Source organism: Aythya marila (assembly GCF_965140915.1).
Source record: "Aythya marila genome assembly, chromosome: 3".
Taxonomy (NCBI): Eukaryota; Metazoa; Chordata; class Aves; order Anseriformes; family Anatidae; genus Aythya; species Aythya marila.
The window spans coordinates 107,891,416-108,179,773 of NC_139044.1; the positions used below are offsets into that span (position 1 = coordinate 107,891,416).

The 288,358-nt window shown below is 38.0% G+C and overlaps 6 protein-coding genes across 18 annotated transcripts; 4 read left to right on the top strand and 2 right to left on the bottom strand.

Annotated features, from left to right (window-relative positions):
• The first annotated feature begins 30,652 nt into the window (after positions 1–30,652).
• Positions 30,653–119,859, top strand: VSNL1 (visinin like 1). Of its 5 annotated transcripts, none has more exons than XM_082758229.1 (4): positions 30,653–30,783; positions 68,463–68,629; positions 116,928–117,143; positions 118,089–119,859. In XM_082758229.1, exons 2-4 carry the CDS (start codon positions 68,468–68,470, stop codon positions 118,284–118,286), a joined length of 576 nt encoding a protein of 191 aa, XP_082614355.1. In that variant the 5' UTR covers positions 30,653–30,783; positions 68,463–68,467; the 3' UTR covers positions 118,287–119,859. The 5 variants fall into 5 exon arrangements, with proteins under 5 accessions (XP_082614355.1, XP_082614356.1, XP_082614357.1 ...); XM_082758230.1 differs by lacking the exon at positions 30,653–30,783 and adding an exon at positions 31,354–31,437; XM_082758231.1 differs by lacking the exon at positions 30,653–30,783 and adding an exon at positions 31,358–31,424.
• A 1,936-nt stretch (positions 119,860–121,795) lies between these two features.
• Positions 121,796–154,987, bottom strand: SMC6 (structural maintenance of chromosomes 6). Of its 5 annotated transcripts, XM_082757428.1 has the most exons (29): positions 154,869–154,975; positions 154,314–154,490; positions 152,414–152,564; positions 149,942–150,090; positions 148,679–148,796; positions 145,888–145,993; positions 144,641–144,777; positions 144,101–144,162; positions 143,134–143,214; positions 142,559–142,660; positions 142,260–142,379; positions 142,069–142,167; positions 140,874–141,020; positions 140,411–140,499; positions 139,700–139,864; positions 138,231–138,409; positions 136,377–136,578; positions 136,089–136,203; positions 135,496–135,656; positions 135,139–135,274; positions 134,098–134,178; positions 132,134–132,304; positions 131,098–131,235; positions 130,183–130,328; positions 129,381–129,506; positions 127,328–127,433; positions 126,001–126,153; positions 124,201–124,298; positions 121,796–122,993 (listed from the first exon to the last, which is right to left on the bottom strand). In XM_082757428.1, exons 4-29 carry the CDS (start codon positions 150,083–150,085, stop codon positions 122,885–122,887), a joined length of 3,291 nt encoding a protein of 1,096 aa, XP_082613554.1. In that variant the 5' UTR covers positions 150,086–150,090; positions 152,414–152,564; positions 154,314–154,490; positions 154,869–154,975; the 3' UTR covers positions 121,796–122,884. The 5 variants fall into 5 exon arrangements, 4 of the variants coding, with proteins under 4 accessions (XP_082613554.1, XP_082613553.1, XP_082613556.1 ...); XM_082757427.1 differs by lacking the exon at positions 154,314–154,490 and having other exon boundaries at positions 154,869–154,987; XM_082757430.1 differs by lacking the exon at positions 154,314–154,490 and having other exon boundaries at positions 154,864–154,984.
• Positions 154,988–155,104: 117 nt separating this feature from the next.
• On the top strand, positions 155,105–173,629 carry GEN1 (GEN1 Holliday junction 5' flap endonuclease). Of its 3 annotated transcripts, XM_082755973.1 has the most exons (14): positions 155,105–155,167; positions 157,612–157,818; positions 159,544–159,730; positions 160,578–160,754; positions 162,291–162,401; positions 164,569–164,642; positions 165,145–165,230; positions 166,031–166,181; positions 166,298–166,334; positions 166,435–166,515; positions 168,314–168,444; positions 169,792–169,853; positions 170,456–170,599; positions 170,727–173,629. In XM_082755973.1, the coding sequence occupies exons 2-14, from the start codon at positions 157,658–157,660 to the stop codon at positions 172,169–172,171; spliced, it is 2,847 nt and encodes a 948-aa protein (XP_082612099.1). In that variant the 5' UTR covers positions 155,105–155,167; positions 157,612–157,657; the 3' UTR covers positions 172,172–173,629. The 3 variants fall into 3 exon arrangements, with proteins under 3 accessions (XP_082612099.1, XP_082612101.1, XP_082612100.1); XM_082755975.1 differs by lacking the exon at positions 155,105–155,167 and having other exon boundaries at positions 157,734–157,818; positions 159,609–159,730; XM_082755974.1 differs by lacking the exons at positions 155,105–155,167; positions 157,612–157,818 and adding an exon at positions 158,917–159,050.
• Positions 173,630–188,686: 15,057 nt separating this feature from the next.
• Positions 188,687–189,196, top strand: MSGN1 (mesogenin 1; the record flags this gene model as incomplete). Its single annotated transcript, XM_082758362.1, has 1 exon — positions 188,687–189,196. The coding sequence occupies one exon, from the start codon at positions 188,687–188,689 to the stop codon at positions 189,194–189,196; it is 510 nt and encodes a 169-aa protein (XP_082614488.1).
• A 4,470-nt stretch (positions 189,197–193,666) lies between these two features.
• LOC309876196 (uncharacterized protein) lies at positions 193,667–224,800 on the bottom strand (the record flags this gene model as incomplete). Its single annotated transcript, XM_082756196.1, has 21 exons — positions 193,667–193,686; positions 196,866–196,962; positions 197,224–197,365; positions 197,798–197,987; positions 198,752–198,879; positions 198,952–199,025; positions 199,836–200,005; positions 201,589–201,703; positions 202,119–202,324; positions 202,495–202,612; positions 202,699–202,907; positions 202,983–203,136; positions 204,018–204,241; positions 204,336–204,432; positions 204,501–204,668; positions 205,277–205,360; positions 205,987–206,130; positions 206,605–206,732; positions 208,027–208,119; positions 208,593–208,645; positions 224,661–224,800. The coding sequence occupies 21 exons, from the start codon at positions 224,798–224,800 to the stop codon at positions 193,667–193,669; spliced, it is 2,754 nt and encodes a 917-aa protein (XP_082612322.1).
• Positions 224,801–225,382: 582 nt separating this feature from the next.
• KCNS3 (potassium voltage-gated channel modifier subfamily S member 3) lies at positions 225,383–250,391 on the top strand. Of its 3 annotated transcripts, XM_082755976.1 has the most exons (4): positions 225,697–226,226; positions 227,173–227,192; positions 245,815–245,999; positions 246,678–250,391. In XM_082755976.1, the coding sequence occupies exon 4, from the start codon at positions 246,727–246,729 to the stop codon at positions 248,209–248,211; it is 1,485 nt and encodes a 494-aa protein (XP_082612102.1). In that variant the 5' UTR covers positions 225,697–226,226; positions 227,173–227,192; positions 245,815–245,999; positions 246,678–246,726; the 3' UTR covers positions 248,212–250,391. The 3 variants fall into 3 exon arrangements, with proteins under 3 accessions (XP_082612104.1, XP_082612102.1, XP_082612103.1); XM_082755978.1 differs by lacking the exons at positions 225,697–226,226; positions 227,173–227,192 and adding an exon at positions 225,383–225,416; XM_082755977.1 differs by lacking the exons at positions 225,697–226,226; positions 227,173–227,192 and adding an exon at positions 232,835–232,849.
• Positions 250,392–288,358: the final 37,967 nt, after the last annotated feature.

Genomic DNA, 288,358 nt, shown 5'->3' on the forward strand with positions numbered 1-288,358 from the left:
ATTGCTAGTAATAGCAAGACAGAAATTGTATGTTTTTCTCTTCCTCTGGCCTTTTGACCCAAAGTAACAGGGGAAGAAGAGAAGACAATCCAGTTGTAGTCATCTTCTGATCTTTTGCAGAAGTAAGCAAGCTTCAACACCATCTGAAAAAAGCTTTTAAGAAGATTTAAAAAAATACAGCCATATTCTTTGTAACATTTTGAATTCAGCATATGAAATAATATCACATGATACCTTCAGTTAAAAAAAAAAAAAGTGGGAACAAAAAAAAAAAAAACACAAAACATCAGAGGTGATCTGTAAACATTCAAGATTATTGGTCTCATTATTTCACAGAATGGCCTGAAAGAAGGAAACAACTTTCTGAATTCTGAGAACAGCAAAGTGTGCATCAGTTTAAGAGTTTAAGATATGAAATAAAGGTGAAAATATCTATACATAATTTGCCTTAGTGAAATAAGTGCTATCTATAGCATTGTCCTACAAAGTTTTGACATTTAATTTCAAAATAAACTGATAGTCTTGTTTTACTGAATGTTTCCAAGCATTAGAAAAACTGTAAAAACAGGCTTTTTGAAATTCTAATAGAAACATTGCCTATATCTTTTCGGATTTTCTTTCATGAGCTGTCCAACACCACATCTCTTCCTAGAAAAGTATAGCAAATCATATTCTTATTTGTTTTAGCTGTATCAAAACAACTGAAGCTTGAAGATGTTTGTTCCAAATAGTTTAAAAAAAAAAAAAAGGCAAAGGAAACCCCACATTTTTTGATTTTTTCTCTTTACCCATAGCATAAAATGGCTTATCTGCATGACTTGCTCTGTGACCAAAGCCAAAGATAAGACAGCTTTCTAGTAGCTTGTAAGTTAAAGGGAGAGTGAAAGAGAGAGAAAGAGAAGAGAAAGCTAAATAGGGAAGAAACAAATAGTATTTCAGAAATGAGTTTATTAGCACTGCTATTTGTGGTATAAATAACTGAAAAAATATTCTTACCTCCCTCTTTCTGTAAATTATAATTTTGTTCCCTCGAAAGCACGCAGGACAAAAAAGCAGGGTCCCATGTGTACGGCATTTTATAAGCTGAATCAAAGTAGCATTAAAGTAAAAGCATGAATACAACATTGAAGATTTTTAACTAAATTTAAAAACAAAAAATTAATTTTGTTTCAACTATTTGTTAATGTGTGGTTCTTGAGGATGTAAGTAAAAAAAATATGTACATGTCATGGGAAATATTAATAAAGCTGCAAAGTCTCACTCTCAGAGGCCTGTCAAAAGCTATCTGTACACCTCATTAACTCTTTGTATAGATACAATGATGCAGTCTTTAATCCTGTGATTATACGTGTTCTCCACTTGGATGCTCTTAATCCAGACTCAGACAGAGGAGTGATCACCTTGTGAACAATTAATCTGGTATCTCTTTAGGTTTTCATTCTCTGGGACAAGGCATGCAGCTGTAACTTGCAGCACATTATACTGTTGAAACCCCACTGAACAGAATTTCCTCCCGGGGTTTTCAGTGACACTCTTCTATTGTTTCGTTCTAATTACCTTCACAAAACCCCTGTGATCTTTGCTTTATAAATTTAGAGCTGAGTCCCTGGGAAATTGATTTCAGATGCTAAATCTGAAATGGCCATGTTTTTATCTGTGAATTTACCAAATTATGTCCAAAGTTTAGCTGTCATTGATTTAATTTGCAGCTGTGAGAACTCATCAATTCTTCATCCTGAATTTCAAAACCAAAATCTTATAAGCATGTTGTTTGAAAACTGAATAATTTACCTATCATATGGGAGCTATTTGGAGCTATAAGGTACTGTATTCAACTGACTTTCTTCTTGGTTTCCAGAATCATAAGTGAGGTGCATATGCTTCCTTCATTCTGGATGGGAAAAGGTCTTTCAAAATAGTTTGCTATACAAGGAATGAAGTAGGCAAGGAAGTGCTTATGGAAATGCCTTTAGAAAGATTAAATGCAGAATATGTTTAGAAAACATCTTCAGCGCTTCAAAATGCCTCCACCAACACAGCCCAGAATTAACTGTTCAGGACAAATAGCTTAGAGAAATGTGTTATGAGAAGTAAGCAAGGATCACCCATGACAAGTAGTGCCTATGGCTCATGAGCATACTCAAATATATCTTTATTGATTTTACCTCAGTTAAACTGCCTATCTTCCCAAAGTATTTTGTTGTTCAGTAAATTGAACCTATTCAATTGAACATCAATGACAGATGCCACACATGTAAATGTTGCAAGACTAGCTTTTATGTGTTTCTCAGTCTAAAACAAAACCGAGAGATTTAACAAGTGACTGCCACCACTGATCACCTAACTCCAAACAATATTTTCCTGAATATTCCTCTCCTTTATTTTGTGAGCATTCTACTCTTCCATGTTCTCAGAGAAAACAGACTTCTGAATATTATGTAAAATTCATTTTGAAAAGGTGAAGTTGATTTCCATAACAGTAAAAAACATTTCAGTAGAACACATTGGTTGTAAGGGAACAGTCATCTCCTTTATGCATATTGTTTTTATCTATCATGTACTAATTGAGCCTGTTCTCTCTATAAATGTGCATCTTACGGAGTCCATGACATTTTCGGGGATTTTAAGGATTATTATGATGAAGTTTAAGACAAAAGAGATAATCTATAATAGAATATGCATTAAGGCAAGTTTGAGATTGGCTGGCTGAATTCCAAACTACAACTGCTACTACACAGTGTGCAGCAGCAGTACCAGTGTGGTTGTTTTGCATTTGACTGGTTATTCATAGGGGACCTTTGGTCCCACAAACATTGTACAATTCAATGAAAACTCAGCTGTTGTTACAGATTTTTTTTTTTCAGCTAGGAAATGTAGTGTTAGAGAAATACAAATATCTGCCTAAAAATGTATATTTGTTTATTGACAGCTAGTAATTCCATGTGCTTACCTTCTGCAATAGGTGAATGTAGCAATTCTTCACTTAGCAGTCTTGAAATGCAGTACTCCTTAGGTGCATCTTGGTCTTCATTTTCATGTGATATTTTTTCATTAAATGAACTTTCATCACTGTCAGTTATGTTTTGCCCTTCTATAGTACCACAGACCGGAGAAGAAACACAGGTTTTCTTTTGATTTTTTTCATTTTTTTCTTTTCTTTTCATTTCATTTTCATTTTCATCTATCCCCTCAGAATTACTTAATGCACGATAATTGTTATGTGCATTTGTTTCCACACTAGATAAATTGTTTTCGTTTCCCTTGCTAATTTCATGAAACATATGTAGCTCTTCTAGCACTAAATCAAATTTCCTCTTCAGTTCAAATTCATATGTGATTTTATTTTCTGAAGGTAAATACTCATCTTTTACGTCTTCAAGACACCCATTGTTCATTACAGATAAATGCATTTTTAATTTCTCTTCTGCAGCAATGAATGTTTTAGATTCATCTTCTGAATATGACATAATCAAGTCATTCATTACACTCTCACATTGACTTTCATTAGTTACATACATTTGTTCATCACTTATCTCTTCCTGTTCTTTTACATATTCAAGATGTTTCAAAGTTGTTGCCTCTAAACTGACAGCATTATTTGTCTGAATATGTCCTTGTAAAGAAAAATACACTGTTTCTTTAGCCTGTAATTGGAAGTATATATCTGTTACAGTAGGACTTCCTGTGGATAGATCGTGCATAGTGGCATGATTTTTTTCATATTGGTTTTGTTTGTCTGCGCTTAAGGAACTCCTGAAATGTCCATTGTCACTTACTACTCCATCTTTACTGATAAAAGTGCTGCTATACACTGGTGAAGTGATAGACTGGTAACCACTTAAGGGACTAACAAATATATTTCCAGAACTTAAATAAGCATTTGGAAAGTATACAATTTTTTTTTCATTGGCTAAATGTAAGCTGTATGCATCTATTTCTTTGCAATACTCAGGTTTGTTTGTTTGACTGTCTTGTAACACGAGAGAGCTATATTTTTCCATGGTTCTATTTGACTGTTCATGTAAAGCTAAAACATCTTTTGATTTATCAGACAAATTATCAATGTTTTCTGACCTACTGATAGTGTTTTCTTCAGTAGTCATTCTTTTGACAGAATTATATTGATTTACAAGCAGGAGCTGGTCAAAGTCTTCAAAATCACTATTAAGAGGAATTTTTTTGTATGTGTCAAAAATTGGAAGAGTTTTTTTAGAAAGAAAATTATGTGAACTTATTTGCAACTTTGGGGATTTAAAATATTTCTGGCTATCAGCCTTTACGTAATTAAAAGTACCCAAGTATTTATTCATCTTATATATAACTCCGTTTGTAGACTTTATGCAATTTCTAAATCCAGTTGTTTCATGTTTTTTATTGTCATTTAAAACAAAAGGCAAAGCTGTAAGTCTTTCTCTATGAAAACAGCTGTAGAACATTTTCTTCAATATGTTCTTTGCTTGTTTTATTGTAGTTACTAATATTTGCTGATTTGAACATTTATTATTTACCTTTTCATATTTAAGTTGTGAATAGGCAGGAAGGTAACTCAAAAATCTAAGATTTGCTCTTATCAGATACTGTGTTTTTGTGATTTTGCAGCAAAATATCTTCTCTGGTGAAGAACAATCACAATTGCCCTGCAGCAAAATAAGGGACTTAGAAACTAAAATTTGCTTTTTCATATCCTTTTTGTGACCAACAGACACTAAATAGATGCTAAGAAATCTTTCATTCACTCTGGACAAGAGGTGGTCCTTTCTAAGACATCTTCCCCTAAGTAATCCCCTTTTTTGGTCATGAAAGAGTATCCCTCTGTTTAGGAAAGTGGATGTTTCATCATCTGAAGTTCTAGAAAAATGTCTTCTCTGGTATTCATTATGCAATTCAAAACTAATGGTATTCTCAAATTTAGATTTTACAATGCCTGGGTAAGTTTCATATTTTTTATAAAAGTCTGTGTTTTGCCTCAGATTACTATCTGTGCATGAATTTAGCTGAACTTGCTTTCTGCCATATGAAGGATGTTTCTCCACTCTCATGAACTTCCCTTCAGTTGTTAATAAAGCCTTTTTCTTATTGAAAAAGGAAGCAAGAATTGTCTTTCGTAGTTTCAGCTTCAGATGCTTTGAAACAATTGCCAGCAAACAAATGCATGTTTTATTGTTGTGGCTCCTACTGATATTGCTCTTTACTAGCTCTTGAATATAACACTGGTCGTTTAATGTTTCACAGGAATGAAAGCAATGTAGAATACCATCAGCCTGACACTTGGGCATATCTTTATGTAAAGATTCAGTCCATGTCCTGAATGCTCCAAATAACAAGTTTTGAAATGAAAACCTTAATTTAAACCATTTCTTTCCCCTCACTATATTAAAACTCACTTTTTTATCTGGAAAATTCTGCACAATAATGGTTGTAAAATTACTTTCAAATATGATGTTTTTAGTTAAATATCTTTTGAAATCAAGTATTTCTTTTGTAGATAGTTTTGATGCTGCTTCATGCAATCTAATAGCAGCATTGGAATTATGCGGACCGTAGTGAATGTCTAACTTATTTTTCTCTAATGCTTCTGTTGCTGTGAGAATGCTTTTTTCTATATTAAATGTTATCCTGTTATGACTGTTCTTCTTCCCCAATCCCTTCAAAATATCCATACTGCTGCTAACTTTCTTGTTCTGAACTTTTTTAGCACTAATGTAAATGTGGATCCTTGACTCCTGGTCATCTTCACTATCTGATTTCTCCAGCATCTTATCTTTAAAATCACTTTCAGCAAATATTTGATTACATTCAATATCTGTGCTGATACCTCTGAAATAATTTGCAGATGCTTTGTCTTCTTCTGCCCAAGCACTGTACTCTTGTTCGCTAACCAACTGGTAATTCTTTTCTTTACATTCAGAACCAACAGACAATGCTTTTCCAATGCTTTCATCGTTTTCCAGATTTTGGTTTCCTATCTCAGATATTTTTTGCACACCATTTATCTGTTTAGATGGCATCAAAGATGGTTGGTCATTAGGAGTCTTCCCATCCATCTCCTCCTGTCTAGTTGATGGCATTTTATTATTTATTTTATTTGAAATACTAGGAAAATGAAATTTGTTTTCTTTCATTAAAAAATTGGGAATTTCCAGTGGCTGTATACTTTTAAAAGGTTTTGATGTTGGAATTACATATGAATTGTATTTTTCTTTATTATCTCTTTCTGTAGTAGTTTGATGACCATTACTGTAATAATCTTTGTTTTCTGTACTGCATACTTTTTCCAGAAAAATATTTTTCTCACGTTCTATCTGTGAAAGCGCAGAACTGGTACCACATAAAAATGGAACTTGCAGAAGTTGATATTGTCTCCACCTTTTATCAGAGACAGACCTATGACTTAACATTTCCATCTGAAATAAATCACTGCTTAAAGGTGTAACTGAACAGTTTTGTTTAAGCTCATTATCATCTTTTATTTTATTTTGTTCTATATTGTTGTCCTGAAGCACTTGGGTGGGATTTAGTGCCTGTAAATTTTTGCATGTGTTAGTAGCACTCCACACACTGCAAAACTCTGTTTCAAGAGGCTGTTCATACACATTCAAAGAAATGCTATCTTGTACAATATCTTCATCTTCATTTTCAGGACTCTGTCTTTTGGTGGACAGTTTATTTTCTAATACTCTACATCTTTTACTATTACGAGTTTGAAAATGGGAAAATTCTCTCACACAATTTTTTCTTGCTCTATCACAACTTTCCTTTTCTAATGCCCAGCTGTTTTGTCTTTCTGATAAATATACAGGCTCATTTGGTGGTGTCTGATACCTGTTAACACAGCAGATGCTTTGTTCTAACTTTTGCTGCTCCTCTTCCTCTATGTTTTTTTGATTACTTTCTGTTTTATCACACTTTGGATGTAAGTAGTATTCAGTTTCATTTTGTGATACAGATAAAAATGTTTGAGTACATGTGTTTTCCATGCTCAGAAAAATTAGCTGTATACTTGTGGAGACAGTCCTGAAAATTAAAGAAATATTGGAGCGTTAGGCATGCATGATCTTTTAATGATTTCCAAAATGTACAGAATATAAATTAGTAATTCTATTATACATACATGTTACCATGCTGATATTTGTTCTGTATGCATGACAGAAATAAAGACAGGATCACTGGAAATAATTTAAAAACAAGACCTAAAATTTAATAGAGATTATTTAACAAAGCTGCAGATGCATACAAAATTAAAATGGGTGGTGATGATTTCACTGTGTCAACAAGTTAAAGAACATTTTTCATGTATTTGTCACACTGCAATTTGAGTAAAATTGCAAAATGAGTACTGAGAACAAATTTAAAGAAAATAATGCTCACTGATGAACTCTTCAGAATCTGGGGAGGGGGTCCTTTAAAGTTGTTAAAAGCTGACATGAATAGCTAGCTTTGTCTTCATTGTTGGATAATTTGTAATGTGGAGCTGTAACTATGTTTTTCAAAAATACTCAGGTATGTCAAAACACTGTATGTGTCTTCATGTACAAAGAAACAGTGTTGTAGAAGGTACCTATCCAGATCATTACATATACTAGCATACATGATGTTTAGCTCCATGCCCCTTCAAAATAAAAGCACACAGATGATATATTTACAAACTGGTATTCTAGGTACTGTGTGGAACATCATTTGAACAAAGTGACATTTCATGTATTGATAGAGGGAATTTATTATTTCTTGAAATGCAAATAACTATCAATAAACTATAGGTTTAAAAACATGTAAGATAAATGCATATGCTTCTATATTATATACAAAATAATATATTAAACATATTATATATTTTAATATATTAACTACAATTAAGTTCTCCAAATGTCAGGAACTTTTTTAGGGTGGTTATCTAGGTAAGCAGCAAACACAATTAACAGACTGATTCTGTTACCTCTGAGCAACCCAGTCACCGTGCAGACCTGACCTCCGAGAGCCAACGCGAAGGAGCTCATAATGTTTCATTAAGTATATAATTGAGAAAACTTTATTTATTTTTCTTAACCCAGAGTGCATGATTGAAAAGATCAAGCAGCATTCCTAATCAGTCAGGTTTACGTATTTAATGGCACACGTAGAGTAAATAAATAGATAAATAAATAAATAACTAAAGTGAGGATACTCCTGTGAAATGCAGAGGAACCAAACGCCCAGGCAACTTGTGGCTTTCCATCCGAGGCTCTCCCCCTCCCTGAGGAGGGTTCCCCTTGCTGCAGGCGACGGGTTCCCTCGTCCTGCCCCCTCCGTCCCTGCCTCTCCCCCCTGCTTTCGTTTATCCTCTGACAAACCTTTTTATATATTTATTTTTAAGTCTTTCACGGAGACCGCCTCCAGGAGCGGTCTCGCTCCTGTCCCGCAGCCCCGGTCCCTCGACGCTCCCGCCCCGCGCACCCCTCAGCGCCCACAGGAACCCACAGGAACCCACCGCGGCGGTACCCCTCGGCCGCCCTCTTCCTCCCCGGGCTCTGAGCGCCCCGCACCGGGGCTGCCCTCGGGGCAGGGGGCACTTCGAGCTGGGAACCTGGCCAAGCGACCCCGGGACAACGACAACGACCCGCTCGGTCCGTGGCGGCCCCACCGCCCGCCCCGTCGCCTCAGGGCGGCCAGAGCCTCTGAAGGCGGGAAGAATCCCTCCGCCCGACAGAATCGTTTCACACCCGTTCTCCTCAGAATCCGAGTCTCCCTCCGCCCGGAGGAAAAAGTCCGGTGGCAGCCTCAGGTTCCCAGCCGCTGTGAGGAGGGATGGCCACAAGTACAAGTTTTGGTGCCTGAGCAAGGCGATGGTGCTGATCGAACAGCACCCAGGCAGTTATTTCTACAAGCTTTCTTCTAACTTGCGTAATTCCAAAAGCAAGAGGCTCTGTGTATGCGAACCCTCACATCCAAAGCTTTTCTTCACAATTCTTCTCTTGATATATGGAGAGCAGAAAAGACACTGTTTCCTTTATCTCTTTTCCCACAGTAGCAAGCATTGATTAAGGCAACAACCTTATTCCAAAAATACCAGATATTCATACAGCTTTCTACTTCTGAATTAGGCATCTTCTATTCTCCTGCTGAAATTCCTTTAAGAATGGTTTTTTTTTTTTTAAGTGCACTCTAAACCAGCTGGTTGCTTTGACACCATTAAGGACTGACAGTAAAAATATTAATACCTTCAGGGCCTTTTGCCAAAAAAATATTTTTGTTAAAGTTTATTTCCATGCCACAGTGACCAGGTCCTCTGAAGCCCACCAGATCCAGTGCACCTGGCAGTAGACATTGCACTTAGGAACTGTACGAAACTGAGCCTTAAAATAGCTTTCTTTTCAGTATTCCTCCTTTTGTAAATAAATCTGGCTTATATCTGCTTTCTAATATTCAAGAAATAATATTAATTGAATCAATCTTTAGTTAATAAGATATGGTTACTGTCTGTGTTTAAGTAACAAATAATCTCACTGAAATCAATTAAATTACACTCATATTTTAAAGTACTTACAACACCATATGGAATGAAGTTCATGATATGAACTAGAAATAAGATTTTAAGGCATGCAAGAGAACAGCAGGATCACAACAGCACTTGTGTGTGCTATTCCCTTGCATTAGAGAAGCATCAAGGTGGCATTCCTGGAAGACAAATTATTGTATTTTTCTGAAGCAGAAAAGTTATCGTGTTCACAGTGCTTTCTCACATCTTCTGAGTGGAATAGCTCCTCGCTTGCCTGCTGATGTGAATTCCCTCAGCATGCTTGGTGGGTTGCAGGTAGATAGGAGTTGGTTTAAAATTGTTCATCGTCTCTGAACAGTGAAAACAACAAGGATTACATGAAAAATAGAGAAGACTGCTTTTCCTTGCAACTACACCACGATAAATCAAGATTGATTATTAAAGTCTTTTCTTTTGTTTCACACCTGTGGCTTATTTTGTTGTATACAACTTAGATAGCTATCATAAACTGACAGACTTCCATTGAAGCGTATTTTGCACTCTTCAATTTTCAAATTATGACAAAAAATATCCATACTACTTGATTACTGATATTACAAACTGGATACAGCGTATTTCTACAGATGGAGCAGGAAAAAGACATAATGATTTTCCTCACTACCAACTTCAGTAATATGTTAATATTATATATTTATATGTATATTTATATGTAAACACCACTTCACAATTTAGTTCTAGAATCTTTATAATTTCAAAAATTTTACTTTCTGTTGAATGATTATATCTCCATATGTCTCTCATATAACCTTTATTGTACTATGTTTGGAAGTTGACTAATTGGGTTCAACAAAGAAGTTTCTGATGCAGTGACCAACTTCAGAGATACTCCTCTACTTCAAACTAGTGTTTAAAACATTGGCTTTGTAGCACACTCACCCTCTCTCAAAATAGAAAAGCAAACTATTATAAAATTATAAAAGCAAACATGGCAAATTATTATAAAATAAAGGTCAGGAACAAATAAAAGTCAGGAATAAATACTATGAGATTAAGTCAAATATAAACAGACAGTAACAAAATATAATGATACTAGTCTATGTGATCTGTAAGACACTAAAATTTGACAATTGAATTGCCAAGTGAAACAGCATAATGTTGCTTAACTCCTTTTTCTCAGTTTGGCTGTGCTAGCTTAATGACCGCCCTTGTAATTAAACTGCATTTTAAGAATGAACTTCAAGTCTGTTGTAATCTTTTGTATTTCTGTTATGAATTGTAATGCAAAAAAATCCACTGAAACTAGTTCACCTTGTAACACTGGTTCATTAGGGTTAATAATTAAGATTCCAAAAGTAATATTATTCTTCAGTAGCAAATTATTTTATTATCATATTCCACCTTTTTCAACATTAAAAAGTTGCATTTGACACTCATGAACATTAAAATTAGCATTCTTAGAATATGTATTTTACAAATTAACTTTTTTCAATATTTTACTGTCACACATGTAACACAAGCACCTCATCATTAAAAGTATCCATGAAAAGAGTTGCTGTGTGAAAATACTTCATATGCTTTCTATTTCAACTGCTGCTGTGCACCTCTAACTCACTTATTTCCTATATATCCATGTCATTTTGTAATTGTTTAAATAAAGACTTCCACTGTTCCCCATGTTTAATCCATATTCTTCCACTGTTCCCTGATTAATCCATATTCTCTCCAATAGTTAATGCTTAGCTGTTAAGCTTTTTCTCCTAAATGTTCCTTGGTAGAATAAAGATAGAACTTCAACTACCCCCAGTGTACTTGCAATCATACAGAATACCACGTTTCATCATATACCTTAAATCCATATTCTCAGCAGTGCTCATATTCACAAATAAACAAAAAAACCACATCATATAGGATCATATAAACAAAAACCATCATATTACACTAAGTTTCTATCAGCTTCCACATGTATGCAACAGTTCTTTGAGAAGAGAGTAATTCAGCATCTGCTTGTCCCTCAGAGCTGGACCTGGAATAAAAGTGTCTCCAAAATCACAAATTTCATGAACTTATTTAGTGAATATTTACTAAATGCTTGGTAGCATTTCTTGAGACATTATTATTTTTATATTCCAGTAATACTCAAATTTTGATTTTCCTCTTTTTTCTACCATTCTAAATGGTGACAACTATTTTGCAAACAACACTATCTAGCCCTCTTTAAAAAATGAAGCTGCTCCAAAAGGAAATTGTTTTCCCTTTCAGCCTCATAAAGAGATAAATTAAAATAAAAATACTGTTGTAAAGCAAGGGGGTTACAAAGGACCTCTTCAACCCTTTGAAAAGAGTTACACACATTGTCTTCCCCCTGCCCTGGTCTAGCAAAGCTCCACAGTGATGACTTGAATTCTTTGAAGATGGTTTGGTGCTCTGCTTTCCACTGATAATAGACTCATCTGTTGTTTTCAAATGGAGCTTTGGGGAATATGAGAAGGACATGCTTAAGATGCATTTAAGAGCTTAAGCCATCCCTATGTAACTGTAGGGTGAATCATCCCCTGTGTTACCCGTTTCTTTTGTCCACTGCAATGAAGTCACTGCTTGACTGCCTCATATCGTATACATTTGACAGCTGTCACTTTGAATAAAAACTGTTGTTCATTGGACTTGATATATTGGACACATTCTCTTCCTATCACCTGATGCACTGTTTGATCATACCGCTCTGTGGCTGTGATCATATCATTCTCTATTATATTAACTCCCTCTACATTCCCAAAGACATTCTCATTTTCCAGCTGAAGTAACTTGTTTGCAGCTTGATTCCAAAACAGAAGCAGCAAAAATATATTTTGTACACAGAGCACTAGGCACAGAGATACAAAGGATCTTCATCCAATTTTACCTGCCACTATCCATCTTATCCACAAAGGAAAACAAAGAAAATAGTTATGCCTGCCAGATAGTTCAAAACTCTTTGTTATAAGTCTACAGTGTTGCTGAATTCAGGTCATACATATCCAAAGGCACTCAGAATGCAGAACCCTTCCTTTCATGCTAGCAAGACAATTAACTCAGTCCATATGATCCCTAAGCCTAACTTATTTTTGTTCAAGATACTGTACACAACATATGTTCGTCTTCACAGAACCATAGAAAAAATTAGGTTGGAAGGGGCTTCTGGAAATCGTCTGGACCAATCTGCTCAGAGCGGAGCCAAGCTTCAAGTTGCATCTAACTTCAATCTTTGATCAAGCTGCTCAGGGCTTTTCCAGTCAAGCTCTGAAAACCTCTAAGGATGGAGATTCCCCAATGCCTCTCAGCTGCTTGATTCAAAAAGCTAGTCATACCACTTTTTTAAAATTTTTATTTTATTTTTAAACAAACCATCTTCATTTTTTCATTGTTGCTATCTTATTTCAGTCTTTATGCTTATCATGCACAGACTAACTAAATTATGTGTGATGCATGAGTAACACACAGTGATTCATTTAGTCTTATAGTAGTATCTATTTCTGATAAAAAGGTAGCTAAGAATAACATTACATACAAAAAAACAACTCTTCAACAAAGCACATGGTGAAGATACACAATATCTACACTTCTGTTTTCCTCTTGAACTCTGTTTACAGTTAAGAAGTTATGTTTCAGAGCTACACTGTAAAGCCACGAGTTAGTCACAGCTACTTATCAGTAGATTTCTATGTCCTTGAAAGTGAGCCTGGTTAACCACAAACACAGCAACCCTTCTGCCATTACCAAAGGAGTATACTGTACAAGTTGCAGGGAGTAACTGCTCAGACAGTATCTAAGACAAGTGGAGCCACTTTGGAGGTCATAAAGTATCACAGAAATTCACAGAAAGTGCAGCTTATGTTCGGAAGATGACAGTGTACTATCTGAGTGTGAGCTGTACACCCATAACATTCTGCAAAAGCACATAATCAGCATGCAAAATATCCTTGGGACAACTGAAAAGTTTTGTAGGATAGTTTTCCCTATATTGTTTGCACCTCAATTCCCACATAGGCAAAAGAAAAAGACAACTAAAATAAGTACTGTAGTATCTTAAGGCAATAAAAGCAGTGCAGCCTACTCAGTTTGGTTCCTGAATTCTCACATAAAGGTACTTGTCCAAATGCTTGATGTATCATGGCTTGATAATTTGGGGGTGTTCAGGAGGCAGAAAAATAACGAACTTCTCTCATCAGGGAAATCAGGAAATTTCTGAAGTCTGCTCAGCCACTTCCCATCTACCTTCTTAAGATTTTTGAGATTTTGTTGCTTTTTTCATCAGCAAGAACAGATGACAATTAAGTGTGCAAGATGAAAGTACCTTTTGAAGTGAAAAATCAAAAACTGAAATGCACCTTTGAGTATTGTGCGTTTAGTCTCTACCTAAGGCCATCAAACCTCATATGAAACCAAACTGACGGGCTTGACAGGGCCTTTATTTGTTTTCTCTTTATTTCTGAACAACCTGTGCTGGGAACTATGATGTTCAACATATTCATGAATTATCTGAAAAAGTATGTAAAGCAGATCACAGTTATTAGAGGTAGTCAGTTAGAGCTGATTGTGAAGAATGACAGCACATCCTAAGTGACTACATGATAAAACTCTAGATATTATTACTGATAAATGAGAACTAATATGTAGAAGAAGAAAAAGTAAATTAGCTATATATATTTAGAATACATTTACTAGCTGTTAATACTCAGGAAAAAAAAAAAAAAAGATCTGGGGAACTGGAAGACAATCTCTGAAAACAATATTTCAACATTATCCATCAGTCAGAAAAAGGAAAAAAAATAAAAAGGAAAAAGAAATTATTGGGAAAACATTGCCATACGTTTTTATAACATATGTATAAATCTAAAGATAGTAGTCATCCTATCTGAAAACTAAACTAATATAAACTAAACTAAAATGGTACAATAAGAGTGCTGAATGTAGAAAAAGCAATAGTGATGACCAACAATGCTAAACAACATTCAGATAAGAAAAATAAATAAATATAATAGGACTTCTAACTGAAGAAGGAAAATGATTAAGGAAAACAAGATAGAAGTCTATAAAGTCATTAGTTTTAAAAAGTATCAAGCAGGTAAAAAGAAATGTTTCACTGAAATTTAGAAGTGTTATACTGAGCTATACTCAGGTCAGTCCAGCCTAGCACCCCATCTGATAACAACAAAGAGCTCAGACACTCTGTGAAGACAATAAGAATGGGCTAAAACATGTGCATCTGCTAAGAACAGTCTGCAAACATTTCTAGTTTGGTCCCTGTCTAAGTATTCAGGATTTCCATGGATTTCTTCTCTATATTCAATAGATTTCTCTCCAATCTCCCTTTAAATCCACATACACTTTTAGCACCCATGAAAATCAGGAACAAGGAATTTCACAACTTAAACTTAATGATTTTTAGAGCAATCCCTTTTGTTTATTTGGAAACCTCCCTTTCTCATGTCAAAAGACAGCAAATATTCAGTCCTCACGCACCCCCCTCCCCTTGCCATGCTATTCAATCACGGTTTTTTAAGAACTCTATCATATCCAGCTCAGGGATCTATTTTCCAGATTGAAGAAGGGTCTTATTTGGTTGATCTTAGTACAGAAGCAATTTAAGTACCTTTGATCATCCTTGGTCCCTTCTCCGAGCCTTTTTCAGTTCTACTATATCCATGTATATAAGATGTGGATCACCAGTGTATATAGTGGTCAAGTTAGAGGTGCTTCACATATTTATGCAGTGGCATACTTGTATTCTCTTATTTTCTGGTTTGGTTTTCAGTCCTTTCCTAACAATTTTCAACATTCAGCTTGGTGTGATTTTTGTTATGCTTTGTTTTATACTGTTTTTGTGGTTTTTTTTTTCTTTTTTTTTTTTTTTTTTCTTTTGGCTGCTGCTGAACACTGACATTTTCATTGAACCATCTATCATAAATTGAAGAGCTGGCTTCTGTGCAATAATGGTCATTTCAAAGCCCATAATTTTAAATGTGAAGCTAGGACTATTTTTCCCCCTCTTCAGCAGTTTACATTTCTCCAAATTGAATTTTAAGTGCCAGGTTATTGCTCAATCTCACAAGGCCCTTCTATAGTTCTTCACATGTGGTTCTCATTTTTACTGCCCTAAACAAGTCAATATCATCAGTGAACTTTATCACCTTGTTATGCATTCCTCTTTCCAGACTTTTTTTGTTTTGTTGTTTTTTGTTTTGTTTTTCAAATAAACTATGAGAAATTCCTTGCAGGACGACAACTGAGATATATCACTAAAATTAGTATTTTAGAAGCATGGCACAAACAAAACATAACACTTTTCTTATGTAATTAAAATGTGGAACTCCTGGTAACATGTAGTGATGAGGCTCAAAAGCATAAGTGTTTCCAACACTAATAATTGAGGAAAGATATATCCATCCAGAATGCCTTGGCTGCAAACTAAGATTCATAAAATAACAAAATGTTGATTGTCAGAAGCTAGAGGTTACTATGTGAAGGTTAATTTTGTATTTGTATTACTTCTTATACACTTTCCCTAAGCATCAGGTACTGGACACTGTTGGAGACAAGACACTGTGCCATCTTACACAGACCAGATATATAAGTATATCTGCCAGTATAGACATTTTTACTTTTTTTTTTTTTTTTTTTTTTAAGATTTGTATTACAAATTGTTATTTAAAAATATGCTGTATGCTCACAAAATTTACAAGAAGAATACATTTACATTTACTTTGAAATGTGCCACTAATGAGAAGTTGTCAAACCCAATACTCATGAAATCATAACTGACTGGCCTTCCAAACTCAGTGCCCAATAAATATGCAGGTTGAATACACATCCCTCTTTAAATCTATTAAGATTTTTGAATGAGTTGTCCCTCTTTTTCTAGATTATTCCTGTCTGAATTACTTCCAAAAAGTAATTCAGTGATAAAAAAGAAGGTATGTTGATCCTTCAGTAAACAAAATAGCGTAGGAGTATATTTTGTTCTAATAACAGAAGATTTTGACTATGAGAGAATTACTCAACAATGTTTCAGAGGGTGCTTTCATTACACATTCATATTTCATAAGTTCTTCATAATTAAAACATCAGATTTGGACGTCAGAAACATTTGCTCTAAAGGAATCACAACTGAAGACTTAACTTATTTCTTAGCCAAAGACTTACTCACAGTTTTTCACTTCAGCAGTCTATGACTCTGAAGGTTTCCTCCAGACACATGCTCCTTCTTATATACCAGCCGTGATAAATATTTTCTGAATTCTTTAATTTAGTGTGATTAAGATATATCTGCCAATCATGAAGCAAGATTTAAACATCAAGAAATAAGGTGCATTTTTTTACATTGTAAGGGAATAAGCTCGATGTAACCTATATATACATTATTTTTGTGTGTTTTTATTACTGTTCCCCATGTGATCCTACTCTAATAAAAAGTATTATCTGTGAGAAGTAAATGTGCGCATAAAACACGTTTTTTGTTTAGGTGTCAAAATGTGGTTCTCAAGGGTAGGCACACAAAACTAATGAGAGGTAGCTTAAGTGTCACAGAGCACACGGACAACTTACGTGTTCCTTGTTAGTTCTTTAAAGTCTCCAGATGTTGTGGCAGTAAATACGCATATTGTGGTTTACAAAAAATTGGAAAAGATTAAGCTTCTGAAGTACAGGAAAAAAAAAAAAAAAAAAGAAACAAAAAAGAAACTGTTCTTGTAAGTTTCAAATGTCATTCCAAAATATAATTCCTATCATATACAAAAGTGAAAACACAAATGATGTCCTTTTTTGTTGTTGAAAAACATCTAACAGACACAGGTAGGTCATCCAGTGCATCAAAACATCTGGAAATGTGCTGATTTAATGGACAGAAGCCACAATTTTTACAATGCAGTTTGTATAACTGGGCATTTTTAAAACTGTTTTTCATGCATTTAACATGGAATCATTAGGAGTTGATTATGACTTACTGTGAATAAATCAACTACTATATATAAAATGATGACTAAAAAATGAATGATGTAAATAATGTTGACAAGGTTGAAACTCAACAGAATTACAAAAGCAAGAATACTTGCTAGTATTTGAGGAAACTGTAGCTTATAATGACTCTACATTGCTGATAATCAAAGTGTAAATATTTTTCCCTGTGGAAACACAACTCACAATTACCTGCTGAATTTGGAGTAATCAGTAACAACAGTTAGACATCCTATGTAGTATTTGTAAGGTGAAACCAAGTGAACCTAAAATGTTTTATCCAAGTTATTGTAAAGAGAATGGATGGCAATTTCCTCTTCATAACTTTTAAAGTTATCTTAGTTTAAATGAGACTAAATATAAAAGAAAGGTTAAGTGTAAGGTACTGTAAATACTGATGCATCCTTTAATTTGTTAGTATGTAAAACTGCAAAGAACAGGAAAAAGGAAAAATATCTTTAAACATGGAAATCATGATGAAAAAATATTATGCCCACATTAATATGAGCATGCTTCTTCTTGTTAAATAAGCAAATAATTAAAAATAGAGAAAATCTATTTCTGTTATTTTTTATTTTAAGGAAGGGAATGGAGTAGAATGCCACTGCTAGGTAACAATTCTATGACATGAAAAGCAATAAAAAAGCAATAAAGTCAATAAAGTTTTCTTCTTTTTTTTAAAGCTTCAACAATCAGACAATAGATTATAGTAACAAACACTGGCTTTTTCTCTCTTGAAAAAAATAACATTCTTGTGTTCATAAAGTTGGATGCATAAGATGGTTTCTGACATAAACTACATAAACACTGTAGCATAGCTACAGTGTTAACTTATATGTATTTGCAAAAACCTTCCTCTCCACAGACACAGAAAAATCCCTAAAGAAATGAAAAATAAAAAGTAGACAAGCACAGAGATAAAACTTCCATTCATCAGCACTCAGTTCTGCCCATCCTGTTTGTTGAGCTGGATGGGAGCATATATTCCTGTGATCCCAAGCTTTCCTGACACTGCTGCAAATTGCAAGAGCATTGTATGTGTCTTCAGCAAGCCCCAGGAATCAGACATAGCGTACAGGTAGGTAGGCTCTTCCTCTCCACTATTGCACAGCATGTAGTGATTTCATATAGCTGAAGGTCAACACTATAAATGAGACATCCTAGCAACTGGTAAATGGTTTCTGTACTGACTGCTTCCTAAAACAACTGCAAGACTATGTTGATTTAATAAGCATTTTGCTTTTAAATTCAGTTATTATTCTTTATAATCTATTTTCATATACTCAGGTGTTGCTAGTTTGACAGAAAAATGGAATTTTAGTAATACTCCTGGTATGAATAAAGATCAGTTAATCATCTTGATCAAAATCTCCCTTTTAAGTGTTTTTCATAGTCAGAAAAAAAAAATGGAAATTGTGGGGGAGGAAAAAGAAACTGAACAAGGACTAGTGCGTTCATAAATCCAGGAAGAATTTAAAGTTCTTTTTTCAAGAATATGCATCAGACATTTGTGTTCAACAAAAGCATTAGGGGAAAAAATCTTTAAGAACATGGAGATTTTTCTTGAGTTTCATGCTGCACAGCAGTAAAGTTAGATGGCTTCCATCTCCTGCTTGGTCAAAATTAAACCTGGCAAACTATCAACCTGGGAGAGATCACAAGCCTTTCTTTTTTACAAAGCATCATGTAAACTGATCAACATCATTCTCACATAAAAGATATACCAGTTATACACATATAAAGATACAGATATATACATAGGTATAGATACATTATTGTAGATCATAATTATGTACTGGAATACAATTTTATATAAAATACATTATTATGTGTACAAAAACACATATAAAGAAAAAATAGGATGTAGATCTTCACAAGCCCCCTATTTATTTATTTATTTTGTGTGCCTGTGTATGTATTTTAAATTGTGTATAGGGAATTAAAATATACTCAAGATGAGGAAAGAAAACTGATAAATTGTCCACAAATCAAGTGTCCTGATAAATATCAGATAAATTGTTGAACATCAACAAATTGTTAAAAGGGACCATCCTATAGAGAGGCTTAAAAAAGTCATACCCAGCACCCTGATAAGCAACTAAACGTCCAGTAAGTAATAGACTACAAAATTTATAAACCAAATTTTTCAAAGACAATAAATCATTTAGAAAAATCCGTAAACAGGAGGAGTAATACATGAGATTGGGCAGTAAATACTGTAGATTTAATGTTGTGTATATTTGTCTGTGCGTGTGGAGTTGTCTACACCCACAAATTTTGCATATACTCACACACATCTAAACAACTCTGATAGACCGTAAGATACATCTCTTTATTATTCAAAATTAAATTAAATTAGGTGGGACAAAACACTTATTAGAGTATCACAGGGTTTGAAATGACATCAGAGAAAAGGATCAGGAATTACTATCTGTTTTGCAAAGATGAGGAATCTAGAACACAATAGGACTTTAAACTTAAACCCCAGCTCTCTTAGCATATGATGCCTAAAAGGGATCTTCCTGGTAATAAATAAATGAGCTCTGAACTGTTGGCCTTTTCAGTATGTAGCTAATTATCACCTACAACTATCATTTAAAAGTTAAATGTCCAGGGTGAGAGACTCTCAGCCAGATGGTTACTCACCTAAGTCTCTAAGAGAAACAAGATGTGTTGCCATGTGGTGGTATCACAGCCAGCTGCAGAGAGTGCAAAATGGCTTACACTAATGATTTCTTTATTATAAATTTATTCAGGTACAATTATTTCCACTACACTGCTGAAAAATCAACATGTTTTAGGTCCAAGACATAAATCTACAATTGACCTATTACCCATTTTTACCAAACTTATCTAAAAGATAAGATTGAAAACAGAGTACTGATTAACTGATTATAAGACTCAAATGACGGTTCATGGACTGGATCCTCTGTTTTAGAAAATACATTATGTCTGCAGAAGAGGAAATATAATCTAAATCAATGCAAATTCAGCAGTGAAGCAGCTGGGCCAGTGGTGTAGATCCCACAGATTTGAGCACCAGGACTGCCATTTATACAATTAGAGATATTTCTTATCAGTCTGAAAACTACAGGGTGCTTTTCATGTAACTTAATTTAGGACATCTGCATTTGAGCTGACCACTCAAAGTTCCTTTTAGAGACAATGGAAAAAATAGGCACTTCTGGGCTGACGTTAAATCTCAAGTATTTTAGATGTTTAGGAGGAGATAAACCTTTAAAGTGCCTATTTCTTCCAACTGACTATACTGGCAGCACAGTGTGGCTAACTCAAATCATAGAATTATAGAATTATAGAATTATAGAATGGCTTGAGTTGGAAGGGATCTTAAAGATCATCTAATTCCAGCCCCCCTGCCATAGGCAGGGATGCCACCCACTAGATCAGATATGCCAAAGTCCCATCCAGCCTGGCCTTGAACACCTCCAGGGATGGGGTATCCACAGCTTCTCTTGGCAACTTGTTCCAGTGCCTCACTACCCCAGTGAAGAATTTCCTCCTAATGTCTACTCTAAATCTATCCTTTTAGTTTAAGACCATTCCCTCTTGTCCTATCATTATCTACCCAAGTAAAAAGCCCCTTTCCTTCATTTTTATAAGACCTCCTTAAATATTCAAAAGCTACAATGTGGTATCCCCAGTACCTTCTCTTCTCCAGGCTGAACATCCCCAGATCTCTCAGCCTTTCTTCATAGCAGAGGTGCTCCAGCCCTCTGATCATCCTCATGGCCCTTCTCTTGACTTACTCTAACAGCTCCATATCTTTCTTGTGCTGGGGGCCCCAGACTTGGACACAGTGCTCCAAGTGGGGCCTCACAGGGGCAGAGTAGAGGGGGACAATCACCTCCCTCCACCTGCTGGCCAGTCCTCTGTTGATGCAGCCCAGGATGCAGTTGGCCTTCTGGGCTGCAAGCACACTGCTGGTTTGTGTCAAGCTTTTTGTCCACCAGAATCCCAAAGTCCTCTGCAGGGCTGCTCTCAATGAGTTCTTCTCTCAGTGCGTCCTCATGTCCAGGATTGCCCCAAGCCCAGGTGCAACACCTTGCACTTGGACTTGTTCAACCTCATGTGGTTCACATGGGCCAGCTTTTCCAGCCTGTCCAGGTTCCTTCAAATGGCACCATCTGTTCCTTCTTTGGTATCAACTGCACCACTCAGCTTAGTGTCATCTGCAAACTTGCTGAGGGTGCGCTCAGTCCCATTGTCTATGTCATTGATGAAGATATTGAAAAGCACTGGTCCCAAGACAGACCCCTGAGGGAGACCACTTACTATTCCAATGTCTAAATTTGGTCAAGGGAATGTTAGCCTACATTTGCACTGAGATGTCAGTGATTTGAGAAGGTAATACAATACGGCTTCAGAAAAGGATGGAGAAAAATTAAAGTGAGAAAAGACTGTGCAATGAACTGCACTGCAGAATACAGTGCCATGAACTCTAAACAATTTTTGCATACAGAAAGCCGTTGCAAAAGGGGGTAAATAAATCTATCCTCTGGAAAGCATTAGCATGACTGGAATATTGCTGGAATCTAAGTGAACTCATTCAGATATCTCTATCTGGCAAAGCATTATGAAGCACAGACACATTTTATAATCAACACTATTATTTTATCTTTAACCTTTGTTAAGCTGTCACTTTTCCACTGGGCAAACTCAGCAGGATTAGAGGAGGGAAATATCTTCACTGAGACTAGTGTTTGCAAGAAACCTTTAGGCTGAGGCATCCGGACTGCCCTTCAGTTGCTAGATTGAACACGACGGTAGAGTTGCACTATTCAGAAAAGAGAGAGTGGAACATACATTGCTTTTAGTCCCTGGGCAGATTTTCAGAAGAAAAGGAATGAGGAGCTGTCTCCCTCCTCAGGCTTGTCGCTTAGGAAGGCAATTGGCTAAGAGGACAGGAATCATATGCTGCAGTCAGCTTCTGGAAAGTTCATAGTTAAGGCATTGAAGAAATATGAAGAGTGGATCTATCTTACTGCTTCATCCTAGTGTATGAGCACAGGGTGTAATGAATCTTTGTCTAATGATGAATGCCAAAGTACAGTGCAATACAGGGAACAGGTCTGAATAGGTTTGCCATTTTCATAGACCTGCACAGTTCCAGTTTAGTTATTAGAAAATTATTTAAATGCATAGTTTTTAAACTGGGAATATATCTGCTCTTTTGGCTTACAACACTCTTCAGAGCAAACCACTTTGCCTGTAAACTGCTTTCAAAAATTTTTATCTAAGTCAATGGAGAGGTGTATTACAGAGACATTTTTAGCAACTTGTCTAAAACTTCTGATCCAGAGAGACAAATTCCTGATCAAAACCTCAGGACTGTTGGGTCACATAACATTACATGGAGTTAAATAAAATTGAAATTTCCTTAGACCTTGTTAAATCTGATGAAAAAGTATTATAAGTAATGGATAGTTAAAATATCTAGTCTAATGTCTCTATTAGTTTTTGGGTTTATTAAACCTCATCCAAGTCAGTACTGCTATCATTTCTTTGGTGTTATATTTCAGTACACCATCCAGTTAGCAGCAGCCTGCAGGGCTACAATAATGAGCTAGAGGCATAGTTCCTTTTTTTGTTTGTTTTGTTTTTCACAGTGAGTTGGTTTTAAATTAATTTCAACTTAGTCCATGATTTTTGGTTCACCTCCCAAATTATAGAAACCGACAGCCACATTATTGAAAAAAATAGCAGCTGGGAATGACTTGAAGTATGCCATCCAGTAGTTTAGATATCATATATACATATTATGTATATATGGTTACAAGAATCATGATCAGTAAAGAATTTGAAAATTGGAGGAAGATGAATTGTACAGTGTACACTACTGTATAACATGAAATGCTTTATCAAATTGTTAAGAATTAAAAATCTGTGTTAACAATGAAATAAGATTCTGTTCACATAACAAACATTCATTATTGCTATATTAAACCCAATTTTGATAAGCACAAAAATGCATGTAATAATGAATAAACATTTTCTGTTAATCTCCAGATACATAGATACTCAGGCAACCACAGTGTAATAAACATATCCAGAAATGCTGATAATGCTTCTAACAACAATTTTGCAAAGTTATCTGCTGCATTCATTTCAGGTGTTCCTGTTTCAAGTCTATACTGCAACATTGTCATTTGTTTTTGACAGCCATGTTACACTCTTCCCCCTTTTGCTTGGTTTACTTTTCTATCAGTACTAAGCAAATCACAGGAGTAAGTACAAATACTTAAATTCTCTTATATAATAAGCCACATTTGAATTTTAAAATATAATACATACACAGTAATTGTCCATTTTTATATATAGAATAATCCTCCCTTACACATATGTATGTGTGTGTCTATATATATATTACGCTACGTATTATATATATTAATTTTTGGTACAAACCTCCTTTGAGAGCAAACAGTCAATACCAGGCTTGTGTAACTGGTTACTCAATGGAGCAGAGGACACGGCAGACTCCAGAAATGAGGTGGTAAACAGATGAGGGATCTCTGGGGATCTGGCAAATAGGAAGAAAATGGATGGAAATGTAACTATATTGGCTATCTATTAGGCTTCTAAAGGGAGTGGAAGTTATTCAGGAAGGCAGAAACACTTGATAGTATCATCTGATGCAGGGCTAAACCATCTGTGATGGTTCTCACAGGTAAAGAGTTTTTGAGTTCTTAGGAGTCTTAGAAAGCAGGCTCCAAGAAAATCACCCTTCTTTGTTCCTCCCTCTTCATCCTCCCTCATCAAATATAATAATCTATCAGCACATGCTCAGGTGTTCCCTAAGGTCAGCAGCAAGTGTGTGTGGTGATGTGTTATGTTACAGGACACTTGTTTACAAGCTTAAAAAGTGTTTTACACGTTTACAGAAAAGCAGGACAGTTAGCTCAGTAGTAGTCATTTTAAATTTCATGCATATCTTTATATTATGCATTTTAATAAACATTCACAAATTTGTATTTTAATAGTTACTTTTGTTTTATATGCTGATATAGCACAATTTGTCTTCAGTGTGGCACTACATTTTCCAGCTGAGCATGCTGGATGTTATATTTTTGAAAAAGAGGCAACAGCATGATTTTGACAAATACAAATGTTGGCAATTAGAAAGGCAATTATTTAATGGGTTAACACATACAGAAAAAGATTACCTAGTATTACAGATGGAAAGATTTAATTGCAAATGAAATGGTGAAATATTTTTTCATTGTGTTGGTTAACTTCTTCTGGCTCTGATGAGCTCCTCTGTCTATTGGTTTTGCACACAGTATTTCCTGTAGCCTACCTTCTGGGATGCATCTCCACTCGTAGCAGTACATCCTGCTTTTCCAATTTTTGTTCAAAACCAAATTATATTAAAATGTATTAGATCTGAAATAAATTGTACTATGAGAAGTTACTGTGTTTTGCAATGCAGTTTAATTACAAAAAGACAACTTACTTTTATTTTTTAATTACAGAAAGTCCATGAAGTTCCAAGTATATTTTCTCCTTAAGCCAGTAAACAGTCCTGATGTTCTCTCCATCTACCCTCCCCTCAGTTTTAAGTAGAAAGTACATTCATGTTACAGGCTACAAGTGTATTAGTAATGCATAACTGTATGACAAACAGTAATAATAAAAATGACGACAAAAATGCAACTAAAGTGGTTCCATCCCCACTACCTTTCCCAAAAGGCTAGGTAGCAACTTGTTTTTTTTTTGGTATGCATTGGAAAAAATAGATATTTTATTATTAAGAAATTTGATAACCTCTCTAACATTTCTGCCTTTTCCTTTATTATTTACAGTAATTTCACAGCTGTGCTTCAGTTTTATTTCCTATATTTATTTTTATTTATTTATTTATTTATTTATTTATTTACACATGCCACAATTATATTATTTTAGCTAAGGACAATCACTTATGAATTAAATAAACATGCAATACCGTCTTCGAACATCTCAAGACTGCATGACCATTTTGACTTCATAGGAATTGTTTTGTATATGTAAGAGTTCTGCCTTGAGCTAAATGGCAGGGGAAAGCATGATGCTATGTTTAGGACATTTGTAGAAAATGAAATGCTTGTAAGTTTTGCCATTCCTTAGCTTCTAAACAACCATTTTTTACTGGAAGCTTACACTTCTCAGGTCCAGAATGTCAACTTTTTATTTCCACTTGAGCAAATGCTCACTTAAGAAGAGCAACAGGAACAGCTTCTGTAGGGAACACAGCTTACTGGTGTTAAGTCTGGGCTCATGCCATTTAGCTTTAGACAGTTTACTAAGTGCCTAAATTTAAATGTATTTTTTCTTGATTCTCAGTTGCCAGGTTTCTGGTCTGAATCACTCTTTCAATGCTTCTTTTTATTTCCATTGACACCAGAGGCAATGAAAGAAAAGAGAAAATTAACTTAGCTATCAGATTTAGGTATCTAAAGTTAGGCATTGCATGCACTTCTGAGTTGTGAGTGTATTATGTAACACCAGAGATGATGTTACATAAATAGTATTTTTTTTGCATTTCATTTCATGAGCCTGAGAAAATGAGGACTAACAAATAATCTCATTAATAAAAACAATGAGTTTTAAATTATTTGGTTTGGCACATAAAAAAGTGACCTGAACACATAAACTCTTTACATTTCATTAAAAAAAAAAAAAAAAAAAAGTAATATTAGTAAAATATATCTTGTTTTATCTATATTCTTAGGGGCATCACTTAAAAAAAATGAGTAAGACAGATGAATGTGAAAGAGGCACATAAAATGTAATTTTCATATAATTATATATGGCACATTAAAGAAGTAAGACAATCTACAGTCATTTTGAAACAGATAATCTCAGTCACACACGTTGTTTTCTGTTGAGTATCAAGGATCTCACCCTTTTCCAACTGCAGTGTGTTGCAGCAGCTCCATTTAATCATAAAGCCTTGAAGCAGCTCCCTTCTGCCAATCCTTGCAGCCGCATTGCTGCTTTCAGCTCCCTATGTAACAGACAAGTAAATTCCAGCATGCAGAAACTGCATGAAGGGGGCACAGAAGGGAAAAAGAAAATACCTCCTTCAAATGGCCTGGCAGAACATGAAGTATATAGTTACAGATCTAGATATACGCTCAAATTATTTCTCGTTACATTTATTCTGCTGTTGATTCTTGTACAAAGCATGCGCATAGATGTCATTAATCACAGAATTGTAGAATGTACAGAATCATTAGCAAGTATATAATCATCAGCAAGTATTCTGCATAAAGGGAGAGAAAATACACCCACTGAAATGGTATTGTGCAATTAAAGTGGTGTCTGTAAATTAGGAAGTAATGAAAAAAAAAAAGAAAAAAGAAAAAAGAGACAGAGAGAGAGACAGAAAGAAAGAAAGACAGAAAGAGAGAAAGAGAGAAAGAAAAAAAAAAGAAAGAAAGAAAAAAAAATATCTCATTACCAATAAGCCACCTGCTGATATAGTGACTCCTCTCAGAGACTACTGTGTCTTTTAATAGTGAAATCTCTACTCTGAAGCAAAGAAGGGAGAGAAAAAATGAGAGAAAGATCCTCGATTTCATTAGATTTTGAATTTCCCTCTGGAGATGCTTATCTCCCTTGGTCTATCTCTCTTCTCCCTAAGCAGAAGCTTAGGGCATCCTTTGGTTTCTTTCAAAGCCATAAGCAGAATGTTTAGGATTCAGTGTCCAAAGCTTAAAGGAAACCTGTGTAAGCCATCAGAGACTGTAAAAGGAACATATACCTAGACTTATGTGCTATTAATTTGCATGCTAAGAATTCTTATACTTAGACTGTTCATTCTTATGCTAAAATAAACTCTGATACAAATTAAATAGAAAATTTTGGGTCAGATCCTGACTTTGTTTAAATTCCTGTGGCTCCATTATAAGCAATCTGTTATTTAGCTTCAAAAAACATTTAAAGTTGCTAACTGGCAACAATTAGCTCCATTTGCAATATCCAAAGAACCGAACAGCAAGAAAATGAAAAATCCTACAATTATCTATACGATAAACAAGCATGGAGAATCTATTTCTCCAGAGACTAAAATACAATATCATCATTTACATAGATTAAAAATGAATGTGAAGTGGCTGAAAATGCCAATGGTCTGAACTGGTAAAATTCCACACCCAGCTAACAAAAGCCTTCAGTAGTTGCATAAGGTATAAGACAGAACAATCTCAACTGTGGCATAATAGCACAATTGATGATAATATAATGATTTCCTTTTTAGTGATAACCCTGTGCATCATTTATTAGGCAACATTTATTAAACTTGTTGACTTATGGCAAAATGAAGCTTTTTCATGGGCATTTTTAGTCTGAGCAGTAACACAGAGAGTTTTCACTTTTACTTACTTTTCAAATAGGCTTTTGTACAGCATTGTTACTGTAATGCAATGCATAAAAAATAAGCCAAAGTTTTCTAGAATGATTAATAGCTTACAGTTTCTCTATTTATTTATTTTTTAATGAGCATCATGTTTTCAAATGCAGTTGAAGCTATGATATAGGTAACCTGTTTTTATACAGAATTATTGAAATGTAAACAAGGGAAGCCATACATGAAAACATACTATGGAATATCTTCTGCTTAAATGACATTTTTGTATTGTAGATGGGAACTCTGCCACTGGACTTAATGAAAAAAAAAACGCCACAAGAAAAGTCCTATTTAAATATGCATTACCCCAAATGCTTTAAAATTCAACCTATACTTCTATTTATTTATTTATTTATTTTCAGCAAGCAAATGCTCAGCACCTTCTTGAAAAGCATGCCCCTCCAGGATATTGACAGGTGTGTCATCTGCAAATGACAGTCACTTAGCAGACAACCCTAAGCTAGCTTTCAACTAGCTGATGGAGATCAGCTCAGTAGCTATGAAAGCATGAAACAGCAGCAAAACACCCAAGACACCAAGGTATTACCCAGACTGGTTGCCAACACAGAGCTCTGCACTCAGGTAGCTACACTGCTGCCTCTAGAAGAGTTACCACGATGAGGTGAAATCATGCAGTAACTGCAATATGGACACAATCAAAATAGGTCACACAACTACTACTGCACTGTGATGCTAAGAAACAAACTTATAAAAAAACAGAATAAGAGACTGAAAATAGGAAGGAACAAATTGGTTAAAGCTTGTCAAGCAGATGCCACAGCACTCTATCTTTCATTATGCTAAAGATTATTATTAATGATCTGGCAGGCAGAGCAAGCAATGAGGTAGTAAATATGAAGATGACACAAAACAATTTAAATTAATCAAGACTAAATAAAACAGGAATTTCAGAGATACTCAGTGAAGTGAATCACCTCCCAACTGTGCTAAGTCTGGAAGCAATCTAAATTTTTTGCATTTTCAGGCTGCATTTTTTATTTTTTTTGCACATGCAGAAAATCAAAACATGAATTGAGGAACAGGAATGTTCTGGGAAATTAAAATACATATGTATATAAAATCTTAAAATTATCATCTTCTTGCACAAAAAAGTAAATCTTGGTGTAAAATTAGAGATTTTTGCATATCACACGAGGATAACTTTTGAATTCAATTGTCTGTTAAGTGAAAATACTCTATCTTCCCATGTATTTGTACAGTACCTAACACATCAGTTTGTGTTATAATTTGATTTTTTAAGCGTTTCACCAGTACACTAAACATTTTTAACATCTATCATGTGTCCTGCATATTCATGATGGTGTATTTTTTTTCTGAAATAAATAGCAGAATAAAAATGGGCATGACTTGCTCTAGCTACTCTATTTTGTATTTGCCTTTATTTTGTCCTCCTTTCATCTCCTTGCTGTATATGTCTGCTTTCCTTAGGGTTACTCTTAGGACATGCTAAATTTACTTAATTTATGCATGGTAAACAGTCAGTAACAGAACTCACCATGCATAAAAGTAAACGTTTATGTGCATCTTAGCCACAGAAGGGGTCTACCAATTAGCTGCATACCATACACGGTCATCAGGTGCCCTGGTCTTTACTATTACAAGAGCACCCACTGCCACTGCAGCAGCGACAAGAACAAGTGAAAGGCAACAGCAGTTGGGTTTTACATTGAAGGGCAATATCCTTTGGGTTTTATATTGGAGGATGAGTTGCTTTTTATATTGAAGGGTAAGATCAGTTGGGTTTTATATCAAAGGGATGAATGTTAAGCCAGTTAAAACATCTAACGCTAACTTCAACTCTATTTTAAAGTGTTTGTTGGAAAGAGCTCTTGCTGAAAGTGTAGTTCATAGTGTGAGGTGCTGCCCCCACACACCTGGCAGTTACAGGGGGCTCCAACCCATGGATGGTGGTGTGGCCCATGCCACAAGGCCACCTCCCTGCACACACAATGGTTACGGACGATGCAGAGGGCTCGGGGAGAAGCCTGCATTTGGCCCCAGCTCACAGGGAACGCCGGGAAACAGCTGTGGCCATCATGAATCATAGAATCATTAAGGTTAGAAAAGACCTCCAAGACCATCTGATCCAATCATCCCCCTACTACCAATTTTGCCAACTAAACCATGTCCCTAAGCACCACGTCCAACCTCTCCTTGAACTCCCCCAGGGACGGTGACTCCACCACCTCCCTGGGCAACCCGTTCCAAGGCCTGACTGCTCTTTCTGAGAAGAAATGTCTCCTCATTTCCAACCTGAGCCTCCCCTGGTGCAATGTGAGGCCATTCTCTCTACTCCTATCAACAGCTACCTGTGAGAAGAGGTTGAGCCCCAGCTCCCCACACCTTCCTTTCAGGTAGGTGCAGAGAGCAATAAGGTCTCCCCTGCGCCTCCTCTCCCCCAGCCTAAACCCCAGTTTCCTCATAGGACACATACTCCAGGAGAACACAAATGAAGACCAGGGATTCCCTGGACACCGCCCGGCCTCGCCTGAGAGAAGCCTCACACTGTGCCCGAAACACGCAGACTCCCCTAAGCCCAACCTCAGCCCCCTTCTGCCCACAGAGGTTTTCCGATTCCTCCATCTTCCCGCCCCCCCCCAACACGACGCCTTAGCCCCGGGCGCGCTCCTCACCCCCCTCCTTCCCTTCCCCTCCCTCACGCCCTCGGCGGGCGGCGGCCGCGCGCATGCTCGCGGCGGGCGGGCGGCGCGTGCGCGGGGCTGGCGACGGGGGCGCGCGCGCGCGGCGCTCTGCAGTGCGGGGCGGGCGGCGGCGCGGGGGCGCGCACTGAGCTGCGGCGCTGAGCGGCGGGCGCGCAGCTTGAGCCGCCGTCCCTCCGGCCCCAGCGCCTTGCTTTTCCTTCATCCTCCTCCTCTTCCTCCTCACCGCACGCTCTGTAAGTGCCCCCTCCCGGGAGGGGAGGGGGGGAGCGGGAAGCGCGTTCGCGGCTCCGCGCTCGTCCCCGCCGGGAAAGTTGCTCCGCGGCGGCGCGCATTGGCGAGGCGGAGGGGAGCGGCGGGCGGGTGGCGGGGGAGCGCGCTCCGTGGCTCGTTCGCGCTTGCAAGCGGCTCGGGGACAGTGGAAGTGTAGGGGCGGGTTTTTTTGGGGGGTGAAAAAGAACGAAAAGGTCGTAGGGATTGGGGTTTCCAGTAGGAAACAAACCCAAAAACCCGCGCGGGGCGAGAGCAGCCCTCGCAAGGTCATCCCAAAGCGGCGGGCAGGCAGGAGCGCGCCCCATCTTTACGGTGCCCGTAAGAACCTTTCATTTTTTATTTTTATTTTTACATTTTTTTTTATTATTATTATTTTTTAAGCTGAATTCTTCTCTGGCAGGACGGGCGCGTCCCCGAGCGGGGGCTGCACCGCTGCCGGCCGGGGCAGGAGGGGGAAGCTGGAGGTGGGAGGAGGCGGCGAGAGGCGCTGCGCGGCCCCGCTCCGCTCCCCCCCGCAGGCGTGAGAAGGAGGCGGAGGGACGGGGAGACGCGAGGCGAGAGCGCTTCGCCTCCGGAGAGCAAAACAAAGGAGCGGCAGGAGCAGGTTGAGGCACAGCGTGAGCAGCACGGGAAGGGGAGGGAAGGGATGGGGGGAAGGAGGCGATTGCGGCGCTGCCCCCGCTGCTCGGGATGCGCGGGGGGCTTCTTGGTGTGTGTGTTTGGGGGGGAGGGGGGCGCAACTTTGCGCGCCCCCGAGGAGCGGGGTTGGGGACTTTTTTTTTTTTTTTTTTTAATTTCCCTCTAAAGCCGGGACGTGGGTGCTGTGCTGGGTGCGGTGCGGTGCCCCGCTGTCCCGGCTCCGGTGAGGGGGGAGCTGCTGGAAGCCCCCTCCCCTATATCCCTCCCTATCCCCCCCCTTCCATGCATGCCGCCACCTGCAGGGTGTCCCCCCCTTCCTCATCCCCAACCCCATCAGCCTTTCCTTTATCGGGCTGTCCCCCCTTTCCCCTGTTTCCTCCCCCTCCCTTCTTTTGCTCTAGCCTGAGGTTCCCTCCTACACCCCCCCAATGTGGGGAGAAACCATAAGGATTTATTATTGTTGTTACTATTTGGGGGGGGGGCAGATGGATGAGATCTTATGTAACTGCAGACCCCCCCCCCTTCCTCCCCACCCTCAGAAGAACCTGCTCGGGGGCTTTACAGAGCTGGGATGGGGCTCTGCTTTTTTTGGGTGAGAAAGAGGGAGTCCGAGCCTGGCCCCGCAGTGGTCGCGGAGCCCTGGGGGTTCCCGCAGCTGCGGCACCGCCCGGGGACCTGCACATCTCGGGGGGCGTCTACCTGCACCACCTGGCTTCACGGCCAGGGAAATTGGAGAGAAAGCACCCAAAGGCCAGGGGAATTAGAAAACCTGCCCTTTTCATCGCGACTGAAATGTGGTTACTCGCATGCCAGAGCCCCGGGCGGTTAGCGAAAGGGGCGAATGTAGGGATAAACACCGTGTTCTGGCGCTGAAGGTGTTAACAGAGCAGATGTGTTTAAGAGATACAGCTACTTTTCCCAACGATTCCGCTGGCAAAATATTTTTAGCGATATTTTATAGCGACCGTTTCTGTCGATAGGCGTTTTCCTCCTTCGTATATCGGAAAGTTGAGCGCTTGGAGATCTCGCCGCCTCTTTCTGAAGAAGAGAGAGATGCACGTATCTGTTAACCGGGATTTGCTGAGGAGTGGAATCCTCACATTCAGAGCAAAATGAGTGTGTGAGGAAGCTCAGTCTTTGTAAAATGCATATTCACTGCCTCTTTTCAGAGTACATGCTTACTAGTAGTTCATTTCTATGACACACTTTCAAATTCATTAGATCTCACTGCGACTCTTTTTTCTAACAAAATGCTTTCTTTTTTTTTTTTTTTTTTAAAGAACACAGCTAATTTAACAACATCCATTTACTTGAAAAGTTTTCCAGTGCAATGTTAAACACCACTATCCATTGCAGTTTTGCGGACTGCGATCAATTTTAATTAAAACTTTAATTACGTTTTGCCTCTCCACTCAAACAAAGCATGTATAGTGGTCCGGGCTAATGCTGCTGTCAAGGAAAAATAAGGAAACACATTCTTAATCTTCATTGTGTATTATTCCTGCCTTTGAATTAAATCCTTATCCTGCTGGACTTGAAAGGAACTGAATCACAAACTTTTGTGGCACAGAGCCGCAGTACCCAGTCAGGTTTCTGGGCTGCTCCATCTTCTGGCCCCATACAAACACATGGTACATAAAATTACACTAGTAAATTTTCCCTGATTTTTAGAATTGCCTCACATTGTGGAACATTGAACTATTGACACCACATCAGCTGTGTTGTTGAGCAACACCTGTCTCAGACGGTCATGGCTTTATGTAACCACCCAACTGCAGGATGCCAGAGCCGTCCCCGATGCTTCCCATTGCATTTCACAGTTCCCCGTGTACATTCCCAGTAACGCACCAGAAGAACCTGCATTGATACGACATTGTGGCACCAACATGAACTGAAATCTGGATAGAAGGGTAAAGCAAAGCTCCATTGTGGGCTGGGATAGGGTATGGCAGGGCAGAAGGATGCTGCTTCTGCTTGTGGACATCCCACTGGCCGTGTAGGGTGGTGATGGTGCAGCAAAGCTGGCTTTGGTGCTGCTCAGAGAAGCATCCTGCTGCCTGCAGTGCTCTGGGCTGTGCCGGGTCTCCTCACCAGCCCTCCAGCACCTCTCTGGTACCTGCCGAGCCATGTTCTCCTGTCGCCTTTCCTTCTCCTCTTGTCGGTCTGTTGGGGTGGTATACCTTTCTGGACTTTTCTGTCTCCACTCTACATTCAGCTGCAAGCAGGATCTGAATCTCAGAACGTAGATTCCTCTCAGCAGGCACATGAATATAGCGAACTTTGTTATGGAGCTTCCAAAATTGTTTACTTGTCAAGCTGTTCTGGTTTTGTTTTTCAGTTTTGGAATTCTAATTTTGTCTGGCTGCACTGTGCATTCCTATGTTTTTGGATTATTTATTTTTTTTTAATTGCATCTGTGCCTCGCACTCATTTTAGGGATTCAGTTCCGCAAATTCTGCAGATTCCCCTGGATTTCCAGAAGTTTGTGTCTCTGTGGCAAATAATGCTGGCTCATCCTCAGAGTATGAATTAAACATCAATGTACACTAGTTGGAATTAGTCAGAGGGTTTAAAATATGATAGGTAAATTTGTTTTTAAAGTACTTAGAAAGACATTGCACTTACCATGAGAAGCTGCGCTCCTAATCTGTGATGTAACATTTTCTGTGATGGTCTTCGTCCCTTCCTTTTTTAATGCATGTTGTTTTTTCCAGCGTGGCTTGGGGCTAAATGCCCTTTGTTTTTAAGAGTTGTCTAAGGGAAGCTTGTTTCAGAGCGGTTTTGACTGCCTTTCTTTCTGCCCTTTCTTTTAATTTTGTGTTACACTCATAAAGAAGAGCAAATGTGGTCTTCCTGCATTATTTCTCTTGCCTAGTTTTGTCTCAGACTTCATCATAATGAGGCAGATCTGTCCCCATTTTCTTGTGGGTCCACATTACCCACATCTGCATGCCTCCTGCCATCTCATAAATCCTTTGCCTTTTTCGTTTTTCCTTTGGAGTATAATTTTGTGTCTTCTCTGACCTTTGTGTGCCTTCATTGCGTCTTTGGATCCCTTTTCCCTGCCAATTATGTTCTTCACTGCTTATTTCCCTTAATCCACGGGAAAGATCGTGACTTATTCCATCTCTTCTCTACGTGGCATCGCTAAGAGCACTGCCTGGTACAAGAGCACAGCACGAGCAGGGAAGGCTGTGAGCACGTGTAGTGCTGTAGGATGTCAGGATCCGGATGGGCTCCCAGCGCAGCAAGGTGCTTTCTCACCTCCAGCTCCCATCTTTATTCATCAGAAGTATCTTATCCTTTGAATTTTATACTGTTGCTTTGAGAGGAATAGCCTTAATCCTTTTCAAAGATAATGAAACAGATGATAAAAAGGATACTTGCTAGTGGAATTCGAAATCTCCAGGTAGGGCTTCAAATCCACGTTGCTTTTTAAGTTGTGACTTAAGTTGCTAAGGATACATATGTACTTTTTCAATTTGTGTTTTAAACTTCTGTGGACATTATCTACGGGGTCTCTTCTTTCAGGAGCTTCTCTACATTTAAATATGAATATGACCTAGAGGACAATAATATGCATGTAGGAAATTAAGTCAGATTACCAGAGATGGATGGTATCACAGCTGAAAGTTGTAAAAGCTAAGTAGTTTCAAGGAGACAGTTGAAGGAGAAGGAAGAGGTGTCAAGCTGTTTTTGTTCATGATTATTCCCCCAAGGAGAGTAAAGAACAGAATATATTTTCTAAAATACCTCATAAAACCACAATTAATTGAAATAAACAATGTTTATTGAGAGTGAGTTGATAAAGGTATTGTTTGTTGACCTGAAAATGACGTATTCTGAAACTCCAATACTGAGGACAAAGGAGGATGAAATGGATCTTACTGAAGATTGTCTGCCTGGAATGAACACCATTTAAATCACATTTTCAATCCCAGACTGTACAAATTTAACAGACCATATTACAGTTTCCACAGTTTTAGTGTTTTGAAAGAGAAAGAGGTTGCTATGTTCCTGATCTTGTCAACAGTCTGTGATTTCTGAAGTCACGAGAGTTGATAACTTGAGATAATCAAGTGGATGTTTTAAAATAATTAAAATATTTTCCCATGAGAAAAATAAAGAATTAAAAAACAAACAAAAAAACCACCACTTTATAATCACAGAGCACAGAGCCGTTTAGGAATATCTACACAATCAGTCCAAAATGAGGGGAAAAAAGAACCTACAAGCTGTAATGGTGATTTTTACAGCTTGTAGACTAAAATATATGAGATAATAAACTTTTTAAGTTTTTAATAATTATTTTTTTTTTAAGTTTTAAATGAGAGTGACTTTTACTCACTTGACTTATAACTGATTTAATTTTAAATAGTTGATGGTTTCAGAACAAAATTGTTGGTTTTGTGCAACTCCACTGTGTAGTTTACGAAATACCAGAAAGAATTTATTGTCTGCTTACAGACCTTCTCAAAGTTCATTGATGTAAACACCTACAAACTGAGGGAGATTTATGATGGTAACACTTCCAAGCTCCTTTTCCGGTCCTACCAAAGTATTTCCATAGGCTTAATAGTGGAATTTTGTTTAACTGCTGATGAATTGAATCAACCAGTATAATATCAATCTATGGGGTTACCTTGCTCGTTCAGACTTTGATGAAGAACATACTGTCAGCACTGTACAACTTAAAATGTATACTCAGGAAGAAAACAAGCTGTGATGGTAATTTAAAGAGCTTTTAGACTAATAAATATAAAACTCTAAACCATTTGATGAAAATTGCTTTAATTAATTTTTAACTGGTAGATAAATGTGAAGTTCAGAGAGATGAATGGCTTCAGATTCATGAGTGTTTAACTCTACTAGGAGTATTGAAACTTTTAACCAACTGTCCACAACAGTCCATGAAACACATTCTTATTTTTTTTGGGGAAAAAAAAAAGTCTTGATTGAAAGACCACAGATAATGGAAAATTATCACAGATCTCCCTAAGATTTTCTAGTAGTTAATTATTATTGGTGTTAAAAACGTACACCTCACATCTTGCTTCTGGACTTGGTTATCAGTTCTTGAGACAATCAGTTCGGATAAGCACCTGAAGCAGTTGAAATACCAATCTTAAATAGGTCAGCTGTTGATCCAGGTGTATGTAAGCTATCCATGGCTTGATTTTAATATCTAAAAATAATTCCACAAAGGCAGTATGTTACTGAAAATGTTTGTGTTGATTTTTTTTTGTGTGTGTGTTTTTTGTTGGTGATTTTTTTTTTTATAAAAGATTAGTGTTCCACTTAGTAGAAAGCATTTTTATTCAAAAGTAGATATTAAATCATTCGCTATGAAATGGAATTAAATGGCAGTGAGGAGAGCTGAATAATGTCCTTTTGGCGGACTACATTTCAGAATATCTGTGTATTTAATTAGACTTTATTCAGAATGGAGTCATCTAAAATTAGAACATCTTGTTTATAAAAGCTGGTAGAATACAGCATATTTCTGCGTACTCTTATCAGCTATATTTAGAAATATAAAGTAACTGAAGACTCTTGAAGAATGAAATTGGGAATATTAGCAGTTTGAATTAAAAATGCTTTTGCTTTTTAAAAGAATTTGGCATATAGAGAATTCTTTTTTTTAAATAATAAAAAAGACCAATTTTACAAGGCATTGGCACTGAAAATAAAATCTGCTTATGTAATGGATAACGCTGCAAAAAATCATTTGTGTCACTGCCGCTAATACCCAGCATATATCCAATTAATATCACCATAACTGGTGTTCTTTCATTGCAGCAGAACATATACAGTACTTTTTCAAAGTGGTCATTTTTCATTTTATATGTACATTTTTTTCAAACAGTACAAATGAGTACAGATATTCAGGAGTGATCTTGGAATACCTATATTGAAATGAATAAAAGGCTTTCAATTTGAAAGTACGATAGCCTGAAAAGTAGTTTTTGTTTGATAAGTAAAACATCATAGTGCTGATTTCTGCAGACCTGGCTGATTTATACAAAAGGACTGTATCTTCAAATACATTTTAACTAATTTTGACCTGCATTTTTCACTTCCTTTTTTTTTTTTTTTTTTTTTTTTGGCATATCTCTGAGTTAGATGTGTTAGTAGTCTTGGATCTGATCACATTGATCACATTGTAAGGGCAAAGGATGCTTGGCACTGTGCTCCAGCTGGCATGAGAACATGAAGAAGGTTAGTGTATTTTTGGCTTTGAAATCAGAAGGTGACATGTTTTACGCTGTTAAAACTTCTATATTATGCCTCCTTAAATGAAGAGGGTCAAAGAGTCATAAACTGTTCTTCCTGAATAAGTATATAAAATATACTTATTTTATAATAAAATAAGCATAAAATACGCCTGCCTTCTCCTGTCACAACATACAGACACAGCTGTATGATTGAAATGACAGAGAGTTTTAGAGAAGTAGCTTCCAAGGCTCCATTTCCCTTCCTCAGGTATAGTAAGTAGATCAAAAAATAGCCTTTATCATTCTTCATTAAGAAGTTTAATTTGCAAGATGGTACATGTTAGGCAAGTGCTTAACTATTTAGTTCAGTGTCAATTTTTTATTTATTTTAATTCTCACCTGGGGAAATTGGAGGATTGGAAAGGGTTATTATTCTTTGTATTTTTCTCAGGTGCCTACCACAAATAGGTGCTACTGCAACACAGTTCAATAAGAAATATTAGTTCCTACATGGTTAAAAGGTGAACATAACTCATCGGGGCTTCCCTCTCTGTTATGTGAGAGTGTAATCCTGAAGTGTCAGCAGGAGCTCACTGCCTCCTGTCTTATCTCGTCCTTCAGCTTTTCCCTGATCCCTTTTTTCCTCTCTTGCTGGCCTTGCTTCCTCGCCTCTGTAATTCTGTTCCAACAGCCCCCTGCTTCCTGAGAGGCTCCCTGTGTTTGGGGACACCTGGCAGTGTGTGCTGCACCATGGTGCGCGTCTCCTTCACCTTTACGCATCTTAACTGAGTTTTTATTTTTATTATTTTTATTTTTATTTTTATTTTTATTTTTTAACTGTGAGCTTTATAAAACAAGGATCTGGCCTTTGTGTACATTCTCAGAAGTGCAGCTGTGTGTATATTTACAAAGCTCTAACATTAAATATTTATATTAAAATTATAACAACATATAGGAGATGTATTAACTGCAACCCGTGCAGAAAGATAAGATGCATATTCAGGGGTTTCATGGAGTGATTCTGAACCAGTCCACGTCTGATAGCAGCATCTGAGTCCATCTCCTGCAAGGCTAATTGAGGCACATTTATTCTGCAGTCGCTAGATTGTGAATGAAATATGCTGACATACTCAAAGCAGCCCTAAACCGAGCATTAGATGTACCTGCAGCAAGCTGGACACAGCAGTACAGCGCTTAGCATGGCTTATGTGCTCGGGTCTTCGTCCTGCCCTTGAGTAGGTTTTGCAGCCTACACTGCCTTGTGCTTTGGCCTCAGTGCCAAGCCAGCAGGTTCAAAGCTGCTCCAGCTGCAGGGGCTGCAATGCAGACATACCCTAGAGCACTTCCCATGCAGCTGGGGTTGCATCCAGATAGCTCTAGACTGGTATTTTCATAAAGAAGTCTGTACGAAGGTATAGTACAGAGTGAGCAGATGTTCAATGCAGCTGCATTCCTCCTGTCTGCCTTGTCTGGTGAATCAATCGCCAATGCCATAACTCTCTGTATTTTAGTGCAGGGTCCCATGTGTTGCTCCTGGTAAATCTGTGTAGTGGAATCAGAGCCTATGTATTATTTTTTATCGTTTTGTTTTGTTTTCTGTCTTGTGTAATGACAGGGTAGGAAGATGTGATGTAGGAGACTGAAAATGTTGTAATAATTTAGCATAATACACTTTTTCATTTTATTTCTATGTCTTGTTATCAATGGTCAGTATGTATGTTATCAGTTAATGCTGTATCATCTATGTTTGCTAATTGGCTTAACAAAATCCGTTAATGCAAGTTCTTCAGTTGCACAGCACTTTGTTTGCTTTAGACAAGACTGAGAAAGAGAATGGTTTGCTAGTTAATTGCTATTACATGTGTGATGCATTGCTTTAGTACCTCCTTCAAATATTTTTCACTTAATGTAGGTTTTTTTCATGATATTCAACTATGATTGAGAAACAACAAGTTTCTGAATCACTGAATGAGAAATCTGCAGTAAACATAAAAGAATAATTTGTATTTCATTGTCTATAGGCAGTCCTATCATTGTTTTCTATTATTGTTGTTTTAATGTTGGTGAAAAAGTCAATGTAAAACTAATTAAAAATCCTGTGACTTCACCTGCTTCAAATAAGTGAAAAATAAATATGTTTAGCTATAGTTTGAGTTTTAGTAAGTGTCTTATATTTCTTATTGGGCTTAATAAAAGAGAGTAAGATATTTTGAAAATTCCACTTCTTCCCTCTATATTGCAAGGTGTTCGGGGTCATAATGTACATGTGACCCATTTCAGCAGTATGCAGCTCCCTGTTGCCAACAGAAATGTGTTAGTGATGATCAATTGCAATATATCAATGTCAACTAATCTCCAGATATGAGAAATAATTAATGGAAAATGTGAGTTTATTTGGGATTATACATCACTGCAATATCTGGAAATTGTGATTCTCTGTGCTGCCCAGTAAACTGAACAGTTCATTGTTGTAGGCATTGATATACTCAGAATGGCTTCAACGCCTGAAGCTATGCAAGATAACTAACATATTCAGTGTTTCTGCAACTCTGCATTTATTTTTCCTTTTACTCAGAATAGTAATTTATGAGATTCCTGATTCTAGGAAGATGTACGCAGCATCTAGTGTCTGTTTCAGTCCTGTACTTTTGTTTTCCATTGAAAATATTTTTAGAAGGCTTGCAGAAATGAGCAGTTTTTTCCATGTTCTGGATAATCAAAGTGAGTGGTAACACTCTGGACACTGGAATGATGAAGTATTGTTTTATAAGTACTGATTCTAGCAGAATAAAACAAGAAATAAAGGATCAAATTCACACAAGTTACAGGGACAAAATCACCATGTGTGAACACCGCTATGGTAACTGGCCGTGGTATGAAAATTCAGACTAGAATAGAAGCAACTATGAGGAGAAAATGTGGCATTGGTGGGCAGTGGCTTTTAGCAACTGGCATCAGGTGACAAGCAGAGGCATCAGGAAATACTTAGGAGAAATGGAAGGATGGCTTGATGCTTCTTCATTATTAAACATTCCCAGAGAGTTGAAAGTGATTGAAAATTTCATTTATGAATCGATCCCTTCTTGAATGAGCTGGACCAAAGTCCAACACCATACAAATGTATGGAGTCATTCTTTGACCTGCTCTATGAGATCCCTACTGGGAAAAAAAATGGATCAAGTAATAGATGTGAATAGTGCAAAGTATAGCCTGAACCATCAAAACACTACTGCAGGAGACTAGATCACAATTCATGGGAAAATCTGTTGGTTTAAACTCCGAGTTGACTAGAAATGTAGGTGTAAGTGTTCAGCAAGCTGGTAGCCTAAAGGAGATGAAACTTGGGGAAAAAGAGGTGTGATCGTGAATCATGTCAGAGATGTAGGCAGGATTGGATCTGTGAGGATTTCACCGCTAGGGAGGTGAAGTTTTACATGAATCAATAAGGAGGGGGAAAGTGAGCACAGACATTTAGGAAAGGGAATTGGGTAGCATTTGAAGATTTGAAGAGTGTAGAGGTGTCAGTGTCTAGGAAGGACTGAAAGACTGCGGAGTAAAGAGCCTTTCACAAAAGAGGTGATTAATTTGAAATGGAAAGTTACAACAGTTCGAGTACTTTTCATAACTTTTTAGGTGCTACAAGAAAACTTTATTGGAAAAATTTGAATTTGAATCACTTTTCTTTGAACTGCTTCTTCATATGTAATGATAGCCAAGCTATATCAGAGCTGTACTAGAGCAAAAGCATTCACTGAGCTGGGTGCTTAGAGGATGCCTTACTGAGATGCCAGTAGCTTGCCTGCTGCACTGAGATAACTTTGTTTATATGTATGAGATGGGTGCTAGATGTTGCCGTTGGGAAAGAAGGGGAATTGAGATGGTTTTAAGTCACATATAAGACCTAAAAATGACCAGAGAAGATCCCCCAATGCAGGCTCCCTCTGGCAATGAGTTGTGTGTGGGTGTAGGGGAACTGGCTCATCTAGAGGCATTTGGGACATGAAACTAAGCAGGGAGATGGATTGAAAAATAAAATGTGAAGCGTTTGCATAAGACTTTATAAGTTCTCTCATCATATGATTCATTGGTCTCATGACTGAACTGCTGCTTTTCAAAATCCTGCTTTTCCACAGTAAAAAGCTGTTAGTTTGGGGCTCTGATTTTGAAGAATTTAAATGACAAGTTGCTCATTGTTTTGCATTTGTTTTTATGTGCCATGTAGTTTTTCATCACTTATGTCAGTTTTGAATGGGAGAAGACACCTACAGTATTGGCAGATTTATGGAATTTGCCATGATTTCATTCACATCATATATGATGAAGCAGGAGGCAGAAATGTGACTTGTCCCAGAGCTTTTAGCAAAATAATGGCAGAGCAGAGGATGGTATCCAAGACCCTGAAAATCATAGCAAATAGCAGGCTGTGTTTTACCTATCTGCTTGATTATGGTGCTATAATGCAGTTCCTCTTGTGGGAGGAACTCAGTTTGTGCTGCTAATTTGAAAGTGGTAGGGAAAGAAAAAAAACACTCAAAACCCCTATTTCTAGTTGTTACGTGTCACAGTGAAAAATGTTTGGCATTTGTATAAATCATCTGCTGAATCTACAAGTTTTTCCTGGACATAATAAAGGCCAATCCCTTCCTCAGAAGGGTTGCCCTTGCAATTCAGGTGTAACTCCCATACTACTGACTGTCTTCTGCATCTGGCAGCGAGACAAGTCATACAAGAGCTGCTGGTGGCAGGTTTGGCATTTAAAAAGAATGAGAATGTGGACATGGAAATTTGAATGACAGCAGGGTCCCATTGCACTTTTGTTGTTGCACTGGCCTGTCCCACCATGCAAATCCTTGGTATACTTAAGACGTTGGGCAAGGAGCTGTTTCCAAAAATGGCAGAGATTTTCTTTGGAGGATATAACCCTTTTTGGCAGCAGAAGTGGGTTATGTCAGATTAAAATCCCTATGTAATTATCTTCCCATGAAGTAATGGGACAAATACAGAGCTGTTGTCTGCCTGTAACCTGCTTCTGAGACTTGTCCTTCCTCTTGGCTCTCTGATGTTCTCATCGTGAAGCTAGACAGGATGGTTCAGAAATATTGGCTACCCTTGTAAATTCTTACAGAATCAAGTAGTTTCTGAAGTGCCTGAGTGTAGTTCATGAAATGATGAAAGCAATAACAAACTAAAGTTAATAATGAACTAAAAGTGTTAATTTGAACTTAAGGTATAAAATAATTACTAGGCTATCACTAGTCTAATTTTGAAATATGTATAAAGTGGAAATCAGCAGGTATTCACATTTTTACCTAGGTTCCTGTGCTTTTGCTGCTGAGATCTGTCGAGTGGTGGCGTGATAATAATGATCCACTTGGGCTGGAGCTGTGGAGGACATGGATTAGAGAGCAAAGATTGGGCTCTTGAATTAGGTAGTAAGGAGATGCATGTCTCTCTTATCTCTGAGTTTTAATTACATTGAATTAATTACATCACTTTATTACATTTACATACAATTATTGTATCGGTTTTAATTATCAGTTTAGCCGTAGTCCTTGACACATTTTTTCTTCTTCATTTTTTGGATAATAAAATGCAGTTATCAGCACTCCATTACATATGTGAGTTTCTCATGCACACATGCTTGTTAAACTACTGTGAAAAAATGATGTCCCAGATCAGTTTCTCATACGGATTTGTACATTCAGTTTTATAAAGAAGCCAGCAACTGACCTTTTCTCAGTTGTGTGCTTTATGGAAGACTATAAAATGGTAGACCTCTTCTGTAACTTAAAGTTGAATTCCCCTTTAGACAGGCTTTGTGGCTTTTCTCCTTCAGCATGTGAAGCATTACCTAGAGATCAGTTCAGTGAATAAACTGGAACACGAAAATTTCTCAGAAGAGTGCAATAAACCTGCATAACCAGTTACATCCTGCTAATCTGTGGGTTGTGCCTGAGATTTGTCACTACAATAAGAGTTGGCAGAAAAAGCTATTATCTGTGCTTGCTTGTTTCTGAGGGGAATGGGTATGACACTGTCAAGACTGAGACCAAGACTGAGGTAAAAATAGATTTTTTTAAATATTAGAGCAGAAGAAAAGGGAAGGTACATGTTTTTATGTGGAAGGGCCCAGACGTTGTGTGTTCCTTGTTATTCCTTTGAAAAATCTATATTTCTTTGGCCCACCACGCTAGTGATCATCACTGCCCATCTATTATTATTACGGCAAAATGTTGGAAAGTGAAGTCATTTGAGCACCAATTGCACTGGCTATAGGCCAATTCAACTCCATCAGACTCCATTAAGTTGTTATTAAGTGCTGTCAGCCAGCTCCACATTATGGAAGAAGAGAGATGAAAATCCGTTGTGTGTAAGAGTTGGTTATCTCATTTTTTGGGCTTAACAAGAATCTGGAGCTTGTACAACAAACTTTTCAGCTTAGTTGTGTGTTCTGAAAGTGGAACTCCACAGTCTGGTTGTTCTTCAGCAAAAGAGCTTGCCAGTTTTATTCTGTAGCTCCAGGCCATTCAATAGGACTTTTTAGAGCTCTGAATAACGTTTTTAAAGGCATGTTTTAGCTGTGGTGGATCTTTGCTTTTGCAGGAACATCCCATGGCTAGCTGAAGGGGCTCGGTCACTTGATTCTTTGCTTATTTTTCTGCCTGAGGCACTTCAACAACATGTGCACTAATGTGTACCTGCAGTCAAGCTTGTTCCCAGGGGACAGATGAACGAGCAGGGCAGAAACGGTGTCTATCCTGCCTCTCCTGCGGGCAGCAAGCATCAACAACCAGCAAGGAAGCTCCCTGCACTGTGCCATTCCTGCAAGGTTTTCCCCGAATCTCCCTTCTACTTGTCCAAAATAAAATCAAGCCTCAAGTAGAGGAAAAGTAGAATATGCCTGGTGGAAAGCAGCAAGCAGCCCTTTCATCTGCAGCAAGCAGATGAAATAGTGGTTCAGAAAGAAGATTATGTTTGAAATATATTCACTAGCATGGAGCTTACTCGACCTGTCTAAAGTTTTCTCAGAGTGTATAATCTCCTGAGTGTCTGTACTGCATATTTATTAGCTCGTGCAAAATGCTGTGGTGGGAAGCAAGTCCTTCCTTGGTTGGCATGTACTGCAGGCTGGAGTTTGCTATGAGGGTCCTATACCTGCAGGCAGTGTGGGCATGGCCTGCTGCAGAGCTCACCTCAGTGCCCATGGCATAGAGGCACCTGGGGCCTACCCCGCTGACACTCAGTGAACCAAGACCTGGAGACACCACGGACTGCTGACATGACAACCCAGTTTTTCCTAAGAAATGCATGTCCCTCATCAGCTGTGCCCAGGTCACAAGTTTAACCTCCTGTTTCCCAAAGGTCTGTATGAAGCTTTGTGGAAAAGTTTCTTATTCGGCTGTTTCACACAGTGACACAGGATACCATTCCATTTCCTCCGCCCTGTCAGCTGGCTGCAGAAGAGCCTGACTTTTTCACTTTTCTCTATGTCATTCATGAAAAAATTTGCAAAGCTACGCTCTACTTACTCCCTCTGTCCACAAACTATACAGTATAATACTATATAAAGGCTATATAAAGTTAGAAAGTCTTCAACACCAGAGTGCATAGCTTGTATGGGGATCTGTGGAGAATATTTTTAAACAGGTTTAATTTAATTAAATTTAATTTAAATATTTTTAAAAAGATTCTACAGCACACTGAAGAATCTTCAGACTTTTTGAGTATTTTTATGCTGTTTTTCTCCTTCCAATACACTCCTGATAAAACCTCTCAGTAGAATCAATTCTGCTCTTGATTATCTATTAAAATCAGTAACAAATAAAATATAATTTCTGCAAATACATAGATCCATGGATGTTATGCCTCCTATGTAAAATAAGAGGTCATGTTTCTGTAGCAAAGTAAATAACAAAGAGGAACTCTCCTGCTTCTGATGTTCTTTGGGTAAAGCTATTCAGAAGTAATTCCATGTATACTTAGTCCAGAAAATTGTTGTTCTCTAGAAAAATGTCTATGTTAACAAGATGCTTTTCTGAAGAACAGGAAAGGGTTATGAGTGTTATTACCTTGAATTTCTCTAGAATAGCTTTTGTAGTTCACATCCACTACCTATTTTAGTCTGAACTAATATTCAGGTGTAGGCATGCCCATAGTGATTGAATCATTAGAAGAATTTGGAAGAATTACAGGAACTTGAAAGACTGCAGTTATCAAAGCAGTGAGAGCTTAGGAGAGCTCTCTGTATGGAAGAATAGGGAGCTAAGCGTGAGAGTGAAACCATGGCTTCGTAAATGGACTTCTTGCACACGGTGTTCCTACCCACAAAATCCAGGAGGTAATTACCTGGCTTAATCAGTCACAAATGAAAGGCTGTCCCAGGAAGAAATTACCTCATCCTGAGGCTGGAACTAGGACAAACCTTCCTGGGCCTGAGAAAGGTGTATTTACCTTTCTCAGGGTTTTCATGTTGTAACAGCCTGTTCCTGAGGTGGTTGGTGGTTAATACCTCCTTTTTGTCTCAGTGACGCAACCAGCCTGAAATCTTTTTCCAAAAGCTGAACGTTGTGTGAAATGCCACCATGTGACCCGTGGAGCTCACTGCTTGGGTACGTGGAGCTTGAAGGACAGCCTACGCAGTTTCCAGGGTGTAGGAAACATTAGGAAATACTGACAGAATCAGTGTGATGAAATAAATAGTGTTCTCAGGCTGCTCTTTGTCTGACTTTGAAAACATTACTTTTTATGGCTACAGATTTTCCAGTGGGAAAAGCTGAATGCAGTTCAGGACTAGCTTTGTCTAGACTTCCACTGGTCCTAACTCCAAAAAAAAAAAAAAAAAAAAGCCTATTTGGCTTCTTGCTCACTGAATAAAGCTAGAATTAAATTCACTTTTTTCTGACAGAAAGTCACTGCTTGATTCAGTGCCCAAGGCCATTATTGCAGTGCTATTGATGCACTGGGGACCCACAGTGGTGTTTTTTGATGGATAAATAACTGTTGCTTTACCTACATCTGTATGTAATATCCTAACTCGGGTATAACACTTGTTGGGCATGTAATCTCAGGTATTTGTCTGAAATGTGCTCCATGCTGCCTTTGTCTAGGTGGTGGAGGTGATCTTGCTCTTTATATATTGGTGTTCTACAAATATTAATAACACTGCGCTTCAGAGAGAACGATAACCATAAACTCGTGAAATGACTCCCAACAGTTCAGCTTGATGGTCTGTTGAAATTGGGTTGCTCTGGCTGTACCCTCTTGAGGCTCACTGCCAATCTCATATTTTACCCTGAAATTCCAGGAGGAGACACTCAAAATAAACACTACGCTAACAACACTTTGAGTTATCTTTAAGGCAGTAGCTAGCATCAGTTTCTCTTGAGCCTCTGTGTGACTTTCTTCATTTGAAAATCCATGAAGTTTGACCTTTTGGATACATTTGCTCTTATTTATTCTCTCTGTTGGGTACAGTGGGAATTGAATTGATGTAGCTGAGGAAAGAATGGGTATAATGTAGATGCTAACCTGTTACGACTAAATTGTTCCTGTTGGTCCCATGTTGCCCAGTGCCAGCTGCTTTCTGTCTTCTCACTAGCTTGCTTTCAGGATAGAAAAACACAACTTTTAGATTTGTGTTTGATTTTTCTTAGGAGGAGGAAAAGAAAAGCAACCTGGAAATGACAGGACTATTCCAGGCACCATTGCAGAGTTGTTCAGCTTTTTGTTATGCAAATGCTTCTTCTTTGTCTCTGCTTTTGAAAATAAGCTGATCTTCTCATTTAGTATTAAAGCCTAAAGGTGAACGTGGTCAAAATAACCCATCGCCAAGGTCGGTATAGCCATTGAATCAGAGAGGTTTGCTAATTTTAAACTTCAGTAATGTATTTCACAAGAACAGAAGAGAGAATGTAGGATCCGGACAATACGCATCGCTGTGCACACACATTGCTGCCAATGAAAGCAAAGCTTACAGGTCTAATTTTAGGCATTTCAGCCTTGGTATTGTTCCTTACAGCACAGTTATTTTCCATACAATACAAAGCAGGCCTTTTTTTCAAGTTTTATAAACTGCTTTACAGAGCAAAGCAAGGACAAAGTGAGCATATGTCATAGTTGAAAGCAAATGAAAGAACCTTAACTAAGGCTGAGGTTAGCAGTGATTGCATGTTGTTTCTATTTTCAGAAGACAATTCTTTAAGAAAAGCAAAAATCTAGAGAAATATATCAAAGATACTTGAAGTAAAGAGAGATATGGTGGCTGAACTAGGACCCTTGGGTATGACTGGATTTGCTTCGGTACATTTAGCTTAGGTAATTAAAATACACTGTGTTTAGATGTCTAGTAACTCATCCTCTTAAAATGTCAAAATTTCCTGTAGTGTTTGGAGAGGCAGGACTTCATGGGATGTCTGCTTATTTCTATCGGCTTAAAACTAAGTATTGTAGTTGCAGTGGAAATGTTACAAATAATTCTTTATGTAACACCATATAGATGCTATTTTCTAAAATTACCATTTATCAATACATTCATAAATAAAGAGTTTGTAGAATTCTAGAAATATAATATTATATAAATGCTTGTGTTTTTTCATACACATGAAGTACCATGGATGAGAGAGAGGCAGTGGGTACTAAGCTGTGTTCCCCATGGAACTATCAGAAAGTCAGTGATACTAATCTGTCAAAACTACTCAAAATAGCTTTAAAATTACTTGAAAAAAAAGCTAAATTAAGCTTTAAAAAGTAATTGAATTAATATAGTCCCCACTTTCGATCTGAGGGAAGCTTATCAACTAAATAAATGTATGATAATGGCTTCTAGATCGAGATTGTAGAGGACATAAAGCAGATCTTGCTTTGGTGTGATTTTTGTTAGTAAATCTGAGCCCCAAAATGAGCTGTTTGAGACAGGTGGGTAATTGGCGGTATTGTCAGAAGGACAATATCTTGGGCAGAACCTATACAGAGGCTGCTCTAACATTGAGCTGGTATTTTATCCCCATGGTTTCAGCAGAGATCCAATGCCTCTTCACTGGGTTTCACTAGCCAGTGCCTAGACTTAGGTCATGAAGACCAGAGCAAAATTCGCTTATAGGCTCTGCAGTTGGCCCCAGACTGGGAGAGCCAGCGCAGTCTGAGCTCCAGGGGTAGACTTTGTTTCATGCCAATTTAGTTGTCTAAAAGTTAGATGTATAGTGTAAACTAATCACATGGTCATTCCTGCTAGTCAAATGAGAATAAGCATCCCCAGAAAGCAATTAATCCCACTTATCTTGTATATATACTTCTAGCATGCAATAAATTACCTCTTGGTGAATTGGGTGCCTGTTTCTCTCCATTGCACACTGGAGCCTTGATGACTAGTTTAGATTAGATATCCAACTTCTAATGGCTACCACCCAGGTAGAAACAACGGGGATTAATCAAGTTCCCTGCCACATTCACTATTCTGTGCATGGTTTGTGGATAGTTTGCTAGAGAAAAGGTTTCCTTGGTTTTTGTTGCAATCATTTCAAATTATTTGGCATTAATAGAATGATTGCTCAGTTTTCTGTTGTCTCTTGTTACATAAAAGTTTTGAAAATTGTAACCAATTTTTTGCTATTAACTGTCGTCATTAATAATAGAAACTATTTTCATTTGGTTTCTTGAGGGAGCAGACTATGGTACAGACAGGCAGCTTGATGTCCTTCTGGATTCTGGCCAGATTCTGGGAGTCATAAATCAACCAAGCTCTTTTCAAGTTAAGAGAAAAAAATGTTTCTAAACAAGTTTGGAGCAGCGATACTGGAACAGGGTGGAAGTATGACATCAGCGAAGAATGAGCAGAGTGTCGAGTGGCTTTCCTTGGTGGCAGGAACTAATTTGATGGAAACTTCAAAACAGCAATTGCTTGGTTGTTTGGAGGATTGCAGCTCCTCAGGGCTTTCCCATGCCTGTTGGAGTCAAGAGTTTTTTCCTTTTTTTTTTTTTTTTGGCAACCAATCTATATGGCAAGCAGAGCAGACAAAAAATTGGTTGTTCTTCTTAACCTTAAAAAGCCTTTTTCTAGATTTTCTGCCTTTTTTTTTTTTTTTAATGGAAGTGACATCTCTGACCCCACCACCTTTTCCATTTCTGTTTTATCCTGCTGTAAGGGCAAACTGGCAGCTTTGACAATCAGCTTTGTTTCTGCTTTTGTTGGGGGGAGAACAGTTCAAACCTCTGCTTGAACTGAGAAACCTAGGTGAGGAGAGAAACATAGGTGAGAGGAAGGGTAGGCAGGGGTCTCTGCTTCTCCACTTACAAGTGACAAACAAGTCAGTTTACTCGACACTGCTTTGTTAGGGGTAAGGAGAGAAGGAGGAATATGGAATAAGGAAATAGAAAATAAATAGAATAGAAAATAAAATGTAAACCTTTCTCTCTGCTACTTTTAATCCTTGTTTTCTACTGTAGGACATCATAATTGTTTCTTACTGCAGGTATATGGACTTCTCCTGTGGTTTTTCCTCCTGTCCCACTTTATAGGTGATCACGTTCACCCAGCCTTTTAGCACCCAAAGGCATTGTGCTGTGTCTCACTTGCCAGCTCTGTCAATGAACGCAGCTGCTTCTGCTCCTCCAGTCCACCAGTCATCCTCCCTGGGAGCATTTTCTCCTCTGACCAGCCCATGGTGATTCGGGTGGCCAGAGGAGTACACACGGGTGCACAAACTCCACACGTTTGCCCGCATGTGAGGAGGCATGCAGCAGTCTTGCCTTCCTCCCTGCAACTGCACCTCATGCCTGCAAACCACAGCGTTTCTCGGCTGGCTGCCTTGGGTTGTTTAAGCTTTACCCAACATAATTATAAGCTGCATAATTCACTTAGCTTTACAGCCTGATTTTTTAACAGAAATGCTCTCAAATGCTGTATAGCGTGCAGCATCAGTTAAGCACGCTGAGGCCTGCCCCATCCCTCCCGTGGGGCTGCTGCCTCTGCGAGATGCTGACGGAGCCCTTCTGGCAGCCCGGGCATCCATCCCTCCCTCTCAGCTCACCGGGGTGCCTGCGTTATCTTTGTGCCTGAAGACGCCAAGACAGTTTAAATGTCAATAAGACGTTGGCCAGATGATTTTCCTACAGCGTAAGCAAGCCTACTTTTTTTTTTTTTTCTTTTTTCTAACGCATACACCTTGCATGCTATGAACATAGCTGCTCTTGCTGCTTTTGCTGATGAAAAGCCAGCAAAGGAAAAGAAAAAGTGCAGATGAAACAGCAGGGGCGATGAGAATTGGAACCGAGTAGGGAATGAGAGCCAGGTAGGAGGGAGGGAGGGAAAGAAGCTGGGAGAAGGAGTCGGGATGAGCTGGTGCAGACTTACTGGGACTGGCTTGGCAAGAGTGCTGGCAGGACAGGAGGAAGCCAAGAGCACAGGAAAAAGACCGGGCAAAGAGGCAGAAGAGGGACAACCTGGGGCTGAGATTCACAGCTTGCTGTTACCTAACCTGCCTTACAACAGAGCCAGAGTAATGCTGCACGGACACTTAGTGTTAAGCATGTCTGCATAATAAAACCAGCTTAGCCTATATTTCTTGCATCTATATAGATATACATCTGTGTAAGTGTAGGTGTTACTCAGCAACATTACAGCCAGGACTTGCGCTGAGCCGTGCAGGCACGTTCCTCATCCCAGTCTGTCAATGTGCGCTCCCAGCTTGGCCCGCTCAGCTCCCCAGGACATCGTTAATGCGACATATGATTATTCATGTGCCCGGCTATTTTTAGGAAGCATTAAATGCCAATCCCAATGTTTCACAGTGACGAGTGTGGAAGAAATTGGAACTTTCAAATTGCTGAGAACTGGTACCACATGAAGCAAGGAATGGGTGTAAAGTTTATCATGGTGAAGTTCAGTGCCTGTCCTGCTCTGTATGCTGGTGTCATTTTCTTAGAAAGTAGAGGTGATAGAGTTTAAGTTGCATTTTGAGCAGGAGATGCAGCAACTAAATACTTCAGATCAGATTTGCATAGCTATTTAGGTACTTGGTGAGATTTCATAAGAGCACTCAAGCTGCTGGAGAGCCGGTAGGTACATTTATCCTGAACCTCACCTTGACTTGCTTGAATATAAAGGAACCAAGGCAATTAGATAACAGTCTCTGCAATAGCAAGTAGTCCAGGCCCATGGAAGCGCTTACATGTCTCTGGAAGTCTGGCTTCCTATAACACTTGCCTTGAAGTCTATGTTTTCCATTCCAAGATACACACATTTTCCCACAGAATATAATGCAGAGTTTGGTGTAAATAAAAAAAGACATACTGGATCCTTTTCCCTGAAACTATGTCTTGACATACACTTGCTTGCCTCCCCCTTTGCTTGGCCTAAGTAACAGGCCTGCTCTGGTCAGGAAAGTTGAAGGGATTTTTTCCACCATGAAAAAAGCAGGCAGATTTCCTGAATATCTTTTTTTTTTTTTTTTTTTTTTTTTTTTTTTTTTTTTCTTGGAGATTGAAAAATATTACTACCAAAAGCCCATCATATGGAGTCTTCTCAGTTCCAGAGGGGATGCTGTAATAGGTTCTCTTTATACTGATTTTTTTTGGAGTTATTTACAAAAAAGAAAAAAGAAAAAAAAAAAAGTGCTACAACTATAACCAGCTCAGACAACTCTTTGCCTTCTGGCAGCCAACAGTATTTTATATTGCACCCTCTGATTTGATTTACTAGCTTCTGCTTTTTTTTTTTTTTTTTTTTTTTTTTTAATTCCAATGTTTACCTTATTTCTAAGCTGTGTTCTTCATTTCCTTTAACTTTTCTCCTGTATTGTCATGCTTGAGAGAGTTAACAGCTCTACCCATACAGCATTTAGCATAAGCAGGGCATGATACAACTACAGATATGATAGATTATCTGTCGTTTTAAAGCTTTCAGTCAAAACCAGGTGCCTATCTAAAAACTGTACTCCAATGACAAAGATTGGAGATGAGCTGTGAATTTATATGTGAAACTCTACTATTTCCTTCCTAAGTAATTACAATACTCCTTCCCAAGTTGTTAAAATGCATGAATCTATGAAAACGCTTTTAGACTTTAATGACAGGAACATGTTAAAGCCATTTTATATCTAGTTGTAAAGTTTTAAAGTCACTTTTAATGTTCGTGTACTCATAATAAGTTAAAAGGTAGTAGGCAAAAGAATAGTTATCACACATTTTTACAAATTATGGAAAGATGGAAAAAAAATGAAGTGTTCATAAATGGTTTGTGGAGTTGACTAGTAAAGTGGAAAAGTTTACTTATGATTTGAAATTACCCATGACAGTCAAATTTAAATGCAACTATTAAGTGCCACAGCATGAGTATGTGCTACTGAATATTGGGAAGATAAAACAGTAGGAGAATTTGTTGGCGATAAGAGGAAGGTAATGTATGTGGGATAAAATATATTAATGGACTGGAGATAAGTTAATAGAAATCTGGAGAGAAGCTGGGTATTCCTGAGGATAGGTTTCTGAAAATGCCAGTTCAATAAAAATAGCAATTAAAATGGCTAGGAAATACTAAGACTGAAGTGGAAAAAGTATGTCACTGCTTGAGCATGCGGAGCATCCTTTATGTAATTATAGCCACTTGTACGAGTTGGTAAAATCGTAAAACGTATGGAAAAAGGAGTCAAATTTCCTTAGCTAGGCAGAGTCTGGCTGTGTCATGACCGATGAGAAGCAGGCGATTAAGAAATAGTCACTGTTTCTCACAGTACAAGAAATAGGGTCACCAATGAAATTATTGTATAACATTTAATTAAGTTATGAAACTGATTTCCACAGGATGTTGTGGAGACCAGGATATAAATGTGGTCAAAAAGGGATCAGACAAATTCAGGAAAGCTAATTTAATCAGTGATTATTAGACATGATAGTCTGGAGAGTCAACAGAGAGAGAACAGCACCTCCAAAGTATGACTCATCCCATCCTAGGAGAAATGTCTTAGATCAACTTGCTGAATCGCTATCTGGAGATGACTGTGTCTCTGTTGGCCTGAGTGACGATTGTTGTGTAGACACTAAAATCAGAGGATGTTAAAGCTAGGTGCGTTGGATCCCAGTGTAGGTGTTATATTCATATTGTAAAGTTGTATAGGACACTTTGGAAGTTAAAAAAGCTGTGGGTAAAATGGTGAAGATGGCATTGACTATAAAGAAAGGATGTTTTTGTATTTGTCATCCAAGATATTTTTGTTCTTTCTTACCAGCAGTTTGTGCACCCTACTGCAGAAGCATAATAAATATAAAATAGATTATGTCATCATCAAAATCACTCCCAGCCTCTGGAGTCATTAGAGAGAGCAACAGTCATATTTTATCATAAACCTTTTTGCTTCCACATTCTCTAGCGATGAGTGGAGTAATCATGAGGTAATGCCAAGGAGGGCAGTGTTTGATATTTCTAGCTTCCCAAATTGTACAGACCGAAATAGTCCAAGGTAGCTGTCAGTGTGGTTTCAGCTGCTTAGTGTCACAGCTGGGAGTAAAGGATTTCAGCCGCTGCTGGTTCCTGTCACCTGGGAGCAGTTACTGTGAGAGGCAGAGCCATGTGAATGCTACCTTAACTCTTCCTCCTTGCCTGTTGCCTCCAACAATTCCCCTTTGGCTTGGGGAAAGACTCCCTTGTTGGCTTCAGCAAGACCCTCAAAGTTGTCTCAGCAAGTGCAACTCTCTTTAAAACAGAATTGTCTATGTTATGTTATGTTATTTTAATTTTTTTTCTTTTCTGGCCATCACCTTTGTTCTGTGGGCCTCAACTATTCCCATGGACAATCTAATGACAGCCTATTAGGAGCAAACATCCTGCCCCTTGAGAATTAGAGCTATATGTCATGCCTTCCGGGGCTCATAGCCAATATTATTGTCTTTTTCTTGCTGGGTCTTCTAAAGTAGTTTTCCCAGGTGGCCTTTATCTGTTGAGGTAGGTGGTGAATCAGAACAAAATTTTATTTTCCTAGGCCATTTAATGGAACTGCAGGCTGGTGTTTTAGATTTAGTATATTTAGATTTAGAGGCCATTGAAGGGATTTCTGAATCAGCTTGTCAGTATGTAGCAGTCTATCAGTTTCTCTTGTCCTGGCAGATAATAAATGCAAGGAGTTCAGACAGTATTATTTGTGAATTTCATAATGCCATAATTTAAATATTTATATAGCTTTCGCTTGTTTTCATTCATATTTTTATCTGCACCACGATTGCTTCTTTTTCTTTTGTTCAATATATTGCTACTACCTGTTGTCAGAGTGCTTTGCTGAAGGAGTTCTGCATACATGGATGTCTAGATCAAAAATGTTGTTGCTGGTGCTTTTTTGCTCATCTTTTTCTGTCATCTCCAGAAAGGTAATTCCTGAACTGTGTCCTAGAAAAACAGCACTTACAATGTAATATGAAAAGCAAGCGGGTTTCAAGTAAAAAAAATAAAAAAATAAAATAAAAAATCTCTACCTTGTGTGTTGTCTTTTGGAGGATGAGGCACGGAAGTTCTTCTGGATGTGGCAGGGCTACAAATACGTCATGTGGTCTCTTTCATTTCCTCCTTCTTCCTCAGCAAAATATTATATTTGGCCATGATGAATACTAGTGAAATTTAGATTTTGTCTCTCACTTATTTTTGTCTTTCTCTAATTTCTCACCAAAAAAAGCATGTGTGCGCACACATGGATTCAGCTGGGCAAGTATATCAGTGTTTTATTAGCACAGCTGCAAAAAACAGTTATAAAAATTTATTCCAGTAGAGCTCTCATTTAAAACAGTTGGAAGAAATTGTTCCAATTATTTTTAATGTATGAAATTACAAAATTATGCAGTCCTTTAGCATGAGAGGCTTTTTCTCTTTCCCTACCACCCTCTGGCTTATCTTTTAACAGAAAGACCATATGCTGTGATTCATACTTAGGACTTCTGAAAAGTTACAGTTTTTTTACGTTGCTGTCTTTTGTAACTATTGTACTATATAAAAGAAGCCCAAACTAGAAGAAATAGCTAACAACTTTCAATTGTTGCATATCCCAGATCTGTTTTGTATTTGTAATGAATTTTATGTTATGAAGGGCATACACGAGGCTTAGAGCCTTGCCATTAAGGTCATGAAATAATAATGAGGTTCCTGTATCAGGGACACAGAGTTTCCTCAGAGGGAGACAGCTTTACTTTTGCTTTGTCCTTCTTGCTCATTTCGCAGTTTCTATCAATATTAATGTCAGAATGCATTCTTTTCTTTCCTTTTTTTTTCCCCCTAAATATATAACCTTGCTAAGACCTTTGTCATCTGTAAAAATACTTGTATTTTTACAGGAGGAAGGGCTTGTGAGACTCATCTATATTATCTGTCAGTCTGATTTCAAATAGCATGCGCTGATTAATGAGGAAATACTAGGTGATGGTAATGATTATGTGCATTATTACTTTTTGATTCTGGATTTGCCCACGTAGCATAGATTCTCCATGCCAAAGAACTTATTTTCTTAATCTTCATTATAGCCATTTTTACATTTTGAATCAATTGTGTGCTTTATAACACAAATTGGATTGACAGCTCTGGCAAGTGAAACTCATAAAGTTTCACTTTAAAAATCACACAGAAAGTTTAAAAAGTTTCACTTTTTAAAATCACACAGAATGAACACTTTTAAATTCAATCCTAGAGGTCCTAGTTCAGCTTCATGCTTTCCCAGCCTTGACCTTTTTGCTCCCATGTCCATCAAAGATACTAGCCAAAGCTAAAAAATGACTTGGAGATCTCAAGTATGATTTGAACCCCTTGTATGTTATGCTATAAACTAGCAAGGACAGGCACAAACAACAGGGGTCCCTGTGCTTAGCAGCTCTCCCTCTGGCACAGCTGACATGACGGCTGACCACGCACTCTCAGCTGCTTGCACACATGCTAGTGGGAGTGAATGGGACGGCTGACAGCTTCTTGGTTAACATGGCATAGCAGGCAAATGTCAGCTCATTCAGCTAGACCAGGAACACCTTATTTTCCATCTCACCTTCAGGTGCATATAACAAAGCCGTCCTACTAGCATAAGCACAGATTCAGGGGAGGCAGGCATTGTTGAAGGTCTCCAGAGGGTGAGCCTGTTGATAAATCTTGTTTAACAAATTTAGGTGTTTTTTCTGTGAAGATTTTTCTCTTGACAAAACAGAGCAGGGCACTTGTAGATGTCTAAAGTAAGTGGGCAAGATCTCATTCAACTGATTCAGCTGCTAATCATAGGGGTCTGGTGCCATCTAAAATGTGTCTTGAGACGTCACAAGGAGCTAGCAGATACCAACAGTCATACTACTCTGTCTGGGCAGCTGAATCCAGTTCAGTGTGGTTTAGGTCATTCCAATCAATACTCTCTAAAGTATGACTTAATCCTCTTTTTGCTATGAGATGGTTACCAACCTGCCTTCTTAGTATTACAGTGAAAAATGTCTCAAATAAGCTGTCAAACACCTATAAATTACACTATTATGTTCCAAACTGTAAAAATCAAATGCAAGGAAAAAAAAAACTTTACGTTTCACACTAGAGCAATGAAGAACTTCTTGTATGAAAATTATTTCTGAAGAAAACATTTTCAGGTTTTCTTCCGTGATTCTTTTATAGTCAGTGTTACTGAGGGTCAGGTTTGAAGTATATTTTTTCCTGTTCAAGTTGTTTATGTGATTCATTTGCTCACTTGTTTCTATGAGTAACATTTCTGACTGCCCCTCAGTGTCCAACTCAAAAGTGTAAAGCCATTGATTTCATTCTGCAGAATTATGATTCATCATCTCAGTAATGTATTTCCTCTGCATTTAATCATGCTCCATCTGAAGCAGTCACAAGGGATAATTCTGACGATTGGTTTATAATGTATTTGGGGTGAGCGTTGCACCAATGGATCACTAGCCACAATGTTATAAACACTTTGTTTTGACTCTGAAAGGTTTTTAGGAAAATAAAAAGCTGTATCTGCTTTCCTGCTAACCACTTCTGTTAATATCTATCATAATATAGTCATGTGGTTTTTAGTAATGTAGCTGTTTAGCACACAAGTCAAAATCATCAGTTGAAGTCAGCTTATTCACAGTGGTCAGAGATGTGTGTGCAAAAGCAAGCTAACTCCAGAGTTTTAGATGTTTCCTTCTCATGGAGGAATACAATGGAAGTAAGAGACTTAAAACTTACATGTATGTATCAGCTTCCATTTATTTCAGTCATTTCAAACCTATTCGTAGACGCTATGCTGTTGTCCCTTTGTCGGTCGTAGTTGTCACCACAGGGCACGGGAGTGAGAAAAAGGTGAAAAAGAGAGTTCAAGAGAGTTCCTGTGAGTTGGGAACGGAGAGGAACTAACCCAGGCACTAATTTTGCTGCAGTTATTCCTTGCAACGACCATACAGTGCTCACCACACCTGCTTCTCCCTGTGCATCCAGCACTATGAGACAGTTTTTGCACTGTTGGGCAGAGCTGCAGTTGATAATGAGAGAGCTCGGTATTAGAAAGGGGTTGGAGAAGGCCAAATTTTTATATAGCTTTATGATGCTCAGTTTTTTATCAAATGAAATTATATTTAATAATAAATATTCTTCTTACTCTTTGAGGACAGGACTTTAATTGACAATAAGAACAACACTGAGGAAAAAGCACAAAGTGACAAGAGGGTAAAGAGACCATCTTGAACAGCATGTTCTCTGCAGTTCAGCCATTTTGTTTTGGGGGAACCTGGAAAGGGTGGAAAAGAATTAATTTTTCCACTGTTTTGATAGGAGGAAATAACAATACAAAAGAGAGGGCTTGTATTTGGTAAACCATCATATGGTGTTTGTAATGGCATTAGTTACACCTGATTAAAGGTTGTAATGCAGAGGAATAGCAATCAACTTCAGTAATGTATGCACCCCCTGGTGAGATCAGGAATAACATTTTGGTTCTAGGTTCTCCACTGTTGATGAGAGGGATGGGATCTTTCTTGCTTCACTTGAAGCATTTAGAAATCCAGTTTCAGATCTAAGCAGGTTTACAAGGCTGCCTCTACAACCGTTAGAAAGAAAGAGATGCTTGTAGAGGGTGATTCATCCTCTCTTAAAATAGGCATACATATATTCATCCTGACTCTTTCAGACATCTATCTCTGCATGGGGTGAATCACCGTGAAGATGTCTTGCCATCTCCATTGACTGCAGAGGAACCAAAGACAACTAATGTTTTAAACAACTAATGTTCAATGTGATTAATCCACCTTGGCAGGAAAGTAAGGTGGTATTGTTTAAAAGCTGCGATAAGGAATGTGGATATAAATCAAGGATGAAGCTTGTATCATAAGCAGAGCCCAGTGACTCAGAAATGTGGTCCTAAAAGACATGTGATGGGTTAAAACCCAAATTGCAATGAGTCTGAAAGGTGAGCAGTAAGAGTACCTATTACTAAATATTCCAGTTTAGAGAATTTGGCTAGTTTGTGGAGCAGGTATGGAGAAAGTACTTACATGTAAATATGAGTAATGGCTGAAGTCTTAAAAACTCTTATCCCCAAGCCCAAAGGAAAAATAACATTTGAATAAACTCTGGTCTACAAATTTACATGAAGGCTATTTTTCAGGTAGAGGAACTGCTGGTCAAGTTTGGCATAACAAAATTAGAAGTGTAATTACAGTCTGCATAAACGTGATTCCACGGTTCCAGAAGAAGGCTGGAATTCACTCAGGGAAACTATAATGTTCAAGCATGCGTTGTTAATTTTGCCCCTCCCCGCCCCCCAAAAAAAAAAGAAGTTTGAAACAACTGTCCCAGAAGAGGTGGAATACTAATTGTCAGTAAGTCTCTGAAATACCTAGAAATCACATAAGCAGTTCTTTTGAAATGCAAGAGTTGGAAAGTAATGATCAGTGCTGAAACACAATTTGTTCCAGTGGCCACTCCTAATGATGTCTAGGAAGTTATGATTTTCAGGGCATCTCACATGGGAAAGCCTTTTGGAAGTGATAGATTCTAGAATAAAATCTCCGTGAGATCAGCAAAAAACAGTTCTATTTGGCATAGGACATAAAACAAACTTGTCAGAGCAGTGAAAGCTCTTCTGGTGGAATATTCTGGATAATCAGTCTAACCGTTACTCAAGTTTATTGGAAAGGTGTTTAGCATATGAATTACTACAAAAAGATACAGTAAATGTTCTGTGTGCATTTTAATATTGTTATTTACGAAGACAAAAATGGAGAGAATAGACCTGTTAAGAAAAAAATGCAAGTGCTGATAAATGATACTTCTTCCTCAATTCACGCCTCCTTGTGATGTACTAGTGACCACAGCTGATAGAGGCTGGGCCAATAGCAAAATAAAATGATGGCAACTGATGCATTTAAGTGTTTGACACTCAGCGTTAACAAGCATATTGTTCTCTTCAGAAAATATTCACTAAATTGTCTAGGAGATCTCAAATAGGTCACCAAATTCTGTCTCAATATTGGAGAATTAAAAGTGGGCATGACCAAAAGAATTACCATATAAGTTATAGCATGCAACAAAACCAAACAAAAGGGTGAAGAAGGAAGTGCTCAGTAAAAAAAAAATTTCTTCAGAAATTTTTTTAAGATTGTCCAGAACCAAAACTTTCTGTAGAAATATGGATACCCTCCTCCTTGTGGTTTGAGACAGAGAAAGAACAAGCAAAAGGGAGATTTTTCCCCTGTCTCTCCAAGGCTAGAGCTAAATGCTAGAGCCTGGAAGCTCTCCTGAGCTCTTGGGTCTGGTTGAACAACACAGATAAGTCTCAGCTTTATGTATTTATGTATTTCTTCCTATGTCCACCAGTAAAGGAGGAAAGAAGGCTATGGCATGCTGTAAGCAGTTTCCTAATCCAAATTAGGAGAAGGGACAGAATTAGGACCCTGAGATGTACTTCAGATCACGTGCCTACGGGTTAGTTTATACACAACCTGATGTATTCAGAGTTGGGCTTTGAATATAGCCCTAATGTGCCCCACAGGGGTGGATCAACAGTGGAGCTACTGGTGATTCTAGTATTGGCCTCGATTTGAAAATGCAGAGAATTCCCATTTGATTTTATTTCAGACTTAACAAAAGACAATATTTTCACACTTTTAATGAAATAAATCCAAATTCTGTTTCCTAGACACCTGAAGAAAAAAAGCCCTACATACCGTTACTTTAAAGCATCCTCCTGTGTGGCTTTTACCTTTCAAATGTTTATTATTATTGTTATTATTATTATTGCTTGAATCTAATTGAATATCCATCTCATTTCAAATAACATTTAAAAATATATCTCTTTTATTTTGCTTAAACCTCTTCTCTCCATTTATTATTCAATTCAGTTGGATAATTGCATCCCTTAATGACATTACTCTCTATTTTCCCCCATTTCTTTTACGCAGAGAGATTGCAGACCTGAATCTGATCTTTGGTAAAACCAGTAGAGTAATATGAAATCATTGGATTTATTCCAGATTTTACTGTAGTGTAATACCATCAGAACCTAGCCTGTTTGCTTCACCCTTATTTCATCATTTGTTATCAGCAGCAAATTACGACTGTTCCTAATTTCAGTATGGGGTTGTACACAAAAATTCTGATTTTTTTTTCCTCTACTGATGGACTTTCTGTTTTTCTGGTGCAAAGAACAGTATAAATGTGGTGAAAATTCCAGAATATAGGGTTAAGTACTATATAAAGGGGAGAGCTCTGCACAGCCTGTCCCTGTTGGGCTTCTGCTGTGTCTGGGCCCTCTGCCACTGCCTGGAGTGTTGCTCCTTGTCTGCCTTTTTTGCCCCAACAGTAACATTGAGAAGTGGATTGCATTCATCTTCCACTCCTGCTGGCTGTATCAGCTCTTTCTCCCTGCTGGCAAAGTGCAGGTGTGGAGCTGCAGTGTGTTAGGATCCATGAGTTCATGGTTCAGAGGAGTAGGAGGAGGGCGCTGAGCAGTGGGGAGCTGGGGGTCAGCATCTTCTCATGGGTAACTGGTGATAGGACTAGAGGGAATGGCCTCAAGTTGCACCAGGGGAGGTTCAGGTTGGAATTTAGGAGACATTTCTTCTCAGAAAGAGCAGTCGGGCATTGGAACAGGTTGCCCAGGGAGGTGGTAGGGTCACTGTCCCTGGGGGTGTTTAAGGAAAGGGTGGACGTGGTGCTTAGGGACATAGTTTAGTGGTCATAGTGGGATGATTGGACCAGATGATCTTGGAGGTCTTAATGATTCTATTACTCTGTGATTTTGTGATTTCTTCTTCTGTGGAACAAGTGTATTTGAGGGAGTGAAGCACCTGTAGTTTGATAGCCTGCTTCTCTCTATCCTTCATGCTGACATTAGCAGAGGAAAGGCTGTAAGTATTAGAAATAGCCCGAGGAGAAAGGAACAATGCTGGGAGTTGTCAGGACTTATAGTTATTATCAGCACACAGCTGGAAATTTGATAAACAGCCTGATCAAAAATAACAAGAAAATTATTCTGTTATTGTCGATTATGTGCATAGTTCTGTGCTTTCCCCAGCATTTAATTGTTTTGGGTTTTGTTCCCCCTATATATCTCTGTATGTTGGAGGCTATACGGTGCTTAATGTACCGTTTATAGATTTGTATTATGTCAAAGATTGCAAAGACACCCACTACACTTGCCTGCTCAATGCCTGGATTTCACATGTAGTCCCCAGGAGTCAGCACGTTCCTGTGGGAGCTTGTGGGCTGGGAGTGGGCAGAGGGGTGGGGATGAAGCACAGCTTTCCTTCCAACCTAATGACTGCCTGCCAGCACAGCTGAGCTGGCAAAGTGAATGTTGTCATTTGCTTCTGGCATAGTCCACACAACTCGTTCCCGTTTCCCAGAGCCAGGGAAGAGCAAAAAAAACATGTGCCTTGCAAGGGGACTCATTTAAAGCACACGCCCCATGTGGCTGCAGAGATGTTGATTGACTACAGCTTTCAGCTCAAGCAGGATTACTGGGAAAGCAGGAGCAGGAACACTAGCATGTGCAAAAGCAGCCAAAATACACTGAGATAAGTTGGGGCAGTCCCAGTGCTTAGCATCACTTAACACCAGGTGCCTGTGCCCAGGGACGTGGGTGAATCTGCCTGCACTCCTTCTGGAGTCAGTGAGGGGAGGGAGGTGACCCCAGTCATTCTCTAAATGATCCTTTGGATGAAACCTTTTACTTTCAATGGAGGGTACCTACTGTGGGTATGAAAAGTTAGGCAGTATGACTGCTCCATTTCCCTCTCATTGTTTCCCCAGATGCTGCGGGGCATCTGTGGTTCTTCCCTCTTCTCAAACAGGGTCAGCGAGAGCAGGTTGCTTAGGGCTGTCTGCATCTGGGCATTGAATATCTCTTGGGGTGGGGACTCCACAGCCTCTCTGGGCAACCAGTGTTTGATCAGTGGCAGAGTAAAAAAGTGTTTTCATGCATCCAGACAGATTTTCCTGAATAGCAGTTTGTGCCCATTGCTTCTTGTCTCGCTGGGCACCCCTGAGAAGAGCCCGTCTCTGTCTTCTTTACTTTAAATTCCCACTTGGAATTTATACACACTGATACGATCCCCCCCCAAACCTTCTGTACTCCAGGCTGAACATCCCCAGCACTCTCAGCCTCTCCATGTACGACACATGCTCCACTCTCCTAATCTAATCACCTCCACGGCCCTTCACTGGTCTCTCTCTGGTATGTTCAGGTCTCCCTTGTCCTGGAAGCCCAGCACTGGACCCAGCACTCCAGGTGCCTATCACTGGTGCTTAGCAGAGAAGGATCACTCTTCTCAAACTGCTGGCAACACTCTTCCTAATGCAACTTAGACAGAAAATAGCTTTATACAACTCGATTTAAGCAAAGGGAGCAAAAAGGAACAGAACAGGATTTTTGGAGACATGACTGGACATTGCTGATGCTGTCTATTCAAAGGAGTTTGGGTCCTTTTCAGCACAAATGTCATGTCTTTAGCAGCACTCAGTTTACTCTTCCACAGAAATGGACAGTTATTTTTGTTTGCACTTGGTCCCTTTGAAAATTGAAAACTTGCCGAGGAGGCCAAAGGGAGAGGAGGGGAAAGAGAGGAAGCAGGTGGGACTGGAACTGTTAGCAACAGTTTGGGGATGTTTTGAAATAACTAAACAGCAAAGGAGCTTCCGTAAGTCATGTTTTGCTATTCACGTTTATTTTTTTTTCTGCTTAGGTCTTGAATAAAATTCTAAATTCTATTTGTAAGACTGACCCCACACTGCTAGTTTAGTACTGGCAAGCCAAGTGGGAGATACAGACCCGATAAACCTGTGTAGGAACAGCTGTAAAATATTCCAGGGGAAAAAACACCTTCAGTTGGCCAAGAGATTTGGATGATGTCCATGTGGAGAGCAGAGAGCTTTTGAAACACCTGAAGCTCGTGTGGGACACACGGTAGCATTGCAGGAAACCTATAAAGCAAAAGATTTATCAGGAAAAAACTGGAAGACCAGGTATGGTTTTAAAACTGGAGGAACCGTCATCCTCTTGCTGCACATGACTTAATCCCTGTTGTCTCCAAAGCCCCTAGTAAATCATATAAAAGCAGTTTGCTAAGCCATGCTTCTGAGTCCTTTGAGAGGCGCTTCCAGCTGCTGCAGCCCCTTGCTCGAGCTGGCTGGCAGTGCCCATCCTGAGCTGCAGTGGTGCAGAGCACAGCCGTGTACGTCCTCGTGTTGTTCCTGCCAGCTGCTGACACAGCCCGCAAGGCTTCTGTTTTGGAATCTGTTTAATAAAACTCCAGCTTTTAAAACTGACCCTCCTACTGTAGAAACAGCAGCTAAGGTGTTGCTATATGAGAGCTGAAGTACCAAACATTGCTGGGAAGCTTGTTCCTCTGCGTGGCTGATGTTTGCTTGCAGCATTTTAGCTAAGGGTATGTGTTTTTTAAGCTCAGCTTTTATTGCTGTTGCTGCTTGTGACACAACTCTGCAGTTTCAGTATTTTTCTTGATCTCTAATCTGCATTGTGTTGCCCTTGCTAATATTAAAATGTTCTCCTGCTAGAGTAATCTCATTGGGAATAGACTTGACACCTTTACTCGTGCTAAATGCCTCCCTCTTTGCTGGTTCCTTGTTTATTGTGAATCTGTCTCCAGCATTTGTTTGGAGTTGAAACATGTTGCCTTTTTTTTGTTTTCCTTTCTTGTTTTTTACCAATCAGAAAATGCAACAGAAGATGAAGAACGCTGCTTGAATCGTCACATTGCATGGTTGGAAGCTTGGAAGTTGGAAGCAAATTTAGAGTTTAAAAGAATAAAATTTTCTAAACAAAGAAATGCTTGCAGAGTGACCTTTCCCCTTCTTGAAGAATTAGTGATTGTGCAGCTGTTCTCTCCTGTATTTTCCTAATGCATATTCATAGATTTTCACAAGGAAAAAAACATGTTTGGGAAACCATGATTCTAAGTTAATTAAAAAGTTTTTCATTTTAGAAAATTAAATGTGTTGGCAGTGGCTTACTCATTGCTAATGGGTAATTGTACTTTTTCAATAATAATAAGAGATTCAATGAAACTCTAGAAGATGTTAGAATGTGATTAACTAGATAATCTGTATATTTGAGTTTTTATTCCCAAATAAGATGGATCTCCCAGAGCCAGAAGTGTGAGTTTATATTTGATAATTATATGAGACTCTTGAGTTTTCTTGCAAATTATAATTCAATTCTGAAGGGGAAAAAAAAAAAAGAGAGAAGGAAGAATGGGTGCCTCTAATTACAGGAAGACATTGTGACTGGCTTGGTCAGCTTGTTCAGTCCCTCATTTCAAACAGAACAAGGCAGAGTATGGGCCATGCTGTGCTGGAGCTGCAAATACAAATACAGAACCCACCAGTCCCAAATTATACCTTCCTCAAGTACTGGTTGTTTCTGTGGAACAGTTTCTGAAAGTGTTTATTAAGATCTTAGCCATGGTTTTCATTGATTTAGTAGAGGATATTAAATGTTGAGGAGCATTAGAGATGGCTGGAAGGTGTTTAGGATTTATTGAACAACTTGTGGCTTGAGCAAGCAGCTTACCAAAACAAGGGACCTGCATCACAGAGGCAGAAAAGCTGGGTCTCATTTCTTTGAATCTGATGATAGGAAAGGTTTTATGTATGGATTTTTGTTCAGCTCTATATTCAGGTATTCTTACATATGTGCAGACCCACTCTTTTTCTATGGTGTTTTATGACCACATTACCAGTAATAATAAAGTTAACTTCAGAAGATGGTGCTGATTCACAGGTCTGTCTGTTTAGTACCGGGTCCAAGGGCTGTAAAGCTAGCAAAATAAATGCAGAAAAGTTACTTTTACGTTAACAGTAACAGAAAATTTGCTAGTGAAAAACACCTGATCTTAAAACACCTGATCTTTGCCCATCGAAAATGCTTTTTTTTTTTTTTTTTTTTTCTTCATGTGTAAGTGCTGTTGAGAAAATATTAATGGAGGTAAGGATCCAGGTGAAAAGAGTCAAGTAAAAGCACACTTGGCTAAATTAAGAGAGCTAGAAGATGCCTTGTGAATCTGCCTAAGGTAGTTACCGTAATTGCTGAGAATCTTTAATGGTCCTCTGGATCCTAAGCAAAGCACCTTAAGACTGCAAGGGGTCACATAGTTTAAAGGAGAAAAAGAAAAAAAAAAGGGGGGGGAACAAACAGGCCCCTTAAAGATTAAAACAAATGAAACAATCTGTTGTTTCACTTAAAAGTAATCTGAACTGGAATTACTGTACTTTAGTCTCTGTGGGATTAAAATTCAGATTATGTCAAATTAGGTCAATCTCATACACAAGAGGATGGGGACTTCAAAGCTAAGGCTGGGACAATTGTTCTAAATACTATAAATTACATACCCACCCTTTAACAAGACAGCTAATTTCTAGGCATCTGCACATACAGGTAGGCCTGTGGTAATTAACTGAAAGGTCAAACTCTCCAATATGGCTGAGTTTACCAAAATGTGTGGATGGGAGATTGGCAAATATCCAAAGCGAGTTTGGCACAAGCAGTCTGCTGCCCTTAAGTAGCAGCTCTGTGAGTCCATGTAGTAGGGTTCCTGTAGTTCAGAGAAGATGCAAGGCCAGGAGCAAGAAAGTGCTGAAGCATCTTGCAGGGCTGGAAGAGGAAGGAGGTGCAAAGTATGGGGAAAAAACATCTGCTTGCTGGAAGCACGCCAAAAGATTGTGGACCAGGTCTACCTTCAGTTGCTCATCTAGTAGCCAAGGTCCCAAAGATATCTCTAACTGGAGTTTCTACCTTGATGGGTTGTAGCACTTTTCACTGTCCAAAGACTGAATTTCTCAATTTCGTACCAGCTGAATGCTTTGTAGAAAGCCACCCCCCTTCTCAGTATTACGGGTGTTTGTGCAACTGAACGGCCTTGGCAGGGATGTCCCGGCAACCCTGACCATCCTGTGGGAGGGGATGCTGTGGAGGGGATGAGGACAGACCAGGCAGGGATGTCACCAAAGACTCCCCTTTGGTGGCCATGTGGTGTTTCGGGATGAGACCTGGTGACACTGGTAGCATGGCACTGGTGGTTATGTTGGTTATGGATAAACCAAGAGGAATGGGAAACTTTGCGCCTGCTCAAAGATGGTTCCTGTAAAGGGAGTTTTATAAATATATTGATTCTCTGGAACAGAACAAAATATCTCCTTCTGAGGAGAAAGAAACTAAATTTAGTAATAGGGGAAGATGCCAAAAGCAATAGATTAATATCAGGAATGGGTGGTGATATGGATTAGAAATCAATGCATTCAATGTGGTTCTGTCATTAGAGGCAGATGCTATACTGGAAGATAAAAATGGAAATGCCAAGCTTGGCTCAGGAAAGAAATTATTCATCTCTTTGCAGTGCTGTACAGGACAAGTTAAGTACTGTGTGTCATCTGATTAAAAAATAACTGAAAGACATCTCCTGTCATGAACAAACTGTAGTACAGTAGTACTGGAACAGGTTAAAGGAAAGGATTTCTTAAAAGATACCTCAATTGAAAGGCCAGTGTCAATAGCACTGAAAGTTCGGTATGTACATACACACAAATGAGTATTTTGTGTCTGTATGTTTTATGTGTAATATTTACTAGTATGTCTGTAAGATATATGTAAGATATATGTCATGGATATCTCTGGAGTTAACAGTGGTGATAAACCAGTGTGTGGAGCATCCAGTGGTTTATGTTATAAACCTCTCTGTCCATAACCCTGCACCTGTGAGGAACAGCTGCTAACATGAGTGTCATACCAGAGAGATTTTCAAGAGAAAAATAAAGAGGAATTCTGCGGGCATCCCTGAATGTGTGAAAATTTTTTGTTAAATTAAAAAGAAAAAAGAAGTGAAGTCATCTTTTTTCATCCCTAGTGTGAAGAAAAGCCAGAAATTACAGAAATCACTAAAAATGAGAGGCAGCTTTTCAACGTGATACTAGCACTATGGTGAAATGGAGTAGTACTTTCCAACGGAAGGAAAATACCCTACCATCAAAGTCAAAAGAAAATAAATCTTTCACTTAGATGATACTATTATTAAAGACAGAAGAGATTTATTTTCAACATTAATTTAAAGGCAAATGAGCAGTCTTTCTCCAGGCCTTGAGATATGTGGGTGAAAGATGTATTTTTCACCATTTCAGCCTCTAACGTTCAGGCATAGCTTAGGTTCCTGTTCACTAGGGAATCTGTAAAGTTATGTTTTGACTAAAAGCAGCAGTGAGTGCAAAACAAGTGATGCATTCGAGCTTTGCCGCTAATCAAGTTTAAAATGATCACAGCAACTTGGCTAATTGTATTAATTTATTTCTTCTTAAGGCAGAATGGGGAAACAAAATAGCAAGCTGGCCCCTGAAGTTATGGAAGATCTGGTGAAGAGCACGGAGTTCAATGAACACGAGCTAAAACAGTGGTACAAAGGCTTTCTAAAGGACTGTCCAAGTGGAAGACTGAACCTTGAGGAGTTTCAGCAGCTCTACGTGAAAGTAAGTTATTATTAAGTTTCTTCTGTTTGGCCTTCAAAAAGTTTACAAAGTAATAAAAACAAAAAGCAAACACATGGTCAAGAGCTGTCCTTCATTTAAACTAAGGAATCCTTCATTAGGAGAAGCAATGCTGGATACAGGGAGGTAAATGGGAAGTGCTGCCCTCATTGAACTAGCACTTCTGATAGCTACAGTGACCAGTACCAAAAGTTTAAGGAAAAAATACGTGGTTTACTCAAAGAAATACAGTCTCTTCACTCTGTAATTTATGAGCCTTTTTCACCTTCAGTAAGAGGTTGCAGCCCTATTCAATAAGCCATACTTTACGTATTTAATACCACTGGAATACAAACCCTGGACCTACTCATATAAAAGACTATATTTCTTTTGGTTTCAAACAAAAGTAGTGAGGCTTCATGGCGGTATGTCCTCTGCAGATAAATTATGCACTGTGTACAAAGGATTTCCTTCTCTAGATTTTGAGTACTACCTTTCTTTTTTCTCTACTGTTTCTTTGCCCTTGATAGATATGAAAGGAAAGGCATGCTGCTGTTCAGTTTATTTTCTTTTTATTCTTCATTATTTTATCATGTCCAATGTAGTCTTTTTCTTACATTTAGTATGTATTTATTCTGTAAAAAGAAGTGCATGGGGGCAGCATGAGAAGTGTATTCATGTTACAAAGATAATTATATTTTAATTCAGAATCGAGTGTCTGCCTAAAGGTCAGAGACTTCAAAGTAATTTTAATTAGGGGGAATACTGGATGGTGATGATGAACACTAGGATCAGAAACAGTTCATAAATACGTGAGGCCCAATAAAAATTTAAAAAGCCTTTCAAATGTGTTAATACTGAGCACACTGACAATTTCTGCAGACAAGTGGGACTATCTGTCTTTTCCCTTAAATGCATACTACAGTCCTATCCTCAATTTCTTCAGTGTAGAACCAGATCACTCTGTGAATCATCACCTAGTCCCTTGTAATTTCTAATGAGTGGTCACAAAAACTGCTAACTACAGTTTATATAAGTAAGCCTCTGTCTTTTTGTTTTAATATTTATGACTAGAGATGTTACCCGACAATCTTTTTCTTAAAAAAGACTGCCTTTGTAATAACTGTTATTTTCAGATGAAATAATTTTTACTGCCTCAGGTATTGTGCTTGTTATTGACTGATAATTTATAGCTTCTATTTTAAATTGTACTCAGTGTACAGCCACAGGATTAGACACCTAATCATTTCTCTGACGTGTTTCTGAGGAAAGTTAATAGTCTTTACAAAATATTCCAAATAAAGTATGTCAAGTGTTTAACTCCTTGAAATCATTATTTTCTTTTTGGCAAATTACAGAATCACAGAGAATCACAGATTCTTTTGTAATAAATTGTAATAAAGTGATTTTTTTTCAATGACTTTATGTGTTGTGGGGGAAGCTATCATCTGAAAATAGCTCGAAGCTGTTAGGACTTCCTCCCTTCAAAAGGCTGTTTGAAGTGTTTGCAGATAATTCACGAGATACTTTACTCATGGAGGAAGTATCAGAGAGTAAATTCAGGATTAAGTTTACAAAATGGTACTGCAAAATGTAAAACAAAGAGTATAGAAGTACTGAAATCTGGAGACATCTCTGTAGTCTTACTGAACCGCAGTATCTGGCTTTTAGTTTTATGGCCTCGTAAATTTTTGGAAATGCACACCAAATAAGATTGTCTCCTGTGCTTTTGTGGTTATGTTTTTTGAGATCTGCTCTGTAATGTTGCTGTTGTATATTTGGTCCAGTTTATAGTTGTTCTATATATAATGTCTATATACAGGGCAAAATACTGATTTTGCAGAAGAGAAATACGATTAGCTGTAGTAAATCCAGAGCTTTACTTCTCCTTCTGTCACTGAAATGCTTCTAAAATAATGGCCCTCGGCTGTCTGAGAAATTAATGGTCTGAGTGTTGTCAGTGGCGGCGACTTCTTGTCCACAGGATGTTCTGCTTGCCCTGGCTGCAGACAAAACCCCAGATTTGACATTTGATCTTTCCAGGAGAAGCCACCAGAAGGAGACCCAAATCACGATTATTACATTTACAGCATTTCAGTTTGTTTAATGCATATGTGGGGTAAAAATGTATGAAGTTAGTATTTATTAATAATTTCTCTGCATGAACTTACGGTTGGGAGAGATGACATTTTAGTTCTTGGTCTGAACTGAATTTTATCAGAGAAGATTTCTGTAAACAAATATACTTGGAAAAGAAAGAACTACGTTTTTCAGTTCAGATTTACATTGTCTTTAAATGATAATGTTTATTTGTTCAAGGGAGTTGTGTGGTACACTTTCATGTGGGTTGAAGGGTGTTGGTCATCTTAGTAAGATACAAAGAATGCTTTTCTTTTACTCAGACATAATAGAAAATATCCTCAACTTAAAGAATAAACACATTTTAGGTTTCTCAAGAGCATTGTTTTTCGGTTAATTTCTTGAATGTTTCTAGTTACTACTCTACTGGCATAATTACAGAGTGGGGTGCACAAACTTGGAGTGCACAAACTACATTGTTGTGGAGGAAACTTATCTGGAAGATGTGTCCTGGAATCACACCTAATGTATTACTGTTTCTAATGCCAGCTAATAAGCACTTACTCCATGGGTCCAAACTAGACCTGGTCTGAATTAAAACATCCAGAACATGTGTGATGTGGATGGTCCTCAACACTAACTCTTCCACCCTACGCATTTGCGTCAATTGTACTGTGCTGTTTACTGATGTAGATGAAGACTATATTGACTAACAGGGAGAATTACTCTAGCTTGGCTTGGAAGCGTTTGCTATTGAAATTTCCATTAGGAATACAAATCATGCAATGCTTAAAATAAATAGCAGTTGTACAATATGGACTCTACAGTAAAATTATTTGCAGCACTTTTAGTGGAAGTGCATATAAGAATATTTAATCAAGAACACTCTTTTAAATAAACAGTAAATAGGAGGAAATATACTTTATACTGCTGCATATTGCTTGCAGTCTCAGAGGTTTGGTAAAACTTAATCATACATTTTTGGATGCACAGATTCTTTTTGGGATGTGGAATCTGTGATGAGCTATTATGCCTCGTGTGAATCCATGGTGCTGAATGACTGGAGGGCTTGTACAGTTTTTAAATTCATTTACTAAAGACTTGTTTGTATATTAGAGTCCCAGAGCCACAAGGAGACCTACATGTTGAAACACAATATTAGCTGCCCCGACTGTCTACACAGAACATGGGAGTGGGGAGAATTTGTGGATACTATTAAAAAAAAAAAAAAAAAAAAGTAAAAATCAAAGCAGCATGTTGTAAAGAAATGTGCCAGTGCAAAGCCACAAGGTAATGATCAAGACAGGAATTTGTATTGAATTCCACATTTCTCCAGGGTATACGCATCTGTTTCCATATGGGAGTGGTATTCTTGAAACCTCTCCTGCAGAGAAATATCTAGGACATTAGGAGTCAAAGCAAAATCAGGTGACTGGAGTCCTTTTACTTTCTCTCTTTAGTAAGGAAGATAATGTGAATACCTTGTCGTTACCACAGTGCTTTAAGTACTCATCAAGCTGTAGGAAACCCAGAATCAATTATCGTGTCCCTGTAAGGAGCTTGAATCTGTACTACTCACCCTCTGTAACTGCTCTGCTGATGAGATAGGTCCTTCTGGTCTGCTGGCAATGCCCCAATCAACCTCTTTTGCTGCAGGAAATAGTGGTAAGTAGCTCAGTGGGTCCATGGGACAGTCTGGATCCTGCAGTTTCCATCTCCACAGTGAATATTCTAAGCATTAAGCTAAATCCTTGTTTGTTCTGTTCAATTGCTTTTTTTCCTATCCTAAAAATTCTTTAATTCTTTTACCTTACGTAAAACATCATTAGCATTGTGGGCAGAGAGCTGAAGGAATTAGTATACAAAATTCTCATTAAAATAAAATATACCAATAAAGCATGCTGGAATATTCCCATCATTCTTTAGGGTTTCTTGCAGTCTAGAGGGCCAAATACATTTTGCTTCAGATCTTTTGAATTCACTGGATTTAGATGAATATGCCCTAGAGTGTGCAAGGGTGCATAATCAGTACTAATGTTCACAGGAATTATGCGTGTTTATTAAGTGGAAAATAGGCTTCTATATTGTGATACTTGTTGGAACTGGGTCACTGAACATGAGAAGCATATTTTCTGGATTAATTACAGAAACAAGCACCAATAGTGCTTTAACTGGAAGGGTAAGGTTGAGAATTGTAGTATAATGCTAGCATTAAATAAAGTGAGTTGCTTTGTGACTTTATTGCACGTCTATTATTTAGCTATGTTTTGGGGTTTTATAGATAACATTTAACTGAATAAATATAGTAAAGCCATTTGATTAATTACAGTCAAATGGTCTGTCATATTTTTGGCTTCTGTCTCACATTTCCTGCCTTGAAGGGAATTGATTCCTAGTCACTCATTTTAATATCTCTAGGAAGAAAAAAGAATCTCAAGAAATCCATTGATATGTAAGCGCATATGTTTGCATCCTCTTCTTCTCTATCCAGATTTTCAAGACGGGTTGGTCTATTCTCATGTGCCTGGTGACAGGACAAGGGAGAACGGACTAAAGTTGCGCCAGGGATATTTTAGGTTGGATATTAGGAAGAACTTCTTTACTGAGAGGGCTGTTAGGCATTGGAATGGGCTGCCCAGGGAAGTGGTGGAGTCACCATCCCTGGAGGTCTTTAAAAGATGTTTAGATGTTGAACTTAGCGATATGGTTCAGTGGAGGACTTGTTAGTGTTAGGTCAGAGGTTGGACTTGATGATCTTGAGGTCTCTTCCAACCTAGACAATTCTGTGATTCTGTGATTCTGTGATCCTTCTAAAGATGGCACACTGCTCCTCAAAATGTTAGGTTAGAGCTGCATTTTAGACTTTCAGTGCATTTGAAGAAGTGGGATTCCAGAACAACACGGCTGTGTTTGCAGATGCCCCAAACGTAGATGGAGTTCCTCTGGTAAAACCTGATTTTCCTGGGATCATGTCTTTTAACTGGAAGAGGTGTGCTGGCTTTATGAATACTGTTTGGCCACTGAAGTTCTTCCTGTAATAGGAGTAATTTTTAGGTATATTATACTAATAATCCTGTGTTGCTAAAGAACTACAGCATGATTTGAAATCAGGCAGATTCTAAATATGTGTCTACTCATACAACGATTTTAGTCCATGCTGTTGCTACTTTACAGAAGTCTGCATCTGTAGTGCTTACAGTCCTGGGCAATATGGTAGTATCCTGGACAGTAGGGCAGATGCACCACCTGATTTTACCTGCAACTCAGAAAACATTGTATGTATTTCTTTCTTGTAAACATGACTCTAAAAATCCTTAAACAAGTTACTAGTACCACTGTATTATTGGATTTTTTTAATTGCTATGGGATAGTAAAACCATTATTGTTACATTAGAACCAATTAGAGATAGCAGTAGATGCAAACAGGTAAAGAATAGCTCTGGTTCAGGAGCATTACAAACTCTTTTAAGTAAGGAAGAGGCTAGAAAGAAGTACAAGGAACTGTATTTGCATCAGTGAAAGTTTTGCTTTGTGGGAGGGTTGTAGAATGGTCTGCTAAGTGAAGATTCTTAATGCATTTCTCAAACACTTAAAATCCACACTTTTAAGACAATTACAGTAAAATTGTTAGAAATAAATGCTCCTAAAGAGGAAAAAAAAACAAACAAAAACAAGAGGAAAAAAACAAACAAAAAAAACCTCTTTCACTAGAAGTGCAGTGAAAGGAAAATTAATATAGCAGAAGTCAAAAGAGGGAGTGTAAAGTATGCTGAAAAGCACAAAGCACATGTATTTGCAGTCCAACATTATCACAGGGGAGAACTTTTTAGGCTGAACTATGTGTTTAGTGCTCCAAAGCTGTATTGAGTTCTGATGACTTTAAAAACAAAAGAGATCACAACTGCTTTTCATACAGAACTTTTTGTTTGTTTGTTATTGTGTTCTTGTTGTTTTTGTTGTTTTTTTTTTTAAAGGCATGGTCTTGCTGCCTGGATGTCTTCCATGCAAACTGCTTTTGCCGTTGTTCCTCCTCCTCCTTCTCCATATAAAAATGAATAGTCAGGTGCTGTGCCAAAATGTAGGCCTACTAGAAAACCACATAAGAGGCTTATTATATGTTTCAAACAGAAGCTGAGATTGTGCTGTATGAATTTTAAAACAAAGGCTAAGGATGCTCCTTACACATAAAAACAAAATCAAACAAACCCTGAAGGCAGTGTTAACTTTGAAGCTGACTTTGAATGATTCGGGGAAGGGGAGGATGCTGGTAACATGCCCTTCTGCATTTCTTTCTCTGCACGTATCCCAGGAAAAATAATGGCTGGAAGTCATTTTACTGAACATCTTTTTAAATCTCTCTTTAGTATGCAGAGCTTTAAAGATCAACAAGCATATTGAAGAATAAAATATAGTAAATAAACATGAATTCTCATTTAAGCTGCAAAATAGAATGGAAAACAGTAATTTTCAGAAGAGGACTGGCACATAGCATAGTGAACTTTTCTGAAAATATGGCCATAAATCAGACCACTGGATACTAAGAGCCTTTATAAAAGTAGAATGGAGTCACTTCAGATTGAAATCCTAATCTCATTGAAGCTAATGGGAGTTTTCATTCCTGATCCTTATTTAAGAGCTTAGAGCTGCACTGAGCTCTTGAAGTTGTTTATTATCCTGAGTGCTGGGAAGTCTGGTGTGAGCTCCATTAAAATCCAGTCCTGCAAGCTGGATCTGGTGTCTGGAGAGCTCCTCTCATGAAGTGTAAAGAACATACACAATACTAGCTGTCATTTAAAGGCAGCAGTTACTTATAAACTAAATCTGCACGGATAAGCATTGAGAATAAGTAAGGGTCCTGAACTTAGAAAAACTTAGAAAAACAGATCCGGGGGCGAAGAAAGACAAATCCCTTTCTTTTTGCACCATTCTGGGTAGTGGGTAATTTTAAAGGCTAAAATATATTTTTTTTTGCTTCTGTTGCAGAGCACATAATGGCCCATATCCTCCAGATGATCTCTGGAGAATCTAAATCTAGAAAATGAGGAAGTCAGGCAATTCTGAGAGATGAAATCTAAATAACTAAATCTTAATTGCTCCAAATAGCAGCTTGTGGAGTGTCTAGGCTTCTGGGGTGAATTTTCCTGATAACAATTTGGTCGCATATGCTGACACCCCCTCAATGAGAGGAAGGAGTAATGGTCACAGTAGTCCATAAAGCAGTCCAACTGTCCAAAGGCATCTCCAAGGCTTAGAGTCAGCAGATGTGTGTGCGTGTGAAGGTTTAGACAAAACCTCTAGTTGTTGCTAAGTATTTGCTAAGTATTGAATAGTTCTGTAGTGCAGTGGTTGTATATGGTTCCTGAAGGTACTCTAAAGTAACTGGAAGTCCAAAACATTGACAAGAGTATGTCCAGCCAGAGCAAGAAAATCCAACCTGGAATGTTTTAAAATCTCCACATGTACATTCATGCCCTAGTTTCCAACTTGTCCTGGTAAAAGAAGCCAGGCTGGGTAAATTCTCCAACAATATCATGTAAATTACTTTTACTGCTTTTTAAAAAGTTATTATTATTTTTTGAATGAAGCTTGCTGATTCCAAAAAACACCATGCATTTTTATAAGGAACCTTGTTCCATTACAGCTTACCTTTGCTCTGTGTTGGATTCCTTCAGATAAATCAAAACAATGAATTTTGGATGCTGCAATTATTTCTGTAGCAAAACACTGAATTAATGAATACCGTTATGATTTCCCTGAAGGGCAATACAGAAAATGTGGTGAAGGTATGACGGAGGGAGCCGCTGTTAACACATAATATGAAAGACCTCAAAAAAGTCCAAACACAACAAATCCACTGTCAGAGCCAAGTCCCATATCTGTTAAGGCATTCAGATTTACTATTTCTTGTAACGGTATTTATTTTAACAGTATTACAGTAATCCATAGAGCAGTTTTCAGGACTGATCAGTGGTTCACTACCTTTATCCAACCTGTTATAAAAGTCAAGTATTTTGTCCTTCTTTATCCCGTCTCCTAGCCCTTCCATACCATCTCAGTGCTTTACTTCTCATTCCGAGGAAGTCTGTTCACAAAACTAGTGTGAACCCATAAGGACTGTGGAGTGGAGTGAGGGATTAGTGATGTCGAATGTACTTTTTAAAGAGATACTTCATTCTCTTGCGATCTAAACAAAATGAATAGAGCGTTTAAACTCTCTATATTGATAGATACAATCAAAATACAAATGGTTCACTTACTTGCTTGAGGTTACCCTTTGTGTCTCTGGTAATTTTTTATTGGTCAAAATATAAATAATGCCCTTCGTTTCTTCATTTTACTTATTTGAAGTAAGTTTATGCTTTTTTTTTGTTTGTTTGTTTGTTTTTTTTTCCCCTACCTACAGAATGGTTTGGGAAGAGGGTTCTTTGACTTCTAAGTATCATACAATGCACATTATAGTATGGTATACATGGCTAGGCTTTCATCATGTATGTACTTTAGATCTACACTGTAGGTCTGTAGTCTACAGTTAAGCTTTGACCGGCCATATTTTAGGCCTTCAATAGCTCTGATTTAGAAAACTGGGTCATCCTAAAACTTGTTCTGAAGACTGGTAAGAATGTGTCTTTTTGTTTTCTGAGACAAAGTGACCTAAGGTCTTTCAGGGACTTTAGTTTGTCAATTTCTTGGTCTAGAAGCATTTGTTTGTTTAAAATAAATAAATGAATAAAAAGCTGTTTGATATTATAGGCTTCCTGCTTCCTGAAGGAACCTTTGAAACCAGGGCATTTCATTTCAGCACTGGAGTAAACTAACATGAAGTCATAGAAGTAATGTAAAGTATTTTGTTTTAAAACATGGAAGTGTTTTTCTCTAATATCAAAGTCTGCTTCCAATATCTCCCTTGCACACAAGACCTGGGGCTGAAAACAGCTTTTGTGTTTTGTAAGGCATAAATGGGAACTTAGAGTTCTGAATGAGTCCCTTGACCCCAATATGACGTCTGTGGCTCCATGCCTTAGCATCACACCCATTCTGCTCCCTCCACCCCAGTGAACTCACCAGATCTTCAGAAAATTACCTGAATGATATGTACTTCCAAAGCTTCCCAGATGGGCTCTTGTGAGTCACTGTAAATGGGTATGAATGCTCCAAAAATTAAAGGATCCCAATTAGTCTGGAACATAGCTCTCCCAGCCATGCATTGCACGTCATTGTGCTCCATGTGCTTCTGGTATTTGACATGGCAAATCACAATTACCACTGTAACGCATTCTGCTCTGAGTAGCTGTAGTTATGCAGGCAGTGAAATCTGAGGTGTTTTAACATGGTTCTGAGCTGTGGAGAACCCACAGAACTCAGTTAGTTACAAACTTAAATACAGTTTTTATCATCATGTAGACACTAGTTGAGATTCCAGTCAGGTTTCTACTAATCATAGTCTGAATGTTTCCAGTACCTTGGGATATCAACTCTATTTCTCTTAAATGAGAGTAAATTTCCATCTTCTCATGTTTAATTAAAGCTCATAGGAATGGTTTCTTTTCACCGACAAACCTATTGATTGCTGAATTGAGATGACTTACCGCTACTTGGCATGAGAATTAGCTAGCTATCTTAATTGTATATTCAAGCACAAACAAAACAAAATGAGAAAAACATGTGGTCTGGAAGATAAAGTAATCAACACAAGGAAATTCAGACTAGATAATACGGTTGCCATTTTGCAGAAATATGTATGAAATATTTTCAGGGGAGTTTGGTGTGAAATACACCTGTATGAGAAGTTGTGAAGTTCAGCTGTCTGGTTGCACTGATAGCCCAGAACTGAGTACTCAGTTTTAAATAGAATTTCCCTGTAGACCAGAGAAACAGCAGTATAGGCATAAGTGTAAATCATCACTACAGTTTACCACAAAGTGAGTATAAAAAAAAAAAATAATAAAAATTTGTGACTCATTAACTGGAATTTTATATGGACCTTGTCAACATTTTTCAATAGAAGCATACTGAATTACGAAGTTATTTCTAGATGTTTGTATCCCCTTTAGGTTGGAAGGATATATCCTAGAATTACTGTTATTCCTTGCTTAGGAATTACACACCTGTATGCAAACTCATGACTCTTCACAGCTTTCTTTGAAGGGAATTCACTGTTTTGCTCCTTCCTGTCAAACTGATCATACCAGGGGACAGCTAAAATCCGATTGCAAGATACATGAGTTCTGGCTACGTGATTCCTGTTCTTGTTGCCAATACCAAATACCTAAGAACTGATGAAAAGTAAGGAACAATTGCTGAATTTGCTTTCATGCTTTTTTTCCCCATTTGTTTTCAGGCTCCAGTTATCAGTATTTTGTGTGTCCGTGTTGACTACATCTCTGCCTCTCTTCTTAGACCTTTTTTTGGACTGGAAGCACTTTTAGTTGCATTGGTATTTATTAATGTAGCAATTACAATGGCTAATTTTATAGTACGTGTCAATGCAGATAATTATGTAATCAATTAAAACTAGATATTGTGCAGTGATAGCCTTGCAAGGCACTACAGATAAAGCCCACAGATGATTTTGGAAGACAACCTCCCTCCTAGCATAGTTTTGCTTTCACTAGAATAAACTCCAGCCAGCTGCTTCTCAGCCAGGTGTTAAATACAGGTAGCTGGAAGGTGATGCTCTTTGGACGTTGTCCCAGTGAAATGCTAATATCCTCAGGTCCCTTCAGTCTCCCTACCCACACACACGTGTTAGCCCTGGCAAGAAAGGATGCAGTTCTTCATCCCACTAAATCACTGCTTCCTGCTTTCCCTCTCATGGATGCTGGTGTCAGTTGGGCAGGGCAGGTGCTGTCCCCTCTGCTCGATTAGCACTCCTAACTTCATTTAGAAGTAAACCACATCTCCTTTCCTCAGGGTTCAATTTCTACATTTTAGTATCCAGCATCTTCAACCCAATGAGTCTTACATTACGTGTGGGTTGGTAAGCTTTGTGCAAACATTATTTGCGTACATTGAACTTTTCCCAGTTTCTTAATTAGAACAAGTCACTTAGGTGGTGATTCACTGCCCTGAGCTCACAATTGCATAGTGATGACCAAATCCCAAAGCTGTATTTGAAAAATACAATCCTACTGTTTTGTGCACATCTAAAGCTGCAGAAAGGTACAGCTGAGCGTCAGCTTCACAGTAATAGTACTGCACACAATTTTCTTCTCATCTCTTCTGTTGCTCATTTGTGCAGAACAAGGGACTCTTTAACATTACATTTATTGCTTTAGAAACTTAGAGTTCCCAATATTTGACTTCTTTAAATAATATTGCATTTTTTTAAGAAATGTAATACTTCAATAATACTTGACCTGAGAAGGGTTTTTTGTGTTCTAATATAAAGTGGTTCTTAAAAAGTCAGAAAGAAAACTGCAGTTAAAATCTAGACCAGCTCTTTAAAGATTATCTAATGTCTTTTTTTTTTTTTTTTTTGAGCTGGAAGAAATGCTGGTATGTGAAATATGATTCTGAAAATGGGCCTTTATAATGGAAATAGTTATGTTATTTAATTGTAAGGATGCTGTATTAATATTGGCTTACTGAAGCAATTATTTATCTATCAATTAGTTTTTTTGCTACAGATAAATACATTATGTAACTCAGGGAGCTCAACAAATTGCTGGCATTGTGTTAGAACTGCAAACTCCATACCGCAAATTAGCCCCTATGGTGTCTTAGTGTATCTGCTCATTTATTTTTAAGATTCTTTTCCCCTGGAGTTTTTCTGTATGGCAGGAAAATGGTGTTTAATGGACCTGATTTTATTTTCACAGAGCCATAAATTCTGGAGTTATTCTAATGTACGGCCAAGAACAGGGAGAATAAGCATGCTCTCTACTTCTTGTGTCTTCTACCCTGGGGTGTCCTTGGAACATGAAAGATCATGAAAGAGAGCACATACTCTAAAAGAACATGTACGGAAGCCCTATCTTCATTCTCTGAAGATTAGGTTGATCATGTAGAAAATCACCAGCAGGTCCTGGGCAATAAAACTGAATAATAATAATTTAAAAAAAAAAAAAATGGTGGAAATAAAAAGTCTTCGTATGAAACAGTTTCTTTTAAAGTGATGTACCTCTTTGTTACCTCTTTATGTAAGAAAAATTACATTTCTACAAAGTAAGCAAATCTGTTTACAAAGGCAGAATTTAACATATTCAGTATGAAAGTTACATTAACATGTAGCCAAATTTATTAAAGGCTTTAGAAAAGGATTAATTTGGCACACAAATTTCTAATAGGCATCCTGTAGAAGGGAGCTGTCAGTGGGAAATTAGCTCTTTAGCTCTATCCAGCAGGCAGTTGACAGTGTGAGGTGAAAGAACCTCATTCTGACTCCATCCAAGAGTGGAATTTTTCTTGCACAGGCACAATAAATACATTTCTGCTAGAAATAAAGAGGCTGCCAAATCAACCTATCTGAATAAAAAGTATGTTGTGCTTTACACATGGGAAAAGTGCTTGAGAACAGTTAATCCCTATGAAAACATTACCCCTGCATTATCGCCAGTAGTACATGCCTTTGGGCTGCTTTCAGTTATTTGTTTCCACTTTCTATACATGCACCCAGTGTTCTTTATTTCCATGTGATTGTTCATCTCAATCATTTTCTTTGCTCTCGTCTATTTTGGGCTCGTGCGCATGCTTTTTACGTATTGCCAGAATACTGTGGGCTATTTTTAAGTTTCCAGATTCATAGAAATACTGTTCTATATACAGTGTTACAAAAGCAAGTGCACAGTCCTAAGAGGACCACTGATTTCCATGGGATAGCTACTGTCACTGATAAGTACACCAGTGAGCAAAAACACTTCTTCCTCTTCTTCTTCCCTTTTCTGTACAGGAAAAACCTGGAATGGCGTAAAAATCCCATGGGTGGTATGAGTTAACATAGCTCACTGGTTGAAGCATTTTGATGCAAAAGACAAGAGAATTCATTTTCTTCCAGTTTTCACTGCCAGGACATTGGTGTAATAGCTAGGTCAAGGGACAGCTGAAGGTTTGTTACTGTGCAGACAAGAATGCATGTCTTGGAGCCAAAAGAACAAGGGGGAAAAAATTACAAGGAAACTTTTTTTGTTTTGTTAACTAATATTTTGTTAGCTAATTCTTGCTAACAAAATTCTGGCTAAACACACTAAATGGAATATGATGAGAAAATATGTTTTCTACCCCAAGAAGCAAAAAACCTTCCCTCTTGCTGGAGTGGGTCAGCTGATGCAACCTTGACATCTCCAAGGTCCTGCACAATCCTGGCTGTCAGACATACCAACTCCTGAAATCTACCCCTATTTATTTATTTATTTAACCATAATGTGCTTTGCTTTTCTTCTTTTAGAAAGAAATATATAACCATATATAAGAAATATATAACCATAATGTGCTTTGCTTTTCTTTTAGAAGAAAAGCAAAGTGAGAACCTTTTCTTCTCAGCTCCTCTCTTTCTTTCCTAGGGCACTGGCTAGATGAGTGGCATGGCCTGATGTGATGTGTGTATCTTTGTCTTTTTCTTCGCCAGCTTTTGAATTTATGCAACTTTGTCTTCCTGGGCAAGGGATGCTGTGGCTTCAGCAAAACGAGAAGCTTGCTGTTGGTTGTGCTCATTCAGCCAGTGGGCTTCATCATTTTAATTTAGTTCTCTCCTTACCTGATAAAAAGGGCATTCCAACATCAGAAAGCAAGCCCAGTCCTTTATGCAAAGGGTGACTTTAATTTATAGCTGAAAATATATGTAAAATATGAATCTATGAGCAAGTTTCTGCATAAAAAAGCCAAGTGAGTTGGCACAGTTGAACATTTCGTATTCACAGTTAATGGAGCTTTTTGAGAAATGATTTAAGAAATGGATGTGGAATCTTTTAATTGAATTTAAATGAAAGTTCTACAGAAAGATTTTTCTTAAAAGGAAGAAATTTCTTCCTTTTAGCGTTTTGAAAATATGTATTTCTAATCTGGTATTTCAATTTCACTTTTTTTATTCTTTTATTTTATTTTTATTTTTTGGCAAAGTGATTGGGGTGTCAAACAGTACAGGTTTAGGTAGTGAAAGAAAATTAAAAAGAGAAGAAATAGAGACCAGATATTACCAGATAGTAATCTTACTATAGGCACTGGAAGATTTAAAATGCCATACGTTGTTATAAACCTACGTGTTTTAAACCTTAAGACAGATGATGAAGGGAATGTTGTTGGGGGACATTATCTAGAGAATCCATTCCATGTTTGATGTTGCACATCTGTGATAAGATACATAGTTCTGATAAGAACCGTACTGCCCTTTTTACACAAGTATTCCTTAGGTTACAAATGAACAGATTGAATATCCCCTGGTCCCATTGAAATCCATGGGAGATTTGACACCTTCTGTGGAATCAAGACTTGATTGCATTTTGCCAGTTTCTTGTTTTATAACATATGATATACTCCAGAAAGGAATGACAGATGGCCTTACAATTCATTTTTTTTTTTTTTGTTATGAGAATATGTTCACCTCTTTTTGTCATTTGTTTTGAAATTCCTTCTCTCTTGCTAACTTCCACAGGCAAGTAATCCGTTGCCAAGCTCATCCTCAAATGACAAACATAGTATCTGGACATGCACAAAAGAAGAAGCTGGACCAGGCGCTCCTGGGAACTCCCATTCAAGCCATTGTGTTCCGTTATTCTTTTTTTATTATTTTTCCAGTTCATTTTTTCAGGCTAAGCAAATTATATTAGCACATCTGTTTAGCCAGATGGTCTTTCAAGTGTCATGAGGCAAGTACAGTCAAAATACTGTCTACAACTAGCACAAGAACTGTGGAGTTTGATGATGACTTGATCTTCTAGGAGGTGAATGAACTATGATCATGATGTTTGGCTGTGGCTGGGGTACGCAAAGTGTGTGTGGGGGGGCAGCCTAGGAGACTGAGTAGTGATCTGGCTGGTCTCTGGATTGCCAGTTAGGAACACTAATCTTCCAAGGTAAGGCCCAATAGGTTTAATGTTATCACATTTTTTTACTTTGTTTATTTTTCCAGCAGCTGTCACCAAAACAGTGTTAAAAGTATCTTGAGTTCATTAGAGTAGTTCTCTTTCTTCTGTTGCATCCATCGTATGTGCATTAGTACTGTTGTATTAGTATTGTCTATACTACATAATTAGAAAAGAAAAAAAACATCCAAATTGTTGTCCTTCCAGCTAAAAGAAATTAGATGAGAGCCCTTTCCAAATTATCATGCAGTTGATTACAGCCCTAGAAGGAAGCTTTTCCAGAGGCTAATCCAGCCTTGGTTAACTCCAAAGAATTTGCAGTGAGTGACTGTAACGATAAAGCCAGTTGAAAGTTTTAAATGTTGCATGACGCTTTTGCATAGTTATTAAATTGGCCCCATAGACCTCAAAAATTCCAGTACTGCAGCAGAAGATTTTGGGAACATGTTATTACAGGAGATCAAAGGCGTATCCAGTGGACAAATCATCTCATTACAAGATAGATTTTGAGAGGTGGCAGAAACCATTCTCCCCTAAAGGGTGCCGGTGAATTGTTAGATGGCTAGAACTGGGAAGAGGTGTCCAGACACTGGTTAGAAGTATTACAGAGAAGAAAAACACATAATACATTAAAAATTAATCCTAATTACAAGGTATCTTAGAGATTTTATGTCATTTTGAACATATAAGCATGTTTCATATCAAGATCTCATGTTTTCTTAGCAAACTGTAAAAATCACATAAAGTTTCTTCACATACTCTTCTTTGCGTTGTTAAAATCAAAGACCCTGTCTTTGATTTGACCAGCTGCTGTGGTCATTGGCAAGATTTTCTTTCCCTTTGGTGGAAGCAAAATCAAGTCCTTGGTGGACTCAGATAATGGGAAGTAGAAACTGAAATACTTAAAGGGAAAGTGTGCTTGTAGGAATTTGTAAAATCTTTCTTTGCTTAGCTTAGTGCAGTTTCATAGCACAAAAAATATGATTGTTTCTGATTTTTATTAGTTTTATGATAATTATAATAATTACTTTAAAAGTCACAAGCCAGGAAATTCTAAATGAGACAGTATAATTATAATATATAACCATAATAATGCTTCCTTCCATTCCTCACTTGGGTATTGTGAGGCTTAATTAGTTAATGTTTGTGCAGCAGTAAAATGAAAAACACTATACAAGTATTAAGCATTTTTTTCCTGGTTCGATTCTTCAGTATATCTGATTATCTTTAACAAACGTCTTAAAGGGGGACAATTTAAAAACTTCTACATAAACCAAACTGTATTTTATATCTCTCTTGCCAGTAGTTGAGTGGCAAATCACTGTTAGTATTCATCAGTATTTCTTATGGACACACTGACACTGTGACAATGGATTTGACCTAGAAATATTTGCTGATTATCATATTTGTGGGCCTTGGAACAAAATTGAAGTGTTCTCGTGGGAGCCAGAGACACAATTAATGGAAGTGAATGGAGAATGAGTGACACGAGCTGACAAACCATCATATTTAGAAAAGATAAAAAAATCACAAATAAATGGTGTTCGATTGGAATAAATAAAACCTTTTGTAAAAGGTTAGAATAGGAGACTCTGAAATACAATTTCTTCCTTTCTGCTGAACAACAACAATAAAGTTAAAAAACAAAACCAAAAACCTTGTACAACATGTACATCTGCAATGTGTAAGTACCAAAGGGAGTTAGAGCTCTGGGGATGTGGCACTGTGGCCTGGAATATGATGTTTTAAATTATCTCTGGGTTGATGGGGTGCAAAAAAAGATCTGGGTATCAAAATAACTTCTTTACAGACTGTAAGAACCAGTCTTGGTTAGGGATGGTTAAGTTAGTTTTCAGGGGATTATTAGCACCTTTGGAGATAGTACTCTGATCTTGTGCGTTAAAATTTAGGACGTTGCTTTTTTAGTCACATTCATCCCTGCCATTGAGCTCCACCACAGATGTAAGGATTAATTTTGATATCTGAAGACTAGTTTGTTACTGAGGCCCCATTAGGGTCAATGGAAAGAGAGAGGCATTTCCACAGGATTATTCATTTTATCTGCTTTATATAAAACCACCTTAGTTTCTTTAATAGCCAGTGGATTGAAGGAGAGTACTCAAAAGAATTCATCTGATCTTAGACATATTTGGAAGAAATGAATGATACTATGGAAATACTATTCACTGTAAAGGGATTCTCAGGTTTCATAACTGTCTTTCAGATGATTAACTGTTAGATGCCTAAGCTAGATTGTATTCTAAGTGCAAAGAATTAGGCCTTATACCTGTAGTGATGAACATGGGCACAACTCTCCAGGATGCTACACGCCAGGGAAGATATTTAAGTGCGTGTAGGAAGTGACAGCCATCATCTTTGACCTGACCATGCTCAAGTCTATTTGTTTCAGTCTGGGGACCATTTTTGGTTCCTTCTTGCTGATGGTACCATAGAATCAGGAAGCATCAGCTCTAATCCATATGTTTCTGTGAGCATATGGACTTGTCAAATACAGATTAAATACATATCTTTTTTTAAGCAGAGATGAAATGCTAAGCTTTGGTTTCACATGGACATGTGTCATTGCTTTTAAAAATAGGTTTTAATGAAAAAAACAGAGATTTGAAATCCCAGTTCTACAAAGGCAGTGAAAACTTTGTAGTTGACTTTCATGAATCCATTATTTCACCCACTAAATGAAATGGAATGTAATCTGTTTTACTGGTAATCATATGATGGTTAAAATGCTAGAGAGATCAATATATAAAAACAATCATAATTAAATATTGACTCCGTTTTTTTTAACCTCAGTCTATTATCTAGGTTGTGTCAGGCTGGTTGGCTTTTTATTCAAGACTATATTTTGTTTGGAAAGAATTTTTCTAATCTAATATTGCCACTTACTCTGCTTCCAGCCGATTTATAAACATCCGCTTTTAGCAGGCAGGAGCTTTCCACTTTTGTAACCGCGAGAATTTCCATTATTGCATTTACATGTGTCTCAGCTGCTGCTAAGCAACAGGTCTGAGTTACCTGCCAAAGCTGGGATTTAAATCCCAGGTCTGTAAAAAAGATGAATAGAAATATAGATGTGTAATATACTTAAAATAACAAGTGAAGAATGTGGTTTTGGAAATATGTGGAAATGTGGAGGTATAAAACCAATAGAGTTCCAGTCTAGAAACATGTAAATGAAAGTAGTATATTAGAGAAAATTTAGAGAGTGAATCAGTTTGTTCTATTTAGGTGATTTGTTCTTGAAAATAAACAATTAGGTTGTTTTTGCTTTGCCACATCTTACCATGAAGGTCTACATGCAGTGTTACATAGCTGTGAGCAAGGAGTAGGGTGAACATCAAGAAGGAAACTTGGTTAAATATATATATTATTCACAAATAGACAATGCTTGATTCAGTGTTTTGTAGTGTTTTCTGGTTTTTTGTTTTGTTTTGTTTTGTTTTGTTTTGTTTTTAAAGGCAGAAGTATTTATATTTGGATATGAAATGAGTCAGTCTCACGTGTTTTTCAAAGATTCGATTGACTTTTTTTTTCTATTGGTGTTTTTCTTTCTGGTCTCATGTTTGGCGTGACACACTTCAGTGGTGGGACTGTTTCTAAGAAATGGTTTGGATGTTAGAAATGCTGTTGCTGTTAATAGCAACAGCATTTAAGGCTAAGGGTTCATTCGTTATAAGTGGTGTTGTACCAACACATGGCATACAGATGGTCCTTACTCTGCAGACCTTACGGTTTTGTATTTAAGGAGGAAGTGCTGGATATGGGAAATGGACCACAAGAATAAAAGTGAGTAGTGAAATAACACTAGTAGCCCCAGAATTCACAATCCAAAAGCCAGCCTTTGGTAGCCACAGACAGAGTTCAAGAGGGCATTTTGAAGAGGAAGAAGTACCCTGTAGTAGGTGTGTAGCAGAAGGATGAATAGTGCTGTTTGCTCCAAAACAGCATAGTTACGGGTGGCATTGCTGCTTGAAGAAAGGAGCTAGTCTTTATTTGTCTCTCTGGTGAGATGGTGGGCAGGACAGGATGGAATGATTTTAGAGACAAGTAATTTTTGCTTGGTTTCACAAAGGCAGCAAGTTTTTTTCACTGCTTTTGAAGCCATTTTATGATTCTTTAAGACTTTCCCTCCTTTGAATAAATAGCTGTCTTTAACAGAGCATTTAAGAGATGTTTTCTGCAAAATGGTTGCTCTTTTCTGCACTTCAAGACACACAGTCTGATGAGAATATAGCATCACAAAATGTCATTTTAGACAGGTAGTTTATTCAGTAAATTCCTAATACTTTCTTTAGTTCTCTGGGTTTGCTTGGAAATGTGTATACATGTAATCCCTTAACACTGGAGCTATAAGAAAGAAAGCAGATTCACACGTATTGCTTGTACTTCGACACACTGTTTTACTAACAAAACTGTTGAAATGAGGCAACAAAACTGTTGTGACATTTGGGACAAAACATTTAGGTGCTGAAAAACAATGAAAAAAAATGCAAAAAAAAATGATACTAACATATTTAAGGCTGTGGAAAACAAAAACAGAACAACTAAATTTGCAACATAATTCAGAAAATTCAGGACCAATTTATCTTTCTGTAATAAAACTACACTGTATTTTTAGAAAGAAATTTGGCAAGAGCCATGGAAAAATGACATATAAGAAATCAGATTAAATCAATGGTTCTGTCTGACTGAACTCAGATTTTTTCTTCAGCACCCGGATAGCTATATCCCCTTTAGCTGTATTTTAGCAACATCACTAGTATGAAGTCTGCAATTCATCCACTGAGATCTATGTATTTACAGCCTCCTGGGAAAGGGTCAACACTGTGCATTCTTTCCACACCTCTTGGAGTTCTCTGAGGGGCTAGGTGGGCCTGTGTATGAAGGTAGTCTGGTTGATACCATTTACTTGACTTTCCAAAGACTTTTGACAAAGTCCTTCATGAAATGAGAAATGAGTGTCACCTATATTTTTTTTTTACAATGCGAAAAGAGATCAGCTTCTCCCCAGGGTCACCCAGCACAAGGACCAGTTCTCTGATCTGACCCTGTGTGAAATGTTTCACACTCTGTTAACTACAGAGGACCCTAAGGAAACACATCTCTCTTGGACAACCCCAGCCTTTAGAGCTGCTCCCTTTATATCCATGCTGGGCCTTTAAGTGGACTTTCTGGGTTCCTGTGTCTCACTGTGCTTTATTATTTTTGTTGAATATAATATGTTAATAGTGTTTTAAAGGGCAATGTATTCTCAGCCTAAACTGTCTTTTCTTCTGGGGATATATCTAAAGCTGTAATGAGAAGCAATGGTTATCTCATTTAAAAATCTTGCTGCTATTCTCAGGGAAGTAATTGATATCTCAAGGACTACGGCTACCTTTTCCTTTTCTCATATGTATTATGATTCATAAGAGTGGATCTAATTACTTCTTGAATAGCAGTACCTGAAGTGCTTGGAATAGAGATTCTGTCATTGGCACCAGTGGAGGAAAGCCACGGGAACAAAAATAAACCATCAAATAATTTGATTACTTCTCATGCCAGGACTTCCATTAAAGTGGGCTCTCACCTGGGCTCACGTGTTTTAGCTTCACTGAAACAATTTGAGCAAATTTACCCAGGGAGAACTTGAAAAGCAAGATAAGACTAAGACTAAATAACATTTTAGGTCACAAGTAAAAGGCTTATAAGTAAAGTAAATGAACAACATCAATAGAAAAAAAAATCAGCCAAGGAGAAAAAAAAAAAAACACACAAAAAAAAAACCACCAACAAATCCTGGATTACATCAGTCAAGGCAGCCATTTAACATTCTTTTCAGTAGCGTGTTAAAGAAAAGCATAGAGGAACCCTGTTCCCCAAGTTAACTAGCTGAGAGAATGATTCTCTAATAGCACAGATTTTGGATCAGAGGGGAGTTGTGTTTGCCCATGGTTGTGCTGGCAGCTGTGCTTGCAGGACCCCAGCTGGGACTCCCTGGGGGTCAGAATTACGTTATTGTTCCTGAACCAGCAGCTCTTGAAGGTGGGACCACAGGGCAAATCAGGAAAAAGCAGTTAGTCTTTGTTCTTGCTCTCTTCAAAGTGCCACCTCAAAGCATCCTTGCAAATTGCTGTTCTGCATTGAGCAAGTAAGAAACAGTGCTGTGAAACTGGCAACGCTGTTTCATTTATGTATAAACCAGGAGCAGTCTACTCAGAACAGAGGGAAAATTCACAGTCAGATGGACAATTCTGGTAATGGACAGACAGCAGGAAAATAGACTGCAAAAGCTGTGGCAGTTTCAGTCAGTTGTTAAAACAATTTTTAGTTCTTTTGGACAAGCACTCATCACTAAACTAAGAAGAAATAAATCACTGAGTGGTCTTGTGAGGCAATGTTTTAACTCATTACGGATATGTCTTCTCGTTGGCTTGCCTTGATCTTTAAAAGACATCTTCCTTTTGGTATAAAAACACTTTTCCAGTAAGAAGGCTTACAAATATCAGCGAGCGTTACAGTGTACAACCAAGAACGTGTGGTTGTCATTTTGCTTTCTGTTGCTAGTGGAGGGCTCCACGTGTGCTGTGTGTAATCACTAAATTGTATGTGAGCAGTGGCTGTTCTGTATGGCAAACCATGTGTTTTACAAGCCAGGGACCCATTTATTACAGTGTATTTGCTAGAGTTTGTTTTCTTTTTCGCTGTGGCAACTTGTGAGAAAATCATTGTTTATCTGTCTTGGCCAAGAAGGAGGATCTGGATTGGATGATTCAGTGCCAAGATCTCTGTCTCAAACATCCCCATGTTACACTCCAGCTTCAGAAGGGAAACCCAGGTGCTAACAATCTACCTGAAGTACTTGAAGCACTTCCCAAGGAAGAGCTGCCAATTATTTGTGAGTGGACTGATTTGGAAGAAGCAACAAAAACCATCTGCATAGAAGGAAAGCAACTTTGGAGAGAGTTTGTACAAATAACGTGCACAAATTGTCCTGCTTGTACTGGTATAATAAAAATGTTAAAGAAACAAAAAATGGATTGGTAGGATTGACCTATGCAGACAGATTCAGCAGGAAGTCATTTTTCTTTTCTTTTTTTTTTTTTTTTCATTCACAAAATTGCCTGCTCAGTGGGTGGGGAGAGCTGAGACAATTGAGACCTTGTTCCCAGGGGAGAGTTGCGATGCTGTGATGAGAAATAACAAAGAGGAGGGAGTTGTAGATTAAGGCCTCCTTCCCAGCAAACATGCATCCCGAGACCTGGGCTAAAGATGGTTGTGGCCCTCCATTCTTGGTTCCTGGAGCAAGGCACCAAGGCCAATTCCAGCCTTGCCACAGAAGAAATGTTTCTGCCTCCTTCATAGCTCACAGTGTAGTACCTAAAGCATACCTATTAATAGCACACCATTAATAACACACCTTTTAATACTTTCATGTAGGAAAGACACCATTGTGCTCTGAAACCTTCATATATATCAGAGAATTCACTCAGGCACTCTACTGTGAGCTGCTTAAGGCAATAGAGCTTCTCCAAGTCTTCTGCTCAGTAATTATCTGTCCTCTGTTTAACAAGTTTGATGGCTCATTCAATATTGTCCTTAATAACTTTTGAAGCCTATAGAAGCAATCAAGTTCTTGTTTCTCTCCCATTCTATTAATGGTATTTCTAAATGTGTTAAAAATGTATCAAATTATTTTAATCTTATCATTCTGATTTTAAATGAATTGCTTAAAATCTAGTAGCTTATAATCAAGCCTTACATACAGATCTTGATAAATGTCCCTGTCTATTGTAAATTTGTTAGTCAAGACCTCAGGTATGTGCTGCATACTATTTTCATGGCTTTTTAGTTTTGATATATCCCTTAACACTCCAGTGATGTGATACAGTGGTTGTGTATGTGGAAGAGGACTTCATTAATACAGGTAATAGCTCTCTTTAAAAACTACATCTGCTCAAATGTCCCCATATTTTAGAAGCATTTTAGATTTACACTTATCTGTAATGTCTGATTTTTGAGGAATGACCAATTTAGTGCTGCAGACAGTATCATATAATACATCACATTTCTTTCAATCCCAAATCAACAGACGAAATGTAGCAGTTTCACTCCCAGTTGTTCCGCATCCATATCTTGAGAAGCATCCAGTTCACTACCTGATGAACTGTACAGCTTGTATCAGAAAATAACTGCTTATGAAAACAATATAACTAGAGCATAATTAGAAGTAACATTAGCAGGCAATATCATGTAATCATTAGAAACTATGACATTGCTAAGTGATTTTTGTTTGCATTATGGCTGAGTTTAATAAGTGTTTTGCTACAACATACCAGTATTCTAGAAGGGAATAATCTCGATTCCTTGTACTGACAGACATCACGTTGTTTAGTCCCCATGCAAATTCAAGTGGTTGAAAGATGTGCTGAAGGAGATGGGGGTGTGCATCTCTTGTCCAGTATCATGTCTTAAATGTATTTCTCTCTTTGTAAAACTACCCAGTGATCTTTTCTCAGGTTAGATCATTAAAACAATCTTCTTTCTTTCTAATCTGGGATGATCAGCTTTAAATGAGGTTTGGGGGTAGGGCTTTCCAGTTGCCTGCTGTTATCAGCTAGTGGTGATTGTATTGAAATTAAAAGTCTTGAGAGCTAAGCTATTAATGCCATAAATGATTGATTTATTATCACTGGAAATGAACTTTGTCATGGAAGGGAACTCTAGAATGAAATCTCTCTATTACAGATGTAAGGGGACAGGTTCTCAATGAAAAACCATGAACAAATTTTAGAGGCTAGGTGTGGATGTTGCAGCTGGTAGACTTGTTGATCTGTTAATGTTAAGGAGCATTCAGAAAGGCTCTGTGCCTACCTTTGCAGCCCAACCCACTCACAGGCAGCAGAAGGGCAGAGCAAGTTGGTAACTGTGGGTGTGCTTCTCACTGGATGATGTCCTAGCTGTTCTGATGTCCCAGCAGAGCAGATGCCAGCGAGGATGATGCAATAAAGGGCCCCTCCTTACGTCCTTTTTCTTAGAGACAGTGTAAACATAAGGGAGGTATAATGCCAGATCTTCCTTGGCGTAGTGGGGAGAGCTGCTCTCGGTGGGAGATGATCTTGGCTGGTCCAAGTGGTCATGCAGGAACTGAGGTCCCAGTTGTTCCCAGTAGAAAGATGTTCCTCCCTCCCTGTTCCCTGTAATTCTCTGTGCAGGACTTACCACAGTATTCCTGTTCCCATCTAAAATGCCATGTTGTTGTTTCAGATCAGGCTGGGGGAGGATTTTTGCGGATGATACATTGATTTTCAACAAAAAGCCTTCAACATTGAAGAGCACTTGACTACACAGCCTCCCGCTGCTCAGGGGCTGGATATTCTGGGGAATATGGTTTGCAGGATGAGCTGTATAATCTGGCCCACATCAGCAGCACAACTCAGAACTGGGCTACCAATTGTAGCACCTTTTGAAGTGAAGAGCTTTTAAAATGCAAATTGAAAGAAGTTGACATATAACAGACTCCAGATTACAGTACGCCTGAAGAAGTAGTTTCACTTAAAGCTGAAAAAGCCTTTGGGATACAATCCCATTTCATCCAACCTGTTTGCAAATTAATTATGCTAAGCAGGTTCTTTTAATTACATTGCTTGAAGGAAGAGCAGCAGAACATGTAAATTCCATACAAGAGAAAGCAAAGATTTCCACAGCCAATTATGGAGCTAGATTCAACAGAGGCATCTGAATCGTGATGTGATAGAATGAGATTATTTTAAAGAAGTCTAGAGAAACTCCTGAATTCCCCATTCTTATTTTTCTATGTATACTGCAGAGCTCAACTGTTTCACACTGGGCATGACATTATTCCAAACTATTAAGGCTTTCTATTATGAAACTTGTGACGCAACAGTCTGTAGCACGTTAAAGCACTTGGCTCTTGCATGGGAAAGATCAAGAGCGTTGTTGGACTTACACCACAGTGGAGGTCTGTGTGTGAAATGTTTCTTCTTCATTGTTTCTGAGAAAAGCAAACAGAAAGAGTCCAGATACTCAGTGTGTGGTGTACACCACCACCATCTAGTGGTTAACCTTATAGCTCGATGGGTAGTTGGATGGAAAGTACAAAGCAGAATTAACCAGGAAAATGGGAAAATTCTCACCTGGAGCTGTTATACATCAGTATATTTCAGTATCCTTTATTTGTATACTTAGCAAAGATATTCAAAGAGAAAAAAAAATAATACTGTTCATAAGTCTACCCCTGTTTATCAGCTGAGTGGCTATTTGAATGAGTATGGAACTTGAACAATTATGCAATAGGAAAGTGTGCTACTTTTATAAGGTAATGCTGAGTACAAAATTCTTGGAAATGTGTCTCTTGGAATGTCACTTGCACAATTCCAAAAATAAGTGGAGAAATTTTAAAAATTACTTTAAAAGAATGTTGTGGTTTTACTCTGTTAGGTAGCTGAACTCCACCACAAATGCTCTCTCACTTCCCATCCCCTAAGGAAAACGGGAGAAAACACAATGAAAAGGGCTCAAGGCCTGAGGTAAGGACAGGGTGATCACTACCATTACAGGCAAAACAGACTCAACATAGGGAGATTAATATAATTTATTGCCTATGACTAGCAGCCTAGAACAGTGAGAAACTAAAAGAAAACTAAAAACACCTTACCCCATCCACCCTATTCTATCCCCCCCCTCAAGCAATGCAGGGGAATGAGGAACGGGGGCTGCGGTTAGTCCCTGACACTTCGTCTACACTGCTCCCACAAAGTCACTCTCTGGCCCTGCTGCATGTGGGGTCCCTCCCACGGGATGCCGTCCTTCCCGAACTGGGCCTGCTGGGGCTGCCCACAGGCTCTTCAAGCACTGCTCCCACATGGCTCCATACCATGGGGTACATCCCCCAGGAGCAAACTGCTCCAGCATGGGAGTTTGCTGCCACACGGGCGGCAGCTCCCCCCAGACCCCCTGCTCCTGCGTGGGCTCCATGGGTCTCAGCCTTCTCCAGGCCACATCCACCTGCTCCACCAGGGGCTTCTCCACTGGGGGACTGTAGTGTGGAGGTCTGCTCCATGTGGGACCCCTGGGCTGCAGGGGTACAGCCTGCTCCACCAGGGTCCTCTCCACAGGCCGCAGGGGAACTGCTGCATGCCTGGAGCACCTCCTGCCGTCCTGCTGCACTGACCTGGGGGGCTGCAGTGCTGGCTCTCACACGTACTCACTCCTCTCTCCCAGCTGCAGTTGCACATCAGTTTTGTGTTTTGTTTTTTGTTTTGTTTTGTTCTGTTTTTTGTCCCTTTGTTCAATCTGCTCTCCCAGAGGCCCAACCAGCGTTGCTCACTGGCTCAGCTCTGGCCAGCATCAGGTCCCTTTTGGAGCTGGCTGGAGCTGGCTCTGATCTGATATGGGGCAGCTGCTGGACTCTGTTCAGAGAAGCCACCCCTGCAGCCTCCCTGCTACCAAAAGTTTGCCACATAAATCCAATATAAAGAAAAAAAGCATGACTCTTTTGGCATGTTTCTTATGCTGAACAGATAAAACAGTGCTGTTTATTGTGAGGAAGAAAGACTTTAAACCATCATTTTTAACTATAAGCTTCTGTTTAGGCATATAATTGGTTTGTTTTTGCAAATAAATATCTTTAGGTAACTTGGCTATTACGTGTAAAAAATTTGTGCTTTGTATAACAGGATTGCATTATATATAATCAGGAATGCATTGTTCACCCAGAGTATTGAGGCAGAATGTTCATGAAATGCTTGAAGAGCCACTCTGTTTGCAAAAGGTGGTGTTCAACTCCTGCAATTTTTGCTGTGTTGGAGTCTAAGTAAGTTAGATAGATAGTGGGCACCTCCACCAGCCACCCACTGAGGGAAGAGTTCATCTTACCCATTCCAAACAGCTTTCTATTTTAAGGACAAATCTGATGGAGACGATTGCTTCTCTCTGGTCACTGTCAATGGAACCTTGATAACTCACTGAGACGGGATATGTGGTTTTGGAGCAGATAAAGTGAGATAAATCTCTTCCAAAACAACAAAGGCACAAATATTAGAGTAAAGTAAAAACATTTTATTTTTTTTTATTTAAAAGTAGAAAATAGAGTTCTCTGTTCTAGTCTGCAACTGGGAGGGTCTGTCTGGAAGCCGTAGAATAATCAGGCCTGTTCCATATTCTAAGAAGAAGGCCTTGAGAAAGCAGCAGTAAAGACTTCTGCTTCTTTTTCATCATTTCTGGGTTGGCCCTTGATTTTGACTGTATGAATTAGGAATTCATCCTCTCTCCATATCTCACTTATCATTTGGCATAGTGCTCTGACTCTTAAGAGGGATCCTGGGCTGGGGTGCAGTACAAGTTAGTGAGATGTGTCCATGCAGGCCGTTCTCACTATCCGTGGTGTCTGCTGTGATCCACCTCAGAGGCAGTAGTGGGACCCACAGCGTACATAGTAAGTGCTTCTCTAGACCAGGTTGTGACAACCAGAAATTTCCGTGTGGGGAAAGACCCATGCTAAGGTCATACCCTGTGCCATCATCCTCTGAGCTTATTCAGAGTGCACTACTACTGCTTCACTCTCAGCCTCTTTTTCCCTGCTTCAGTCTGCTCTCTGCCTTCCTTCCCCAACTCCATGGCTCCATGTATCTCTGGATCAGGCCTCTGTTTGAAAATATCAGTGAGAGGTGCTGGGCAATGTAAACTGGTGTAGTTCTGTCACTTTGGTGGGAGCACCAGCCAGGGATTTAGCTCTTGATTTGGGTTCAAGGCAGGAGGGTTTCCACAGCTCTCTTTGAACTTTTTTTTTTTTTTCCTTTCTTGCCTTATCCTCTGTTCCCTTAAAAAAAGATTTATTACTCTTGAGATATCTCAAGTTGACACTAGCAGGCAATGAAGCTTTTTGGTAAGGATGTAGAGGTCCTCTCTCAATGCCCAGTCAGTCCTTGACCTTCCTGCCTAAACTTTTAACAGCATTAACAGCTCTGTTGATACGTTTTATTTTGCAGATACCACTAGCAATTAAACTAGGACCACCATCTCATTCTTTGTCACTGCCAGACAGTTGTCAGATATTAATGACCAGAGTTTGTTATGACCAGAGCTGGATTAAAACTGGTGACCTACATGTGAAAGACTTTGTATCTCATTACTTCAAGCTATTTACCGCTTGCTTTCTTTGAAATGTAATGCTGTTTTCTGGCTTGCTCTTATTAATCATGTTTGCTGATGTCTGCCTGCTCTGTTCAGTGAGGTGTCTGGGGATCAATACTCTGTGGTCTTCTCTCTATTATTGCATGCATTTTTCACCCATCCTCAGTTTTGTTCACTCTGATTGACCTTAAGAGAACTAGAAACTGGATAATAACCCAGGAGTAAGAAGATCAAAGCTTTTTGCATCTAGGTCACTACTAATAATCCAGTGGTGGTCATTAGAGCATATGTTTAGCAGCTGATGGAAATTGTTTCAATTGCCTTCTTTATAGTCACAAAATAAGATGTGGCTTTTTTTTTTTGCTTTTTTTTTTTTTTGACACTTTTGTTGACTTCCGTGGGTGTTCAATTAAAAATGAAGCTTCATGTATTCAGGATTCGACTCTGGTTTAGTAAGCTGTTTGGTGACTGCACTCATTTCTGTAAAACGGGAAGCAAATAAAGATCAGGTGTTGGAAAATTAAGATGCTCCAAGCTATCAAGAGTGCTTAGACCCTGCCTTGCCATGTGCTTCCATTTTGGGGGAAGATTGTTGATGCGGGGGTCCTACAGAAAGCCTGTATCTGCTCTGTCTTTCCAGAGAACACAGAATATGAAGAAATAAAGGTTCTAGGCAGGGTTCCAAATCAGGGATGTTGCCAGAGTTCAGTCTGCATTTTAATCTTCTAGCACACAAACTTTCCAGACAGACTGGTTCGGCAATTCAGATGGTCCCACCCTGAATCCTGGACAAAGCAAGTGAGATGCATGACATATACACGTGTAAGAGGGAGAAATCATTGTTCTGCATAGCTACTGCCAGATATAAAATACCATTATGGAACAGAGAAATGCTTTGAATTCTGTCATGCATGCTTTTGGAAGTAGAGTGATGTTATTAGCAGTGAGATTCTCTCCTGAAATGGAAATACATAATTCAGTTTGTGGTTGAGTTAGTTCTATTAAAACTTTGTCTTTATTTCTGCTGTCAAAATACATTTAGAACAAAACCGTCAAGTAGAAGGCAGGAAAGATTAAATTGCTCTTATCTTTTCAAGTTAAACTGAAAAGAGATGTTAGTGGAAGGGGAATCTGGAGGTAGATGGAAGAGTCTGTGCCAGAGCCTCTTTGTACCTACTGCCCAGGCAGAGGGAGGACAAGCCTACAGCATCTCCGTGCAAGCTGAGAAATGTGGGGGAATCTTCTATTCCAGTGCAAGTGGTCACTCTTCTCAGGACTCCAGAGCTCCGCCAGCTCCCTGAAGCTCATTTGGATCCTGCCTGAGTTTTAGCAGACTGCAGATATTAAGCTGTGATAGACACAGGGACAGCAGGAAACCAGCCCCTCACTACGGAGGCCCTTAGTAGGTCCTTTATGCTTTGTATTCCCCCTTGGTTTTGGTCAATCTTTAAGCTGAAAGCCTGACTGCAGTGTAAAGCTATGAGTGATGTGGTATTCAAAAGTGAATGACTAACTTTAAGGAAATAGTTGGGACTTGTTCGGAAACATAACGCAGACAGAAAAGCCTCATCTTACCTCATTGGTTGGACTTGGCATCTATTTCTAGTGCCTGAAAACAAAAAACAACCTTTCCATGGAGAATTTGGAAGAAGATCTGGTTTGTGATCCAAGGTATTTAGAAACCAAGATATCACCTGCTTTACATGGAAACTGTAATTCCTGGTCTTTTCAGAGCAGCCAGAAATGTGCTTGCCCTCTCAGTGCTGCACTGTTTGCTGGCTTCAGAGCTGCAGATGATTCAGCCATGCTAATTCTTGCCAATACCAAAAATGCAAAAAAAAAAATAAAAATGCTGGTTCTCATCATTGTGTCTGGACTTGGGAGTCTTCCTGGGGAGAGTTATGTGACCCCACACCTTTCAGTATAAATAACAGTTAAATTGCCACATCCCAATGCCTGCATGTTGTATAATTTGCGCCAGAGCAATGAGCTTTGCACCTTTTGTTGTCAGCACTGGGTATGTTGTACATGTGCAGGTTGATTCTGCAGTGCATGGGCTTTGGCTCTCTTGTGCCCAGTACATCCCAGACTCGCTGTGCTTCAGCAAGTGTTAGGTGGCCTTTTCCCTGGGAATCTGAGTTTTCCCGAAGACTGCAAAGACTGCTTAGAGCAATTATTCTATGCTGATCTCCACCCAAGAGTCCCAAGCATATGGACCGAAAATGTAATCAGGTGATGGGTATAAAAGTGGCAGAATTGGTAGGTGGCTTGCATGTGTATGATCTTGCAAGCTTTTTTATTGCCTTGCTTTGCTGGTACTCTGGTGTCCACCTGTGTGGGTCACAAAGCAAAGAAGTTTGGGATCACTCAGATCTCTGTAGGTGTGAAAACAGCTCTTCTTAAAATTGAAAACCTGTTATTAACCACACATCTTGTGAATCCATATAGCTACCTAAATCTACAGATTATTACATCTCCTGAAGCGATGGGAGCTTTGATATCTGTCAAAGGAAAAGCACAAAATAATTTGCTGTGACTAGAAAATGTACATTGCCCTCTTGTGAAAACACAGTTAGCTCCACTGCAGCAGTAGAAATAACCAAAGATACATTTCAGTTCAAAAGTCAATGTGTAATGCCACTCTATAAGTACAGCACAGGTCAGTTGTTCCTTCAGACTGACATCTCAGAGAGAGTGTGCTCGTAGGACAACAGCACCGAATCTTTTGTATTTATGTGCTCAGGGTAAGAAAAAAAACACAGCTTATTTTCCTTGACGCTACAATCATTCTGGATTTTAGGCTTTTCATCAGCATGCTAAATGATACATGTCACTGTACTGCTGTGACATCTTAAGTTATATTTCAGTGCCATGACAGGTCTCAAACACATGCTATTGTGACCTCAAATTTGCATTGCGTTCAAGCTTCAGTGCCACACCATCGCTGTCTCTTCCTGTCATTTCTTATCAGAGGTTAGAATGTTTTTTTACAGATTGCAGATATTTATGAGTTTTACTGGAAATTCAACAGGACTGTCTAGTTCATTAGTAAATGTAGAAAGGTTATAGGTATGTCATCAGTTAAAGACTGCAGCAGGAACTAACACTTCGTATTTCAGCTGAGCATTAAAATCTTGTTCTTTACCGAGCTATTCTTGTAGTCAGGATAGTGTCATGCAATCCTTCATAGCACAAGAAGTCACAGGGTACTCACCCGAAATGGGATTCATGTCATGGCTGCTGTTACATACCTGTTTCGGGATGCATCACCCCAGCAAGATGCATCATTTCTTTCCATGGATAAAGAAGATTGAAGCAAGGAATTCTAAGTTGGTGTTTGTCAGGCTGCCTGTTAAACTACACATTACAGACTATTTAAATACATTCACTAACAAAAATATCTTTTTTTCAGCAAACACTGCTGCCAGGATAGAGGTAGTGTATTCACAGGAACTGCTGTTCCAATTAAATATCAGGACTGTCCACAGCTGAGTGTCAGTCAGAAATCTAGTGAATAAGAGAAGCCAGATAACCATTTTTCAGGATGAGGGTGAGGGTGGAAGAAGTATTGATGCATAGTTCCCTCGAGAACAGGTGGAAATGATTAGGTATGAGACCTTTTTCTACCAGCAGGGCTTTATTTAGGTTGAATTTACTTGGTTTTCTTCATGAATAACCTGGACAGCTGTGAAAATCTACCTTTTTCTGTGCTTCCTTTGAGTATACTATCACTGTTTCCAAAATAAAGAGAGCCAAAAGCTTGACACAGGCAATCTCCAACTGGTAGACCTCTGTAAAAGTACTATTGAGCTCTGTTAGCTTCCTAAGAGTAGGTGGTCCACTTAAACTCTAGCGAGTGAGACTGAGCTATTTCAAAGGTAAAGACCCTTTCTGATACTTGTGTAAGAAAGGAGGGACAGAGCTATTGCAGAAAGTAGTTTCTGGTTGACCTGAAGAGATTTTGGCGCTTTCAAAATTCTCTCATCATCATATTCAGACAACCCAAAATACTGCCACTAACTGCTAGTGATATTTGGTTGTGTGAGTGCTTAAAATACTCAGTTTGGGAGCTCTAGTGCTGTGATTTAGAATTTTGCTTTCTTTTTTATGAGCTGTGTCTGCCCAGAGCCATGTCAGATACTGCTGCCAAATCTGCCCAGGCAGTGAGACCATATCCTAGTCTTGCTATAGGATATAGTGGGCTTCTATATCCTGTGGGCTTCATCCCAGGTGTGGGTTGAAATGCAAGTGTTGTATTTTCTAGTTGGACTCTAGGCCACAGCCTGCAAGACAGTTTTCTCCATATTTTGACAGCAGTAAAAAGCAGTAGAGCCCATTAGCTATGTTAGGCTTTTTTTTTTTTTTTAATTATTTTCTTCAGACATGTCCTACCTAAGGCATATTTCAAATTTCTTCCCTTCTGTTGTTTAACAGGGACTATATATACACAGTTGTCCTATGTTTCTTGTTCAGTAAGAACTCATTACATCCTCAGAGACTGAATTCCCTGGCTGTTTTGCTGAAGGTCTTTGCCTGGCTAGTATTATCACCCTTAGGTATTTAGCTGTCACTGAGGAAAGACGCAAAGAATTTTGAGTCTCCTTTACAAGGAAATCTGGTTGCAACATTAGTTATGAAGATGCTGCCACTTCTCCATAAAAATCTCATGCTATGGGGAGGGGGATTATGCCCTATTTTTATGAGAGCATGTACAGATGAAATGCCAACTCTGTCATATATTTTAAATAAGATGCTATGCAGAGTTACATTCTAGAGACAGCTGTCTTAACAGAGTGGTTGTTCATCGAATGCCTCTGGCAGATGATTTATAGTGTTTAGAGGCTTGAAAATCCTTTGGCCATCAAAAAGACCCTTCAAGCCAGGAGTGTGTTGAGAAAGGAATTCAATAGGAGGACAAGTCCAGAAAAGCATCCATGCTGGATAAGGTGTCTACCTATTAATTCTGTGGTAATAGCAGCTAATCAATGTGATGTGATGCTTTTTTGTTTAATTCTCACCTTCTTGTAACTTTGGTTTTGATTTTTTTTTGTTTGAGAATTTAACACTTTACCAGAGTTAGCTAATCATTTTTCAACTTAATTACACTTGATACACAAAGTGAGTCTATCAAATATGTATGAAATGTATTGCATTACTGTTTCTCTATAAATTAATCCCTAGAGACCATTACATGCAGTCAACTCATAGAGAAGGTATAAAGGAACTTAGAAATGTCAGGAAATGTCAGGGTGTATCTCCCAGCTGTAAGCTTCAAAAGGACATTTTGGCAGTTGGCATCACCAAGAACAGTCAGTGTTCCTTGGAGGATCCCTCTTAGCAAATGTAAACCAGAATCCTTCTGGAAAGCAGCTGGTAGTGTAAGAGTTTGGTTATGATTACAGAGTTTTTTGTTCTACTATTAATGTCTGTAGGGCTTTTTATTCATCTTTATTCACTCTAGGATACAAGACTATTAAAGATGATGAGCTCTGCTGCTCTCATAAGATAAGAGAGCTAACTTATCCAAAGGCATGTATGACTAATCCTCCTTTGAGTTCTCACCGCTATACTGAACTCTTTTTGCTATTATTATTGTTATTGTATTGCCTGTTTGCTAAGGATTGAGTAGCTGTTATTGTTTATTCATGAAAGCCTACAACCTGATTTATTTAACATGTTTACCAGAATACTTGGGGGAAAAAGTCAAATCTATTACTCATATTCATTACTCAGTGTGAAAAAGCAACAGTTGTTCCCCAGTGTGAGCTAGTTACCATAATTATAATTTTGGGCTGTTAGATTGCATCAGTCTACATTTTTGAGCGTATTTTTGAGGTTATGTTTATTAATGGGAAACATTGGTTCTGATACATCCCTCCAGTTATACCTTGCTGCATCTATAAATAGACCTTGTATAATACACTTCTTGCAAGTGTATTTAGTTGGGCTTTCGGGTTTTTAGAGGATTTTTATGTCTGAGGGGAAGAATTCAGATGGATCTGATTTTGAAACAAAATTGCAGTCACCAGTACAGTGAAGGCATAAGCTCTACACTTGTCATTCTCAGAATTTTATGCATGATGCCAGTGGTATGAATATCTTCAGTTGGTCTGGTGCACAGAGAGTAATCTGATCCGAAGAACGTGTAACTACTAGAAGGTTGTGTGATAAATAAAGCCGTAAGGACTCAACATTAGAGAAGTGTATTGCTGATGTGCCTTTATTGTCTCCTTTTCAACTGGCCTGTAATTATGTTATTGAAACTGTAGTCATTATGGTGATGTCAAATAGTACATGCAATGAGATATCCTGTAATGATAAATGGGCATGGATAGCAGCTTTAAAGATGCATATTGATGTATCTTATTTTTTAGTAGGATTCTCTTCACCTTTTTAGATAAAGATCATTTTAATTTAAAGGTCACATTCTCTGCAGTTTTTAGAATTTATTTTATGCTGTCCTTTTGTATGGCTGTTCTTGGCAGGTCTTACTGTGTGCTAGTGTTAAGCCATTTATAGACAGAGTATATGAATAATTGTAAGATCTTAACGGAAACAAGTGTTGGGAAAAATCTTAGCTGACTGATTTATCGGTAACAAAAGAGGCTGCTCTACCCATTATAGCTTTTTGCTTCAGAGCAGCACGTGTGATGGCTTTCTGATGGCAAAAAAGGAGCTTCAGCTCCTTTTCAAAGGTTCTATGTACTGACGGATTAAAGTTATTCAAGAGTTCATTACTTCATTACTTCAGCAGGTCGATGCAGGAGAGATGCCTGCTTCTCACTTCCAGTGCTTTAAATCAACAAACAGCATGCACCAGTTTGTACTAAAAGGTTTACGTTTTTCTCTAAAGTGGGCCCATGCCAAGGAGCCCAGGAGTTTATTGGAGTAGGAGGGATGGAACTGGGGGGAAGCTCTACTCTGCTAGATGATAGTCTCTGCCTTAGCTGGCCAACAGCATAAAATGGAGAAACATTTGGGAAACATTTATTACTGAATATCACTACTATCAATACCCATGTTTTATCTGCATTGGCTTGTGAGCAGAATTATTTAGTAATAGCACAGCAACAGCATATCTAGGGCGATGGCATCCCTGCATAAAGGCAGGGATCCATATGGCTCACGGGGAGGTGGTTCTACATCTCTTCCTACAGATGATAAAAGAACAAAAATGATGGAAAAAATAATTCATATACAGTGAGGATTTTCCCTTCTTTCTGAACACCATTAGGTTCACATCTCAAGCTTGTCCAGGACTCTCTGGATGGCATCCCCTCCGTCTCTTGTATCAACTGTACCACTCAGCTTGGTATCATCTGCAAACTTGCTGAGGGTGCACTCGATCCTGTCAATGGCACCGACAAAGATATTAAGCAGCACCAGTACCCAGGACAGACCCCTAAGGGACACCACTTGTCACCAACCTCCACCTGGACGTAGAGCCATTGACCACCACTCCCAACCACAAGGTGTCTTTTATTGGTCCAGTCCTTAAGTTTTACCAACAAGCTCTCAACCTGTTTCTGACTGTTTCTCAGAGGCAGCTCTTTGCAATCAATCCCTTCCCTAACACAAAGGGCAACACCCACACCCTCCTTCCCTGCCTTTCACTTCTGAAAAGGTTGTAGCCCTCTATTCCAGTATTCCATATACTTATGCATGGTCCTTAGTAGCAGAATGATGATATTTCATGGTTTTTAGACACTATTGGGCTTGTCAGTCATGGCATTGACCTTTTAAAGCGTTTGTGCTTTAAGAGAAAGCTTAGATATGGAAGAAAATATGTTGTCTTTCAAAGCTGGAATCCTAAAACCACACTGTATTGAAAGAGTCCTTTTTTATTATTATTGTCTGTGACAACAGAATTGGAAGGTTTACAGATGGATGAATCTCTTAAGTAGGTCTGTACAAATTTTTCAGAAAGAGACCCGAAAACCTATCGCTCAGAGCTTTGTTGCACATGAAAAGCTTTGGAATAGGCCTTGAAGCACTTAGAAATGTGGGCCTATTTCCAATTTCAGATAATTAGAAACTTCATTTTAGGACAATTCGTCTGTGACTTGTTGGGTTGCTTTCAAACTCACTACTAAAAAAGAAAGTCAATAAGATACGCCTAGGGAAAGCAAGGGAAAAAAAAAAAAAAAAAAAAAAAAAAGATACCAAGTCACTGCCCACCTACCACTTATCTATTACGTGAACTATTGCCACCATCCTTCCTGCCTCTCATGTCAAACACTGGGGTTGTTTCCATTCCCTCAGCTTTTATCCCTTTTGTACTGCATTGAAACGTTATTCTGTAATACATCATTTTAACGGCTCTGATCAGGTATCTGTTTATGTTCCAAAAGCTTAGGGACAGATATATGGTCTCCAAGCAAATAGCTGTCAGGATTCACTCGTGTTGGTTTCCAAACACTCTATCATTAATTAATGCCCTTAGGCATTGTTAAAGGTTTTCACTTTGGGGTACAAAACGAAAAATAACCACTCCCAATCCATTCCCCATGATTGGTTGGGAGCAGAGGGATGAAGATGGTGGTTATTTACATAGAACTCCACAATGACTGATTTAGAGACGGTAGCTGTAATCCAGACATTTAGCCTGTTACATATGTTCCTGTTGGGACCAAGCTGCCCACTAGGCATATCTGTAGGTGCAGGCTGGAGTTCCCTCTTCTGGCCTATGCTGGCAACAAGCAGCAGGGCACGCTGATTTTGTGGGTAGTCAGCCCTTCCCATTTTCTGTCTTTGAATATTTATACTATTCTCAGCAGGGCAAGTTCTTGCAAAGTGCTTGTGGTATCATACAGCTTTCATCTTTCTCCACTCCTTTGGTCTTTCTGGACTGTGAGGGTGGTGAGGCACTGGAATAGGTTGCCCAGAGAAGCTGTGGATGCCCCATCCCTGGAGGTGTTCAAGGCCAGGTTGGATGGGGTTTGAGCAACCTGGTCTACTGGGAAGTGTCTCTGCCCAGGGCAGGGGTGTTGGAACTGAGTGGTCTTCAAGGTCACAAATCATTCAGTGTTTCTGTGATTTCAGTTTTTAGTTGTCTTCTTTGGATTAAAAGGTTTATGGACTGCCCTACTGTCAAAGGTTGGATTAGCTGGAAAAGATATCTGAATCCACCGGTTTCCAGCTCACTGGAGTGATCTGTATGTGTAAGGGAATTGGTAGGGCTCCCCAGAAGTTAAGGCTTTTTGTTGGTAACTTCTGAAATGGCAGGTTTTGTACTTAGTATTAAGAAAAGGAATTCTGTAGTTTAGCACTCACTGAGTTCTTGAGGTTTGAATCCTCAGATCTCTGATACTCCCAGCTACAGCCATTTTCCTTCTCTTTCTGCAGTTCTCTTTCTGCAGTACTGAGTTATAACAACTCCATCGTGTTTAAGAATTTTAGGAGGGCATGTTACATAAAGCGTATGAGACATTTCAGGCACGAGGCTCTTTTCTGTGGTTGCATCTGCATCCGTTCATAAGAAGAATATCTCAGACTTTAGTGACTCGTGTTTCAAATCCCTTTTTGGCTGGAAATAGCACTTACCAATGCTTCTATAGCCCTGTTCTTCTCAGAAATTTGCACTAAGGGCTTCACAACACAGCAGGCACAGCATTCAAGTTAATACTCTGAACCTTTGGAGCCAAAACTCACAGGGAAATTAAACCTCTTTTTTTTTTTTTTCCCAGAAATCTAAAGAGGTTGGATGATATTTAAGAGGGGAAAAAAAAAAAAAAAAAAGAAATGTCCCAGTGTATTCTCCATCTGGTATGTTACCAGATTCCTAAAGAGATAACATAGTGTCAAGAAAAAGGATGTTGCAATTAGTCTGGGGCATAGCTACAGCTGCATAGCTACAGCACAGCAGGATCCTGACATTGTCATAGCCCTGTGCTATCACTGACCTTGGGGTAGTGGAAGACTGTGCCAAACTTAAAATAAATAAAGTGTTCCAGTGCTGTTTTTCAGTTAAGGGAGATCAAAGAGAAATAACATTTAATCAGCCCTGGTCCTCGAGTTATGCGTTAGCAATACTAATTGTTTTGACGACAATTCTCTCTGAAGATTTTTTTTTTTTGTTAGCAGTGACTAATAACTGATCTGCTAGCGTATTGACCTATAGCACTACCACAGCTCAATTAAGTTTCTCATTGTCCAAATCTAATCAGAGAAAAGCTGAGATTGAAAATCAATTCATTTCCTGCTAGTTAATGACTAATTCCCCACAAATGTGAATATAGAGATTAACTTTTCAGGTTGAAAGTTTTTTAGAGGAAGACCCTGCCATATGGGTGTTTCAGAAGAGGAAGTGCTGTCTCTTTTTTCCCATCCATCTTCCTCCAGCCCCTTGGCATATGCTGGCTGTAGCTTGTGCTGTTTTACTGTGGGACTCGCTTTGTAATTGGCAAAGGTTTGTGCTTGTTCTCTGGTCTCCTAGGTTGACCTGTATCTCACATAATAGCAAGGAACCAGTATTGATGATCCAAAGTCTGTGCCTGAATTCTCAAATATTTCTACTCTGCATGCTCCAAATGGACATTTCCTCAGTGGCTCCAAACACGTTTAAGACAGGATGACCTAGGCCTCAATGTTAATGTAAAGATACAGACTTTTCTCTGATCGTACTTCAGCCTGTATAAGTCTTGAATTTTCCCACTGAAGGGGAGAAATTTCATGGCTCTTCCAAGTATTTCTTCTTTATGTGAAGAACTAACAGCTACTTATAAGCCTCCGAATGTGTCTATGCATGCACACATGTTCACAGCATTAAAGCTACTGAGCAGAGACACAAACAGTAAACATCCATGAGATCTGGCAGCTCTCCCCTGTTCTTGCTGGCTCTATGACTCCCACTGCAGCTGTATCTGAAATAGTTGCAATCTTTTGTTGTGTTGATCGCCGCACGCCTCTGAGGTAGGGATGCATCACGAACTTACATGTGGAGAACTGAGACCTGAATCTAAAAAGGCATTTGGATTCTGATATTTGGTAGTCCTTAAGATTATCCTTCATAGAGGCTCAGCCCTACAGCTCAGCTACTGATCATTTATTTATTCATTTAATTTTGCCTGTCCTAAATCCTTATCTCAAGTCTTTTTAACAGTATTTCATTCTTACATTCTTTGATGAGACACATTTCTAATGTTCCTGTATCCTTCTTGCTCTGGAACTGATGTTTTATCCCTGATGCTTTTATTTTTATTTTTTATTTTTTATTTTTTTAATTGATGCAGAAAATACCTTGCTGGTTTCTGCTTTGCAGCAGTAGCAATGAATTGTGTCAGTGTTGAAAGGCTCAGGTCCGTACCTTTCAGCTGAAGCTCAGATGCATGTGTATTGATCCACTGCAATCCTATGGGGGTAGTCTCTGCCCTGATACTCAGCAGAACAATCAGACTCATATTTTTGGACAACTTGAGAGGAAAACTTGATTATAGGCCTCAGAAGGAATCTGGCTGATAAAACCCATGCGGACCTGTAGTACCAGATTGTGGTATTACATGCACAGATCCTGTGTTTTCCCACTGTGACAGCCCTGCACCTTTTGTATATATAAAACACAATAAAAAGGCTAGAGCTGAGGCATAAAATGCCTTTCTCCCAGTTACCTAGCAGGGATACACATGCCTTGGGTGAGAAGTGTTTTGGTATGTGTACAACAAACCAGGAGGAGTTAATAACCCTTGAAACACTGAGTGGGAGAAGAGGGTAGAAAGAGGAAATCAGGTCATACTATGCTTTCAGTAAAGGCAGCAGCAGGAGGAACACAAACATGAATCTGACTTCTGAAGCGGTGCAGCTACATTAACACACGAGAAAAATACATCGATGCAGTTGCTTCATTGCCTATTCCATCAACAGAAGCTGCAGTCTTACATATGAACGAGGTAAATGTCATCATCTTGCAGTTTCTTGGGTTATGTTAGCATCTGAGAGTAATACATGGAGCTTGGATTTGAAAAGGTACAAACTCTGATGCAGTAGCACCATTTTTATCCATTTATTTGCATTTTGGAAGGCAGAGGGAACACAATTCATGAATCATGAACAGAGTTTATTAGAGGGCTATGCTTGCTTCTTCCAGCTTCATCTGCAAAGTAAAAATAGCTAGGAAAAGATAATTGAAATGTTCTCCAAAAAAACCCTGCTGCTATTCCCCGCAGTTTTCACATGCATCATTAACCCAAAGAGCCCAATCAACCAGCCAATTTTCCCCTGGCTTTACCTGTGAGGGAGCAGAGACCTAGGATCCCCCATGAGACCCACTAGTGCAGCACTTGCTTCAGCTCATGTGGAGGGGCACAGCATTGCTTCTGCCCCACTGAGATCAGTGCTGTAGCTGGGGGTGGCTGTTGAGAGAGCATTGGGAGCTCTCCTAGAATTTTTCTGCCTAATGCAGTGATAAAGCAAGGTGAGGAGGAACAGAGGATAGGGAGAAAGTCAGAAGAGTCTGAATGCCATGTCTGGAAGTGTTCCCGGTGTTCCCACATGTTACAGCATCACATCTCTAGCACAGCATGGAGACGCCCAATTCCACCCCTCGCAGTTTCAGTAATGGAGTTGAATCCTAATAGCCTTCATTTGATTTCCAGTGTGTATGAACAAAACAGCTCAGCCCATTTAAAGGCATGCGATGCAGTGGTGTATGTATGCCTTTCTGTGCTGATGTCTGCTGCTCTGTGGCTGAGAGCTGAGAACTGGAAAGAAACATCCACATCTCTGGGATCCAGATCACTTAATATTTGATCAGATTGTTAATGGAAGCCTGCATAGCTTCCAAAGTTACTTCTGCTTTCATGGAGCCAAATTCATGGATTCTCGTTCACTGCCTGATAAATTTGTGCAGTAAATTTCTGCCTTGGAAAGCTCTGAGACTCAAATGCTCAGTGGTTATCTACATTTGTCTAAATGCTTTTCATTTAAAGGGCAGTTGGGGATAGTATCCACAGAAGGATTTAGGTGTAGTATGGTGTGAGTAACTGCCTCTGGGAACAGGATCTCAAAAGTCTACTGAAAAGAGTTGTGTGAGGAAAACCCTTGGAAATCCTAAGGCAAAACATTTGGACACCTTAGAGTGGTGGAAGTCCAGGCTATGTATGTGATTGCTCAGCACCCCTCATTGCCTGTGTCCATTTGTGGGTTTTGCCTTGGATGCCTAAATGCCCTAGGGAGTTTGGACTTAAACATTTAGTTATGTTTCAGTTCATTAAATATCACTTTTAATAATAGAATCATAGAAAGGCTTGTGTTGGAAAGGACCTTAAAGATCACTTAGTTCCAACCCCTCTGCCATGGGCAGGGACACCTCCCATCAGACCAGGTTGCCCAAAGCCCTATCCAGCCTGGCCTTGAACACCTCCAGGGATGGGGCATGCACAGCTTCTCTGGGAAACCTGTTCCAGAGCCTCTGAGTGAAGAATTTTCTCCTAACATCTAATCTCAATCTCTCCTCTTTTAGTTTAAAACCATCCCCCCTTGTCCTGTCATTATCTGCTTGAGTAAAAAGTTGTTCTCCGTCTGTTTTATAAGCGCTCTTTAAGTATTGAAAAGCCACAATGATCTCCAGGTCTCCCTGAAGATCCCTGAAGCCTTCTCTTCAGGCTGAACATCCTCAGCCTTTCTTCAAAAGAGGGGTGCTCCAGCTCTCTGATCATCTTCGTGACCCTCCCCTGGACCTTCTCTAACAGCTCCATATCTTTCTTGTGTTGGGGGCCCCAGAGCTGGGCGCAGTGCTCCAAGTGGGGCCTCACCAGGGCAGAGCAGAGGGGGACAGTCACCTCCCTCCACCTGCTGGCCACTGCTCTGCTGATGCAGCCCAGGATGCAGTTGGCCTTCTGGGCTGGAAGCATGCACTGCTGGCACATGCTGAGCCTTTCATCTACCAGAACTCTCAAGTCTTTCTCTGCAGGGCAGCTCTAAATGAGTTCTTCTCTCAGTCTGTACTCCTGTCTGGGATTGCCCTGACCCAGGTGCAGCACCTTGTAGTTGGACTTGTTGAACCTCATTAGGTTCCTATGGACCCACATCTCAAACTTGTCCAGGACCCTCTGGATGGCATCTGTTCCTTCTGTTGTATCAACTGCAACACTCAGCTTGGTGTCATCTGCAAACTTGCTGAAGGAGCACTCAATCGCACTGCCTATGTCATTGATAAAGCACCAGTCCCAGGACAGGCCCCTGAGGGACACCACTCATCACCAGCCTCCACCTGGACATAGAGCCATTGACCACCACTCTCTGGGTGTGACTTTCAAGCCAATTCCTTATCCACTGCGTGGGCCACCCATCAAGTCCACATCTCTCTCTAATTTGTAGACCAGGATGGCATGTGGGACCGTGTCAAAGGCCTTGCAGAAGCCCAGGTAGATGACATCAGTCAATGGATGCAGTCACTCCATCACAGAAGGCCAGCAGATTGGTCAGGCACAATTTGCCCTTGGTGAAGCCATGATGGACGTCCTTGTCCTGCATGTGCCTTGACGTTGCTGCCAGAAGAACCCGTTCCATGATCTTTCCAGGCACAGAGTCTTTCCAGGCTCACTGGTCCATAGTTCCTCAGGTCCTCCTTTCTACCCTTATTCAAAATGGGAGTCATAAAAAAAGGGGAGTAAAAAATGGATTAAAAAATGGGAGTAACAAATAGTAACATATAAATATGTTAATATGTAGTATGTTATATAAATGTTACTATTTGTTTTGTATATGTTACAACATACCTTTGACAGAACTAGAAGTAAAGAAATGGTTTCAAATTTAGCATTATCATTCATAGGCACAGTTCAAACCCCACTGAAGTAATTAGATTATTTGCATCGGCCCATACTGCTCTAGTGTCAGGCCCACACTGTATTTAGCATCATAACATTTAAGAGGCAGATGAGCTTAAAAGAGAACTGTGAAAATTACCTAAGATAAAGCAGAGTTTAAAATATACTTACTGGGGGAAATGCTAGAATCCAAATCTTCTTTCTCCTAAAGGAATTCCTCAAGCACTGATTTGAGAAAAAAACACATTTGTCTCTTTCTGATTCCTCTAATATTAGTTTGGGCAATCTGTTCCCAGTTTGGAAACTCACAGTTCCCTGATCCCCAGTGAGCTATATCTGGCACTTTCACCTGAACTCCAATTCAGTTTGTCTCAGGCAAGGAAGGAAGCATATGTGGGGTTTCCACATCCAGGCCAAGACCTTTCAGCAGGGGAAGGATGTTACATCATCCCACTGCTGGGATTTTGGAAAGCCTGGTATGTAGGCAAGCACTGAAAACACTTGCTCAGCCAAAAATATATGGAAGATAGCTAGGAAAAGGCCTAGTCTGAGGATTATAAGAAGCCTCCCCACTAAGGGCTGTGAAAACTTAGTTAAAAATAGTTTAAGCTCAATGATCCCTCTGCTTCCCCTGCCAGTCAAGGGAGATGTTTCTTTGACCACTTCAGGCTGCTCTTTGGAGGAGCATCTCTTCACTAACCAAAGAGTGATGCATGACACATCCCCAGGCAATGCTGAAGCTCTCACACCCACAAATATGGGCTCAAAAACAAGGTCCTGCTTGGCCTTGCCCCGTCCTGCTGCTCCCCTCCCTCCTGGTCCATGCCACCCGTGCAGGGATGCTCCTTGCCACTTTCCACTACAGCGTGGGCATGGTTGCAGCTCCCAACCTTTCACGTTCAATTCACTGTCGTTACTCTGGAGAATGAGACTTAACAAAAATAATAGTGGTACATTGTGCCTTACCTACCCTTATTTTGTGCATCCTCAGGAACTCTTTGAAACATGGGTTTTATCTATTTTAAAGATGTATCAGTCCTGACCTGCCCTTGAGCACTGTATTCCCAAGGTAGTCAAATCTCATCCAGAAGGACAAAAGTACTGGGTCATACAGGCTATAAAAGGGCATGTTCTGCCTTCTGCTGTGTCCTTTTGTGCTGTTCTGCTTATGCTCCTGTTACATCTGTTACATTAGGTTTCAGTTTTGTACAAAAAGATGCTGGCAGCCCTGCACTTCACCCCTGTGCTGGAGCAGGCACGACTTTCCCGAAGGGTCCCAGCCATCTCTGCCTGTAAATCTTCTCCTGTTCTCATGCCTTAACACATGAAATGTAAGAGTACAGTAGGTTATATTACTTTTTTTTTTTCTTTTTTTCCTAAAGGACAGAATTAAAAAGGAACCCATCTTCTTATCTCACCAGCTCTTGTGTTTTATGTCAGATTTCTGGCAGGAACCCAGAGCTTTGTCCTCTTGAAAAGCTACTGAGCAGCATCCTGCATTATTATAGACATTTCCCTCAGTGACCAAAATACTGCCGCAGCTTTAGCTCATGATGGAAATATCCATCGTGCTCATGCGCTGTGGTTTCAAACAGATTTAATGCTGTGGCTCTGCGGAGTGGAAAACTGTATCTGAGCCAGCTTAAAATGATAACACTGACATACATGGCTGGAGATAAGACCTCGTCTGAAATTGGTCCCTCTATAGAAAATATAGTGGGTAACAGTTGTTACAACTGTTAGGAAAATACACTTCAAAGGGCTTCTTTCTTCTGAGGATCTGTAAGATGGGGCTTGACCAGCAGCTGTAGGTGTCTGAGTTCAAATTTAAGAAGGTGGCTACAAAACCCATCAGTCTGAGCTTCCAAAAGAAGCCAAACTTTCCAGTTTTTAGAGTGCTCATTTTCTCTTTCAAAGGTGAACTGTGTGGCTAGCAAACTTATTAAAGGGATGAAAGAAAACCTAAAAGAGTAAATAGGATAAACAACTACTTCCTAAAATGCATTTGTAGCAGGGATTGTCTAAGGCTTTTCCCATAGGAGCCGGCTGCACCACCTGCCAGTTGCAATCCCTTGCAGTAGTCTTTTACTGACCCTTGAAGGTTTCAGACTTGCAAGATCCCATTTACCCTCATCTCAGCTGGTTCCAGCTCTGTCACCTTCAAGACATTTTTCTTTTCCTCCAAAATTTAGTGGTAGAATGAGGGACTTGTATTTTTTTCTTCCTTTTTACTCTCCTAATTAGTAGCTGTCTGTAGAGAACAGTTCCTTCACACACCAGCATATTGAGCTAACCAGTCTGGAAAAAAAGTGCAGGCCAGGAAAGAGATTGGAATAGACAAGCAGAAATAAAGAAATGACCAATGTTTGGTCACCCATAGAACTGAGTGCTGTAAAAAACCCAGGCAGGTAGAGCTGGCTGTGGTTTTCGGATGTAAAGGGTAAAGCAGGATACATGACTGGTGTTTAAAATGAGAGTGCACTTTTCAGTAGTATCACTGCAGCAGAAGGGAACTGCTGCCTTTAACGTGTAAATTCATCACCTGGGCAAGGGTTTCCTGAGGAGGCTGAGGATCCTATGGATCTGCCCAGATGCTGTAGGTCCCTTGAGAATTCCTGTTGTGTTTCTGTGCTTGTTTTTGAAGCATTCAATGAGCCCATGCCAGCATGCCATATGAGGCGAACTAAACCACCCGCATATTCCTTCCTGCCAAAACTGGTGTTTGTCTTCCAGTGAGCTTTGTCTCCCATTTCCACTTGGCTAAGACTAATTTAACATAGTTAACAGCCTGTTTTAATAAGAAAAATAAAAATAAAAAATAAAAAATAAAAATGAAAAAAGACTTTACACCTTACTAAGGCTTCACTGTATTTTAATGGATAAATATTTTACCAGAGCTGGCTTCTTTTGCTCTGCAATTGTTTTGGTTTTCTTTTACTTCATTTCTTATTAATGAATTATTTCATAATGGGCCAATGGACAATGGAAGTCTTCAAGTAGGTTTTTAAACAGGTTTTGACATTGCTTTTGAGTTGTTCTGGGCTAAAAATAATACAAGCCAGCAGGTACAGAGTGGAGAAGAGCGTCCTCAATCCCTTAAGGACCTTTTACTGCATTTGTTCCCCAGAGGGAACCAAACAGAGAAAGTAAAAAAGGCTTCAATTCCAAGCATTCCCTTTGCTAAGCTGTAAATGCCACCAACTTTCACAGCTCAGAAGAGAAAAATTGTTAACCTGTTTATGATGAGAAAACTGGGAGGATGCTTTTCTCCCTGTTACATGAGGTCGATGTAAGACAAGAGATAGGCACAGCTTGCTTACGCTCATCTAATGAGGGACTGAATTATGTGCTTTTATTTCCCCATGAATAATTTAGAAATGGTCTTCGGCATCTCCAGCCACCAACCCCTGCTAATCCCCGGCTTCATCCTGAGGCTCTTGAGTGTTTCTGAGTGGCTGTCACTTAGCCATTTTCATAGGTGACCTTCTTCACTGAAATTCAGTGCTTTAGTTCTTCAGCTATGGGAGAAGGAGCCAAGAGCCAGCAACTGGATGCTGACCCATCCAGATTCAAATGAGAAAACAGGAGCTCTAACAGCAATGTTAAACTGAACAAAATACCTCTGGAAAAGGGGTACAATGTGTCCCTCTCTCTCTGTGCTCACAGCCTGTGTTCCTGAAAAGACATGTGGGAAGTGTGATGAGCATGTCTGACACCATTTCTGTGATAATACAAAATCCTTCATTCCTTTAGGGTAATCCACAACAGGGCAATATTCTGAATGGATGTGGACAGAATTTAGCCCTATGTCTTTTGAGAGCAAGAAGCAATGTTTGCAATGACCGTAATGCCACTGAGCCAGAGAAGAGATCATGTTGCAATCATACCTGTACAGCACTGCAAAGGTTATCCAGAACTGTGTCTGAAAAGTTGATATCAGAGAAAATAAGTCTGAAGGAAACTTTCAGGTTAGGACCCCTTGGGCACTGTGCTGAGAATACAAAAACAAACATTATTTGTATATAGTCTCTTCACTGCAATGGGACTCCAGCATTGTCTAAACTCCCTTTCTTATGAGATATATTTTCTTGAGTCTGGGTTACAGGAATAAATAGAAACTACTGCTTCAAATGTCTTAAATTATACTTCTTTTTTTTCAGAGGAAAAATATCAGCCAAAAACCTACATCTGATGGTCATTTTAAATACTTTGTTAAGTGACTGTCAGTGTTCATCAACAGCAGATATTAAGCGTGAACAGCATTGCCCTGTATTGTTTAACTGAATCTCAGTTTTCATGATATGTATTTATAATGTTTGTTGGCAAAAGAGAACATATGTTCCTGATTTTTCAAGCTATATGTGGATTTTTTTAAATAAATAAATTTTTATAACAACAAGCCCACACATCTACTTGCTTGCAACAATCCAAGGGCTGGTTACTGCTAAGCAGAAAAAATACTGTTAAAATTCACCTTGGTTGCTGTATTTCATAGTCTGACAATAAAGGCAGCAAACAGTAACAGTTGTAAACTTAAATGCTCCTCAGAATTAGAAGTAGGCACCCAGTCTGAAATAGTTTAAAAATGTGGTGTAGAGCAGACAAGAATGAATGCCAGCCTGGCTCTGGCACTCAGAGCACCGTCTGTCTCCCTAGCACTGCACTACCCCAAGGTGTGTTTTCAGCACTGTTCGTAGCATTAAACAGGATTTGGGCACCCCACCTCGTTACGGCTCGGGACCTGCTTCCTCCAAAGAACAGAGGCCATGAGATGAAGTGCAAAATGCCACAGGTGCAGCTTGAGCCAGAGACAGTTCTGCTAATTTCTCTGATGGGGTTGAATTTAAACCACTGGGTTGAACTTCCAAGGCTGAAAGATGGCAATTTGCTTCAACTAAACATGCTTCCTCTGAAAATTCCTAAAAACATGGAATGTATGGAATGTACCTACTGCTTTACATCACTGTTATTAGATACAATCTCTAATTTGTACCCAATTGCATTGTAATGGTCTCGTTAAACTAGCCTTTTTTTATTTTCCCTTACAATATCTTTTTAGCATTAAATCTGTAACACTGTTTGCAATAAGCTAACAGATTTTCATAAGAATATTTTTTTTTAATAATTATTACACTTTAACTATTGCAGAAGTTTACCTTGCATCTTTTCAGTTTTACACAAAGCCCACCAGCAAATCTTCATAAATTTCTTACTTTGGTATTTTGCAGGCAGGTGCATAGCGTGCTACCTTGCATTGCCCACAGTTCTGTTTATTATTTTATTTTGTAGTTCTTTCCGTATGGAGATGCTTCAAAGTTTGCCCAGCATGCCTTCCGAACCTTTGATAAAAATGGAGATGGGACCATCGACTTCAGAGAGTTCATTTGTGCACTGTCCATCACCTCTAGAGGCAGCTTTGAGCAAAAGCTAAACTGGGCCTTCAACATGTACGACCTAGATGGTGATGGTAAAATTACAAGAGTGGAAATGCTGGAAATTATAGAGGTGAGAACAATATGGCACTCAAAAAGAACATGTCTGAACATTAGTAAAGTTTAATTACTCTTTCACATACCTTTTAGACTTCAAGCACATGAGACTTTGCGCTGTATCATTAAAAAGTGCATGTTATATATATATATCCTATACTGACTCATACCTATGTGGTACAAACACACTACCATTTTAATAGATGCGTAATCTTTGAGAATCGCTGCAATTACATATGTGCATGTAAGTTCTTAAATATCAAGAGATAAATTTGTTTTCTGATGAATGGATTAAGCATAAAAACAGCAGAGCAAAGGATTTACAAAGCTCATCTCAAAACCACTTGACACCCATGAAATTACTGTTTTGTAGCTTGAGTGGCTGAAAGCTTAATGGAGATTAGCTTTAAACGATTGCAGAAATTTACAGGGATAACACCACAGTATTTTAAGTGAGCTTTCACAGGGGGGCTTTAAGATTTAAGACGACCATCATATATAAGGGGAAGTGTAGCTTACCTCCCTAGTCATCTGCCAGCTACTAGCCACCGTGGTTACTGCCTGACTTTGCTCACATGTATGCATGGAAAGCTTTTGAAAGGAGATAACTTCTAAAACTGTTTATTCATAGTTTATATGGGATATCTCAAGGGAATGACGAAAATGAAACAAATAGTTCATCCAGGGAATAGGTTACAAAAGCTTTGCACTGTAAAACAGAAAACCAAAGAAATTTACTCCAATATACAAAATGCAACCATTTAAAGAAACATTTAAAGAAGAAAGTAAAATCCATTCTTCCTCGTTTTAAGTGAAAGAACATCGGATTCTAAGAAAAAGAAAAATCCTCAGGGAAACTGGCTATCAGTTTATTGTTAGAATATCATTCCAGAATTTGATCAGGAAAAAAAAAAATCTAGTTAATCATAGAAAACTCAACATATGTGGTTTCTTCCCAAAGGCCATCTACAAAATGGTGGGCACTGTGATAATGATGAAAATGAATGAGGATGGTCTGACGCCTGAGCAGCGGGTAGACAAGATCTTCAGTAAGATGGATAAGAACAAAGACGACCAGATCACACTGGATGAATTCAAAGAAGCTGCAAAGAGTGATCCTTCCATTGTATTACTCCTGCAGTGTGACATTCAAAAATGAGCTTGTGTACAATGCATCATAGACTGCACAGAAGTTTAATGTTCCATTCAGTTTGCAGCTATTTCCACACACACAAAAATTTGCTTGGACTACCTATAAATGGACTTGCTTCTTGTGTTTGAAACACTTGTGTGCATGAGAATGTCATTTGCTAAAGAATTTTAAAAGTATATATTATAAAAATAAACTGCCACAACGTGATGTGTGCACTGTCATTTCATAACAGCCCTATTCCTCTGAAGCCTGTGCAGCAGTCCTGTGCTGCAGTGAATTATATTATTTATTGTTCATGTTTTACTGATGCTAGCTCTGTGTCTCCTAGACTGAGTAATGTTAGTGACACTGAATTCCCATGGTAATGTTAACTGTTTATTATAAACCATGTCACCATTCTGCTGTAAAGTAGTATTGGACAGACAGAGGGAAGACTTCCTCAGTTCTTGAGTCTGATCCACACGTGCTTGTATTGTCAGTGGATATAAATGTACTTCATTTGCATGCCTTTTAGGTTTGCCTTAATTCTTACCTCATTTGCATCCCTTCAATCTGGAAAGAGCTATGTCAGAGGAATGCAGTATAAAAAAGCAAATCCTGCTAAAATGATCCCTTTAAAAGTATATATAAATATATATATATATATAATGTTTAAAATATTGTTTTATTGGAAGTTTAAAGGTTTTATTGGAAGTGTATTGATCTTTGCCTGAATTTTCAAAAGCTTCCACAGAGGTTGCAATATATATGTCCCAAAATAAATTTATAACATTTGACCTTTTCCCCTAATTCTTATTTCACGTCTTCAGCATGGTAACAGGAAAAAAAAAAAAAAGTTCTATCTTTAACTATCTGTCACTGTACTACTGGGAAATATATATATTTCATTATGAAAGCATGAAGAAAACTTCTTTTCACTCACTCGGTAGAAGTCATATTATACAAAACCAACAGTTGTAGTGCTTGTGTTATCAACAGAACAGCTGTTTATCCTCTAAGATGTTAATGCTAAGATTTAACAGTATACCTACAAGACCTGTGCTTACATAACTTTTTCAGCCAGCTGGAAGTCAAATACAGTTTATTTGCTTGGCCTAAACCTGGTCTTTTAATGGTTTCCCCAGAAAGTAAGAGTCTTTCCTCTTACAATATGATATGAAACTAATACAGGCATAAAATAAAGTGATATTATCAAAAAATTGTTATTGATAAATTAACCTTGCAGCATGATTATCGAGAAGAGGTAGTCGAAAGAACCCCCTTTTGTCCTCAGTTCTACGTGCAATCAAGTTTGTCTATACCGTGGCAAGTATGAGTTTTGCATAGCCCTGGGAAAGCATGGAGAACTATCAGACTGCAGATAATCTTTCCTATACACAAGGTTTTCCAGTTGCTCCATTGCTTTAAATAAAGGCCGTTGCTCGTAGGTAAAAAAAAAAAAGTTGTCTGAAAAGCTCACTACTGCATGTTTGATATTTCTTCTTTGCCTTATGAAATAAGACAGTACTCCCAGTAGCTAAAAATCAGACAATAAAACATGACAAAACGAATCATACTCTCCACTTCCAAATATTAAAAGTGAAGCTCATCTTAAAATTGAGGGAAAAACACCACGCTGCTTAACACGTTTTGCTAACAAACATATGGGGGAGGGAAGGGAATCAATCATGACCACAACCACAGCCATCCTCTCCTAGTTAATTTTCCTCATATTCCAAACAACAAAGTGTAGAAGTTTCAATTACATTATTTTTTAAAAAACAGAATTTTACTTCGCCTACACAGGTAGTATTCTTGCCAAATTAAATAGCAGTATACTTTGTATGTTTGGCTGTAACTTAAAAATTCTGAAAAATCTAAAATACTTCTGAGTACGGCATGCCCATTGTTTCTACATAGACTTCAATTACTAATGGTAGAGAGGATGTTGAATAATCCTGGGATTTTATGCATCTTTTGCTTCCACATACTTATTAGGGCATCAGTACATCATTCTGTATTTCCCTGCGCCTCAAATTTATGTAGCTTGACAGGCTCCATTTACTTTAATGCATCCTTTAAGGACTGCATTGCCATCCAAAATGGCCAACAGCTCAAACAGTCTCAAATGTAACATCATCATCTCCAGGTAGTTGGTATAGTAAACTCAAAGAACCAAGAATAAGATAGTTTTGAGAGCTTGGTAGAATCACTGAAAAAATAAGTGTATCCAAGCAACTGTTTCAGTAATTGTTTATTTAGAGCTAATCCTCTATCATGAAACCAGTTACTTATAATTATTATACAGCCAAGCACGTATTTTCATCAAGTACAATGGCAGATTAGAATAAATACAGGATATGATTTGAATCAAAGACCAGAGTCATTGCCAATTCCTCCAATTTTTCAAGTAAATCTGTAGAAAACTTGAGAAATCTCAAGTGTTAGCTCAGTAGGAACAGGGTAATTTTCCTTATCCTCTTTTCTCCCCGCAAGCCATTATAAAAATAATACTGGAGATAAACATTTTTCTCCCTCCTGCCTCTGCACTCTTGCTTATTTTTTTTGATAGCTAAAAAAAAAAAAAAAAAAAAAAAAAGAAATCAGGAAGAAATAAAGCTTTACAGTTGTATCAGTTCTCACTGTAAAAGGGTCTGAAATATACTCCAGTTCCAGCATAAAGTCAAGTCAAACTGAACAGGTGGCTCAAGACCATGTAAGAGTATTGCAGACTCACCCCAAAACACAAGCTGGGTTCACATTCCAGAAAAGCTTTGCCAAGTATGCAATCTGCATGTGTCTTCCCATGCTGTTTTCACATGATTCTAAACAAGTTGTAAGTATCTTCCATTTCATTCTATTCACAGGATTGTTGGATCCTCGAGTTTGGTAGGAACCTAGTGCAATCCCTTGCTTGAAGGAGGTGCAGCAGTATTCAGAACCTGAAAGCCTCCACGGATAGAGGTTCTACAGCCCGTCAGGACAATATGTTTAAATGCCTCATCCTTATCGTGAACAACCCCTCACATGATTATGTAGCCAGAACATCCACATTTCAATGTTGGGTCACTGTCTCTTGTGCCCCTGCCCTACACTTCAATGAAAAGCCTGGCTTTGTTTTGTCAGTAACCTCCTCTTAGACATGGCAAGTGTGCTGCAAGTGTGGTGTTGGCCATTACCCTAGGTTTTCAGAAGTAAACATTCAAAGTCTTTAAAAGATCACTAGATTTAATTCCTAAAGTTAGAATGCACCAAGAAAACCAACTGCAGTTCTAGCCTATTTCCTTCAGTTCTCAGCTAGTTTTCATATTTTAGAGATACCCACAAATTTAACAAATACTTGCGTAAAAACTGAACAGCTTTAATAAACACAAAATACAGTGACTAAAACTAAATTTGGTTTTTAAATTTTGGCTACATTCACTTTAAACTTAAACTGTACAGATATTTTATTGAGGAGTTGCTATTCAGTAAATAATTCTGGAAACTATAGAGCTGTTCTTTGAATAATCTTAATGGCTCCTGTATCATCCAAAAGCAAACAAACAGAAAGAGTTATGCCTAGTGGCTGAACTCTAAATTGATTGTTTCTGAAGAGCTCCCAATAACTGCAAATTCCTGGAGAGAGGAGAACAGGACAGAAGTAAAGTTAATTTGTGGCAGTTTGAAAAACCTGGTTATTCTTTCTCCTTCTATCCTCCCAATAAATATAATTTTTTAAAAGACTCAATTTTATTTTAACAACTCAAGTATAGTCGAGGGGTGGGGCAGTGGGGTGGGTTGGGAAGCCCACAATCTAGAAAAGTTACTCTAAGTTACTGTATTATTTCTTAAAACTATGCCACTTTGCTCCTCTATATTGAAGGACTCCCATCATTTTGTTAACATAATGAATACCTGCGAACTTAGTCTGTGCAAGAATTGGAATTAAGAATATAAAATTATGAAGACATGATTTGCTAGTTTTTATAAGCACATGTCCTAAGACACACAAGCTAGTCTCTATAAAATTTAGGAATCAATACTTTTTCCTGCTCAGAAAATAAACTGAAAAAAGTTCTTCATTTTCAAAATTATGAAATTTTGGAATTATGAAAAAAAGCAATAATTTTACACATTCAGCTGCTGTGGTTCCGCTGTAAATAAACAAACAACGTTTTACTGCATGTATTAGCACACATTCAAGAAATAAAGCAGAGATAAGCAGAAAACCAGATTTTAAACTCAAGGCCAGTTTGAAGAGTGCAGAGACACTAAATCATTGTCACAAGTATTAGTTCCCATAGTTTATTAAAATAGTACTCCACAGTTATACAAAATACATGTCATATCCCCCTTTCTCCCGCCCTCTCTCCTTCCCCCAAGGAAAGAAAAACTAGTAGTTGTTCGTTAAAATAAAACCCTGAATGCTCAGTTGATATCATGAAAATTGTTCTTATCCTTGGGCTGTAAGAACACATAAAAGTAGTTCTGAGATTAAAAAAATAAAAACCAGGAACTACTTATTTTCCTGAGGGTATTTAACAAGAGAGCCTCTTATCCAGCAACAGGCAGTAGCAACTGGAATTTACAAGCATCAATGTACATTTATCCTCAATATTGTGCCACATTCATACAATTTATACTCAATCATCTTCTTCTTCTTCATTCCTATTATGGAAATTCAACTGTGTTTGGCCTCTTTCAGGGTCTTGCATTCGGAGGATTCGAATATGAGAACTCGTAGGCAGAGAACTAAAAATAAAAGTATGCATCATTTAAATAGTGCACCTTCTCCACAAATTTATTGTTTCCATTTGATTCTTTCCATTATTGGCCTTAAAATTACTGCATCTATTTTCTTGGACCCTTTTAAAACAGTAGCATGGGGTGAAGATCTGGCTTCACTGAACTGATACTGGAGCAAGACTTGAATAAAAGCTTCAGGTGACAGATCCTCAATGATACATCTCAATCCTTCAATTTTTTAACGATTAGACTATGTTAGTTACAGAAAAGGTACTTTTTAAGAGAAACTCCAATGTAAGTAACAATTAAATATGGTTCTTATTTGCCTTACAGATCCTGAAGGGGCACACACTTTATATACGTATCTCTCATCATACTAAGAATGAAGTTACTAAACACATATTCTGGCTTCTCCAGTGATAGCTCCTACTATTTTATTGAATAGTTTGAGAAATTCCCTCAAAGCATTTCCATTAAGTAACATGTTGAACACCCCGTCTCCCGCCCCCGCCCTCCAGGTATTAGGAAGGCAAGATAATTACAATAAATTAACCTCATTTTGAAGATTGCTTAGGATCTTTGTATATTTTGCAGGAGAAAAGAAAAGAGAAGAGAGGAGAGAAGAGAAAATGTGATAAAAATTATCAGGCTTCACTGATTACTTCTGGCTTGTAGAGAAGAATTGGATGAATAAGGTTAGACAGTGACTGTCCCCTTAACTGGGCATAGCTTTACCACAGAATTATATGGAGGACTGTTGTTTGTTTGTTTGTTTTAAAAAGATCCAGGTGCTACAAAAAAACAGAACAGCAAGCTATCAGCTTGCAGATTTAAAAAAGTCAACTCAAGTAACATAAGCCTGTTAAAAGTACGGTAATACTAATAGGAAAATTAGACAAACACAAAATATTCTATCAGTTTTCTGATGGGAGACCAGCAGCCCACCTGGCTCCATGCAAGGAAACATTTCAAAAAGCTCCTCTACTTTAGATAAAATGATTCAAGTTTCACTGAATTACCACATTACATATGGAAAAGTGAAAAATATTCTCCTAAGTTCTTAAAAACATCAGCAATGAACTGCTTAACTGTTAATGTTCTACCACTGAAAATCACAAAAATTCTCCTCAGATTTCCTTCTTTCAAGTGATACTCATTGCAATACAACTTTCATGTCCTACTTCTACTAGGAAATACAACACAACATTATTACCTCATGCTTTGTGGGGTGAGCAAAATGAACTGCCGATGACGCTGAGAGTCAGCCACCTTCAGAATCATATCCATTGCAATTCTTCTGTTAACCATGTCCTAAAGACAAAATCTTTATCAGTGAATACTGCCTGTATACTTCACTGACTTCTTATTGCACAGATTAGGACAACTACCTAGTAATAAATAAATTAGAAAGTATCTTAATAGTAAGACCTACCTAAAGTAGTACATAGATGGTAAAGCTTAGCTAAACAGAAACAACACTGGAGAAATACTAGGGTTAAATTCTAAAAGCTATGAAATAAAGCTTGGGAAATCTTAAAACTTTACTTTTTAATATACACACAAAATATCTATCTATCAGAACAATCTATCAGCTTCTATCAGAACAATCACACTCCTACTCACATTATTTTTCTACCAGCTTTTATATACACGTGTAATACTTCTTTATTGGTATGCTAAGATGAACTTTATTTTAGTTGAATAACATTTCTTATAACTTTCTGCCTCAAAATTATCTGAAAGGATGTAAGGGCTACATGAAACCTAAGTTACTTTGTAGCCAGATTATTTATTTATTTATTTCTAAAAACATCCTTGCGTAGGCTTATTGAAAAATATGTATAATGTGAGGATATGATGAGCAGGGGTTAAATAACGCTCTGCTTCCACAGTCACACATGAATCTAGCTGTCTCCCTTACAAAAAGGCTGATGGGGTCCTCTTGTGGTGAGTCTCCAGGATTACAGCAGAAGTAACTACAGATGTAATGTGGAAACAGTATGGTGTGCTTATTGGCACAGCAGTAGAAAAACAAGTGTTGAGGAATTACTTACAGAATAAAAGACATCTAAGTTCTCTGCAGGGCTACAGTTTTGACTATCCATCTTTTTCTGGACATATGAATAAACTTCAGTACAACTAATTTGTAAGATAAGACAAATTGAATAAGATGATGAGAGCTTTTCAAGTTTGTTTGTGGAATCAATGATTATGTCACTGATTCTACAACAGGGAAACCTCAGACATTTAACATGCTGAAATATGTCTGCTTGACCACCTTAGATGCAGATGTTCCTTCCTGATATTCTTTATGTATAAAGTACACCGCCTGTTTTTTTTCTTTCTTCTAGGTCTTTGATTTCAGTAAATAAATCACTGATTTAATGGGTGAGGGACACTGAAGCCAAAGAAGAAAAAAAAAATAAATATCAACTACTGTCTTTGTCTCATGGAACTAGTTCTCCAGGGAAGTGATACACAAAGATGATGTTTATCAGTTTTAGCTGCCATTAGTATTTCCTATTCGTTAATCTGAATTTCAGCATCTCGGAAAGTAGGTACAAAACAATTATCTGAGTACCAAATCATCTGCTATATCTGCACTGAAAAAATGTATATTTAACATATATATATCATAAAGATGTACATATATATCATAGAAGCCAAGGCATGTGCTAAGCCAAGGACTGTCACAGCATCATACAGAGGCAACCTCTGACAAAAACAGTAACTGCCCAGGGAAGTAAAAACCTTTATTTTATGATTTTTCTGCTGAACTGAGATTTGAACTTGCAGAGTAACATGATATTCCTAGTTCTTAGTGCCAATTATAAAACATTACGCTTCAAAAAAAGTCACTAAGCTTAGTAAACAAGACCCCTAATGAGCACTTCTGTTTAATATCACTTACTGTTACCTATAGTATTTTAAATTTCTAACCAACCACAGGTCACAAATCAACTATTTTGCTAATTTATACAAATCAGAATAGCAAATGTAGTTTAAACTATACCATGTAGACATCAAATTCATCCAAACATCTGAAAGGAGATTCAGTAATGGACCACAGAGAAAGAATGAAACAAACTGTTGAGAAGGAACGTTCACCTCCTGATAACGATCTCACATCGTTAAGAGCAGCTTTGTCTTCCTCTCCAGGCTGAACCTTGAAATAAAGATAATAAAATACTTTTTAAACTTGGAGACTTCCTTAAAAAAAAAAAAAAGTTATTGGAACTGCAAACATGTTACATATGAACAGAGAGATCACTTGAGGAACAGCTTATGTACTTCACTGCCACTCTGGAAAGAATTCAGAATGAAATGGCTCCTAGCCATTTCTGGGATCACTGCAACTTTATCCACCATAGTAAGATACACTGAACAGATTAAACAGATGATTCTGCCAATGTTTTCTTATTAAATTCTCTATTTTAATACCTATTAAACAGATTAAATAACTGTCAACAAATGTAATTATATCACAGTAAAATCCAATAGCTACCAGCTGTAATAGAAAAGCAGGTAATTGATTCACAATAGTAGCTTAAAGGAGGAAGTTTCTTTACCAGAACAAGTGAATCGTTGTAAACAGTCACTCCCTTCCACTAATTATGATGACACCTTGTGGCACTCTCCATTCAGGATTAAGCTTCAATATTTTCTTAACTTGCTAATTATATTACTTTTAATGAACTAAGCAGGAAAATAAAGATTTTTTTTTCTTTTTTTTTTTATTTAAATCTTCCTTGACTATATTTAAATTTTATGCATGATAAACATGAAATATGAGTCACAAAAAATGTAAAAAGATAAAGACAGGCAATAAACTGAATCCATAAAATATGAAGTTGAGTTTTTTGGGTATCTATCCTTCACCTGTTTAATGAAGAGCGTGTCAACAAGTATTTGTGTCATCACTACACATTTTCCTCCTCAAATCCTAAAAGCAAATTCTCCCACAGAATAAATAAATAAATGCTCTATGACTTTCTGGGAAGCATGTTAAAAGATACAAACTTACAGAATACACAGAGAAAACATAATATTGAAGCCATCAACCACTTAAAGGCAGTAAGATGTTACACAATCATAAAAAGTAAATCTTCCTGTTATTCCATGTTATCTAGCAACATCCCTATTAAAGACAATGATACAGTTTGGCTTTATTCTTGTTTGTTTTCAACAGTGTGCTACAATTTGGCATATCACTTTTTGGAGAGGAGAGAACAATTCTATTCTTTGCAATACATGCTCTAGCAGCTGACACTAAAAGCAAACAAAAAACCACACTATTTTAACACACATTATCATACTTCAAATAGTATCAAATAACTTACTGTTATTGAAAGTGTCTCATTCTTGTGGTCGAAAAGTATTTTTCCACAGCAAGCTCGAATGCGTAATAAGTAGTCGAAGTACAGTTTGCATCGTAAAGAAAGGAGCCTTAAATCAGTTAAATCATGCAAACAAACATTAGCTCACCAAGTTTAAAGATATTTGAAAAAGTGACAGCAAATTTTTTAATCAATGGTTTCACATCATCATCTTTTTTTCCCCAAATCTCAAACAGTTAACATTGGAGAGAAATTAAAGACGCAACATAACAAGTGTAGAAATCCAGAAGTACAGAGTTTATATTTTCTGTAAATTTAATCCCTGCTTCAATCGACTAGAAGCTTTTGACATGCTTCTTTCACAACTTCACCATGAAATAACCAGACTCCACTGCTATTTCCCTATCCACTGTTAGTGCTGCATCATTAATATAGTGAAAAATTTACAAGGACTCTGCTAGACTCCAAGAATTAAACATTGCTGATTCCCTCTGCACTCCCTTCCTTCCTCAATTCTAGTACATAATTCTCCAGCAGACAATACAACACTGTTCCTCCAAGAATTTACTATGGTTCTTTAGTACACATTAGAGTGGGACCATTCTATGATTCCATGATTTGTATTCAAATTCAAGCACTAGGAACAAGATTCAGTTTGACCCTTATAGGCCCCAAAAGGCAAGTACCAGATTCTGCCGGTACAAATTTATCAACTGGCATTTCTATACTTCCAGCACAAAAGATAGGATTCTTTTGATCATTACTATCTCTCATGATTGTATTGGCAATCCCAGACTGAAAAGTACAAGAAGCAGAACCAATACATATATCCCTCAATTTCTGCTGAAAAAAAATATGTATATATGTATATATATATATACATATACATATATACAGGACAGTAAGGGACTGCAGCAAGAAAAGTGGTGCACTCCCAGTACAGACACTTGTCAGACTGACAGCTGTCAAATCACAGGACCTGAATAAAAATCCTGAATGGTTTTTCAGCATAGGGCAGAGAAAGAGCGGCTGGCCCACAATGAAGTTATGGGAGCATACCACTGATAACTAGACTTAATGAAAATGAATGATAGGCTGGATTATTTCAATGTTAGCATGTTGCTGATATTTTACTGTCCAAAACCAGTACTGAAACAGAACTGTCTTGGATTGAGCGCGCATTGCTGAGGCCTTTGGTGTGAAGAAAAATATTTGCAGCCTCAACTGACTTATGTTGTGTTTCTAGCTGTCAGTCCAGGCAGACTCTTAATTGTCAGACATAATAATATTGGTACTGGGAGCAAGATGAAGTTAAAAAAACTATGCAAGGCAAAAGTAAGGCAAAGGACTAGTAGCCGTGCTGACACAATCACTAGAACTTGGTGAGGGTCATCAGCTGTGCACTGCCTCACCTCAGAAGTATTATGGGACCTGAAATAAAAAAGGTATCATTTTTGTCTCTGTTCTGTCCAATATCAGGTAATCTGTATGATCTGTCAAGTGTGTCAGAGCACTCACTCACAGCTTCCTCAAACTGTCTCACACCTGCTGGCTTATTTAAAGCAAATATCTCTACTTTCAAGAATGTTAAAGAAAATCAAAAAAAGTACTGTCACAATGAATCTCATGTATACCTTACCATGTGTAACATATCAGTGTGTAAAATATTTGAAAATTTCCAATGATAAGGATCTATAACTTAAGCATTAACATTTAGGCTCTGAAACAGGTTTAACTCTAAGACCATCACGAATACCATCTTTACAATACCTAATTCTCAAGGGTTTGCTCTGTAATTTACTCTGGAGTACAGGCAAAATTTACGTATCACCAGTTTATTTTGTTAGCCACAGAATGCAATCTCAGACAGCACTGAACCACACACCTCTGCCAGCAAGTCAAAAGAAAATACTTTGTAGCTGTTCAGCTCTTCGTTCAAATTATAATAAATATAATCTTATGTGTGGAATAGTTGTTTGTTTATTTTCTAAAGACATTATTGAAGAAATACATACCTACATACTAATCATCTGAAACTACAGCATAATTAAGTTACCTTAGGAACTGTCGATATATTCTGAATCTTTGTGTCATTATTTCTTCCAGCAGCATAATAAATCTCTTTAAGTTCTTTACTTTAATGTTTGCATCTTCGTATCTTTCCTTTGCATCAAGAAATTGCCTGTTTTAATTAACAGAAAGTCTAGCATTAGCATGCATTACATTAAAGCCAAGCAATTGCTGAAAAAAAAAAAAAAATAAAACATCCACACACAAAAAAAGTTTCATGAGGCTCTAAGTTAAAGCTAAAAGCATTTCAGCATGTTAGGTAAGCTATCTTTCATGAATGAAAACAAGTCAAATTACTATATTTTACCTCAGTTTGTTTTCCTTTTAAATGGAAGCTCTCGCACTAAGGAGAAATAACGATTGGACTCCCCATATCTATGAGGAATGATTTCTTGAAATTGTTTTCTTGAAATGCAGTCAAAACCTCAAGTAACTGCCTAAATTCTACATTAGCTACTCAAACTAGAAGCATGCTTAATGCTCAGTGCATCCCAGAGCAAGTGAGCTTTGTTCACACCACCATAGCTGGGGTACCTCTAAATACTAAAAGAGCAAGTGTCTGATTATTAGTAACCTGAGAGTATCAACCCTGTGTAAGATCACTACAGGGGCAGTTCAACTCTCCTAAGACCATTCAGTACTGATTGGCTGTACAATCATCACAGCACGTTTCTACGTCTTCATACATCACTTAAGTATTAAAACACATAAATTCAGTATAAGAAAACTGTTGTTTCCCCAGTCTCTTCCATCTTACCTGAACTAGACAGACATTAAAGATGACTTACTGTATTATTTCTTCTCTGTTCCCATGGTGATTTTTTTCTGAATTTATCCGCTCTCTTAAGCGATTCATTTCTGCATCCAGACTCTTAACAGTTCTGCTGACTTCTATGCGCTCTGCATAGATTTGCCTAGCCTGGGCAGTTTTTTCCTACGGTAATGTTTGAAATTCAATTGTTACTTGTTGCAAAGACTAACAGACTTTTTAAACCAAGTATTTTGTCCTATGGAAAAAAACAAGGCCTCTAAAAAAAAGCAAGTTTTCATATTGTTCTTTGTGTACAGTCATTACAGCAAATTTACTGTTATTGTCAACAATTTTACTCTAAATGTTCATTCATATGTAGGTAGTTACTTCAGTGCTAAGAACTGTAACCACGTGAGAATTTTTCATATGTTCACAGTTCTTGATCTAATGCAAATAAATAAGGAACTAAATGCACTCTATTTCAACAGGGCCTAATCTTCCAGAAGTCTTCAGGAATGTGACCATAGAGTTTGTCAGTAAAGCCAGATTAGTGAAGTATGCAAAAGATCAGGCATGTGATCTGTACGAGAAAAAATGCTAGCATCCAAAAAGCAAAACAATATTATTCAATTTAACTTAAAATATGTATTTTAGGATTAAAGCATTCTAATCTTTGCATTGCATAAATGTAGCAAAATGAGTCCCAGGTAGATAACCATTAACTTATCTATCAAGACTGAGATGGTGCTCTGCCAGACAGAGAGATCTTGATTCATTTATACAAAGTGAATTTTACTTGATTTAGACATGAACAGCTTAGAATACAGCTAAGAAAATACACAGTTTAACTGGGCATTAACATGGTTTGTATGTTGTACAAGAAGAATGATTTATTACTAAGTTTTCAAAGGATCTTGACCATAAAACTTCCATTAAAAATAAACAAACTTACCTCTAATTCTTTTTCTTTGGCAGCTAGTAATTCTTTATGTTTTTTTATGCAAGCCAAATGTTCTTTCTTCCTGTCTTCATAGTGCTGCCAACGACGTTTTCTGTTTTCCACCTCCGAGTCCGCTTTGCTTAATTCATCCTATTTTTGAATACCTCAAGATTTGAAAAGTGTACTGTATAGGGTAGATTCCTAAGCATCTCTCAAATATGTACACACCTTTCACAGGTTATCATGCTGTTTTATTTTATTTTTTGTCACAACAGTTAAATATAACTAATATATTTTTCAGTTGCCATCCTTAACTATTTCCTTTCCGTTTGCTCTTGCTTCCTTAATTCTAGCTGACTAAATATCAATACACAATTTATGTGAGGTATACAAGAGATTCCTACAGCGATAATTCTGACTTTTTCCTCATTACATACAAGTTTCCTCATTCTACAACTTTAGAATACTGTTTATATGCTGGACTCTGTTATTTTCATTTTCAAACCATTAATTCTTGAAAGCATAAGATTATCAGGATTCTATTTGCCAATACCAAAATTTTGCATTTACCTTCAATTTGCTACTTATCTCAAGCCTTGTTAATTCTCTGCGATTTCCAGGTCTCTTTCATACAAAGCTACAAAATCTATTTTGAAAACTGACCAAGTGTGCATATTCTTAGCCATGCCTTAGCAGAAACAAACAAACAAAAAAAAAGCCAAAACAACAGATATGATGTACTTAAAGGAGAAATTCAATTAAACCATTTTTCCTGCTTTTTCAATTCCTGACTAAAACCACTTGAAAACAAAATATCTTCTCTTTAAACCTGAAATATTACAGCAACTAAACTTAACAATCAACATTATCTTCAAAATACTGCCAAGCTTATTTCTTGACATAATTTAGAGGGAACGCCCTACTTCTATGTTCAAGGGCAGCTCTTAACTGTATTAGGAACAAACATTCTTTTCTCCTGCCTCCATTTAACCTCATTCCTGTTGCCACACAAAGGGAACAAAAAAATACAATATGGAGTTATCAGTACCTTAATCGGACCAGCAATTTCTTCTACTTGATGAATTTTTTCTTTTATTTCTTCAAATCTTTTTTCGGCCTCCTGGAGAATATTGTTCAGTTCTTCCATTCTTCTGCTTTGCTCCTGCATTTCTTTTTTTGCAGATTCCATCTTTTTTTTATTTTCTTCAGACACATCTTCCTGTCAAAATATTTTAAAACAAAGAGCGAAAGGAGTCCATATATTTGCACATTACGTGATTTTTATTTTATTATCATTACCAGGGTATAGGCAATACTCTAAGCTCTCTAACAAGAATAAAAACAGCTCAATGTAATTGCCATGAAGGCTCAAAAGAACAGATGGATAAATTATCTTGAAAGCCACTAAATCATATAGCAGAAGAAAATGTGGAACTTCTTTATCTGAGTGAAAATTAAGCTGACTTAATTTGGGAGTTGATGGCTAGGATTTTGTGAAGAATTAGCCATGCTAATGATTTACTACAGTAATTTACTAAACAAAGAACATTATGGCTTCCTTCTGGATCTGTGATGGAGGACGTACATTCCATATACAGAGGAATATAGGAAGAGGAAGTGGATTTTCACTGTTCCCTAGAAAATTATACCATTCCTAATTGATTACTCCTATAGATACTTTCTGCTCTGAAAAGACAAATGCTCCAAAACTTAAGAAAAAATATGTAAGCGAAACCTTGTATTGTGCTAATATTCTTTTTCACAATCAGACAACTGGGAAATCAATGTAGGAATGAAAGAAATAAGTGAAAGAACAGCAAATACTACATAGAAGTGATCAGAAAGTGCAGAAAAAAATACCAACGAAAATCAAAGAAAAGACTAAGGAAAAGTAAATATGTAAAACTACCAGCTGCATAAGACTATTGTCAGAAGGCAACAGTAAAAATTCTGTTGTTGAATAATTGTCAATTTTTTTTTTCAATCACAAAAAATAAAAAGATACTCCCCTACAAAGAAATATGATCTTTTCAATTCCATTTAAAGGACAAACAATGTACATTTTCCTAAACTAACAAAACAAGATTTGAAACAAAACGTAAGAGTTCACAGAATCTGTATCTCCCAATTCTTTACTTTTTGAGTATGTTTTGAAGGGTTTACTCACATGAATATGTTCACTTGCTGAAAGACAACTTACTGTAAAGCTATAAGGTTATGGAAGTTACCATCTCACTGATCCCATGGCATGGAATTTAACCAAAACAATTGTAGTCAGCATTAACAGCATTTGTCAGACTGACTCTATGAATTAAGATCTTGATTGTTTGTAGACACTAGCTTATTACAGAGGAATAGCTAAAATTCCATGGCCACCAACAAAAATTATAATAGATTACCAAACATTTTTACTCTATTCTTAAATTGCTAACTATATATTCTAAGAACATGGATAAGCACTTTGTAGGAATCACAATAGTGCAATCCTTTCTTAGGCTTTTAACTTTAAAACTGCATGATGAGTTTACTATAAACCAAGAAACTGTGGATACAGGACAGAGAAGCAGTGCTGTGACATAATTTACGCTAAAGAGTGATCTTCATCTATGCTTCTAAGATGCTAATTCAGTCCTCCAAACCTACATCACTGCTCCCCCGCCCCCCCCCCCGCCCAGAGTTTTATGGCACTGCGTATCTGGAATGATGAAAGAAAATGCACAGAACATCTCTTTATAACACCACCTTGCCTTCCATAACCCTGCAGTACCATTGGTTTGAAGAAGGTGATAAATAGAGGAAAATCCAAACAAACAAATGAACACTCACCAAAAATACTGCCATTACAATAATTGCACACTTTCTCTCAAGTATAACATTTTTCACTATTTTATCCAACTTGTGCCCTGGATGGTAATCTACAGTATTTAGTTGTTTCTTATTTAAAATAGTTATCAACATTCAAAGACATTATTTCACATCCCTATTAGACATAATTCAATATTTTTTTCTTACCAATATTCGGATGTCCACTGACTGGTTTTCTTCTGTATTCTCAAGATCTGCTATTTCTGCTTTTGTTGTTCTTATTTTTATCTGGAAAAAAATATATTAAGTTTACCTTACAAGAAAAGATCGTATAAATTCATTGAAGTCAATACAGAAAGTAATATATTCTTTTAGCTTCACTACTGCCTACGGAAGAACATTCTTCCCACTTACCTATGGAATCCATTTTAATAAGGCAGAACTTGCCCTGAAAGTAACATGCGCTTTAAAATCATTATTACTACATTTCCTTTCAACATGAATAAAATATATTTCATGTCCTTCAAATACTTGTCTTCATCAAATTAATAAGAGTTCACGTGCCGCTTCTCTGCTGGTTATTTGCAATTTACTTAATAAAGTATACATTAGCATTTTAGTTATATAGTATTTACCATCTTACGCTGCCTAACAGTAGTATCATCAGCCACCACATATATATCCTACCTACCAGAACTGGAAATCACGTAGAAAACAAAGATTAATGGTTGTAAATGGTTTATACAGAAAATCAGATTAAGCCAAAGTCTAAAAGCATGAAACACTCAATTTATTAAAACATGTAAAGAACATAAATGAAGAGCACAAAGAGAAACAAGATTCTAGGAATTAACAGGCAAGACTCGATAGAAATAAAGGAGAAAGCAGGAAAAATAAACTTGTATCAAATTTTGCAGCAACTTCCTTCCAACTCCTTTCTTGCACCACAAAAAACAAGTAGAAATTTCATTTGTGAGATTTAGTACAACTGAAAAAAAAAGATACTATACAGAATAACAGCAACATATGCCAGGACTGATATGACTTGAATCACTTTGTCCTAAACAATGAAAACATCCTCTAGATACTAATACGCAGACCCTTGTGTTTTTGCACAAGCACCAAATGAACAAAGGTAAGCATAAATATTGAAAAACTATCACCCACTCAAATTATAGTATAGAAGTCAAAGTGAAACAGGAAAAAAAATGATTAACGCCTAAAGATTAACACAACACCTATTTTTACCTGTAGTTCTTTTTGGTGTTGTCGATGACGATGAAGATGATCTTCATTCCGCCTAATCTCATTTTCAATGGAATACAAATGTCGCTGACATGCTGTCAACTGTGCCTTCCTGTTTGCAACTTCACTCTCTAAATGACTTGGGAAAAAAAAAATTGATACTGAGATATTATATACATACAAAAACACAGACATACACGTATAAGTTATTGAGTGACCAAAAAAAGTACATGGAGAAACAGGAGAGTAGTGGAGGGTGGAAGTTTCTCATGCACATACATCTAAATAGAAAAATATGCAATTCTACTATTCATGTCAACAAATGCACATTTTAGAGAAACAATGTAAAAAGATGCTTACTTTATTTCTGCTTCAACATTTTTGCTGAGATACTTGGGTCTGCGGTAGTCAGAAGAATAGTATCGCCTGTCAAATACTTGATCCCCTTCAACAGTGAAAGCTTCTCTACAATTTCTTGGAGGATTATTAGACTGCATTACTTCACGAGCTTTACGGCTACTCTGAAAAATACAATTGCCTTATCATACCTATAGAAAATCCACCATAATTAAAGATATTACTTTAAAACTAACGGAGAAGTTCTCTCACTCAGAAATCATTTACATTTCTAATGAAAAATAAGAAACACAGTAATGAAAGAATAATTTTAGAGTATGTAGCATTAAGAATCTGAAAAGGCATTGGTGTACGGACTGCATTGTTACACAGATAACTGTTGCAGTTATTGTCTTTACGGACCTCACCTCAGTGTCTGTACGTTATGCTTCTGGGGATGGAAAAATAAAAAAAAAAAAAAAACAAAAAACAAAACCAGAAAGTCACCACACCTCTATCTGCCTGTCACAGACAAAAACCAGAGGAGGAACTGGATATAGACTATATAAAGAGACAATGCCTTTCTTTAGAGGCCAGTAGGGAGGGGAGAGCCTTACTTTAATCAGCAGGATTTTTTCTATACCCCTCATATCAATCAAACAGTTGGCAACCACTGGATCATCTATTTCCAATGCTGTAAGAACTGATGGGAATTCTGGATGGTGAACTCCTCTAAAAAAAAAAAAAAAAAAAAAAAAAACACAAAACAAAACAAACAAACAAAAAAACCCAACATACATAAATTTCACATTAAATTCTTTGAATCAAAATTATACATAGTTCTTTCAAATTGATAACAATTGATAACACTGTAACTATGTAACAAAATTCAAAATGTAACTTACCTGTGTCTAACATCATAAACTTTATCCTGAAATTTATTTACAATTATTGAAGGTCTAAGCCCACGTGGATAATGATTTGCCATCAGCTGCTGAAGAACTCTTTCATCACTATGATTATCACAGCAAAATGCCTGAACTAAGCTCTTTAAACAAGATTCAATAGCCAAGGACAGTTCAGCATCTTTCGGATGAATGAAAGCACCTATACAAACAAACAAGACAAGGCTTTAGGAGCTTTGTTCCATAACATATACTTACATAATGCATTTTTACCGCTGTGTTCTTGTTTTCATTTTTTTCTTTCCTTTTTAAAGGCTCTGAAATAAACCTTTATTACAAGAAGGAAAAAAAAGAGTTCACTAAAAAAGAAATTGCTCTACAACAGACAAGCTACCCTGACAACATACATAATTTGTCTTCCTAGAGGCCTGCGCTTCTTTTGTTTTTGTTAAGTTCTTTGAGAGGCCACTAACTCCATTAAGATACTAATTTGATGGCAGCAGAGCAAGAGTGTGTCATGGCAAAGACTACTTATTAACTGCTCCAAGGGTGAAGGCAGAGGAAAACTATGCTATAAGTTAACATGAGGATTTCATTGTATCACCTGTCATCAGTAGCAGTGTTCACACATCCCCACCCTGCAGTAAACACCTAGTTTTCCAAGTACCTACACGGTAGATAAGATACACTGACAGCCACACATAGAACTGACTCGTTCAACTGTACTACTTCAATAATTAAACTGAACGGTTTTTGTGTGTTTTTCTATTGCTGTTTTTGTTTAGTACACCAGGCAGGATTTTTTTCCTCCATTTCCCTAACTTTTATCAGACCTATGAACTAGAAAAACTGCTTTTCTAATAACTATTTATTTACTCTATGTTTTAAAAGTTCGCTGCATTGCAACACATCACTGAAACACCCAATCCCCATCATTATCTTAAACTATTCCTCCATTGGTGAGTAGGAAGATTTTGAGGGATGAGACCTTCCTGCAACACACCTCACCAAGCAAGCAGCATCAAGACCTTACAGCCAGACTTAACTCTCCCCTGGAATTCCTGTTAGCATGGTCAATCTAATCTAAGAGCAAAGTCCTCAGCTAAGCATCTCCCTACCTTATGATACTTGGCAAGCCCCTTCAGATGTCATAATTCCACTCAAAACTCTCCTGCTCTGCAACACTATTCTGAAATGTATTTTACAATGTCTTCACAAAATAAACAATTGGAGAGTTGGCATGACAGGCAAAGAATTTTTTGATTTAAGATGTCTTCAGAAGAAAATTACCCAGACTCAAAGGGGAACAGCTCTAAGATAACAGCATAATCTCCCAAAGTCTCCAAACTTCTTCCCAGAAGTCCTAGAAATACTGCTAGTATCACACAGTTTAGCCAGATGCCCTTTCCTGAGTATAAGTGAGCCTTTCATGCCATCCAAATTTAAAAGCAGGAAACCTTTTAAACCCCCAAACTCATTTTTTTCCACAAATAGCCTGAAAGGATGAATTAAAACAAGATCAGTAACAAGCCATGAAACCAAGCCAAAGTTAAGAGGTTGTGTAGGAATTGAAGGGATAGCAAGTTTCACATTGTAACTGCATAAAATACCATAATAAAAACAGCTGCAAAATTAGGAAAGACAGATTTTACCTAAATAATATGATAAAAAGGACAGAAGCAAAAGATAGTCTACCAAAACAAAAATTTTAGTCCAGGAATTACAGAAGATATATTTTGAACTCCCTCAATAACAAATAGCTTTTCTAAAAGTTCATTGTTGCCAGCAGCAGCCATTCAAGTAAACCTGTACAGAAATATTCCAAAAACTGTATTTTTCAGCTGTTATTCTTACCTAAAGGTCCAACAGGTTTGCGTTTAAAGTGTCCTTGCCTGTAGGCTGTTTCAACTGCTTCAAGAAATGATGGTACATGTTGTCCAAATCTTTTAAAGATATTTGTTTTACTATCTCTCAGCTCTCTCAGCTGTTTCTGCTTAGCATCCAATTCTTGTTTCATATCACCCTCTTCTCTCCTAAAAGAAGAGATTTTTTTTCAGTAGCAGCAGCTTATGAAGTCTTAATTTTAGAGAAATAATTGTGGTCTTATTTTTTTTTTAAGTATTAATATAATAGGATAGCATGAGAAGACCTCCATACATCAAAGTACAACTAGTTACAAACCCACAATTATTTTAGAGCTTTAAGAAACATGAGACAAAAAAAATAAAAAAAACACAAGAAGATGCCACTTTGCAACATAGCTTTATGTGACTTTACCATGGTGAAAGGTACGAAGAGAAGAGCACAACACAGATAAAAATGCTAAAGCAGATGTAAAAACACCAAAATTATATCAAGCAGTACAGAATGCTAGAGATACATATTGATAAACAATTTTACTTGGTGAAAAAAAACAACAGAAGCAAAAAGCACAACAGCAAGACAATATTCTAAGATGAATTTTGTCTTACAGAAAGACACCTAACAAACTGTAAATTTGTATTGTGCATTATTTACACAGTAATACATGTTATAAACAAAAAATGACAACAAAGTAAAAGATCAATACTACTTTCTATTTTCATATTTCAATTTCACCCTCTTCTACAAAGGTCTTCAACAGAAGAAAGAAAATACTGTCTTTGATATTTGGTAAAAGATGTTTTGTTAATAACATATCATGTATAATGGGCAACAATTCTCAAATGTCTTTAAACAATAAATGGCAACATAACCATAACCCCCTCCGGTAACCACTGCTCAAGTTCAGGTTTCCAAATCACAGCGTATAAATGCTTTGTTTTTCTAGTTCATTTATGAGTTAAATAGACATTTGAAGCAAGTGGTTTAAAGTCTCTATAAATTTACATGTAATTATAGATACAATAATTATCTTTAAGTGTATATAATTTGTTACATCACGTTGCAGATCTGACGACGTCATACCGGGATTTACTAGCATATAAAACATGAAAATAATGCAAATCATAGTCCCATAAGGTGATGATACGAGAATAAGTGACAGACAATGGGAAGAAAGGAGGACATCAAATTGCAGCATAGATTTAAACCAGGCTTTAAATTAGTATTACCTTTCATCTTTAATAACATAACGGTTTTGTTAATTCTCCAAAAGTTTCGGAATTTAGCCATACTCTGCGGAGAAAAGTTTAGCAATTCCTAAGATCAACTAGGAAGGAGAGGGAAACAACAAACAAAAGCAAATATAGAAACTGAAGCCTCATACTCGAATGCAAGGAAATGAAGGTATATAAGAGATGATCTCTCATAATTTGAAGTAAAAAATAACAACTCTAACTTACCTAAGTTTAGCATCTTCTTCCTTATGTTTATAAATAGCCTGCTGAAACTGATCCATCTGTTGGCCAATCATCACTTCTTCATCATGAAACGCCTGTAACTTTTCCTTTAACTGTGCAATTTTCCTTTGTTTTTCCATCTTTTCAGGAACTGAAATCCTATTAGCACTAGAAGAGATCACACTTCAATATTTTAAAAACTGCACTATAATTTGCAGGGTTTACTTAATTTTAGTTAAAATGATAAAAGTTTTAACAAAATACTACTTCTGATATGTACGTACAAACTTTTAGTACATCACATATAGATAGATCTATGAATCAAATGTATTTAAGATTCAGAGCATTCACAAGATCTACAAATCAGAGTGATCTTTTTCATTTTAAATTTGCAATCACACAATTCTCACATTACATTCCTATAATAACTGTTTTAAAGAGTATTTGTTTTGCAACACTGTATAAGCTAGAAAAATGTATACTGTCACCAAGGAAAAAGAAAAGCTTTTTTCTGCCCTATTGCCTCATGACCTTCCAGTCAAAATCTTGGCATACAAAGAAGCATGGACAGAGACATTTAAATGTTTAATCTTCAGAAGGGTCTAGTTAAACAACTGTTTTCTGTTACTACAGATTTTCTCATTAATCAGAAGAACTCACTCTGTATATATCTATACAGTAAATATACACCATAATCACTGTATCTGTATTTACCTGTTTTTCATTTCTTCAATTCGATTACGCAGCTGTTCATCATCTTTTCCCAGACGTTTCAACTCAGTTTTGACACGGTTATAAAGTACCTGTGAAGGAAACAGGACATTATCTTAGCAGAAACAAGAATAATTTCAAGACAGAAATACAGTTTTGAGAAAGTAAACAAGGAACTGCATCTGAACAAACAATTACTAATACTTCCAATAATAAAAAAAAAACAAATTAATTGTTATACCTTCCTTTTTACACTCTCTAATCATATGCTGACTGAAGCTGTCCATTGCTTAACACCTGCGTAGAGATATAAATTCTATGACCCTGAAGAAAAGCTACTTGCCAATCAATCACCTTTTTGAATTACACATTCAGGAAGCTTAGACATAGAGAAGCATATACGGGTAGACAAGGAAGAGAATTAAGGCTTTAAATCAGTATCAACATTGAAAGTTGCTTTGCCTACCTCAGCTTCATTAACTGCTTTTCTTCTTGCCTGCACATCAGCTTTTAATAAAATACACTGAGGTTGCAGGGTTTCTGCTTCTTCATTTATTGTTACTAATTTCTCTTGTATTGTTTTGTACTTCTCCTCTGCTTCATTTACTTTAACCTTTAGGACAAAAAGAAAATAATATGCAAGTAGTAATGAAACAAAATTTTCTGCAAAACCTCTTCATGCTACAGAGGAAGTATGACCTAAAAGAATCCATCTGCTGACACATCTCACAAGTCATTCACAATATGCAAAGAGGAAAATTAATATAGGAACACACTCAGGAAACCAAAGACTATCAAATCTTTTTTTTTTTTTTTTTTTCTTACTTATGCTTTACTCAAAACACAGGACTCTAACTACAGTAAGGCCAAATGGAGAGAGGTGAGACCAGTATCCAGACAATGTTTCTTCAATATTACACATACATGTTTGGCCATACAATAAAAAAATACTTAAATTTTAAAACAAATATGTACTTTTAGGTGTTTTTTTTTTTTCCAATATTTAAAAAAGTGCCAATTCAGAGAATTTGGAGAAGTTTCAAAAGACTGAAAAGTTTAAAATAACAGTGCCTAGTATTTCCCTGCAAATGATACATGTCATTGCAATTCTGAATGTTTTGCAATATTATTCTTTTCTGCTACCTCCAGAAGTTTTAAGTACCATCCAAAAAGTCTGTTTAATTTCCAGATGTCTCCTGGAATCAGACATTCATCTTCAGTGCACTGAAAACTAAGGAAACCTAACATGACACATCTCTGAAAGATACTCTGCTATTAAAAGGCACAGGCACTGAAGGAGTACCCTCAACAATGAAACAATTTCAGTTCACATTCATTGGGATAAGCAATGGTAGCCATCCAAAATTCACAGTAAAAGTAGTGTAATTATACGTAGATCTAAAGCATCAGCATGAAAACCACTCATATAAACCCCTATTAAAAAGCAGAAAACTAGTCCTAGTATTTTTCTCCAATTGGATGTGGAATGCAAACATTTGCAGATGGTAAACACCAGTATCTATAAGACTACAGAGCCTTGAAAAAAGCCTAGAAAGTCAGTTTACAGGCTAAAGGAGAAGCATAATTTTCAATATTATTTCTATTCTTAAGCGAAGAAAGCAAAACCAAAAATTGAAACATAGTTTAAACTTTATATGTACCTGGCATTCCTCTAGCTTCTGATCAAACTTTTCTGTATTTCCTTCTTCAGCTCTGATGCCTTCTCTGATTGGCTGTATTTCTCTTTCCATCTCACCCACCTAAATATTAGCACATATCAGAATGCCTTCAGCAGTTTAGGAATAATTTAAAGTTGGTTTTATACGTGGAAACACTAGAACAAGGAACTTACCACAGCCCATGCCATTTTATGTTTCAACTCTTCAAGATGATTTCGCATTTCATTAACATACCCAATGCTTTTGTAACGTTCCTTTTTTTCATTATAAAGCTGCTTAAGCTCTTGAAGACGCTTTAAAAAAAAAAAGTTCAATTGTAGAAGCATAATGCTACAATGCAATATGAAATGTTGGAAAGAATTTTTTTTGAAAGTTTAACTTTGACTAAGAACAAGCCAAAACTACATACTTTTAACTATTAGCTATTTCAGTGCTCAAACCTGTGTTAATAATTACTGCGACTTTAACATACCTCTTCTCCTTGTTCTATCTGAAGACTTGTATTTTCTTTAGTTTTCATAATATATGAATAATCTTCTTTCATTTGCTCCAGCTGAGTCGCCTTCATAAAAAACTATAAAAGAATAAAAAGATGCAGATGTCAAATATATTAGTTTACCTAAGTGAACTTTACATAATTACCATGGGAAGACCACTCATCCCAACTGCTATGTACAGTAACTGATACATTAAGCAAAATAACTGGTGAGGTATTTTTGAATAATGAAGCAACTCAGCAGCATCCTAGAAAATTTAATAATTTGGTCAATACTTTTAGAAAAAAGAAACTTCAAATAACTGTTTCTGCAAGTGGATGACTGCTACAATCAGGTAATTAAAATCAAGAATTCTGAAAGTTGTTTTTTTTTTTTTTTTTTTTTTTTTCCCCCAAATGACAGCTCTAAAATTTTCAAACCTGTATTTTTTGTTTCAAATATTTCTCTTTATTTTCCTGGAGTGCATTGTGTCTTTTTTTAATTACCTGAACCAAACTGACTAAAAGTTACCTTTTAACATTTAATCAATGTATTAAAAGATTTTTCTTACCTTATACTTGTCACCTTCATTTTTAGACTGTAAGAAGTGCTTACTCATCTCTTGAGTTAAAACAGACATGGGATTATCTACCTGTAATGTTAGATGCACTACTTTATTTTTATTTTAGAGAAAAGAGATACCATGTAACTGCGATTAGGGTTGGGATGGGAACCATATGCGCGTACACACACACGCACACAGACACACGCACACAGACACACGCACACAAAAAAAAAACAACCCACACTCCTAACACAAACTTGAATCAAAAAAATGACTTTTGAGGAACTGTTTTCAGGGAAGAAAAACGTCTTCTGGAAAGTGCTTGTTTTATCTATTTATTTAACAAGATTAACATTGGGAATTTCATCCAATGCCATTTAATTTGTCTTCATTTAATTGCCCAAAGTACATCATTCAATTCAATGAACTGTCCAATATATTCTTCCAGAAGTTCCCACAACATAAAATCAATACATAGTAAATGAAATTTATATTATTTGACAAGCTGAATATTTTGAATGTTTTATACTTGATGTACACTACCTAATCTTTCCTTAATCACATAGGCAGCAAAAAAAATAAGAAATACATGTATAAAAAGTCTACCACATTTCTGCAATAGAAAAAGTTGAAAAAAATCATCAAAATCATCAGGGGAAAAATAAATAAATAATAGGGTCCAGGTATGTAAGAAACCTACATAGGCTAAGACTTTCATTAATGTGATACATAACCCAAAGTTTGCAGATTACACCAAAAGTTTACTTGTCTGGTACAGAGTCTTATTCTGCATGATATGAGGTTGATAAAATTTTAATTTTCTTTTGCCTTCAGGAGTGATCATGAAAGAACATGCAAAAGGTGAACTTCTCTTATTACACAAAATGAAGCATTGCATTTAAAGAATTATAAAATATATGTATTAATATAGTACATCTTAAATTACACAGAATGTAAACACTGCATCAACTACCTGTATGTTAAAGTGATCCAGTATTCCTAAGAGTTCCTCTTTCTTGGAAGAAACTACGGTCCCTGAGAGAGAGAATAACAATTGGTCCAAAGAAAAGAGACATGCAACCTTCCAATCTTTTGTTCAATCTAGTGCTTCTTACTGAAGATAAATGAGATTAGTATTTTTGTAGCATTGCTTTATTCCTAAACAAGATATATATATATATATATGTTTAATTTTTCCAATATGATATTTGCATTTGCACAGAAATTTGTACTTCTATTTAAAGCCACTTCTTACTTCAATTCCTCTGTGACAGAATTTAGGTAAATCAGACAATTCAACAGCAACAAAAAAAAAAACTACATAAAACATAATGTTGTATGACCTCACATCATGCAGAACCTGACACAACTGCTTTTTACTTTCTAACATACGAAGGTCTTAGATGTTAAGGTAAATGCAAAACTTCTGACCTTATAAGAAACAATCTGTCATTAACAACAAGGCATTTAAGGCAATGAGAATATTTGAAGAGCTTTAAAGACTAACACCAACCAGATTTGCTTTTCAGTCTGTAACTTCTGCTTCCTTCCAGAGTAATGTGCTGATTCACTATAATAGAGTCACCATACACTTCTGGTTTAAATGCATCTCTACCTTGGTTTCGCAATGTTATTGAGATATCTGCAGAACTTTAAACAAAAAAACACACTCAAACCACCACAGGCAAACTGAAATTAGTTCCAAATAAAAAAAAATAAAAAAACACAGAACATTCTAATTTTCCACAAAAATTGTCATGTCTTGTGTAGGTAGCAACTTAAAGTCAGTCATAGTACAAGTAAGAACAAAGCATACTGGTGCTGTTTGAGCCAAAACGGACATGTAGCCAGAAACATTGCTACACACTGTCCTTTTGCCCCTTCAGATAAGTTAGGAGTCAAGAGCAAATAGTTGTGAGAGCAGATTCCCCCACCTGTCCTTCCATCTGACTGCCTTTGTGTTTAGGTTGCAGAATCAAGTTCCTTTTCGGTTCTTCTACTGTCCCCAGACTGGTTTCTGGGGTAAAAAGCTGTTTGGCTTCTGTAAGCCATGCCTAACAAAAGTAACCTATAATTCACTGCTGAAAGCATTCTTTTAGGAAAGAAATTATGTGGTTTCAATTCTGAATTCAGATTTTCTGGTTCTTAGGTGAACAATGCAAGTGTTATTATGTATAAGGCACAAATTTGTAGTACCAGGCACCTCTAAAAGGAAAAGCCTAGGACTCTGGGTTACAGCACTATGTAAATGTAAGCTTTTAAACCTCCTCCCATCTATTTTTGGTTCCCCTAAACATACTAACTCCACTCTTGCTGCAGACACAAATTCACTTCCTTTGCATTAAATAGTCCACCTGCATGTCAAGGTCCTTGCACTCAAATCACAGGACTTATCACTTCTGACTTATCACTATTCTGTGAGTAGTGAGGTTAACTCATTGCCTATGTTGTTTTTTTTTTTTTTTTTTTTTTAATTAAATCAAATCCTTCTGTAGGATATTCAAGTATGCCATGAAAGCAATATACAAGAACTAAGCAATAAGCAGCTCATTTTGCTATGTCTTAGCAAAGACATAGTGGCATTCTACTGATAAATTTCTATTTATTTATTTTTAATATGGCAGTGTTATGCTTTGCTTTTTTTTTTTTCCCTTATGAGTTAGACCCAGTTGGAAAACAGAGAGAATGAAGTTAACAAAAACCATAATCAAAAATCACTGAACTACATACCCCATCTTAAAACGAAGAAGTTTTACTTACGTTGCTCCGGTTTTTACAAACATTTTTAGTGAGGAACCTCTGTTAGTAGCAGTGGCTTTCCCACCAAGTCCAACAATAAGAGCAGTTAACACAGAACTTTTTCCACCTGTAATAAAAGCATTGAAGTTTTTATTTTATTTTAAAGTTCTTGTGCTTTTTATCCAATTCACTTACCTTATAGATTTTCACAGAATCACAGAATTGTCTAGGTTGGAAGAGACCTCAAGATCATCAAGTCCAACCTCTGACCTAACACTAACAAGTCCTCCACTAAACCATACATGGATCACTAAGTTCAACATCTAAACGTCTTTTAAAGACCTCCAGGCATGGTGACTCAACCACTTCCCTGGGCAGCCCATTTCAATGCCTAACAACCCTTTTGGTAAAGTTCTTCTTCCTAACATCCAACCTAAAACACCCCTGGCACAACTTCAGCCTCTTCCGCCTCGTCCTGTCACCAGGCACGTGGGAGAATAGACCAACTCCCACCTCGCTACAGCCTCCTTTAAGGTATCTGTAAAGAGCAATAAGGTCACCCCTGAGCCTCCTCTTCTCCAGGCTGAACAAGCCCAGCTCCCTCAGCCACTCCTCATAAGACTTGTTCTCCAGACCCCTCACCAGCCTCGTCACCCTTCTCTGGACTCACTCAAGCACCTCGATGTCCTTCTTGTAGTGAGGGGCCCAAAACTGAACACAGTACTCGAGGTACGGCCTCACCAGAACTGAGTACAGGGGGACAATCACTTCCCTAGCCCTGATGGCCACACTGCTTCTTACACAAGCCAGGATGCCGTTGGCCTTCTTGGCCACCTGAGCACACTGCTGGCTCATATTCAGGCAGCTATCAACCATCGCTCCCAGGTCCTTCTCTGCCTGGCAGCTTTCCAACCACTCATCTCCCAGCCTGTAGCTCTGCTTGGGGTTCTTGTGCCCCAGGTGCAGGACCTGGCACTTGGCCTTGTTGAACTTCATGCAGTTGACCTCAGCCCATTGGTGCAGCCTGTCCAGATCCTCCTGCAGAGCCCTTCTGCCCTCGAGCAGATCAACACACGCACCTAACTTGGTGTCATCTGCAAACTTACTGAGGGTGTGCTCGATCCCCTCATCCAGATCATCAATAAAGATAAAAAGAGGACCAGCCCCAGCACCAAGCCCTGGGGAACGCCACTAGTGACTGCCCTCCAACTGGATTTGACTCCATTAACCACAACTCTTTGGGCCCGGCTATCCAGCAAGTGTTTATCTCAATGAAGCGTACGCCAGTCCAAGCCACAAGCAGACAGTTTCTTGAGGAGAATGCTGTGGGAGATGGTGTCAAAAGCCTTGCTGAAGTCAAGGTAGACCATATCCACAACCTTTCCTTCATCCACTAATCGTGTCACTTTGTCATAGAAGGAGATTTGGTTCATCAAGCAGGACCTGCCTTTCATAAACCCATGCTGACAGGGCAGCCAGGTGGTCAGGCCCAGTAAGTGCCACATGATGACACTCAAGATAATCTGCTCCATGAGCTTCTCTGGCACTGAGGTCAAACTGACAGGCCTATAATTCCCCAGGTCTACCCTCCAGCCCTTCTTGTAGATGGGCGTCACGTTTGCTAGCCACCAGTCGACTGGGACCTCCCCTTATAGCCAGGACTGCTGATAAATGATGGATAGTGGCTTGGCCAGCTCCTCTGCCAGTTCTCTCAGTACCCTTGGGTGGATCCCATCTGGCCCCATCGACTTGCATACATCCAAGTGCCGTAGCTGGTCGCCAACCATTTCTTCGTGGATAGTGAGGGCCACATTCTGCTCCCCATCCCCTTCCACCAGCTCAGGGTACTGGGTATCCAGAGAGCAACTGGTTTTGCCGCTAAAGACTGAGGCAAAGAAGGCATTGAGCACCTCTGCCTTCTCCTCATCTTTTGTAACTAAGTTCCCCCCCGCATCCAGTAAAGGATGGAGATTCTCCTTAGTCCTCTGTTTTGCATTGATGTATTTGTAAAAACATTTTTTGTTGTCTTTAACGGCAGTAGCCAGATTGAGCTCCAGATGAGCTTTGGCCTTTTTGCTTGACTGCTTATGTATTCAAGCACTTAAATTCCAATTTCTATCAGATACATAAAATAGTCATAGCTGTAGAAATAAACAATTACCAAACAACAAACAGACAAACAAAAAAAACATTCATTCTTTAAAGTACCCCCCCCAAATTCATTCTGAGCCAAACTTCTGTTGCTATTCTTTAGCAATACACATTCAACAAGATGTCCTACCTCAGGAGGAAAAGAAACTCCCTTCCTCACAAGCATGCAGAAAACATTTATACAAGAGAAAAAATCAAATACATATTATCATTCAGTTAACTAAAAGGTTTTAAGCTCTATTTAAACACTTATATTCAATTTTTGAAATGTTCCCTCCAGAAGAAGTGAACTTGCGAAAAGAATCACACCCTTCTAAAACAGCTTCTACTTCACATAAACTTGGACAATTACTATGTATTTTAAAATGAACATATGAGTACATGAAGCTTATATTTGAATTATACATAAATTTGTATAATAATGTGTTTTGCACATTATCTTTTGCAAACCTCTGAATTTAAAACTTCACTTTTTCATCAGCTCTGGACTACCGGCATAGACCCATGGGCTTCCTGAGTCTAAAACTGAACCAATCTACATTCTTAGAATTGTTAGCTCACCTATGTATCTTTCTTTTTTTTTTTCCAAATCAAAATTAGATGTTTTAAATTATTACCAAAATCAGTCTTTTGGCATAGCAATGTTGCAATTAATACTTACTTCCATTGTTTCCAACAACAAAATTGAGATTTGATCCAAACTGAAAAGGTCCCAACATGGAATGGCACATAAAGTTCTTCAGCTGGATACTTTCAATTATCCCAACTTCCCCTACAGTCTAAATAGATATTATGTTATGTGTGCATTTTAATTAAATACATTTCATCTATTTTAAATTTAATGAGAATTCAAATGACTATGTTAAAAACCATCAATGTTAACAAACCACAGGGACATCGGAAGGGTTTAATGGTATTGTGAAAAGTTGCTCATTACATAAATTAAGATCAAAACAGTTACCCAAACTTAACTCTTAACAATGGCAAGTTTCAGTTCCTGCCATAACTAACTTACAATTAATATAAAAGATCAAGATCATAATACATACATTAGAGCAGTAAGTAAAGAGCACCATAGAGAGATTTCGTTATTTAAACACCACTAAAATGTCTTAGCACAATTTTGAAAAAGGGAAATAGAATTAAGTTAGCGAGGAGGAAATGAAACTAGAAATGAAAGGGACACCCCGATGTTCAACTCATACTATTTTGACAGGTAACTTTATCTGCAATGCTTCAGAAAAGCAATGCTTTCTAAGCAAACAAAGTTTTTTGGAAAAATAAGAAAATCCAATGACACAGAATAGGTACTGTTCAAGAAAATGAAGTGAGGAGTTACACCTCTGTGGATCATAAATCAACCTCAGTGTCGTATAACATGTAACACTGTACTCATGTGCTCAAAAATTACTTTTTTAAGAGTCCAACATCAAATTAAATTATTACGGAAAAAATGAAGAAAGGTATTCCTATTGTCAAGTTTCACTTCTAAAACAAGCATTTCAAACATTTTTAATTGCCATTTCAAAGTGTCAGCTATACAAAAGAAAGCATCTAGTGCTTCTTTTAGTAAACCATTTGTTTTTCTAAATATTTTTTTTTCTTTTCCTACAGCCCTAAACCAAATATGCCATACTTCTATTAAACAAAATCTTTCAACTTTACTTGGTTGTCAACTTCAATAGCATTCATTCCATAAAACCAGAATACTGTTATTTTATGATCAACTGTCAAAACTACATGATCCACAAAAATATGGTAAGAATGAACTCTTTCAGAAGTTCTCATTACAGCCATTCTCTCTATTTTCTTTTAGATTGGTTCAGTTGAAGCCTACATACAAGACTTATTTCAACATCAACCAAAGATAGAGAATTTTATACATCAATTTTCTTAGTTTTGGAATTTTTTTAAAACAACTTACCGACACAGAAGATAAATTACTATCAAATGAAAACAATAAGTTTTCTTCATCATTCAACCCATCACTGTGCTCATCTGTGAATTCTTGCCTCTGTCTTTTGTGGGATCTAGGCTTTGAAACACTTTCTTCCTTTCTCTTACCCATGAGTACTGAAAAAATAAAGTAATTATAGTGAGGATGTATCAAACTGTAGCCCAATATGTAGTACTGAATTTACTACTGAAACTCACAATCTGTATGTTACAAATATGCAGTACTGAAATGAGATCGAAACTTACAACCTGTTATATGAAAACATACCTACAGATAATACAGACTGCACTTATTTAATTTGATACAAGAAATTCAGTCGTTGCAGTACGTTCAACACATTTTTCAATAAAATGATTTGCACAGCCAAAAAGAAAATGTATTAATTATACGTGGTTGAGAAATGTCTAGACAATATGTGGAATACATAAAGTCAAATAAAGGAAAATTTAGATTCATACTGCTGCTCCCTTCCTGCTTCTGCGCACAGCCAACCTGCTTTTGTTAGACAATGTTACGTGATCACAGTAAACAAAACGCTGTCATTTTACTAATGAAGGACAACAGTTCTCTATATAGAAAACTTACCTATACATACATGCATATACATATAAATGCTTCCTCTACAAAGAGATAAATAACCCACCTCACTACTATGACTAATAAGAAATAAATCTTGCAATTTAACAAAGTAACAAAGTCTACTAAAGTTGCATAGAAACAAAAGAACAGGGGTCTAGGATAGTCAAAATTTCACATTTTCTGCAACAGTATCGTTAGGGTGTGGTTCTTATTCCCCCTAAAGTGCATATTAGACTCTTTATACCTAGAGTCCCAAAGTACCACACAAAACATAGACCACATTACTTTTATCCACAGTAGAAACAAGGTCCTGTTCATACAAAGACAAAGGCAAAGACATTTGCCAGCAGTTAGGTCAGCTATTGATAAGTGTCCAGACCATGCTCAAACAGATATCCATTACATAACTTCTGAGTATCAAAATGTTTCCACAATTGAGCATGTTCTCCTGCTCATGCTCTGTTGCTTCCTTCCAGAAAAAAAAAAAAAAAAAAAAAAAAAAGGCAGCCAAATCACACAAATCTCACCATGCAGAATTCAGAGGCACTAAATGCAATTAATGTCCCTGACTACAGAAAAATCACTGAATGGCCTAAGAGTAGGGTGAATCCATTAATAATGAAAAAAACAAAAATAAAAACAAAAACATGTGGGGTACCAAATCACTTCTTGTCACAGATATATTTGAAGTTAATGAGTGACAGTTTCCCTGTCTTAAATGACAGATGATATGACACAGGAAAGAAGCCTGGTGGGTCAGCCCAGCAGTTCTTAACATGACCTCCCGGATCCTTCAGGGAAGATAACAATGATCAACAGAAAGTTAGGTGGGCAGGCACAGTGGTTCCAGACATGCAATGTATGGTCCCAGGGGACCCCTACTCAGTGAAAGCCCTCAGGCATGCCCAGAGCTTCTCCATGGTTCTCTCTCAAGGCTTGCCTGGGCTCTTGCTCCTGCAGTCTTCTATTCCAGGACTCTCCCCAGGATCCTCCAGACCCTATCAGTTACAGGACAGGGTAAAAGACCAGCTTGAATTCCTGGAGCACCTGATGACTGGCTGTCACCATCACCGGCATTCAGCCAGTAGCAGGATAGCAATTTTCAGTAGCAGGATGGCAATTTTCAGGTTACTTAGGGGCATGTCATCTGTGGATAAACTAAGTCCAGCCAGCCCTCTCATCTGCCTCCTCTGTTTCTGTCTCATCTCCCTAAGTTCAAGCAACTCTTTATGAAGCAGAATAATAAACTGACTGAAGGCACTGAAAATTGATGCAGAAAAAATACATATTTTTTTTAAATTCCCAACCATTTCACCATACAAATTTGTATGTTTGGGTCAATGTGGAGATAGAGTGCTTCTTTTACTTGTGCCAGCTTAACGTTCCGGTCAAACTCTAGCATCATTTCAACAACAAAAAAAAAAAGTTTGAAAAGCTCATACCAAAAAGCAACAGAGACAATAAATATCATTTATTATATCAAACACCACAGACATTAAAATTTGTTACATCACTAAAGACCACTGAATTTCTATTCTGGGTATTCTTTGGGTTTTATAAAACAGTACTTGATTATCTCCTCATTAATTGTCTTAGACAAAGCACACAAATAATAAGAAATAGTATACATCCCTTTCCCTCAAGTGCAAAAGATGAACTTCAAAGCAAAGGCAGACATGCAATAAGCTTCCCATCTTACCTTCTTGCAGTAATATCAGGGATGTCAGGTTAAGCTCTGGACTATTACAATGTTAATGAAATACTTACAGGGAATCTGCCGTTTCTATTTTATGTTATGTAGTTTAAGACCATACACATAAAAGCAAGCAAGCAAATACGCTTCATCATTCAGTTACATACCTTTTACTGTGCTACTTTCAGTTTCCTATAAAACCATGTCATTATATTACTTGAATCAGGAAGGAGTTGCTTGTATGCTCTTGGAATTTATCCATCACCCAAATATGAAGGTAGGCATTTGTTCAATTTGCTGTTCCGCTGAAGTCTCACTCTACAAAGAAGAGAAAACACAAGACTTAAATGCTACAATGAATATTAACTAAAGAACAGGGCTATGAATTCCATTGCTATATCATTTGCACATCTAAGGAAAAGAGACTACAAGAACGGAAGACAAAATAGCCTAGAAGAAAACTCATTCATGTAATCTAAGCATAAGGAAGTCAAAAAGAGAACAGTTTTCACTCCAGAACTCTTAAAGAATTAGTACTGAAGATAAAACTTAACAGAAACTTAAACTATTGAAACAGCCTCTGAAATTGTTATCACAAGTACCAGAAGATGTAAGATCAACAGTGCGTATAAAAAAGCAGAAAGGCAGAAGAAATTGACCTCATCAACAAGGAGTCCACTAATCAGAATTCACAAGAAACTAAGCTTGAAAAGTTAAATACAAATACAAAAAGTTAGAATAATTAGACACACACACACACAAAACCCCCCACATGCAAGCAAGCAAACGAGAACACTGAAAATGACATATACTACACTCAAGCTTTACTTTTAGACCATCTTGGTGTTTCTGACAAAAAGAAGTTCCTTTTTTTACATTAATCACTTGTACCATGACACACTGATTTTCTTCATTAACTTTTAAATTGAAAAACATAGTCACTTGCAGTGACACTGGCACTACTTATCATGATTTTAGCAGCAGCTTGGGAATATGTCAAGGCAAAGGAAAAGCTGCAAATGTGACCATTAAAATGTGCAAGTATCATACTGGAAACTATTAAACTGGCAAAAATAAATCACAGAATCACAGAATTTTCTAGGTTGGAAGAGACCTCAAGGTCATCGAGTCCAACCTCCAACCTAACGCTAACAGCCCTCCACTAAAGATTAGTATAAGTATTTTAATGTATGCAATAGACCAATGGGAAGTTAACAATGAATACTATTGACAAACATTAACAGAAGTTTGTTTAAAGGACTAGACATCGTATTTTTAAAATGAAGTCTAAATGTACAGTTATGTTGTAATATGAAATAGGATTATGTTAATGGAAACTTGCAATGACAAAGTCAGGAACATCAATAATGTGAGAACTAGACTGTCATTCAGAAAGACAATACAAAAGTGCTCATTTAATAAAAAATGATCTTTACTAGCATGGAACGTAAGAGCACAATTAGGAGTAAAACCCACAGCTATTAACTGTGAGTGAATAAGGGCAAGAAATATCCAATTACAAAAACATCACAAGATCACTACAAATCATAACAAACAATTTTCATGCACATAATGAGAAAGTGAAAGGAAACCACTATTCCAAGATGTGCCACATGATACTGTCTAAAAGTATTTTAGGACTATTACATGCTATAATAGAAAACTATTTACACCACTAACATCAAAGTATAGGAAGACAGGCTGCATGCACCGGAGGCAATATGCATTGCCCAGGGCATTGCCAGGGCAAACCCAGGGCATCCTATTTCCAGTTTCCATTGCAATGCAGTTCTAAATTTTTCTTCCTTCCTCCCTGCCTAGCTGGTCACAGCTGGTATTGATAAATGAACTACATATTAATTCTGGTAGATACTAACAATAAAGGAAAGAAACATACCCAGCCAAAAAAGCCTTTTCTTTTTTTTTTTGTACTAAAAGATCTCTCAGCACAGCCCTCTGGTGAGCCAGCTGCTCATGTTATCAGGCACACAAAGCCTGTACCATCCCACACAGACACTTAGCAAGCACCTGCCGGAGAAGCAGCAAGCGATGGCAGCTCTACCTCACCTATGGGGAGGAACAAAATCCCTCTGCTCTCAGCTCCCACACCACAGTTACTCCTTGTTTGTCCCAAAAGTTGCCCTGGACGACCTGAAAGGATGCAATCACCTCCCCGTTGCAAAGCTTATGTCGGTAGATGCACCGGACGAGAGAAACCTCACATTAGTTTCGTTTCTGCCATAGCTGGGAAGAGAAGGAGGAGAAGCAAAAAGACGAGGGGAAGGATGAGGAAGAGTAGAAAAAGGAGGAGGAAGGTGCTCCCTGGTCAGTATCTCCCTCTCCCCCTGCCTTTATAATGCCGGATGCCTCGGGGCAAACCCCATGCACTACCCCTGAGCAGCAGGCAGGCACCAGGGGAAAATTTCACCCAGCTCGACCGCCACAGGGACAAGTCAGAAACCAAAAAACCCACCCTTGGGCACATGAATAAAAACAACACCCCTGGGCACTCACCCCGAGCAGGCTCAGCAAGGGCCCGGCCTTACTCTGCTGACAGCACAGCACTGCCGCCACCGGGACCCCTCACCCAGCCCCATAAAGACGACCCGTTCCTCACCCTACCTCTCCTCGATCCCACTGCCGAGCGGTGGGGTCGTTACAACCGGCTGAAAGCCGCACCCCCGCGGAGATTCCGAGCCCGTCACGGCGGGAGGCGGCCAGCTGGCTGCGACGGAAGAGCCGCCACGGGCGCTGCGCCTGCGCGCTCTCCCGACCGCCTCCCTGAGGGGGCCGTTTCCCAGCGCCCGCCATTTTCTCGAGGGCGGAGCTGCCCTCGGGGCGGGGGCGGCTGTTAGGGCTGAGGAGCAGCGTGAGGGAGAGCGGGTGGTGCTTGGGGGGCCCTGGAGGTCTGAGCTGGGGAGGTAAATTTGTTTTAATTCCTCATTAGAGTTTGGTTGCGCTTTGCTCTGCCGCGTGGCAGGCGGCTGAGGAAAAGCCTGAGCCTCTGTGGGGGCTCGGGTGGGAAGGGGCGTTGGGTCCCCTGCGGCCAGTGTGGGGCTAGGGCTTTAGGTTTGTAGGCGTGCAGTCATTTTGTGCATCTTGTTATCGGGCAGGGAGGCTTCTGGAGAGGTCTTCTCGTTGTAAGCTGGCAGTCAGGGAATTCCTCTCTTCTTTCAGGCGCTACTTCAGGATCCCGAGTTCGTATCAAGGCGGGAATTTTATGTTTGAACAGAAGGCGCATGTGCGTCTCGGTGCTTTGCTTTCATGCGACTTCTTGGGGGAAAAGCCTTAGGAAGTTTATCTCCAGTGATTTAGAAGTATATCGGGAAAGAAGGAGGCTTGACCTCCCTCCTTCAGAAGTTTCTCTTTTCTAGGAAGACTAGAAACCTGCGATGAATGAACTTCAAAATCTGAATAGGCAGATCACTCCTATTAGGAGTAGTAGGTCTGTCTTTATGCAGGATCCAGACGTAAATATTTTACAGAATACCCTCAGAAAGTAGAAACTGGATGTATGGTAGGTCTTACAGATTTTCATAACTCAAACCGAAATATATTTTGAATGTAGGTAAGGAAATGTTACTGAGGACAGGATTTTGTTGGGAAACAAAATGGGAAAAAAGTTATTTGGTTGTTTTCTTTGCTTTGGTTTTAGTTTCAGATTTTTAAAACTATGTTTTTTTTTGTTTGTTTGTTTATATAACTGTTAATCTCATGAAACGTTAAGTATTTACAGTATGCTTGTCTTCCCTGTTAATTAGGTACCATGCAACATACCCTAAATTATGCCACGTATTTGCATGCTTTATTTATAATTTTAACACATTTCTTGTGCTTGAGGCATAACAACAACAAAATCCCTCTACGTTACTACATAATGTTCTGAGAGCATAAAACTAAAACCAGGTTGTGTGACTGAAGAAGTGGATTACAGAAACATGATATCTGTTGAAAGTAGATCTTTCCTTGAGAATGTGATTTAAAAACAACCTGGAATACCTGCAGCAGAAACAGTACATTATTGAATAGCAACCTTGCTTTAAAACAGTTCTAAAGTACAAAAAAAGCACCGTACAAAGACAGACTTGCTGTTCAGACTCTGAAGGCGTTGAATGTGAAAGATGCATAAACTTAATGTGGCCATGTTCACAAGAAGCCACAAGATGGCATAACTACTCGTGTCCTAAGCGGATCTCAGAGTTCACCTAGTCATGACTTCAAAGGAAGGCTGTGTGTGTTATTTGAGCGTGTAGTAGTTTCAAAATTAGGATGCAAGAAGTACAAAACATTCCAGATTTTATTTTTTATCTTCTAATATTGAAGGAAATGACAGAAAAGGAAATAAACATGAGGCAAACTTTGTATGGTAAGGCAATGTAGGTATAGACGGGTGTTGTGAGGGAAACGTAACGTATATGTTAAGAGTTGTTTATATAAAAGTGGCAAGGTATGAAAACCAGAACAATAAAAGGACTGTGAAGTAAAGGAAATCCAGGTATAGGTAGTGTGAGAACAGAGCTGCTTAAGTAAAGAAGAGATAAAGAAATATTCTTCCTAATGGGTGTATGTTATTAGCTAGCATTCATTGTAAGTATCTTAGTGCCAGTCACACAATACTGCAATTAAAAATAGTAAGAATAGGCACATTCACACATTTCTGGAATCATGCTTTTAGAATTGCTGAAATATTTGTTGAAAGGGAATTCTGGAGGTCATTTTCTCTTGCAGAGAGGGAAGTTCTACCAATATTAGATTAAGCCACTAAGACTGTGTGCTGTCCAAATGTTGGAAATGGAGAAGGAAGATTCTGCAGCCTCTGTGGGCAACCAGTGCTGAAGTACCCACTGTTGTTATTTCCTGATGTTTAACTTCCTAAGCCACAACCTTGGCCGTTACCCCTTGTAATATGATCTTGGACTAGCAAGGAGAGTTTGATTTTTGTCATTGTAAATATTCCTCAATCTACTGTTATATGTAAGTTACTATAATATGATCTTTTTAAAGTGAATCCTACAGCCTCAAATTGGAAAATAATGGCCTTATGGGGTGCGGATTTTTTTTCTTTTTAAATAAGTCTTGGTTTCTAGCTGTGTAAGGGACATATGAGACTTGGAAGCATGTTATGTTTTTTCAGCTGATTTTTATTTATGTTCAGCCTATTAGCAATTAAAATGTACAATCCAAAGAAGGTATTTAGTGATAAGCCACCTGTGAAATGGAGTCACTGTATATTTGGAATACATGATCGCAAATGCTCTTGACTTATAAAAGCAAAACCGATAATGCCTGGTTATTTATTTTCTGAACTTAATGTTCATAATATGTCATTTCATATTATGTTCTAAAAATATTTTATTTTGTTTAGTCTTTACAGCTAAAACGTTCACATTGACAACAAAGAAGGTGGAACAATGGGAGTGACTAATCTGTGGCAAATCCTTGAGCCTGTGAGACAACCTGTCAGCTTGAGCAGTCTTAAAGGAAAAACACTTGCTGTTGATTTAAGTTTGTGGGTTTGTGAAGCACAGACTGTTAAAAAGATGATTGGAGTAGTTACCAAGCCACATTTGAGGTATGGTATCCATAGAAATTATTGTAGCCCAAAGGTTTGGAGCTATATAATTTAGTTTTGGTACTTCTAAACTTAAGACAACTTACCTCCAAAATTTATATGACTGTGTTTGTTTTCTGTTATCACTTGTGCTATGTTCATAAAGGGTTTGAAATGAAAGCATGGTCCTACTGGTTGAACTCAACTTAGTGCTTGGGTGCAAACAGAAGAATTTCTTAGGCTCAGCATATCTATAATTGAGGCCTTAACAGTAGGTAAGATTGAGATGGGTATAAGCAGAACTGTGCTGTGGTATAGCACTGTGCGATATGAAGATTATCAAGTGGCAAGCACAAATCAACATGCTAATTCCCATATATTTCTGAGTATGTGTGTTAGAAGGTACTGTGGACTTTTAAGCCTGTTTATGACAGCAGTTTGGAGGCTGGTAGATTCAGAACATAACGGGAGTCAGGCATGCTTTAGCCTGATGTGGCGTATGAATTGAAATTTTAGTTAAACATATTTATTTAAGTAGGAGGTCCGAATCGATCTTCAGGCTTATGAGCAGCATTCAGGAATGTGTGTATGTTTAAAGTAGCACATATAAGCAGCTATAACTTCAAAGCTTTCTGCAAATGATGGTGATAAAAATGAAATCATATATATAGTTTTTAAATGACCAGTTAGCTGGTTAGCTCAAAATTATTGAGTTACTAGTTGTTAGATGTTTCTGTGGCTTCTGTTGAACTCTGTTAATGTGAAATATTAGCATCTTCTGAAAATCTTTTCTTAAAATATTATACTTAGGACCCCAGATTGATAACTGGGTAAAAGTTGAACCTTAACATGAATTTTTCTCTATGAGAAAGTGAAATGGAACCATCAGTCCAGATCTCTTGTGTAGTCTTTCCAAAGTAAGACAAAGGAATGGACAGATTTCTACCAGGGGAAAAAAAGATTTCATGCAGTTGGAGATCAAATTATTTTGCTAAGTATTCTACAGAAACTTTTATTGTAATCAATTGATTTCTTTTTCCTTTAATTTCTGAAAATAGAAATAGCCTCAAGAGATCAACTTACACTCTTTTACCAATAACAAATATACAAAATTAAATCTAGAAGAGTGGTCTTTCCTTGTAAATCGAAGAGAGATAAATGTTTGGTCACTTTCTTTGGAAGATTCATCCAGGAATTACTGGAAGAAGCATATGCTGTCTGAGTACTCTGATTATTACTGTTTAGACCAAGTGGTTAGTATTGCTTTTAAAACTAAAATTCTTCCCATCAATGGTGCAGATTTGCACATTAAATAAATTGGCATGGTAATGGTATCTATGTATCTAATATTAAAGTATTCATTTACTTCAGATATGCCTGCGTATCTGAAGTAAATTTTCAGGCTTAAAACAAAACAATCAATACGGATGTGTTTGAAAGCAGACTTTGGACTTTGAATATATTTTATTTAGCCTTCTAAACTTGTTTATGATTTTGTTCCTTAAAAAAAAAATCTTTCTTGTCCTTAGGTGATATTTTTTCAGATGTTTCGTAATGCTGTTACAAGTTGCTAGTAAAACGGCATCAAGGAAATAGATAAAATCTGTTAGCTTTGGGGTAAGGGAGTCATAGAAGATGGAGAGGAAGCTAAGGTTGTTCCTGGGGCAGACTAAGGGACATAACAAAAACATCTGAAGTAATCAGGCTTCCCTAATTCTACTTACGGAACACATTACTTTATTGCAGAAACCTATTTTTTCGGTTCTCTTTCTTAACATCAATGGGAATTAAACTAGTGTTTGTCATGGAAGGAGAGGCCCCCAAGTTGAAAGCAAACACCATGAGTAAGAGGAATGAGATGCGCTATGGATCTTCCAAGAAGTGTGGGGCTGCAAGAACAGGGAGATCTCATTTTAAATCCATATTAAAAGAGGTGAGTAATCAAGGGGTATGTTTCAGTATTTTTTTAATTTGACAGAAAGAAACCTTAAATAATTCAAAGACAAGAACTCAATAGTTTTCTATGCAACAAATGTCAGCAATATTACGAGTTAGAGCGAACAAACCCTTTTGTAATTGGGCGTTACAGCATCTGCTAATTTATTATAGTGGGGGGGAATGTCAGAATAATTTTCTTGTTTGATATGTTCTTTGTGTTATGCTACAGTGAGCTGCTGTCATAATCAAGTGCTTATTACAGAAATTCCATCTGTGTTCTCATGGCTTTGGTAGATTTAATGTATCAATTCATGTTTTATTCTTAAATTCTAAAACAATTTTTTTGTTCTAAAATTTGTAGGAAGTATATATTAGTATATTTAAGTATGTCTTAAACTGTTGTAGTCTTAGGCCAACAATACTGTACTGTCATGCTTTGTTTTTGAGGAGTCTGACAGTTTGAAAGATGGCTGTGCTAGCCCAGTATTACTACTGAGTACTAAGCAAACCATGTCGCTTTGTGACGATAAACTCTTCTTTTGCTCTTAATTTGAAAACATCCTAAAAATATATTTAAAGCATACAGATTTCTGTGAAGGTGTTCATTCTGTATTTAATGCATTGTTCTTAGTTTTTTTAGTTACTTTAGTTACTTAGTTACTTTTTTGACTGCTTTATAGGAAGAGTAGCTTACTGTTACAGTTTTTGTATTGATATAGTGTTTTATGGTCATTGCAACAGTAGCAGTTTTCAGAGTGGACATACATGCTTCCCTGAGAAAATTCGTGCTAATAACTGGATTTAATTTAGCATTCAATCTCTTTTCTTTTGGATTCTTTCAGTGTCTGGAACTGTTGGAGTGTTTAGGTGTCCCTTGGGTTCAAGCAGCAGGGGAAGCAGAGGCAATGTGTGCTTACCTAAATGCAAAAGGCCACGTTGATGGGTGCATTACCAACGATGGAGATGTCTTCTTATACGGAGCTCAAACAGTTTATAGGAACTTTGCCATGAATGCTAAGGTAATGTACCTCATTAAGGCCAGAAGGAGATTTTGCTTGCTCTTTAGAGTTTTTCTCAAAGTAGAAATTAACAGGAGGGCCTTGAAACAATTACTTGGACACCACGCTTATCATCTGGTAGTTGAGGTTATTTAATATAGTCCTTTAAGACAGGAATGCTTTGTTGTATTCACTGCCTGTCTACCAGGATTTGAGAGCAAAACAATTGGATTGAAGAACACTTGCAGTACTGTCATCTGTGCTAATGCTGTCCTGTGATGTCTAATAAAGCTAAGTAGCAATATTATATTTCCTTCCTCAACAGTAAAGAATTTATTTGAAATAGCTGATTCCAGTAAACTTACAATTAGGGCACATGGGAATGGTTAGCCTTTTGGTTGGTTCACACATTTACATCTTACATGTTTATTTTATTCATTACAAATATATTTACATTTAATACTGCTAGTCTCAAATATGAATAGGACAGGGATTATTTATCTGTGTAACAATCAGTTGTTGTGACCTTTCCATTAAAAAAAAAAAAAGAGAAAAAAAATCTATTAATCAGTTTATGATCCTGGTCTTGTTCAGAGTGCAGTTTTCTGTAACCGAAAAATGAAAAGGAAAAATGATGTTGGGGTTGGAATTTTAAATCTTTATCTGAAAGACTTGTCAATAAGGTACTTAAATAATAGGAAAAAAAAAATAGAACCAAATAAAGCACTAGGAATGACTAGTGAATGACTAGGGAAGAAAAAGTTGATGGAAAATGATTTGCTTTGATGGCACTGTATTTGGGGTCAAGACGGTCTAAATCTTCTTTCATTCAACTTCCTTATTCATTACCAAAAATGAAGGTGGACTTGATCTTTCAAGGGTATTTTATTACATATCTTAAGGTACTACATATCTGCCTATTGATAGAAAAAGTAACTCTGTGTGGGGGTGTCCATTTGGGGCATCTGTTTCAGATAACAGGGTTCTATTTGTTTTGTAGGGGCTTCCTATCTTTTTCTTCATGTTAATCATTATTTAATATTGTTGTGTTTGAGTCCTGTCCTTAAGGCTTCATGTGTTCCTTTAGCTCACAGGTATAATGTTAGGTTACAGTTTGACTTCCTTTGTTCTTTTTTTTTTTTTTTTTTTTTTTTTAATTCAAGTAGCGCGTTATAAGGTTTATATGGACTTAAAAACTGCAGTTCCTAAGATATACAGCCATTAGTACTCAATAAAGTTAGTTTTACTACTTCTACAGATAGTGAGCAATAGAGAAAACAACTCTTATTTCAGTTTCTTTGAACATTTGATGCCCACACTTACAACCTGAAACTCCAGAACTATAGTTATTAATCTGGTGCCCATGCATGATATTGTAATTTTAATTGCGGCTTTATATTTATTTTTTTTTGCTGTTGGACTCTTCTGTGTGTTATAGGAAAGGCCTGTTGCCTGAAGACATGGGTGAATAGTGGTGGCTAAACAAAGTGAATGTGATTAAGGCTGTTCCTTCCTTGATGTTGTAGAAATAAAACATAAAATAAATTCTTCTTGCAGGAACCGTATCTTGACTGTTACACGATGTCCTCTATCAAGGAGAAGCTTGGTTGTGACAGAGAGTCTTTGATTGGGCTAGCTGTTCTTCTGGGTTGTGATTACCTTCCAAAGGTAAGCAATATAATTATTTTTTATTAGGTACTTACAGTTTATTGTTTTTCAAGACAGTATATCAAGGGAGACTTGTGCATGCTGACAAAACTTTGTGCAATGCATGATTACTGAGATTCAGTTGAAGATGCTTAGTAACTATACATGTACATATGTTTTTTTTGATGTCTTAAAGATAATCAAATTATTTAATAAACGTTATTCTTTCTAAATCTATTTTATGTATTATTTCAGACTGTAGTCTTCACCTCCATTATATGAAAGTATCAACAATGTTGACACTTAGCAAACATGAAAAGTGAGTGATTGCCAGGATACTTTGTACCCATTAGGATGTAAAGTACATCCTCAGTAGAGTAGCTGAGGAAAATGAAGAAAAAACATTTCTGTTTATTCTGTTTGGAATAGTTAGTAGTGATGGTTTTGAATTGTAGTTATTAGTAGCACCAGTTCTGGATGGAGCTTGGATGTATTTGATAGAACTTTAGTTAAGGGAACTTTACATGATTTTCAAATAGTTGACAGCTACTTTGTGAATTTGAGGTAATGAATGAAGTGAGAGTGATCTCGCTAGTTACTTTTTTCTTGAAAGCTTTTGAATTTTATTTTTGTTGAGACTTTCACCAGAAGGTGTTGGAATGGCTATTTGAAATGGAAATTAAGTGGTATGAAACTAGATTTCTATATAGTTCATCGTTCTGTGACCATAGGCAATGGTTGCTCCCATTCAGAATTGCAGTGGATGTCTAGTTACTCTTAAATCATAGTATATCAATTTGATAAAACTGTCCTTTTAAACAACAGACAGTATGCTGAATGACAGAGCACATCGATCTAACCTTTTTTTTTCTTTTATTAAAGACAAGCCTGAGAGGGAAGCAGAAAGTAGTGGCTAATCGGTACTTACTGTAGTGCAGGTAGCAGCTCCTGGAATGCCAGGTTCTTGCATATGTCTTCTGGAGTCACACAATCAGCAATATGTGATAGGTCTTTTGAGTTGCTGAAACCTGGCAAAGCAAAGAAAGATAGAAACTTCCAGGGAAAGCTGAACTACAGGAGTGCATTGTGGGTGTGATGACTGGCAGAAAAGATAAATGGGAAGACCACTCTACAATTGCACTTGCTTTGTTGATTGCATATATGTGATGCTTTCCTTGCAGAAGGCGAATACCTGTCTGCCTGAGTGGCTGCACAACCAATGACAACTTCTAATTGGTTTTGAAAAGATGTTTATTTCATACAGTTGTATATATTCAGTTGTTATATTTGAATAAAAACAAGCTACTAGTTTATTTGTAGTAGTGCTGTAGAAAGGACACACATACTGTTTATATTAAGTGGTACTGATTCTTGATTTAAATCATTCAGGTTATTTTGAATCCATTGTCTGTCACTCTTCAGTATATCTAGGGTTTACAGTAAAGTCCTAGATTTCAGCCCATGAGCTAGCTTCTAAAAATATTTGCTGTTCCCATGTATTACTTATAGGGCTAGTCTTGTAAAGGACATGCATACTACAGATATAATAACAGCAAAATCAATGCAAGATGTAATAGCAAAATCAAGCAAGTGATTGTTGAAGAGGAAAGGAGGGCTTCTTTCAGGTTTGGGTTTTTAATTTATTTTTCAGAAAAATGCTCTTGCAATATTTTTTAAGTCATCTCTTGGAACATAAGTATTTAAGGTTAAAGCAGTTTCTTTGTCATAAAGCCACTCTCCTGTAAGTGAAAACTTTTTGGTAGACATTTTTCATCTGAGATTCCAGTCTTTTGAGTTTAAAATCCAAGACAGATTCATTCTTTGGTTTGTCTTTCCAAAAGTTCTGAAAAGTTTAATCTCTCTAGCAGTTAGCTGTCAAGAATGTTTCAAGTATTTCATATTGTAGTTCTGTTGCAGATGGTGTACAAAAAAAAAGAAAACCAAAAACAATGTATAGAAAGTAAGTAGTGGAAAATGGATGATTTTATCTTTGCTACTGGGTGTCTGGTAGTACAGGTATAATCTGTCACCTCTGACTACATAACTATGTCAAAAATTATTTTTGTCAGTGTAGCTCAATGTCTGTTAATGTTTTATCATTTCTGTTAATAAGATTGTGAAGGCAATTTATAAAAATCTGTATACTTTGTATGTCATTAAATGATGTTTAATATTTCTGTCTCTATAGGGCGTTCCAGGAGTTGGAAAAGAACAAGCTTTAAAGTTAATTGAGACTTTGAGAGGTCAAAACTTACTGCAAAGGTAAATTGAAAACTTACCTTGATTTTATTCTAATACTTGCTGGTATGGGCTTCATCTCCAAGATGATGTTAATAATATTTAACTCTTTTTTTTTTTTGAGGGACAGGTTACTACATTCCTTACTTCATATTTGCTAAGCAAGCTTCTTCATTTTTTTAAAACACAAGCTGACTCCTAGCTTTTGAGTTAGCAGGTGTATGTTGATGTTTTAGGAATGCAAGTCACAAGGACTGATGACAGACTTGCTAATTTTTTCTATTCTTTTTTAATTGGGTTGTGGATCAGGACAGGGGATACTAAATGCTTTCTTGGTTTTAATGTATATGTCAACACTAGAAATCCAATAACTATGTGCTCACAAAAAAAAAGTCTATTTCATAAGTTAGAAAACTGCTTTTTAAGCAAATGCCTGAGAAGTATAAAGAGTGTTCTTTTTAGTGTTTTGTTTGAAGTATGAAAGCTTTTACAGTATTTTGTAATGATTTCAATATCATCCTTCTAGATTTGAGCAATGGAAAGAATTTCAGTATGATGATCCAACTGTGGTTGTTAAAAGGGTAATTCACTGTTCTGAGTGTCATCATCCAGGTCAGTGTAAAAAGCATTGAATTTTATTTTTAGCTTAATCATTTGTTGTTTTTTATTCTGGGCATGGGGGGTTGTTTGTTGGTTGGATTTTTGTCAAAAAAAGAAAAGATTAAAAACTACTTTTCTTGTCATTCAGCTTCTGGGCTGTATTCAGATTTTCAACTGTGTGTATTTGTGTAAGTGCTTTTTTGAGGCTGGGGTTACCTTTTCCAAATGTGAAACCAGTTGATAGCAGATGGAATATTAACAGGATGTCCTTGTGTGATCCCAGGTACTTGCCTTTTTAACAATGTCAGTGAAGAAAATGTGCTACATGACAAGCAGCTTTTTTTTTTCCCTGTCTGAGTTGGTCTTGCGTAAGGAGGGCTGAATCCATTAGTATTGCTGAGTTTTTAGCCCTTTCTTAAGAAGTTAGTCTTAGGGAACCTCATTTTGGTAGCACATTTGATTGGTGTACTCATTCAAAGCTATCACTTGGAGAAGAAAAAGCTTGTTTCAAATATCCATTGCTTAGTATGTTTGTGAAGGTGTCACAGACTACTTAGGTTTTTTTAGGTATTAAATTCTTCAGCATAAGGTGCAAAACTGCTTGTTAATTAATCTTGATTAAAAAAAAAAGAAAAAATGTATTTGTCAGTTCTTACTGTAAGTATATAGTTAATGCACTCGGATCTGCTATAATAACTGAATATAGCTCCTATTCCTCTCAAATTCGTATGTATTCCAAATTCTATATTTTTACTACTAATTTTGTATAATTGGAAGCCTTGTCATTGTGATTTGTATATCTGCTTCTATAGGGTCTTACAAGGAACATGAGCGCGGTGGATGTAAACTCTGCGAAAGCACAAGATACTGCAAACCCAATGACTCCAAGTACTGCTGCCCTTGTGAATGGCATCAGTTAGAACAAGTGAAACAAGCAAATGCAGTGGAGGACAATATCAGAAAGTAGGAGTGCATTGAAAATAAACTACTTTTCCCTGTTTTCATGTGCAGGGTGAGGTTTTAAGCTGTGCATTTTTCCTCTTTGTGCCCAGTTCCTAACACATTTGTTTTACCCACAGAAAAGCTAATAGTTGTGAAGGCTTTCCATTCTCTGAGGTAACAAGCCTATTTAAAGAAATTTTTCTTTTACTCAATTAATTGAAATTTCAGTTTTCTTCCCTCTCTTAAACTGCCTTTTTTCTGTTTTTATCTCAAGGTTATCCAAGAATTTCTCGTAAACAAGAATAAATTAATCAAGATAATGGATTGCAAAAGACCAAATTTATTGTCCTTTCAGGTACATAACACTACTGGTTGTTTAGCTCTATGTGGCTTTTATTGTTTATGCATCTGTGATAACTTTGATCTTGATCGGTGATTTTACTGGAAATAAGAATTACAGAATCACAGAATCACAGAATTTCTAGGTTGGAAGAGACCTCAAGATCATCGAGTCCAACCTCTACCTAACGCTAACAATCCCCACTAAACCATATCCCTAAGCTCTACATCTAAACATCTTTTAAAGACTTCCAGGGATGGTGACTCCACCACTTCCCTGGGCAGCCTGTTCCAATGCCTAACAACCCTTTCGGTAAAGAAGTTCTTCCTAACATCTAACCTAAAATTCCCCTGGCTCAACTTAAGCCCATTCCCCCTCGTCCTGTCACCAGGCACGTGGGAGAATAGACCAACCCCCACCTCACTACAGCCTCCTTTAAGGTATCTGTAAAGAGCAATAAGGTCGCCCCTGAGCCTCCTCTTCTCCAGGCTGAACAAGCCCAGCTCCCTCAGCCGCTCCTTGTAGGACTTGTTCTCCAGGCCCCTCACCAGCTTCGTCGCCCTTCTCTGGACCCGCTCAAGCACCTCGATGTCCTTCTTGTAGCGAGGGGCCCAAAACTGAACATAGTACTTGAGGTGCGGCCTCACCAGAGCCAAGTACAGGGGGACGATCACCTCCCTAATCTTACTGCAACTTTTTAATATACTACATCTTTTGAAAGTCTAAAATGACAACTTCAAAAAATTAATTGATTTTAAGTATGTATGTAGAAAAGCAGAAGTAAGAGAACTTGAGGGAGGGTCACTTGCCATTCTATTTTTTCACTGTCCAGTGTTATTAAATTGAGTTGCTGAATGTTGCGTCATCTGTAGTGTATAAAGTACTGTGTGGCTATATGGCATAATGTTTCAGGGATGTTAACCTTTTTTTCCTCTCACCTTTCATTAAGGTATTAACAGATACAGCTCTTGTTTTTACTCATACCTGTTTCATCTTCATACTGACACAGTGTGTATGTGACTTGCAGCAAGTCATAATTGCAGACTTTTTTCTTTAACTTTCTTTTTAGTGTTTTCTTGGCATTATCAAGATTAGCAGCTTCTGTATGTAACAGACAGAAGAGGCTTTCATTTTTAATGGTGCATGTTTTCCCAAAATCAGATAGCAGGCCGATATTTAGCGCAATACTGCCAATTTCCAAGTTTAGAGGCCCTTTAATTCAAAGTGCACAAAGCTCAAAAGGCTTACAGGATATTCTTTTGTCTAGAGAGTGAGGAATAAGGCTTCTGGGGTGAAGGTAGGAAGAGGTGTTTGTATATACTTGCTGTTGGAGTTGTTTTCTAAGAATGATTTTTATTATGTATTTTTACTGCTGAAGGCAGATCTTTTTATAATGTTTCATTTTCCTGAATTGGTATGTTAAGTTATATAAAACTTGATAGACTACTGTTGAGCATCATGGTTTTAATAAAGATCTGTATTCAACTTCCTCTCACATGTAGAATCAGTAATTTTCACAGCTCCTTGCATAGCTGTCCTCTGTCTGATAAGGTGTTTAGTAACTGTCTTATTCCCGCTGTTGCAGCCACACAGCTGTTCCCTGGACCTGTTACTGACAGCAGAAGAATCTACCCAGATAAGGATAACTGTTCCTTCACTTGACAGTGAAATATTACTCAGCATTACCCGGACATATAAAATGCTCAAAATACTTTAAATGTTCAGTCCTGTGTCCCTACTACACAGCTGTCAAAATTTGATATCTAACAGAGTAAAAATGTTTTTAAAGTGTGTTTTTGTTTTACACTAACAGATATTTGCTTCTGAGAAGATGGAATGGGCAAAGAATTATGCTTGTAAGAAACTGTTAGCACTGTTGACACTTTATGATATGAACCAGAGAAAATCTGGCTACATCAGTTCAAAACAACTGCAGGCAATACGGTAACTGGAGTTCTTGAACCTAATGTTTACCTCGTGTTGCTTAAGGAAAATTCTCATGTTTTTCTTCATTTTTATAAACATATAATGGTATTCTTCCATCTGTTTTTCAAGCTATGTGCTTATTTTGATTAAAATTTTTGATTAAAAAAATTTAGATCCATATGCCAATATCTGTGCTCTTGCTGCTGCGCAAAGTAACACATACAGCAGTTTCCCTCAGTTCTAATAGGGTCTGCTATGGTTAGTTTCTATTCACTTCAGTGATTCAAGATACGAGCATGAACATCAAAATGAGCATCTGCAGATTCGGTTATGTGTCTAATGAATTTGCTGGCTTACGGTTCATTTCTGCTACCTGTTTTTCTCTAAACATTTTCTTTGAGGACAGCTGCCTTTATGATTACGGAAATGGTCAGGTATCCTGTCACTAAAAATGGGTACACAGGAAAAACAAGATAAACAAGTAACTACATCCCTCTGAATATTTTCCCAACATCCAGGTTTCTGTTACTCAGGAGTTTTCTGAGCCAGGTTTAGAGAGCCATCAGCCCTCAAAGCATTTTCTTTTAAATGATCTAATCTTTTCTTAAGCCCTTTTCTTAAGTTTTCTTAAACTTTCTGAATCTACAGTGTCTGTTGGCAAAAGGTTCCTGAACTTAACTTCATAGTCTTAAAGAAATTATTTGACGTAATATCAAACGACAGGCTTTTTTGGTATTCATTTTTTTTCCCCAAATTCTTACATTGCAGGAAGGGTTAGTAGTTGTTCCCTGTTTCTCAATGCCTTTCAAGACTTCATAGACCTTAATTTTAAGGAGAACAGTCAGTGTCAATATGGTAGTATCTTTTCTGGATTAATGAGTCACAGTCTGTCAGTACCAGCCTCTTCCTACAAAACTGGGATGTAGATATTTTTAGAAAAAATCTCATGAAGTTCCTGTTCAGTTCACGTCTTAGATTCCTTCATGCTCTTTTGCAAAAAATATGCGTGATACTGTCTGTTCACTGAGAAACTTACTGTCTATGGCACCAGCCTTCTCCATGGCATAGCTGAAGATACCAACCTGGTGTTTGTAGAAATTTATATTATGGTTGTATTTTACAAAATGGCATTTTTGATTTTTAGTTCTGCTACTCTAAGCAATATCAACTAAAAAAAAAAGTCAGTATTCAAAATCTAGACAGAGAACTTATATACAAAAGTAACTTTTTTTAAAAAAGCTAAGTTTACTATTACAAAGATAATTTTTGCTCAGAAACATTTTAAATTAGAATACTCGAATATTTTAAAATAGCTTAAATTTTACATTTCCTGTTGAAACATAATCATGTTCTCTGTTCTTACAGGATAGTCAAGACACGTGTTAAAAATGGGATTCCTTGTTTTGAAATTGAGTGGCAAAAACCAGGTTGGTGTGGTTCCCATGTACGTTATTGAACAATTCACAGGAAAAGAACAAAAGCATTCTTGAAAGGGGAAAATAGTTTGACATTTATGAGGAAACAATGTGTGGGTAAGATTGGAAATTGTGAGAGATGTAGAAAATGTGCATCACATTTCAGATACCCTGAAACCAAAAGCAGTACTTAAAAAAAATAAAAGCAATCAAACAAAACAACTACCAGGTCAAAACTAAACACAAACTCAAACAAAAAACATCCTACCTACCTACCAAGAAAGCAAGAGGGTTCGTTTTCAAGGACTTTTTGTGGTACATGTTAATAAGACCTGTACTCTGTGTTTCATGTCTTGTTTCATTATATATCTGAAGCTGTGACAGCTTACTAGCTAGAAACTTCCCTCTTGACAGACTTCTATTTTTAATGTGCCTGCTTGACCCGGGCACCTGGCAGAAAGAAAGCAGTTACAGTGTAGCTAAATCTCAAACCTTGTGCTGTTTGCCTTTTTACATATCTTCCTTATACTGAATTCTTTTGTTCTTTCTCTTTCTTATCCAATCCTTTGAAATACTCATGTATATATATGTCCAATATAAATTCATTGTTCTAGAACATTACATTGATGCAGAAGATGACCCTGTGGAGTTGTTTGTAATCACAGTAGAAGAGGCATCTTTGTTTCAGGCTGCTTATCCAGATGTTGTTGCTCTTTACCAAATGGAAAAGTCAGAAGCTCTGGCAAAGAAACAGAGAAGTAAGTCCAAAAGTTTATATCTTATGAACTTACGGTTCTTGCCAGAATACCAGAATCAAAGGCAGCAAATATTTCTCCCACTCTTGAGCAATATCATGTTTGATCTGCACCTCTTTTTTCTTTTCAGACAGGAAAAACAAACCAAAAGAAAAAGATTTATCAAATGTCTGTGATGAAGTTACTGATCTTCTGTCTCAAATGAATTTTAAATCTACAAGTGAAATTCTTACTGTGCAAGACCACACACCAGATACAAAAACTGCACCTGAATTTGAGATACACCAGAGTAACACTGAATCAAAAGAGCCAGCAATAGTGGCAGCTTCCTGTGTAACATGCCTTCAGATGCCAGTATCAGCAGTTGGGCTTTCTCTGACTGCATCACCTTGCTCGCACTCACAGGGTACACTGGCTGACTCATCTGTATTACCAGCACAATTTACTAAAAGTTCAGAGAGATCATCTTCTTCCCCTGTAACAGCTGATCTACAATTGAGCAGTATTGATTGGGAAGGAACTTCCTTCAGTGCTTCACCAGCCCAGGGGTGCGATAGCTGTGATCCAGCATCTGACTTGACTGCATGCATAAAGCGCTCACACCCGCTACCTCATGAAACAGGGAAAAACAGCTCAGAATATTCTGGGGCTTTGCAGTCTGATACAGACCATTCTGACAGTGCAGATGATTTAGTTTCAGATGGTGGTACGGCAGAACTTCAGAAGTTGTCTTTAAGTGAGCGTATATTTAGGAAGACTTCTATTCAGTCAAAGCCTTTGCTGTTAGAAGATGTAATGCAGCGAGAGCCTCTCAAAGGATTTAAGCACACAAAGGCAGCATTGAATCCTGATAAAGATTCTCTCTCTTCCTCATGCCCATTAAACAAACCAGTGCAAGAAACTAAAACTATGCAATCAGAAACCTGTTCAAGGGAATATGGTGTACATATTTGTCAAGATCAATGCAAAGAAGCTGACAGCCTGTATGAAATGATGCAAAAAGACCACAATATAACATCTCTAGCCCCCTGTGGGCAAACAACAGAGCCATTATATACTGTGTGTGAAATGCTTCCCCCATCTCAAAAGCCAGAAGATATGGTAACTGGCCATCACTTTACAAAATCTTGTACTCAGACTGCTTGGAAAACTTCTTTTAAAAAGAGCGTGTGTCAGAACAGATGTTCCTCTAGTGAGGACAGTGATGATGGCAACACTAATAAAAATCTAGTTTATAAGAGACAAAAAAGGCAGCTGAACACCGGCCAGTTTAAAAAATCTTTTGCAGAGAAAAGGGGTAACACTGTTAGTAGCAAAAGAACAAGCAGCGACTCAGCACTTATACTTAAACAGATGAAGAAAAAGACCGACTTTAAGAAATCTGGTAATATTTTGTCATTGCAAATATGTCCAGAACCTTCCTGTGTAGTGGAAATTGATTGTTCCAAAAGTCCAGAACAACCGACCACTTCCAGTCCTGTGCAGCAAGCTGAAAGTGATGTTCAGATTTATCCATGGGCAGACAGTCCCCTTCCCCTGTCTGAAAGACTAAAAGGAAGAATCAAAATCAATTAGGTCCTTCATGAAATAGATTATGATAACAATTAACTCTGAACCTTCAGCTCTTACAGAGGTCTTTCTCAAAATCTCTGCAGTGTGCTCTGTCAGTTCAAAGTGGACAAATTCATAATGAATGTGTACTGAAATACATCATATTGGTGCTAAAGTTTGAAACTAAAATGTTAGCAAAAGTATTAAATCACAACTTATAGGCAAATACCCATTATTCTGGACTTGATCATGTTCTGAACTTTGTATGTAAGCAGCATTCTGTAGTATACAAGGGAGCAAAAGATGTTATTTTTGAAATATGAAGTCTGTTTTTTCCCAGCTAAGTTGTGCTTCATGTACAGCTATTAGTCCTTCTGATTACAAAAATAGAGCTATTAAAACAGCGCCTATGCTGCTGTTTGATATGCTCGATAAGACAAAGCAATAGAGCTTTTTACAACTGAAATTTTCCATTCTGCCCAACTAACTTAATTTTGCTAGTTTTAAAATAGACACTGATTGTGTTGGTTATCTCTAAAGGACCAGGTAGAGACACGCAGCAGATGTACCTTACAGCGTAGCTAAATTTATATCTGCCATGCCCTATAATAAACTGCTCTTTGAGTGTGTGCACCTTCCAAAGAATAGAAAAAGCCATCTAAGGATATTCTGTTTTTGTAGTTGTGACTTCTGCTATTTAAGTGAACGTCATGGCTATTATAACCATGTGCTTATAGACTGGGGCATTTTTTACTTACAAAAGATGTGAAATCCTATCTAACATTCACTTCTAATTATATTGGGATGAAGATTAAATTACAGAAAATCAGAATCTAATAATGGTATTGCAGACTCTTAAAAATATCACGTACTGTAAATGTTTGTTCTTGAACTTGAATACACTGCATATTTGAAGGTGTTCTTCCTCCCTCTTTAATACACAAGCAATCTGGTTATAGGCAAAAATAAAAAAAAAAATAGTCTTCAGCAGCTTATTAGAAATGCTTCCTTGCCTATATTTAAGCATTCGTAACTACTTTTTCTATGCACCAACCAGAAGGATGATCACTCTTACTGACAAATAATGTTAATAATAGAAATCAACTTAGAATATCTATGCCTTAATGAAAATGTCAGTTCTTTCCTTATAAAGGTCAAAGCTTTAGAAGTTAGGAATCTAAACTCCCAACTGTGTTCAAGGAGGAAATAGAAAATTTAATTAGCAAAAATGGTAGCTTCTTACATTGCCTAGAGGTAGATAAAGTTGGTTTGGAGCAGGTTTTCCAAGTTAGATATGCATTATGTAAATAAGAAAAAAAAATCCAAAAATATTGGAAATGTTTACAGTTTTGAAAATGGTCTCTTGCGGAGACTCATTGTGCAGCTGATGTGAGAGGGCAGGTGAGAGAACAGAAATGCTATGAAATGGCATAGCAGTCACCTGGGGCTCCCCTATCTAGTGATCAGTAGTGGACAGGTCAAACTTTTTTTTTTTTTTTTTGGGGGGGGGGGAAGAGGGAAAAAAATGTTGTTTATGTTTGATTCTCTTACTGCCCTGCTGCTGATTTTGAATACTGAAAGTTGGAATTGGTACCTTTATATTTTCATGAATAAAAATACCATCATCATACAGCTGTGCTTGCTTTTGTTCCCTCTCTGTGTGTCCCAATCCCTTATTCTACTGGAGACATCAAAAATTTTTCACTTTAGTGTGTGTATGTGTGTGTTTGCTTTCCAAACCTGGCTATGATGACTGCCTTAATAGATTATTTGCCAAATATACTGGGCCAGAATTACGATATGATGGAAATCAGAAATGAGATGGTTGTAAGGCACTGATAACTAGGGGGGGGGAACGACACTATGTTTTTATATGAATATAAATTAATATGGTTTTCTAAGTACAGTTCAAGCACAAAAAGCATGAAGACTTCAAGTTTTTCATTTGCAGTGTCTCATTTTTGCTTAAGTTTTCCACCCCTACTTCAGAAGCAGTGATAGATTTGAAAACAGCTGTATGGGATGCCCTGTCTCATTTAGACTCTAGCTCCTCATTGCCACAAATTGCCATAACATTTATCCTTGAGGGTGACTTGTCAGACTTCTGGTTCACAATTAAATTTGCCATTTGCTACAAAGGGGAAAATACTGTTTAAAAGTATTGTGACCCCTCACTTTGCTGTAGCTTACTCAAGGTGAGGATTAGGGTCCATTTCTTTGGAACTGTGTTTACAGTACCAAAGCTGACTGCTTTGCAACCCCTGTATTTAAATAAATTGAATGGGTGTAACATAACCTCCTTCTCCAGGAAATATTCCTGCAATATCATATGAAAATGGTCATAAGTATAAATGAATATGATGCATCATTTATACTATTTTCATTTACCTGTCATGGTCAGCCCAAACAAGCTGTATCAGAATGCTCTAGATAAAGCAATAAAACTATATCTGCTGTGGAGATGGGGCAAGTAGATGTGTCATTCTTCGCAAAAGTTTTCCTATGGAAGCACTGTAGCAGCCCCTGTACTTTGGCTAACAGATCACTTCTGATACCAGCATCCCTTTGGCCTGGAGAGATACAGCCCAGAAGTGTAGGTTGTCTTAGCAGTGCAATGGCACTTACTGCAAGTGCAATTATTTCCACTTAAAAGCAATATTAAACATCTAATTAGTCCTTCAATGTAGCAAATTATAGTGAAGGGATACTTTATTTGGCGTTACTCATGGTAATTGTAACTCTCCCTATTTCAGGTCCATAGGGAATCAACTAGAAAGCAACTGTTTACATAGAATATATAAATAAATAGATACAGAAATATAACAGACAAAACAAAACAAAGACTAATTCCTGGATATCCCCCTATCACCTGCTTTTATTTTTTTTTTTCACTGGAAAATATTACTGGCATACTTAAGCATGTTCACACCTTGATAGAGTGATACTCATTTTCATTACATTTACCAATTTTTACTTAACTAATAGAATTAATGAACACAATAATTTTGTGACAGTTGACAAGGAAATTTCCTACCTGGTTATTTAGCTGAACTTTGAGGATTTGCCCAGGCTTGGCTCTATGCTATCATATCAAGAATGAAACTTGGAAAATGTGGTGGTGAAAGAGGCTGAGGGCAGCTGCTACTCGAGACAAGCTTGAGTCTTTTCATGTCTAAAAAGGTGGCAAACCCTGCCCTATATTATCAGCAGATAAAAGGAAACCACAGTTAGAATATTATTGGCAGCTGCTGTGACCCTAAGTGCTACTGGTGCAACAGTAAACTCGGTGCTAGATTTGGCGCTTTTTTCCTCCAGGAAACAAAACACTTCAACTGTTTCAAGAAAACAAAATTACCGTGGGTGGCAGAACCACTCTAGCACAGCTCTCTTGCTCTCCTATCCTGCACTGTAGCTACCGTCAGTACTGAGGTTCACTTAGCTTAAGATTAATCACTAAATTAAAATAATAGAACTTTAAAAGTTCTTTAAAAGTCCCATCTCCACCCTCTACCCCAATCTCCCTTGAAGGGTTGGGGGAGATATTGTCACTTCAAAGACTGAGAACAGCTGGAAAAAGGGGTCTCCTTTGAAATTTTTGCTCCATAGAAACTGCTAACCACTGATTTACTGATGGGTATTCACAATGGCTTAGATGTCTGACTGAAGTACAATGAGGGGGAAAGCTAACTTCAGCATATTTTTAATGCTTAGTGTATTTTTGTAGAATTATCTGTGCATTAACATTATGTTTTTATTTTAAAGCAATTTGCTCTGCAAGAGTGATTCCCCAGCCAAGCTTGAAGCCAGATTAGTTGTCCTACCACGAATGCTCCTGGCAAAGGCTAGCTCCTTGGTAGGCTACTGCTATTCTCTGGGATATAGCAGGAGGAATGGTAAGTGTGGTCTGCTTTGAATAAATTTGTAGGAAAGCTTACTAGAGGAATCCTTACCCAGTATCTTCTCCCTTCACCCCAGCATGCCAGTGCTGCTCTGGCAGTAGTAACACATAATGAATAACAGGCTCAAGTTTTATCTGCTGCAAAAACAGATGAAATTCGTGACCTCATATCAGACCGAATTCAGGCTGCCTTCCAGGATGATGTGACTGCCAGAACAGCTTCAGCCCTTAGGCCCCTCTGTAGCTCAGCCCACTGTGGTGTGTTGTAGATACATCCTTTAAATCCTTCATGCTGGTGAGCTGGATTCACTGGGTGGAAAAGAGCCCTGCGCTCTGATTTCCCAAAGCCTGAAGTTTAATGGAGCAAAGGGCTCCAGGAGGTAAAGCCATGTGCACACCTGTTGTAAAGGGGCTTTATAAGTCTTTTCATCAAGACTAACATGTTGTTAGTTTTTGTAGTTATTGCATGGCCTCTACTAAATAAGACCCTCCAGGTAGGAATATGGGATATATGGGATATGCTCTATTTTCTTAAAATTATTTACAGGGCCAATGTCTCACTGTGACCTGGGATGATACTGCTGACGTAGTATCTTTTATGTTAAATGCTGCTGAAGGAGTGGGCAATTTGTAGTTCACAGAAGACAACATGGCACTGGGCCAGTGTTATTAATTGCATCTTTCTGTACCCAAGCTGCTTTTGTGGTTTAACTGTGGCAATGATTCTTTCTTCTCCCCACAGAGCTTGCTTAGCCATGCAGACTGCAAGTCACTTATGTCCAGTTGATTTTATAGAAATCTGAAAGCTTCCTGAGAGTGAGCAATCAGAACTATTGCTTAATAGAATTAATTTGTCTTCTCTTATCCTGTTGGATAGATCAGGAGAACATGGGGTGTCTTTTTGCCCTAGAAGTTCTTAGTAATGAAAGAAATTCAGCTGGAAAAGGGAAAATTGTGTTCAATGCCCTTCTTGACCCTGGGTGGCTTCAAATCATCTGTCTGGGGGAAAGTAGCCTTATCACCCAGTGAAGCCTAAGGGAAAGATGGCTTGTTTGTGCTGTGTGACTTCCCTTCCCCATTCATTGATATTTACCACAAGCCCACAACTTGGAAATGCTTTGTGGCACAGCGAGTGACAGCGAAGCTAACAGGGAAAGACTTCAAAGCAGTAAGGTCCTCCTGGTGTGATGTGCATGTAGGTGTCTGTATCACCTTGCATAGCCTTCTTGTACATTACTTCGAGAGAAAAGACTGTTCTTGCACACTGTGTTTAATCAATCATGTAATTTAGAGTCTAACCCAAGTGGTTGACTGTGGGGATAGGAGCATGCCAATGGGGGAATATATCAAAATGTTGAAGAGCCACTGAAGAACAAGCAAGTGCAGAAATTACCAGCATGGATGTTCTGGGCAGCCCCACCAGGCTGGTGCTTGCTGAGGGGTCTCCAGCCAGCTCCCCTCACACAACCCCTTCCCTATCCTGACCAAGAGCTTTCAGGTCAAGGTGTACCCTATTACAGCGATCTCAATAAAGCTCTCATAGGAAAACCTCGCTGCAGTTTTTTGTTTAACAAAGCAGTGTGCTAGAATTTTACCTTATAGGTCAGCATTAGGAGTTGTTGAATATACATATATATATATATAAATTCTCGCTCTTTTGTTCAGTTAAATCAATCAAATACTTACACAGTGTCCCTTGCATAACTCTACTACATAACATATCTATTTTAAGAAGTAGGAAAGAAAAAAAAAGTTGTATTTATTCTCCATTAAGAAATTATTTATATTTTCAGAATAATGACAGGCTGAACTAAGGATGGATATAGTGTCTTGTCTATCTGGAGAATATAGAGCTTAGGAAATGAACTTTAACAAATTCCCCTAGATTTAATTCAATGTCATAGCCAGGAAGCCAACTGATAATTTCTAGTGCATAAATCACAGTAGCTCATAGTTTGACCACTAAAAAAAATAGCTTATTGTGAGGACTCTTTTGACCCTGTAATAACCCATTGTCAGAGTTCTTGGTTTAACTTTAATACCAACATTATATGATCACAGATTTTATTTATGGATCATTTGAATAATTTATTATGCAGATATTCTGATTAGTGGGCTATTGGACCATTAGCCAAATAAATCTAAAGGTAATAAAACTCACAGGAAGATAAATGGCTTTCTTTTTCTTGTTCTTTTCAGCCAATTCAGGCTAATTTAAGCCTTTCACAGAATGGTGATAATGAAGGAATTGTTCTCAGCAGTGTTATGGCAGGTGATTTGCATTTGAAAGTTTGACACATTTATAGTCCTTTGATCTTTTCCCTCCAGGGCTGTGCCCCTGGCCAGACACCTACATGCACGTACTGCCAGGTGGAGCATCCAGGAGCTATAACAGCTCTGAGAGTTACTCTGAAGATGTAAAATAGAAAAAATAATTATATAATTTGTTGCCAAAAATTCTATCACTGAATTTGAGTGTCCCTAATACTGCAGAGGGAAAAAAAAAAAAAAAAAAAAAAAAGAGTTTGAATTTATTTTATAAGATTTTCTTTAAGGTAGAGAAAGTCCTCATGGAGGAATTTAGGGAAATAGAGTGTGATATAATGTTTGCTAAACCAAAAAGATTGGCTTCTTTTGTCAGTTTGAATTTACTATTAAAAGGGCACATCTCCCTGTAGGAAAGCAAGAATTTTGGCACCTAGCAAACTTGAGAAAAGACAGCCATGGAGCAATTTCTTAAATACATATTTTTGTTTATATTGTGGAAAAATAAACAAATAAATAATAATAAAAAAGTAAAAGTAATTCTCTGAGCATGAAAGCAATCTTTGGGCTGGAAGAGGAAACCCTGAAAAAAAAAATAATCAGGGCTTTACAGGTATCATGAACATATCTGAACAAAATCAGGCATATAAACTAGGATATATATAAAGGATGTTCTTAGTGTTTCTGTTTGTTTGTTTGTTTGTTTTCTACATATAATAGTTTCTTACTCTTTTACCCCAAATAAAGTAGGAACCCATAGGATTCACAGGGAACTTCTCTATTGTGTAAAATTTGATATAATCAGTGATTTTCTCTGCTCTGTTGTAATGGTTAATTCCAGGCCCATGTGTGCTAGGGATACATTTTATTCTCTTCTCAGAACTGATTCCTAAGGGAGGCTGGGTTCACTAATTAAAAATTGCCTACATGAAATTCCTTCCTGTGCAACGACAACGACATTTCTCCAAGCTGCTTTTCTCCTGAAAGAAGATAGGGCTTGGGAGCTTTCTTGTAGGAGGAAAGCCTGTCTGAGCTCAGGGAGGCCCCAAGGACATTAGAGCTGGCTTCAAGCTCTATGTTGTATTTGGGAGGATGGGGCTCCCCCCAGGAATACTTAGGCTTTTTAAAGCTGTGTAATGAGTATTGATTAGTCAGTGTCTGAAGTACACTGAAAGTAGCAGAGACTATGTAAATGTTAGCTTACTTCAGATGCATATTAATAGGGAATCCCTATCATCTCTGTTGAATTTTTTTATTTTTATTTTTTTTGCCTCCCACTCTTTTAAAAGATGCTCCTACAATCTAAGAGTTAACTTCATGTTGAAAGCACTTGAAAAATCAGTTACTGGTACATTTTGTTCTTCAAAAGAGAGCACTATCCATCTGTGTTACTTTGCTTTCAACTCATCACAGAATGTCAGCTATCTGATAAAAGCAGGAGACTGATGAGTGTGCATCCAAGCCTGACAGGTCAGGTCAATGTCAGGGAAAATTAAGATTCCCACCCTGCCTCTTTTTTTTTTTTGAATGCAACCCATTTGCTAGTACTTTAAAATTTCACGATTTCATGGGGAGATGGGGGTGGGGGGTCTCAACTGGTTTAAAGCAATATTGCCTGGAAAATTTAGATTTGTTATTTGATAGTGTCTCCATTTTATGCAAAACTTTGCAATAGGACAATGCCAGAAGCTTTCAGTTGACCTCTGTGGTGGGCATCATGGAGGAAATCTCTGCAGAGAGGGAACCCTTCTCTGGCACAGTCACTGTCTAAGGCAAGGAGAAATTTGGGGGAGCAGGAGATGAAGATGGGGTCTCTGTGACCATGCAGGTCAGCAGCAGGTCTGAAAGCAGACCATCTGACTTCTCATCTGTGTGCTTGAGCTGCCTCTCTGAGCAGTGATTTCATGTTTTCCCTGCTTTGCAGCAAACTGGGCCCCAAAATAGCAGAATTTTAGCCAGGTCCAGCTGCCCTCAAGATCTGCATATCTGCTGGTGATATACCTGATAAGATATACCTGCTTATTCATGCATGCACGCACCGATTTTACACAACCCAATTATCATTAACTAAGCAGAAACTTAGTGAGGGTGCAAACCAGATGTCTGTGTCTCGTCAGTGACAGGGTAGCCAGCAGCATGCAGTGAAACAGGCTCTCAGAGTGAAGCAAGCTAAGAGTTAAGCTGTTATCCCTTTTTCTCAATAGTTCTAGTTTCACATTCTTTTCTTTTTACCTTCACTTTTTTTTTTTTTTTTTTTTTTTTTTTTTTTTTTTTACCTAACAGATAGGTATAACCTTAATTTACTGGCCCATAGATAATTTTTCCTAGTTAGAGGTATTTGTTCATTTGTTTGTATGTTTGTTTTTGTCTCGTGTTTAAAAAAAAAGAAATTAAAATAATAAAAGAGTTTGCTAAACAACAGTGGCCTCAAGTAAATGAATACTTGCACCTGAGCCTCTATCTAAACTATGTACTGTAACTGTAACTACTGTAGATATTTATTCTATAATCTGTGCTTTGGACTTCCTGAAATGCCTGTTACAAGTGGATAATTAAATGTTTCCTGCTTCTAACATTACCTTTATCCATGCAGCTGTGCAGATAAACAAAGATGTATGATTTATATGGGCAGGGAATGTTAAAAAAGGCATCCTGTTCTACCTGCAGTATCAAGAAAAATAAAAAGAGAATGAGAAAGAGGCTGAAAATCAAATAATCAATTAGATCAAACTTTAATAAACTTTAAGAAAAAAGGAGGAAGGAATAGAGGAAGGAAGGGAGGAAGGAAAGGAGGAAAGAAGGGAGGAAAGAAGGAATGAAGGAAGGAAGGAAAAAATAGGGAAAAAAAGGAGAAGAAATAATATCTAGTCACAGAGAGGAAGGTTGAAGTGGAAAAAAAGTAGAAGAGATGGAAACTAAAAGTTGATCATGAGACAGAGAAAGGGAACAAGATCTTCAAGTGGTGGAGAATACACTCTTGCGTGCTTATATTCTTATCACTCAAGAACAAACTTCTAAAATTCTAATAAAAAAAAAAAATACAAGTATTGGTGTCCTGTATCACCAGAACTACAGTGAGAAACCTGTAAAAAGCCACTGAGAGGCTGAAAGCTCTTAAGACTCAGCACCTGGCATTGTCTCTTTTTCCACTGTGAATCTCTGTAAAGAAAGAGCTTGGCTGCTCTTTTCTCTCTCCCATCAGGGAGCTGCTGGCTAGGATCCAGGTCTCCCTGGATCCTTCTCAGCTCCAGACCCAGCTCTTTGGGCCTCTCCCTACACTCTATGTACTCCAACTTGTGGGCCTTTTGCTGGACCTGCTCCAGATTGTCAACCCACCCTCTTCCCCAAGTCTTCTGCAAAGCTGCTTCCTGACCAATCACCCTGGGCCTGTTTTGTTGCATGGGGTTATCCTGGCTGCTGCAGAAGTTTGCATTTGCTCTCCATGCACCTTCTGAGGATGCTCACAGATCATTTTCTCCAGCCTGTCCAAGTCCCTCTGAATGTCATCTCTGCTCTCCAATATATTAACTACTTCCCCTGATTTGATATAATTTGAAATCCCATTGTGTGTGCAATTTATCTGTTAAAAATAAGAGTAATTTTACTAAAATGTATTCAAGTTTAACTCATTGTAAACTCAAGTTTAATTCATTGTATGAATTTTATCTCAGAAGTTAATGTTATCTTCTGAGAATGTTATCTTCTGAGATAACATTCAAGGCAAATGCAGAAAAAAAAAAAAAAAAGTACTTAATGCTGTTCCTATTAATCAGTGGATTGAAGGACAGATTTTTTTTTTTTTTTTGAAAATGACTGTGATTAAAATTAAGATTTAACAACTTGCCAAGAAATGTATAACTGATGTTTAAAATCAATGATCCTCACCTACGGGTTAACCACAAGCTTGGGAAAGGTAGCTTGCAACACACATACAGCACTTTATTTCAGAAGGGAAAATATGTAAGAGCTAAATAATATTTCTAATCTAACACTTGTACGTTTTCTCTTACTGTAGACTATTGATCTGTTTTATAATTGTTAAACTGAACTGCAGGCTGTGCTCAGAGCATAACTTCATTTAGCACCGAGATGAAATGCGGTTTCTAATAGCAGCAAGCAGCAATTCTACACATCAGTGCTCAGACACAGGAGAAGGAGAAATGAGCAATCCCTTTGAGGTATGCTGGGTGAAAAGTAACAGCCTGAGAAGAAATGTAATCACAGCATTTGAAAAATAGCCTGCTTCACAAACACTCAGTTTCAGCTGTGCAGCTCAACTGGAAATAATCACGACTGAGATTTTAATGCTAATTACCTGGCTATTGGAATTTCTCATAAGAATTAGGGAGTTTTTGAAAATTCATCATGATGCAAAATGAACCATTTAGAGGATGGGGCACAAAGAATCAATGTAGTAGTAGGAAATCAATAGTACCAATCTTGAACTTTTTCTGGGACCCTTACATGTTGTCTCAATTTTAAAAATAGCCTTGTGAAACCACTGTCAGACATGGCAAAAGCAATTATGAGGGTGTTCACAAAGATAGCATAAGAAACATTTGGAAAAAATATATATATTTTACTTTATCATTCATGCAACTTGAACTTATGCTTTTGGGCAGAAAGGAGGTATTGCTTATGATCTTAGTAGTTACAACAGGTATCCCTCCACCATTAAAAACTTTGAAATACATCAACTCAATTTCAGTAGACTTTTTTTCTAAAAACTAATGTGAAAGTTGATAAAACAACTCTGCACTAAGAGATAATGGAGCTCTCCTACCTAAACAGCTTCTTTTATTTTGATAATACCTATTACTTTTCATTTTCTGAGCAAAATAAATCTCATTAGACTCCCATTCCTCCGCCAGTTTTTTGCTTTCCTTCTGGCTGAAGTAACCAGTAGACATTAAAGACCAACCACATAGCCTAACCTCCTTTCAACTTCTGTTAACAGGGGTATTAAAAAGACATGCCTGAAAATCAGCTGAAAACCACTAGGTAATAAACTCCACTTAAAAGGTGGATAGGTGTAAATTCCACACGTAGGCCTTTTCATCTAGGAAGCCAGTTGCTTGGAGATCAGATGTTTTAAATGAATTGTGGGGCTGATGTCACTTTTTGGTCAATAGAGACTGCCACTATTTGGAGGATCAAATACTTACATGTGAGGATGTAAAGCTAATAGATAGGTCCTGATCCTACCAGGCAACTGTGGAGAGATCCTTGTCCCTGTGCAAAGCCCTGGTGAAATCAATGATACTTGCATGTTTCTCCTCCATCACCAGCCTCTTAGTTTGGTATTTTTGAGTTGAGAGCACTAAAAGGTTTACAAGTTTAAGGCAAGATTTTAAACAGCGCTAGTTTTCTGCTCTTACTACAAATGAATAACACTGGATTTGTTTGGCCAAAGGTGGTGATAACAATCAGGGATCCAATATGCACATGGTTTTCATGGATTGCAGTAATGGTTGTAGGCTTCCTCTTATGGGTGTGGACTCAGGATCACTCCTGGTTCTCTCACTGCCTTCCTTCCCTCTGGGAATTGCAGCTAGTTGTTCTTCCACAGTCTTGCACAGTCATCTGCAGTCTTGCACATGAGGGCATATTGTCCTCAAAATAAATAAATATATAAATAAAACTGTATTTGCTGACACAGTCTGGCTTGCTTATCTTCAAGTCTTATAAGTCTTATTTATTTAATTTGAGATTGGATGCTCTTCCACAACTACAAATAAGCTACAAACTCTACTCATTAAAAAAAAAAAAAAAAAAAGAAAAAGAAAAAGAAAAAGAAAAGTTTCTATCCAGATTAAGGAAAAGCCTTAAAAAAGAGAGAACCATTACCTGGTGGCTAATGTGACTCCTGATAACAAATGTGGTGATCCTTCTCTTCCTTTATTGCAAGCTTGGGCATAAATCGAGGTGTCCAATGATACTTTTCAGAAGTGTTAAACACCTGCTGTGTCTGCTGAAGTCAGTGCGACCTGCAGCTGCTCCTGCCATGTTTTATATATGGGCAGCCAAATCTGTGCAAAGCAGGTCTGTAACAGCCACTTCCACAATGAGTGGGAGACACAGCACCTAGTTCTTGGGAAACCTCTGGTTAAATAGGAGATGAAGCAACTTTAAAAGCTTTGCAGATATAGATTTTTATTTTCCCTATGGTACAAATTGCAAGCTGAAATAATATCATCTAAGTGCTCCACAAGGCTATTTGTATGATCTGCAATACAAGGGACTTCTGTTCTATCTCTCAAGGAGGTTGACCGCTAAGGTATTAGTGTTACCAAAATATATTTATTCATGCTTACTCAGTTTTAGCTTGCATTCTACCCATTCAATATGATTTTTATTTATCATTTATCATTATCGTTTCCTCTACCAATCTCACAACTTGGTGAAAATCTACTCTAGATTTTTATAGAGAAAAATATAGATCTGTCCTTAAATAACTACATTAAAAATTCGTTACCTATCATAATTGTGCATGGCAGTGATTATTTGGACAACTTCTTTTAAATTAAAAGGTAAGGTAGACATGTAGAGAAGCACTAAAAAATCTTCTAATCTATACATTTTTTTAATAGAAAAAGGTTTGGTCCATACATGTTTCTCCTTCCTTCTGCAATGAATGCAGAAATCTGAGCAGGGGAACTTTCATTTTAAAGGAGATGAAGATTGAGATGTTAGCCTTTACATTGCAGAATAAATTACTGAAATGGAAATAAAAATTGTCAGTCAAACTGAAAATCTCTTATCATTTTTTCAAGTGTCAGTGAGTATTTCATTGATGTTGACCTCATATCTCACTACCCTTCAGTGTTTTGGCATTACTGACAAAAAGGGACTTCCCCAAGCCTGTGAGACAGACATAAAATAAAATAAAGACTGCAAACATATTTTTTGCATGTATTTAAATTCTAGGAATTTGCCACCTGAAATATTAGACTTTCTTAGACTTTTTTTAACAGGAAAGTATCAAATAGTCACAGGGTACAGAAGAATAAACCTGGTATTCAGCCCATAGCCATGCATTCCTCTGCATCATACTTTTTAAAGGCCTGTATAAAAGAACACTGGAACAGCTCTACCAATGCCAGTTTTTTTCCATTACATTTTTTTTTTTTTTACTGTTATCATCGTCTCATTACTTTGTGATATAATTATTTAATTTCCCAACTGATGATTCTCATGTTGAGGATAGAGGTATCCAAAATTAACTAATCCAAGAACAGCTAAATACCACAACACTCTGTTGACTTATTTAGGTTGTGGATCATTCAGGAATCATGAATAGAGACCTTACATAGCTTCTCAATTTGGCCAAAACCTAGGCACACTTCATGTGAGTACATTTCAGAAACCTGGGGGCTGTGGGTAGAAATGGGAGGTTATTTCTCAAAATCAGACCTCTGGCTGCATCTATGCCAGTAGAGCAAACAATGTTGCAACCTATTTTCTGGCTCTGAAAAGAAGCTTGCCAGACCGAGTACATTCATACAGGTAAACTCTCTTTGTTCACCCCTATATCCTTGGTGGCATCCCTTGAGCCAGAGTCAGGCAATGTCTAACACATGACTAGTTGGTTTCAAGCTGAAATGGTGCCTGGGAGCATTCTGGTAAGGATACAGGGAGCACAACTGCAAGGCAGTGTGAGCATTACTCCTGTTTATTCATTAACATAGAAAAGCCTGTAAATGTTCTTTTTCCATGTAGCAGTTCATAAGTTTAGAAGCTGAGCTGCAAGAACAGCATAAGCTTAGAAGATACAGAGATTTTTCATGCAATCAGATCAGATGTCTACATACTCTAATATCCTGTCTTAGTAGCTCTAAACAGTTATCCAGAAGATATAATAAAAAAGCAAAAAATAGATAACAGTATAATTTATATTACTTTCCCCTGGCTAATCTCATCCCAAATCCCTACATACAAAAATATAGAGATGAAATCTGACTGTGTGCAGTCACTTATAGCAACGGTATCTTGGACAAGCACAGTTTTTTAATTCTCTTTTTGGTATCTAAACAATATTTTCCATTGAAATGGAAAATATTGAAAGTACAAATTAACTGTCAGCATGAACTGGTTAAAGACAGCAAACAAGTGTTTTGTTGAAATTTCTGCTTCTAAATTTGACTGTGTTTAAGAGCTTAATATTTGATTCCAAAATAAAAACCATGAAGAAGAATGGTTCACATACATTTATATGCAGTTATACACAGACTATGAAGGCACTACGAAATACAAGTAATGAGAAGGTAAGAGAAAAATAAGTGGGTGAGAGATTTTAACTAGGACAAGAACGAGTCTCCTACATATGCTAAATTAGATTTTGTTTCTAACTTGTGACTTGGTGACCATCAAAATGATACTCAGTGAAGCTCATTCAGTTCACTGATGTTACAGAAAGTATCTGTTGCTCATCTTGTCTTAATTTTAATTTGTAACAGGAATTTGTGATTCTAAGGACTGTTTCAACTCATTTTCCTTAAAGAGAGAATAAATAAGAGATCAGAACACCACTGGCTAACAATAAAACCTAAAGCAATCCTGACTGTGGTAAGCTGTGCCCTAAGTTTCCGCATGGAGTACATTTCATCAGAGTCAAACCATCTCACACCAGGCTGAAATGCTGAAACCTTTCACTTTGTGGTTCCTTCTTACTCACCTCTGCATAAAATCAGTAAGTATCCTGCAAGCTGCTTCCCAGTGTTTTGATCCCAAACTCAACAAAAATACGTAAAAGCCTTCCAAGTTATTTCAGCGAGTATTGAATTGGCCCATAATTTAAATGAACTTTTTTTTTTTTTTTTTTTTTTTTCTCTTAGTGATTGCAGTGAGGATTTCACAATCACAAGGAAATGGTGTATTCCAGTTTTCTTTGGCTACGGGCCATCTGGAGGCATTTCTCCCCATTTTTCAGAGTGGATTATGGAGCACAGAGATCATTACACAGAAGCTCTAAAATAAATTCTACTCTACTTTTCTGTTTCCCTTAGGTTGGCACTCTCTCTCCCCTTCTTTTATATTTTAAAATATATATTATATTTTGCTTCCATTATGAGCCAATACAAAGACATGGCTGGCAGCTGAACTGCTCAGTGGCTGCAAAGCCCAATAGTTTTGGATAGTTTTCCCGGCTCTCCTAATGATTTGTTGTGTGTTTTTGGGCAGGATCCTCCTTGACTATACTTATCCATTTCCCCAGAGTAACAGAGATCATTAATCATCACTGTAAACTCTTCTGAGGCCTACAGATGAAAAGTGCTCATTATTAATGCTATTAATTTAGAGGGTAGTTTTTCATTTCATGTTGAAATTCTTAACATAGAACCTCACTGTTGCATTCAGTAAGGACTGGATATATTTTTTTAAGTATTATTATTTTATTATTATTATTATTTTTTTTTTTTTTTTGGCAGAAGTCCTAGAGGTAGGACAGGACTTATTTAAAAAATAGCTTCTAGTCTTCTCCTTCATGTCTAATCTGTATACTAGTTTGTATTAAATTTATATATAAAGCCTTGTCTGGGACCAAAGTTTGCATTTATTTTATTTCCTAGACATTTTTTTTTTCCAAAGAAATTTTTTCATCCTCATACAACTTTTTTTAAATAGGACTTTGACTTTGTTTACAATTATAAATTTCCTCTTTGCCTCTCAACCCACGATTTAAAATGACAAATAAATTTGCAAACTACAGGGAATGCCTTGCTTTTCTCCTTTAATCTTCTGAAAACCACATGATCCAGAGAGAAATGGCAATCTAATGAGAAGAGAAATCCACAGAGCCATAACATACCAAAATACAATACAACCATCTCTGACTTCCATGATTAAGACACTTATAATGAGAGACTACCTCAGCCGCAGTCTGCATGGATCAAATCATCACTGTTGTAGTGCCATTGCTTTCAGTTAGACAGAATACAGGGCTCGATGGTTGAAATTCAGGGGCTGTGTTAATGCTCGCTATCTTTAAATTCTCTATCTGCTAACTTTTGCAAAATTGTTCATTTTCTTTTTCCTTTCCCAACACTTATTCCCCCAGTGCAACGTTAAATGTTGATGCGCAGCCTTAATTGGTTTAGTCGCAAGAAGATAATCTTTTTTTCCTCCTTTCTCACTGTTGCCTGTTAGCTTAAAGGCTTTTTAGCTGAAGGTTGATAATTATCACTGAGAAGAAACTAGCACATCAGGAGTTCATTTTCCATCTTAGCACTTGTGGTGCTCCTTTGAACTCCCCTTGCCAAACCCACGCTCCCACTTTGTCACTTTCCTCCCTCCATCATAAAAAGGTCTCGGCAGCCGGCGGCTCCAGCTTTTGCTGGCGGGCAGCAGGAATTGCTTCTCCTGCGCGCTCCTCCAGGATGGACAAATTGCATGAGACGCTGATAAATATGGAAGATGCTTTGGGTTCAGAGCACTCTGTCTGCTTATCTTCCTGGGACTGGAAAAATGCCACCGGGGCTTTCGAGCTGCACCCTGTCTCCTCTCCACACAGCTTGTCCCCGACGCCGTCCTTTGAGTCCTACTCCTCATCCCCTTGCCCGGCGGCAGCAGAGACCCCCTATGGTGGTGGCAGCCTGGTGGGATATAGCCTGGTGGACTTCCCCCCTGCCTACCTACCCAGCCCCGGGCAGGCCCGGCTGCCCAAGGGCACCAAAGTGCGGATGTCAGCCCAGCGCCGAAGGAAGGCCAGCGAGAGGGAGAAGCTGCGGATGAGAACCCTGGCCGATGCGCTACACACTCTGCGTAACTACTTGCCCCCCGCCTACAGCCAGCGGGGCCAGCCCCTCACCAAAATACAGACCCTGAAGTACACCATCAAGTACATCAGCGAACTGACGGAGCTTCTCAACAGCGTCAAGCGGGCGTAGACCCCACCTGGAACACCTGCCCTTCTGCCCCCTGACTCTGCTGTAAAGAGCCTTTACAAAAAAAACAAACAAACCCAGCAAAATTTCTTCCTCACCGGAGCATTGTGACACTGGGTGCCAGAGGAGCAAGAGGGAGGGGGAGTGAGGGTCACTGGTATACATAGGACACGATGCTGGAAGGTGATGTAGGATTGCCTTAAAGCTGAGTTACAAGTCGCTGAGATGGAAGTCTTGCTTTTTTCTTTTATCATTTTTTATTTTTTAATAATAAGCTTCTGAGAAATTTTAAGCTTAGTTGGATATTAAAGTTGAAACAAAAATCTATCTGAGTTTCCTAGGATTTACATATCACTGTTCTTACTGATCTTCTGTTTAATGAGGACAATAGTAAATCCATAGGATTTAAAGTGATTTTTAAAAAAGTAAATTAAAAACAATATAAGGATAATAACTGTATTGGTTTGTAGGCACTTTAATGTTAGGACAAGGAAGAACATGTATAGCTAGTTCAAGTGTTGTCTATTTATCCACATTTCTGCTGTACCTAAAAATCGAGAAACAGAGTAATAGTAAGAAAATCTTTGCTCATAAACAAATAAATATCAATGTCATAGTCTGTATCTTGTGTTATATATCTGATAGATAGGTAAAATCTAGCCATGACTACTAAATACTGGAACTGAAATATAAGCTGTCATTTTGTATAGATAAATTACCGTCAAATTCTATCTTCTGTATTAATATATACAGAAACGTGTATTATTTCTGTATTTAATCTATAAAACTCTTCACTTCTATGTCTAATAAATTGCAGAAGACATTTTTACATCAACTTTCTAGAACAAATAAGGCTGAGTTCTTTTCCTCTTCTTCCTCCTCTCTGGCATGAGATAAATTGATTCGGATATCAGAAAGATGCAAAGTTTTATCCTCAAGGTATACTGAAATGTAGGACTCTGACAACCATAACATTTCCTTAATAAAAGCTGTCATGTCAGATATTTCCTACAACCAGTAACAGTCCTGTAAAACACACCCATTAAATTTTCAAAAAAAAAAATAAAAATATGATGACATAGTCCAAATCTTTAATTTCTTTGCCTTTTGTATGATGGAGATCACACAAGTCTCACCAGCAAAAACAAAGAGAAAAAGTTTGTTTTGTATATCTCATTGCAGATTGTTTATAAAGACTTGGCTACACTAAGACCAGCAATGCACAGAGAGGAGCAAAACCTGGGGGCAGACGATGCATTGCAGGGCTGAACAGTGCAGAGCTAATTAAGACAAATTAACCTTTTCTCCATGGGGAGATGTAAGACACTGAGAAAGCAGCAGGCAGGAGGTAACAGGTTTGTCTCACCAGGATGAATCAATCAACACATCTGTGTGGGGCAGATGGTCTAAGTTTGAGGATGCATCCTGTAGCAGAGCTCTGCAAAGCTAAAACTTTATGGCACCTTTCTCTTTTTTCTTTCTTCTTTCTGGTTGTTTGTAGTGAAATAAAATTGGTTTTGTACACTTTTTCTCCCTGGTTCAACCTAAGCTGACTCAGTGTTCTTCTCACATGATATTTGCATGTTGGAGCAAACAGTGTGAAATCCATCACTGTCTGAAAAAAGCAGCTAAGTTCAAATTTATGCAGGTAGCAGTGTCACTCAAAACATATTCACATTTAAGCATATCCCCTATGCTTCTTTTTTGTTTTAACCCACATTATATTTCTCACAATCTTTCAGGCTTCAGCATAGGCAAGATCAATGTGGATTTTTATTTATTTATTTATTGACTCGGTCCTCCTACTGTTTAAGGAAGTGAATTTGTATGTTGGCCACAGGATCTTTCACAGAGGCAGAACTGAGAGCTTGATGCTGAGTCCTTTCACAAAGACTCTCACTGTAGGTGACAGCAGTAAAGGGGGTACCTGCTCACTGGTGCTGGCAAGCCACAAGCAGATACACAGAGGATAGTCCTATCATTGTCATCTTGGTCATAGACCATCATCATTCAGAAGTATACTGGTTTGATAGACCAGTGTACTATACCAGATAAATTGTCTACATTGGGGAAGTCTTTTAATCTTGTTCCTTAAATCTTCCAAACCTGGAACTACAAGTAATAACTGTGTTTCTAGCTCTTCATAAAGTAAAGGAAAGGAAGTAACAGCATCCATTCCTATGGCTATTTTATCTGTAATATTGATGGTCATACAGCATTACTGCCTCAGTTTACTCAACTATAAAGGAAGACAGTGATAGTTAATGACTTCTGAAGGCTGCTGCTCATAAACAAAACTATGTAATTCTGTATGCAAAAAGACTGTCCCAGTAGAAAGGAGACAGCCTACAGATTTGAAGAATGGTTCAGGGCTGGCATTTCCTACCCACCCTCCCCGCCCTTGGCCACAGGAGAACCAAAGGCCCTGAAGATGTTAGGCCATATCTCTCTGGGTGTCCTGCAGAGTCCTTCTATATAGGGCATGCTATACTCATGGAGTTTGATCTGTTAATACTGACAGAGCCACCCCCCTATCATGGAAGCTCCAGTTGCACCTGTAAATAATGAGGAAAAAGTTACCAAAACGTAGGAGTAAGAGGTGTAGGTGGGTTCAGTTCATGGCTACAGGAGTGTAGTTATCATGTCAAAGGAGATGATTACAGTCTAAAGTAGCACCAGGAGTGTTTTAGGTTTGATATTAGGAAGAACTTCTTTACTAAAAGGGTTGTTAGGCATTGGGATGGGCTGCCCAGGGAAGTGGTGGAGTCACCATGCCTGGAGGTCTTTAAAAGACGTTTAGTTGCAGAGATTAGCGATATGGTTTAGTGGAGGACTTGTTAGTGTTAGGTCAGAGGTTGGACTTGATCTTGAGGTCTCTTCCAACCTAGACAATTCTGTGATTCTTCTCTGCTCTGAGACCCAAGCTGGAGTCTTTGGTCATAGGCCACCAACATACGAAGGACATGAAACCGTTAGAGACAGTCCAAAGAAGAACCATAACGATGGTCAGAGGGCTGGAGCGCCTCGCCTATGAGGACAGGCTGAGAGAACTAGGGTTGTTCAGTCTACAGCAGTAGGGTTAAAAGTAGATGGTCTTTAAGCTACCTTCCAACCCAACTCAGTCTCTGATTCTTTGACTCTAGAATTTGGATTTCCTAGCATGTGCCATGTTTGCTTTGCATAATACAGCTTCTCTCTAGCTCTCTCCTTTTGTAGTTCTTCCTCTTAGCATATAAGTTTCACTGAAGGTGAAGGGAGGGTTTGAGTTATTGTATTCATGACAGCAACAGGACTTGGACTATATTTTTTAACTTTATTTTTAAGAATATCAGAGTTAATGTCACCAACAGGAGCTGTATGAGAATTGGCTCTTGTTTTCTTGTACCTCAGAGACCAGCATCTATTCTAGTGCACATGGAGGTAGGTTTTGTTGAGTAGGGAGCCTATCTGCAAAAAGGAGAAAATCCAGTAATTAGGGTGCCAGCCCACCTACAGTTCCATTCTCCAGCTCAAGCATTCCCTTTGAGATCAGGAGAGCGGCAACATTACTGGCCACATGAACAGTGCTGAAGATGTCAAGGACGTCAAATTGCCTCTTGGTGGAAATAGTAAGTATTTCAGAGAATATTCCTCAGTGGTTAAAAGACACAGAGCCAGAGCTAGCCTTGAGACCCTCTGTGAGCTGCAGAAGGGGGGGAGCTCAGGGCCGCCTGCCCCCACACAGCACTTTGAAATTCTAAACTGAGGAGCACCACATAGGTGCCAAGAAGTTTTATGGTTACACATTTGGGCTGCACATAGGTGTGCTGGAGGGGAAGAAAGCCTTCTGCTAAAGGGCTTCAGATGGTTCTTCAGTGGAACTTATCTCTGCAAGGCAGAAAGTCATACACATCTATATCTATATAAAATTTATACATAGTGTAGGTTTATGAATACATTAATGTATGAGTACAGATACACCCCAGCTTCTGAAGAGCCAGGTTTCTGCATTTATGATAAGTTACAATAAAATTAAATCAGATAAAATTCATGGCTGTAATATATACAGAACTTAGTCATAGAGAAGTCACCCTGTTCCCAATAAAGCAGCTTTGCTGCCATAAGTTAGAAAAATTGAGTCCCTCCAAAAATGCTCCTTGGTTAAGCTTCTGCATTTCTGCTTCTTTACACAACACAAACCTAGGCTTGTTCTCTTATCACTACATTAAGCACTGTAAGGAGACTGATACAGCTTACTTATGCTTTGAAACATTTAAAGTAGGAACCTGCCTAAGATTTGTCAATGCACTTGGTGTACTGCTTCGGTGTTTCTGGATTTGCATGCCCAAATGGAAGTAGAATGTGTTAGGAAGTGACAATCTGAAGACTGACAAAAGAAAAACTATCAGGTAGAAAAAAAACACTTGAACCAAAGACTCACATCATTAGCTCACTCTTAGAACATAGTTTCTTGTTGGTATATGGTTATGACATTTAGTCTTCTAATGAAGACACTAAAATTTAAAATAAAAACCAAAAACAAGTGTACCAAAATGAATTAGGTCAAAGAACAAGTGTAGTTTTTCTTAATCTTTAGATATTTAATAGATAGTTGTTGCTGTTCTAAGAGACTAAAAGCAGCACACGGTTTTAAAAACACTAGCCAGGTCAAAGTTAGAGTACATTAAAAGAACCATTTCTATCAACAGCCAGATAGAGTGTGGCTAGTTATAACACTGACTTATCACCATTTTTTCCAAGTGGAAATATCTGTCTGCAGTAGAATTCCATTATTGTTTCTATTTTCTTAGAAAAAAACAAATCACACAAGACTTCTTTTCCCCTTAGATTTTTATCATTCACCTGTTGAAATTGTAGGAGACATTAAGCATAAACAAAGAAGATTGATCTCCTTTCAACTTGTGTTAACAGGGATATAAAAATAACATCCCAAATACCAGAGGGAAAAGCATGTGGTCATAAAATATCCACTTAAAAGGCAAAGAGGTGTTGATTCAACACTTAAAGAGGATTTTTTTTTTTTTAATATATAAAACCAGGAAGGTGCTTACTGAATTTTAGTATAAACAGTCCTCTAAGGTAGACAAAGTACTACTGTCACATTGTCTTTAAAATATTTGCTGATATTGAAATTGATTTTGTCTCACATACTGTTGTAAAATCTGACAAGGTTACATGAATCTTAGTTCAGCCATGGAAAGAAATTTAGAAAAAATTTTCCTTGAATTATCAGTGAAGAAAATAAAGGACTGTCTTATCTATTAAGAATTCTCATTTTGCAAACTGACAATGAACAATTTTTTTTTTTTTTTTTAAAGAAGACTAAAGAGTAGAGAAAAAGTTAAATAGGCATCATATAGCTTTATTTTTTTTACAGCTCTTAAATCACTGTCAATAGGGAGAATCTTGAGATGTCGACTAACCCGGGGGAGAACACATCTCTATAGATGAAAGATTTTAAATACTGCATTTATATTAAACAATTTCACGTTTGAGTCTTGGTTTGAAGAGAAGTATCAGACTCAGGAAACCACATCAAGGACAGAGTTCATGATAGACTGACCCTTCCTCATGCTTGGTTCTCACATCTGTTCCTGGATATTACATTTTTCCTCCCCACCCCTGTAAGAGGGGAGAAGGTGGCTCAGGCTACCCAAGGCAGCCCACACTGTGCTGGTAGATCACTGGCAGATGAAAGCTGCAGCTCCTCAGAGGAAGCACTGCAGACCAGGCTTATTTATTGGGAGACAATCAGCATGATATAAGATGTACAGGGAAGTTGCCATACCACTTAAAGTGACTATACTTGTATTCTGTTAGGTGCAAAGCCCTAGTAGCACATTACAGATGTGCCCTGTGAATTCTCAATAGCTCATGCCTACAGACTGAGGAATAGCTGGTGCCTAAGCCATTCAGTTAATATAGGGAAAAACAGTAAGCACGAAAATCACTGTCAAGTCTCATCAGGCTTACAAGTTTTGCCTTTTCCTTTCATTTCCTTGCTGACACTTTATTTGCTGACTCATTCCTCAATATCATAGCTCCATAACTTTAGTCTTCACCAACCAGAGAAGAAAGAAGACTAATTTAGCATTATAGCCTCTTCTACTGGAGGACAGTCCTGAGGCACAGCTAGGGACTTTTTGTCACTCATCATGAAGCCCTTTTTTTTTCCCCCCCCCAGAAACATTAACGACAGATACACCTAGCAGACAACTGGAAGATGGACAAGACTTTGAAACATGATCTTGAAATTATAGAATGATCAGTTTAATGGAATCTCTGTACAGGTATAACAGCAGAGCTACAAATATTTGTGTTTTTCTTCACAAAGTACAAATAGATTCATGGGATAGTTTCTTGCTCAAGGTACCTTTCACAGCAATCCCTTGTAGTAGAATTTCATTTAATATAAAGTTAAAAAGCAAACAGCCCTGTACACCACCCATTATTGTGTCTTTGGCTCTAAGCAATAATGATTCATGCTAAGCAGTCTTTCCTTAGAACAGGAAAATACAGTACTGGATCTAAACTCTTCTTATATCACTACTCAGATGCAAAGAAGTCAAGAAATCTTCTACCCATTTAAAAAAAAAAAAAAAGACAGGATTATCTGACAGGAGTGCCTACTTAGCATACCTTATAACAAGGAAAAATCCTAAACACTTTATAGATGAAGTCCATGTATTATCATTACTACTGTAAGTCTCCACTAAAAGCTTTTTTCCTTTAGGGTGACAGATTACTCTGCTAAGCAGAGTTACTGATGCTACTTGTGACTGATTTACCCCACAACCAAGGGAGGCAACTTGACATTGCAGAGCCACAACCCTCCAGTGAAATCCATCCACAGCTTACAGGTTTTCTGACAGTTGCCACTACAAAATAATATATTTATTCCCAGTTACTTCAAAAAAAAATTACTGATATTAAGGTCCCTGCAACACTTTATTCACCTTAAAACTTTTTTAAAAAAGCATATAATAACAAATGATTTGCAGTTGACATTACATCTGCTGCTACCTTTCCCTTTCTACACCAAAACAAATGCTTCCAATTGCAAAGTGGCTAGACAAACTTCAGACATGTTAGCTGAGAAGACTAGGTCAGATGCCAGTCACACAGAGATCAAGACTACTAGACTCTAGAGGAGTAGAAGAGAGCAACACACTACAGTTGATTAAGAGACAAAGATACAGCTATACATGGTTAGTTGACAGTTTCATCAGTAGACAGTGTATTTTGCAGTGTCCTTGAAAGTCGGGGCAGACTGAATTTGCATAGGCTATTTAACTGAAAATTCATAAAACTATACAGTTCTGTTTAGTCTTTTAGCCTCTGTCAAAAGTCAGTGTATTCACCTACAGAGAGGAGAGAAAAAGGCTTCTGTGAATGATGTTAAATGAGCAGTACATTCAGCATATCAGTAATGTGATCTAAAAGCGATACCTACCTCTGCCAGTCATGTTTTCCTTCCTAATAAGCACTGCCCCAGATGATGCTTGCCCATGCGGTTGTGGTTCTGTACTGCGGTCTAATGAAACATTTCAGCTTTTAATATTCTGTACAGCACACACTAGGACTAGGAGTCTGCCATCTGACAAAGCTCCTGAGAGCATATGCTGTGCTGCTGAGCAAGCTTCAGGAATGACTTGAGAAATGCTTTTCTTACCAAGTCTATGTTTCCCAGGATTGCATCTCCTCTGACAAAGGAAGTTGGAAGGCTGTGCCATAGTGCTGCAGATCACCACGCTGCAGTGGAAATACAGCTACAAGGTAAAAATATTTGTAGTGTGTACAGGGAGTCTTATTTGGCAAGTATTGGATACATGTACTGATTCCAAATGAGATGAAATGAATGATGAGTCACTAGTCTCTATTTATTACTCCTATAGTGTTAAGTCTTAAAGGAGGTGGCTAATAGCATCCAGCAGCACCTGGCCAGCTGAGATCTTCTACAGTATTTGCTGCATGCACTACTCCAGGCTCATGCATTGAGATCACTGCACAGCAAGCCAGAGATATCTCACCTGCTTTTGTAATGGAGTAGTGCCTTCTATAAAGGTGAACATTGTCACTTCAAATCTCTTCAGGTGCTGAGGAAATTTTACTCTGGTGCTGTAATTAACTTTGTGGAAGACTGTTCTGTGAGAGTCTTTGCTGTTTCCACACCTTTTTGGGAAAATGAAAAGAAAGTGTATTTAATCTAAAGCTTTATCACTTTGACAAGGTCCTTCTGGAAGCAAGGAGGTGAAATGAGGAAATTTCCTTTTTTCCTCAAGCCATGGTGGTAGATGATAGAGCCTCTCCCAGTCACAGTCCCTGTCTTTTGCCATGGTATTTAGTTGTAGTAATAGTTACTTTTTATTCTCTTATAAATATTAGCTAGAAGCTAGTATTTCTGCCAACCCCTGGTGACCTTCTAACACCAGAAGGCATAGCTAATGTGCAGGCACCCTCGTGCCCTTCACAGATTAATAACAAATACAGATTTAGGACCAAAAATCCTTCCCAAGTGACTTCTGTTCTTACTCTTTCCTTCCAACTAACGTTAGAGGCTTTGTGCTCAGCAGTTACCAGACACACGAGAAAAGCTCTCCTTACCCATTTATGAGGATTGGCCACTGTGGAAGACTGTCCTGACTTTTTGAGTTTGTAGCCCAGCAGTCTTCCAGGTTTAGTTCCAGTCTTGGATCTGCAGGCTGCAGCAGTTCTACTTCAAAATATAGTGTTTCCTTCAGGTATTTTACCACAGGATATTCCAATTCTTGATAGAGGTCAGAATAAGACTCATCTAGAAGAGAACATTGATGGCAAAGTTTCCTTTTTACAGAGTAGGTATTCACCAGCTTTGAGTCACTCTGCTTTCCACCCCTATTTGCTCTATCACAGTGGCACAAAAAAAAAAAATAGAGATGTCAACAAATAGGGCTATGATGGTAGAAAAATAAGAACTAGTAAGGAAAGCAAAGACTTGAACTGTATTTTTTGGCTCTGAATATCTAGAGGAGAGAAACTTCCTTCTGTAAAATCTTTTAAGTCAGACTCATTCAAAACTGCTTTTAAAAAGGTAACAAAGCAAAAGCATCAGGTCCACTCCAATCAGGGTGATGTTTTTGTTTAGACTTCAGTTAGAACTTTTTGCCAGCAGTGTTACCATTTTACAGCAGTAATGCATGTAGCTTCCTTCTGGCAGAAGTTATGGTTATTGTGGTTTGTGGTAATTTCTCCACTCACCTCACTTCAAGTACTGCCATCACATCCACTACACAGAAGTTGATGTGCTCATACCAAGCAGAAAAACCATGAGACTTGGTTGCACTTGGAATGATCCACTGTAGATACTCAATCATTTGTGTTGCATTCTGGAGGTACAACCTCTCTCAGAGGCCTTGAAGATATTTTTCAGTACACACTGGTGATATTCAAAAGTTGCCTGGACATAGTCCTGGGCAACTTGCTCTAGGTCACCCTGTTTGTGCAGGGTAGTTGGACAAAATAACCTCCAGAGGTCCTTTTCAACACCATCTATTCCAAAAATTCTGATCATGAAGTTACCTTTAAAAAGCTTCAATGAGAGGTCAAGAGAGCCAAACCCTGGCTTAATACTGGATGACGGGTTCTTCTTAGTTTCATAACGGACATCAACAGTCTGCTTGATTGTGTATAAGCATACAAACTTTAATCTGAGGGAAGAGGCTTAACATTAGATTTTAGAAAACAATTTGGACAGCCTCCCTCTAGGAAATGTCACTTACTTGTATACTGGTGAATCATTTCCAGGCCTGAAGTAGATAACCTCATTCTCATATGTTATTGATGTGCTATTAAACTGAAGGATACATATTGTTACAAACAGGACAGTTACTTTAGAAGTGACTTTGTTTTTTAAAAAACATCCACATCCCTCCATTTGACTGGCAGATGGCTCTGAGTAGAGTACACTTGGAAGTGGTGAGAAGTTACTGTCCTGCACCTACTGAACCAAAGCAAGCTACAGCTAACAGAGTCATTATCAAGAAGTAACTTATCAAGTAACAATATCTTGAATGACATAGCACCACAGAAAGACGTGCACTGGACCACAAAAAAAAGGAGTTCTGTTGATTATGTTATCAGAATCATTGCCTAGCATTCAGAGAAGTAAGCTGCTTTTGGTGTGACTAGAATTTGAAAGTGATTTGATCTATTATTTCCCCCCCCCCCCTCCTCTCTCAAGCCTCTCTATTTAAACAGTATGTGGCAGGAAGAAGAATCTCACTCTAATGCTGGTTTAAGTATTCGTTAGTAATACAGAACCAGCTTCTATAATACATCAGTATGTACTGGCAACAACAACAACAAAAAAATCACATTCCAGACTTACTAAACAATTCATAAAGTGTCAGACTACATGCTGGTTTCAGAAAACAAGCACATCTGGTTCTGAAAATTTCTTTCACCAACTAGGAAGGTGAAGTTTCAAAATTCAGCCCAACAGAATTTGGTATCCTCGGAAAAGGACCTTAGGTCTGCCTCATATTGAAAGTGACTACTTTTGAGTTGTGACCTTTTGCAGCTTCTACTCAGCTCTGAGCTTCTGGCAGTTCTAGTACTAAACCTATCTCAATAAAGAGTAAACTTCATATCACTAAGCACTCACTTTTCTTCTTGTTCCACATGTATTCACATTGAATTTGAAAGTTGCAGTCTTCTCTGTTACTAGGCTTGGCTTGCAGTTTCTGTCACTTAACACAAGGAGGCTGGTATCCAGGTCTGCAAGTCTTACCAGTTTCACTGCAGTAATAACCACAGTGCCATTGGGAAGACACTCTGAAAGAGGGAAAAAAACAAAAACATTTTTCAGTACAAATCAGTTCTTCAGACTCCAGTTGTTCTGTTCTGTAGCTTAGTACAACTAAGAGGTTCTGTATGGGTTTACTAACAAGACTTTTAGCAGCTCACGAGGATGAAGATCTTAAAAAGACTTCAATACTTCCTTGATTTTCTCAAAGTTAACACCAATAGAGTGTGCACTAGACAACTAACAATTTAACTCACCTTTCTCTTCCTAGAATGTCTCACTCTCTCCCAAAGATTTTTCTACGTCTATTTTTCTTTTGTCTATGACAAAGTGACGTGCTTGGTGGATGAGGGAAAGGCTGTGGATGTGGTCTACCTTGAATTCAGCAAGGCTTTTGACACCATTTCCCACAACATTCTCCTCAAGAAACTGGCTGCTTGTGGCTTAGACTGGTGTACACTTTGTTGGGTTAGAAACTGGCTGGATAGCTGAGCCCAAAGAGTTGTGGTGAAAGGAGTCAAATCCAGTTGGAGGGCAGTCACTAGTGGCGTCCCCCAGGGCTTGGTACTAGGGCCAGTCCTCTTTAATATCTTTATTGATGATCTGGATGAGGGGATCGAGCGCACCCTCAGTAAGTTTGCAGATGACACCAAGCTAGGTGCGTGTGTTGATCTGCTTGAGGGTAGGAAAGCTCTGCAGGAGGATCTGGATAGGCTGCACCGATGGGCTGAGGTCAACTGCATGAAGTTAAACATGGCCAAGTGCTGGGTCCTGCAACTGGGGCGCAATAACCCCAAGCAGAGCTACAGGCTGGGAGAGGAGTGGTTGGAAAGCTGCCAGGCAGAGAAGGACCTGGGAGTATTGGTTGATAGTCGGCTGAATATGAGCCAGAAGTGAGCAGTGTGCTCAGATGGCCAAGAAGGCCAACGGCATCCTGGCTTGTGTAAGAAGCAGCGTGGCCATCAGGGCTAGGGAAGTGGTCGTCCCCCTGTACTCAGCTCTGGTGAGGCCGCACCTTGAGTACTGTGTTCAGTTTTGGGCCCCTCGCTACAAGAAGGACATCGAGGTGCTCGAGTGAGTCCAGAGAAGGGCAACGAAGCTGATGAGGGGTCTGGAGAACAAGTCTTCGGAGGAGCAGCTGAGGGAGCTGGGCTTGTTCAGCCTGGAGAAGAGGAGGCTCGGGGCAACCTTATTGCTCTCTACAGGTACCTTAAAGGAGGCTGATGAGCGAGGTGGGAGTTGGTCTGTTCTCCCACATGCCTAGGACGAGGCGGAAGGGGCTGAAGTTGCGCCAGGGGTGTTTTAGGTTGGATATTAGGAAGACCTTTACCAAAAGGGTTGTTAGGCATTGAAATGGGCTGCCCAGGGAAGTGGTGGAGTCACCATCCCTGGAGGTCTTTAAAAGACATTTAGATGTAGAGCTTAGTGATATATCTCCTACAGACCTTAAGTTGAGTTGTCTTGTAGCATATTACCTGGCAGAAAAATTGACAGGCACATATGGTATCACATCAGTGTAAGATCTAGAAACATTTCAGATAGTGTGGGCTTATGTGACTTACACAACCCAAAGAGCATTAAAAGCTAAACATATCAGTGGCAGTATACTTACGTATTAGCTCTGAGGGGGAAAATCTGCAGGAAACTGAGAAGTCCTTATTAGCCAAGGTGACTCCATCTTTTAAGGTTAAATGGAGTGAAGCCAATACTCCAGAGGTATGAATTTCCTAGAGAGGATTATCACAGGTTAAATGAAGATCCACTACTCTTCTAGAAAAACTAAAGAACTAGGAGGAGGTTATCACAAGCCAGAGGTAATTGTCTTTGACCAAAACTAAACCCACAAGAGATTTTTCCTCTTAACCTAGAAGCAGATGCAGAACTTCTTCAGTAGATTCACAATACAACAAGTGTGATTGCCTGTGCAATTACCATTAATTGGTTCTTCAGCCCTTTAGTACTGCCAACATTAGCCAAGGGAAATAAATGTTCTTCCAAGGAAAAAAAGTCCTTCTTTAAGCCTTTTAAGTCTATCCAAATGGAAACTATTTTGAAAGCTTCATTTTATCTACAAGGGTGTAGTATATCATGTTCATCTCATAGCTAGCACATCTTTTAGTTGATACAGACTGGTATCCTTACCTCATAGTCCAGGAGGGAAGAAAGGAAAGGGACAGAGATGGCCAAGTGAGTACCATTATCACTCAGACTGTAGTTGTACTTCTGTGCAGCCCCTGGTGTCAGGTGTCGGCCTGAGATGAAGGGCATCCAGTTCTGGTCCACATTCCCATGAATGATGTGGAGATGGAGGCTGTTCTCATCACAAAACCCCCTTGCACTGGGCAGTACTGTAATACAGCTAAGGGTCAGCCAACATGCTAGGTGTCATCAGAGTTTAATAGCACTATTTGGTACTGACAGCATCACTAGCTGAACTTCACCCAGTTAGCAGCTGAGTTCACAGTCAGGTAAATTGCAGCCAGATAAATACAGTTTTGCATAGATTTCTCTAGCTTACCAGCATCTTTAATAGCAGATAGTGTAACAATGGGGACAGAGAAGGTCTCACTTGTTGGATGAACGATGAACTCCAGTGTGACATTCAGTGTGTATGTTCTTATGTCATCTCTCAAATACTGAAATAAAACATTTTTAGAAATAAAAAAAATACTGAGTGATATCATTTCTACACCATGGTATGCTGCTCTTTCTTAGTACACACCTCTTTCTTAATGCTTTGGGCATCAAATGACACATGTATTACATAGGCTTTGCTTTGATTAGCATATTTAATCTCATATGTTCGATACCCATGCTGAACAGCCTCAGGTACTGTGACAGTTGCCCCCTCAATGGTCAAGTTCACAAGCTCCACATCCAAGAGGAACATTCCCACTGTCACATTCATTATCCTTGCACTCAGATTAGAATCTGAAAAGGAACATACTAGCATCAATATCCTGTCAGTACCAAAACCTTCAGTAAACTCAATGTTAGGATACTTACTGTTGGTTACAGTGAGTTCTACTAGTTCAAATGGTGTTTCTATTTCCTTGATGATGGTATGTTTGGTTAGTCCCCATTTGTTATCCTCCCACTGGTGTTCCAAGAACAGGTTGATGCAGTATCTTGCCCCATGCTGTCCACTGTTCACAGAAGTCTGGAATTTTATAACCAGCATCCTTTAACATAACATGACATATATGAAGTACAAACTGTATCACAGCATTACAGGGTCAGATAGAGCTACAGTTCCAAACAATTGTCCTCCTCATCTCTGTGGCTCTGCTTTTATGCTGGGAAGGAAGTCTGAAAAACCAGCACCTGTGAGGAATCATGCACTCGTGTCATACTTACTGTATCACTATAATAGGCTGTATTTTTTTTTTTTTTTTAAGAGTTTATATTATCTCAGGATACTCAGGAGACTACCTTTTGAAGGTTGTTCCCCACCTCCTAGTTTCAAAACAGGGAATTTTTTATCAGTGAAATAACTCCTCTTGCATTCTCCTTTTGAAGTTCAGCTATGATGTTTGCCTAGGACTGAGTTCATTCCAAGGGACTCGATTTAGAGGTATAGTCTCAAAGCATCCTGATATGTGGTCTTGAGGACAAATGGCATATGTTCTCGATCTTAAACATTTTGTGGAAAATATGACAATCTATGCATGTTTTATAGACCGGCTAGGACTGTCTTCAAGGAAGATGACATCAGGATTGAAAGGTAAACAAATCTGTGTTAATCTGAGGAAAGATAGAAATCATAGTTCTTTATAGGATTCTTTCCATCTCCATTTATCAGAAAAAAGTTTTCACAAAGTGATGTTTAAAAGAACCCTTTGGTCAGGGTTTTGGGGATGTTTGATATATGTTTTCTTTCCCTTCTCCCTCCCTTTCCCTCCTCTCCTCCTCCCCAACCTTTTCCCCTCCTTTGTAATGACCAGAATGAAAAATTATTCCTCCCCAGAAAAACAACACACACCACCACCACACAGTTACAACAGAAAATAATTTACCTGCCATCCAATATAACCAACTAACCTTGTAATAGCCACCTTCTGCACCTATTGGTACCTTCATTGTAATCACATCAAAATCATTAGATAACACGTATTTCCTGGAAGCCATTTCTTCAACAGAGAGTTTGTGTAGATTCACACCAGCTTCAACAAGAACATCCTTAAAGCTAGTTGCTCCAGTACAGAGTGCTTGAATATATTTTGGAACTGTCCAGATGATCGTTTTGTTAGCGTAATCCACACCATCTTAGGGACCAGAAAGGAAAACTGTCAGCTCATTACAGTAGTTACCAGACATTCCCTACATTTAAACATTGGGGTGAGGTACCATATTCCTTACCTACAGGACACGCCACAGCAGTATCCACCATCAGGATCATCCACTGCTGTTTGTAAAATGTACTTGATCTCACTGCAGAAAAAGTAATTCCCTGAGCCTGCAGGAACAGATCTGTTTAGACCTATATAATCTGACAACTTGTTGGGTTAGACTGAGTGTACCAACCTTTACCAGCTGAGTTTGTGCAGCATTATACGGTACTCGCAGCAGAATCCTGGTGTCTGTGGTGTTGAGTCCATAGCCAGCACTCCAGGCATCACTCACAAGCAGAGCCCTTTTCTCTTCTGGTTGATGAAACACTATTTGCCATATTGAGGCTTCTCCTGACTTAGCCTGCCCATAGAAATTCATTAACAGTTTAAACAAGCTGTTCAAAGTGACTTACTATATTGGATGATTTATGTATTGAACTACACAGAAATTTTGTTTATTTATTGCAAATACTACTGTGATACTTCTCAAGCTTTGCCCTGCTCAGCCTATCACACAGAGGAAGCTTTCCATATTGAAAGCAAACAGATATTGAACTGAAAAAAAAAAAAAAAGATACACCTCTTCCTGTATGGAGATAAGTTATGGGGAAAGAGATTAACTGCAATGCTACACTAAAAATATAGGGTCCAAGAAAAAAAAAAAAAAGGCATTCTGGAGTTCATTCTTAGGCCATGGGTTCTTAGAATTTTTGTTGCGTACCCTTTTGCCTGGGGAAGGCCTGAGTTTTAGGTTGTCTGAGAAATACATCCCTACTTCTTCCTTGGAGATAAGGCTTACAGGTTGCCTGTATTTCGAATACATATTAAAATCTCTATAACTTTGTAAAGAAGTTCTGCTCTTCCTACTTAAATGTAGTTTTTGAAAAGACAATTTATACTGTGTGGACATAGGATGGTTGTGTTGGAAGTAGTACTCGTTCTTATTAGGAAGAAAAACTGTAATTTTACCTCTGGAAAGGCAAGACTCCAGTCTTCAGACTCTTCTTCAATTAAGTCCTTTACAGTCTGTGGAACATCCCTTCTGACAGAAACCTGAAGAAAAAAAGTCACTCTTCTTCTTAGCGTCACCATCAACCCCCTTGTCTTGAACATCTCACTTTTTTTTTTTTTTTTAAAGTACTTTCAGGACAGTAGGAGATTAAGAATAGAGACCAGCATTTCCCTAAGGGAAATCTTTCATTTCTCTCTTCAAGTCAAGAACTCATGATATTTTATTCCATAATAGTGTATTATCCATAGTCGACTTCATTTCAGCTTTTTTTTTTTTTTTAAGCATTCTCTAGTTTCAGCATTTTCACTTCCAGTTAGCGTCAGGGCTTCATTCTTACAAACATGTCTGCTTCAAAGAGGAATTGTTCTTTTTCTCTCTACAGTTCTTCCCAGAAAGTTCAGTAGGTGTGCTTTCTGAAGGAAGGTTTCTTTGTTATCTCAACATTTGTTGAGATGCCATTCAACCTTAACCTTTTGAAAATTATTTCACAACTTTACTGGCTATTAACACTATTCAGATATCTATAAAAAAATAAATATATCACTAAGCTCAAGATGCTGCTGTAGCTTCACCAATAAGTCTTTCATAGTGTGATATTCAAAGTCTGTTCCAATTCCCATTCCTAGCATTTAATCTGATTACAAAGATGAAGTCTTCCAGTGCTTACCTCCATGTAGTTAGTTTCACATAGTAACTCTCTCAGACTCCATGGGCCATAACGACAACTTGCACTTTTTAGGTGAATTGAAGCATTTTTCATATCAGGGGTATGAGATGCTTTGACTTGTATAGTTACTGTGAATGTGTCTTTCTGCACGGACATGGGAAACATTCATTAGACACATTTTTCCTAGTAGGACATCAGCTATCCTTGTGACCTAACTTAAGAAATCCACCCATGAGACTTTGCACAGAAAAGCACCTCCATACTGTTATTGTTTTTTCCTTGGTTAACTAGCCTGTAAGAATCTATCTACATAACACAAAAATGTTTCATATTCTTATCCAGTAGAAGGCACTTGCATTTCTAGGACACATATGTAATATGCTTCTTCATATGCTCATCTGTCCTATTCTGTAGGGCATTGAAGTGTCAATACCATGGTGTATTCTCAGATATCCGGAAACATTTGAAGAGAACTAAACATTCTGCTAGTAGATGTTCAAGATATTATGACCCCTCAGTTAATACCTGTCAATAATTTTTTTAATCTTTTGTGTAAAGGTCATACACAGCATCAGTACTGAAAAAAAACCAAAAAACAACTATATTAATTAGACTTACCTCCAAGTAAGAATGGCAGCTTAGTGCAGAAGCACGAAACTCAATGTTATTCCAGCTGCTGTAAGTTACTGTATAGCCACACTGTGATGCCAGGGCCTCATCTAGCTCCCAGGCTATGCCAGATTGATCTATAGGAAATTAGTTAAGATTAGTATTAATAAGTACGACTCCTGCTCTGCAAACTCCCCCAGCAGTCTTCCCTTGTCCCTAGAGTTCAGCTGGCCCAGGTTCTTTTATGGCCCAGCAGTATACCTTGAGGTCAAACTTAAGATAAAATTGCAAAGAGATAAAGCTATGTATCAAAATAAATAGAAAGATAAAGGTAAAGCTACAAACAGACTGTGACAGGAAACATAGCAACTGAAAGGCTAAGATGATAAATGACCAATATGGGAAGATGTGAAATCCTGAAGGATTGGGGAGGAAGCCCCAGTAAGTACAGACCAGACACAGATCAGTGTCAAAGCTGTCATGGGTGATTAATGATAACAACTCACAACACAGGGGCTTTAGTTCTGGGACTGGCATAAACTCACGTTTCTCTCTAATGCCTGGCTGGCCAATGGAGACCCTTTAGGAGTCTTATCAGGATGATAAGCACACTAAAGCTTAGCTTGAATTTAAACTACAAAATTATCATTGATTTTAAGCCCAAAATAATTGCTTTACATTTTCAAGCCATACATATCTCAATTGCAGAGTCTACTGATGTATGGGTAAAGGTTCTCAAACAGAAACATATTAAGAGGGGTAAGACAAGTTTAAAGTTCTAGGAAGATGGGTGCAGTACAGCAGATCATATCTAGTCAGACAACCAACATGAAGAGCTAGTTCAAAACTGAGTTTGCATTTTTATAGCTTTATATCTGATTATGTTTATTGAGCAAAGTTAACTCATTTCACCCTTCAAGGGCACTCTGTGGTGTTTTTTCCACAGAAACACACCACTCATTGATTCTGTAGTCAGAGGCCCCAGATAATTTAATAATCCACTAGGCCCCTTAGTTATAAGCAAAGAAGTGGGGAATCATCTATGCAAAACCAGTAGTGTAGAGTCAGCTTCAGCTTTTGTGCTTTCCAAATAGTATGTGTGGTTACTCGGGCATATTTTTACCAGGAGGGAAATCCACCAACATGTCTAACAACTACCATATCTTCCTACATTGTGCATTTTAGTTTGAGTGCAAAGACAGCCATGATTAGACTTGATAAAGCTAAGTTATAACTTAATAAAACTAAAGAATAGGTTAAACAGAAATAAAGACATTTTTAAAGATAATAATAACAATGAGGTGTAACATACTTCCAATAGCTCTATACATTTCATGAGATCCAGGGAATTCTAGTATAGAAAGACCTCAAAAGATTTTCAAGACATCACCTTGTGCAATTTTGTCTCCAAGATCTTCTTTATCTACTTACCAACAGCAGAAAAAGATAAGTATTTGTCCTCAAAGTATTCCACCCTCAGTGTTATACGCAAAAAGTTTTCCATGCACTCTGAACTCATGGGTCCTGTGTCAAAAAATCAGTAAGTTAAGAATTAACAGTAACATAAAGAGAAACCTGCAACTTCATATTCTGCTTCGTAAATAACAATACCATAATATTTATACTTCAGAATCTCTTGTCAAGGGATGTTAGAGAGTGCAAATACATAATATAAACAAACAAACAAAAAAATCCAGAAGCACTTCCAAGAGAAAATGTAGTAGTGTAATGACTGTAACCATGCCTGGCCAGCCACCAGCCAACATTACTACCTGTAGCAACAGAAACAGGATTGTGAAAGAGGTTCAAGAAGCCACTGAATTGGGTGGCCCAAGCTGAACATCTTTATTAGAATAGAAAAAAACAAGAAGAAAAAAAAAAAAAAGAAAGAAAGAAATCCTCCTCTAAACTATTGAAAGGAAATGGAAAAATGATAATAACAACAATAATAACGAAGAAAAAAATTTCTGTGTGAGGACAGTTCACAACAGCTTTACCTGGTCTCCCATGGGTCCATGTTTCAGAAATAAATATTCCTGTCACTAAGAACCTGTATGAGAAAACACGGATTAACAGTAACTCCTACTGTAACAACAGCTTGCTAACTGATTTTTGCACTAGAAGTTCTAGTCCAGATGTTTCAGCTACAGAACTAGATTTGGAAACTGCAAAATGAGAATTCTTTGGTTACCACTGGAACGTTAGGCACAGTAAAGTAGAGAAGTTAACATATCTGATGCCTCTAGAAAGATAACAGCATTAATCACCATGAAATTCTCACCTCAGCACCAGACCCAGCTCCATTATGTATTTATTTGCCTGCATTGCTTTTCCCCTTAGAGCTACATAGAAATGCAAGCTTCCTTCATGAAATTTCTATAAAAAAATAAACTCTTTCTATCTTCTCAGAAATTTGGGTTATGGGGAAAGGCTGTCACCTTTATAGTGATGAAACCCATTTTCAGCTGTTTACCCTCCTAGCTACAAACTGATAATTCATGTCACCTGCTCATTTGTTTTACTGATTAAATCTGCACCTATCCACATCCCATCAGCTCCTGACCAGCAGGTGGCTGTTGTGTAAAGGCAGTAGGATAAATGGTGCTGTTTTGGTAAAGCATGTGGCAATTCATTGTTTCTGAGTTATCTTTGTTTCTCCATGTAGAGAAGTGTCTATGGTCTTCTCTGGAGAGCTGAAGTGTTTCACAGGCAGATGTGTGTCTGCAGCTTTAGAGCAAGTGGTGTAATAAGAAAGGAAGAAACTGTTGATGTTTGAGGTAATTGATTACAACTAATGTTGAAGGTGATATATACTGGAGACTGCTGGACATCTCAAACCAAGTGAAGAAGTGTCTGATTGGGTGGCCTGTGGGACTCTAGAACAGAAATGATCCTTGTTGGTCATGGCCAGCCTATTTCATAGAATCATTAGGGTTGGAAAAGACCTTCAAGATCATCTTGTCTAATAATCACCCTACTACCAGTGTCACCCACTAAACATTTCAGGAAAACTTTCTCAAAAACTGTGGAAAAGTAAGAGATCTGCCCTGAATACAAGCAGATCAGAGATAAAGACCCTGCTTTTGCTGCTTGTTGAATGTAGAGAGGTTACTCTGTGGCCCTAGGTCCAGATCAGTGATGGCTTCCCACCGTTATTAACATGGGTTAATACAATATACATTATTAACCTGGGTTATGCAACCATGTGTGATGCATGTGACCATCATACTCATGGAGCTGATGAGCTGAGATGCTCATGGCTAGACTGTAGTCAGGTCACTTAGTGAGTGAAGGTGTTGGTGTGATGTCTGTTTGCTTTTTCTGTAAATATTGAGCTGAGCATTGTTTGTATGTAGCTGTAGAAAATATAATAGCACAAAAAATAATAGATTCAATATTTTTTTTATTACTGTATATAACAAAGCATGCAAAAATAGTATTCCTTGTCTTGATCATCATTTAGTGCAATTGTCAGTTATTCTGTGCCAATAGGTCCTTAACACCAGAGACAGAGTTCCACCGTGGCAATTCTCATTTCTTCCCTTTCATGGCCAAAACATTGTTTTGGTTTCCCTGTTTCTTTGAGCAATATTTCCACATTTTCTTTCTGTGTTTTCTAACAACTTTACCAGGAATAATGAATTTTCACTTTGTGTGTATTGGTGCATGTCATCACTGAGTGGTCAGATATTCTAGTCTCTCTGTTATATATTTCATGTTTAGACTCTTTATATTGGGGATCTTTTTTGGCCTAGGCTTATGTCTGTGACAATCTGGCTTTGCTCCTTCCTCTGCACACTCGAAGGCATATGAGAGTAGAGCTGAAGGAATTGTAGTTAACAACAATGTCCTGGAGAGGGAGCCTGACACCCTCCTATCGGGATGCTCTTGCCTGCTCTGCCAGCCAGCTGCACCTTTTCAACTTTTATTCAGTGTTTGTTCTTAAATCTAACAAATGTTACACCAAGGTCGTTTTAGGCAAACATATGCATTAATTCTGAAGTTATTTATTACAGCTAACCTTACTGTGTCACTCTGGCATCTTTAAAAAATTATATATATATATATAATATATATATATATATAAAAATATATATATATATATAAAAATATATATTTTATATATATATTATATATATATAATATATATAATATATATATTATATATATATTTTTATATATATAATTTTTTATTTTTTATTTTTTAATTAATTTTTTAATTTATATATATATAATATATATATATTTTATATATATAATATATATATACACACATACAAAAAGTAAAAACAAAGTTTACTATGTTCATAGATACCTTTTTTTTTTTTTTTAACCAAGAAACAAGTTTTATCCTCAGCTAGCTTGTTTTCCCATTATTTCTTTTTGAAATACCTTTATCTGTTAAATTTTCAACTTTACATTTTGTTGTTGTTGTTTCTGAAAAGCACCGTTATTTATATAGAATCCACTATTGATTGTAATAATAAATAGAATGATGATCAGGAAGTCAGAGCTTCAGTATTGCATAACATACTGTATTTATTATTTCTGGATAGATGGCCATTAAAATTATGCCTACTTTCTCTGTGCAGTTATTATTTACATTACTACAAAAAGGTTATTACACTTTTCCAGAACTTGATTTTAAGTACCTCTAGGGAAGTACCTGAGATTTCCTCTAGACTGCGTGGGCTCTACCTGACATTTAAACTAGATCTACGCTGTTGGCAAAACCATCACCTCAGTTCTGTGTTAGGTGTCCAGATTGCTTATGCTTTTCTACCCTAAACAGTCTCTACTCATATTTCTCTTCAGCCTACCAATACTTACATGCATGTTGAGGTTATGGGGCAAAGCAGCATCCTGGTGGTGACTTGTTCAGTTTTTGCAGTTTGAGCAGGGTCATGGCAACTAACAACTACATGCTGAAGAGGAAGGAGAATTACAGTGGTCCTGCTAAAACTCAGCCTTATCACAGCAGTACTGAAAGCATTACCCGTTTAGTTTACCTGCATGGACACTGTCTGCATGTTTTCTTATTTTTCCACTTTTTACCAGGCAATTGTAGATTAATTCCTAGATACCTTAATTTTTCTGGCTTGTTTGTTTCTTTGTTTGAATTTCTTTTGTTATGTAGCATGTCTTGGACCATAATTATGACTCTGGGCAATAAAATAACACAAATTAATCCAAGGTTTATATAATTTATATATATTTATGTACAAGAAGGACATCGAGGTTCTCGAGTGAGTCCAGAGAAGGGCAACAAAGCTGGTGAGGGGTCTGGAGAACATGTTTTATGAAGAGCGGCTGAGGGAGCTGGGCTTGTTCAGCCTGGAGAAGAGGAGGCTCAGGGGTGACCTTACCGCTCTCTATAGGTACCTTAAAGGAGGCTGTAGCGAGGTGGGGGTTGGTCTGTTCTTCCACGTGCCTGGTGACAGGACGAGGGGGAATGGACTAAAGTTGCACCAGGGGAGTTTCAGGTTGGATATTAGGAAGACCTTCTTTACCAAAAGGGTTGTTAGGCATTGGAATGGGTTGCCCAGGGAAGTGGTGGAGTCACCATCCCTGGAGGTCTTTAAAAGATGTTTAGATGTTGAACTTAGCAATATGGTTTAGTGGAGGACTTGTTAGTGTTAGGTCAGAGGTTGGACTCGATGATCTTGAGGTCTCTTCCAACCTAGACGATTCTGTGATTCTGTGATTTATAGTCAAACCAAAGTTATCAACTGACTTAAGTAAAAAGCAAGAAGTTGTTTTTCTGTCACAGTTCTAATTTCTAAAGAATTTTGAAATCAATAAGACTTTATTCAAACTCTATGGCCAAAAATGCCAAGGATGACAAAATTTTCCTTCTGGACTTTTTATTTGCATTAGGGTAAGAAGAGGAAGAAATGATGTAGTATTTGACACACTTTCATGGCTAACAGTTGTGTGGATGTATGTGCTCTTTAATTTACTAGGATCAGCATGTCTGCATATTTCCAGTTTTTTGTCTGGTAACTGATAGTTCTCCCACAACAAGTAGCAACTGAGTCATAGGGTCAGATCATGTAGAGTCGTTACCATTGTATTAGGAAAAAAAAGGAAGTCTGCACAATCTAGTACGGCTATATCTAAACATTAAAAACTATTTTGCATATTTTGAAGGCAAAACTGCATGAGAAATGAAATTCAAGTCACAGTGCTTCTCAGATTAAGTGATAGATAACTCATTGTTAATAGGAAGAATAAAACTGAGAGAGATTTTGCAGTCGCACCCTTGTAAAGTGACCCTTGTAAAATGCCCACTGGAAAATTTATTATTTATTTTCTTCGCAGGGTTGCAATACAGAATAATAGTTATTAAATGAACTATCCTATCTGTCTCACTCTATATCCTCCTTCTCCCATGAATCTGTTCCTAGACAGTATGTTTATATGCTCAACTAATTCAAATATTTTCCAAGAAAAATAAATAAATAAATAAATGGGAAGACAGAAAACACACACTTTATCTGTAAGCAATATCTACAAGAACAGACACATTAGATAGAATGAAGCCATTAACTAGAACTCAGCAACTTAGTCTGGGCTGTCTCTGCTGCAAGATATGACTCCTCTGGGGATAAGAATGATTTCCTAAATAATCACCGACTTGATTTTCAGCTAGGTACAGTCCTGCTCTCGGAGTACAGTACAGCTAAGATCCCTGGAGAGTCAGAAAGCCATCTGTCTTAGAGATGGGTGGCATGGGTGGCTTCCCTGGGGCTCTCCCATATTTAGGGGCAGTAATTATTTTCATTTTAACTTGCAACTCACAGATAAAATTGGGGACCAACAGGTTTAAGAGGACAAATGTCCTGAGCTAAGGTTTTTTTAAGTCATGCTATGACAGTTCTTTCTTCTCTGAATAGGGTGCAGAAGGAGACTTGAGGCAAGCCTCCCCACAAGGAGTGTCAACCATGAGCATACTGAGTTGTGAAGTACATGGTGGTTTGCACACAAAGCACACACGAGGCTATGCTTCCACCCCATCTTCTTTCTGCTTGTGCTTTCTGTGTTATCTCCTTCAATGTGGTGTTTCAAGGGCAGTGGAAGCCCTCTTCTGAACCAGGACCATAACCTATGGAGTTAGTTATGAGATTTCCTATAATTAGGAGTACCATTTTGAAAGTTTGGCTGCATCAACTTGGCTCAATAAAACTAAGACAAACTAAGCCAAAGAGTTACACCAGGAAGTAATCTGGCCCTTAAAGTCCAGTTAGAATTTCAGAGTAGGAATTTATATGCAGTGGAGAACAATCTGTGGAAATATCTGGAACCAAATGCAAAGCAATTTAGATTACTGTGATAGTACAAAAGCGCTTTGTGTAGACAATTTAAGACATCTGCCCATGGTCCAGACATCTGTGTGCAATGAATACCATTTTTGAGCTAGCTCTTTATTTGTCATTCCATAATGTCCATTAATAATTGCTGCCCCTGTACAACCCCGTCTTTGTCTATATGTTGTTATATATGGATACTTGATGTCTGTAATAAACAAGGAAAGAATTACTTGTTCTTAAATTGAAAATACAATCTGTGATCTAGTTCTGTTTCAAATATATACAAGAGATTTTAGTCTTCACTCCCATTCTTTCCCTTTGTCTGTATTTGAAGTTGCTGTTGTACATTTATATCCCTCAAAGTAATGGGCACACAAAGTAGATCCTGCCATGCAGATAGGTCACACAGATATAATCTTCTTGTATTTTTAGCTCATCTTTAGTTTCAGTGATGTTTCCTGTGATCCTGAAGAACCTGACCAGGACTATGGTCAGAAGCCATGCTTCTTCTCTTCCTACAGGCATACAGACCACTTTTCTTTGGCCACTTCAAACATTTCTCTGGTTTTATAGTCACTATTTTACTCATTTGTAATCCTATATGTTCTCTTATTTATGTAAAGTGTACAATATCCTACAACATCTTTTATTTATCTGAAAGTAAGTCTTCAGTGTTATAAGGAAGAGGAAATTTTCTTTGGTGCAAGTCCATGCACCAGTCCAAATTAGAATATGTAGCAACAGAAATAGCAAGTGAAAATGCCATGTAATCTCCAGCAAATAAACAGATTTTTTTCTGTCTGTTAAGTAATTCCATATTCCAATAGTCTTATTAGCAGTCCAAATGAAGTGATATAGAACCAAGAGAAGAATGATCTTTGCAGGCATCCTTATAACTAATTTGTAAATCTAATTGTAATTTATTTAAATATGGTTCTATACTTGTTTATTGACATCTCAACATTTTTTGTGTTGTAGTCTTGAATGGATAACTTTTTCGTATTTGATTTCAGTGACCTATGGAGAAGGTTCTCCAAACTTGGAGGAAGAAGTTCTCTGTGTTCCCAGCACATTGTAAACATTGAAGCTTATTTTTTTATTGTTATTGATTGGTTTATTTAGAAATTTGGAAATGTATTCAGTTGCACCAGTGTTTATCTATTTTGCTCTGCAGGTAGAACTTCTTATTGCCTCTGGGGAAGAAGATAAGTTCAAATTCAGATGACACATCTCTATCCAGAACTGGCAGGCATCCAATGTTAAGTTAAAGGTCTCACAGCACTTTTCATAATGGTTTGGGGACAGCCCTGTTTTTTTGCCAGAAATAATGTCTTTTGCGGAAACAGATTCTAACCATAAAGAGTCCAGTGATCTTTACTTAGGACCATGAAAGATATGCAGATGGTCACTTGGTATATCCCCATTTTGTGTGATGAATTGTGTGAATAAATACCAATCAGTCTCTCATAGATTAGGAATGTCTACTTCAAATTTTCAAATGTTTTTGGAAGTCTCGTAAAACATGCATCTGTGTCTTCCATTCATAAAACAGGGTTAATAATGCTTCATAGAAGTGTTAGGCAAGATACAAAAAAAAAAAAAATGTAAATTGCTCATACACTACAGAAGATGGAAGATCATGGAAGATCACTTGTGCTTTACCGTAGCTGCATTATTTTAAATATAATCAGTCTGTATTTATATAGCCTTTGGTAACTGCAGGGAGAATTGGCCCTAGATTAAGTATTTTACAAAGAAGACAAACTTATGGCATAAGTAGATACTGCTAACATCTTTTTGGTGTTTCAGGACAAGATTAGTATCACATGTCCAATTATCTTTGTATATGTTCTACCTGTAATTTCATTCATTAGATTGCAGAATGTATGCAAAATCAGAGGTTCTTGTGGAGTTCAGGGGTTCTTTTAGTGTAGCTTAGTTAGAAAAGTTATTTAACAGCTTTCAGATTAGGCTATGGTTTGACTATGCGTTGCTCACAGGGGCAACATTGCTTCTATGTCTTCCCAGTTCTGGGTGAACTTTAGTGTCCTCATGCTGCAAGGTGCTGCCTCCACAGGAGCATCATTTCAACTATTTATGGGATAATGTCATGGAATGAATAACTGCACCACCATTAGAAAGAAACATATATGTTTACAGTTCTTAATTAGTGCTGGCACAACCATACACAAGGAGAGGAGGTGGGCTGTTTTGACATGGGGGAGGGATCATGTATGGAGAAGACATATTGCTACTTTCAACAGATTGTCAGACAATGCATTTCAGCACAATAGATGTTTTGACCAGTTACTTCAGTTACTTCCAGTTACTGCAGAGAGGCAGGCTCTGGCAGCCTTGAAGAGTACAGAGTGTGGTTTACACCTTTCTCAAACTTAGGCAACATGGGTGCAGTCAGAATGCTTACATGAGATACTTATAAATTGTGATTTGAGCATGGCATGCAACTGTGAGAGGGGCCTGAAAATTATGGTTTAGATTTTTCATATCGTTGCATGTTCATAAAATAGCTATGTTACTGTGCCGAAATTGCAGGTCCATTTGCAAACCTAACTTTCTGATATTACCCAGCACAAGCAAGACTATCAAGAGAGTCCTGAGTCCTGACTCTAACAGCAGGTGAAAAGCAAGTGGAAGAGTTGTCAAATAGTGGCTTGACTTTTTTTTTTTTTTTTTTTTTTTTTTTTTTTTTTTTTTGTTATGGTGCAATTGCCATACCATAAGCAACATATGCTATTCCAGAATTTAGACATATTATAGACAGGACTACTATGGCTTGAGAATAAAACTGTGGTAAACTTAGTAATAAGTTTTTATTTTACGTAAGTTGAAGGGATTGTTATTTTTATGTTCCAATGTTATTTTTAAATTAAAGAGCAGCACTCTAACATAGAAGCACTGTATAGAAGTACAGATGAAGCTCTTAAAACTATTTGTCAGCCTGATAATGCTACAGCTTAGTCCACAGGATGTCCCAGGACTGCTTTTAGAGCTCCTCCATGTAGCGAGTGAATCCTGTAAAGCAGTTTGCTTTAAAGTCCTTTGCAGTCTCTTTAAAGCACAGGACTGGAAATCAACAGTGATGTTAAGTTGATTTTCTTTTGAGAAAGCACTATGAGCTTTGAATGTCTTCGGCTCCTTAAGACAATGACTGTTGTTTTTTCCTCTTGCAAGGCAAAAAACAGTGGCTGGTGTTCAAGGAAGTATTAATAAAGTAACAGATTCTGCTGCAACTACTTTAACTCATATATCTGGAAAAATCTGAGTGTTATAAGGATCATCCAGCAAATATACCTTTAGGGGTCAAAGATATCAGGTTTTGGTACTGTGTTAGAAATTTCATAATTCATCCATATATGTATTTTACCAGGTCCTGTACATTTATTTCATTTGTACAAAGAGATGTTACAGTGCCATTAAACCTAAACTCGCTGTGGATTTCATATATCTTTCCATTAAGCAATCAGGTTGCTCCACAGCTGTTTTATAATTGGCCCATCTGTTTTTACTTTGGTAATCCCTGCTTCATCAGATGCACTGCTTGCATCTGTGTTCATCTAGTATTTCTACATTCAAACTGGACATATAAATAGATGTTTGTCTCTAAAGGAAGCAGGTCTTAAAGCATCAGATTCTAATCACTGTCAGAAAATAGAGATAGTATTAAAAGGGTTTTTGATCAGGATAACTATTCACAGCTTCCTTTATGCAAATGTTAAATGTTACTATTTTGATTTAGTTGATTTCCACATTTGCTTGCAGCAGTGTCCTGAAAATCTCAGGTCTGGGAAGAAGTTTATGAGTCCATAAATCCATGTACTTTCTCTCCCACTATAACAGGCAATCCTCTATACGATCATTTTCATGAAGTGATTAAAACCTACTCCAAAACAATCCCATTTTTGCTCATCAGACTCCCCAGTGAGAGAATGTTCCAGATCTTTATTTCTTATATGTTTGGGGATGTTCTAATTTTTATCCAGATTGTGTTCTTGAGCAGTTTATATTGATTTGTTCTTGTACCAGTACAGCTCTTGAACCTAAATTATTCTTATTTGTTGATTTTATTCCTCATATTTAAAGAGAGAAAGCATTCTCACTATTACTCTTCATTTTATAGAGTGAAGCAACTGAGTCTTTCTCGTGCCATCTATTAGGCTTGACTTTCCACTCCTGTGAACATTCAAATAATATCTATTCCAGTTTGACGTATTTTTATGTAATATGGGTTATCAGAGCTGAATACAGATGAGGTTTCACTGGAATATATATGGTGATGCAAGTGCTTCTCTATTTCTATTGAAAATATTGTGGTTATTTTTTTATGACCATGTTCTGCTGATGGCTCATCATCATGCTGTGACCAATTATTATGATGATCTCTCTCTATTCTTACTACTGATAACTATGAGCAGGTGGATTCAACACAAGGCTTATCTCCTTGGTGCATCTGAACTGTTGGATGTGAAATGGCTCCCAACTTTAAGCAGCATAAAACTTTATCATGTTATGCCCTGTTAATACAACTATATGAAATAGAGTTTGCTTGCATCCAAAAAACTTCAGGAAAAGGCAGAAAAGCTCCACAAAAAGGTACATTCAGTGTGAAAAGTAAGCCAGTTACGTACTTTTAACCATCACCACAGCCTATGTCCTACTTAATAATTTATCTTGGTCATTGGACCTGAGATTAGTTCTAAGATGGGTTTTCAAAGATCTTAATGTTTTGGACTCAGACAGATTTTGGGGTAGAGATTCCCAAGTATAATAATGCAACAGAGAATATTGCTCTTTGACAAATAAAATAAAATTACAGAACAAACAAAAAAGTCTATGGCAAAACTATGATTTACAGTTAACAGCAAAACAGGGTAAAATGTTCTATTTCATCCACTCTCTTAATTCAGGGTCTACATTTTTACTTAGTTTATAGATGTATTAATGAGGATGGTCATAAATTATTTCAAAAGCACAGCAAACATCCTTTTCCAACATCGATGTTTCTTTTTGGTTGCATCATCACTGGAATGGGTTAGCGTCTCACCTTCAATGGACTGTGCAATTATTTTAGTGGTGTAATTTTGGTCAGTACCTTCTCAATAACTGTTAAATCATAAAACAACAACAACAACAAAAACAACAAAATATCACGTAAATATCCCATCTTAACCACAGAGAGGTTTTCATATACTTTAATAACACATTAAAACAATTTTAGCTTTTTAGCCTGCTAGGCTGAAGTTTTTCCTGTAGTCAATCAGATGAGACAAGCCTCCCTGAAAAGCAATTCCTCTGATCAAATATGTGTTTGTGATCAAATTCTAAGCTTTTAGTGGTTTTTTTTTTTTTTTTTTTTTTTTTTTTTTTTTTTTTTTTTTTTTCCCCAAACACATTAAATAAACACAGGATAGTAATGAAGAAGTAGTAGTTGTTTCATACAATCCAAAGATTTTATTTGGCTGACCCAGACCCACAATAATTATACAGCTGCCTTCATTATTCATTAGAAGAACATGGTGGAATGCTTTCAGATGTAAATACCCTTACATCTCAATAATCTGAGCTATATGCCTATATAGCAATATTGATTCCTGGCCTTAAGTGTTGAAGAAAATCTTTGCAATTCTATCTTTCACCCACACAGCTGGTGACTGATGGCCAGACAGAGAAATGGACATTTAAAGGACTTCAGAAGTGATCAGAAATGTAAAATAAGGACAAATCCCCAAAAGGTAAGAAAGTTGAAATAGAAGAGAAAAACTATTATAGATTTGAAAAGAAATAGAAGAAAAGGTTTAAAATATCAGATAAGGAAACGGAAACACCACTATAACTTTCATATTGTTCCATTCATTTTAGTATTACCTCAGCTTCCAAACTCTGATTTTCAGTTTCTTCTCTCTATAGACCTGTCTGTATTATCCAATCTTTAGGAATTTTTTCCTTTGTACTTGATTGTATCACATCTACCAAAATGAAGTTATGTGCCTAGACTGAGACTCCTAAGGGACTGCCTTAGTAACACTGAATAACAATACAGTTGAAAACCAAGAAAGACAGTGAAGGAGAAATAAAGAAGGAAAGAGAAAGAATATTGAAGAGAAAAGGCCCCAGTGTCCTTTTATTAATATAGAATCATAAAATAATTAAGGTTGGAAGAGATCTCCAAGATCATCTCATCCAACTGTCCCCCTACCGCCAATGTCACCCACTAAACCATGTCCCTAAGCACCACTTTCAAACGTTCCTTAAACACCCCCAGAGACGAAGCTCATCACTTCCCTGGGTAACCTGGTTTGTTTCATCTTCCTAAGGAAAAACAAAAAACAAACAAACAAACAAAAACAATCAGAAACAGCAATTAAAAAACAAAACAAAACAAAACAAAAAAACAGAAACAACAATAAAATCCCAACCCCAAAAATAGCAACAAAAACAAACAGAAAATACCACTGCCACTGCCCAAATAAAACAACAACCCCCAAACCCTCTATAAACCTGTAGGAGAAATAAAAGATTGCATAAGGTCCTTCACCATTCTTAACATGTGTTTCTCTCACTGGTAGATCCCATCTTCTTTTATCTCTATAGCTATTCTTTCACACTATTCCTTTAAGAAAGGAAAAATATTGTAAAGCCCAGTGAATTTCTTGTTAAGCAAAAAATCAGTTATGACAAGCAAGCCAGATTATATATCCAGTGTGTAATTTCTGTATTAGTAGCCTGTGTAATGATAGCTGCTGCATTCAACATTTTCACGAGTTGTCATTTATATATTGTGCTGTCATGGTCCTACTTTTGACCTATTCTGGATGTCACATTGTAATTTCAGATTAGGTTGAGTTAGGAACAGTACCAGCAACTTCCTATCTATCTCAGTGAATTCAGTAACTTGCAGTTCATCACCTTTTATTAAACAAGCTTCTGCATTAATATGTTTTCAGAATAAATGGAAGACATACTTTCCACAAATGCAAGATGCTCCATGCACACATACCTTTGACTTGTCTACCTAAGGAATATGCCAATAACCCAGTAACCAGTGAATAACTTGCATAGATGAATTTCTGCTTGATTGAAGGTCTGGGATTCTTCATATATTCCTAGAAACAATTACAGATGCTTTTAAATTCAAATACTAGCAGTATTCTCCTCTGAGTTTACTAGCAAACTCAGCACTAAAACAAACAAACAAAAAAACAAAAACTCACAAAAAAAAAAAAAAACAGTAAAAACTCTTGAGCTCCAAATTCTGCTTCTGCAGCAGATGTAACTTTTCATCCAGTCACAGTTTAACAAACCCTTTAAAATATCTTTTTGGAAATACTTCCTCATCTTGGAAATATGCAATTTAGTGGTTTGAAAGTTCTGTGTTGTACTATATGAAGATATTTTCTCTAGCTAAATAAGGAGGAACTCCACACATTTATGAAGAAAGTTTGTCTGCCTGAACTCAATAGCAAACAAAATAAATACATACCAATTTACTTAATTCAAAGGATCATAGTCCCCAGACTGAAGCCACAAACACAAGTATAGAAATGCTCTTTTCCTAATCTACCTCTCACTTGTGACAATGTAAAAACATGATCTTATAGAAGTAGTTCCTCTGATTTTTGTGGGTGGGAGGACAAAAACTATGTGGAGTGGTGCAAACCACAAGTAAAACTGAACTGAAGGAAACAATTTGCATCCAGCCAGAAACCTGAAATCCTGCACTCAAAAACGTGTAAGTCAATGGGAAAGTGAAAAGTTGTGATTCATAGGGGTTCTTCTGCAGCAAGTGACAATTTCCTGTGCTGACTGGTGTGGTGGCTGTGGCTGTGCATCAGCAAGTGCTGCAGGGTGTGGAAGAAACATCACAGTCCCTGTCCCACGTGTCCCCTTGGAGGCTGGAGCAGAGTGGGTAGGATTGTAGTGAGCAGAACAGATCAAATTCAGCTCTTGCTGACAGAGGAATTGCCATTGTAATTTATTTTTTTTCTCCCCAAGAAAGTACCTAAGGCAGAGTGACTCCTACTTTGTCCCACAGCTGTGCAGTTTAAATTATGAGCATTTGTGAAGGAAGAACATTGAGCCCATTTGCCTTTAATAGGGTCCCACTAGTGTAAGTGTTGACAGAATTTGGTTGAATGAAGGCAATTCAGGGAAGAAAACAAATAGGGGAAAAAATGGCCAGCCCCTAGGGATGGCAGAATTACATAAACACCACAAACCCCTGCACAACAGTGCTCAAGGCATTGCTGTTTCCAGTTCAGATTAGCCAGTGGCAGCCTGACTGTGAACAGGATCACTGCATGCTTTAGAGAGCCATAAAAAAGATGTAAGCCATTTTACAGGGGTCACAATTGCTTCCAGTGTGCAACCATATGTTCACTAGTGCAAACTTTTCACTCCATTCCCCCCACTGGTGAAAGTCTTCTCATCTTAATAAGGATTTAAAACAACAGTTAACTTATTACCAGTACTTATTAAGTTAACTTAATAATTAATAAGTTAACTTAAGTTAACTTATTACCAGTAGCTTTGAAGGAGTTAAAACTTGTAAAAACTAGCCTGGGCACTTTAGAATGATTTGTTTCAGAATACAAATCTTTCTGTTTGACCGTTGGCTAGATTACAAGATAATGTGGGCCAGCTTTATATATGCCACTTATCCTAGCAGTTTTCATCACACAATCAATCCTTTTAAGCAAGAAAACAACAATTAACCCCGTTTTCCAATATTATAAACCTCTGCAGAGCAACAACGATGACAGTGTTAACAGCCTGGATTTCCCTCCATCTCTTTTCCTCATTGCTAGCAGTTGAGTTCATGCCCACCACCACCATCAGCTGCCAATAAATTTCCCTGCATCAGGAAACTAGAAATGACCTCTCTCCTTTTCCAGATGAGCAAGACAAACAAATTCCAGGGCATGTTTTCAAATGAAGATGCAGAAACCTGCCAAAAACCTCAAATCAGCCCTCTATGTAACAGCATGATCAGAGTTTAGGGGAGTTGCCGTGGTTTAGTGGAAGCACATGAAAAAACTTCTCTTTAAGGGAAGATGCTCCTTCAGACAGATCAGTGCTCAAGCACTGTTTATGTGGAAATAAGCCATGATGCATCAAATACAAAAATAAATGTGATTCCTTAGTCTTGTGATGCTTCTTGAAGAGAAGATGTCTGGATCTGCAGAACACTGGGAGGAGAGAATTGACATTTCTAGATGTGCTGCCCCCAGGGGCTGGGCCTGTCATCCAGAAAAGAGCAGTGCAAGATCATGCTGATGTAAGGAGCTGCAACTTATGGCAATGCAGGTTCAGGCTTGGCAGGCTGGGTGAGATGCCAAGGCAGCACATTTCTGCCCTCTGTGGTGGGCAGACCAAAACCATGAGAGGTATCCAATGGCTACAATGGTGGCTAAGGGCAGGGATCACCAGGACTGTAGACCTGAACAATGAGCCCACCATATCCCCCTTTACTATCACAGATCTCAGCAGGTGTTAGATGCCCCTGCTGCCCAGAGAGCAGCTGGTCCCCTTCCTGGGCAGTTTCTAGCATCTTACCTGTGATGACTCAGGTTTTATAACCATCTGATGGGCTGCTGTGCTGCAGTATCATTTCAAAAGTCAGTGACAGTATTTCTGCACAATCTTTCAAATTTTATGCTGAGATCTCTAAATGATCCACTGAGATGACCTCATTTGCCTTCAAGAAGAATTCCATTCATATTCTTGTATTTGGATAATTCTGAGAAAGTCACTAAGCACTCAGCCCCTTAATTTCTTGCAAACTTTCTGTAACTAAATGTAATTCTGTGCAGGTCATTGCTTTTGATCTTAATATACTGCTGGTGAATTAGGTTTTTCAAAAAAAAAAACAAAAACAAACAAACAAACAAACAAAAAAAACAACATATAGCAGAAATGCAGATTGCTGTGCATAGCACTGACGGGTTCATATAATTTCTGGGCAAGCCATATTCTGCGGTGATTAAAGCTTCTCTGATTAATGGAACAGGAAGATGATAAACAAGTTTTTATTAATGCAAATATATACCATGACATGGAAGAAAAAGAACCCTTTCTGCACAGCAATAGCAACTTAAGAGAACACCAGAAAACACAACCAGAGAAAAATACATTGTCTTAGGATCCCCACTCTCCTCAGTCTTCACAGCTCAGGGCACTTGTAAGACTTCAAAATTATCACCAGGAACACAATAACATGGTGAGTATTTATGTTCACTTGACAGCAAGAGGTTATTCTTGAACAACCTTGTTAAATTGAATTCTTTGGCTTAAAATATTTAAAACATGTAATGAATTCTAAAAAAAAAAAAAAAAAAAAAAAAAAGGAAAAAAAATGTTTGCTATAATCACATTATTATTATTATTATTATTTTTTAATTTTAAAGAGGGACTAATTAAAAAAAAAAGCAAAACAAACCAAACATATGGAGTGTTTTTTTTTTTTTTTTTTTTTTTTACCCCAAATCCTGAAGTAGGTTATGGTAATGTTGACGTCTTCAAGGTTCTTTTTAATGAAAAGTTTGGAAAAGTTTATGAAAAGTACAGAAAGTGAAGGCACAATCTCCTCAATCCAAGGAACACTGGTGGGGTTGCCCAAATATTCTGTTGTGTATGGTCCGAGCAGGCCTGACTTCTTGTTACGCTTTGGCTTTCACTAAGGCAGAAATGAGACCGAACACAGATTTGGGGACAGGACACCAAGAGAAACCCCTGCAAAACCTTGAGGCGAAGCCACCTATTCTCCCCTTGAGCACATCGGTGGCAGCAAATCGATAGCAGATCGATGCCGTTTGCGCTGTCGGGGTGCTGTCAGCACCATCGGTGCCCAAAAGCAGGAAGGTGGGAGCCCCGCAGCCCATACTGGAGGGACTCCAGGGGCAGCCTCGGCGTTGTCCCCTTTGCCGTACTGGCTGCCCCTCTCCCCGCTCCTGGGCTGTGGGAGCGGGGGGCACTGCTCGGTATGTGGCACGGGCAGGTCCCCACGCGTGCCTCAGGGACGGGACCCCACGGGTGCGGTGTGGCACACGGGGAAAAAGCAGGAGCTCTCTGGGTGCAAAGCAGGACCCCCCGATCTCAGTGCGGGATCTCCCAGTCTCAATGCGGGACCCCTGGGGCTCAGTGCGGGACTCCTGGGGTGCTGTGCGAGACCCCCTGGTCTCAGTGTAGACCCCCCAGCCTCAGTTCGGGACCCCCCCGGCCTCAATTTATGCCCCCCGCTCTCAGTGCTGCCCCCCCCACCCCGGGACCCCCGTAGCCGGCAGCAGCGCGGCCCAGCTGCCCCGCCAGGAAGGTGCCGGTCCCTTTGCGGCTCCGGGACGGGAACCGGACTCCGGAGGGGGGGGCTGGGGGGTGCCTGGGGCCGGGGTGGGGACTCGCCTGATCCCGCCCGCTGCCGCCTCCCTTCCCCTCCCACCGCCCGCTGCGCGGAGCCCGGCGGAGCCCGGCGGGGCAGGCAGAGGAGCCGGGCAGCTCCAGGTAGGCAGCATGGCACGGCTCCGCACGGCTCCGCACGGCACGGCACGGCATGGCACAGCATGGCACGGCATGGCATGGCATGGCACAGATCAGTGCCAGAGGTGCGACGGGTTCTCCTTGCGCTTTGCGGGGCAAACAGCCGGGGGAGGAGAAGGAGGAGGAGGATGAGAAGGAGGGATGCTGCAGCTTGGTACTGGAGAGCCCCGGCTCCTCCGAAGTCGCTCCCGGAGCAATCCGTGCCCCCCAAAAGAAGCAGCCCCGGAGGTGGGGACCACTCTGGAGCCGCGGAGGGGACGAGGCGATGCCGGGGCGGCCGCGTGTTTCCTCGCCGACTTCTCCGCGGGTGCTTCCTAATGGCTTGCGAGGGAGTGGATCAATAGAGATGGCTCTGCGTCCCTTTCGCATTGCAGAGCTCTGCCTTGCCTTTTAAAAACACATTTAGATAAAAAAGTAAACTCTCTTGGAGGAGCCCTAAATCACTGCGGTAGCCACTGTGGGTACAGAAAGGCGAGAGAAGTGGCTTCTCACTGCGTGGCTGGTTTAAAGCAGACTTAGTAAGTTGGAGATAGTTTCCCTGGTTTTAGATCCAAGGGAATTTTGAAGGGCCTTTCTCTTATAATAAAGACTTTTCTTACATGCTTCTGTAAGACAGTGAAAATCCTCACTGCTAATTTTCTGGCTTTTCTTGGCAGTGTGTGCTAGTCCTATGCCAATACCATCTCTTTTTTTTTTTTTTTTTTGCCTGAACCAGACCACAACTGCTGTTTTTTCTGGGAGCTGGGCTCTGAAGCAGCACGTCTGCTGGAGAAGGTAGACCTCAAGATCTGAGCAGCGGCATTGTATTGATTCCATTAGCAGAATTTACAGATCTACTGTCAGATCCCTTTTAACACAGTCACTTTCCCAGAATTAAAGTTCTCCTCAGAGCATCTGTCGCAGGTCTAGGCCAATAGATGGCATAAGTTATTCAGACTAACATCCTAGGAGGATCGAGGAGGCAGGAGTACACTTTGTGCAGGAGCCAGAGGTTTTGGGGGGTGTGTGCGAGTCAAATCCTGGGAGTCTATGATATCTTGAGAAGGTCTCATTTTCAGAGGCATGTCCTGAGTCATGCTTTCTTACTTTCCTCAGTTAGCATTTTCCAAAATCTTTCTCTGCTCAAAGCAGTTAGGGTTAACCCCAGTTTTGGTAGGACTTGATTTGTGTTGATGTCCTAGGTTTAAATGGTAGCAGAGGTGGGCTATATACTGTGGGCTGTATTTGTTATTAGCTTAAACTTTGTGGGCTATATTTGTTATTCACTACTAGGTGGAAGTTGCCAATTGCAGTGATGTTGAGATCTGTAATCATTTGTGATGAGACTGTTTGTTGTTGTTGTTTGTTTGTTTGTTTTAAATAGACAACTTCATCCCCTTCTTGTTGCCCTCTACTTTTCTAAATTCCACTCATAAAAGTAGTACTTGGGGCAATGGGAGACAATTGGTTAACGATGAAAAAACTTTGTGGATTCTGTATCCAAACTTCTGCTGAGACAGCACTGTGGATAGGCAAAGAGGATTTTATATTCTGAAATTGGGTAAATGATTTATATATAAGTAGGTAGCTAAATGATGATAAAAAAGCTTTAACTGACAATATTCATACCTAGCTTCTGTGTAGTGCTTGTTATCTGTCAATTTGAAAACATTTATTTTTTATAAAGAGACACTAACATTTTTTCCTTTTTTTTTTTTTTTTTTTTTTTTTTCAATTGCAGGAGTTGAAAAAATCGGAAAGGTACAGAAATAATATCTAAATTTCCTGGTTCCTAACTTTTTCTGTTAGGCATTCTTTATACAGGCTGAAATGATTTGTTTATATTGATCTTAAAATAAGCAAAACCTATATGTTTTTATAGCAGAAGACATCAATGCTATTTTTGAAGTGACTTTTCTCCTTGAACATAATATCTAAAGATCTGTGTCTTACCAGGCTTAGCACTAAGACAACCCACAAAAATGGCAGGAGCCCTTCAGCTCCCCATTTGTAAAAGCAAACGGCAAAGGAAAAAGCACAAATAGAGGTTTTCAGTTGCACTGATGCAAACTCTGGTGTTACCCCTAGAGTTATTCCAGAGGCTGGTGGGGTTGCATATTTTCTTAAAACATCTTGTCCTTTGAACAAACAGAGAGGTTCTAAGTAAAGTATTTCTTTGCTCATCCTCTCTAGGACTTAGCAAATTCCCCAGGGCAAGAAGAATATAAGCACCTCAAACCTGAACAGATGATAAATCAGTATTAAGGCACTGATATCACCTTAGTTCCGGAACTACAGCTACAGGCAAAGTAAAACCCGCCATTAACTGTTAGTGCCAGGACTATGGGGCAGGCTCAGCCTTAATGCAAAGCGAAGTTCAGCAGCGACTGAACCAAGCTGTGGAGGCACCTTATACCCATATGGGGAATGGAGATGGCTGGTCTTTCCCCATTCAGCCTTGATGCATGTGCCAGGGGTGAGCACTTTTTTCTGGCGGAGCCCCCAGCGAAGCTGGTGTTGGACACGGTGCCTGCCTCTGTGCTGGGACAGCTGCCAAACACCGCTGCCACCATTCCTGGGCTGCGCACTGCAAGCATCCCTCCTCCGTGCCAGCTGGGCATGCTGAGCTCTGCACACTCCCAGGTAAAATAAATGCCAGTTAGCCAGGAGCATGCATGAAAGACAGATGCTCTGACACAAGCTAGGGTCAGAGTGAGCAGCAGAGTACAGCCTGTTGGGCAATGTCTTTCCCAACAGCCTGTCTGTCCTCTTGGTTACTCATGAACAGGTTGTGGCCAGGCTTGCTTATTGCCTTTTCTCCCGGAATCCCTCTCTGGCTGTGGCTAAGTCCATTTGTTTACCGTGCGCCTCCTGTCAAAAGGCTCTTGATTTAAAGAACTTGTTTACTTGCTACTGGGGTGCGTATATTAAAAAGACCTGCCCAAGGCTAATGACTAGAAACGAGGCTCAAGTCTCTAAACTCGCATCATTCTCTGCCTTGCAAATTTTCAGTTATGGGATGGCTGCCAAGGACACATAATAAAACAGTGCTCATGAATAAATGAAATGTATTCCACTAACCTGTGGATATTTGCTTCTTATCTTGCTTTTGCCCCATCTCTTTGTTCTTCTTTCTTGTTCTCCTTTCATTCTTTTCTGTTTAGCTTCTTTCTCCTTGTCTAGACTTTGCTTTCTCCTTTGTCATTTGTGGAATCATCCTTATTCTCTTCCTGTGTCGCCTCTTTATTTCCTGAGGGGAGAACACCCCCAGAAGGCCAGGCCTGTTTGATTGCCTCTGTCTGGTTCAGTGCAGTGGGCCAAACCCTCAGCTGAGAGCAGCAGTCCTTGACCTGTTACAGTCAATGGTTCTGCACCAGATGATGCCAGGTGTTCAGCTGCTCCAAGCCATGACCCCAGTTTGCTTCTCCACCATTTGTTCTTTTCCATCATTTCCCTCTGGGCCCTTTCATTTTATCCATATTTTAATAACACTGCCCTTTATACTCTATTCCCATTTTATTTGAATCTGTTCTATTCTGTCTTGTCTTCCTATCATTCATAATATATCTAGAGTCCTAACAATAGTGTGTTAAACTGCTGTCATCTCTTATTTGTGGATAACTTGTTTTTTTTTTTTTTTCTTTTTCTTGAAAATAAATTCTGTATCTGATGCTTGAATTTATTATTATTATATTTATTTTTATTTATTGTTCTGCTCTACAAGAGATGCCTTTAAAATATGTATCTTGCTTGGAAAGGAAGATGGTGTTGACTGTGTTGGTCCTTAGTTTCTGAGAGAGCTCATTCTACACTCATCTTATTTTCAAAATAGATTTGTCTTCTGGAAAGATGAGGTTTTTACCTTAAATCCAATGTGGCCAATGTTCTTGTTCTGGAGCTTTCTTTGCTCTGGAATCTGGTCATTTGCAGTGTTACAGATAAAGCCTGAGACCTTGAACTTCAAGCACTGCTCTGCAAGGAGCTAGGATAAGTCTGAAGCAAGCATGATCATCTATGTGGGTAAGTTCTTGGTAAAATTGGTGTAGAGGACTGGAAGTGGAAGGCTTCACTCAGTTTAATTCCTCTAAATTGTTTCCCTCACTGATATCTGTTCTGCCACATATTTCTGATTCAGCAGCAGCAAGAAATGAAATGTAGTTGTCCCCTCTTGCCCAGCAGGTTGTGCTGGCAAGGTGTGTGTGCTCTGAAGATACGTCTACTATGACCTTATTGCTCTCTACAGGTACCTTAAAGGAGGCTGTAGTGAGGTGGGGGTTGGTCTGTTCTCCCACGTGCCTGGTGACAGGACGAGGGGGAATGGGCTTAAGTTGCACCAGGGGAGTTTTAGTTCGGATCTTACAAAGAACTTCTTTACTGAAAGGGTTGTTAGACATTGGAACAGGCTGCCCAGGGAAGTGGTGGAGTCACCATCCCTGGAAGTCTTTAAAAGACGTTTAGATGTAGAGCTTAGGGATATGGTTTAGTGGGGACTGTTAGTGTTAGGTCAGAGGTTGGACTCGATGATCTTGAGGTCTCTTCCAACCTAGAAATTCTGTGATTCTGTGATACTTTGTTGGAGTCGCATGTGCTCTGAAGAAGGTTGTCTTGGGGTAAAGACTAAAAAGACTAATAGATGACTTTTTTTTTTTTTTTTCCTGGGTGGGGGATGGGGAGGGAACCAACTAACTGCACGTGGAGAGAACAACGTGTGGTGGGTTTAAGGAGGACAGATTACTTATCATCTGAGTTAGAAAGAATTTTGCTTCCCTATTCTTTCCTCCACTTTTGCACATTTTTGTCATTTGTTCATCAGTGTGGACAAGCAATTTAGATGCCAGCTGATATCTTAAGAACTGGTTAATTCTTCAATGTGCTTATTCATTCCAGCCCAGTGCTGTTCTAATGACAGGCTTGGGGCTCAACCTGTGCAGAGGGTTGCTGGTCTCTCTCCTCTTTCAGTTCTCACAAAAAGCAAAGCGAAGACAGAGACTTTATAGATTTGGAGATGTTGAAGTAGAACATGTTGGCCTGCTGTGTGATGCTGAACGGGTCACCCCTCAAGTCTCAGGTTCTGCTTCCAAAGCACGGAGCTGAAGGCATCTGCCTCATGGCAGTTTAAAGTTAATAAAAAGATAAAAGATTTATGGACAAAAAAGTGTCTTGTATGTAACAGTGTTGTACAACTTTATATTAGCAATTTGCTGCCCCATATAGGGGGCATTTTATATTTCTCTGCATTTTATTTTTCTCTGAGCCTAACAAATTGATTGCTGATGTTGATGTAACTACAAGCAAGTTACCTGTTGGAGGTAGATAACCAACTCAGGAAAAATCTATGAACAGTTTTGATTTGCATGGAGGAGTTAAGACACAGCCTGGATAGTTTGCCAAAAATTGGAGGTGCTTCTGATAGCTTCATGCTGCTCCTTGCTTCTCTTCTACCTCCTCTCCTTGTGCTGAGAAGAGCTGAGGCTGTTTCCAGTGGTGTTAACTGCCATGCAGACTTCTGCACAGACATCTCCCTGATACAGGGGCAAAAAGTGCTGCAAAGGGAAAGAGGATTCTCACTTCTTACTTTAGTGGGAAACGAATCGACCTTGTAGTTTGTGAGATGATAAATGTACAATATAAACTTAGTGTATAATTTCTGTCAGTCAGTATATCAGTATGTTTAAAGGATAGTGGTGGGGAGGATGTCCCAAAGAAGACTTTTATTACAGTACTTTTTTTTTTTTTTTTTTTTTTTAATGAAAATTCTTCACTTATCTGAATCCCTGTAAGTGCTGATTTAACTGGATTACAATTCCAAAACTCCTTTGTAATTTTATGAACTCAGTTTATTGCCAATTGAAAGAAGAACAAATAGAGCCATAAGTCAGATTTTGATTTTGAAAATAACCAACTCATTACTGCAGCCCAAATTTAAGTTAGTTCTTGGTGTTTTAGCCTTAGCTTGTGACAAGCATTGAATGATGGTTTCAGCATGACATTTTAGTAGCACCTTTTCCCTGAATAAACTGCAGAAAAGGATGCTGCCTTGTATATTCTTCTGAAGCTAAGAAACACTGTGTGCCTGCCTGTCCAGTGCAATGTTTGCACTGAAAAGGACAGCCAGTGTGGATCAATACTGCTCTTTTAATTCATCCGTGAAACCGGTAAAAGCTTGTGCTGTGGAAAAAGGATAACAAGGGTCCTCACTGGTATTTTAGCTCAATGCCTTTAGTCTGGAAACAGTAATGGCGTTTACGGTCTCATTCTTTGTAAGTTGTTCTTCTTAGGGACTTGTGCTTTTTTGTCTTACCATTTTCTGTCTGTTATACCAGGCAATGAACAGTTTCCCCCCCTTAATTTTATTAATTTGTTAGAATGAGAAAAAGGTGCATAACTAAGGACGATCCAGTCCTTTGTGTCTCAACAGTACATCTGACGCTCATGAGAAGTTTGTGGGATACATGGAAAACTGTGAAGCTCATAAATGAGAAGAGCCTAATGTACAAGCACATGTGTCTCTGCTGGCTTCTCCAGCAGTTCCTGGCCCTAGACCTGTGACATGGATCTCAGAGGCATTCAGACATTTTTCCCTCAGTGATAAATCCTAGTGATTACAGCTGGTAGCAAGTGTTTTTGCATTCGCATACAAAGTCTTAATGTTAAAGGGCTTCCCAGAGGCTTCTGGGGAACTGCTTGTCCTGATTTCAGCTGAAATAGAGTTAATTTTCTTCATAGTGTCTGCTGTGGTGCTATGTTTTGGATTTAGGAGAAAATTAATGTTGATAACATGCCACTGTTTTGGTTGTGGCTGAGGAATGCCCACATTAAGTCAAGGACTTTTCAGCTTCTCATACCACCCTGCGAGCAAGTAGCCTGTGGGTGCACAAGAAGCTGGGAGGGGACACAACGAGGCCAAAGGGATATTTCATGCGATAGGACATCATGATGAAAAATAAAACAGGGAGCTGGTTGAGCATTGGTTGATGAGTGTTGAGCAGTTGCATTGTGCATCACTTTTTTTTTTTTTTTTTAAATATGCTTCTGTCATTATCATTATTATTATTTTCATTTCCTTCCTTTTCTGTCCGATTAAACTGTCCTTACTTTAGCCCATGCATTTTATCTTTTTTTTTTTTTTTTTTTTTTTTTTTTTGATTCTCTCCCCCATCCCACTGTGGGGAAGGGGAAGTGAGTGAAGAGCTGTGTGGTGCTGAGCTGCCTGCTGGGTTACACCACAACACTGCTGCACAAATGAAGCAAGAGGCAAGAGTCTTCGCACCTCTTCGTTCCCTGCAGAATGAGTTGTCCTTCGGCATCCTGCTGTGATGCACTGTTCAATGCTGGCTCTTTTCACTGAAACTTGTAGCCTTGCCCTCCTTGTATCATCATTCTGTTTCTCTCCAAGCTTTTATTGAGCACATACTGAGGTACTTCATTTATATGTAGACCAGAAGAAAGTAATGTAATTTCAGGTGTCTTCTTTATTCCAGTGAATTGTAGATTAGCTCTGCTGCTAAGGTCAAATGTTTTTTTTGTTTTTTTTTTTGCTTGAAGTGGTGCTTAGTGATACTTTGCTTTAAGCAGCAGCTTCTAAAGGGAAACTACCAACTGACAACAAATATGTGCTGTTCTTAAATTAGTTTCTTCTGATGTACTGAATATGCTTAATTAAATCTAATTCCTGCTCTGAAGCTATTCCCTACTTCAAGGCTAAGGAAAGTCTCTGAAACATAACTTCTTTCAGCTCAGAATGAGATTTGCAAAGTTCTTAGCCCATGAAGCCTTGTGGCCATTGGTACTCATGATTGTGGGTAGTGAAGCAGGAACATAACAGTGCTCAGTTTAACACCAAAAATTGCAGTAAGGAAAACACTGTCGGATTTATCTCCTTTTTGGTGGATAAGTAGTCAGGTTCTCAGGTGTCTCTCTGGACCCATTGGTAGCAGACTGCCTCCCTGCTGTGTCTCTTTTGAAATACCTGGGGCTCTTTGTGGGAGTTTCTGAATCTGTCTGGCTGAAATTTACCCCAGGCAAAAGCCTAAGAAATCCATTGCCCTGTTAAAACGTACAGCAAAACCTTTGCTTTCCCTGTATGGGATTAAAATTTTACCTAGCCAACTGTCCTCATTTTTCTTCTCTGGACATTCATCTTAGACATTACAAGACCATGTTTGTAGAGGTCGGTTGGGAGAAGGATGGAGGGAAAGAGCTGTTTCCACCTTCTGAAATTCCTTCTAATTTGGTTTATTTTGATACTCCATTACCAAACTTTCTGTCATTGAAAGGCAATTACCCCTAAGTAACTTTAGAGGGCTTGACATTGAGTCCTGGATTGAGTAAATGGCTGTATTGTTATGGACTGTGCAAACACATTTATTAGTTTTGCCAGAATACCGCCCACTCATGTAACACCTCAGCCACCTCACAAATTATGCCAATGTGAAGTATTATTTTGCCTCTGTAAATCCAGGTGTTAGCAGCTACTCAACACTTCCTGAAAAAAAGGGATGGTTAATAATACTGAACGGTGCTGAGATGAATTGCACTCACTTATTCAGTGAAAAACTTATTTGCTGGCTGTTCTATTTTGCATAGAAGGACAATGCCTCAGCTATTTCTGTGAACATTCTATTGAACACTTGTGCAGTGAAGATACCTGCTTCACACCTTTTCTGGCAAATGTCCTTTCTTGCTAAATGCTTTGTGAGAACAGCCAAGTTGAAGTAATCGGGGAGGTTAGTGAGGCTGAGATGGCTAATACTACATTGGTATGCTGAAGGGATGCTGCTAAAAGGGATTTCAATGTCCTGGGAAAATCACCCAGGCTGCAACAACCCCATCCAACAGTACAGGCTATGGGACTGACTGAATGGAAAGCAGCTCTGAAGAGAAGAATGTGAGTGTCCTGGTAGACAACAAGACTCAGCAGTGTGCTCTTGCAGTGAAAGGATAGGACTTAAAAACACGGCTGTAGCCAGCAGTTACATGTATTTCCCTCTGCTTGGCACTGTGAGAAAGTATCAGAAGTATCTGACAGTATCTGGACTATGTCTGGCCTTGGGCTCCCCATTACAAGAAGGATATTGACATACTGGAGTGAGTCCCACAGAGGGCCATCAAAATGGTCAGGGGATGGAGGACACAGCATACAGGGGGAGACTGACGGAGATGTGCTTATTCAACCTGGAGAATAGAAGGCTTGAGGCAACTTTACTGTGGCCAATATTTACCTGATGGGTGAGTACATAGGAGACAAAGATAAACTTTTCTCAGAGGTGTGCAGCAATGGGATGAGAGCCAGTGTACTCAAGTTGGAATGTAAGAGCTTCTGATTAGACATTAGGAAAATATTTTCATTATAAGAGGGGTCATACACTGGCCAGTTGCCCAGAGGGTTTGAGAATTCTCCATCTCTGCAAACATTCAAAATTCAATTGGCCCTGTGCAGCCTGCTATAACTGGACCTGCTCTGATCATTGCATTGGACAAGATAGTCTCCAGAAGACCATTTCAAAACAGATTAGTTTGTGATGCTACCTGGAAAGTCAAGGAGAGGAGTGGAACAAAGTGATGTCCAGTATTTGAGTGATGGGCATGTACCCCAAAATCTGTGCACTGCAAGAAAATGAAGCCTAAGTATGGGTAAAATTTACAGACTGTTTCTGAATGGTATGTCCGCAGAGCTTGGTCTGTACCTAATGCTTCTGTAACACCAAGCTACCCTCCTTCTGCCACTCTGAGATGGCACATGATGGTTAGAGCCAGTTGGCTTGGTCTGTAGCGTGCTGCTCCCAGTGCTGGCTGGAAGTCTGGGCCCAAATAATTTGTTGCATCCAGAGGTTTCTATACTCAAAAAATATCTCTCTTGAAGGTATTGTCTCTGGCTGTCTCAACATACCCTCCCTTAGCATGTGGCCTCATGTCATGCACACTCACACATTCACACATTGTAAAAGTTACTTGAATGATTTGAAAACAATTGTCAGATCCAAGCAGACAGCAGAACTTACATCAGTGAGATCTGGAGCTTTGCTTCAGAGTAGTCTTGGGTCAAGAGATTTTTATTTATTTTATTTTATTTTATTTTATTTTATTTTATTTTATTTTATTTTATTTTATTTTATTTTATTTTATTTTATTTTATTTTATTTTATTTTATTTTATTTTCTGAACAACACAGTGACTCCTTTAGTGAAATACCTCAAACACAAAGGTTTTTACAGTTTTTCAGCTGCAGGTTTCACCCAGAATTTCCACAATAACAATTGCTTGTGTTCCTGTTGCCTAAGAGACAGCAAATATGTTGGAGAATTTCCCCTGGGTAAAGAAAACCTTTCTTTATCACTAAGATTAATAGATTTTCCTCAAAACATATAAAAATATAGATATATATAAAAAAATGTCACTTTAGCTACTCAGACTGCCAAGTAAAATTAGATATGTAACAAAGGAAGAAAATGAATCATTAAGAAGATTTTGGAGATACCCTGTTTCTACTGTCTGTCCTCAGTGACTCCATTTCATTCCAAATCTACTCTGTTTATATATCCATGGGCTTGAACTGCAGCACAGGATGGTTAGTAGAAGTTAGGAAAACAACTTTGAGGGGACAAGGGCATTCAAGCACTGGACTAGATCCCACAACCTCTCTGGGCAGTCTTTATCATGAGAGATTAAATAAACATCTGTCAAAATTTGTTTAGGAATAACTGATCCTGCCTTGAAGAAAGGGAGGGTTTGAATTAGCTAACTCTTCAGGATTCATTCCCAACTTAATTTCTGCAGTCACTGGTATATTACTAACATAACAATTTTATTTATAAATAATAATAAAAAAAAGTTAAGTGATTGAGATGCACCCATAATAATATTGTAGAGAGAGGATTTTTAAAGCAGTTTATCCCAAAGCTAGAGATTTACAGAATAAAACTAGCATGGATTCAAAAGTTATGTGTAGCCAATTCAGTGGTTTAACACTGTGCCATCCATGGCTGAATTGTCCTTTTAGATATTTTGGTTCCGTGTCCAAGTGCAAGTGAAGGTGTGATTACTAGCACAGGCAGGACTGATTTCAGATCACAGAATCACAGAATCACAGAATTTTTAGGTTGGAAGAGACCTCAAGATCATCGATGTCTCATAAAAAGTTTTTCTGCTATGATGTTCTACAGCAGAGTCCTGTGTTTTATGTTCATAGGTGTCTCCTCCCAGCATAAGGTGGGAGAAACTTGCTTTTTGTGTGTACTGATTTGTCCTTGTTCAGAACAACCGTTTCATCCAATCAAACTGAGTTTTGCAATTTGACTTTGTGTGCTTCAGAAATATTATCTTGCTTCTAAAAAAATAAATACTATTACTGCTAGTACTACTGCTACTACTGAAAAAAAAGAAAAAAAAAAAAGAAAAAAAAAAGAAGAACAAACAACCAATTATGAGGGGGAGAAAAAGAGAATCTTGGAGCAGAAAAGATCAACAGTCCTGCAGCATCAGGAGTCTTCTGTGGTATGAAATGGAAGACAATTCCTCACACTCCAAAGTGAGGAAAAAAATAAATAATTTTCCTTTACAATTGCAAAATCTAGGATGAACTAATGAATGGGAATTTTTGAATATCAGGTCAATCATCCTGTAGTGAGTTAAATCTTATTTTTAACTCTGTTCCCTTTCCACAGAAGGTAAAAATGTTATGAATTTCACCAAACTCTTACTTCCTTTCCTTAACATGGAAAAGTTATAATGGTTAATTGTGGGTATAACTAGCCTCTGTGTGGAGGCTTGTGAACTGTTAACACTCAGCTTGAAAACTCGGGAGAGTCGTAAGTAGTACATTGGCTTCTGTAATACAGAAAAAAAGCATTATATTTAATTGTTTATCCCTTTATGTTAGGCCTGGAGAGGTTATAGTGGCTGGATAGATTGTACAGTTTCTTATCTCTGTCAACATACCCTGCCAATGCATTTGCTGACTCCTGAAATTGCACTGCACTATAAGTACAGGACTAATATTTAGATTTTCTTCTCCCTCTCTCCTTTTTTTTTTTTTTTTTTTTTTTTTTTTTTAATGAAGAAATACTTAAATACAACATACTTCAGGAAAAACGAATGCCCTGCTATCAGACTGCATTTGACTATGGGTTCTAGGCCCAGGTACCCAATCCTGTGTTTCCACTACTTAGTTTGGTGTATGGCAGCTATGGAGGAGATTGTGAAGTGAACACTGGAGTGAGGTGACTTGGGCTGCAGTTATTCATGGACAGCTGATCTGCTGTGTGACTTCAGGCATGCTGTTTTCCCTACCTGGGTATCTGCATCATCTTAGTTGCTTAGGCAATTAACCTTTATCTCATAACCTTAACCATATGTTTATGAGTAAAATAGAGTTTCATCTCTAAATAGACAATGATCAAAATGAGAATGAGGAATTATTTTTAAGAAATAGATGAATGTACCATTATTCTGTGCCATTTTTCCTTTGTGGAAAAATGTCTGATACTGGGATCAAGTATCAGATGCTTTTGACTGATAGTGGTAACACAAACTACCAGAACAAGTGTAGCAATAGGATCTATGTTCATTGTGCTTGTTGGAGAAATACAAGAACGGTAACAATGTAGGACTTGGTACAAAATAAAGTAGAGAATATTGTTTTAAGGAAGGGAATCTATAGAAATTGTCCTTGTTTCAGAGGTCCTTTGACCTGCAAGTTAAACGTTCACTTCAAAAATTTTTTGTTTTGAAATTGTACTTTTGATGGAAGCAGGGTGTCATTAAGATGACTTGTCAAAGAAGATTATTGTCAAAAAGTTAACCTGGAGAGAAAGAATTTCTTTTACCATCAAACTATAACAGTGTTGACCTGGTTGTAATAATGCCTTGGGGATCTTTGTATCTTTTTTTTTTTTTTTTTTCTTTTCTTTTTTTTTTTTTTTTTTTTTCTGTGAATTTCAGCAATTGGGACAATACGTCTCAAGGAAATGCTTAATGACTTCTGCTGTCTTGAAAACTGACAGGTGTCATAATGACAGCATTGCAACTGTGCTTGATTGCTGGGGTTTTACAGGTAGATTGTCAAGCAAATGGATGTCAATCTGTCAATTCCACTTAGTTAAAGTGGATAATGATCGTTTAATTTTATCTGAACAGACTATAAATTGCAGAGCCATTGGGAATGTTGCAAGGTGCCAGACTTGTTACCTGTCAAAATGTGTGTTATTGCAAGGAACATTTCAGGTTTCCTTCCTTCCTTCCTTCCTTCCTTCCTTCCTTCCTTCCTTCCTTCCTTCCTTCCTTCCTTCCTTCCTTCCTTCCTTCCTTCCTTCCTTCCTTCCTTCTTTTCTTTCTCTCTTTTTCTCTTTCTATCATAAGATGACATTCTGATAATTGGGTGGTATTAGATTTTGCTCCCTTTCTTTTATGTATATGAGAAAGTAATTCAGACCACAGACCATGGTTCCAAAGAAGCTTCTGTGATGTAGATGCTACAGCTGGTAGTTTTTCTTTGCCCCTTTCTTATTCCCACCCTTTGGCATATACTCTGTTCTTGCCAGCATCCTCATAGCAGAATTCCACTTTCTGAGAGGATTTATTTTACCTAATATTAACCATATGCAAGTTAGGGACCTTATGGGATGTGTCATCTAGGCTGCTTATCTAGTTAATTTAGAGAAGGACTTCTCTAACAGGTGATTCACCCCACCTGGAAATATGTGCCCAAGAAAAATGGTATGAGCCATGTGCCTGAGGGGCTTACTCCTCTTACTTCTTGCTTGTGTCCTTTCACTCTGAGTTATAATAGTTCTATTCCTTCCTTCATCAATGCAGTCTTTTGGGGCATGTGATATTTTAAAGAAAATGCATTTTGCTTTGAAGACTGATCTTCCACAGGTACAGCTGTTTAAATAATTTTGTATTTTATTGCCAGCAGTGTTTCTAACAGCTGCTGTTGTTTCCAAATGACTATCATTTCTTTCAATTTTCCATATTATTGAAAAGATGTACAAGCATTTGGTACTAGTTTAATTTCTGAAAGTCTGTTGACATCAACAGTATTGTACCAGGGATGAATTTGACCAAATAGGTTTATGTGGAGGTAACATCAGAACAAAATTTGACCTTGAAGGCTGTACTGAATCAATTTCAAGAGAAGTGTAGTTGCATGATTCTTTAATTCTCATAGCATTTTACTATATTATTCTGGATAAAGGATGTCACCGCTAATACAGCATTTAAAGTAAATAACAACTGAGCAAATAATTTAGCTAATGAACTTATCATCTTTGCCTCACAGGATATCCATAACCACAGAACAGTTTCAGATGGTCTTGCTATTTGTTCTAGATTACTTTTTTTTTTTTTTTTTTTTCTTTTAGGTTAGCCTGTGTCACCACAGACTGCAAATGGTTTTGGAGTGAATTTGACAGTGTCAAATATTACAAAATAGGGCTGGTTACAGCTAGTATCATAATAAGAGAAGTTGCAACAAATAATATTACCTTGCATATTTTCAGGCTTAATCATATGCGCTCAGGTAGTAACAACTGCCTAGATGACAGGTAGTAACTTCAGTCATACCGACTGGATTTCAGTCCAAATCATTAAATGTGATTGATTAAGTAAATTATATATGCATTTAGCTGTTTTACTATGCTCAGTGAGCCAGAAAGCATACACAATACTCTTAGGTGGTGCATTAGACAAGCATTTGCCCTATTTTGTGTGGTTCCAAATCCAAACACTTTCAAAACTGGTTAAAGTTTTGATTCTGAACTGAAGTAGTTAGGGTCATATCCATAGTTTTTTGAAGTAGCTAGATGTCTAAAGCTCCATGTATGTAGCTAGGGTGGTTTCTCAGGAAATTAGCAGAAGTTAGAACCTATGTGGTCATTTGCATCATGAGGAGGAAAAATCTGATGCCTGGTGATAGCTGGGTACCCAAACAAGACACCTGAGAGTGAATTTGCTTAATACACAGATTTTTGAACTGGGGAACTTTAAATGGAAATTATTATATTCTTTGGGGAAAAAAAAATAATACAAATCCCTGAGATCTTGAAGAATTTTCAGAGTTATAAAGATTTCCCTGTCCTTCCAAGCTCAGGTCAGTATTGTAACTCTTTTGATTTCAGTGTGAACAGGACTAAGGACTTTTATATTTATAAACTTTCTACTTACAGGAAAACATCATGAAATGTGTTTCTTAATCTTGAGAGGCTTATGAAGTGCTGCAGTGTAACAAGCAGAAGGTGAGGCTATAGGCAATTTAGCCATGAAATAAACTAGTAGAAAATCTGTGGGGACATGCTGTCTTCAAATATTTTAAGTAGCAAAGCACAGCATAGTCTATCCAACCATAAATCTGTTCAGCTTCCTTTCCATTGTGCCTGGATAATCACAGACAGATTTATGCTAACAAAAGCTGAAGCTGTCCCAATTTGGAACCAGTAGTTGAGGCACTACCATAGTTAAATGTGCAACAAAAAGATGTCAAAAAAGATGTACTGTAGCTTGTGATGTAGGACCTCACTGAGTAGGGGGACTTTATATAGAGAATATGGGAGTGATAACTGAAAAAGAGAAACTTTCTCAACATATAACTTTTTGGTGTGGAGTTCACATCCTCACTAAAAAACTTTTACAGGGATGTTCCAGAAGAGGATGGAAACCTCTTTTTGCCACATTATGCATCCATCGTGAAGCTCTCTCAAAGGGACTATATATACAAACTCTGTCTCTGTGTCTCTCCTTTTGTGAGCTTTAGGGATTTCACAGTATGCTAAAAGCCCAGAAATTTGCTATCTCCTTTCCAAGCCAGACAATGGGTCTGTGGCCTCACCAACAATGAACGACTGCAGAAGTGCTGGCTAAAACCCATCTCCAATTTGGACTGGGAAGACTTGGATCCTGTTGTTTTGATTTTTATTCTAATGTTTATATCCTTTTCACACAGCTTTCCTTATGACTGGCTTTTATTTGGCCCTCAAGCTTAACATTTGGAACTTCTATTGAATGTTTTTTTTTTGGCAACTCAGAAAATAATGTTGATTCTTGCAGTAAACATCTTTCTTTTGTGTTTTGTTTCATTTTCTATTCTATTCTATATGAGCTCTTATCCAGTAGCTCATCAAACAAACTGAATCAATTAAAGCAACCAAGTAACTAACATCTGCTATGTGTTTGCTTCCATTCTTATACTCTCTCCAGGGCAAGAAGTGTGTGCTTTGGAATAGTTAGCAGTCTATTATGGTATATATGAATACTTGTTGTTTACAGAAGGCAAGATCAAAGAAGCTGATGGTACTTTAAGTTAAGAGTTGCAAAGTTTATGGAAGCTCTGTGTTAGGATGTTCATGATGCAGGCTTTGGCACTCCAGGAAAGCATCATTTCAAGCTGAGCACAGTTTTACCATTGAATAAAACAGTCCACTGTGTAAGTAAAGGGCTCCCTTGTGCTGAAAGAGAAGTTGTCATCTGTGGTCTTTGCCCAGGGGTTGGAGCCACTTGTTTAAATGCCACAAATTGTTCTGGTGGTGCCTGGCACAATATCACGGAAATATTAGAATGAGTCCAGAGGAGAGCCACAAGGATGATCAAAGGGCTGGAGCATTTCTCCTATGAGGACAGGCTTAGGGAGTTGGGGTTAGTCATCCTGGAGAAGAGAAGACTCCAGGGAACATTACATCAGCCTTTCTGTACCTAAAGGGGGCCTACAGAAAAGCTGGGGAGGGACTCCTTTTCAGGGAGTGTAGAATAGGACAAAGCATAATGGCTTTAACCTGAAAGAGGGTAGGTTTAGATTAGATACAAGGAGGAAATTCTTTACTCTGAAGGTGGTGAGGCACTGGAACAGATTGCTCAGAGAATCTGTGGATGCCCCATCCCTTGAAGTGTTCCTAATTTAGGCTGGACAGGGCTTTGAACAACCCCATCTGGTGGGAGGTGTCTCCGCCTATGGCAGGGGGGTTGGAATTAGATGATTTTTGGGTCCCTTCCCACTCAAACCATTCCATGATTCTATGAATATCCTGGTCTATGTCTCAGGGATCAAGGTCACTGCAAGTGAAACAAGAAATTCTTCAGATCCTGAAGCTCCTCTTGACCTAGTTTTCTTGAAACTCTCCTGTGCATTCCTGGTTCTATCTAAAAGTCAGTTAACAGTAGGATTATAGCAGGTTCCAGATGATGGCCTTCCTAAGCAGGATCCATTTCCTCTTTGTATCTTGCACAAATTATGAATACAGTGCCCTCAAAATAAAGCAGTAAATTGTTGCTCACCAAATTTATTATACAGTGTAATTACATGGATACCATTATGAGTATCATCTGCATAACCAATATGGGTTTATATTGCTGTCTCAACAATAAGTCTGTCTAGTATTCAAAGGAATGCTGTGCACTAAAGTTCTTGTTTTGCTATTTCTAAGTAAAACTTATTTTCTTTTTGTCATAGTTTCCACCCACTCCCAATAATCTTAGATCTTGCCTGTTTTTTATAACATTAGCGTACATTTCTAGTGAATTGTTCATCTTAATGAGTTGTTGAAAATGAAGTAGAGTTTTACTCACTGAAATTAATCAATAAACAGAGTTAGTTTGATTTCGAATATACTTTGACCTCCAGTTGCTCCAGACTCTGAGAAACGTTAGGCGGAATTTATGCTGTTGTAAAATCATGGCTTGCCTCTTGATCCTGAGTGAAGTGCTTTACTGTTTATCGGTTGAGTCCTGCTGCCCTTCATCTGTGAGCAGAGATCAGTGCTTTTATTTTATGTCTTAATCATTTTTAAAAGCTGAGCCTTGGGAAATACTTTGAGCAATGGTGTTTTACAGTCATTCTGTTAGCTAGTAAATACCTGTCTTCTAACTACATCTTAAGGTGTAAAATCACTTCTATATACTCAGTTTATCATCCTGTAAAAAATAACCATTCTCTGTCTTTCTTGTTTAGAAAGCAGTATTCCCCCCCCCCTCCCAACTTGTGTTTTAACAGAATGAGAACTTTTCTTGATTGTATGGTAGTCTATGCACACAGTAAAATTAATGTTTCCAATTAGTTTGGATTTAAGATAAGTTGTTTAAAGGAGTTTGTAGTACCCTTTTCCATTTTCAAAAATAACATTTCTTTGACTACATAAATAAATCTTACTCTGGATACAAATATGTTTTTTCAAAATTAATTACCAGAGCATATATTTATCTGCACCATCTTCAGGGCCTAGTTGTTGAAGTCTTATAGGTGTCAGTAATTACACACAAGAAGATAACTGAGATGTCTAGTAGCTTTGGTTTGAAAGAGTCTTCTGAACAAAAATTAGTAAATACATGCTTGTAGCATTACACTCTGTGTTCCTACTTGCACGAGGAACTACAGAAAAACAGAGCAAGGGAAATACTGAAAAGAGAACAGTACTGAATAGATCTGTATTGATGTTTGTGGCTATCTTAAAACAAACAAATAAAAAAAGTAACAACAACAAAAAAACACAACACCAAAGAAACAACTATAGAAAAACAACAGCAAAATTGCATGTAGGGAGGTTAAAGGTAAAGAGAATGAGAAGTTCATGGCTCAGAATGTCCTTTGTAAAGTTCCCCTAAACAGAGAAGTGGATCTGCAGTTAAACCCCGGGTGTCTTAACTTATTCACTAAAACACTGAGCTCCTGGTGGTCTATTTTCTCTGTTCTCTCTCTGGCTGGAATGCACCAGAGTGGCAAAAAGACAAGAGTAGTTCTTTCTGTCATGGCAGTTGCAGGGAGTTACTGTTCTAAATAACAGGTGTTCTGCACCACAGAGCAAATATATCATTGCATCTCACAGATACTACAGAATAGTTTCGGAGAGATTCAGCTTCTCACTGATAGACTTTTCAAAGCAGTTTGGTGCTTTGCCTCCGAGCATGGATCTGTATCTCAATTTCCTTCTCCTCTCCTTGGCATTTAATAAGAAGTTTGAACCCAGTTTTGTAGAGTTTTTCCCATTTCTGTCTTTTGCTACAGTCAACAAGTGACCAGGACAGCACTGTGCATGAAGGTTGACCGTACAATGGAGCAGGATTGGACCTCCATTTAGGTCCCACTGCAGTAAAAGGGGATTGGGAGTTCTGCAGCGGAGTGGATCCCTCCCTCTGAAGCAAGCAGCCTTGCAGGGGTATCACCCCCTTGGGGTGATAGATTTGAAAATGAGCTGGAAAATGTCTCCATCTCCACAATGCATCCAGTTTAAAGTCAGTCTGTTTTAAAAATATGAGGTCTGTTCTGCATTAGACAGATGTGCCGAAGAATTGTATGACAAGTTACTTGGGGTGATTGATGAAGCTGTAGCTGGCAGTAACTGAGATGCAGGCTTATCTCTGTTCACGTTATTCACAGTTGTTTCGTACCAAGAGGTCAGTTAGTTCATTTCAGTCAAGTCTTCCCTTCTCCACAAGACTCTGTGGATCTCATCTTTTATTTGGAGCTACAGCAAGAAAACACTTGATATCTTTATGGATTGACGGAGTGGGGCTAGATGGCTTTGAGGAACTGGTCTATTAATACAAATGCCCAAGGCAGAATGAAAGCTGAATTCTTTTATTTGACAATGAATAAAGATTGCAGATTTTTTTTTATTATTTTTATTATTATTTTTTTTTTGCTTCTTACTTGTTCTGGTGCTGATGCAGGACTCACTCTTCAGGGCTGGTATTCCAGCCATCTACAGTGACTCCTGTTTGAGAAAGTGTCTAGGTTTTTTCTACATACATAAGTGCTGATGCTCCTGTCTCATGTTAATGTACAGCAGGGGCGTAACCATGTTGCACACACTGTGAACAGGGAAATAGATAGAACTCTAGTGACCTTCATTAACTGAGCCAGGAGACCTTGAGGTGCAGCAGAAAATATTCAAACTCTAACAGATCCAGACTCTGAATCAGAGTTGGTACTACTATAGGAGGCACTGAAAAATAGACAGGTATAGAAAATATTGTGTGTTCCTTGAGTAATTTGCCCATGCCATTAAAGAGCACTAGAACAATATACTTATATGTGTGAATCCACCCAGTAGCACTGGAGGATTACAATGCTCTCTTGCCACAATTAAAATTAATTAACTTCCCTATTAAATTGAAATCAATTAGTTTAGTATACATCAATTAATGTTTTAGTGTCAGAGATCAAGAAATTTTGCTCTCTGTATGATCAGAAGTGATATAATTTCATGAAAAGTGTAAGAACTGCCAGTTTAGGCTTGAAAACAATGGTTTCTTAGAAGGAAAGCAAGCGCTAAATTATCCTGAAAAAAAAAGAAATTAACTTATTTTCTGGTAACTATATCTGCCTTTTTGAATTCAGTTGCAGCTGAATAATTTACAGGAAAATGTGGAAGCATTTAAATGTCCTTCTGTCTATCTGCAGGTATCCACAGTTATGTGCTAAGGCAAAATTTTTCTGGAAGTTCCATGTCTGGAAGCTTCTGTTTCCAGAAATGACAATTGAACACCAGCTTCTCAGCATTACCATAGTGATTGTATCCATGCTGTGGCAGAATAGGAAGAGCTTCTGGAACTGACCAAGGTCGTGAGAGGGTTGAGACACTCCAGGTGAGTAGGAAACCAGTGAGCAAAGTACTTTGAGGAGGGAGTGTAGATGTCCAAATATGGACCGGGCAAAATTCTAAAGTCAGAAACTGGAAAGCTTCAAATGCACATTTGATGTTTTCAAGAATACAGAACGCTTTTCTGTAAATGACTCCAGAAAGAAATGAATTGGTATTACAATGGAAGTAATTGCAGTTCGCACTCATGCAGATAATGTCGAAAGTAGTGGATTATAAATTGCCAGTTCATATAAATCAATACAGCTCTCCCGACACCATAATTGAGATACTTGCTCTTAAGCTTTGTCCTAAATGTTTTGATGGATTATCAAGTTTTCTCTCTTTAAACCAAAGATTTCCAGCTTCATTGCAGTATCTATTAAGTATTAATTTCAATGTGATAGTAATACAGAGACTGATTTATCGATAAATTAGGCATTCTTCCTGCACACTAGAAAATTAAGGGGAGCTAAAACAGTGTCTATAGTTCTCAAATTTTGGTAAAGCTGAGTTAAACTGTCAAATTAATTTAAACCTATTTCTGTGGACTTCTAAATAATAATAATCCTTTTTTTTTTTTTTTTTTTTTGTTACAACATTACACAGTAACTGGAGAAAAAAGAATGTGTCAGAAGAGCAAAACAGAATTAAGTGCTCTAATAATATTTTATGTTCTTTTTAGGTTCAATGTAATCTCATTGGGCACTAGCAGTGGAACTGTTCTGTTCAAAATGGTTTATGGTGAATTTTTCCGCAGACCCGGCAAAGATGCAGAACTTATCAATTTGAATGTTGGTGGCTTTAAACAATCAGTGGATCAAAGCACTTTGCTCCGGTTTCCTCATACCAGACTTGGGAAACTTCTCAAATGCCATTCAGAAGAGGCTATTCTGGAACTATGTGATGATTATAGTGTTGCAGATAAGGAATATTACTTTGACAGGAACCCTTCCTTGTTCCGATATGTTCTGAATTTTTACTACACCGGTAAACTTCATGTCATGGAGGAGCTTTGTGTCTTTTCCTTCTGCCAGGAAATAGAATACTGGGGGATAAATGAGCTGTTTATTGATTCCTGCTGCAGCAATCGGTACCAGGAAAGGAAAGAAGAAGGTCCCGAGAAAGACTGGGATCAGAAAAGCAATGACAGAAGCATTGACTCCTCTAACGAAGAATCATCCATATTTGATAAGGAGTTGGAAAAGTTTGATAATCTGTGTTTTGGTGACATAAGAAAGAAGATCTGGGTCAGAATGGAAAATCCTGCATACTGCTTGTCTGCCAAGTTAATTGCGGTGTCCTCCCTAAGTGTTGTCCTGGCGTCAATCGTGGCAATGTGTATTCACAGCATGCCTGAGTTTCAAAGGCTGGATGCCAACGACAGGGAGATTGAAGACCCTGTGCTGGAAGCTGTGGAGATTGCGTGCATTATTTGGTTCACTGCTGAGCTAGTGATCAGGCTCATCACTGCCCCAAGTCAAAAGAAGTTCTGGAAGAAACCACTGAATATCATTGATTTTGTCTCTATTATCCCATTTTATGCCACCTTGGCTGTGGACACAAAGGAAGAAGAAAGTGAAGATATTGAAAACATGGGGAAAGTGGTTCAGATCCTGCGGTTAATGAGGATATTTCGCATCCTGAAACTGGCCAGGCATTCTGTAGGACTGAGGTCTTTAGGCGCTACTTTGAGACATAGCTACCAGGAAGTTGGACTTCTCCTTTTGTTTTTGTCTGTTGGGATTTCTATTTTTTCAGTTCTTGTCTACTCAGTGGAGAAGGATGATGACTCATCAGAACTGCACAGTATCCCCGTTTGCTGGTGGTGGGCAACCATCAGCATGACCACTGTTGGTTATGGGGACACTTACCCAGTCACGCTTGCTGGAAAGCTGCTTGGCACCCTATGCATTATCTGTGGGATATTAGTGGTAGCACTTCCAATCACCATTATTTTCAATAAGTTTTCTAAGTACTATCAAAAGCAAAAAGATATTGATCCAGACCAATGCAACAATGATCGCAAAGAGAAATGTAATGACCTACCTTATTTTAATATTAGGGATATTTATGCAAAAAAGATGCACTCATTCATTTCTAGCCTTTCTTCAGTAGGAATTGTAGTCAGTGACCAAGATTCAACAGATGCCTCCAGCATTCAAGATATGGAGGATGTTTATAACACAACATCTTTAGATAATGGTACAGGAAAATGAGTTGAATTACTTTCTCCTTCCTTTATTTCTCTCTTCTGATCCTTAGTAAATGTGGACTTAGAAACTTCAGTGAATTTATTAAGAGCAGTTAATTCTCAGGGTACTTAACTCTCAGCCATATTTGGACATTCTTTGCTCTGAGGATGCCATACAGGCTTCATTGTTTATATGAGGTTTTAAAATATGCCTCATATGGTGGTTTAGCTTTCACACAACTAGTGATATGCATTTTGGGGAGAAAAAAAAAGGCAGGAAAACAGATTTAAATGTGAGATTGGCGTTTATTTTATTTTTATTTTTTCCTGTAGAAATCTGATAGCTTATATGTTCAGGCAGACATATATTGCAAACATATAAAAATTATGGCACATCAGTAAAGTCTTTACCTCCAAACACATCAGAAGAAAGAAGGAATTATGTACATGTAAAACTGTAAAACATTTATCTAATACTGGAGTTGGGAAGCAGCTTCCTAAGCTGGGACAGAAAATGTATTGGTACATACTGTTTTTACTCCATGGAAGCATAATATTTATGAATTTCTTTCCAAAAGCACAATACATTTTTAGTTTGTTGAAATAAATTAATCCCATTGTGCCTGTATTTTTCCCAGTGTTCCACATCCAGTATGGCCAAGCTCTGTCAGGTCCCAAAGGGTCTAAATCATGAGTCCTGGGATGAAGCATGTGGCCTAGGGCTGGAAAGGAGAGTATTGTACCTTTTAACCACCTTTTCTGTCATTGCAAACCTGAGCAATTCTGGTGCCTGGAGAGGATCCTGCTGTTATTAAGACCACCCTAGTGGCTTCCCCAGAGGCTTTGTTTTATGGGTACTGAAGCAAACATCTCTGGTGGTCTTTAGAAGTTATTGCTCCCTGCTGTCAGCTCTGCTTCCTTGCTGGAGGTTAGAAGAAAATGTGAGCAGCATCTCAACTGCACTGGTTCTCAGTCCAGGACTGTAATGCCAAGGAATGGAGATGCATGGACGTGCTCTCTTCTACCATATATTGACCATCTGAGAGGTAGAGTGTGCAATGCATGTGGGCATAAGTAAAACTGTTGCAGCTCATTTTTCTAAAGATTTTCTGTTGATGACAGCAGCCTTCCTGGCTTGTGCTATGGACTGGAGCAGCTTTCATTGCCTGGCAGAGTGCTGCAGCACTGTGCAACCCTCTCTTCTCCAGGGATTTCTTATGCAGCTAGCTAATCCTGCTCTGGTTCAAACTGTATCTTCTAGAGCTATTTAAAAGGGAAGCTGGCCCTTGAGCCTAGCAAGAAGGAGTGCAGGAGAAACTTGAGGACATTATAGTAGTTAATATTTGTGAACATAGGGGTTTTTTAGGTTTTTGTTTGGGTTATTTTTCTGGTGACTAAATTAGATGCTGGGAAATGGAGAATCCAAGCTACTGTGATATTGATATTTTCCTTAAAGAGAGGCTTTTTTTTTTTTTTTTTTTTTTTTTTTTTTTTTTTTGTAATTCCTATTGGGCTGAATCAGTTTCTACTCAGGCAGATCAAACTCAATAGGAGTTGACTTCAAGACTGAGTAAACCCAGATGGGAATCAATTACTCTGCAGAATAACCCAGAAGGCTGATTTTTCATGTGTGTGCCAGAATTTCTACTGCAAAGTACACTGAGTGAATAGCTGAAGTGCACTTGTACTTGCTGAGGCACAGAGCTCCAACCTCTTCCCAGGAAAATGAGAAAAAAAGAATGGGGTGGATCAACCTATACCTTGGAGAGAGGTGTCCCTCAGGACTGTTGTGCACCAACATAGTATTGTGGGAATACTCTGAGCTTTGGAGAAACTTCAGAATTTGGTTTATTAGTTGCTGAGTATCATAAGTGTATGTGATGCTTCACAGATAATTTAGGTTAATTCTTCCCATTGTTAATGCAGGAAAACCAAAGGGAAAGTTAGCCTAGATGTGTTTTGTTCTTAGTGAACAATTAGCATTACAAAGATGCAATGGTATAAAATGCTAAATATGTATGTGCATGTGAATGTAATAAGAACCAGCAGAATAACCGCATAAAAATTGCTCTGTCCAAAGAAACTCTCTTGGCAGTTTCCACATAAAGATAAATCACATTGCTGTTGAAGTTCAAAAGGAATGAAAAATATTGTAATGCAAGAAAAACTGCAAGAAATTTGTATTAAATCATTGAAAAAACACATGCTATTGAAAAATCTCATTTTGTATATTAAACATTACCCAAAGATCACAGAAAAATTGCACTAAATGGTAATTTATCATAAAATTCATAAGTTCTTGATTGATCACATTAATCAATCTTAAAAATTTGACACTAAGTTACTCTGACTTTTTTTTTAATGTGTAGATAAATCTTGCAACACAGTGAGGTATATCTTTTGGACCATATCAGAAGGTAGAGTACATATCCATGTGTTATGCAATGTGTTATTCTGGGATGAGACCAGAGCTCTGTTCATATCAGTTGCACCTTTAAAAAAAAAAATTAAAAAAAAATGGCTTTGTTGTTATCTGTTTCCTTTGCTGGAATAAATCCAGCTCCTCAATTTGACATGACATGGAGCAGGATGTGAGCCCTGTTTCATGCCAAAAGTTCTGCCCTCAAAGCAGAACTTCGATCCTGTAACATGCAGCAGTACGGAAAAGTGACACAAGACTTGAGTGCCAGCAAATAGCAGATGAGAGTAAATACAGAAATACTGCATACTCTTTCTGCTAGTGGTAGTTTTAGTAGAATTTACTGTTAAGAAGTGAGTGTAAGAGGAGATTTGTTTCTTATTTATTTCGTCTTCTTTCCTGGTCTAGAGTTATATAACATCAACACAGTATCAATGGAAGGCAGATTGTCTTTATTGCTATTTTATTCCTGTACCACATGCTTTTCTCTTTTAAAATGCTGCCTAAATTCTCTTCACTCATCTGCTCTGTTTCAGATACCAAAACACAGAAGAGGTTATGTTCGGATATGCATCCCATTTTGTATGGGAGCAATTTGCTTGTCTTTATACAAAACAGTTTTCTGGCACATTATTAGTTTCTTTGTCTTGATGGCAAGCACTTCCCTTTTGATATTCAGTATTTCCACAGTAGCAGTTGTGCTAGCAGAGTTCTCCCCCAGTGTGATGTAGGATGGGGTATCGCCCAGCTTGTCCCAGTTTATGCCCTGCCGGGAGCAGGCTCTGTCACTGTTGCCTTTTGGTGTGTGTCAGGAGACTTTAAAAGGCAAATGTAGAGGAACAAGAGGGAGGTCTTTCTGAGTCCAGAAGGGCATCTTTCATTTGCCTGGCTGGCAACAGACAGAGCTTAGCTGGGGTGAAATTAGTGAATAGTCTTGTTATGCATATGGACACTCTTATGGGCTGTGCTTTTTTGTGTAGGAAAAGTCAGTATGTGTTGCAAATCAGTGGCAAAGCATAAACATAAGCTAAATAAGTGATAGCACATCTGTGTTAGGCAAGGAAACAAAATATAACTTATCGGGTAGGTAGAAACTAGTGTCAGGCACTGTAATGCGAAATATTACCATTTAAAAGCAGAGCCTGGTCTGGTTTCCATGCAAACAGGTTGCTGTCAGGGAATGCTGAAAGTGTCAGGCAGCTTTGACTGGTAAATGCAGCATACAGTCTCACCCAGGCTGGGATGCTGTGTATTAATGCATTTATTCATTTCCACATATCCCTAACAAGTTGAACAAGTGACAGAAAGCCGCTAAGCTATGGAGAGCTTCTCTGATATTTTTTGATTAGCTGACAGTATTTGTGAAGCTGCTAATACCTCTTCATCCAAAAAAGAACATTTCTGAAACAAAATCAAAATAACCCTGTGCTAGATGTGCAATTTGTGTCTAATAGCAGTAGCTCAGTTGCAGTCAGTAAATATTATTGTCTGGTGCTCTATAGCTGCAGTGCTGCTGCTTATATTTCTGAGATGTTTATGCTCTGTCAATCAAGAGGCAAGAGCAGATGCCAATAAACAATCTCAGCACTTTCTGCTGCACCATAATTGCAACATCTCTTCTAAGCACAGCAAAATGTCACAACTCACTGAGACTTTTTTTTTTCTTGTAATTTCTTCTGTGGTTGGAGTTAATTTTTCATGATGGGCCTATGGTCCAAACATGATCTAGCAGAAGGAAGAGCCATTGTGTGCCTATAGACAGGTTACAAAATGTTGGCATTTATTTCCACTCTGGAAGTTGCTCTTCCACTGGCACAGCTAAGGAAGGACAAACAGCAGTAATTCATAGTTAAGAAGCAAAAGGCAGAGTTCCTTTAGGTGTAATAATTAGATTAAATAAAAATGTGACTGCTTCATTGGGAAATGATCTACATCTCATTTATTTTTAATGAATATATTGAAGGGGGTAGTCTTTGCTTGGGATATAGGAAGAAAAGCAAGTCAATGGCTCTCTCACCCAAACCCACGTCTGATTCCCGCAGATCTCATATCAGTGGGAAGGAAAGACTTTGTACCACCCCTAACGTGACCATGAACCTCCTGGCCAAAGAGTTTCCAAATTGAGGGCTGGTTGAGGAGGAAAACCCATTTCTGGCATCTGGCTGGAAAGAGCCTTTCTTGTTTCAGCCATGACAATGTGGTGCCATGAATGAGGAACTCAACTATTTCAGTATTTTGTTGATTAAAAGCAATATTATATGGTTTCCAGCAGTGATTTGTTAAGATAATCTTTCACTGTTTCTTCAAGACTTTCAAGTCAGAGCTCAAGAAGGCATTACAATGGTTTAATCTTTAGTTAGTCTCTACTATTTAATGACATATATACTGTCTAATTTTCCTATTTCATTATGATATTCAACAGTATTTCCACTCAAATCCTATTATAACCCACACACAAGTATTCTGGACATTGTTATGGTATAATTCGCTCTTATTGTCTTAGGATTTTTTATGAATCAACACAGAGAGAAGGGCATCCTGGGCATTATTTGTGTCCCCTAACTTCAGCTATTGTGTGGCTGATTGTCTGGACTATCTCTGTCAACTGAGAAAAAACAGACCTCTTCAGGAAACAGCACATCCTATGTATACAAAGGTCCTGTCAGAAGATGGGACACACGTCCATTGGCTATGTAGCAAGCCGGTATGGTTTAGTTCGGTTAGATGCCTGGCCTTTAGGTAGATAAAGTTAGATGTGATGGGTGTGACAACACAAGGTGTAGGCACTTGACTACGGTGGTGCCATCCCCTGAACAACGTATATGTAGGAAGGGTCATGTTTCTGATGTAGGTCTTTGGACATGAGTGACATGAAGACAGACACAGGAATTTATTCTGTTACCTTAATGTTGCTCAGTGATGGCTGCTGGGTAGGAATTAATTTGGCATAATATTGCTAAAAACAGCTTCCTGTACAAGAAAATCTGGACTTTCCCAAAAAGCCTTGCTAGCTGTCTGTTAAAGTCTGGAATAACCTGCAAGTTGAACTTCAGTTTCCTCTAGTAATTAAAAAATACACATAATAAAGTACCAGAGGGAGCAAAACAGTGCTGGCAGAGGCAGGCACAGTATGCTGACAGTACTTTTGTGACCCAAATTTGCATTATTTCTTGGCTTCCTGTAAGCTATATGAAATATTCTGACTGTGCCATGTGTTTTAAAGTCTGTCTCTGTACATTAATATAAATATTATAATGGAGCCAACTCCTGGTATTACAGCTGTGAAGCCAGAAAAAATATCCAAGCTTGGAGAAACCGCAAAAACATTGGCTACAACTGCAATATTAAGGTTGTACCTGCCTTAGTTGTGGGGAGGTCAAGGGACCAAACACAGGTGCTGGTACTTGGGTTTCCATTTCTCCCTTTGCACAGTTAGTACTGAGCTCTTCTTGGTAGTGCATAGAGGCTGAGGGACCTGTATGGCCCTGGGAACCACTCCAAAGTCCCTTCATGGGGCTACTATGCTTGTGGTCCTAGGAAGGAATGGGTATGGGTGAGAGTATAATGAGGTCTGTGTGGAATAAACAGACTTTCAGGAGGTGGAATAATATCTTTGAATTTGATGTCACCACACTCCTACACCCCTAGGAAGCTACCTGGGAGAGAAAGCAGATGCAAGGGAGAAGTTCAAGGTCCAGATATTTAGCTACAGCCATTTGGGGGCTACTCTGTGTTGTGTTGATCCATGTGCTTTTATGGAATCACAGGTAGAGATTTATATATAACCTTGAACCTGTTCCATTAGATGCAATAATGTATTTTCTTCCCATAGGCTTTTTGTTGCAGGGTACAATGTGTCCTTTTCTCTAGGCCAGTTTCTAGCCATGACGCTGTATCTGCCTTTCACGCTGACTGGAGGTTGGATGCTTCTGAAGTGTTACACATGCTATAAATTATCCTTGCAGCTTCTACAGCATTTCCCAGAAACCTCAAAACTGCAAGCATTAAAGAGTTCAATAAGTTTGTCTGTCCAGAATTACTTTTTGACAGAGTCAAATGTCATGCATTTCAGAGAAAGCAATCTTCTCTGCTCCTGAACATTAGATTTTAGTGAAATTTAGGACTTTGGGATATTTTTTTTATCAATTATTTGAAGATCAGCTTAGGCCCTACAGCATGGAGATAGATAATTCTGGCATTTAATTCCAGGAGATGTAACCCCAAGTACACAAATATCCATTTCTTCCTCTCTTCTTCTCTCCTCTCCCTCTCCCTCCCTCCCTCTCTTCCTTCCTCTCTCTCTCTTTTTTTTTTTTTTTTTTTTTTTTTTTTTTTTTTTAATGAGGTTTCAATATTCTGTGTTTGGACTGTGTATCTGGAAAAAAGTGTGGTGAATAACTGTAAAAAGAGCCAGCGTAATGCTCAGAAGTTCACAGAGATTTTGTATGAAGCAGGAGGACGTTGGTGTCTGACAGCATAGCTTCACAAGCCTCCTGGGTGGAAGGAAAAACAGATTTTATTTATTTATTATTTTTCATTCTTTTTCTCTGAATAGTTCAGGAGGATATGGAGTAACAATCTTGCTGTGCTGTGGTGACTGAGAGTGTTGAATGAAATGATGGGTACATTGAAGTTAAGGCTGTTAAAAACCAACATGACTTTTTTGTAAACACCCCCCTCCCCTGGGTCAATCACTTTTTATGTTGTTCCAACTTTTTTTTTGAACACAAAAGCATAACATAAAAAAAGCACAGCAATATTTTTCCTTGCAGGTTTTTTTTTTAAAGACTAAATTAGCTGTAGTTATAGGTGTGGAAAGAGAAATGGCTGGTGGGCAGGATGTTGGGGTGCATGGAATTTATTAGAATTTATTTTGCAATTCTGTTCTTTTGCCTTTGGCACCACACAATTTTATTTATTTTTTATTTATTTTTTATTTTGGTAGTAACTGAAAAATTAAAATAAATATATTTTTTTAATAAATATTTATAAATTTTATTTATAAATATATATAAATATAAAATTAATATATTATTTTCTGGAGGTTTTGTTTGTTTGTTTGTTTGTTTGTTTGTTTACACAATTGAACCTGGAGGAGAAAATATGGTACATCATCTATATTGTTACAAGTTTTGAGGATGAATTGTAATCTCATCCGAAGCATTCCTAACCAACATATGGATTCACACAGAGGTATGGTATATTTAATGCATCTTAAGTCACAAAATGTACGTTCAGTGAATGAAAGGTTAAGAGAAAGGATGAAACTAGTTCTGTCTAGTTACAGCTTTTGGTACTATAATGTGCTTTTGGCTTTTAGACTGCCTCTGCAAATGGGAGACTAGTTCTTTGAGTATTTTATATATCTAGACATATACATACTGATCGGACAGCTGTCAAAGCATTATTGTGTGGGCTTTTAGAAGTCTGGCACCAAAGGTAACATCTCTTCATCTACTGTGCTGGCACTTGCTGAAGAGTTGCTGCGTTACAGGGGAGTGCGGTGCATGCAGAGTGATCTCGTTAGGCAATGCAGTGAGAGCACGCAAGGTGCAATGTGGGTCCTTGCCAAGGGTGCTTTGAGCTGGAACGTCAATTTTTGTTGGCTTCCTTTCACTGTATTATCACCAGCTGAAAATCTGTATGTGCACCACTTAATGTTTAAAATCATCCCAATATGATTTAGGGTATCCAGAAAGGGCTTTGAAAATCCAGTTTCTTTGAAAGCTAACAGTGAAATGAGGGAGAAAAGGTGGCTCAAATACTTATTTATTTTATTTTATTTTATTTTATTTTATTTTATTTTATTTTATTTTATTTTATTTTATTTTATTTTCCCCTGGATTTTCTGCCCTAGTGTAGGAGTAATGTCAGAACAGCAATGGGAATAGGATAAAAAAATGTTGGTGAAAATTCAGCGTTAGGAGAGTCAGTTTAGGGCCACTGTGAGTCCATATGAAAATAAGTGTTGGAGGAATCTGTGGACTGGGGTAGGGAATATGCACACAGCAGGGATACGCCATGCAGCTTTTCTGTACACTGTGCTTGGGGTGCTGGGTGGAAAGAAGATTATGTCTCTGCACCAGCAGTTTTCTGTTGCATAGCTGCACCACATTGACTGCAGCCTTCTGTGCCCTATCCACAATGTTTTTCTCAATCTGATAGAATATTTTCCAAAGTTTTAATGCTTCTGCAGTCTTGAAATCAGGGCAGAGGCAATGAGAGCAGCTGGAGGAGTGTAATGGAGCAGGAGAAAGGGGGTGATGGAAAGAGTTGTGTCTATAGAGAGGACATACTGCAATGATGCTTTGTTGGAAAATGTTGCCCCCATGTCTTGAAGCTTTTCTTCTCCTCCACTCTTACAGAAAAAAAAATAAAAATATTCAATGGAAAAGGACTGTGCTATATCATGACTTTTACTAAGTGCAGTTTCCCTTCTTGTGGTCATTTAAAACTGGATAAAGCACAGCAAAAGTAACCTGGAATATAAGTCTGTAGTGGGAATACAACAGCCTAGCTCACTGTATGGTGTCTCTTTCCCTTTTGACTCTGTACTTTATGGCCTAGGAGGGCTTTGGTAACACATACTCCCCTTTTAGGTATATGGCATGTGTTAGGATATATAGCCCATGCAATGTCCCCAGCTATTCAGCAAGCTTAAAAAAAGGGTGAATGTAATTTTTGGATTGCCAAGATCCTGTTCTCCCTGTACATATAATTCCAGTATCCACTTCCTTTGAAATGCCACTGACTTCATCATCACAAATGCAGTTCAGCACACAAATTATTTTCAATAAACCTTACAAGGGCTGATTCTTTTTTATTGGACAGAGGAGAAAAAAAGAATAAAAATGTACGGCTGTTCATGTAGTGAAAAAAAAGCAGAAAAAGGTATCTGAAGAATAACTTTCATGGACAGATATTTCCACAGTTATCAGAGCATGATCTTTGTTGGATTTAATCATCAACAAGAAACTATACATGAGCATTAAAAAAAAAAAAAAATTGCTGACTTTTTCCTATCTCTGATTCCTTTCATGAAGATTGAGATACCTCTTTCTCTTGGCTAGTCAGATTATGAATCACTTGTTAATTAAGTGGTCAAAAAGTAGCTGAAAAAGGAATTTGGGACCTGATAAAGCTCAGAATGGAGGAAGCCATCACTGTGATCAATCCTTTCTGGTTCTGACACATTAATTAAGAGATATCTTTGGCAGGGTGATGGAAACTCAAGTGCTGGGAGAATGTACAGCAAAGCTTTTTGTTACTGTCATTGCTTCAATACTGGAAGCCAATCCTGCTTCCATTGGGAAGCCTGAATTGCAGGTATATCAATATGAGTGGGCACAGATTGGGAGGGACAGACTGGGGCTTGCTCAGGCGTGTCACTGTCATGGTGGAGAGCTGTAGCTTTGGGTGACAGAGGATTGGGATCTTCCCTTGCAGCTCTCATCAATGTTTCATGTGATCCCGTGCCAGCCATTTTGTCATCCAACACTTCTGGTTTCCATCACGTCTTTTGCCTCTCTTTTCAAACATTTAAATTGTGTAGGACGACAGTTGTCTCAATCTGTACAATCCTTCCCTAGGGCGAGCATGATGGTCAAAAATGCGGTGGTCTTGCAGAAGACCTCATGTTAGCATGAAAATGGTGACTTCAGCTGTGGGGAAGTAGAAAAAGTTGAGGTCTTGCTGGAAAAACTGATTTTAGTTTTGGCCAAGCTCTTTAAAATGATCTGTCTTTAATGAAATGTCAAAGAAAAAAAAAAAAAAAAAAGAATCATCCTCTGTTCTGTCCTGCCATAGTTATGTAAAATTTTTATATTTTATTAGAGTTAACAATAGATTTTTCTGTTTGGTTGCTGAACCAAGTTGTCTAAAATGTCCATAATTTAAGACCCCTTGAACTTTTTTTATGTGGCTCAATTTTTCATTTGATTTTGAGGGGTTAATCCTTTTTGCATCTAATTAAATTTAGGCTGGTTTGAAATAAGAAAAATAAAATGTTTCACAATGAAAAAAGTTTTTTTTTTTTTTTTTTTTTTTAGAATATGTCGAAATGCAATATTTCAGCATCCTCAGAAACAAGATGCTCTTAGAAAATTTCACAATGAAATGTACACTGTTCCAAAATCCCTCCTGCCTTTTTTGTTTTGTTTTTGTTTGGTTTGTTTGTTTTGTGGAAAATTCCCACCAACTGTGGGCTGGGTTCAGAAATAAAGTTGGTCTCCCTGTCACAGCCCTTTTCAATGAATTCTCTATTCACAAAAAAAAAAAAAAAAAAAAAAAAAAAAAATGTTTTCATCCAATTTTAGCTGTATTCTTTGGAAAATGCTTATGTTCCCTGGAGAATTCAGAGCAAAAGTCCATGTCATTTCCATCGTTGCTATAGCCAATCTGTTGCCTTCTGTTGTGTGTGGCACTCAGCTTGTGATTGGTAAAGAAAAACGAATGGTCTAGTTTGCTTGAGTTGAAAAATAAAATGTAGTTGCAAGAAAATCATATCTTGAGAAAGGAAATGAGCCCTTTTTAACAAATTTACAAGTGAGAGCTTCATTATTAAAGTATACTTAAAGCAAACAAACCAGCACATGAAAAGCCTAGTGGACCCCATCAATTTATGTGATTCCTTTGATGGGAATCTAGCCCTGAAATCTGATCACAGAGAAAATTATTTGTTTTAAATAGTATTTACAAATGGATATTTATGTTCTTCTGGAATAATTGGTGGATGTGTTTCAAAAAGAGCTCTTTCCAGTAAACAAACTAGCATCAACCAGTAACTGCTTAGTGGCTGGTAAGCAGAAGTAGAGTACTAAAGTAGACAGAAGGGCTCAAGAGAGAAATTGTTCTAATATTATTGTTTAATATTTATGCTTTTTAGTCTACAGGAGACAATACTTGGACAGATATATAATTCTTAATATATGTGAAAGGCTTGCAAGAAGGAAAAGCTTTATTATTATTATTATTATTATTATTATTATTATTTATTTATTTATTTATTTATTTATTTATTTATTATTTTTTTCTTCTTTAGGCAGTAAGGGTGCTGAGTTCAAGCTGGGGAGAGTGAAGGTTTGATGTTAGAAGTGGTTTGAGGATTCTTCCTGCTACTTTGTGGCCCCTTACTCAGGCCCTGCTCCAGCTGGTCATTATCTCAGTGACACTGATACAAATCTTTGTAAAGATAAAACATATTTTTCAAATCAGCTGGGTTTTAAAAAATAAAGCAATTATCTCCTGAATCACCAAAATCTGAGTGGGTGGAAGGGAGCTGTGAGCCAATTTGAAACCCCCCTGGATTATTGTCTTCTTGACAGAGACCCAGCCCTTTTTTTTCCATGACTCCATAGTTGTGGTAACAACCCAACACTTTTGTGAGTTTGCCGGGGATGGGAGAATTCATTCCAGTGAGGGCCCAGTTCAGTGGTTTCAATAAGGAATCTATTGGGCTGGATACCTGTGTAACAAAAGTTTCTCTGGCTCGAGTATTGGAATATGAAGAGGAGAAAACAAAGTATGGGACCTAGCCTCACACATTTGAATTGCTGTTGTGACACTGTCTTGAGCTTAAGGGGAGAAGCTGATATCTTCTGTGGTGTCAACTAATATTTCCCATGCTCTCTGGCAGAAGTATAGGAAGGGTCTTCAGGGATGAGACCAGGAATATGTTTCAATAGAGACTGAAATATTTTCTTATGCAGTAAACGGATCCTTGGGAACAGGATGGGGAGACATTGCCAGTCTGTCATAAGCAAAATTCTAGGGCTACTCTCAGTTTCTGTCACATTTGCCTTCCTTTTCTTTGATAGAGCTCATTTTAGTATGTATGTGAGTGTTGTACAGATTTGATTTATCTTCCTAGCTTCCCTTGTAAGGAAGTGCTAATAATTCTATTTCATTTCTGATTTTAAAAGTCAAAGTGTAAAGCAGAAATGTTTAATCATCTGCTCTGTGATCAGCTTGATTTGTTATGTACACATTTGCATGTAGTAGTGAGAAAGTTTTTCTTGTATCTTGTGTATATGTTATTATATAGCTATTAACATTTTCACTATGTAAACAGAAGTGAGCTGAACTATAGAAAAGAAATCCAGGTCCTTATCTACACAAAGCATTTCACATGTCAGAAGCTACATATTTTTATAGCTCTAAATTAATTGTTTTCCCAAAAAAAGTTTCTTCCAAAGGAAATTTCAAAATCCCACCCTTCCATTGTGATTGGGAACAGTTTTTGGTTTCATTTCAATTTCCATAGCAACAGGAAATTTTGTTTTCTGACAGGCTTTGCATACAAAAAACCTGATTTCCCTGGCCTCTTTTGAATAAATCAGCATACATTTTTACGCCTGTTAGTATATTGAACCTCTTTCCTTAACCCTTTAACTCCGTTTAGTTAATTGAAACCCTATCTGTTTCTCCTTTGACAAAACAGATTTTCCTTATTTTCTTAATTTTTCAAATATGATTTCATTTCAAGGTGGTGGAATATAATCTCCTCACTGTATCATTTTAAAGTCAGGATCTACCTTTCTTTGTTATGTTTTGTCTCCATTAATATCCTGTGTTTGACATGCTGATCAGCCAGTCCATGTATGCTTAAAGAGTGCCTTATGAATAATATAATGGCTACACAATATTTAAACTTTGTACCAAGTCTCCTGTAATTTTGAACAAAATATTTCAATCAACTTCTGAATAGATGTCAGACTTCTAGGTCAGAGGTTGGACTCAATGATCTTGAGGTCTCTTCCAACCTAGAAATTCTGTGATTCTGTGATCATTCGTGGAATGAGCAATGAAATCTCATGGTATTTAACACTGGCCTCACATGTGCCACAAAATCATTTATTATAAATGCTCTAAAGTTTCAAGATACATAGTTCAAATTCAAGCAGCCTCATAAATTTGGTTGTGAAAGAATAAATGAAAGAAAGTCAGCCTTATTCCTTGCCTACCTTTTTAGCTTCTATCAGTATTGTTGAAAAATGGCATCTCTGTGTCCCAATAGCAAGTGTTTCACCTGTCAATCAGAGTAAAAATATTGTTGAGCCACTCTCTGAGCCCAGCCTAGTTCTCTCTCTCTCATCCTTGCCTTCAGCTGAGCTTGGCTATGCACATGACTCCTTAACTGGAGGGAATATACATGCATTTCTTGTTAGTCCCCACAGCTTCCCCTGCTCTTTGACCCTTTGACACAAATCTAAATAAGGCAGCATTCACAGCAACTGTCTGTGCAGATCTTCAGTCCTTCCTCTCTTTGATTAAAAGAGAAAAGTAATGGCATCCCTGACATGTGAGAAAATGGTGGCATGATAAAGCCCTGGATGAATTAATGGGGCAGTTCAAACCTTTGAACTCTGCTTTACCATAACAGTTGGAGAACTCTACAAAGGAATCGAAAGAGATGATGTTCTGTGGAGCATAGCTTCTGAAGATAGCATCTTCAGAGGATGGCTGGTACCCTAGGTGTTTCCAGCTGCCTCCTAACCTTTTAGAAAATGGTCTGCTGATAGAAGATAACTTTAATATCATTAAAGCATTAATAAGATTATCTTCCACAACATTTTATTTGATTCTGTTTCGGCAGTGCAGTCTTTTTTATTGATAGATTTTTTTTTTCTATATTTATCCATGTCTTTGGTGTAGCTGCTTCTCATTATTTATAGATATTTATATCAGAAAGGCTTTGTTGATGCTGATACAATTGAGTTTTCCATTGATGTTGAGATCTGAGCTTAATTATGTCTCTGAATGCTCGTTTGCAAGTCGTAATAAAACTGATACACTTTTTTTTTTTTTTTCCAGTCAGTGCAACATAGACAGCCTGTATTCACTGTTAGCATAGATATTAATATTTGATTTGATACTTATATCTTTATAAGTGCTGAGCAAACCTATCATGTTGCTCTGCTGATCTGAGAGTTGTTTACATTTTAAATAAATATATTTTGAGACTGTATCTATTTATGACTTTATCCCCTTGTGAATGGTTACTGCAGGTCATCTGTTGTTTCAGAAGTATTAGTTAATCATACAGGAAAAGGAGCACAAGTGAAACTTGATGATTTCTTCCTGTGGGAAAGTGAGCAATCATTTTTGTTCATTTTGAGATTCATAGATTAGCTCACTAGAAACTGTATTTTAACACATATGACTTTGTAAACATTTGAAATAACATTTCTGAATTCTGAGGGCATAGAGAAACATTTATTTCCAGCACTTTCCCCAACTCAGCTAAAAGACCTGTCTCTCTAATATTCATTCAAGGATACTTTCGATATAAAATCAAATGCCAGCAATATATTTTTGCTGACATATTTAATTATCATTGCTGATATACTCAATGATTTGTAATGCTTCATTTTCATGTCATGACATATTGAAATAGAGGGTGTTCAAATAATTCTTAAAAGCTAGAGTTTCTATTGTGTCCTAAACTGAATATGCATCCTTAAAAAATACTGTGGGCTTTAGAATAACTGAGAATAACTTGTATCAAATCATCTTTATTTCTTCTGAACCCTTCCATAAAATTATTACTATGAGCATGCTAGAAATCTGCAGTTATGACTGCTGCAGAGGACAGAAAGATGTGCTTCTGTCTGCAACATGTCTATGGACTTCAGATGGATTTGGGCTGGAAGAAAGTCAAAATCCATGACCCAGTCTGAGTCATCTGCAAGAGCATGTGCATAGGAGAGAGGTGAGAGGCTCTTCTCTGAGCCTGGGGAAAGCTCTTTGTTCCTTGGAGGCTACCAGCAAACACAAGCATTTTTGTGGCTCCTGGTCAGAGGGAGTCTTGCTAGGAAGCTGCAACATGACTTTGGGAAGCCCAGAAGAAAGCCTCTGCTAAACCCAGACTGTGAGGAGGGTGAGGTGCATGGGCAAGGAAGTGGAAGGAGCTGTTCAAGCACTTCTTCCTCTGGGAACTATCTATTTTGAATGACAGGTGTAACAAGTGATGACATCCTGAATTAATTTTCTCCATAGAACAGAATATTAGTTTGTAAAAAATTTATGACCTACAGCCTTTCTGGAATTCCACTTGCTTATTGCTATCTACAGTAGAACAGGTTTTTTTTTTTTTTTCCTATTGTCTTTTCTTTTCCCAAAGATCATCAGAGCTTTACAGAAGAAAGCAAGGGCCATCAAAGGAAAATATGGAGTGTAGTCACAGCTATGCTCAGTGAGGTTTAGTAATCCCTGTACCACAGGCCCCTCCAGTTCTTCTGTTTCTGGTCCTCATGGATGGGAGATGTTTGTAAACCTGTTTTTGGATACGTCCCATGTTCAAGGTTATGTTCCTGCATCTTTTCTACACAGACAATTATATTAAAGTTAGTCCACAGGGCACTCTGGCTTTTTCAGGAGAGGTGAGTGATGGCTTACCTTCATTTTTTCTGGAAGACAGATCCACTATGTCTATATAGTATATATCTATATGTCTCTCTTGTACTGAAAATTTTCTTGAACCCCTTCTACCCCCCACCCCACCCCTTATTTTTTATTTTTTTTCCTCCTGAGACAGTATGGGATAGAAGGACTCTATTCAGCATTAAAAAAACAAAAACAAAAACAAAAACAAAAACAACCAACTGTTAAAAGACTATTGTCTTTTACTTTGTTATTTTGTGACTGTTGGTTTTGACAAAATCATAGATTTCTTTTATCTGGTCAGCAAATTATTTCCATCCATCTGTAGCCCCAGAAACTTGCCTGGATCTTGGAAGCGCATCTGGTCCCAATTTCAAATTGAATTGCCTCATTTTTACTTGACGTGAATGCGTGTGAACACTTAGCTCATAATTCCATTTCTATGCATCACAGTCCAAGAAGAAATCTCTCAACCAGTCCACTCCCAGCCCCAAAACAAATGTCAATATCTCCCTACTGTAGCTGTCTGTCCGTTGTAAGCTTTCCAAAGAGTATTTACAGTGTGGAAGAACTGTGCAGGGGAAGCACATGCCTCCTTCTGTGAGCTCCTATTTGTATGCAAAAGATTTTCATGGGATTACTGAAGATGAATTGCTTTACTGATGTCAGTGAACCTCTCTTTTTGTCCAGTAACTGCCATTCTTTGCAGGGTCCTTTCAGCTGTGTAGATAATAGTAGGAGAATAAGAAGCTTTATGACAAGAGTCAGCTACTTAGATCAGGCACACTTTTTCATTAATTAACTCTCATACTTGTGAGCTTCTCAGATGTTCCTAAAAATGGTCAAACCAAGTTGCAGAGTAAACAGAGATTGGAAAATACCTGTATTTTACATCCTTTTGAACACCAAGGATGTTTATGGTAACAAAAAGCCTGGTAGTCTTTGTACATCACTGGTCTGAGTTCATTAGACAACACAGTTGCAGTCTAATTGGTTTCAATTAACTTTTGCCCTCCAAATACTGTGTGGAGAGCCACAGCTGAGCTCTCCTGGAGGTCAGAGTTAGATGGGACATGCAAAAAGCTGTTGGTTGCAGCCATACACTAAACTGACTGATTGTTCTGTAGCAGTCAGTCTGAGCTGTGACAGGGTGGTGGCAGCGGAGGAATTGCTGACCTCTGAAGTCTTTGCATCCTGTCCTGGGCTTACCAGCATTTATCAGCGCTAGTAGTGGTTTTGTTTCATTTCAGCATAAAGCATTTGCTTTAAAATCTGCTTTGATGAGTATTATTGCTTGTAGGATGACAGACAGTCTGAGTGCATTAACTGATAAACTGGCTTGGGAACAGCTAATTAGCATAAATATTAAATATGAGACTCAGTAGTGACTAATGGGTAATCCTTTTAACTCCTCTCTCTCTGACATACTTCTAGCCTATGACAAAAAGAGGTAGAATAGAAAGAGGATAAGTTAAGAGACCTGGTGACTTTGATGATTATAAGTGATTACAGTAATATGTGTTTTTTTTTTTTCTTTTCTTGGGTATAGCTGATAATCATTGGCATGTCAATGCCAATGGCAGTGGCTTATCAATACAAGCAGCAAAATATATTGTTACTTGGGAATTTGAGGTTTAATTAGACAGATGTTTTAGTTTAACCACGTTTCATTTGATAACATTTGCTCACAGAATAAACAGTTTTTCTGCTTCCTTACCTCTGCTCTTGCAAAAGGCAGTGGAGATTTGGTATATATTAGCCTTAAATTCGATGCAATTTCTGAAAGAGATTTCAGGCAGTGTTTTTCTAGTCTATGAAAAAGCAACAAAATTATTATATGGAAAAATATTTGAAATGATTGGAGTGGTAGCTTTTCATCTGAGACATCCAAGCTTTTTGTTAGAACTATTAAAATATTTTTAGAGAGACATGCAAGTTCTTGAAGCTGATTTCCTGCTTATCTGTCTAAACATGGAAGATGTCGTAAATCAGGTTATTAATAGCCTGATCCAAAGGGTCAGTGTGCGTCAGTAGATGAAAAATAGATAAGAAGTAACTTTTTAATTATTTGAAGATTGGCTGATATATCTCAAACTCATAATGAATCTCTGTGAATGGAACACAACCAATTTTTGTGTTTTCCTTTGGATTATTGAATAGGAGTAGGACTTACAGAGATGGTAGTTAAAAATCTTGATTACTTTGAAGATAATGTTTTGCAAATGTTATATTGTCTTCTTTGGCCATAAAAGAGATTTTCTTAAGCAGTTTGATGTGCTAGTACTCATAACTGTAGGATGTGATGATGTTTGTTTCTTGGTCCTGAATGAAGCAAGACATTATAAAGCTAAAATGCAAAGCTTTTAGCTGTACTGTCAGCTGCTTGGAAAACATTTTCACTACAGTGGGCAGAAGTTGGACAAAGTAACTAATTCATCTGGCTTCAAAACTGGATAGATTCTCCCAGAAGATGGCAGTGCACCTATGAGTAGTGTTCTGCCAGCTTTGCAAGCCATATCATTTCTATCTGTTTTTTATATGTTGTGTGCAATAACAAATCCAAGTAATGAAAGATGTGTGTGGATACAAAGGACACTTTTGATGCTGAAATATGAACACAGGTGTTCCAGAAAGTCTGTATGTCCTGCATGGATGGTAATGGACTGAACACTTCTGGATAGGTCAGTAAATTGTTTAGCATGCTGAAGCACCAACCAGCATACTGAAGATCCTCTTTCCCTTGGAGTCCTTCAGATAATCCCTATGCAAAACCCACATCCAGAGCTTTAAAATGTGTCTAGGTTCTAAAAGTGTCATTATTTGCAGAGGAACAGATCAATGTAGGATAGCAGTAGCTAAGAAATGGAGGAAATAATGACGTTTAAAACTCTGGCTATGTTACTTCTTTGCTCCATTGTTTCTCAGTGAAAAATTTGTTTGTCCAGATAAGGATCAAAAATAGATGTTCAGAAAACAAAACAAAACAAAACAAAACAAAACACAAAAATGACTACTTCTTTATTAATTCTAGTCTAAGAGTAATCAGTATTTGCTGTAAATATAGGGATATTTCCAGTTCAGTTTCTAAAGTTGTAATCTAAGTATGGATTTTCAGATGTGTAATCAAATGAGAACTACTTAACCTTTCAGAATTTCCTCCACCTCTTATCATTTTATTTATTTCAGAATTATCAGTAGAGAATGCTAATATCCCTTTAAAAAAAATCCAACCCATTCTACAGTTACGATTTACAAATAGAAGTCACTAGCTCTTCTGCAGTGTTTGTTTTATGAACTGTTTGATATGCGTATTTACATGTATGAACATGTGATGTAACTGAATGTAGAGGGGGAAGGAGTTTGTGCAGAAGGGAGGGAGAATAGAGGAGCTTTAGAAATATAGCAATTCTTAGAGGAAAATTTTGGAACAAAAGGTTGCCATCCATGCTCTGTCTTACCCAGAATTACTACTGGTACCTAGAGAACATTTAAATGTTTATTCTCTGTAGCTTAGTTTGAAAAAAGTTCTGTTATGGCTTATCTGTAACCATTTATTTAGTTTTCCAAACAGCGAAGATACACTGGCAGTAAAAATAAATAAATAAATAAAATTAAAAAAACCTGTTTATTTAATGTAAAAAGAGATTAAAAAAAAAGAAAAAGAAAAAGAAAAAACACACCACGATTGTATGTTCTTGTTCTGCAGTCAAATATAATTACATATTCTTGTTCTCCTGCTTAGACACTGTACATTCTAATTTTACTAAACTAACATGAGCTGCATCATTTCCTTTGCAAAAAAAATAAAACAAAACCAAAACCAAAACAAACAATCAAACAGACAAAACACCTACAAAAACAAACAAGAAAGTAAAATGTTGTAGTTGTTTTCACTTTCGTCCTCCAGTAAGTCATGGGAGCTGTGAGATAAATTATGTTTTTAAATTGTAGATGTCTGCCCTCTGTTTTAAAGGTGTGTTTGTCTTCATCATAGAACAACCATCTTTAATTTCTTGGAGGACTCATCTGTGATTGGATTTGACATGGCCATAAAGTCAGTCAGACAAAATCTTCCTTATTTCCTGAAGGGATAAAGCAGCACTTTTCTATTCAGATGGCCAACAAGCCTGTGCAACAAGCCTGTTTAATGGAAACAATCACAATCCATAAGTTGTATGAAGGGGAGAGTGGTGACAGATTTGATCCTGTCACCAGATTCACCAGTAGAGCCTATTGCCAATTCCCATTTCACCACCCAATAAACACCCTTTCACTACTGAAAAGCATCCTTCCTCTTTGTCAGGAGAAGGCTTACATTAAACCCAGCACTTCCTCCCCAACAATCACTTTTTTAACATAATTCATCTGATGCCTGCACATCTCCCACTAGTCGTATAATTGACTGAGCTCTTGGGTCCTGTGCTCCATACTGTGCCTGTTGGCATTTGCTGCTGCCACTGTGTAACCTGGATATGTTATGATATGTAAATGATACTGCTTGTTATTTTCTTGCTCTGTTTGTGTAAAATCTCAATAAAAGTGAAAATTAACAGTAGTCAAACTGTGCAAATATCTTGGCTGACTATTCCACAGTAAGGCAAGCTACCTCAACACCAATAAAATTTTGACATTACTCTTTCTTTGTGTATTTTTTCTCTGTGGTTGTTAGCGAATTTTCTATCTTTAATCTCATGGCTCGAGGTAAAACCAACCACATGACTTGGTCTAGAGTAATACAATCCTGTGTTAAATTCTGGGACCCTTACATTAACAAATGATATTTACATTACAGGCAAAAAAGGCATTACTAAAAAGAAAGGAAGGATCACAATATGTGATTTATTATAGGGTCAGTGTCTGACAAAGTTATTATTTTTTTTTTTGTGTGAATTGTATGTGAATTATAAATAAATCTGCTGTGCCTTCAATAATTAAGCCATTAAATTTATTTTCTATCACACGATACTGTGATTCAGGTGCTTAAGATACTGAAATTCATCTGATGTTTTCTTCTACTGGAGTTCTGTGTATTTTCAGGAAATTCATTTCATGGGACACACTTAAAATACATAAACTACATTGGACTCTTTCTGAAAACTCAGTAACAGCTTTGCTGTTAGACAGGAAAACTGGGGAATCTGGTTGCAGTCTTTCTGTGATAATTGACTACAACTAATAATATAATGCTTACAGTGCTCCAGTAGGAAGCAGGATAGCCAAGTCTGAACTACCCTTTATCCAGAGTGAGTTCAAATATGCAGCTTCCAGGCCAGCCCTAATCTGAAATTCATCTCTCTTTTGTAGCTGTGTCCGTGGACAGAAAAAAAAAATAAATTAGGAATGCTTGGGACAGAAAGATCATGTAGGTGTCCTGCAGGCATTGTAGGTGATCAGCATTAGACTGGTTTTTGTTGACTTATCCGTGGTCTTCCTACAATCCCTGATGGTGCTGTAGCCTCACAGTCTGTTCATTTTCTATCCTAATGCTGAGCATCCCATTTCCTTCAGTGTCCTGCAAACCAATCCTCTTATTACTGGTGAATTTCTGATATCAGATTGGGTAGCCTGAAGATCCTAGAAAGGAAACCAGATCTTTACAGAACTAACTTGCCCTTTTTAGCATAAGAGAGACTCATTGGAAAAAAAAAAAAAAAAAAAAAAAAAAAAAATCTGTACAATACGTGACTCCTAGACACTTCTGAAGGATGTTTTGGGGCTGCACACATTTTGGCTGGTATCTGAAAACAGCTCACTAAAAACAGCTGCTCTATGAACATAGGTACAGATTTTGCTGATGGCTGGTTGCAGAAGTAAGAAGGTAGATAAGCCATCACAGGTACTTTGAATACAGCCTCAGGCTGCAAGTATAGCAACATCATTAGCAATCAGAGGTTATGTTGTCTAGGTTATGTTGTTTATAGAGGACCTCGTTATGCTTGGGAGCTCTCGCAACCCTTCTGTCATTACCCTTTTAATTCTTTTTTAATTGAAGGTGCAGACAAGCATCCGTTGTACTATCTAACCTTGGAACATATTCACTTTTGTGAGTAGTTCTTACTAAATAGCGAACACACTTCTAGCAGACAGATGAATCTGAGCCTTTTCCTGCCAAGTCCTTGTCCCAGGCTGGCAGGATGAACATTTTCCACTAGGTACTGAGCTTTCCTCAGTGCAGTGCATGCATGATGAAGGGAAGAGGAGGCTCATATGTAGCTACAACATTGTTTGCATGAATTAGTGACAAAAAAAAAACAGGGACACACACACTCTTCCATCCTTGTGTTCAGGTTACAAGGAGTTGAAAAGCTTCATTTCTTCCAAGAGCCTGGTGTTCCTAGCACCTGAATAAAGTATGTAGACAGCATGTCTGGCAAATTTTGAGCTGCCACTTCAGGTAATGAGTTACTGAGGAGATTTTTTGCATCTCCTAAAAACAGTATCTTGCAGGATGCTGGACATCATCTGTGATAGGCAGCAAGGGATTCAGGCTGAAAGGACCTTCGAAAGTCCTGCAAAAATGAGATTTCAGTAACAGATGAGTCTGAGTTCAAGCTTCTTGAAATGCAGCAATGTGAACCAGACACAAATTTTAAGTAGAGTTTAGGCTCCCTTGAGCCATGAGACTTGGAGATCTTGAGCTGAAACGTGTACACACCTAAACAGAGGACTAGGACTCATGTGTGGGCACAAGATATGTTCATGGAAAATGTATTGAACAGTTATGTCACAACATGGAGTTAGTATCAAAGGATATATTTATATGTGTATATATATATGTGCAGGGAGAAGATTAGGAGGATTGTGGGAGAGTTTCTTTTTATTAATGGATAGCCCTAGATGGTATTTGGCAGCTGTTTGGGCAACTTGTCTACTATGCATGTCTTCTGTTGTGGGGTATTCACAACAAAGTGCTAATAAGATTCTTTAATCAATGTCCTGAAATAACCATATAAAGCTGTCTTTTTTTTTTTTTTTTTTTTTTTTTTTTTTTTTTTTTTTCCCATGGGCTACATTTTATGATTCACCCTATCCAAACATTTTTTTTTTTTTTTTAATTAACTACAGGCTGATCTCTATGCATTTATACACATCTCTCTAAGAACTGTTGAGTAAGATGCTCAGATAACGTAGGAATTCTGTGTAATTCTGTGAAGCTTTCTTGTGCTGAAGAACGAATCTTGCTGACAGTGGAAGATCTTAAGAATTATTATAGTCAGTGGAGTTCAAAGAATACTCAGCCCTATTGGAGGCTTTCAATACCCTTACATTTCTCAAGTATCACAGAGGGGATGCTGAACTTCCAACTGAAGTGACTGCAGTGCAATATTTTCGGATATATGTAGCTCAGTCGTTTGAATGTTGTTTTAGTTTCTTAAGATCACTTTGGATTTCATGCTAAATCTTTAAGGTTATAAATATTTCTCAAGTCAAGATAATTTCTTATCTTTTCCAAGTGAATCACCTTTATGCTTGAATGAATTGAAGTTCAGTTATACAGCAGCACGAGGGAATATTGTATTGGTGATAGAGCATTTTTGGTCCGAATTTCTGTGTCAGGGCATACATTAAATGACTACTCTGACAAAGTACCAATCCTATCTCTGTAACCAAAAATGCTGAGTAATTTCTACAACTGAAAATGAATACAATTCCATTTGTCTTCTTTGAGTTGAAATCTGAGAGTTTAAGAAAGACAGTATATAAGGGTATTCTAAGTGGGATATCCACCATAAAAACAATGATAATTTTTATGTATTGTAGTTTATTTTTTATTTGCTTATACATATGAATATACATATACATATATATGTGTACATGCACATATATTTATATTTAAAATTTATATATACATAAAATTTATACATATTTGTGCATGAGTACTAGTATGTTTAACAAATTTTCTTAGTACATGCACATAGGATAAACTTCTACACTTAAGCACTCTTTTAATCATTCTCTAACTTCATGCAAATGAAATTGATAGCAGAGAGTTTTCAGAAATCCCTTGATTCAGTATGCAATGCAGAGCTCAGGTGGCTGTATATATACGTATGACAGCCTTATTTCACAGTGTTTGTGAATGTGTTATTCATTATGTGTGTTATTCTTTGTGTGTATTCTTTGTGTGTAGAGGTAGCAATTATAGACACTGGAACAAAACCACTTTTACTGACAGTTTTTGTCAATTTACAGTATTTTACTAATACTCATAAGAGATATTTGGGAAACGAGGAGTTAAAAAAGATACTTTTAAATTTTTTTCTCATAATCTAAGAGGAGTTCTGCTGCAGAGACAGAACTGAATGTGTTGAGGGTCAGATTTCAATAGAGTTGTACAGATCTTCATTTTTTTCCAAGTCCCCCTGCCTCTCTCCCTGCCCCCCCCCCCACCTTTTTTTTTTTTTTTTTTTAATCAATAATGTAATTTGTTCTATCATGGCTTTGTATACATTAATAAATGAAGTGAAAGACTTTTACATTTATCTGTGATGCCTCACTAGATTGTAATCTATATTTGCAAAAATAGTATACCAATTGTGCAGAGCTAGTTTGATTAAAAATGATCAGAGAGAGATACATGACAACCTGAGACAAAAATCTGCATATAACTGGGCCTTTGACACAATGTTTGCAAACCAGACATTTTGTCTCTTCTTCTCAGAGTCTTAGATCATACCAGCCATTGGCTCTGAGCAATGTTCAAAGAATTTTGTAAGTATCCAGAAGTATTTTTATTATTCCATTCTTGGGAGATAAGAAAATGAGAGAGAGAAAGAAGATATGTTCTTCTGCCATGGAAAATCCCACTGCATCCAGCTTCAAGAGGGAATCCTTAGACCCGGGGGGATTGCTGGTTAACTCTCATACAATATTTAAAATATTTCCTGGTTGTGACTTTAGGTAGCAGCTGAAATACAAGAACTTGATATTTTATGAGGTAAGTCAGATCAGATCTGTCTTTTTCCTAAGAAGTTACCTGGAACAAGTAACAGCAGAAGATAAGGAAGTGACTAAACAAAGTTTTCAGCAATACCTAGAATGGAGAAACTGCTTTTCCTTTCATTGTTTGGATGCTGCTGGTGTTCTTAGTGGTAGTCACAGGAAACCGCAGAAAAGGACAAATCAAGAATAAAGAATGTTGTTTGTCTGATAAAGCTGGTCTCTGTAAAAAAATCCTTAGGCTCAGACTGAACAGTTTCTAGCAGATGACATGTTTCTCCTGCTGTTGTGTGGTTTGATGCACTAGGCAGGTTACCCAGAAGTTATATATTGCATATTACTATCATGTTACCAAATATACTATTGAAGAACAGTACATAGTAAGCAAGAAAGCAACACTATTGATGTGTTCAGTTGATATCTTTGTTATATGTAGAGGAAAATACCTCAACAATTCCTCTTTTTTAAGAGGAAAATACCTATTTCAGTAGTATCACAAAAGACACAACACAAAAAATGCTTCAAATTTGTGAGAACCACATTGTTCAGTTCATGTATGCATCTGTATTGGGTTTACATGGCAAGGTTTGCAGGGAGTTGGGGGAAGGAGGGAACGTGTGTATGATGAGGAGGAGTGCTACAGGGGTGGCCTCCATGAGCAGAGTCCAGCACCTGCCCCATGTCAGATCAGAGCCAGCTCCAGTCGGCTCCAAACGGGACCTGATGCTGGTCAGAGCCGAAACTGGTAGTGAATGGTGGGCCTCTGGGAGAGCAGACTGAAAAAAAAAAAGGAGGGGGGGGGGAGGGGAAGCTACATAACTCTAGCTGGGATAGAGGAGCGAGAAAATGTGAGACTCAGCACAGCAGACCCCAAGGACAGTGCAGAAGGAGGGCAGGAGGTGCTCCAAGCATGCAGCAGCAGTTCCCCTGCAGCCTGTGGAGAAGCCTCTGGTGGAGCAGGCTGTCCCCCTGCAACCCATGGGTCCCACATGCCGCAGATCTCTATGCTGCAGCCCATGGAGGAGCCCCCGGTGGAGAAGGTGGAAGTGGCCTGGAGGAGGCTGCGGCCCATGGAGAGCCCCCACAGGAGCAGGCCCCGAACTGGAGCTGCAGCCTGTGGAGAAGGAGCCCACGCAGGAGCAGGGGCTCTGGGGGGAGCTGCTGCCCATGGGGGACCCGTGCTGGAGCAGTTTGCTCATGGGGGATGGACCCCATGGTATGGAGCCATGTGGGAGCAGTTCTTGAAGAGCTGCTGCCTGTTGGCAGCCCCCGCAGGCTCAGTTTGGGAAGGATGGCGTCCTGTGGGAGGGACCCCACATGGAGCATGGGCAGAGAGTGACCGTGAAGGAGCAGCAGAGATGAAGAGTGTTTGCTTTAGCTTTCTCACTGCTCCATCCTGTTAGCAATAGGTAATAAATTACATTAATCTCCCTATGCTGTGTGTTTTACTTGTGATGGTAGTTAGTGAGTGATCTCCTTGTCCTTATCTGAACACACAAGTTTTTCTTTTTATGTCATATCTTCTCCCCTTGTTTTATCAAGGAGAGGGATTGAGAGCGTGGCTGCATGGTGCGTAGCCGTCCATCAGTGTGAAAACACCACAGCTTCATCCTGCACTGCTTGTATGCCAGAGACTCCAGATACCCCAATATTTTGGACACCTTGCATTAGTTTTGAGATGAAAGTTATCTGATATATAACAGCCATGTCAGTAATTCTACTTGAGTGCATCTTATTTAGTTAGCAAGCCGTTGGCTAACAGGAGGACTATAATCACAGGATGTATTGGGATGCAGTCATAGCCTTCTCCCATTAGCACTTTTTGGGAAAATGCTTTTTCAGATTTACAGGATACGGTTTGCTTTGTAACACATTGTACTTCTGTTAGCACTATGCTTTTATTGACTTTTGGTGTTGGTACACATTCAGCTTACACAGCAACTGAAAAATATCTGAAACTGATTTCAATAAAGATGCTTCAAAATTAGGTGTAGAAGTGTCTTAAATGTTACCTGTTTTGCCAGGCTGCCGAAAGGACAATAATATTTTCCTACCTTACTGTGGTCTCATGAGATGGAATTAATTAATAACAGCAAAAGATGCTGAGTTCCTCTGATTAAGAGTTCAGTATACAAGGAAGATAATTAGCTTTTATAAAGTGTTTCAAAATCCTAGCGTGATTCAGTGGTGGTATTTAGAAGAAAGTGTTTGCTGCTTTCTCCAGATAGTGCCTCCTACTATATAGTTACTGCAAATCTTTATGCACATGCTTACTGTTAAGCACAAGCTGTTTCTTTCAAGTTAGTTGGACAATTTGTATTTGTGGGAAATAGAATTCCCTTTAGGTACTCTATAAATATCACCACTTTTTTGTATATTTATAAAATAACATATTTATTGGATTAAATTAATTCAATAATCCATTTGCTTTAAGAATGGATGTAAGTAATTACTTACATTTAAAAATGTTTTCAATTATCCTGATTATCACCTCCCATTTCCTCATGTGTGTATCAATTTTTAAATGAATATTTCTGCACAGGAAACCTAGGCTATTCCAAGATGTGAGCATTGTTGATATTTATTTATATTACAAAAGATCCTGAAGATCCTAATCACAGATCCTAATCACAATACATTCTTTGCACTGAGCAACTAAAAAGCCAGAACAAATTACGTTCTGTGCTCAAGTGCTTTATAGGCAAGTTGAAAACAATAACAGTTCATCCCAACCTTATAGCCAGCAAGTGAAAAGAAGGAAATAGGCAGAAATTCTGCAGGTGAATTGCTTGAGAGAAGCTTGAGAGACTAAAGGAATCAGTTCTGATACATGTCCTCAGTGACAAAGGAAAATTTGACTCTGACCCCAGTGCTGCAAAGACTTTATCTTTGAGTCTGAGGGGTGAGCTTAGCATATTCATACATTTACATGCCACTTTAATTACCTGCTTCCACTTTCATAGCCTGCAGTAATATAAAGAGACCTGAATAGCTTTGATTATAAAAGTAGCTAAGGAATTACTTTAGAAGGATAATAGCCTTATGAGATGTTAGATGCGAACAGCTATAAGTCATTTCTTCAAAATATTTTGAAATTATACATTGAAAGTGTCTACCAGCATTCTGCTCTTTTTTTTTCTTTTTTTTTTTTTTTTTTTTCCCCCAGTGGGTGTTAAGTTTTATCAATGGCCCCTCTCTTAAATAGTATTTTAGTTTTAAATGAGCATTAGAACCATCTAGCTCATGAACAGTAGGCAAATAACATTTCTTCATGATTGATTATGTAACATAACCTCAGGTAAGTGTAGCATGACCAGTTAATTGAAAATTGTTTTCCATTTAGAATTCAGTCTTTGCTAGCCAATGATAAATAATTATTTCATCTGGCTCATTTCACATTATACACTTTAAACACTCAAGACCCTCACTGGCTTAAAAAGCCAAAGCTATTATTCTATGTTTCACAACTTTCCAATACTCTTTATTTAATATTTCATTCTCCTATTTTATAGCACTTTGCTTTTAAATTGCATTTATTCAGATAGATGGGGCAGACAACCTATTTTGTCTATGCTTCCTTATTTCCCTGAAGATTGTTCCTTATTGAAATATATTAAAAGAACTGAGTGAACTCTTTTACTTAGCTATTGTGGAGTAGGTGCTATACCTGCAAGGGTACATTGTGTTTTCAGATCTGATATGATCTTGTTATTGACTGGGAATGGATAAAAATAAACTATGCAAAAAAATCAAAGTGAAAAATGGATATTGAAAAAATATGTGTATTTTGTATTACCACCTTCAACACTTTATGATGTCCTGGAACAATTTTCAAGTCATCTGAGAAAAAAAATATAGCCATATAAAATGCCCTGTTATCATATGAAATGAAAAGATGTAGTTCTTTAGATTGCATGTCATTTAGGGACTTCAGATTTGCTTGAGCACTCAGTGACAAGGCACAGGGTGACATCTACCCCTTGAATTTATCAGTGTTATCAGAGCTTCTTTCTGGAAATGATATTCCTGATGTTATTGTCAATTCTAGTTATAAGTAATGTTTAAATATTTATGTGACTGCAAGAGTTTTATACCTAATTTATTTCCTTTTTATTACATTGATGTGTTCTGTCTTTCATTTGTCTTCAAGTTGTAGTGTAAGCATTTTAGAGACATACCTCTGTTATGTATTCATTCTGTGAGTAGCTTTATGGCACTACTGCAATTATTTACAATAAGAGGTATTCATATACTGAGATACGGATTTCGTTTCACTTTCACCTTGTTGCTGACAACTGGTAGATCAGCATGTGAAACAGGAAGCTCAGCTCATGTACTTGATTTAAGCTGAGTTGAATTTATGTCTCAAGATTAGTGAAAGGGAATAAAATCTAAAATTCTGATTCTCTAAGCCATCTCACATGATTTACTGCAATATATAGAAAAAGAGAGACAGAAAATTGTAATATGTTTAGTGATTTGCATTTGATGGGAAGAGATAATAGCTGAAGAGCTCAATGGAGTGATATTCACATCATCCATTACATCCCCTTCTTACACAATGTAATCAGAGCCCTGTGTAAAATGGTTCATTACTGTGAATGTTATGACATTGAAGGTTGAAAAGAGAGTGCTAAACCCCCTTTCTCAGACATGGCATGCTTCTGTTTTGAGCAAAATGTTTAGCTTTATTTTTTTAATTAGGTACATCATCATGTTTGTCTCCCATAAAGAAATGTTCAGCCATTCAGGTAGAATAAACAAAAGAAAATAGAAAATAGGAAGAATAAAAGAAGTCACAGTAACAAACATTTTAAACTGTGGAAGATGAGAAAATATTTTGAAAAGTAATTCTTATAGAGTTCTATTTCTACATGAAGCATTAAAAGTCTACACTAGGTGTCAGATTCTCCATACTGTTGTACCTGTCATAAACTAAAGGAAACTTAAATGGACTTGGGCTATGAGAGTCGGGAGCATTTACATTGCTAGAAATATTTTTCTTCCTCATAACAGTAATATAACAGTAATAACTTCTTTAGATGAAGAGAAGTACAATAATTTTATTTTTAGAATATTATTTTTATACTTAAAACTTACCCTCCAGAATTTAGGACCCAGATTATAAACTGAAAGACAAAACACCATTTACAACTTATAACCAAGTCCATGGCTACAAATCAAGAATCCTGGGACAGAAGCCATTATGATAAGAATCATGGTCTTGATGATATATTAGCTGGGCTCTTGCAAATGGAATGAAAAGAACACAGTGCACAACAGTATATAAGAGGTATAAAGATATTTGGAGTAATTTTAAAATTTTAAACTATTTCAAAACATTAAATATAATTATTAAATTTTAAATTTAATTCAAAAATACTAAAGAGAAATGCATTTCTCATTAGTTCTATCAAATGCTATAAACAGTAAGGAGTAACATCCTACCTATATTCCTTATTTCCTGTTTATCTTACCATCCCTACAGTGAGAAATAAATACTGTCCTCACAGGTCAGCAGGGTCCACACTGCTTCCTTCTACAAACTTCTTGTTACTCAAGAAAACTGGATATTATTTATTTATTTATTTATTTATTTTTCACAGTTCTCAGTGACATATCCCATCCAGTTAATACTGAGGAAGAAGTTTGAAAGCCAGTATTTTTAACAGAAATCTCATATCTAACTGATGGCATACAAGTATCGTGTTCTAGGTTAAACAGATATATATAGAGAGAATCACAACTAAGTACATATTTGTATTTCAATAGTGCATGGACAACCTTTTCCTTAACCTCAATTGCCCTGTATTAAATGCTTATAAATCTAGAGACCACAGCTAGATACAGACACAAGATAAGTAATTATGTAATTATTTGTGCAAGCAAGAGGCTTCAGAATAGCAGTTTCTTAACCATTGATAAGTGTTTTGGCAAAAAGAAGCTTTGAGGGGAGTTTTGCAGTTGTGTAAAGGGATTTCTACACGAGAAAAGGGGTGCTGAGAAATGTGAAGGACTGAGGACTGAACTGGGTGATGGAAGCTGACAGTATTGTCTAATCAGAGAGGAATGTTCTTTGCAATGAAATCGGGATAGGAGTAGCACAGAGAGGCTGGGTGATACAGGATCTTGCTGAAAATAATGATAACCTCTTCCAACTCTTGCTCAATGGTATCTGAGTGGAGTCCTCTAAATAGCTGGAGGCTTGGATATTCAGTGCCATACATATTATCTGGACTGCTATGGAAAAGCAGCCCCCCCCACTATACCATGCATGTCCCAGGTTGGGGTGAACATGATTATGACGGAGGGTGCATGACCTCTGAGCTTGGTTTGGTCACCCAGTTTCCTTGGGGACATTAATTCACATCTGCTTCTCCTCTGTCCTTTTCTTCATTGTTCTGCTTCCCTCCTTAGCTCATTCTTTCTCTATTTAGATAGGAAGCAATTTATTACAGAGGCTGTTGGCTTGTTACAAGCAGTGTTACCTTAGACCTTTGTTTTACTCTTCAGCTGCCAAATAGTGTGTGGCAAGTTAGATCTCATTATTTGTTATTATGGTACCAGTTCCCCCTCTACAGTGATCTGAGACTGGCAATTAGCATTTTAGTGTATAACTTTAAATATTAGTACGGAGGAACTCCATTTTACTTTGATAAGCTTATCCTTGATGTGTTTTAGCTGACTATCTATATTTTGTGGTTATTAGCTCACCTTCTGTAAAAGTTACTCCAGAGATCATAGTCCAAATATGACTAATGGATAAATCAAATATCACAAGTACTTGGAAAGAGCTCAGAAGGAAACCTGACACCAATTTCTCATCCAATATAGTTAATGTTTTGGGCATCCCATACTTCCCGCTCAGCTCATCCCAGGAGACTGTGGTTAAATGGCAGCAGAGTAAGTGTTCCTAGATTAACTGTCTCCAGTTTCAGACTGCAATCATGCTCATGGGATTCACAAATGCAACCATCACTCAAGAAAACAACAATGAAAGATCAGGTTTTTAAAAGAAAACACTTCACTGCTGACATGAGAACCCAGAACAGGGCAGAGATACACAGTGACTTATGTCCAAGTATGAAAAAGAACTGCAAAGACTTAAAAAGGACTGGCAGATTTAAGGGACAAATTATAATTCCCACTGAAATAGGTAAGTCAGAACACCTAAATACTGTCAAAATAGGAAACAGAATTTCAGGGTATCTTAAAAATGGCTTCTGGACTGTAAGTGTTTAAAATAAGATTTAACCCTTTTTGCATAGTAGTGACAAAAACCAATGCAGTACATTCAAATGTTGTTACTACTGTTTTGAAAGTGGCAATAAAATACATGAAAGCAGCTTGATTTTATTCCTAATTTCAAGGCATTAAAGTGAGTATGATTCTTCACAATACTTTTGGCAGAGATGTAGGTCCTCGTAGGCAAATGATAACCTTATGCACTAGAGCTCTTGGATATGTTGCAGATCTAAACATTTTGGTCACACAAGGTAAAGCTCGTTTAAAAAAAAAAAAAAAAAAGTATTTGACAGCAAAATAAAAATAAACAAACAAACAAACAAATCTGGAGGACATAATCTCAAATCAAAACCCAGTGAAGACAGGTATTTATTCAGCAATCGGTAAATCCATTTTAACTTATTTGCATTTGTAGAGAGCATTAAAAGACTGGCATTCTAACAACACTCTCATTATTCAAGTTGTTTTCATTATGCAAAATTGTCTATTTCTTTGTGCTTATAGTCAGGAAGAAGTGCCAAATGAGTAGAATTCATAATCAAATAGGATCTAGAGAGAGTCCTATGTCTGATCATTATTTTATCATAAATATTATTTGCACACAAATATTGGATAAAACACATCTTCCAACTTCAGAACGTTGAATAAGACTAGGTTTAAAAGGGAAGAAGCATTTTATTTTACCTCTGGAATTTCCTTCCAAAACATATGGTTGTTCTTACGTTTATGAGGCAACCATAGAAGCACAGTGTCATGCAACATATAATTTAGGATTTGGGGTAAAATATAAGGGACATTCATTTTTTGTTGTTTTAATATAGTTTTCTCTATTTTTAGAATGTTGGGGTGCCAGTGGAAAATAAAGAAACCCCAAATCGAGCTCCTGGCTGTAAAGAATGCTCGTCACATGATATTACACTTGGCATGTGAGCAAGTCAGAATACTGCAGAAACAACTGATAATCTTGTTGGTCTCTGACTTTTCAACTTTGCTTGCGTAGCTGACTGTTTATTCTGCTATTTATATCTCAAATGCCACTTGGAATATGCTCAAAATATGGCAGAAATTCACAGTAAAATAACTTAAATCAGATACACTGTCTTCCAGTCTTCCTTACTTAAAAAGGGGAAAGAATCTCAGAAGTAATATAACTTGGAGAAGCATACATCTTTATTTTCACCACCCCAGAACACTTCAGTCTGGTTTTAGCCTCTCTAATGCCACTGGAGTGTCTAAAGAGAAAGCATTATGATGCCTACAGGCCAGGAATATTTTACATTGTTCCCAGAAGACAGTTAAAGTTTTGCAGTAGAACTACTTATGAAATTAAAACCTATTTTTTTTTTTTTTTTAACAAGAGAAATTTCTAAAGGTGTGGAAGAAACAATGTTTTGTTTTGACCAATATTTTGGTATAATTTTGGATTAAAATAAGACTGGCCGAAAATATAGTTTGGAAGAGGTTTTTCCTTCAGAGTATTATTATTACAGGCTGTTTTTTCGCAAAGGAGATATTTTATTTATTTATTTTTTTTTTCCAGACGTAGTACCTAAGCCTCATTTTAATTTCAAGACTTTTAATGAAAAATGGTAAAATCTAATTTCTATGTAGGCTGTTTTTCTGTGGTCACCCAGACAGAATGAGTTGTAGGAAACTGTTTTCAGATCATTTCAGCATATTGTTATCACTAAGGACAGAGATAATATGAAGGTGGTCTCTTGCAGAGAGATGCTACCTTTTCTTTCTTAGTGTTACCTAAACATTCCCAACATATACATTGTGGATTCTAAATCTTGCATTTCTTTCAGTTGTCGTTCCAATGCAATAATTAAGTGTATATACTTCCAATGAAACTTTAGGGACACACTTTAAGTAACACCATGCAAACATAAGTTTTGCATGAAACTATTTTTTACCATCTATTCAAGTCAAGCATTATAATAATGAGTTGTTGCCTGGATATGTGCTTCTGGGTATCTGAACAACAAAACCGCTCCTCCCCATTTCTTCCTTTATTTTGGTCTTCTACATTCTTCCTTGTCCTTTTCCTTATTTCCTAGCCTTCTTCTTTTAGGCTGAAAGGTAACTTCATTCTCAGTGTCCTATACGGTCTTTAAGCTGATACTGATTTAATTAAACAGTAAGGGATGCAAGAAAACTGCATCCAAATAAGCCTTTAATAGCACAAAAAAATCTTCCTGGTTTTCAGTAGCTGTTCTTAAAATCTCACCCATCAGCAAGGTACTAGTGTTGGCTATATACAACATGAAAAACTGAGACAGAGGAACATGGGATTACTGAAGCATATAAACATGTCAAGTAAATTTTTAAAAGTAATGTAGCTGGAATTTAGGATGTCAGTTGAGGAGAAAAAATCTTAAAACCAGTTCTTTGGATGCCTTTTTATCATTGGTGAAACTGCAAGAGTGGCTAAAGTTCTGCCCTGCAAATTGTCCTGCCACTAACTCTCTTCCCAAATTGGGATCCTTTAATTCACTTTGCTACCTAGTTCAGTGAAATACTCAGTCTAAATGTATCCAAATGGTACACCTATGGTATATCTGTGGGAATGAGCACAACATCTACTAATTTGTGAGAGTAACTAATTAATTAACCAGAAAGAGAAGCAGAAATTACTTAATTTGCAGTCCAGCTGGATCAGATGTTGGGGGTAATTCACATGGGAAATTGGCAACACACCCCCATGCACTTTTTATCTTGTAGAAGTTCAAAACCATCTAACAGAGAATATCTGAATTAGGCATGATCTTAGCATCTGATAGATTTTTTTTCCCCCCTTTTTCTTGAAGCTTTCTTGCTGTGCAGCAAAGAACTGGAGAGCCATTGGACAAAGCAGAAAATGTAAGGACCAGCACAAGTCTTTAATCCTGTTATCAGTAAACTTGCCTAAAAAGGGTGAGTTGTGGATTCTTTTTCTTGTCCCAGACAGTGTTTATGTATTAAATGTTAAACAGTCAGTGAATAAAATAAACAAACATGCTTCTGAGCTGGGACTGGACCCTGGTACTTAATCTCCAAAACAGAGCTTTGCCACCTCTCCCTGACTGAGCTAATTGTAGGCATTTTTCTGCAGAAATTCATGACACAATCAAACAGAAATGCTTTTAGATTGTTGTCCAAGACTCTTCTGGGAAATGGGTAGTTTGGTAACATCTCAGGCTGATAACTCTCCCCTGGCGTGTTACAAGGGAGTTGTGTGCCCAGTTCAAGGGCTGAACCTTGCTCACAGACAGCCAAGGATGTGTGCCCTCCTGGGTGCCAATACTGACATCTACATTTGGCTTCAAGTGCAGGAAGGGCTATTCTCTGGCATGGAGGCCAATGGTCAGCATAGTGCCAGCCTTATCACTTTTCAGTTCTGCTTTTCAGAATTTGCTGCCTTTAGCTAAACTGCCCATTGGGAATGGCCACTTGCCCACATTGGCTTTTGATGACTGTCCAGGAACCATCTGAGAGACTCTAGTGCCTGTTTGGGTCATTCTAACAGTTTAGGCCTGTTAAGTCAAGCTCCTGTGCTTGGAAACATTCTCTTGTGCTGTTTAATTCATTCTTGTAAACATAGCCAAATTGGTCCATCAAAGTCAAGCAGGAAGCATCTTGCCCTTTTACTAATCTGTGTTTATTAATGCTAAGTGATAGCTGGGGCTCTTGCTGCAGGCAGTGGCCCTTGGTGGTCTCTAGGGGGATAGCTCTGCTATTCATGGATCATGTGTTGGATGCAGCAGCTGACAACTACTTGCAGTAGCTTGTCAACAATTTGCAGTGAGGCAAGCCAGCACAGTTCAGCATATGGCCTCTCAGGAGTTTCTTTAAAATCAAGAAAGAGGAAAAGCTTTAAAAGAAGGATTTGAGGGGGGTGGGGGGAGGAAGAGGCATCTGTTACTACATGTTAACATGTAGTTAAGCAAACTACATGTATTGTTAACAACATTAAGGTAGAAGCCATCTCTTTAATTGGAAACTCTTGCTCTGTTCATTTGTTGTTTCATAAAGCTATTAAATGCTACTTTTTTTTTTCTGCCTGGGTCCCTGATTGCCACAGTAAAGGTAAATTTTTTGCATAAAATCAGCATTGAACATCCTAACTTGCTTTTGTTTTCAGTTTTGAGTGGAAAGGATCTGCTTGGGTCTTCTAGGGCCCTCTGCAAGTTCCAGATGCATGAAATCCATTTTAACATCATCTTAATGTGGGGGTTGGTATATTCTCCCATGTGCCCAGTGATAGGATGAAGGGGAATGGGCTAAAGTTGCACCAGGGGAGGTTTAGGATAGATATTAGGAAAAACTTCTTTACTGAAAGGGTTGTTAGGCATTGGAATGGGCTGCCCAGGGAAGTGGTTGAGTCAACATCCCTGTAGGTCTTTAAAAGATATTTAGATGTAGAGCTTAGTGATATTGTTTAGTGGAGGACTTGTTAGTGTTAGGTCAGAGGTTGGACTAGGTGATCTTAGAGGTCTCTTCCAACCTAGATGATTCTGTGATTCTGTTAAATTAATTAATTATTGAGGTACTCTGAAATAGCTGGAAACACCATTTATAGGTTTGGATACTAAAATATGTTAACAAATCATTAGATGTCCTTTGACATAGTTGAAGCTTTTTGATGCAATACCACCCCAGAATATTAGGATATTTACTTACAATTCAAATATACACTTAAGCACTGACTTTTTAAGACTTTGGCTCCAGTGTGCTAATGAAGCAGTTCACCTATTCCATGGCAAGGCACAACTTTGTGTTATGGTGCAAAGGCATTGAGTCTGAAGTGGAAATTCACTCTTCATTGTTCTCAGTTGGATATCACTGGATTAACAGCAGAACCTAATGAGTCATGGGCCAGTGCTTGAGTTGAGAGCAAGGCCAGGCATTCTAGTCCAACACTGACTGTTGCCACCAGCCTCCTGTCAGTTCTCTAAATCAGGGCAATATCACTTCATTATTGCTTTTAATGAATATTGATGCTTATTGAATCAGCTACACGAGCTGGGCTTAGCTCACATGCTGCAGAATTGTCAGACGTTCTGAATGCAAATGAAACACAGATATTAAGTTTTCATGGAAAATCCTGGAGAAAATAAAACTCATACTATTTAGGCTATTTATTTGGATGTTATGTACAAGAAGAAAACTTCTGTCAAGGAATGAAAGTTATTAACTGCTTAGTGGATTTCTTTGCATGTCAACCACCATCTTTTTCTGTTTAGAAGATTTATACAGCTTATGGGTAAACCTTATGGATCAGCTGGTTGACAGATGTGATGACGCAAATTCATAAATTCTTTCAAGTTACTAGAGTTACATTATTTACATATATTGAAGAGTATTTTTCAGGTTCACATTTTTTATTTTTGTCCGTATTCTGTAGATTCCAAATACCAGCTAGTCTGCTCATTGGGATCTACTGAGCTGTTATTAACAGCAATAACATAAACTTTTGCATTTGCAAAAAGGAAAAATGATTTGTTAGCATTTTACATCTCCTTCAGGACTTATATTACCATGTCTCATCTTTGTGCCTCACTGCATATTTTCATGAGAATTTCAAAAAAAAAAAAAAGGTCATGATCTTGATGTTCTCTGCTAGGAGTGAAGGGCTGGGATTAAAACAGGTTTGCATAAAGTTTTTCTCTATAGAAAACTGGAACACCTGCTTTCTCCCTTCCCCCCAGAATTCTTCCATTTCAAAAATGTCTTTTGACATAAATGTTCAGGACAAAATAAAAGTGTTTTAAGATAAAAAATGTGGTTGCATGAATTTGAGCTATATGATGTATTTTTTTCTTGTAGCATTTTATTTCCCCAAAAGAAGACCTTCTGAGAAGGTCCTTTGAATTACAAAATATTTACTGTTCCTTTTAGTTGTCTTGATTATCGATGTTCACAAATCTTTTGCTAAGTCTAAAAAATAGATAAAATATATGTTTTTAAGACCAAAGCCCTACATACCGATGACAAAGAGAAGGGATATACCTATTATTAAACCACATAAGCTATATACTATATAAATATACTATAAAATACTGCATATGTGCTAAAAATAAATATTAAAGCTTAACATGGACAGAAGACAAGTCAGCATTATTGATATAGTGAAGAAAGCTATCTGAATCACATGTCTATAACTTCTTTCAAGTTCTTCAAGAAAGCAAATCTTTGGCTAATTTTTGTTGTTTGTTGTTTGCATCCTGTTGGTGTGCTTGCATTGGCCTTATTAACTTCTCATAGACATTTATCATGTATATGGCATACCACTTTGCTTTTGCATTGTGATTTCTAAACTATTTGTAGCACACGTGATCACGTGATTTTTTTTTTTTTTTTTGAGGGGGGATATTTTTTCTAAGGATACAAAAGTTCTTACATATAGTACAAAATCTTCTTCCACATTTTACTTCAATGTTGCTTGCCTAGATCACACAGATCGGGTGCTGAATTTCAAACTCAAATAGAGAACTATAAAGTTCACTTCCTATTATAAAACATATTTAAATTCAGAGATAGAGCTTGAATTTACTAGCTAGGGAAATTACAGCACAGCTATAAACAAATTCTCCTGTACAGTACTTCATAGCTTTGGAAAATCATGTAAGATGTCGAAGAAATGAGTAATTTCTGACATTCAGAACAGATCTCTCTTTGAAAGCTTTGTCATTTGGTATATATTGTTGTAGGCATATAAGGTGTTTGAGAAGTAGCTTGCAGGCAACAGGCCAATCTCTCCTGAGATAACCTGAGAGGAACAGTTATCTAATTGGTGGATGAAGCCTCTTCATATTTATTAGTGCCATCTTCAATTACATGTTCTCAAATTTGCATGTCAGTTTGTGTCATAAAGGAAACTGAATTAGTCTGAAAATAAAAGAATTTTTTTTCCACTTGTTAAATGTAATAATATAATTGTACATTAAAGGCAGTTTGTTGGTGGATAGCTCAAACATTTTCTAACTTAAAATACATGAAAATAAAAGTATCTCAATAAACTTTTTGGCTAGTTTTAACTGCACCAATTTAGCTAAATTATTTTCAGTTTTCACAGGAGGGATTCAAATATCAGAAACTTCACTAATTGCAGAGAAATCCATTTGAAACAGGTATTGAAACATCAAAGAATATAGAGGACATAATAGTATTATGCACACTTTAAAAATATAAACCATGGGAAAATAGATTTATTTTCTTTAGTGAAAAGAATGTTCTTCACAGTTTCCCTGTCTGGAATAAAGTGCTTGCAAAGGAAACAATGACAGATTATTTTCCATGTCTCCTCTTGCTAGAAGAAAACATGAATTGGCTGTATTATCAGATTAAGATTTATGTTAGATATTGATAAACTTATTTTCCTTACCCTTCCTATGAAGCTGTGGTAGAGCAGATACTTAGAAAAGTCATGTTACCCATTTTGTTCTATGTATTTAAGTGGCTGACAAAAATATGTGGGATCAGCAACCCATAGCACTGTAGTAAGTCTGCATGTTGAAAGATTTTTAATAGTAAAAAGACAAGGTGAGTTACAGGGCTAAGAGCAACTGCCCCTTAGATTTTGCTATATACAGAAGAAAACAGCAGATGAACTGACCAGTTGAGCCCTGTCCCACCAGGGTGTGTTTGTACTGGATGGAGTTTAGGAGTGAGTTTGGGATTAGAGTCAGGCAGAAAAAAGGATTAGTGGCTGAACCAAAGCAAGCAGAGGAGAAAACAATCTGTGAACTAGCATCCAAAAGTTGTGTGTCACCTTGAGCAAGCTACAGCAGATTTTACAAGCCAGTTAGGCAATGAACCAGCAAATGGGACCCTGCTGGGATTTTCAAAAGCACTTAGACACAAAGTATCTAATTTTTCATCTGAAATTAGAGTCTGAGGTGCTTTAAAAATCTCACTGAGGGCTATGCGTGTCTACAGTCACAGTGATACCTTGAAATTATGGCCTCACTGCAGCCCACTTTCCATCACTAAAACTGAAATAATAGCAATAACAACAGTATCATTCTCTTGCAGGGTGGCCCTGAGAGTAATTTTGTTGGAAAAAAAAAAAAAAAAAGACGTTGGGATTCTCAGGTACTGTGAAAAGAAAACTACAGAAGTAGCAGAAACGTCACTCTCCCCTTGCTGGTGTTCAGGTTCATGTATGGGCTCCAAAGTTTCCAAAGTTCAGCTTCACTCCAAGCAA

Bases quoted from the DNA above. Each gene is read 5' to 3' on its own strand.
- VSNL1 (XM_082758229.1), top strand. From the start codon at position 68,468: ATGGGGAAACAAAATAGCAAGCTGGCCCCTGAAGTTATGGAAGATCTG. The intron at 68,630-116,927 runs GTAAGTTATTAT...TTTATTTTGTAG, and splicing joins TTCAGCAGCTCTACGTGAAA to TTCTTTCCGTATGGAGATGC. The intron at 117,144-118,088 runs GTGAGAACAATA...TTCTTCCCAAAG, and splicing joins AAATGCTGGAAATTATAGAG to GCCATCTACAAAATGGTGGG.
- SMC6 (XM_082757427.1), bottom strand. From the start codon at position 150,085: ATGGGTAAGAGAAAGGAAGAAAGTGTTTCAAAGCCTAGATCCCACAAA. The intron at 144,778-145,887 runs GTAAGTAAAACT...TTTTGTTTAAAG, and splicing joins TTTGTAAAAACCGGAGCAAC to TTCTGCAGATATCTCAATAA. The intron at 142,661-143,133 runs GTAAGAAAAATC...ATTCTTTTATAG, and splicing joins ATGAAGGTGACAAGTATAAG to TTTTTTATGAAGGCGACTCA.
- GEN1 (XM_082755973.1), top strand. From the start codon at position 157,658: ATGGGAGTGACTAATCTGTGGCAAATCCTTGAGCCTGTGAGACAACCT. The intron at 162,402-164,568 runs GTAAGCAATATA...CTGTCTCTATAG, and splicing joins GTTGTGATTACCTTCCAAAG to GGCGTTCCAGGAGTTGGAAA. The intron at 169,854-170,455 runs GTTGGTGTGGTT...TCATTGTTCTAG, and splicing joins AATTGAGTGGCAAAAACCAG to AACATTACATTGATGCAGAA.
- KCNS3 (XM_082755978.1), top strand. From the start codon at position 246,727: ATGGTTTATGGTGAATTTTTCCGCAGACCCGGCAAAGATGCAGAACTT.